Source organism: Podarcis melisellensis (genome assembly GCF_964234715.1).
Source record: "Podarcis melisellensis genome assembly, chromosome: 7".
Lineage (NCBI taxonomy): Eukaryota > Metazoa > Chordata > Lepidosauria > Squamata > Lacertidae > Podarcis > Podarcis melisellensis.
Genome location: NC_138539.1, coordinates 66,267,909 through 66,499,000, shown reverse-complemented (window position 1 = coordinate 66,499,000; position 231,092 = coordinate 66,267,909). Strand labels below are relative to the sequence as shown.

The 231,092-nt window shown below is 42.9% G+C and overlaps 3 protein-coding genes across 7 annotated transcripts; all 3 read right to left on the bottom strand.

Annotated features, from left to right (window-relative positions):
• Window positions 1-27,709: 27,709 nt before the first annotated feature.
• BCL2 (BCL2 apoptosis regulator) lies at window positions 27,710-161,087 on the bottom strand. Of its 5 annotated transcripts, none has more exons than XM_081918340.1 (4): window positions 160,794-161,087; window positions 159,785-160,102; window positions 158,564-159,456; window positions 27,710-35,255 (listed from the first exon to the last, which is right to left on the bottom strand). In XM_081918340.1, exons 3-4 carry the CDS (start codon window positions 159,119-159,121, stop codon window positions 35,121-35,123), a joined length of 693 nt encoding a protein of 230 aa, XP_081774466.1. In that variant the 5' UTR covers window positions 159,122-159,456; window positions 159,785-160,102; window positions 160,794-161,087; the 3' UTR covers window positions 27,710-35,120. The 5 variants fall into 5 exon arrangements, with proteins under 5 accessions (XP_081774466.1, XP_081774467.1, XP_081774465.1 ...); XM_081918341.1 differs by lacking the exon at window positions 160,794-161,087 and adding an exon at window positions 160,467-160,585; XM_081918339.1 differs by lacking the exon at window positions 160,794-161,087 and having other exon boundaries at window positions 159,785-160,439.
• A 12,003-nt stretch (window positions 161,088-173,090) lies between these two features.
• Window positions 173,091-197,174, bottom strand: KDSR (3-ketodihydrosphingosine reductase). The gene is made up of 10 exons (XM_081918316.1): window positions 196,890-197,174; window positions 192,419-192,508; window positions 190,142-190,198; window positions 187,505-187,570; window positions 187,267-187,362; window positions 184,973-185,164; window positions 181,878-181,961; window positions 178,854-178,937; window positions 177,639-177,740; window positions 173,091-175,610 (listed from the first exon to the last, which is right to left on the bottom strand). The coding sequence occupies exons 1-10, from the start codon at window positions 197,016-197,018 to the stop codon at window positions 175,500-175,502; spliced, it is 1,011 nt and encodes a 336-aa protein (XP_081774442.1). The 5' UTR covers window positions 197,019-197,174; the 3' UTR covers window positions 173,091-175,499.
• Window positions 197,175-203,303: 6,129 nt separating this feature from the next.
• On the bottom strand, window positions 203,304-226,841 carry VPS4B (vacuolar protein sorting 4 homolog B). Its single transcript, XM_081918278.1, has 11 exons — window positions 226,590-226,841; window positions 223,436-223,547; window positions 222,830-222,980; window positions 221,322-221,389; window positions 219,665-219,784; window positions 218,928-219,084; window positions 216,941-217,089; window positions 216,635-216,716; window positions 214,250-214,469; window positions 208,736-208,873; window positions 203,304-205,390 (listed from the first exon to the last, which is right to left on the bottom strand). The coding sequence occupies exons 1-11, from the start codon at window positions 226,611-226,613 to the stop codon at window positions 205,289-205,291; spliced, it is 1,323 nt and encodes a 440-aa protein (XP_081774404.1). The 5' UTR covers window positions 226,614-226,841; the 3' UTR covers window positions 203,304-205,288.
• Between the last annotated feature and the right edge of the window lie 4,251 nt (window positions 226,842-231,092).

Here is a 231,092-nt window from a genome sequence, read left to right as displayed (position 1 = left end):
TTGCTCTTTCCCAGCTCCTGCCAACTGAGCAGTTCAAAAGCACACCAGTGCAAGTAGATAAATAGGTATTGCTGCAGCGGGAAGGTAAACGGCATTTCCATGCACTCTGGAACACATATTTCGTTGTGCCAGAAACAGTTTAGTCATACTGGCCAAAGTTCTCTGTGGACAACGGCTGGCTCCCTCGGCCTGAAAGCGAGATGAGCGCATAGTCAAATTCGACTGGACTTAACCGTCCAGGGGTCCTTTACCTTTATATTCTGTATATGTGTGGTTTTGGCTGGGCTAGAAGCTGGAAAGAGAGAGCCCTGACTCCCTCAGCTGAAGCAGAGCAGAGACTGTGGTGTCTTTGTGACATATGGTTTATTTACACATATATTCAGCCCGAGCCTGTGATGGAGGGGTTCAGAGCACCTTCCTTGCTCACCTAATGCCCAGCTTAATCTACTTCCTAACCCACTAGTCTCTAAGCTTAGCTCTCTTTATCTGCAGAGGGAGGGAGGGAGAACCCCCTTCATTTGCATATCAAATGGTTTCTTTGATCCTGTGTTGTGCTAACGGATGATTACTTCAAAGGAAATTAGCCTGACTCAATTAACACTTAACTCACGTTGATTCTCTAGGATTATCGTTGTCTAATACACACCTTAGGAAGCTTGCCTGGCTTAATTACCTTTTAACACATGCTAATTAAAGGATTAGAAGCCTTTAGAACACAGCTCAAATATACACATGGATCTATCTTAAATACACACGAGTCTGGCTATTTTAGATACATGGATCTATCTTATATACACACAAGTCGGGCTATTTTAGTTACATGGGTCTATCTTAAATACACACGAGTCTGGCTATTTCCCAGTTTAAATACTCCAAGGCTTTATTAATTCTAACACTATTGGTTCAGGGACTTTAGGGTGTCTTGCACCCATCGACTTATAACAGTACCATTCCTAATTATCACTAGAGAAAGCGCCACTGAACTCCATACATCCGGTTTCTGAGTAAATACATATAGCAGGTGTGGAGAACTTCAAGCCCAGGGGCCAAACGTCCAGCCCGTTTACACTCCCTGAGCCATGCTTCTCACTGGCCCTGCTCTGCACCCGTCTTGTGTGCTTATGCCTGGCTGGAATGTGCCCTTGAACTGTGCAAATGCCTTTTGCTTGCCTGGGTGGAGGATGGAGAGATGCATGTGCAGAAATTTGTCCCTTTGGCATAGCTGGAATGTACCAAGGTAAGAGTCACATCTATTGCTCTTGGACTGAAAAAGGTCCCTTGCCCTTGATGGTGTAGGATTGAGCTGCTAGTAGACCAGTTTCACTATTTCCAGACCCCTCAGTTCCACTTCTGAAATGCAGTTTACTAGAATATTAGCATTTTAAAACAGTCTTTATATTTTTAAAATTAGACTACTTGTCACACAGGGACACAGGTGGCGCTGTGGGTTAAACCACAGAGCCTAGGACTTGCCAGTCAGAAGGTCAGCGGTTCAAATCCCCGCGACAGGGTGAGCTCCCGTTGCTCGGTCCCTGCTCCTGCCAACCTAGCAGTTTGAAAGCACATCAAAGTGCAAGTAGATAAATAGGTAACTCTCTGGCGGGAAGGTAAATGGTGTTTCCGTGCGCTGCTTTGGTTTGCCAGAAGCGGCTTAGTCATGCTGGCCACATGACCCGGAAGCTGTACGCTGGCTTCCTCGGCCAATAAAGCGAGATGAGCGCCGCAACCCCAGAGTCGGCCACGACTGGACCTAATGGTCAGGGGTCCCTTTACCTTTATCTTTACTGGTCACACACCCTGGCAATGGCTGCTGGATAAACTCCCCCTCTCAAAAAAACCTTGCTGTAATAGGGTATCCGAAAAATAGTGGATAATATGCTCAACTTCTCCATGGTCCCAGTGCAGTAAGTTAAATAGAATATTGTGGTTATCTTTCAGCTAAAACGGTAGAGGATAACTGAAATCGAAGAAGGATAAACACATTTCTCAGGATTCATTTGCTAATGTCAAACAGTTGTCAAATACACGAGCCTGCGGGATAGCTCATTTGAGCATGAGACTTGTAATCTCAGGGCTGTGGGTTCAAGCGCCACGTTGGGCAAAAAAGATTCCTGCATTGCTGGGGGTTGGTCTAGATGACCCTCATGGTCCCTTCCAACTCTACAACTCTTTGATTCTATATCAAGGGACATTTAGCCAGAAAAGACACATCACGTTGACTCTCAGCCTATTTTCTACATACTGGCTATTCACACATTAAGTGGCTCAGCCAGTGTTTCTCAAACTTGGGTCTCCAGCTGTTGTTAGACAACGATTCCCATCATCCCTAGCTAGCAGGACCAGTGGTCAGGAATGATGGAAGTTTTTATTTTATTATTTTATTTATTGAATTTATATATCGCCCTGAGGACGCGGGTGGCACTGTGGGTTAAACCACAGAGCCTAGGGCTTGCTGATCAGAAGGTTGGTGGTTCAAATCCCCCTGACAAGGTGAGCTCCCGTTGCTCGGTCCCTTCTCCTGCCCACCTAGCAGTTCAAAAGCACGTCAAAGTGCAAGTAGATAAATAGGTACCGCTCCAGCGGGAAGGTAAACAATGTTTCCGTGCACTGCTCTGGTTCGCCAGAAGCAGCTTAGTCATGCTGGCCACATGACCTAGAAGCTGTACACCGGCTCCCTCGGCCAATAAAGTGAGATGAGCGCCGCAACCCCAGAGTCGGCCACAACTGGACCTAATGGTCAGGGGTCCCTTTACCTTTACTATATATCACCCTATACCCGCAGGTCTCAGCGCAGTTCACAGGATATAATCAGAATATGAAATCCCAAAATACATAATCAGAATACAAACAACAACCCAATAACCCACCCACCCCAAACAACAGTTGGGGACCCACATTTGAGAAACTGTAGCTGCAAGTGGGCTCAGAAGGGCGAGGGAAAGCTGGTGCTAACTCAGCCACAAATCTAATTTAGGGAGGAGTGCATTACTGTAGACCAGGCATCTCCAAACTCGGCCCTCCAGCTGTTTTGGGACTACAATTCCCATCATCCCTGACCACTGGTCCCGTTAGCTAGGGGTGATAGGAGTTGTAGTCCCATAACAGCTGGAGGGCCGAGTTTGGGGATGCCTGGTGTAGACAGTACAGCACACCCTTCACATGATTTAGTGCAGTGCAGGCATTACAGTGGTACCTCGGGTTACATATGCTTCAGGTTACAGACTCTGCTAACCCAGAAATAGTACCTTGGATTAAGAGCTTTGCTTCAGGATGAGAACAGAAATCGTGCTCTGGCGGTGCGGCAGCAGCAGGAGGCCCCATTAGCTAAAGTGGTGCTTCAGGTTAAGAACAGTTTCAGGTTAAGAACAGACCTCCGGAATGAATTAAGTACTTAACCTGAGGTACCACTGTACAGACTAGTAATAACAAAATGCTACTATTTAACACAGTGATTTAAGGTTAAGAACGATCTTACATGGACCTTAGATTTTTTTGAAACACTGGCTAACTCTGTGCATTTTGAGTTTCTGTGAAAGAGGCTTCAGCTAGAATGAAGTACAGTCAGTACATGGTCCATACGTGATGCAGCTCTGAGCTAAGGTCAGTGCAAGGAATGCAAAATAAATTGGGTGATATTCAACTAAGCCGCATTCAGAGTAGACTCATTGAAGTAATGGGACTTAAGTTACTTTCTCATGCTATTTTATGACTAATATTGGATATCACCCATTTATTCTAGAGCAGTTGTTGTGCCTCATGGATACAAAAAACAAACAAACCCTATGGCATTTAATAAGTTTAATGCAAACATGAACCCATCTTTATAGTTTGTAGAGGAAGCAGGGGTGGGGGGGGGGAGAGAGAGACAGACTCTGTGGCTTCCTAATCCAGTATGCTTTCGTTCTGGCTTGGACTATAGGCAAACGAAATACAATTCTGACATCTAGTGTCTTATGTGGCTCATAGCAATAATGAGATCAGTCCACTTTTCTTTCTATTTGTAAGGCAGTGTTTCCCAAACGTTTTTGGGCAACGGCACACCTGTTTACTGAAAAAAAATCTCGCGGCACACCACCATTAAAGCCCCGCCCCGTGACGTCAGCGCGCAGCGTCACGCCGGGAGGGACGCACAAAAGTGAAAGTTTTTTCCCTCCCCCTTACTGGGGAACCTCCAAGCTTTGGGGGTGGGAGGAGGCAGCAGAGCGAGGGACTGAGGGACGGCGGCAACTGAGGCGGCGGCGGCTGAGGCAGAGCTGGGAAGGGGGTTTCCAGGGGACACGGCAGCTCCTCGAAAGGCTTCTCTCAGCTGCGCTCAATCCGCCTCGGAGAGGATTTCCCCTCCGGTCCCATGCGTTCGTTTGGGGCATCGCTCCGGCTGCTCCCTCTCCCGCCGCGCAGGAGCGATGCCTCTCTCTGGCTCTCCCTCCGCGCAGGCTGAGGGAGGGAGGGAGGGGCGCGTGTGACCCGTCTCTGCTGGGAGACCAAACCCAGCGAGGCAGAGTCGCGCGGAGGCGCCCAGGCAGCGCTGCCGGCTGCGAGGAGGAGCGCCAGGCAGCAGCAGGAGGCGCGGCCTCTCCTCGCCGCCGCCGCCCCGCCTCTCGCCGCCCGACTCGCCCGCCTCCCTCCAGGCATCTCGCGGCACACGAGGCAACGTCTCACGGCACACTCGTGTGCCGCGGAACACCGGTTGGGAAACACTGTTGTAAGGAAGTCTCTAGGTTTGGTTCATACACACATACTCATCTCTTTCAATGTCTTGCATGTGTGTAAAGACTGTCACATATCTAATACATCCACTTCGGTGGAGTAAGTTAACACACTGGGCTGCAAGCCATCAGGTTTAGACAACTCCAGTCATGTCTGCATATGCACAGATCAGCTCTTTAACCCATAATAAAAACTAGCTTATTCAATAGTTTCCTTTTTACAAAGCTCCAGAATTCTTGCACCAATGTACCAATTATTCTAATAGGGCAAGATTTTTATGTTAGGATAAATGTTGCAATAAAGTTTAATCTCCCAGAATGAAGTACTTAACCCCGAAAGGATAATATTCATAACTTGCTATTAGGTTAAGCAGCTTCTGATTTACAGGCAAGAAAATTACACCCCGCTCTAATCTATTGCCCAAAATAACTGCTTTGGATTCTGGCAGGGATGAGATTTGCATCCAGCCCTAGCCTCTCTTTTCATTGCTGTCAGCTCCAAGAATATATGAGAAAGAGATAATGAGAAAAGTGATCATGGACAGATGTGATATGCTTCTTCTAGATGACCTTGCCACTGTGAGCCACACGACGGTCACCTGCAGGCTTGGTTATTGTAACTCACTCTACTTGGGGCTGCCCTTGAGACTGACCCAGAAACTCCAGCGGGTGCAGAATGCAAGACTTCTGAAGGGGTCCTTGCCGTGGGACCATATTCATCCGGTGCTATACCAGCTGCACTGGCTCCCGGTGGAGTACAGGATCCGGTTTAAGGTGCCGGTAAGCCCTATACAGTCTAGGACCCTCGTACCTGCAGGACCGCCTCCCCTGGTATGTCCCACGGAGGACCTTACGGTCTTCAAATAAAAACATCTTGGAGATCCCGGGCCACAGGGAGGTTAGGCTGGCCTTGACCAGAGCCAGGTCTTTTTCGGCCGTGGCCCCGATCTGGTGGAATGCTCTGTCACAAGAGACTAGGGCCCTGCAGGACTTGACATCTTTCCGCAGGGCCTGCAAGATGGAGCTGTTCCACCAGGCCTTTGACCAAGGCACAGTCTGACCCTCTCTCCTTCTGTAATCCTCACAGAACTCTAGCCCAATGGTTGCCATTATTTTTATTCTGAATTGAATTTAATTAATTGACTGTGTGATTTTATGTACACTCTGCTATTTTTACTTGTCATTAGCCGCTCGGAGCTCGGCTTTGGCCAGGGAGGGCGGGATATAAATAAAAAATTATTATAATTATTATTATTCTACCTGTCCACGAGGGCTTAGGTCCAGGAGGGTTTCCAACCTTTGTGTTGGGACCACGAGGATCATTGAGTCAAGCAGGAATCAAGCTCACAACTCTGAGATGTTTGTCTCATGCTGTACCGACTGAGCTATGCATGCTGGAACCCAGACAGTTTGAAGCCCCAGCATCTGTTTTTCTAAGAACTGACCACTGGGTTCTCTTGTTAAATAGACTAAACTTGGTTAGGAAATTGATATGCCATGGGGTTAATGTCAGAAGCAGAGCAGTTTGCCAAATACGAACAGACCCCTCAAGTCCACAGTACCTGTGCTGTCACTAGGTACACAGCTGAAAGTCTGTGGGCTGCATCCAACTAAGTGATGCTGAAGAGAAGACCCATTGGAATGAATGGACCTCAGTTAGTTAGGTGTGTTAATTCCAGTGGGTCTCCTCTGAGCAGGACTACTGTTGTACACAACCCTATGTCTCTTTGAGTTCTTCTCTTAGTCCCCTGGGGGTGCTGTTGCTGCCAAACATGTGTATCCTGAATTGGGGGCATCCCTTCTGACAAGTTGTAGCTGTCTGGGGATACACACATAGAATAATAGAGTTGAAAGGGCCCCTTGGATCATCTAGTCCCAACTCCTTGCAATGCAGCTGTCCCTTATAGGGATTGAACCTGCAGCCTTGGTGCTATTAGCACCACACTCTAACCAACTGAGCTATCCAGCTTGGGTAAACACAGCATGCTCTTTGGCAGGGGTCAGCAACCTTTTTCAGCCGTGGGCCGGTCCACCGTCCCTCAGACCATGTGGTGGGCCAGACTATTTTTTTTTTGGGGGGGGTGAACAAACTCCTATTCCCCACAAATAACCCAGAGATGCATTTTAAATAAAAGCACATATTCTACTCATGTAAAAACACCCAGAGATGTATTTTAAATAAAAGGACACATTCTACTCATGTAAAAACACGCTGATTCCTGGACCATCCACAGGCCAGATTTAGAAGGCAATTGGGCCGCATCCAGCCCACGGGCCTTAGGTTGCTTACCCCTGCTCTTTGGCAATGACTAGATGCTTCAGGGATCAGTCTTTGTCCAAGTAAATTATCGCAGTGAAGCTGTTGGGGAAGGCAGAGGGGCTCATGTCGTTATGGCGATTTCAGCTCTAGAAGCGATACAGCCAGATCACAGGGTAGACACATGCACACCAGTGGAGGAATGTTCAGGAGCAGTTCCACCCCGCTGGAAAGCTTAGCAGAGCATTTCCTCCATATTTGCTGCCATTCATAGTGTCAACACAAGGTGGCAGTGGGCCTGTATCTGGATGGAGGCAGCAGCCTCCTCGCCTTGCAAGAGTAAGATATTTATTGTACACAAGCCTGTTTAATAAATACTATAAGCTGCTTAATTTGTTAAATAAATATTATAAGCTACATAATTGGAAAAAATCTCTTAACCCCTGTACATAAAACAGCAATATAATTATAATTTATATTCAGATGCAATCAGTTTTTAAAAAACTGTATATGAAAAATTGTTTCTGTATATAATAATAATACAGTGGTACCTCTGGTTGCAAACAGGATCTGTTCCAGAGGCCCATTCACAGCATGAAAAGAGTAAAACCCACAGCGGCACGTCTGCGCATGCGCGGGTTACAATTCGCAACTTCTGTGCATGTGCATGATGTCATTTTGCGTGTCTGCGCAAGCGGTGAAACCCAAAAGTAGCCCTTTCCGGTACTTCCGGGTCGCCGTGGAATGTAACATGAAGCGGACATAACATGAGGTATGACTGTATCACCAGACTAGAACAGATCACTAGAACAGTATAATGAAGGTGTCTGCCTAATCTTAACACCACCAGCTACCAGTTGTTTCAAATTGGTTTCATAGGTTGAACACCCTGATCTTACAGCAGAGATGGGGAACCTCTGGCTCTGCAGATGTTGCAGGACTACAACTGGCCATTGGCCATGCTGGCTGGGGCTGCTGGGAGCTGAAGTCCAGCAACATCTGCTCCTCTATCCCTGCCTCAATAGTAAAGGGCCATCTGGTCAATTTGCACCTGGCTATTGGCCACTTGCAACCAAAGGAAGATGCCCGGGCACCAGGATGTCGCCTGACATCTCCACCATCTGGAGTTGTGTGCCTGGGGATCCTTGGATCTTGACTGCTTTCACACATTAGAAACCCATCCTGTAGAATTCTATCCATTATGTTTTATCTGCACAATCACAATATTGGGGGGGAGACTTTTGAGCCATCTGTCCCCAAAATGTCAACCAGGCATTCCATTTTGGCAGCTACAACCCTGGTTTAAGGAGCTATGTGGCACCTAACATATATCTGAGTTTCTAACATTGTTTCAGAGGTAAAGGTCAAGGACCCCTGGACAGTTAAGTCCAGTCAAAGGCGACTATGGGGGTGCGGTGTTCATCTTGCTTTCAGGCTGAGGGAGCCAGTGTTTGTCCACAGACAGCTTTCTGGGCCATGTGGCCAGCATAACCTAATCGCTTCTGGCGCAATGGAACACCGTGACGGAAACCAGAGTGCATGGAAACACCATCTACATTATTGTTTCAGAATAACATACTAACAAACTAAAACGTGTTTCCTTCTCCCGTAAAAAAATCCAAGTGCTGCTGTTTTGGTATACAGTGGTTACCTCTTCTGATAGTTAGGCACAGACACAACTGTTAAAGTCATAATTCTTCTCCTATTATATGATGGCTACTTGGTCTTTTTTAAAAAAAACCCAGCTAAATATACGGATTAGAATCTGAAAGCAGTGTTCATTTTCTTCTACCAGGTGGCTACAATTGTGAATATTACCATTTCATGAGGGTTTACATATATATTTGGCCTGCTTCTACTTTGACTTTCTCTGTATGATCTATTTTCTTAAAATTTGCACATTTGCCAATCAGTGGAGCAGCTTTCACCTTTGGAAACTGGTCATCCACTTCAATGCGCTTATATCTGCGAGGGCAGAATTAATAGTACACTTATCACAGCTTGTTGCTCATCCCCATGTAAAATTCAGTCTGTGATTTGGGACAGGAGAACACTGTTAACTGCTGGAGGAGAAAAATATGAAAGAGATTTGGAATGAAAAGTGCCTCATCCTTTGTCATAGTAGGAGGACTCCTAAATGATAGGAGTTAAGTGTCATGCAGATAGTGCCAATATATGCTTTAGTCACCAGTTGGCACTGAACTTACTTGTATCCGCATGGAGCCTGTCATTTCTGGTTACTTCCTTCTTTCCAAGAGACAATAAAGTTGTTGGCTAGCTTCCTGACCGGTTTAAATGATAATGGCTATTGGCTTCAACATCTCTGAGTGAATTGACTTTAGTGAAGTCAAGGAGCATCATGGTCAGTATTAGTTGACCTGAATGCATCACCCGATTGCTTCTGTACACACACCCAATGCAGCATGGATATGAATCTTCATCCAACCATGGAGTTAAGGCCAGTTCACACACCAGCCTGGTTTGCAGATTTTACATGAAGTAGGGCATGGAAGAATGCCTTGGGCTTCAACATTTCTCCTTGTCATCTAGGAGTCATGTAGTATTCAAGGCTGTGTGTATTCCTGGGGTGTGGGACCCCAGTCCTTTATGCCTTACTGTTTGGTACCAGGAGACATCCCCCTTGAGAGCTTTGGCCTGACTAAAATGTGACCTTGAACTCTAATAATGTCATACATCTGATGGGGAGATGTATTTTGTAGAAATTTCCCACAGGTTTGCATGGCTGGAATGTAACCTAAAGGCAAGAGCCACCTCCATTGCTTTGTCCTCTTTTGCATCTGGCCTCATCAGCTACCGGAAGGTTGTCCACAAGGGAATGTGTCCCTCAGCCTTAAATTTTTTTGACTTTCACATAACCTGTCATTAGCAGGGGCAGATGAGTGAACGATAGATGTGAGTTGCGCACATGCATGGATGGATGACCTTCATGTAACAGGTCTACATAAGCCAAAGGCTTTGCTCCCCTACTACTCTAGAGTAAGACTTTGTTTGCATTCCTGGTGCCTGTATGAATCGACCCTCTTTCTCTCCCTTGCTTAGCTAGCTGATTCTGACTCTTCATGACGGCATGAAGCTGATGAAGAGCTTCTCTGATTTTCCAGGTTGTGTAGTATCAAATCAGATCTACTTCCTTTCTACATCTACTGGTCTTGTTTTTCTTCCATGGTCAACCAGAGCCTCTTGGGAAGCCCACAAGAGCAATAGTCTTCAGGCATGCCTGCTTCTGAAATCATATACAGCTCTCGTGATTAGTAGCTGTTGATAGCATTCAATAATTGGTTGGCTTTGGGTTTTGTTTTGTCCTCTGGAATCTCTTTATAGCAAAGGGAAGAAAACTCATTTCCAACTGGGGCTGGGATGGATGGCTTCCTAGCCAAGTTTTATTCCTTGGCCACCAAGATACAGCCTCTGTGTTTAAAACAGCACCAGCTGAATGGCCGATGTGGCTGTTGAGCCTATTAATCCTACTCTGGAGGCTATAACAGCTGGGGATTATTTAAACAAAACAGTTCACATGCATGAAAGAAAAATTAGGGAAGAGACACTCTAGAGTAAACAAAAACTATATCACCCCCCACCCACCAAGCTCCTCTGTGACACAGAAAAAGTGGGTCACAGACAACCCTCCCCCCACTCCCCCCAGACCCTGTCAGAGTGATTTGAACTTCTATTGAAAACATTACAATAGGAAAGTTGGTTCCCATGTTCACTAAGCAAAACTGGATTGTTTCTCGGACAAAAGCACCAGATGATTTTTGCACGTTAATGCAGCAGCGCTGATCTGACTGCAGTGAGCAGGGGTGATCCAAGATGACGGTTTAATAGTTCACTTTGAATTTAATGGCAAGCTGCAGCTTCTGTTTGCTTTCCCTTTTCAGTTTCACACTAAGGTTAACCTTGCGGGATGACTTAATATCCCAAGCACTTGAGCAGAACAATGGGATTTTGCACAATGGGGAGCAAGGTATTGTCCACTTCTGTTACTTTTGCCAAAACTCCACAAAAAAAATTCTGCTCACAAAATGTTGCCTTGATTTAAGGGCCTTCTTACTCAACTGCTTCGGGGTGCAATAGTCGTGGGAAAATCTTATACATGCAGGTTTATGATATTTATTTAGGCAATTTGTATACTGATCATAGAATCGTAGAACTGGAAGGGACCCCATGGGTCTAGTCCAATTCCCTGTAATGAAGTAATCTCAGCTAAAGCATCCATGACAAATGGCCATCCAACCTCTGCTTAAAAACCTCCAAGGGAGAAAGAAGAAGAGTTTGGATTTGATATCCCGCTTTATCACTACCCAAAGCGCTCTCAAAGCAGCTAACATACTCCTTTCCCTTCCTCCCCCACAACAAACACTCTGTGAGGTGAGTGGGGCTGAGAGACTTCAGAGAAGTGTGACTAGCCCAAGGTCACCCAGCAGCTGCATGTGGAGGAGCAGGGAAGTGAACCCGGTTCACCAGATTACGAGACTACCGCTCTTAACCACTACACCACACTGGCTCTCATAACCTCCCAAGGGAGACCATTTCACGCAGTTACAATAATCTCCAAGAGGTGTGCAAAAAAACTCAATGCAATGGAATTAAAAAATAAATAAAATCAGTTAAAATTATTCCCCCTAGAATAAAAAAAGAAACCTCTTTAGCAGGTGCTAGAAGTTCAACAGAGAAGGACTGTCTGATCTCAATGGGAAGGCAGTTCCAAGAAAATGAGGCCTACAAGGCTGGACACACAAGCTCTGCATCCGATCCATGGAGGACCACTAACAGTGTCTCCCTCTGATTCATCAGTGATCAGCCAGGGATATAAGGAATCAACCCCTTGAGGTACCCTGGACCCAAGTTGTTAAGGGCCTTACAAATAAATACAATAACCTAGAACTTGGCCTGGTAGCATATTGGCAACAAGTGCAAGTTTTTAAGCACTGGAGTTACGTGCTGGTGATAGTCTGTCCCCATCAATAGTCTAGCTGCAGTGTTTTATAACATGGAACCTCTGGGGCAGGCTCAGGGTAGCCTCGCATGGAACACATTGCCATAATCAAGTCTTGAGACAACCAATGCATGATCTCAGTCCATGATCCGCTAGCTGTGTGCATTGACCGCCATGCAAAGGATCCAGCTCTTGATATTCCACTCCAACTGTTGACACTGGTGATGCTATGCAAAGAAATTGGCTTGTGGAAGATTTTCATGGGCTTCCCCCACAGCTCCCAGGCACTGCACCAGTGAGTTTTTTGTTGCTAGGTCTCTGATGTACCTACACACAGTTTTTAACCAAGAAAGCTCAAAAAACCCCAACCCTCTTAGCATCCAAGTATGACACTTCTTCCTGATTGGTTGGTAATATTCAAGGTAGAACACTGAGCTGGGATTTCAGGATTGGATCCAGAGTTAATCATGCTTAGAATCAAGTAGACCCATTGGTTTCAGGTGGTCTACTAGGTGGTCTGGATCCAACTTTCAGTGGGCAACAGCAGCACTGCATGAATTTCTGAAGTGGATCTTGTTTGGTTCAGTTGTGTAGCCCACACTGTGTTCTCCCATATTTCAGATACTGCAAGATCGTATTTGCGTTATGTTCTCTCCTGGCCATTGAATTCTCTAATTGCACATTGTGTCTATCCACAGATGTCCTAAAGTTAGCTTTCAAGGCACGCACAATTTCTTCCCTAAGTCTTGTATGAAGCCTGCCTGATCCATAGGTAGGATGCGGGCTCACATCTCTTTGATGTGTTATCATATGCAGGGCTATTTCAATATAAGATATTCATTTCCATGTGCAGAGCTGAGACTGTACAATCCCAGGCAGGACTTAGCTCCATGGAGCTGGGCACATTGCAATGTCTTGACCATATCTCTCGATTCTTCCAGATGGAGATACAGAGAAATTGAACTGCAGCATATGTTTAGAGCCTTTCTAACAAATCATTTTATGATGCCGAAAAAAAGATAATAGTACAGTTGCTGATTACTTGTTGCATCTTTTGGATGAGAGCTAGCTACATTCTTCCAAGGAAGCATTTCTATTTGATAAACAAGTATATTTATGAAGCACTGAAACTGCAGTATGTTGTCAGACTTGGAAGGCTCCATTCCCCCCCCCACCCAAAAAAAGTGGAGCCACAACTAAACTTTCATCCAAATTGAATGTATATGACTTTCCCATGCCTGAATACTTGTGGGAAGCCCTGTACATCAACAGATAGATAACAACGTGTGAAGGGTTAAGTCGTTTGCTAACTGCTAGGACCTAGGATCTTAACAAGTCGGATTTGTTGAGAGTAACCTTGCTCTCCCATTTTCCAGTAAAACCACATTTAACAAATCCATCTGGGTTCAGAAAGACATCAAAATCCTTGTAAACTGTGCAAGGGGAGGAAATGTGCAGAGATAACCCCTACTGCTTGTTGAAGCTCACCAGCAGAATGACAGCTCCTATCTTGCCGTTAAAGTTTATCGCTAGCAATTTCTGCCCTTGGCAAATGCATTATCTCAAATAATCAAATTAGCGCATGCAGAAAATGGGTTTCTGACAGAATGCTATTTCTTAATAATAATGTGTGGACCCAAACAGGCAGATGTATAGACACAGAAAATATATTTGCAATTAGCTTCTGTCTCGAAAGTTGGACGAGACCTTTTTTGATTCACCAGAGGCTGGCAGCCAACTCGGTTATCTAATTGGATGGAAAACTCCTGCTTTCTTCAATTTGGACGACGTCTGCTTTTGCACAAACTCATTAAATGCAGCTGCGCTTAAATATATAACAGCAGCCGCAGTGAAAAAACCCCAAAACCCAACAGTCTGAAGTTAATAACTGGTCTGTCTTCTTCTCTCTGATCTTTCAGACCTCTTTGATTATGGTTGAAACGTGCCCAACTTTTGTTGAGGTTTTTTTCTCTCCTCTCCTTGGCAATCCACCATGTTTCCCCTCCTTCCTTGCAAGCTGTCCTGTTTACTGTCAAGCTACAGAGCTTTTTATTCCACGCCGCCACCCCTACGCCTAGCTAAAGTGCACAGCACCTTTTTTGGAAAAAGATAAATTCCAATCAGTTAGCTGCATCTCTAATGACCTAAGCAGGCTTGAATGCTTTTTTCCTCATAAACATTTGGGAAGGACTGAGTGCAAAGCGGGTTTGTTTCCTTGTTTTTAAATGATGGGTTTTGCGACTTTTGACCAGGGAGGCAAGTGGGTGGTCATACCCAAATCTGTGCCAGGAGGGTGAGAAGGAACTGGAAGAAGAGGGAGCGGAAATCCAATGACTGGCAGGTACTACTGTGTTGGCCAGGCCTCCATACCCTCCACCACCCCACGGATCAAAATTGGTCATTTTTGGGGTCTCAAGCTCTCATGGGAGCCAGCTGACACATGTAAGAGTATGAGACCAAAGAATAAGGTATTTTGGTCTGGTGCAAGCCAGCTGATTCTCCCGAGAGTGCTGGACCAAAAACCAGGACATTCCAGGATCCAATCAGAAGCCAGGATGGCTTTTGTAATTCTGGGATGTTCCACTCAAACTGGGATGGTTGAGCTGTATGGGCCTGGGCAATGCCAATCACCTAATATTTACACCAAGCCTGGTCAATCCAGAGGTTTTATATTGGCTACCAGCTGCAGGGTCCGATGTTGTGCAGCCCAATTCCTTGACGTAAGCCCTTCAACTTTGCTTGCAACTCATTCCTTTAGCCCCCGCCAGCCATTTTGCAACTCATAAGTCTTGCACTGGAAATACTGGCAAATACAACTACAAATCTATACCTAAGTGTTGTTGTTGTTTACATGTTGTTGTTGTTGTTTCCTGCCTTTTCCCCTAACTGGGACTCATTTTTAAGGATCAGCAAGCTGAGAAGGGGACGTGGGTGGCGCTGTGGGTTAAACCACAGAGCCTAGGACTTGCCGATCAGACGGTCGGCGGTTCGAATCCCCATGACAGGGTGAGCTCCCGTTGCTCAGTCCCTGCTCCTGCCAACCTAGCAGTTCGAAAGCATGTCAAAGTGCAAGTAGATAAATAGGTACCGTTCAGGCGGGAAGGTAAGCGGCATTTCCGTGCACTGCTCTGGTTCACCAGAAGCAGCTTAGTCATGCTGGCCACATGACCCGGAAGCTGTACACTGGCTCCCTCGGCCAGTAAAGCGAGATGAGCGCCGCAACCCTAGAGTCAGTCACGACTGGACCTAATAGTCAGGGGTCCCTTTACCTTTACTTTAAGCTGAGAAGGCTGAGGTCTTGGCCTTGGGTCAGGCAAGCCAGCTTTCAATCTTCTTGTTGATATTGTTAAGCAGTTGTGAGTCTAAGGGCTCGCTGACACTTCCCTCTTCCTGCTGTTTCCCCCAATGGGGAAACCCAGTCTTTGCTGAATTGCAGCAAACATCAATTGGTTTTCTGCAGATTGATTTTTGATTCAGCAGGAAGGACTGGGTTTTCCTAGGGAAAACTGTGGGACAAGCCAAAAACCTTTCAGACCCATGCTTTCTTTTCTAGGAAAAGCGGAAGTGTGAACAAGTCCTAACCCCTTTGCACATTGTGGTGTTAGTTGTATAAACACAAGGGCCAATAGGTGGCACCGTGCAGGGAGCTTAGAGGAAGCAAATAGGAAAATAAAATTAGCTGTGTTTCACTTCTCCCAACATAACGCCTTGTGCACAGTCCCCTTGCTGATCTACCCTAAAACAGTAAAGACGCCTGCTTCTTGGGAGAAAAGCAATGACAAACCTAGACAGCATCTTAAAAAGCAGAGACATCACCTTATCAACAAAGTCCATATAGTTAAAGCTATGGTTTTCCCAGTAGTGATGTATGGAAGTGAGAGCTGGACCGTAAAGAAGGCTGATCGCCAAAGAATCGATGCTTTTGAATTATGGTGCTGGAGGAGACTCTTGAGAGTCTATGGACTGCAAGAAGATCAAACCTATCCATTCTTAAGGAAATCAGCCCTGAGTGCTCACTGGAAGGACAGATCGTGAAGCTGAGGCTCCAATACTTTGGCCACCTCATGAGAAGAGAAGACTCCCTGGAAAAGACCCTGATGTTGGGAAAGATGGAGGGCACAAGGGCAAGGGGATGACAGAGGACAAGATGGTTGGACAGTGTTCTTGAAGCTCCCAACATGAGTTTGACCAAGCTATGGGAGACAGTGGAAGACAGGAATGCCTGGCGTGCTCTGGTCCATGGAATCATGAAGAGTCAGACACGACTAAACGACAACAACAAATCCCAATTTACCTCGTTAGAGGGTTGGACTAGATGATCCTTGGGATCCCTTCCAACTCTATGATTTTCCTCCCTCCAGCCCTGTTTGCCTTAATATTTTTTGTGTAGCTTGAAACAATTCTGGGGTGGTTTTGTTTTTTTTGGAGAGTGGTGGAATCCACCAACAGGTTGGCCCAGTAAAAGGTATCACCTCAACCTGATTTCTGTTGCAGAGTTGTTCTCTTGTTAAAGAAACTGGCCTTTTGACCTAAACACAAAAGTGGCATCTGCAGCTCCAGTATAATTGGCAGTGATGACTCCCAGCTCCAGTTAAATACCAGATTTGGTGCAAGAGACACGAGTCTGAAAAATTGTACTGCATTTGCAATTACATGTGTTTTCTGCATTTCCACCGGGAGGTTCTTCCAATAAAGTAAAATAAAACAAAAACAAGAAAAGCACCGAATCTTGGTCTGATCATACAGGCATGTCAGCACAGAATGCCACTGACTGGGTAGTTTCTCTTATGCTATCCTAGAAAATGGGGTGCTGTGTAGGCCTAACTGCAATGTTTTATTTTTACTTCATTAATAAATTGTATCTCCCCTTTTCATTAAATTCCTCGCTCTGGGTAGCTCACTCTCCTGCCCTCCCTTCACAACTAAACAACTATTTTAAAACTTAAAGGGGGAAAAAAGATTAAGATGAAATTAATCATCTTAATTAATTAATGGATGCGGGTGGGTTAAACCACAGAGCCTAGGACTTGCCGATCAGAAGGTCAGCGGTTCGAATCCCCGCGACGACAGTCTGAGCTCCCGTTGCTCGGTCCCTGCTCCTGCCAACCTAGCAGTTCGAAAGCATGTCAAAGTGCAAGTAGATAAATAGGTACCGCTCCGGCAGGAAGGTAAACGGCGTTTCCGTGCACTGCTCTGGTTCGCCAGAAGCGGCTTAGTCATGCCGGCCACATGACCTGGAAGCTGTACGCCGGCTCCCTCAGCCAATAAAGCGAGATGAGCGCCGCAACCCCAGAATCGGTCACGACTGGACCTAATGGTCAGGGGTCCCTTTTCCTTTACCTAATCATCAGATTAAATAGCAACCAAGTTAGAATCAGCCTCTGCTGGAAAATATAGCTCAGAGAGACTGAAGCATTATCGACTTGCAGAATTATCAAGTACCTCTAACGAAACCGCCGTATTCTAGCCAGACTACAAAACCACAGAGTGCACAAAACCTAGCCTGGCAGGTCATGACCATCAGATGGGAATCATTCCATTTCAGCCCCAAAGTATCAGGTCTGGAGTAAAAGGTTAACAGAAGCAGGCCTCGGGACTGGGACCAAGACCTATGGGAGTTCCCTGTGAAGGCAGAGATCCAGCAATGTCTAGAGCCTAGCCAAACCCTCACATCCCTCAGTAGGGCCTGATGACTTGTCAAAGCTCAGAGACGGCCTGAGACATCTTGGCACATGAGATGAACCACAAAATGCCACCCCACCAGGGAAGAAGGGGTGAGCGAAGATCTACATCATGAACAAGTTGAGGAATAAAGATCTACAGTGGGATCTGCTGCCCCTCTTGATTCTGCCGCCTGAGGCGGTTGCCTCACTTTGCCTCATGAGTGGGCCTTCCCTGCCTGTCCTTCTTGTGAAATTGCAGAGAACTTAAAAGTTCTCTGTCTTTCCCCTTGGATATTTCTTTGGAAGCAAACTGGCAAGAGTGGCATGTGTCCCAATTCAGACTCTGAAAAGTCTGCGTTACCTCTCCTAGTTTTGACCCTGCTAAGTTGTTTTCCTCTTCAGAGACCTCTTTGGGGAGATTGTGTCTCAGATTCCAAGTCCGGTGCATTTGGAGGCCATGATATCTATTGGGCAAATGGCCCCAGCTCAGAAGTAGTCCTATGCTTACTTACCTGGGAGTAAGTCCCATTGAACTCAGTGCGGTTCAGTGTCTGAGTAGGCATGTACATGGTTGCAGAAGCAGCTAGTACTGGAGTCACAATGGTATGCCAATCTTTGTAAAATGACTGTTGCTGATGTATAATCCTCTATACGTCTACTCAGAAATAAAGAAACAGGCATAAGGCTGCTGCCTTATGTTATTTTCGCAGCAGAAAATTATATATATAGGGTTAGTGTAAGAAGAAAAACAGTGTTTGGCCTGGCCAGTATCTTGAAGCCAGCCTATTTGAGAATTCCATGTACAGGCATACCTTGGAGTACAGTGGTACCTCTAGTTATGAACTTAATTTGTTCCGGAGGTCTGTTCTTAACCTGAAACTGTTCTTAACTAGAGGCGTGTTTTCGCTTATGCGGCCTCTTGCTGCCACTGCGCCGCTGGCACACAATTTCCGTTCTCATCCTGGGGCAAAGTTCTCAACTTGAGGTAACTCTTCCAGGTTAGCGGAGTTTGTAACCTGAGGCATTTGTAACTCGAAGTTACCACTGTATTGTGGTTCCGGACCACCACAATAAAATGTCACAATAAAGTGAGTCACACAATATTATTATTATTTTTAAAATTCTGCAGGGAGCTCCTGTGACTCCCATATGGTCATGGTGCATATGCAGAATGCAAACCGCTCACCCTGTGACCCTTTTACCTGCTGAGGGCATCCCCAGAGCCCAAACAAGCACTGGGATGGAAGTCTAAGAAGCTGGCATGTAAGCAGGAGTGGGCACAGAACCTGCATGCATACACAATTTGTTTTGTTTTGGTTCCTAGTGCATATAAAAGTTATGCTTACACTATACTCTAGTGTATTAGGCCAGGCCCCCTGGCTGCAGGGGTGAGAGGGGGGAAAACCCGGATCCATCCCTAGCCAGCTCCACTCCCCAACTGCCTGCAGTTGTACCTGCATCCTCATAAAGAGGCGCAATAAAGTGAGGTATGCCTGTACAGTTGTATCTTGGATCCTGAACGCCTTGGTACTCACACGTTTTGGCTCCCGAATGCTGCAAACCTGGAAGTGATTGTGAACTTTCTTTTGGAACCCGAACGTCCGACGGGGCTTCCATGGCTTCTGATTGGCTGCAGCAGCTTCCTGCAGCCAATCAGAAGCCGCACTTTATTTTCCGAATGTTTTGGAAGTCGAACGGACTTCTGGATCGGGTTCCGTTTGACTTCCAAGGTACGACTGTTTATCACCTTTAGTGCGGAGGGGCATATGTTCCAAATGCAACAAATGAATGGATACACTTGTAATGTAAATGTAATTTGGAATGTGCCAAACAACGAAATTGCTCTGTTTCAAGTAGCAGAGCTGCAGATCCGAAAACAAGGGATCACGTTTGAGCGACTTGGCCTTAAGGCATATTTATAAAACAAGCAAGAGCACAAGACACTGACATTCAAGATGAAACCAGTTCTGCCCAAGGTTTATTTAAAGACAAATAAATATTCAAGAGCAAGGGGAAGGGAAGTCCTGTCAGGGAAAGCCCAGGTGAGAATTTGTATCTGAAGGAGGTGCTTGAACGTAATAACAGAAGAAGGGAATTGGATGCCCAGAGGAAGAAAATTCTGGTGCTAGGCAGCTGCAGCGGAAAAGGAATGTGCAGGAACAGGAAAGGTAATTTTAGATTTGTTTACTTAAAATACATGCCTATCCCCAAATTAGCTGAAAGCAGTGCACAAAAATAAAATAATGCATTTTTAAGATTGCAAAATCCCACAAATAGAACATAAAAAATAGCATCTGCTGCTAAAAGAGGAGGAGGAGGACTTAGGCAACTAAATACTAAGGGAGAAAAGAGGATCTTAGAGCCCTTCATAAATCCTCATAAGAAGGTTAGTTTCTTAACCTCATCAGGTGATTCTGAATCTTTGGGGCCTTGACCAAAAAGGCCCTGCTTCCAATTGTCACCATCTTAACCAGGCTGTAAATTTAGGGCAGTGAAGCCTGCTTGATAGGACTGCCTCAACTGGGATAAGAGTCCTAGGCTATGAAGGTCCCAGACCACAAATGGCTTTCAAGGTTAAAACCACAGAACGAAGGTTTTGAGGAGGAACATCCCTCAAAGGTCAAGTGGCCAAGCAAGCAACATTTGCAGGGGTTTTATTCTGAGTCGTACATTGGGCGCAATCCAAAGTAACTGGAACTACTGCTCCAAAGTATCGTCATATTTGCTGATAATCTGAACCTATGCATTGGAAACTAATGAGTATATCTCTCACCCAATAATCTAGAATAAAGAAGCTTCCATGTACTGAATGCAGCAATGGGCTGTATAGTCTTCCAGGGGACGAGATAGATTAATTTTCTGCGTAGACAACCTAATGCTTCATCCTGCAAAACATCAGCAATTTGCCTTTTGTCCCTTGCCATTAAACTCAGGTAAGGTGACATGTCTTTCTGTAAAAACCATCCCATGCTGCAAAAGTCAGGTAGTTTGGTATTTTTTTAAAAAAGCCAACACTGAAGAAGACTAGCTATCCTATCAACAACCTCTGGTTTTCTCCCTTTTTAATCCACAGGAAATAAAATGCGCAAAATGTCTATTTTTGCCTTGTATAGTTCCTGTTTGATGGAGGGTGGTTGAAAAAAAAGGGAAACATCTTCCCTTTTGTACTTATTTTCTATCCTCCTGTCATGAGCAGGAATCAAAACTGCTTTCAGCCATGACCCTGATGGGACATCCCACATGACACTCGGGGAGAGTTTTGGAAGTTTTTGTAGCTGATCTGTTCCTATGCAGCTCTCACTGCTAAGACTGCACAGAAATCATAAATAAGAGGATTAGAGAGGAGAACGTATCTGTGAGCACTGGGAAGTACAATCTCAGGAATGACCTGAATAGGTGGCAGCATCTAGGTCCAAAGGGTGGCACTGGGGGTTAAACCACAGAGCCTAGGGCTTGCCAGTCTGAAGGTCGGCAGTTCGAATCCCCGCAACGGAGTGAGCTCCCATTGCTCGGTCCCTGCTCCTGCCAACCCAGCAGTTCGAAAGCACATCAAAGTGCAAGTAGATAAATAGGTACCATTCCAGCAGGAAAGAAAATGGCGTTTCCATGCGCTGCTCTGGTTTGCCAGAAGCGGCTTAGTCATGCTGTTCACATGACTTGGAAGCTGTACGCCAGCTCCCTCAGCCAGCAAAGCGAGATGAGCGCCACAACCCCAGAGTTGCCCGCGACTGGACCTAACAGTCAGGGGTCCCTTTACCTTTACCTTTAGCAAGGAAGCTGAATGCTGCAGTAGTCGACTTGAGAAATAATAAAATTGTGTATTGAAAAGTTGGGAGTCTCTGTAAATAGAAAAGAGCAAACTTGCTATATTGACAAGCTGAAAGTGGAAGGACTTTGCAACCAGATGGACATATTGGGGGAAAAGAAGAAGTAAACAGTTTCTCAATATTTTGATCTTGAGAACAACAACACCCCCCCCCCCAAACAAGTTAAAGTGATTCTGTTGAGAGAGGCTGAGGGACATGAAAATCCAGAATATTGGTTTTGGCAGAGTTTTCAAGCGAAATAGGCAGACAATAGAAAGTTGGGCAAGTGAAAAGAGAGAAAGATAAGAAATAGCAGTAATGTAAATCCTTAGCACAGATGCGATATTAGAAGAAAATGAGTGGATAACAAAAACAAAAGGGAGAACATCAATAATATTTCATAGTGAAGGATGAGCCAGTCACCATAAGGTTAATTCTTTTTTTCACACTGAAATTCCACTCTCTTTGGAAATAGCTATGCAACTTACCTGGTGGTGTTCAAGTCCACATCGGAAATCTGCTTAGCTTAAGAGAATCATACATCCTCAAACATTGAACTGACTGCTGCAGCTGGTTTTGTCTACAGTCCTGAAAGAGGTTCGCCCTACCTGTTTGCATTTGGGGTGCTGTTTGATATTTACTTTCAAAGCCCTAATTGGCTTGTGAGCCAGCTTTGTTGGTTAAGGAGTTATCTGTCAGTTTCATCTGGTGCTTTTATTCTGGTTTTGTTTCATTGTACTGTTCATTTCTTCATGCTTGTACAACTGCTTAAGAAATCTAGTACGATGAAGTGTGGTATGTAACTGTTTTAAACAAACGAATGACGCTGTGCCGGAGGCTACATGGGGAAAAAGACAGAGAATTCAGATGATTAAGGTTGCAAAACAAGTTCCATTATGGTGTTGTAACAAAATTATGTCAGATATACACCTTTCTCACGTCAAGCCATGTTTAAATGTTTAAAGTCCAAGAGCTTTTGCTAGGGAAGATGATGGGAGAAGCATTTGTGTTCTGTTAACAACTGAATTATACAATGGAAAGTGCATGGCGAACGGGTGGGGTTTTTTTGGGGGGGAGAATGTTCTTTTGGAGAAATAACAGCTGTTTTTGTGAACACAGAAAACTGACGAGTAAAGAAAACCTGCCTTGTAAAATTCAAGGGCTCGGACAGGAGGAAGTCAGTACTGTAATGAGGAGAGGATGTTAAGAAGGGAGAAAAAGGCATCACCTGCTTTATCCATACACGTTGAGGGAATTCAAAAGTTTGGGCTCCAGATGTTGAGCAAAACCCCAATTTGCAGGAGTTTCCTGTCAGTTTCCACTAGTAACGTTAATTTACAGCCACACGAGAGAGCACTTTGGTCCGTCGCCAGTTCTATCTTTGCATAACTGCAAATGGAAGGGAAGCTCTTGCAGGCAAGCAATCCCTTCCAGAGGAAGATTTGAGATTAGGAGATATCATCTGCCTGGTAGGATTAGTCAGCTCACGCTGGCGGGAGCTGAAATGCAAAATTCTCCCTGCATCCAGTGAGTTTCCCATAAAATGGGGTTGACTTAGGGCTCCATATTAAAGGAGATGGGTGGCAAGGGGGGACCAGTTTGAAGCAAGTGGCTTTCATATTGGGGAGAAATGGTGGCGCAGTGACAAGGACATATAGTTTGCATGCGGGTTCGATCCCTGGGGTCTCCTTAAAAGGCTCAGCAGGCAAGACTAGTAGATAGATGGACATTTTGCCCCAATATTTTAAGAAGAGGACTCTTTATAAGAGGCTCCTGAAGGACCAGGTCAGGAATAGCTGGCAAGGTTTCCTGTAAGACAGATTACACTTCCTTGGCAGTGTGTAGCCACAAGGGAATTTTCAAGGGCATTCTGGGGAGTATTTATGGAGGCACAGTGTTCAATGAGAACTGACCAGGCAGTCTTTTTTTCCAAATTAATCAATTAATTGTTATATTGTTGTGCGATCATTATTACTATTATTTGGATGTCTCATCTACCCTAAGGCCCCATGGCAGATTAAAAAGGTAAAGGGACCCCTGACCATTAGGTCCAGTCGTGGCCGACTCTGGGGTTGCGACGCTCATCTCTCTTTATTGGCCGAGGGAACCGGTGTACAGCTTCTGGGTCATGTGGCCAGCATGACTAAGCCGCTTCCATGAGCAGCTCATGGAAATGCCGTTTACCTTCCCGCTGGAGCGGGACCTATTTATCTACTTGCACTTTGATGTGCTTTCAAACTGCTAGGTTGGCAGGAACAGGGACTGAGCAATGGGAGCTCACCCCATTGCGGGGATTCGAACCGCCGACCTTCTGATCGGCAAGTCCTAGGCTCTGTGGTTAAACCCACACCGCCACCCGTGTCCCTCCAGGGCGGATTACTACCATTTAAAGACACAATGGTAAAATCAGGTAAAACTATAATCAGAAAAAGAGGGTGGGCCATAAATCTCTCTCTCTCCCTCAGGTGTCCATGGCTAGGGAAAAGAGCTGTGTCTTTGGCATATAACGAAAGCTATAGTACAGTGGTACCTCTGGTTATGTACTTAATTCGTTCTGGAGGTCTGTTCTTGACCTGAAACAGTTATTAACCTGAGCTAAAGGGGCCTCCCACTGCCGCCGCGCAATTTCTGTTTTCATCCTGAGGTAAAGTTCTTAACCCAAGGTACTACTTCTGGGTTAGCGGAGTCTGTAACCCAAAGTATTTGTAACCCGTGGTACCACTGTATAGAACAATGAAGGTGGCAGATGGGCCTCTGTGGAGAGAGAATTCCACAGCTTAAGGGCTGCCACAGAGAACGTCCTGTCCTGGGTTGCCAGCCCCCAAACTGTGCCCAAGAACTTTTTACAACATGGCAAGGTTGTCGAGGTGGCCATGCAAGTCTCCCTCCGACAGCCAAGTTGACATGGGAAAGGCTCCCTCAGAGTTTGAAAACCACTTTACTGTGGTATTCAGAGCAGATCCTGATGACCAAAAGTTGAAATAATTCTGGGAATGCTACACACAAAAAATGCTTCCTCATGTAAAAGCTTTTACTGGGGTTAAATTTATTATTTTTATTTTTTTACACTAGCCTGGTATTTTACACCAGCCTGATATTTTGTAAGAGGGCAGGTATATAAATACTTTTATAAATGAACAAATAGTCCCTGACATTGGGCCTTGTGTCAGGGCCCACCTGTGCTGATGCCTTCTCTAGGTCCTTCCTGGAACATATGTCCCAGATGGACACTACGAGTGCTCCAGGATAATGTGGGAACTTAAGATGGTGGTTTGTAGCTACCAGGCAAGCTTATGTGTAGGGGGGTATCCCACTAACATAGGGCAAAGACCCACAAAGGGTGTCCCTCAAAACTGCAGCCAGCCCTCACTGGTGTCTAGCAATATTTATTGTGTGGAACTTTGCCACCACATAGTGAGTCTTCATGTCTTGGCTGTACATTCCTAGTGACCTCTGGGGGTCATGAAAAAAACTCTGTTAATTAGACTTAAAAGGAGATCTTGGATTTACGGTATCCTGGATATTCTAGCAAAGGAGATGGTTATCTGCCATTGTAACTCCCATAGAAAACTCTCCTCCTCCTACGCTTGTAATGTCCTAACATGCTATTTTTTTGCTCAGCCCGATTGTGTTGCATCGGTAGCTGCTGCAGTTATATTTAGGGATGTTGTTGGCCAGCAGGCAGTGGGTGCTTTCACACAGCAGCTTGTTGTGGACTTTGTGATGCTTATGTCCACAACTCTTGCAGTGTGTCCACACAAGATCATCAAAATGCCCACCTGTACTTTGTTTAATCTGGATTTTCTCTTACCATGCAAAATCTGATAAGTAAGCCTAACCAGTTGTACATTTGCAGTCACTCCTGGTATGGAATCTCTTGAGAACTTTTTTGGGTTTTTTTGGAAGGGGGCATTTGTCATCCGTGTGGTGATGTTTCAATGGGTGGCCTGTATGCTTCTCACATGAGATTTGCGCAAGGCCTGTAATCATAAAAAGAAATGTTTTGGGCTGCTTAGTGCTTTGAGTCATATATATGTGAATCATTCTTTCTCAGTCTTCTTTCCCAGCTTTCTCCAACTGATACTCAACTTCAGCTAAGGCACCCAGGGATTGAGGGGAGTGGATCAAATTAGGTTTGTGCCTCTTGCTGTTTTTCCAAGCTTCCACAAGAGTACTGATGGACAAATCTGTCCATTTTGGTTCTCAAAGTTTCCCATTTTTTCCAGGTTTAAATTCAGTTCTCCACATTTTTTTCAGCTACTTGATTTCCTCATTGAAAATTCATCAGCATTTGAAGTGCAAATTTATCCTAATAAACACATTTTTTTCATATGTAGCTTTAACTAATGTACAGTACTTTTGAAAGCAATTTCCCCCAGTACATGTTATTTTCATTTAACATGTGCTCTTTTATGCACACTTACACCTAATATAGGCACTTTTGCACATCATATTTGATTGGAGATGTGCAGATTTCAAATGAAAGCTGTGTTTCGGGTTGCATATTGGTTTGAGAAGTGTGAATAGGTAGTTTCTGATTAAAATGCAAACAAACAAACAAAAATCAAAACTCTCTTCCATCCCTACCCAAGAGCAAAGCCCTGCTGCCCACAATCAAGTGAGCGGTAGCACATCTGGTATGGGGGGAGGGGCATGTCATTCTCCTATTGGGGTAGTTTGTCCACTTTTGGTCCCCATCCTGCACTCAGCTCTCACCTGTGGCTCCTAGTAGTTGTCGGTATATGACAGTGGCCACACCCGAGCTTTGACTGGCCGGCTAAACCAGGTGAGGGTAGCTTATGGATCTCAAACCCTCAGTGAGTTAGGGACTTTCCCTTCATGTGAAGACAGGCTCTGGGGGGCTGAGCAATTGAGACCAGTAGTGGGTCCAATGGTCAAGAAGGCAGTTTCTGCATGTGCTGTAGAGGGAAGCAAGGGGCAGATGGGGCTCCTCAACCTGGGAAGGTAGCCCATCTAGGAGGAGGAGGCCAAGAGGGGGGTCTTTTTGTCTGGCAGCCCAGGACCTCTATACACACTGCCCAGGTTTGCACCCTAGGGAGGTCACTTTGGTGCTGTTATTGAAGTGGTTTGATTTCACCCCGGAGGGGCACTCCATTGTATCTTGAGACAGACAGATGCCAGCAGCTTGCCCCGTACAGCGGTACCTTGGGTTAAGAACTTAATTCATTCTGGAGGTCCGTTCTTAACCTGAAACTGTTCTTAACCTGAGGTACCACTTTAGCTAATGGGGCCTCCCACTGCCGCTGTGCCGCCACCGTGCTATTTCTGTTCTCATCCTGAAGCAAAGTTCTTAACCCGAGGTACTATTTCTGGGTTAGCAGAGTCTGTAACCTGAAGTGTCTGTAACCTGAAGCGTTTGTAACCCGAGGTACCACTGTATAAATAAGGAAGAAAACTGACCAAAGCAGAGTGCAATATTAGTGATGCAATATATTTTCCACAGGTTCAAAAAACATGTCTGATGATATTGCCAAGTGGAAATGGATGTTTTGGCCTCGCTTTAATTATTAGGCCACGGTCTATGGAAACAGCACGTTAATTTTCCAGTACTCGGAATCAAACCAAAAGCCGACATCTCACAGTGTGCTTTATTTTATTTCTCTCTCACACAAAATTAGCTGAAGACATGGAACGTTTAACGGCAGCATGATTTATGTTGACTTTAAAATAAAACAATGTGATTATTTTAATAAATGGTAATATACAGGCAAACAATTTTTTTTTAAAAAAAAAACCAAAAACCCATTACATACAACATCCAAAACACGGAAATAAACTAGATCTGTGTATTACAGCAATGCTGGTGCTAATTAAAATCCAAACAGAAGAAAAATAGGAGCACGGTCCACTTGCATGGCTAATCTGCTCAGCTAGCCTGCTTGCAGTGCACTGGGAAGAAGCAATTGTGTGAGAGGCTCCAATTTCAACATCAAGCCTTCCTCTCTGCTCAGTGCAAGTTACTTGTGCTTGCAAGTAAATGTTTGCAAGGTGCATAGAGGGATGGCTGGGTGGGGAGATGAAACATACATAATGTCCCATGATTGCTGCCTGCATGTGTGTGGATAGATGGGGAGGGAGGGAGGTGGTAGCTGGCCTCTGTTGAGCCCTGCTTGGAAAATCTGTGCATCACTGTTGCGGCAGCCCTTATGCGTGGACCTTCCTTGATGGTTTAACCGAGGGAAAAGTAGACACCTTTGCAGGATTAAGAGAGTGTTCCAGCGTGGCTGGATATTGTGTATGGATGAAGCTGCATTAACTTTAAGCAGATTTTTTTTTTTTAAAAAAAACTGCTAATTAAATTTCTCATAATCCAGTTAGAAAAGAAAATGTTGCCGCTTTCAGAAATGTTTCAGCCTTCCTATTGATGCAAACCCTGGTGGTTCTCTTTGTGGAATGAAGCCCTCCTGCGTCACCCACTGCCTCTGAACATGGAAGGTCTGTCTAACTCTCCCGCTAGAACCCAAGCCATGTACGCCGCTTCCATTTTGCTGTTGTTGTTCAGCACTGGAAAGTAGTTAGTGGCCCGTCATACCACAATGATCTGGGGTCAAATGGAACCGGGTTTGCCCCCATAACTACTATTGAAAAGGGGCTTACATAAACCACAGTTGCATAGCCATTCGAGGTCTGCAGAAATTAATCCCCAGTGCCAAATCAGCAAACACTTCTGATCCACACAGGAGGTCCAGGGTCAAGCTGTTTCTTCTTCTGCATAACAGCCCTGGCCTTGTGATCAGAAGAAGGACAGTGGTGCTCAGGGAAGGGGTGATGGGTAACTCTTCCCACTTGCCGTGTTCCCAATGGAAATCACTCCCCAAAATCTGCTAGCAGACTTGGCGGGGAAGTTTCCATTGGCACTTAATGGAAGCTTTCCTCCTAGGGAAGCAGCTGTAGATAGGGATGGGACAAGGCTGTCAGCTCTGATTTCCGTTTCTCCTTTTTCCAACCTTCAGTTCACTTTGTCACACTGATACATCTGAGATACTTTTAGAAGTCCTCACAAATATTCACCAGCATTTTAGGGCACGCTTCTCCTAATGTACACGTTTGTTTGCTTTGCAAGCCCGTACATTCCCCAAGCATAATACATTTTGGTTGGAGACGTGTGAATTCTGAAGGATAGCTTGCGTTCCAGTTCGCATATTGTTTGGGGAAGTGCAAATTAAAATGGAAAAAGCTTCTCTCTCATCCTTAGCTGTGGGTTAGCTATTTTCATCAGAACCATGGAGGAACAGGGAATGGTTCACTTTCCTCCCCATCCCAGTATCAGTGAAAAATACGTATGTCAAATACATTCAAACAGTTAAGATCATTTATAGTTTGGTCCTTAGTAGCCTATATGGGGTAAAACAAAAACCTCCAGAAACAAAGCTGAAACCCAATGCACTCTGACCCATTTGTCGTTCAGAGCCACTCTGCCATCTTTAGATGCTGGCTTCATTACACCTGAAACTGATGAAGAAGGGAAGAGGGGTGCCTGTGTATTTGCCTGCCGCTCAGTGTTACCACTGGAGCAGCACAGCTCTGGAATATGAGCATGCGAAACCTAACCAAATTGGTTTGTGTGCAGGCACTGAAGATTCCTCTCTCTCTCTCTCTCTCTCTCTCTCTGTGTGTGTGTGTTTGTGTGTTGTGTGTGTGTGTATTTGGGCAGGGTAGTTTGGTCCATCTTCCAGGGCTCTTTCTTTCTTGAGGGAATCTTCAGTGCTTCCTAGGAAGCCTGCACACAATGTATTTGGCCAGGGAGGGCCGTTCTGGAGGCATTTTCTTACTTCTTCTCATTCACAGAGACCACAAAAGCTTCACTGTTAACGATCTCCAGCAGTTTCACATGGTGGGACCTGTGGCACGGTTAGAGCATGGTGCTGATAACGCCAAGGTTGCAGGTTCGATCCCAGTATGGGACAGCTGCATATTCCTGCATTGGACTAGATGATCCTCAGGGTCCCTTCCAGCTCTGCAATTCTATGATTCCTTCTATGTGCAGTTATTTTCTCAGCACTGTCATTTTTTTTTTGAACTGGCCCCTCAGAACTGGGTTATTACGCACAAGGTTAATGGGAGCCAACTTGGTTGAGTGCATAAGTATAAATGAGCACACCAGCAAGAGATTCCTGTGGAAACGTCAGTTCTGCTGTGGAATTATGGCATGGCTTAGGGAGAGTCTCTTGAGTCTTGGTTCCTTGTGCAAGGACAAAGTGCTACTGATTCGATGTTTTGCAGGGCTTACCCACCCCTAAACCAAAACAATGTACCAGGTGAAACCGGGAAAGGCTGCCAGTCACAGTGAAAAAGCTCAGGGAAAGGGCAGTTTCAAGCTTTTATATACATTCAACCTTTCTAAATATGTTTGACATGACTATTAGCAGTATCAACTGTCCTTATAGCTAGTGCAGCCACAACACTGTACAATTCTGCAGCAAAGATGGGAGGAGGGAACACCGAAGATCACCTGCATAAAATATAGACTATCAACAGCACACCTGGCCTTCTCTGGCATACACCTATTACGATACTGTGAAGCCCAGCGGACAGAGACACAATAAAACATCAATTGTCAGCATCTACCTAAATGCCTTGTAACGTGACTACTTCAAATTACACCTAAAGCAGCTTTGAAAAGTCTCGGAACTGGGTGATGCCACAAAATAAAACTTTGTTCAAAGAATCATGGTTGAATAGCAGCACAGACATATCATATAGTTCATTCTCATTACCATTTCATTTTGACAATTGTAAACCTTCAGCTAAAAAAAGACAAGAAGAAAAAGACCCAATTCTTCTTTGATGGTAACGTCTGAAGCCCGGAACCCACTATTTACGATGAGGAGTTTGCAGTTACCATTTGAAGCGTGCTAAATAGAGAGCTTGAACCTAGCTCCATGTTGCGTTGCCTCTGTGCTGGGATGGCACAGAAGAAGTGGCACCAGGGTATTGGCATCACACATAACAGAACAGTGGAAGGCAGAATTATGTTTGCTTTTGTTCCATCTCTGCCACTCCAGATAATGCAGCTACTTAGGCTCAGGCTGCCCAGCCTATTTGCTGGCTCAGAACAACGAAACCTGCGGTCGTCGTGACCCATGCATAATGGTTGCCTTGCACAAGTTGGAAAGTATGGCACCAGATTCTCTGCCCGCCAAGCATGTTGCAACAGTTCAAGGGTAGATCTTGGTACAGGTACAGATACAGATCTTGGGCACAGGATGACTTTTCTTCTCCCATTTCATACTGTAACATGTCTCAGCAGGTTTAGGATATGGTGCAGTACTGGTTGTTCCCATGTTATTACTGGTTGTTCCCATGCTATTGTTCCTCATCATGCCCTTGGGACTCCTGGGCATCGTTCTAGGGCAGTGTCTTCAGTCTTGGGTCCCCAGCTGCTGCTGGTCAAGAATGATGAGAGTTTTGTAATACAACAGTATCTAGGGACCCGAGACTGAAGGATGCTGTCCTAGGGTATATTTGCACATGAGTTGAATTTAGGGGCTACTTCAAACACATATGACCATTACTTATCGGCTGTGATGATATATGTGCATACTCGCCACTGACAGAAATTTCACATAACTTGATGCCAACCCAAACAACAGTACTTTACAACAGAGATAGATTGCATATTGAACGGGACAGCCTCATTTTATGCTGAGTTAGGCATGCTTAAACCACTAAACACACCTATCCTAGCATAGAACCCCCGGGCTGTGAGAGTTGCTAAGTACAAAGCAAACAAATGAGGAAAGATCAAGTGATATGTGAACCGGCCCTTGGTGAAGTTATCGGCATGCAACACTGATGAAAACCAATGAATACTGCAGCTTCACTGGCGCATGGAAACCTATGTGTTATGCAACACATAGGTACCTCCTTCGCAGCACAGTTACTTGGATTCTCAGAAAGATGTGGTTTGTTAGACAATTAATTCCCACCCCCCATATGTTGTTGTGTTGTTGTTTTTTACTCTTCGGACAATGCAGTAAATGATAGAAATGTTTAAAGCCGTTGAGTCCCATAGGATGAAGGTGAGCCTAGCTTCCTCTGAACTGCTCCTTATAAATGCACAGTTTTGACATTTATTCATAAGCATTTCAGCTTTTGCAAAGCTAAGCATTTCAACTTGGTGAAGTTACACCCATGGTATCGAGGGTACATAAGTTTGAACAAATGCCTTTATACATTTATTTCCGCCGTGAAGCGTAAAAGCTTAGTTCACTGTCGCTCCTGAAATGATGGGTACAAGTGCCATAACTGTAGAGTAGCTACGGCGATGCTGAGATGCATTAACACACTGGGCACACTCCCCAAGGAACTTTTCTTGCACATGCTCCATTTTAATGACTGGGAGCTGAACAAGAGTAGCTCCTTGGTGGATTCTGCCCATCTTTTAAAAAGCAGCTTTGAAGACATGATATAAACTACAGCCTTAAGCAATGAAAATATTACATTCCCTAGATTTTATTTTTTTTGTATATAATGCCACAAAATTAAGATATTTCACTTAGATCTGATAAGCCATCTTTCTTTCTTTCTTTCTTTCTTTCTTTCTTTCTTTCTTTCTTTCTTTCTTTCTTTCTTTCTTTCGCTTTATTTATTTATTTATTTATTTATTTATCTATGCCATCTTAAGTGTCAAAGCAACTGTACTTCAGTCCAGATATTTATAACTGGATGCATATTAATGTATAAAATCCATTTCTGTACAGTTTTATAAACAGAAAAAATAAAATAAAACAGGTGAGGGTTTTTTTTTAAAGATGGAAATTTACAGAAGTCAAACATGTCCACCACATCTAATTTAGATTTTGTTCCTTTGGGGCATGTATTGTTTAAATAAAAATAAAAAATAAAAAGCCCTTGCATTAATATGGCCCAAAACTCATTGGCTGGATCCAAAGAACTAATGGAGAGTTGGCTTTTTGTATACGCTGAGACTTTTCTGGCTTCCCACTGCAACATCACAAAACTGCTCATGAGGGCTGGTTGGGCATCGCCCACCCCCCCCGCCCTGTGCAGAATCCCAGGGCAGATCTACACTTGTGGTTTATAATGTTAAAAATGTGTTATTAAAATGTGGCACCAGAGGGTGCTGCAGAGCAGTGAACCACTGGCAATGGAAAACAGCACTGAACATTACATAACATTATATTTAGTAACGTTTAACAGATCAGTGTTGATCCAGCCCTACGCTGTAATAAGGGCTGATGCTAGAGACAAAAACTGTCCTGAGCATGCAGGGAAGCATTTGTTGTATGTATGGGTTTCTTTTGACCCTTTGGCCTTTCCCCCACTTAATGTATTACACTGATATCAACAACTGGCCATTACGGCAAAGCATCCAATCTAGAGTTGCCTTTGTTAAAGTGGTCGATATATTTGAATACATGACCAGAGGTGCTTCTAGGCGGGAGCTTAATTTGCTTAAAGGTTATTGAGATATCACAAACATGTCATTACCAACAAGTTTCTCCCCCTCTTATTGGACTTTCCTCAGAAGGGGTAAATCTCTCTCTCTCTCTCTCTCTCTAGGTGGGGGTGAATACAGACATGTTTGCGTGCATGTTTGAGAAGCACTGAACCCACTGTAAGCACCCTCTTGGAAGCACTGAGGAAGAGACCACCCTGCCAGTTCTTTGACTTTAGAGTCCACCTCAGGCAACCCAACCCCATTCAGCTGTAACTTGCTCTTAAATACCTTCAGCCATGAAGATTCTGCAACACCAGCCTCATAACAGTTCGCCTGGTCAATGTAGGTGACCAGGAATTCCCTACAAGCAAGTGAGTGGCCTGGCAGAACAAGGACAGCTCACTCCATCAATGGTCTGCTTGGGAGAAGGCTATTCATTTTACTAGCTTGCTGATTGGCTAGTAGCATATGACCCTCCCTCTGCAGCCAGCATGGAAGAATGGGCTACTAGGCCCTTAGTAAGCTAATGCTTCTTCTTTTTTGCAGGCTAGTAACTTCTGTTATTTACAAAGCTGCAGTACACCAAGAAGCTCTCAAGGGACCCACATCTTTGGGGAAGCCCACCTCCTTGCTCCTGTCACCACTGGCCATTCAATTGCCCTTTTCCTCTAGATGCAATCCACACACCTGCCCAGAAGGAGAAGGCCAAGGGAAGCAAATGGTGCTTCTTTTTCTGCTGTCTGCATACCTGGGAGGACAGGTGAGCTCGCAGCAATAGCCAGGTATAGGGTCTGGGGGCCCTGGTGGTCAGCAGTGGGTCATGGCAGGCTCTCAGCGATGCTCAACCACGATGACAGCCGTGCTCCTAGTGATCTATCTCATGCTACGTGTTTAGGATTTTTAAAAACAAAATAAGGTACTCTCAGAAAAGTGGTCTTATTAAGTACTCTGCTTTCATCTTACTGAAAAGGATTTTAAACAAGGATTCCCCCCTCCCTCCCCAGGTTTCCATACAAAAGGCAATAGGCACCTTAGGGAACGGGATGATGTCTGTGAGCCTCTGCAGATGGAGGCAATGGATGCATTGTTGATCCTTTTGAAGACCGTCTTAAAAGAAATAACCAGGACGCAATACTATTGAGGGGAATAAAGCTCCACTTAAGAGAAAAATAAAATGCAAAGAACATAATTTGGGGGGTGGGGTGGTCCGTTTTGATAAAGATGGCGGATCCGAGCTAATCTCTTGTCACCTGATTTCAATTCTTGGGCCTTTCTTGGCTTCGAGATGTATTATTCAGCAACCAACATGAATTGCTTTTAAGACCACCACACCCCCCGGCAAAGAAGAAATCAGAGAGTAAAAGCAGGATCAGCTGTGGGTAAACTCTCGCTCCAGTGGGGATGTGAGCCAGAACATCCAGGCTCCAGGTCCTGCAAGGCAGGTGGCAGGCACTTACGGTTTCCTGATGACCGCATGGTAAAGTGAGGATTGAAGAATATACTCTATAAACAGAATATTTGTTCTGCAGTTCTGAAGTTATTTCGTTTCAAATCGTTGCTTTGAGGATGCACAAATGGTATCCTCCCAACGATGACCTATGGTGGTGTTGAGTGGCACAAAACAGTACATATCAGGATGCTTCACAAGTTGGGATGAAATCGTATTCCCAGACGTCAGCTTTGGGCCTGAGCTGATGAGCTACATGGGCTTTATTACTGGCCTGAACCTCGCGTTGTTTCTCGCTCTGGATAGGTACCATGTCGAATTGCTATATCCCAAAGGCGTTACTGGCTTGAAATTGCTCCCATCTCATCCATGCTGCGATTTACTTCCTCCTTCAGTGGGCAGAGCAATAAACTGCAAATTTACACCTCTGCAAGTAGCCCATTTATTGTCTTTCCTGCAGATAAAACACCTTGGTCTCTTGTGCCCTATAGTCCAACGTGATAAAAATAGTCTTGTCGAGCGGCATTTTGCAAGAAAGCTGAAGATCTTTGGAGTGTCCTTAAACTTCTGTTATAAAGATGCACGTGGGTATAACTTGCAGAATTTCAGGAAAATAGCAGGTTAAATGTAAAATATCTTCAATAAATAACTCTTCTCCTGCACTGTAAAAAATAAATGAATATTCCCTTTGGCAGTAATAGCTGATTTAATATTTAGACAGAAAGATACTTGGCTCATAAAATAATAGCATTATGCTACAGGAAAAACAAAACAAAAAAAGCTCTCATGCTTTCTGATCCTCTCTTTTCAATTAAAAAAAGAGAGACTTTTTCATCAGTTCGCCACAAGTTGGTTGAAGTCACTTATGCCCCAGATAAGCTCCAAGGGTGATGCAGGCACCCACAACAGCCAGACTCAGGATTGTCTTCAGAGGCAGCCACGAGAAATCGAACAAAGGCCTCATGTTGTTGCTGTAGAGCTCCACAAAAGCATCCTAAAGTAAAAGAGAGAGGGGGCAGGATTATTTGTTTATTATTAATAGTCATAACATGCCTTTTCACCCTGTAATCCCAGAGTGTGGTACCAGCAGGCACAACAGAGCAAATTAAGTAATGGGCTATGCAGAAATGGCAAACCTGACAACAAAATCAAGCGACCAAAATGATGAACTTTTTAACAGAAGAGTTGGACTATTTGGAAAAGTGAAATTGCGGGCAGGATTGAGGATATCAGCAGCGGAAGTAAGATGACAAAATGGTTGCATTAGAGAGATTTTTAGTAATAAATAAGAGCTTGAGATACAATGCGTAGAAATGGGTTAGAATAAAAATTCTTTGGAGGTTTGGGTGGTTAGTCAATATGTGAAGCAAAGATGTGTGATTATTTGATCTGAAGTTTTTATCTCTCTCTCTCAAATTAAAACAACATACTGCATGAAACTTCAATTAAAGCAATAACTTTAAAAGCAATTGGAAATAAAATCAGCTCTACAGAAGGAGAAGCATTCTCTTGATCCCCACCTGGCCCAAAGTTCAGAAGGCCAGAATTCTAGAACAGAAAATGGTGCAAGCATTCACAACAAACCAAGGGATTCTTCGACTTCAGCTGAACTATAAAACCAAACCTGTCATGAGGTGGACTGTTGTCTTGCCTCAGGGATTGGACTGGATGTGAACCAACAAACTGAAGTTAAATCCAGGTAAGACTGAGGTACTTTTGGTGAGTGGTTCCTTAGACCAGGTGGCTGGGATGTTGCCTGCTCTTGACGGGGTTACACTTCCTCTGAAGGAGTCGGTAGGCAGCTTGTGGCTACTCCTGGATCCATCGCTGTGCCTTGAGGCTCAGGAGGCCTCACTGATACAGGGTGCCTTCAGCCCAGACGTTCCCCTACCTGGACAGGGATAGCCAAACTTCTGTTGTCTATGTTCTGGTAACCCCTAGTTTAAAGGTAAAGGGACCCCTGACCATTAGGTCCAGTCATGACCGACTCTGGGGTGCGGCGATCATCTCGCTTTATTGGCCAAGGGAGCCGGCGTACAGCTTCCGGGTCATGTGTCCAGCATGACTAAGCTGCTTCTGGCGAACCAGAGCAGCCCACGGAAACGCCGTTTACCTTCCTGCCGGAGCGGTACCTATTTATCTACTTGCAATTTGACATGCTTTCGAACTGCTAGGTTGGCAGGAGCTGGGACCGAGCAACGGGAGCTCACCCCGTCATGGGGATTCGAACCACCAACCTTCTGATTGGCAAGCCCTAGGTTCTATGGATTAACCCACAGCGCCACCCGTGTCCCTAACCTCTAGGTTACATCACTGCAAAGTATTACACTGATCCTGGCCTGACTGCACTGGCTGCCGATTAGTTTCTGGGCCCAACGCAAAGTGCTGATAAGGTAAAGGTAAACGGACCCCTGACCATTAGGTCCAGTCGTCGCTGACTCTGGGGTTGCGGTGCTCATCTTGCTTTATTGGCCGAGGGAGCCGGCTTACAGCTTCCGGGTCATGTGGCCAGCATGAGTAAGCCACTTCTGGCAAACCAGAGCAGCACACGTAAACACCATTTACCTTCCCGCCTGAGCGGTACCTATTTATCTACTTGCACTTTGACGTGCTTTCGAACTGCTAGGTTGGCAGGAGCAAGTGCTGGTATTGACCTATAAAGCCTTAGATGGCTCAGGACCACAATACCTCAAGGACATCTTCTCCCCATATGAACTGACCTGGACCCTCCAATCATCCTCTGAAGCCCTTCTTTGTGTGCCTCCTCCACAAGATGTCTGGAGGGCGGAAACACAAAAACGGGCTTTTTCTGCGGCACCTTCATTACTTATCTTTAGGTACCAGGTGAAAATGTTTCTCTAGAACCAGGACTTGGGCTGATTAAACCATCTATGCTCTTTTAAATGTGTTTGTGGGAGGGAGGTTTCGTTTTATACTTTGTGATTTTGTATTTGTTGTTGTGAAATTCAAAAAATAAACAAACAGTATAAGTTGCAAATGAAGCATTTTGGTAGAACCTTTTCCCCTCTTCCCAGTCTAGAACTCTGGGCATGTCGGTCTATCACTACAGTGCCTCCCCAAAATGATGGGTGCTACAAATTCAGCTTACCCTGCCAAGCTACTCCCACCAGCAGAACCCGACAGGTTAAAGATTAGGAGGTGCAGAGCTTGGTGGTGTCACAGGTACAAAGTTATAAACCAGGCACAGGCAAACTCGGCCCTCCAGATGTTTTGGGACTAAAATTCCCATCATCCTTAGCTAACAGGACCAGTGGTCAGGGATGGTGGGAACTGTAGTCTCAAAACATCTGGAGGGCCGAGTTTGCCTGTGCCTGTTATAAACAATGGTTGAAGCTAGACATCCGATTCTGGATACAGCAATTATTGACGCATCTAACATCTGACACAAGATGGCGCATCAGGCTTCTTACAATATGCAACTCAAACCCTGTGCAGCTAGACTTTTAATGAGACAAACAGGGAAATAGTGTTATCTTCCAAAATTTATTTTCTACAAAAAGACAGACAAACAAACAAACAAACAACAGACTGGCTTATATCCTGTTGTTCCTATTATTATCCTTTTAACAGAAGCAAGCACGAACTGCCTTTAATACAAAATATAAAAGTTACAGTGGTACCTCAGGTTAAGAACTTAATTCGTTCTGGAGGTCCGTTCTTAACCTGAAACTGTTCTTAACCTGAGGTACCACTTTAGCTAATGGGGTCTCCCGCTGCTGCCGCGCGATTTCTGTTCTCATCCTGAAGCAAAGTTCTTAACCTGAGGTACTATTTCTGGGTTAGTGGAGTCTGTAACCTGAAGCGTCTGTAACCTGAGGTACCACTGTATTGGCCACAGTCCTACACACACGAGTCTGCAGAAATCAGGGTTAGATATCCTCACTGAAAGAAACAGCTTCAAGGCTGCCTTTTTTTCCCTTTTCTGGATTGCGGCTTCTCTAAGTGCAGTTTCTCAGCTGTGATTCCAACAGATCGAACATCTGCAAACTTAAGCGCAATAATTTAAGGTTTGTTTGTTGTTTTGGATTACAAAGGAAAATGAACTGGCATAAAAGGTTAATCTTTTGTATTTGGAATTAGTTAAGTTACATTATGTTCCAGTGTTCCAGTTAGTTAAGATGTACCATTAATAAAACAATCAGAAGAAGAAAATGTCTAAAATAGAGGAAAGAGCAAACAACACATTTCCAAAATAGCCCTTCATTTTATCTGCTGTCAGGTTGCAACCCAGAGAGTTGCTGAGTTCTCTTTGCCTGCGCATGTACAGACAGTATCAACAAAGCAGTGTACAGGTCATGGTTCTAAAGCCAACAACCAGACTCTTGCCATCTCCTTGGTCTCCTCACCTGATGTCGGGGGGGGGGGGGAATGGTTTAACATGTGCTTCTAGAGTTACAAGGAAATAGCCTTTTAAACGTACAGGGCCTTGTATACTCCACTGGTCCCTAGCTTTCTCCTGAAATGTTGGGCAGGAGGGGAGATGAGGGACAACTGGGCATGGGAGAACCATCTACAGTGTTGATGAGCAATGGCTACAAGATGGCTGAAGTCTGGGCCACAAAGGGACTTGCTTGGTTAGATGTGTGCAGGTGCTTCGCATCTCCTCATAAAGTTGTACAAGGACTTCACCTCACATATTCTAGCTGTTATTGGAAGTAAGGAGCTCATTCACACATGTGTGTTTAGTACTTGACAGCTATGGTGTTGAGGTGACCTGCATATGATCAGGTTTCCACATCACCTCAGACACCGGCTGTCCAATGGAATCTTTCCTCGTATTGATGAGCAAATCATCACTGGTTACCAGGAGGCTTCCTGGTTCAAGCCAAGATGTTGCCTTTGACCCACAAAACCCTAAACTAGTAATTAGTAATTAGTAATATCTTTATTGTCATTGTCCCCTCTCGGGGACAACAAAATTACTTGGCTGCTCAATCCACCCAGGTAGGGCACTCCACACAAAATCAAAACAACTATAAAAACACTAATTAAAACAATACAGTATAATACAGCAAGGGAGATTAGATGACTTTCAAAGTCCAGGCTTCCCATTCAGGGCCGAGATCGCTCTGGAGAAGAAGCTGTTCTTAAGACGGCTCGTTCTTGTCTTCATCGTCCTGTATCTCCGTCCCGACGGCAGGAGCTCGAAGAGACAGTGACCAGGATGCGATGGAAACGCCTTGAGTCCCGGGTTATTTCCAATTCAAAGAGACCTATGGTCCTACTTTTTAGAGGCGAGCCTGGCCTCTACAAGGACCACAGCTTTGGACCATTTATTCCACAGACTTTTATGGACCTTCCTCTCAACAAGCAGGGTGGAGGGCTCCTCGTCCAACATGCCTTTGGTTGCTTGTTCGTTCTTTCAGTTTATTGATTTGCGTTTATGGTGGGGTTTTTTAACGCCAATTAAATTGTTCTATGATTTTTAACGCGTTGGAGCTGTTTTGTGAAAAGCCCTATTCAAGTTGGGGAAATAAATACACAATCAGCAAAGTGTTGAGCAATCTAGTGACAAACAGGGCATGGGTAAAACTGCCCCAAAGAAAGTCCTATTCAGGATTACTCAACTAAAGAAACCACCACAATTTATTTATTTATTTGTAATGATAGACTTAACATTTGACTGCACTAATGCTGGACTGTAAGTCATGTACTTTCCTGCACTATTTAACTAATTGAGTCACACCCCCCCCAAAAAAACCCCCAACACTTCTGAATACTATATACCAGTGCTATAATGTGGACTGCAAGCAAACCTTGCAGAACTCTGATGTCATTGCTGCAGAGTTTTCCTCTTGATCATTCTAGCCAATGCTTTGCTTTGGAAATGGAGTAGACAAATTGGATTAAAAATGACAACTGAGATGCTATTCCAATAAGGTTATTTTTTAAAAAAAATAAAGACAGAGGAAATGCAAGAATTGGTGCTCATCTATGGATTTCTAAAGCTACGGAAGTCAACAAGAAGATGAAGTCATTGCAAAATTAGATTGACTTGTTTTCTGATTTGTCAGCTTCGCCTCGCTCCCCCCGTTAATCTCATAGGTAGTGGGTTGTCTGTGCTAAGCATGAAAGAGGGCAGACCGAACGAGGGTGGGCTGCAGTGACATTGGGACAATGTTAAAGCTCTGAGTTATGGTGACGGGTAAAGAAAAATAAGCAGAAAATGCACAGCGGGAAATCCCTGTTCTTATTGAGACTATGACAACAATAACATCAACGTCTACCTTATGGCGACTGCGCCATATATTCTAAGTAACTGTTTTATGGGTCCTTTCCTTTCCTCTTTGGTGCTTTCTCAAACATCCTGATTAGACTTATTTCCGAAGCTTGTTTGAACAGCCTGTCACTATTTGTTTAAGTCTGAAAACCTGATTTAAACAAACACCCGGACCCATTTTATGCACTAAACCAACAGGGAAGTGGGAGGTGGGCAGCTGAAAAAGACCCACTGATTTGCATAGGTGATGTCTTGCATGCAGAGTCTTTGGGAGGGCAGGGTTAAGGAGGGACATGTTTGGGGGAACAGCTACACACTTGGGAACCAGCTACACACTTGGTGTCTCCTTCTTCTGTCCCATGGAAGGAGAGGAAATGAGCAGACACGAACCATTGCTGACTTCCTAGAGTGATCCCATCAAAACACATGAAGATGCTTTATACCAGGTGAGGTCATTGGTCCATCTAACCTGGTACTGTTCTTCTCTGACTGGCATTGATTCTCCAAGGCCTTAGGCAGAGAGAAGGTTGTTGTTTTTGTACCAGCATTGTAGGAATTGACAAATTTGTCCGTTTCTGTTTCTCATTTTTTTCCATTCTCAGGTTCAGTTCTCCACCTTTCCACATCAGTTTGCAATTAAAAAACCAAACTCAAGAAAATTCATCAGCAGATTTCTCCTAATTTGTGTATGCATTTTTGCCCACTATGCATGCACATTTTTGCAAAGCAATTTCTCCAAACATAATATAAGAATAGGATAGGATAGAATTAATAATAAAAAATAACCCACCCTTCACCCTAAAGTCCTAGGGCAGGCACCCCTAAACCCGGCCCTCCAGCTGTTTTGGGACTACAGCTTCCATCATCCCTAGCTAACAGGGTCAGTGGTCAGGGATGATGGCAACTGTAGTCCCAAAACAGCTGGAGGGCAGAGTTTGGGGAGAGTTACAATAGTTAAAACACAACAATTAAAACCATTCATTTATGGTTTGCAGTAGCAAAAATAAGGCAGGTCCTAAAACGTCATCAACCAGGGCAGTTCCAGTTCCATAGTCAGACCTGAAGCCAGACTGGTATGAATCCAAGTAATAACATACTTTTGTATGTTATTTTCACTAATGTGTACATTTTTATGCACACTTTATCCCTATATAAGCCTTCTGTTTTGCATGCACAATTCTTGGCTGGAGAACTGCATTGCAAGATTTAAAGAAGTGTGAATTTTGAAGGGTGGCTGTGCAACAGTTTGCACACTGTTTTGAAAAGTGTGAGTGGGTAACTCTGCCTTTAAATGCAAACTGAGTCTAATTTCGCCCCCATCCCTTCAGCTGTGGTCCACCACAACTATTTATGCTGCTAGAGCTGAGGAATATCTGGCGCAAATGTTTTGGCTTGAGTGCAAGCACAAAGCCTAAAAGGCCCATGAGAGAGATGTGCAGTGCAGTCCTACGCTGCCTACTCAAAAGTAAGCCCCCACTGAGTTCAAGGGAGCAGCTTCAGATGTAAAAGATTTGTAGCTCTCCAACAGCTAATGGCATATTTGTTTCCTAAGTTTGGCTTGGCAAGCCAGCAGGGGCTTTGCAAGGGAAGGGTTACAGAACAGCTGAACGATGGCTCTGGGAAAGCCAGGAGAAAAGGTTTCGAAACGGCATTGCCTCCGGCCACCTAATTCATATGTTTGACAAATGGAATGTACTAAAAAGGACAAAGTATACAACCAATGCGGAACGTGGGTGGCGCTGTGGTCTAAACCACAGAGCCTAGGGCTTGCCGATCAGAAGGTTGGCAGTTCGAATCCCTGCGATGGGGTGAGCTCCTGTTGCTCGGTCCCTGCTCCTGCCAACCTAGCAGTTCGAAAGCACGTCAAAATGCAAGTGGATAAATAGGTACCGCTCTGGCAGGAAGGTAAATAGCGTTTCCGTGCGCTGCTCTGGTTTCGCCAGAAGCGGCTTAGTCATGCTGGCCACATGACCCAGAAGCTGTATGCCGGCTTCCTTGGCCAAAAAAGCAAGATGAGCGCCGCAACCCCAGAGTCGTCAGCAACTGGACCTAACGATCAAGGGTCCCTGTACCTTTTTTATACAACCAATGCAGACCTGAGTCATGGTTCTGAGAGACCCAGCCCTCTACTCTGTCTCCCAGCAGCCCTCCACGCCACCAGCCTCTAGCTTAGTTTTACACTGGCATTAAGGTCAAGGTCAATTAATGAGGTTCCCTCTTAACTATGGAAGGAGCCTCAAATCCTGGTTTCAGATCTTGGTTAATGGAGCCTTGGTTAAGCCTGACAGGAGAAATCTGAGCCAAATGGAAGGCGTATGCAAACCCACAGCTCCCAAACTTTAATTATTTGAGATGCTGCTTTTTGTAAGCAGCTGTTGGTTTTTGGATGGTAGCTTTTGGGACTGTATTTTACTGATGTACGGATTTGCATCCCTGTTCTTAAATATATTTACTCGGAAGCACAGGCACATTTTTATGTGGTGCCTTCCTCATGCATCACCAGCATAAAAAAACTGTTTTCTGTTGAAGCCCTCTTATGCTAATCATCACATTTAAAGGGTGAAGGGGCTACATCAGTAAAGGTTTGGGGATTTGGGGAAGGGATGTTTTACACGGCAGGTGTCACATCTAAAATGAATCCCTATCCTCAATTATTTCCACGTGATTTAGTTTCACTTTAATGAGGTGTCAAAAAAGGAAGAAGCGCATGTTCTCTGTATGCAGATCAAACCCTGGCATCTCTGTTTGAAAATAGGCAATAAGCTTGGAAGACCTATGCCGACTGGAACAGACAGCAGAGGCATAGCGTGAAGAGAGCTACTGGGGCAATTGCCTTGGGCGCAAAAGAAAATTGGTTAGGGGCACACCTCTGCAGCTCCCACTCCAACTGGAGGCACTCTCCCCAGCCTGCCCACCCGCCTCACTTGAGCAGCACACCAAACAAGAGCTGGGAGAGGACAGCCCCTGGCATCCATTGGCTGCACAGTGCCCCCCACCAGCAGGGGAGGTGGGCAGACAGAGGGACTCATGGTGGTGCCCCAGCCCAAGGAGGAACACATGCATGTCCTGCCGCTGCTACATCTGGCAACAGCAGCAGTGCCGAATGGAGGCACCCTTTAGGGGGCACAATACTTGCCTTAGGGGGTGCAATATCGTATTCACTCGAATGTAATGCGCACCTCTTTTTGGCCAAATTACGTATTGGAAATTAGGGTGCGCATTAGATTTGATGGCACATTTACATTCACCAGCAAATACTCTTTTGGCTTCAAGGTTTTGCAAACTGAGGTGCGCATTAAAGGTAAAGGGACCCCTGATTGTTAGGTCCAGTCTCGGACGACTCTAGGGTCGCGGCGCTTATCTTGCTTTACTGGCCAAGGGAGCAGGCGTACAGCTTCCGGGTCATGTGGCCAGCATGACTAAGCCGCTTCTGGCAAACCAGAGCAGCGCACGGAAATGCCGTTTACCTTCCCGCCAGAGTGGTACCTATTTATCTACTTGCACTTTGATGTGCTTTTGAACTGCTAGGTTGGAAGGAGCTGGGACCGAGCAACGGGAGCTCACCCCTTCGCGGGGATTCGAACCGCCGACCTTCTGATCAGCAAATCCTAGGCTCTGTGGTTTAACCCACAGCGCCACCTGCGTCCCTTGAGGTGTGCATTAGATTCAAGTAAATACGGTATTTTCCTTGCCCTTGTCACTGGCAACCCACACTACGCCACAGACAGGCAGCACTACAATAGATCAGTGTCAGCGCCCTGTTCTGTACCATTGGCTACCGTGGACTAAAATGCAGCTCCTATGCAGCGAAGATCCAGAACTTCCTATTTGCTCTAGTTCAGTGCTCTGTTATTGATCTGTGCTGCATATAAAATAGGGGAGTGAGTGGTTTCTTTGGTGCTGCACTTTGCATTAATGAGTGAGGGGGTGGTGGGCAGAGTGCACACCCAGAGGAAGTCGACTTCCTTTTTTCTCTTTCTCTCTCTACCTGAATCAAACAGCTGGTGAGGAAGTGATTTTATTTCCCTTGTTATCACTGGTCCAACAGGATATCCTCTTCAGCCACACTGCGCTGAATGAAAAGCTGGCAAGTCTTCCCAAGGCTTGGCGGAGAGCAGCTACTCACCTTGCTGCTCTTTTATGCTGCCCTCTGTATGACTCAGTCACACAAGTAAACAATGCTAATGCCAGCTTTTGAGGAAACTTACGTGACGTGGTTCTAGCTCACTTCATAATAAGGCAGAACTAGCTGTGAGTGACAGAATAACAGCTTATGTCTCCTTCCACTTTCCTCCATAATTTCGTATAGCAGCCTAATTATAAAAAATAAGAATCTCTGATTGTGTGTAACTGCACTTCAGATGCTGCATGGTCTTGTTCCTTTTTGATTTGTTTTGTTCTACAGAGCTGTATTTTTCAATTCTTTGAAAGCTACTGTTAGAATGCTCTGGGCCAGGAAGTTTTCAGTGTGTAATGTATTATGTTTTTACAATTTTTTTGTTGGGAGCTGCCCAGAGTGGCTGGGGCAACCCAGCATATTATTATTATTATTATTATTATTATTATTATTATTATTATTATTATTATTATTATTATTATCATTATCATTATTATTACTACCACTACTACTACTACTGCAGTACATCTATCCCACTTCCCCCCACCTATCCTGACTGGCAGCGGCTCTCCACGGCCCTGCAGAAATCTTTGCTACTAGAGATGCTTTAAATTGGAGTCCTAGAAAACTGAGCAGGACACCTTCTGCCAAGTGTGGTCCCTATCACTGAGCTGCAGTTACCCCATTTTAGAAGCAAAAAATAAACAATATGAGCAGTGGGCCCATGTGATCTCCCCCTCAAATAGTAACTGAGTTCAGAAATGCTTTTGTGAGGCGGGAAAGCTAACTTAGTAGGCCGCTGCCTTTATGGGCCAAAACCTTGGTAACATGACACCCTGAAAACGACACACTTGTACTGGGAGCCAAGTGCTGGTTTAAAAATAATTTTTTTAAAAAGCCTACGTGGTGTATGTGTGCATTTTTAAGGCAAATATTTGCCTCAGACTTCGTGTCAATTAGGATCCGACTGCCTGACATTGTGTTGTGCTTGCTCTGGTGTCTCATAAGTGTGATATTCACAGAGAACTGATTTGAGTCACACCTCAGTTTCTCTGGATGCCAACACCTCAATTACTTGCTGGCATGTGTCTGTCTTGGGAGACCATGAAAGGAGTGGGGGCGTTTTGGGCACCGTCCACTTTTAAAGTAAGTGAGGCACACACGCGCACACACACACACACACACGGTATATTTACCAAGTATGTATACACACATGTTCCTTGTCTTTAAAGGATTTTTGAAAGTCCTTTTTTTCAAAATGTTGCGGCTCCATAGAACAGGGTAAGTAGCTCTACTTAATATCAGTGCTTGCTTTATAGCTCAGATTTTGAACTGGCAGTTTTGCACTTCACATACATTGGGGCAATGAAATTCAGCGAACTGGCCTTTGTTGTTGTTGTTGTTGTTGTTGTTGTGTTGGATGCTGCCAAAACATCAAAGCCACGAAGCAGTTTCTGTTTACAACTGCATTTTGATGCAATCCATCTTTTAAATTAAATATCGGTCCAGATATTTAGAATGTCACTGATGTGGCTGATTGATGCATTCGGAAGAAAGAAAAATATGGTTTAGACCTCCTGAGATTATACCCCTCGGCAGAAAACCAGAATATTAATATCAAGAGGAGACAGGCGAAGTTCCTTATGGTTGGGATCTACAATTGGCAATTTTTAACTATCTGGTTGACGCAAAGCAAAACTTCCATAGAATCATGGGATTCTACAATTGGAAGGGATCTCAGAAGTCATCTAACAGTCATCTCAGAAGTCATCTCTGTTCAAATCAGGACATGCAAAGAAATCCAAGTATAGATTCCTTGATAGCATCTATCTTTGGCTTAAATACTTCCGATAAAGGAGGATATACCTCTCCTCCAAAGACAAGCTGTTCCAGTGTTGAGCAAGTGTCTTGTCTCTGTCTCCTCTGGGCTTAATTAAAACCTTACAGGCTTCATATGGTGGCAACCAACAAATGCTTTCACGCTTTGTTATTCCACACTAGGGATAGGGGAGAAATTAGATTCAGTTCAGCTGAATCTATCAGATTTGCACTTTCCAAAACAACAAACTGAAACACACCTGAGGGATAGCTCAGTTGGTAAAGCATAAGACCATTTATCTCAGGGTCGTGGGTTCAGGCCCCACGTTGGGCGAAAGATTGCAGGGGTTTGGACTAGATGAATCTTTGTGGTTCCTTCCAACTCTACAATTCTCTGTTCTGTGACAGAGATGAGAGAGTGAAATCCATTCTTTGAATTTTGAACTCATCCAAATGTTGTGATTGCAGTTCTCCAACCAAACAAGGTTTACAAAAATGCCTATGTTAGGAGGAAATTGTACACATTTGCCAAGCACAGAAAATGCATCTATCAATGAAAATTAGCACACCAAAATGCGTTTGATCAGGAGAAATCACTTGCAGAAAATGTGTACAATAGTCAAAAGTGCATACAAAATGTGTTTATTAGGATAAACTGCCCTGAGATCTACGGATAAAGGGTGACATGCCAATAATAATAATAATAATAATAATAATAATAATAATAATAATAGTAATAGTAATAATAACAATAATGCACTAAAACACTGAATAAATTTCATGGGATTTTTTTTAAAAAAATCAGAGATTACTGCAGAAATGAGCAGGACTGAATTTAAGCTTAGGGAAATGAGAACCTGAGAAGGCTGAAATTGACAGATCCTTCTACCCCTACCCCACACAGTACATTTAAAATAGCTGAAACTTCATTACCACTTGGGGCTTACAGCATCTCGCTGGCAGCAGGTGCTGGTGAACACCCTGCATCCAGGTGGGCTGACACATCTGGAGCACTGCTGCAAGGAGATAGCTTTTTGGCAGGGCACTGCCATAGTCAAGTACCTATTGGCAAATTCTACACTGTTAGAACGAAGGAGCTGAGAACATGTGCATCATTTTATGCATCACACACACACACACACAGCCAACATGCATAGCTGTGTCTTCATGCTTCCTGTCGTTCCTTCTAGCGCAACTGCATTACGAACCAAGAGCCGTGGGTTCAAGCCTTACTCTGGCCTTGTGTGATGCGTGCCAGCTCCAATTGAAATGTGACCTCAGCCACGAGCTTGCACCATCTTTCAGCTTCTACCTCCTTGCCTGCATTCAGAGGTTAACAGGAGGGCCATAGCAGAGCTACACCGATGTTATTTCAGTGTTTTGCCCCACTAACTCCATGTTGCCTAGGGGCTATCAGAAATTACCAGCGTGGTGGAAGCTGAAGTCATAGACTGGGAAACACTTGAAGCCTCTGGTCGCGTGACAAGAGAGAACTCCTGCTGCCCTTGTTCCTTGGGAGCAATGCTGGAAGGCTCTGGGGTTGCGAGACCGGCAGGGAATGTCTGCAGGGACTGAAATACTTTCCCTTGATTAAGAGGCGGGGCTATTTATATGGCAGGCTGGGAACACCCGCTCCATTCTGGGGCTTGCTAAGCTTAGGCCCGCCTGGGAAACGTTATAGCAATTAGTCTTGGCGTCTCCGACTTAATTCACTTACACACTGTTTTGCAATAACCCAAAAGACAGCTCCTGTGGGGGTTGCTTTTTTTTTCTTTTTGTCTCCATTCTTTGACAAGCCAACTCGGGAAATAAGACTATGCATCTGACACCGGCGTAGCAGCTGCCAGTGGTGTTACAAAACTAGCAGTTAATCATGGTCGTCCGAGGATGAAATTTCGCTTTGGTGAAATCAGCATTAACCCTGGGGTAAAGTTTTACCCCAGGCGCACGTTTCGTCGCGGAACTTACACAGGAAAAGACCCACAGCATAGTCCTTCCAGGACATTTTGTCACCAGCGCAGTAGTAACACAAGGCCATCAAATTTCAACCACTTACCATTTTAAGTTTTCTTTCTGGAAGCAAAAAAGAGCCCAGGATGTAAAACATCCTAAGAGATGTATTACCTTTTGCCATTGGGGTAATGTAAAATAAAGGTAAAGGTAAAGGGACCCTTGACCATTAGGTCCAGTCGCGGACAACTCTGGGGTTGCGGTGCTCATCTTGCTTATTGGCCAGCATGACTAACTTCTGGCGAAACCAGAGCAGCACACAGAAACGCCATTTACCTTCCCGCTGGAGCGGTACCTATTTATTTACTTGCACTTTGATGTGCTTTCGAACTACTAGGTTGGCAGCAGCAGAGACCGAGCAACGGGAACTCATTCCGTTGCGGGGATTCGAACCACCGACCTTCTGATTGGCAAACCCTAGGCTCTGTGGTTTAGACTACAGCACCACCCACGTCCCAATGTAAAGTATTGGGGTAAGAAAAAAAGGTGAGGGGGAGGACAAAAGAAAAAAACCAATAACCTAATCCAGGGAAGCAGATTAATGTACCCCACACAGAGTTTTCTTTCAGAAAGCAAAAAAGAGGTCAGGACATATTACATACCCAATAAATCTATTGATGTTTAACATTGGGAGGATTTTGTGCCCCAGCCAACGGAAAGTATTGGAGAAAAAGTAATGTCTCATGGAGTTTTCCAAACACAATTGATTCTGGGAACCCTTTAAATGCTTCTCTTCTGACACCACACAGGAGCAACATTTTGCTACCCTGAGATATCCCAGTGTTGGCTCAAGATAGCATAATGCCCTCAAAACTGTGAAAGTTTATTTGGGTTGTTGCATGAGTCAACTGCAACAACTACCATAACACACACACACACAGAGAGAGAGAGAGAGAGAGAGATTAGGGACTGAAAGCATCTATAACATCACATGCCCCAAAGGCAGATTGGATTCGATGTTGCTACCAGTAGGCTATTTCTACAGAAAAGGGAAAATATTCATTGACTACATCCAGTATTTATATCAAGCCAATGGCTTCAACTGCAGAGAAGAAAATAAAACCTTTTCAAGCCACCTTCATGGGGACTAGTGGCATACCCATGCAAATAATTTTTGGAGTATTCTACTTAAAACAGAAGATGCTTCTATTTATGCATCTTTCCAGCTTTCTATTTATTACATCTCACATCTGCAATATTAAAGCTTTTGGGCTTTTTATTTTGTAAAGCTATTGCAATTAAGGCACAACTGTCCTACAATATATTTTCAAAATATATTCTGCTCCGGATTCTGCTCATTCCAACAACCGGGCACACATAATTAAAATGTAAGTGCCACCCCTGCTCAACTAATGAATGGTTTGTAATCTGCAGGCACAGAATAAGGTTTGATTAAAACAAAAAGAGAAGGAATACAGAATCAATGCAAAAGAAATCAGCGGCTCTTTTTTGGTTCCTCATCTGAAATTGCTGAAATTGGATTCTGAGCCAGCACTAACAATATGGACAGTGTGGAACAGAAACAGCCTGAGCAGGAATGAATTAGTAGCTGAGCAGCATGAAACTCCCGCCTTGCATTCTCTGCCTCTTGATTCCTTGTGCTGCTCCTCTTGTACTCTGATGTGAGTTGCCTTGTGAAAGAGACAACCTGAACCCACCACGCAACAATCTTGAACGGTAGGCCAACCCACAACTAGCTTTGAGACTGTGGTCCAGAATATCCTGCTTCTCCTCTGTTGTTGCCTGCGGAAGTTGAACCATAAAACTTGTATCTCTGCCTTGGAAATATACCACCTGACTCTGCAATGATGACAACCAAGACCATTCCAGAGATCACTTTAGGAGCTCTACAACTACCCACTCTTGAAGGTTTGCCACTGATAAATTCATTTCTTCTATACAGTAGTAGCTCGGGTTAAGTACTTAATTCGTTCCGGAGGTCCATTCTTAACCTGAAACTGTTCTTAACCTGCAGCACCACTTTAGCTAATGGGGCCTCCTGCTGCCGCTGTGCCACCGGAGCACGATTTCTGTTCTCATCCTGAAGCAAAGTTCTTAAGCCGAGGTACTATTTCTGGGTTAGCGGAGTCTGTAACCTGAAGCGTATGTAACCCGAGGTACCACTGTAATAGCCTGTCCTCTGCTAACTTAAACACTAAGATGGTTGGTTGGTTAGTTGTAAATATATATTGTAGGGAAGACATGTATTTTTTCTATTATGTATTTCCAAATTTTCTGAAGCTGTGGTATGTTATATGTTAGGCATGGTGCCTTACGGTTCAGTGCAACCTAGAAAACCCCTGGTTCATAGAATCATAGAATAGTAGAGTTGGAAGAGACCCCAAGCATCATGTAGTCCAACCCCCGGCAATGCAGGAATATAAACGTATCATCTTAGGAGCTATGAAGAATTTGCTAGCCACTATATCTCTTGGCCTCAGCATTCCCCACCTCTCTTCTGTAATATGGGGATAAAAGCACCAACCTAATTCGTAAAGGTAAAGGGACCCCTGACCATTAGGTCTAGTTGTGGCCGACTCTGGGGTTGCGGCGTTCATCTCGCTTCATTGGCTGAAGGAGCCGGCGTATAGCTTCCGGGTCATGTGGCCAGCATGACTAAGCCTCTTCTGGCGAACCAGAGCAGCGCACGGAAACGCTGTTTACCTTCCCGCCGGAGCGGTACCTATTTATCTACTTGCACTTTGATGTGCTTTTGAACTGCTAGGTTGGCAGGAGCTGAGGCCGAGCAATGGGAGCTCAACCCATCGCGGGGATTCGAACCGCCGACCTTGTGATCAACAAGTCCTAGGCTCTGTGGTTTAAACCACAGCGCCACCCGCGTCCCTCATTCTAATTTATAGTGTGGTGTAAAAGTTAAGCTGTTGGACAATGACCTGGGAGACCAGGGTTCAGCCACGAAGCTCACTGGATAACCTTGGGCCAGTCACCATCTCTGAGCCTAACCTACAACAACAACAACATTCTGAGGATTGTGAGAAATGTATGTGAAGTGCTTTGGATGCTCTATAGAACTATATAAATATAAATATCATATGAACTAAATAAGTGCTCATTATTAATATATTCATCCTTCCTACTCTCCCCACCCCTTAAAAACCGGCACAATCTACATCTGAAGCTTTACCATTTAATTATTTAGCTTGTGGCCTGTGCTGCTCCTTTGGCTTCAAGGGGGCAAATGCATTTTTAATCTTTCATCTTTTAACATCAAACCCTGCCAAGTTACTGGTGCAACCTCCGTGGAAAAGCAAAGTTGCTCACTTGGCTCGTGAGCATCCCCCAAATTTGTTCTGACAATTATATAGCCTGGAGTGAAACAGCTGAATAACCAGGCTGTTGCATCTGGCACAGTGATACCTTCACACACCTTGCTTTTTGGATTGGTTGTATGCAGGTTTTAAGCCTACAAATGCCATTTTAGTTTCATTTCAAAGACATTTGTTATCCTTTGCTTCTTAAAACAACAACAAGAAGAAGCACAATCAGCCAACAACAACCCTGTAGGCTTTAGACAGGCTTCATTCTGATTAATTAATGTAGCCGGAAAATAGAATAAATTAACAAGAACAAAAACTAGTAATTACATGCACATGAACACTAGCATTTGACAGTGCTACCCTAAGCAACCAGGAGCTGAATTCAAAGAGGCCTACGCCCTTGTGAGCAAACTTAAGATTGCAGCCAGAATATTTGTTCTGTGGTGCTTCCTTCAGGCTCAGTGGTCATAGAGCATGTGCTTAGCTTGCAAAAGGTCCCAGGTTCAGTGCCTGGCATTTTCCAAAGTAGGGCATGGGAAAGATCCTGTATGAAACTCTGAAAAGCCATTGCTAGTCAATGGAGACAATACTGAGTTAGAAGGATCCACAGATCCAACTAGGAATAATAAGGCGGGCACCCATGTCAGTAGGAGCCTATCACTCATGATCCAGCAAAATTCAATGAGCTGATGCTTCTGTTTAAAGTCCTATATGGCTTAGGACCCAGGTACCTGTAGGATGCCTGCTCCTGTACCAACCTACAGATGCGCCGAGGTCCTCTTCAGAAACTCTCTTCCATGTGACCCTCCCATCTGAGATGAGGTTAGGTGAGGTGATCACAGACAGGGCCTTCTCAGTGGTGGTGCCCCATTTGTGGAATTCCTTCCCCCAAAGAGGCCTACCTGACATTAACACTGTTGTCCTTCTGGCATCAGATGAAGACATTTTTATTCTCCTGATCCTAGGGAAGCACCCCACGGGCTGGAATTCCAGAGGAACCTCCTGTCGCCAAAGAGCCTCCCCCAACAGGTAAGACCTAAATAAGTGCTTATTATTTAGTGCAGCATGTCTGATAGCAATCTGGCTCTCACTCCACCCTCATCTCCAAGTGGTGGCACAAACAAACCCCTGCACGTGGAGGAGTGTGCACCTGATTGCCCAGGATTCCAGACGCTTGCTATGCAAATAGCTGTTGCCTACCCTGAACTTCAAAAGGAAAGTACAGAGGGTGTGGCGCTTGTTGGAGCTAGCACTTAGCCACATAATCTTGCCTGTTCTGTACCTGCTTAACCTTGTAACCTGGGGTTTACCTTATGTGCCAGCCTAATTGGAAAGGGTAATTTGAAACCCTGATTGATCTTTCCCCACCTGCCACTTAGGAACAGAGCAGATTAGAGCTCATCTCTTCGTGGATTCACTTCCAGATGCCTGTACGTTCTAACTCAGGGGTCAGCAACCTTTTTCAGCTGTGTGCCAGTCCACCGTACTTCAGACCTTGTGGGGGGCTGGACTATATTTTTTGGGGGGGGGGGGATGAACGTATTCCTATGCCCCACAAATAACCCAGAGATGCATTTTAAATAAAAGCACACATTCTACTCATGTAAAAATACCAGGCATTCATTCGTTTATTTTTATTTTTATTTTCAAAATATAGTCCAGCCCCCCACAAGGTCTGAGGGACAGTGGACTGGCCCCCTGCTGGAAAAGAGACCCCTGGACTCTTAATGGATGGGCCCTAAGCTAGGCTGTAGAGTGGCCAATTATACTTTATGGAGGATATTCCTCATATTTAAATGTTATGCCAACCTATGCCCTCTTTTTTCGTTGATGAATTTCCTCTTTTCTATCCATGTGTCCCCCTACTAGGCCTTTACAAGGCTGGACAAAAAAGGCTAGCTGTGCTTAATACTGTGAAATGGGGTCCTTGGCGAGACAAATCAGGGGTGGATACATATAATATTATCTAAACCTGCCATTGTGATCTTTCAGTTGACTTTAATTATCCTGTCGAGAGAACACGGCATAATTTATCTCATTTGTCTGGCTTCTACCACCGTGAATAAATGATTAATACTAGATATCGGATCAAAAAGAAGGCGAGACACAAAGAACCAAGAATAGCTCAAAACCCAGCAATTAAAGAAATAGATATATGGCATGTATATCAACATAGTGTCAGATGCGGTTTCTGTACTACATGAACAAACACAACTTTACAATTTCGAGCCATCCATCAAGATGATTTCACGCACTAAGTGCTTCACGTCTGCATAGCTAATTCCTTTATATTTAACCTTAGTACCTTGTTCTCATTCTCTCTCTCTCTCTCTTCTGAATGTGTAATTTATACTGGGCATTAATCCACTGCATTGATTTCTATAGTATACAAGATATATTGTATACTATATATAAAGACAAACACATACCTGAATGTGTATCTCAGAAAAGGCCAGCTGGAGTCTTGTGATCTAAGTCAGGTCCAGGAGAAAAGCAAATTTTGATCAAGTGTGTCTGGGGCTGGGGGGGCTATTTTCAAAAGGGGTTATTTTGTGTGTAAAGGTAAAGGGACCCCTGACCATTAGGTCCAGTCGTGACCGACTCTGGGGTTGCGGCGCTCATCTCGCTTTATTGGCCGCGGGAGCTGGCGTACAGCTTCCGGGTCATGTGGCCAGCATGACTAAGCCGCTTCTGGCAAACCAGAGCAGTACACGGAAATGCCGTTTACCTTCCCGCTAGAGTGGCACCTATTTATCTGCTTGCACTTTGACGTGCTTTTGAACTGCTAGGTGGGCAGGAGCAGGGACTGAGCAATGGGAGTTTACCCTGCTGCGGGGATTCGAACCGCCGATCTTCTGATCGGCAAGTCCTAGGCTCTGTGGTTTAACCCACAGCGCCACCCGCGTCCCTATTTTGTGTGTAGGTTTATATAAAATACAGAAAACAGACAAGATTCAGGAGTTCCATTCTGCAGCTAGATCTCCCACCCACATCACATCTGCTCCAGCCTTCAGAGGTATTCTGCATTTTATTATTACTACTCTCTTTAGTTGGCCACTGTTCGAAACAGAACATTGAACCAAAAACAAACCGCTGTGTTGCAATAAGAACTAGTCACAACTATGCAAACACAACACATAGGCTAATAGTTAGTAGAAAATATATAATAGAATAATGATATCATTCAAATTATAGGAGTAAGCCAATCAAAGTTCATATATACAATATAACAGTGGTAGCGACTGAGGGCACATGGAGAAGGGGACGACAGAGGACGAGATGGTTGGACAATGTTCTCGAAGCTACCAGCATGAGTTTGACCAAACTGTGGGAGGCAGTGGAAGACAGGAGTGCCTGGCGTGCTCTGGTCCATGGGGGTCACGCAGAGTCGGACACGACTAAATGACTAAACAACAACAACAACAACAAAGCGAGGACCGTCAAGCCATGTGTTCAAAACAGATGTCTAAGGACAGTCTCACAATAGTCTTTCAAAAGTATCAACAAAAGATGTCTCAAAAGTTTCAAAAGTAAAGTCTCTCAACAGTTTTTCAAAAGTTTCAATGGAATACGTCTCAAAAGCCTCAAAAGGACAGTGTCTCCGGAATGATACTACTGTTTCGTAATAGTCTTCATCAGCCAATATTTTTCAACCGTAAGTAAGATTCATGCTAAGGATCAGTGCTCACTAGATAAATTTGGATGATATCATTATTCTATTATATATTTTCTGCTAACTATTAGCCCACGTGTTGTGTTTGTATTGTTGTGGAAACAGAACATTGGCATACATCAGGAATGGAAGCCTACGGTCCCTAAATTTCCCATCCTCTCTACTGGCTACGTTGTCTGGGGCTGATGGAATTAAGAGCCCAGCTTTTGGAGAGCCACAGTTTACGCATCCTTGGACTGCAAGGACCTTAGTCTGATTCAACAAGGCGATTCTCAGGTTTCTGATGCTCACTGCGAATTTATTATAATGCCAAGTTTGTTCTTTGCAGTCCGCTATCAAACATTCCATTCAATTAACTAATGTGTTTCGTATTTCACAAGGACAGAAAGCTATTTGTGAACTCAGATGGGCAGCGATATAATGGAAGCACTTCAGAATCTAATTTAGACAAGGAATAACAGCGGATACCTTAAAAGGAGGGGAAAAAATGATCTGCCTGGCAGCATTGTTCTGCACAACTTACAACAAAAGATGTGTTTGTTCTGCCAAGTCTTTCCCCCTCTGTTCGGGCATTAATCATGGAAGCAAAATGCAAAACATTACACTCATTCTTTGCAGCTAATTAACCATTCATAAAGATGATTATATCACTGTCTGCACTGCAAGCACCTGTAGAGACAGAAAACAACATCCATGGACAATAAATTTAGATTCGGTTTGGGAGACTGGATAAAGATTTCTGCCCATTAAAAGCCATGCATGTCTGAAACATTTTCCATAGAGATAGGAAGGCGAGGGAAGCAAAGAATCATTATGGTTTCACAAGACACAACTGGATAACTCTAGGAAAGACTTTTATTTTCTTTTAATCTGGTGCCTACAAAAGCTCAAGCCGCAGTATTAGCTTATAGGTTGCCATAGGATCGTTTGGGATAACTATGCCACGGAAGCTAAACAGGATTTCTGCAGAATCAAACCCACCCCCACTGAAAACAGCAGTATTCACAGGTGGCTAGATCACATGGAGATCAACAGCTCAAGTGTGCAGCAAATTTAACAGCAGTCTGAGAAATTTCAGAAGAAAAAGCGATAACATCACTGCAGGCTGGGGCATGTATCATGTGTATCAAGTGCTTTTGCCAGACAGAAGCAGCAGCACCAGGGGGAAAAGCTACTGCGGACTGGAACTCCGAAAGTTAAATTCATCACTTGCTTTGCATGTTGCAAATGAAAAGCTGAAGGGAAGGAGATACTGTTCTAGAATTTCTAAAATGTGACGCAGTTCCACTGAGGGCATAACTCTTTTCACCTTCCTGGCCAAATGGAAACGTATTTTCATGTAACCACCTGTTGAAAATAGGTACAGTATTTATCAGGATGCACAGATCTTTGTATGTGGTTTGGGGTTAGTCCAAGATGTTTTGCTGCTTGAGGCAAAGGACTAGATGATGCCTCCCCAATTTGTGTTTACAGAACAGGCAAAATGCGTATAGAATGCCAGGCAGATCACCAACTTTGTTAGTCTTGAGAACAGCTAATTAATTTGGTGGTATATATTGAATTAAACCTCCTGCCTCCTTTCCCAAAGATGCAACTGTCAGCAATCATACATGCAAATCTTTTGATCACTGCTGTTCTCTACAGTTCCTTTAATCTGACCACTAAGTTACTTCACAGGCTGCTAAGAATGCTCATTTGTGCTTTATGATTTTATACAGACTAATAAGAACGCACACGGGAGCAGGTGTTGTACAGTTCCTAAGAGCCTCTGGCCAGCGACAGATTTTAAACAGAAGCCATATTTGAAATGAAGTAGGCCAAGAAGCAGCCTCATTGGCTGCTGCCACAGATGAACTCCCAAAATCTGAGACATTAAGAGGGATTGTAGTGTCCATGCTGTAGCCAATGCTTCCTGATATTTTGGACCACAACTGTCATCATCCGCAGCCAGCATGGCCACTGGCAGGGTTTCCTAATCTTGGGTCTCCAGTTGCTGTTGGACTACAGCTTCCATCATCCCTGACCACTGGTGGGAGTTGTAACTCAACAACAGCTGGAGACCCAAGATTGAGAAACAACGGATGGTGGGAATTGTACTCCAGAACATCTGGAGGGTAGCAGGTTGGCTAGCCATGGTGGTATTTACACAGAACAAGGAGTCCATATAGACAACAGTCTCTTATGTTCCAAAGGATACTTTGACCAGCGTGGACACCAGCAGAGACCTGGAAGAGCTCTTCCTTTAGGTACCTCAGCTTCCCACCAATGTTTTGGGTCTTTGCTTGCACAAAGGCAAAGGTGTGTAAAGGAAGGACTCTGATGGAACTACTGGGGAAGGGGATTGAAAAGCCCTTTGCCCATGTCTTTTACTCTAAAATAAATAAATAAATGGCTGAGGTACAGAATGGCATGTGTGGCACTGGATCATGAGCTATGCTAGGGACTTCTGGTTGTTGGGCAGCAGAGGGGTATGACATCAGGTAGGTCTTAGGTCTTTAGTTGCCCATCCCAAGTGAGTCAATAAATGCCTACCTCAATTTTAATTCCAGCCACATGAACTTAACTGGGTGGTCTTGGGCAGGTTTTTAACTCAAACTCAGAACTTGCATCAATGTGGGAAGGATTATATCATCATCAGCATCATCAGCATCCAGCATCATCACTATTATCATCATCTTAACTGAACATAACTGAGATAATGTATCAGCCTTGAATGTTTAAAAAGATGTTGCTTTAATGTTAAGGTTGTTTAGCTAATTTAAAACCAAAGTCTGGTTTGAAGGTATGACACCAAGCTGATTTTTGCACCCACAGGAGAAAGAGCCAGAAGATGTATCTGTTTAACCTGGATTTAGGATTTGGGTCAGGAACTAGGGCGAGTGTTTCTGAGTAAACAGTGGGTGGTAACAGGCAGCAACTGGCTGACAACAGGCACGTCCAGATGGATGTGTTTTTATTCAATAAACACATTTGCCATATGCTAAGATGATGCATTTTAAACCTGCCCCAGTTTCACATTGCACTTTGTACTTTAACACGCGTTCATTATTATAGCATTATTACTGTTGTTGTCGTTTTTAAGGATATGATCTGGTCAAAGTTAAATGCTTTTAAGTTTCATTGACTTCAAAAGGCAAGTGATGCACAGGCTGGCATACTTTCCACTGTAAACAATGGGGCTTAATAGTGCTTAACTTTGCTCACAATGTTTTAAAGAAATGCAATACGATGGAAAGAAACACCAGAAAGAAGCCCATTTATTTTTTTTACCAGAGCAGATCGTGTTAATAAGTGATTTGTTTTTGTAGTGAAACCAGTGCAACAAGTAACCACGGTAAATTAGAATATCTGAAAAAGGGGAATTTCCAGCAGCCACTTATATTAGCAGTCTTTCTAGTTTCAAAATGAGAGTATTTTAAAAGGCTGATTTGTCATTAAAAAAAATGAAACTGCCTGAACTAATTTGCAAATTGCTGCATACCAACCTAGGGGATTCCCATGTCTGCAAACAAGCCTAAAAAAAAAGTCCCCCTCCTCCCCTCTGGCCACAACAAACTATATGAACTGTTGAATTTGATTCCTTGTGTTTGCTTGCTCTCCCTTTCAGTGTATCTGACATGTTTGGGCTGATTTAAGTCGCTTGAACCAGACTGATTTGAAGGTTGCAACTCTTCCAACTGGCATGGGAAGGCACGGATGAGTAAGGGTTCTAAGGATTCATGTGGGATGGTTTGGTGAACGAGGACCTCAAGGAGACCACTGTGGTTTCTTGGGTCAAAGAGGGAAGTGGTATTCTTTTAGAATCCACGGTTGATGGATTCGCACTGAACTGGTAAACTTCCCAGTGTTGGGCGCCACATGCATCTGAATACCAGCTGCTGGGAATCACAACTGGGGAGAGTGCTGCTGTATTCCGGTCTTGCTTTTGGGTTTCCCAAGAGACATCTGGTTGGCGACTGTGAGAACAGGAAGCCAGACTAGATGGGTCTTTGGCCTTTTACGTTCTTACGCACTGATGCAAAATTCAGCTGCTGGTATATTTTGGAACTGCCTTGGCCAATCATCCAGTCCTAATTTACACAGCTATGAGTCTTGCTCTCTTAAAATTCAACTAGTTGCTGTATTTAAAACGGGGTGCTATCAATAAGCAAGCAGAAGTCATTCTTGGAGGCTACTCATGTCAAACATGAGGGGAGATTTTGTTCCTGTTTGGGTCCCTTGCATGAAATCTTTGGCTTGTATTCCACCTGGGATCTGCAGGAGACTAGAAAGACTTATTGAGAAATTAGAATTGTGGGGGCACAGTAATCACATATGCATGGGTGAAATTACATTGTTCTCATGAGCTAAGCTTTTGGCGTTCAATGGACAGCTTTACATCAATCTCAGAGCACTTCCATGCTTTGCGAAACTCTTGTGTTCGCCAGAGGTCCACACTCTTTCCTACAGTGAATACATGAAGTACGAATGAAAGGAACACTACCAGAAATGCATGTACGCAGGAACCCTGACTGGATCATAGTTCCCCTCCACATGTACACAAGGGCTCCAGGGTGTTTTTCTATTGTTCATGCTTTTATGATTCTGCCGTGAAAATTGTAATGCCCATTTCTTTGTGGCAAATGTGACTGCCGTGGTGGAGAAAAAGATGACTAAGCAGAGATAGGATAGAGCTTTATAAAATTGTAGGGATTGGTAGGGAGAAAGGGAGAAAGAATGCATTCTCCCACTCAGCACTAGAGTTCAGGATCACCCATTGAAACTGATTGTTAGTAGATTTGGTGGAGAGCAAAAATGAGACTTTCCCACCACTTAAGGAATTGGTTGCCATAAGATGTGGCGGTGGTCACTGCCTTTGCTGAATGTAAAGGGAGATGACACAGATCCACTGAAGGCTTGGGTTAGATGGCCATTATCCACAAAAGTGAAATATTCAGAGACAGAGTCCTTCTGAACACCAGTCATGCAGTGGAGAAGACACAACAAAGAATGACTGTTGCCCTCATGCCCTAGTTGTGGGGTCTCTAAAGCCTGGTCATTGCTGGAAATGGTGTGTGAAGGCTGCTAGATGTTTCCTTGGTCTGATAAAGGTGTGCTTTTCTCATGCTATGTTTAAGCTGCTTGAGGGTCTTTCTATGCAGTACAATTGCTATGTGGAGACTGGCTTAAGCATCCTCTGTGCATCAAACCCACCATGTGGTTTTGCCAGCTGAATCACCCCAACTGCAGATAGAGGAGGAGGATCACATGATGTGATATTCCCCAGCTGCAAACCAACCCCTGCACATAAATGAGCATGCTAAGCACTTTCTTTCCCCACTCCTAAATCCAGCCTTCCAAGTTTTGTTTCACATATCTGAACATCATCTATTATTTGGCCCCACAATTATTCCTAGCATTCCCTAGAGGAGGTGCCCCCCCCATATTTTGCTGAACTACAACTTCCATAATCCCTGAATCTTGCTGGGGCTGATGGGAGTTGTAGTTTAGGAACATCTGGAGGGCCAAAGGTTCCCCACAGCTGCCCTTACAAAACTCCTTATTTATGAGAAGAAGGTTGCATTTCAGCGGCAGGGTATATGCATTTCCTGCAAAAAGTTTCCCGGCATCTTCAGATAAGACTGGGAGGGAAACCTGCCCAAAGCTCCAAAAGAGCCACTGCCAGAAGTGAGACAGAACAAACAATGACCTGTAAGAAACCTTTCTGTGCTTCTATGAGAGACACCAGTATTGATTCTATGTGAAGGGGAGATTTAGATTGAGGGGAAGAAGAAGGACCAGGTCTGCTGCAGAGAAAGAAGAAGAAGAGTTTGGATTTCATATCCCGCTTTATCACTACCCAAAGGCGTCTCAAAGCGGCTAACATTCTCCTTTCCCTTCCTCCCCCACAACAAACACTCTGTGAGGTGAGTGGGGCTGAGAGACTTCAGAGAAGTGTGACTGGCCCAAGGTCACCCAGCAGCTGCATGTGGAGGAGCGGAGACGCGAACCCGGTTCCCCAGATTACGAATCCACCGCTCTTAACCACTACACCACACTGGCTCTCAAGAAAGGCTGCACACTGCGGCAACACATCTAAGCAAGGCAATGTCCTAGCCCGTCTCTCAGAAGAGCCCCTCAGGAACTTCAGGTGATCATAACAATGTGGTTTTCAAAATGTGTTGCTTTGAAAGGTCAGCTGCATCACCAGCCACCTTCCAGGCCTGAACATTGAAAGCATAGAGGACACACATTGACTCATACGTATTGTGCATTGTCTCATTTGCATTTGGTGAAATCCCTGCGTGGGCCCAATTTAGTAACCAAGTATCGCACCAATTATCTCCCTAGGCAATACGTACTTTCTAAATGCAGCTGCTGTGCTTCTCTAAAACAAACACTCACCCCATTCTGCCTTGCTAAATCATCCATGGTGCGACTTTTGTTGTTATAAACATGTGGGTTAGCAGACACTCAGAAGAAAAAGAAGAAGGGGAGACAAGCAGCAACAGATAACTGCCAGGCGAAAACATCCCTCTTCTCCCAGGCTTTTGGCTAATTAAGCAATCAATGGCCTTTTAAAGTGGGTAATGTTTTGTTTGTCATTATGAATTTTTGTGTTTTTATGCCGTAAACTGCCCTGCGATCCTCCGACGAAGGGAGCTATAAAACATACATATAGACATTAGCCTCTGGTACATTTCTTTTCTTTTCTTTTTTTTTGCATCCTCCCAACAGGAAATATAATCAGATAATCAGTAGTGGAAGGATGTTAATCTAACTGGGGGAAAAATCACAAGGGAACAGCTGTTGCATCATTTTAACAAATCCTTGCAAGCTCTCTATACTGAGCACTGAGCTGATGCCTCTGCTGGCCTTTCATTCATGCTAAACTGATTTACCAAAACTGGGCACAACAGGGCTGGAGACCTATGACCCTTCAAGTGTTGCTCAGCTGCTACAGCTCTGACCATCCACCGTAGGTTCCCTACCAGTTGAACTAAAGGGTCAGTACAAACAACTATTAGCCAGTGTGGTGTAGTGGTTAAGAGCAGTGGACTCGTAATCTGGTGAACTGGTTCGCTTCCCCACTCCTCCACATGCAGCTGCTGGGTGACCTTGGGCTAGTCACACTTCTCTGAAGTCTCTCAGCCTCACACACCTCACAGAGTGTTTGTTGTGGGGGAGGAAAGGAAAGGAGATTGTTAGCCACTTTGAGACTCCTTAAGGGGAGTGAAAGGCAGGATATCAAGTCCAAACTCTTCTTAGCCGGGTAACAGAGGGCATGTAACTGCTTGGTCTGCTGTCTGTCCAAGCACAACCAGGCCACAATTTCACAACACACCTGCACCTCCTGGGAGCAGTGCTGGCCCACCCAATAGCTGAGGTGAATCCCTTGCCTCAGACGGCGGTTCAAGAGGAGCAGCAGATCCGTATCTCCTCGGCCTGTGCACCGCTGCCGTGCCTGCCCACAAAGATGCCCACTGCTGCAGCTGCCACTAAGAGTGAAGCATGGTGGGCAAGGTGGCCCTAGATGTCTCATACATAGTACTGAATCTTTTTATTTTTATTGTTTTACATACTGCGGGTTGTATCTAATGTCATACAACCCACATGCTCATGAATTTCAGTGCATCTGCTTTTTCCCCCTACAAAAAGAGGTGCCAGAACTCACCATTAAGTTGTTACAGTAAGTGCCACACTTTTTAAGAATAACAACAACAAAAAGAGGTGCCAGTACTACCTACCCTTGAGTACCCACTGGTGGAAAAAAACCACTGCGTGTCATAGTCAGAGCAGGATGCACTGAAATTCGTGGACATGTCTAACTTAGGTCCATTAAGTTCAATGGGTCCACTGTCTGTGGAAGTTAGTTGGGTACAGCCATATACTGTCCAGTTTTGTTTCACTTTTCTTCACTTTGGGAGGGAAAGGAAGCCATACAATTGCTTTACTCACTGGTAACAATTTGTTATACGTTTTAACATAGGGTAGGGATGCGGGTGGCGCTGTGGGTTAAACCACAGAACCTAGGACTTGCCAATCAGAAGGTCGGCGGTTCGAATCCCCGCGATGGGGTGAGCTCCCGTTGCTTGGTCCCTGCTCCTGCCAACCTAGCAGTTCGAAAGCACATCAAAGTGCAAGTAGATAAATAGGTACTGCTCCGGCAGGAAGATAGGCGTTTCCGTGCGCTGCTCTGGTTCACCAGAAGTGGCTTAGTCATGCTGGCCACATGACCAATAAAGCGAGATGAGCGCCACAACCCCAGAGTCGGCCATGACTGGACATAATGGTCAGGGGTCCCTTTACCTTTACCTTTAACATAGGGTAACACTAGAAGCAGCCATTCTCTTAGATGTTCTTGTTGTTTCTCTGGGGACAGCACCTAACCGTGGGGAACTTTGTAGTTTTATGAGAGCATATGATTAGCGGGGAAGCAGAAGACACATATCTAGATTTGCAAATGACGTGTCTATGACCAGTACACATTTCCCTCACTTGTTCCAGTAAGTTAGGATTCTTTTTCATTTCAGAAGGAAAGGCATGAGGTTGCTTTGTGGTTCATAAACTCAGAACATAATGAGCATTAGGGGAAAACAAATACCATACTTTTCTGTGTATAACACTAGGGATGTTGTTTTTAATTAAAAAAGGGAGGGTAGTCTTATATACAGGGGCAATCTCCCCCCATTTTCTTAACCCCCCCAAAATAGAGGGCGTCTTATACATGGAAAAATACAGTACATGAAACCCTCGCCCATATGTGCTGGGTGTGTGCGCGTGCATGCATGCAATTCACAATAGAGCCCGAATTAAAATAGGATTTCAGCACAGGAGAAAGTGGTCCAATGTAAACTAAAAAAAACCCTACCGTATCATTGGGGATTGACTTTACCTATTCCACAGAATGTTAAGGATCTCACAATGGGCAAAATCAAAGGAAATGTAAGCCCCTTTTCAACATGGTGCTATCTATGATTGCTCAGACATAACTCCCGCTAAGCCGAGTGAGACTCATGCCCAGGTAAATGTGCATAGGATTGCAGCAGTTGAGTCTCACTGATTTCAATGAAAATTTAAGCATGGGTTTGCACTTCTCTCACTGAAATCAGTGGAGCTTCATCTGAACTACATTGTGCAATGTGTTCAGAACAGGTGTCTTAAGGAACAGATTGGATGGGGGCCAATAATCAGAAGCTGAACAGAGACAAGTTAGAGATTTTGTTGGTGAATTATGCTGCTCTGGTCTTGCAGAGAAACCCCCAAAGGCAAGTCAGCACCAGAGTTAACAACTTGTTCTGACCAAGAATCGAGGTGGAGTGAAGCCTTTTGAGCTTCTGCATCCAGTCCATGTCTTCTGGGCTCCACACCTTTTTGAGAACTGCAGTATTTAAAGGGTCTACAGATGGGTACTTCTTCTGTGCTCCCCGTCTGTATGGTGAACTTCCTGGTACAACTTAGTTGAATACCACCCTCTGAGATTAATTTTAGGTGGTGTACTAAGTGGGAAAAGTCAATAGAACCTGAATTAGGTAGTGGTTGGATAAAATGTACCATCAATGCAGACCTTACTATTTAAATACCACTCTACAACTCTTCTCCTCCCCACTCCCTGCTTTGCTTAACATCTACCCTTGTGAAGAATTCAAAAGAACTTAGAAGATTGCTCATTAGTTAGCCTAATAAAAGGCATTGCCCTACTATGAATTTTGGAATACTATGAATTTTGGAGTACAAATATCCCAATATTCTTGATGTAGGGAATGAGGGTTTGGGTCAGAGATAGCAGCTTGCCTAAGGACATGTTGTGGCTACTACAACATAACATATTTGGTGTAAAAAAAGAAAAGAAAAAAGGTTAAACTAAAACCATGCACAAGCTAAGCTGCAGTAGAATGTGTGGGTTTGTATATACAAAGTGTGTAGGAATGAGGAGCAAAGACAATTGTGAGTGTATATATAGCATATTGTTCTGTAGAAGGGCATACCCATTCCCACAAGAATGGGAATGAGACAACATTTGATTGGATCCACATGTGGTTTAGCTACTTAAAATGCTACATTATGTCGAAGAGAGGAAGTGCCATTGTTAACAATATTCAGTCCAGTCAGCTGGACTCAATAAAATAAATTAAAGCAAAACCCCAACTTAAGCAATGTTTTTTAATTGAATCAAATCCTTAAACATGAAAAGAATTCTTTCCAACTGGTTCATGATGTAGACAAAAGTATTCCAAAGACACTCCGTTAAACCAAAAATGCTATGTGGTACAAATTTAACAACCACGCAGGTCTTTTCTGACCAATGTTTTACTCACAATCATGATTAGATATAAATTTTTACAGTACCAAAGAACGTAAAATCTAGCCAACCGCTCTGATGAGCTGTACTTCCTGCTGTGTTCATGTGGAAGCTACTTACACATATGGGGTGTCCCATTTATGTCAACAAAGGGCAACTGGTTCCATCTTACAAAGGACCGTCCATAGCTGCGCCCCCACTGGAATGAACAGAGCAGCCTTCGCAGATGGGTGGTGCTCTAGACACACACCAGAGTTGCTGCACTGGGATGACTGCCTAACATTTCAATTTCATAAAAGTCCAATTTAGGAGTCATTTCTGTGAAGTCAATGAACTGAGAATCTTTAATGCATACCATGAGCTTCAGGGACAACCCCTGCAATATTCCAAATACCTAAAGTCAGTGGAGTCAAAGATTTATGCTTATTATTATTATTATTATTAATTGAATTTATATCGAGTAAAATGAAATCAAAAGGAGAAGCTGCTCTGAGCACTGCTTTTTCTGGTTCTGTTAGAATCAGCTTGGTGTTAGTGGATTCCTAGCCAATCACATTTTCTTTGCCCAAAGTCTTGATACTGGGGAAGAAGGAAGAAGGAAGAGGAAGAACTGCACGTTAGCAGCTTGCACCCATTTTAGCTTTTACAGTGGTACCTCGGGTTAAGTACTTAATTCGTTCCGGTGGTCTGTTCTTAACCTGAAACATTTCTTAACCTGAAGCACCACTTTAGCTAATGGGGCCTCCTGCTGCTGCCATGCCGCCGGAACACAATTTCTGTTCTCATCCTGAAGCAAAGTTCTTAACCCAAGGTACTATTTCTGGGTTAGCGGAGTCTGTAACCTGCAGCGTATGTAACCCGAGGTACCACTGTATTTTAAACCACACATACAGTTCCCTTGGAGATCCAATGTTTTTCTCACTACAAACAACTGGTAGGAAACGGGGGTTGAATTTAAATTAGAGGGACATAGAAAGTTGCCTTAGCAGGCGAAACTATTTGTCCACATGGCAGAATTGCCTACCCTGATTGATAGCAGCTCATCAAGGTCTCGGGCACTGATTTTTTCTCCATTGTCTACTATTTGGTCCCCTTTTTGTTTCATTTGTTTTAACAAAAATGAGAAATAAAAGAAGTCAGAGGTTGAACCTGCAAGCCTTCTGCGTGCAAGAGAGACCCTGATTCAATCCCTGGAACCATCAGTATTATTATTACTATTTTTATTTTATTTCTATTTCGAAAAGATCAGTTAATGGAGGGGTGGAGAACTGGCAACTACATAAGAGGAAGGACGTATACTCAAAGGTGGGCCATTCTCGAAGGCTTTCCTTAGCAAACTACCAATGTGACACACTGTGTCTGAGACCAGAAGGCCATCAAATTTGGTACAATTCTTTTTCTAGGGCAGCGCCTCTTTGCTTCCTCTTCCCCTATTGTGCTCTGTCCTCACCCCCCATGAAAAGAAATGCATCTACACCTCGTTCACTGTATGACTACGTTTTCCTACAGTTAACATCTTTCATATTGTAACCATCCCACAGACACAATGAGTGGGTGGGAATGGCTTCTGATGTCAAGCAAAGCAGGCATGTCCCCGCTTATGGAAACCAAAGAGGAGTCAAACAAAGTGTCAAAAAAAAAAAAGGTTTTAAATAGCCGACTGATGTTTTTCTGTACTGTAGGATCCATTCAGTTCCTGTGTGTTGCTGGTGTGAATGAAAGAGATTCATTGCTGAGCAAACAGATAAGGCTGAGATTGCAGGAACTGATCAATACCTTGAGATAGGGCATGATGAGAATAACCTAGCAACCTCTGCTTTTCTCAACACCTGGGAGATGAATGAATTAGGAGGGGTGGAGGGATGTGTTTGTGTGTGTGTGTGTGGATATATATATATGTGGCAGGTTAACATCCTGCTTTAATTTAGTACGTACGTAGTACAGCAGAGAGTTAAAGAGAATGAATTGTGAGCCAGGAAGTCTGTGATTTTTTGAATCTCACCTCAGCCATGAATTCACTCAGTGGCCTTGGGGAAGTGGCTTTAGCACGCTTTATACATTTATGGCGCATACGGTGAATGAGTGTGAGGAGGGGAGAGGATCACAGTGCCAAGCCCTGCTCCCAACTCACATGCGCTCTTTTTTATTGGGGGGGGGCATGTTTTGAAAATGCAGATGTCTTTACTGATGCAGTGGTACCTCGGGTTACAGACACTTCAGGTTACAGATGCTTCAGGTTACAGACTCTGCAAGCCCAGAAATAGTACCTCAGGTTAAGAACTTTGCTTCAGGATGAGAACAGAAATTGCATGGCGGCGGCGCAGCAGCAGCAGGAGGCCCCATTAGCTAAAGTGGTGCTTCAGGTTAAGAACAGTTTCAGGTTAAGAACGGACCTCCAGAACGAATTAAGTTCTTAACCTGAGGTAAAAGGTAAAGGTACCCCTGCCCGTACGGGCCAGTCTTGACAGACTCTAGGGTTGCGCGCTCATCTCACTCTAGAGGCCGGGAGCCAAAGCTGTGCTGTCTGCAGACACTTCCGGGTCACGTGGCCAGCGTGACGAAGCTGCTCTGGCGAACCAGCACCAGAGCAGCACACGGAAACGCCGTTTACCTTCCCGCTATAAAGCGGTACCTATTTATCTACTTGCACTTAGGGGTGCTTTCGAACTGCTAGGTGGGCAGGAGCTGGGACCGAATGACGGGAGCTCACTCCGCCGTGGGGATTCAAACCGCCGACCATGCGATCGGCAAGTCCTAGGCGCTGAGGTTTTACCCACAGCGCCACCCGCGTCCAACCCGAGGTACCACTGTAGTATTATGATTCATGTTGAACACCACCTTGTTATATTTATCTGAAAGTGTGATTTCTAAACATTTTAATAAATAAGTAAGCATTCGCTTGTCTGCACGTATAAACCATACAGACGCATTCTGGTGTACTCTTTTTTTTCTTTTGCTTCTCTTTTTAGCAACTCATATAACCTGTTGAATTCAGGGCAAGTGAGGTCATTTCAAAATAACTCGATATAGCAGGGATATAATAGGGATGTCTAAGTCAAGAATGGAGGAACTGTAGCCAGACATTGTTGGGAACTCCTCTCAGGCCTAGCCAGCATAGCCAATGGTCCTGATGGATAGCTCAGTCAGCAGAGCATGAGACTCTTAATCTCAGAGTTGTGGGTTTGAGCCCCACATTGGGCAAAAGATTCCTGCATTGCAGGTGGTTGGACTAGACAGGTGTTGTGGTCCCTTCCAACTCTACCGTTCTATAATTCTATAGTGGAATCTGTAGTACAACAACAAATGGAGGCCTAAAGGTTCCTCCTCCCTGCCCCCAAGTGAATAAAAAAGCAGTCGTTGAAACTAGTACCTCACTCAAAGGCAAGATTAAACCAACCGTTCCCCTATTACCAAGGCTACCAATCATGAATATGGTTCTCTTTTGATCACCCAACCTACTTGTCTCTCATTAAATAGAGATTCACTAACAATGAATGAGATCTTTATACCCACCAGCATAGGGGAAACTAGGACACCAGTTTGGTTATAAAACAGCCTTTGATGAAGGAGCTAGTTTTGTTACCAGGGCTGTGCTGAATTGCCCTCTGTGTCTTATTTCATACAGAGGCTGAAAAGTTTAAAATAATAGAAGAAGAGTGCCTGTTTTTAGTGGAGACTGGAAACTAGACTCTACCTGAACGTTCTGTATCCTGGACTTGGCTTCATTTGTCTGTTTTTCTTAGCAAATCTAAACAAGCTTTTCCTGTTCCTCATGTTTGTGTATATAAAATAGAGGAGGGGGGAATCGTTTTTTTAAAAAGAAAAGAAAAGAAGAAGCTGACGTCACAGAGAAAATACCTAGAATTAAGATTCATTTTTAATCTTGCAAACAGAAATGTATACAGGTCTGCTTTAAGACCCTTCTCTATTCTACATCATGAGTAGCTACCATAGTGCCCTCCAGACAAATTGGACTATAACTCCCATCAGCCCCAGCAAACCTGAGACAGGCAAAGTACCCCTTGTGACTGTCAGTGGCTGAGTGTTCAAATCCCCTCTAAAGGCAACACAAGCAAAATAAGCAAAGGGAAGGAGAGAAAGCCACAGATCTGAGGAGAGGAAGGAAAGGAGAGAAAGGAAGGTTAGATGATGGCCCTAGAGAAGGCGGCTACAGTGGGGGAAATGAATCTGGGAGGGCAAACAGGCAAAGGAGATGAGGTGTGTATGACCTGGAACTGCAGGGGGGAGGAGGACTAAAGTTCATGTATTGATTTGAAACACCTAGTGGAATTTTTGTTTGCAGGCCTCTCTCTTAAATCGTGTGCTCTGGTATAGGACACTCACCTGATGCTATCTGTGACAGGTTACAGCATTTGCTGATATGCTTTGGAGGTGCGGTTTACTTTCACACAGAACTGGGCAGGTGGAAGATAGCCAGAGGTCACCAGGTCCAGGCCCATACAGTGCCTCCTTTATATCTATATCCAAAGGGCACTAACGGAAAAGCCTCCTCCAGCATCGAGCTTGTAGTGCACCAGAATCAGAGAGTAAGAGTGTTGCTAGAGAAACCGGGGCGGGCAAAAGTGTGTTTAAAGAGAAAATACCTGCATGGCTTGTGCAAGAAAGCCAGCAATAGAGGAGGCAGCAAAGAATGTTGAAGGAATGGTGGCAAACTCCCCACAAGACCATGCATGTTGAAACAAAGCGATGGATTCAGGATAATTCAGCGGAAATCTTATCTGTGGAGCAAGTCCCTTCTGTATTCAAAGAGGCTTGTGCTACGTGCTGGTTGCACCGAGGTCCCATTGAAATCAAGGTCAAGAACTAGTCCCAAGGCACATTGATTTCAATGGGAGCTGACTCATTTTGTCTGGATCCAACCTGAAGTATATGCACTCCAGAAGCAACACAATTGCTTACCTTATTCTAGCTGCACCAGTTTGTGCCAATATCATGTCAGAGGCACAGGCCTCCTCCACATGTTTAAAAACCACGAGCCGGCTTCCCTCCTCAAAAATGAGGAAATTAAGAGTGCTTCCAGACATTGACTATTCCAGGCATAGGCAAACTCAGCCCTCCAGATGTTTTACAGTTCCCATAATCCCTGACCACTGGTCTTGTTAGCTAGGGATCATGGGCGGTGTAGTCCCAAAACATCTGGAGGGCCGAGTTTGCCTATGCCTGGACTATTCAGTAGCTCTCAATCACTGCTGTTCTACTTTAAGCTAGAAGTGGAGCATCAACTCTATTTCCAGATTTCTAATGGCCCATAGTAGGCTAGGTTACTTGAAAGTCTTCTTCTATATGTGAACACTTTCGGTGGCCCTGTTCCAAAATCACCAGCCAAATTATGTAAGGTTGCTAACCACCAGGGAAAAGGGCTTTTCAGTAGGGTTATTCTGGTTATTGAAAAGTCTTCACTGAGGTCACCTGGCACCTTCATTTTGGTCTTTATGGCACCAGATGTTCACCCAGGCCTTTTAAATAATTTATTTAGTATTGACCTCTCAGTATTTATGTCAGTGCTTTAACTTTGGGCTTGCAGTGAGTTTTATTTTCTTGCTGTATTTATACTGTTTATGATTTTACGGGTTTAAGCCACCCATCAATCTTTATGGAGGGGCATACAAGTACCTTTGCAAATTAAAAAATGAAATAGTCAGTCCTCCTTTTCCCAGCCACGTAAATGTTGCTTGTGGGGGAAAGGGTTAAATACTGTTGACACTCCCAGCCATATTCCCAAGCATTTTGTTTTTGGTATGGATACATAAGCAATCCTATTTGGTATGGGAAGGGTTAAAGTGATAGAAGTGATAGGTTAAAGCTGATTCCTAGAAAGGAGAGACAGGTCATAGAAAAGGAAATGGGTAGAGAAATCAGAACAGCAGAAATAAAGGCCATCTATACCTGGGGAAATGGGACATGGGTGGTGCTGTGGGTTAAACCACAGAGCCTAGGACTTGCCGATCAGAAGGTCGGCGGTTTGAATCCCTGCGATGGGGTGAGCTCCCGTTGCTCGGTCCCTGTTCCTGCCAACCTAGCAGTTCGAAAGCACATCAAACTGCAAGTAGATAAATAGGTACCACTCTAGCGGGAAGGTAAAAGGCGTTTCCATGCACTGCTCTGGTTCGCCAGAAGTGGCTTAGTCATGCTGGCCACATGATGAGGGATGAGCGCCGCAATCCCAGAGTCGGTCACGACTGGACCTAATGGTCAGGGGTCCCTTTACCTTTATACCTGGGAAAATTCCACAGATATGCCATTGAGCTAAAAACAAACGAACAAAAGTAAGATTTTCTGAGCTCTGAAAAGGAAACAGAAGCTGAACAGGGAAAACATGAGACGGGGAAGTTTTCTTAATGATATCATGCAGATGCCCACAAAAGGTGAGTGAACAAGGAGTAGCTATTCCTCTGTAAATGCTGCGTGTGGAAGCAGCCTAGCATTCACAGAGTTGACTTTATTTGCCTTCTCAATTTAAAATGTTTCGCTTACACTTGAGTCAGGTTTTCCAAATTTTTCTTGGCAACCATGAGGTCAAGGTTCTTAAAAGAAAAAAAGATAACTTATAGTTCCACCCAATTATATAACTCCAGGAATTAAGCCTTAAGGAATAGCATTAAGCATCATGAGACTCAGGTTAAAATATGAACTCTGGAAACACTGCTATTCCTTGGCAAATAACTTCAAAGTGTTTCAGATCTACCTATGGCTACCATGAACTAGCCTTTGGAGAGCTGCACTGCCAAGTGTCACAACAACATCATTCACAGAGGCTCAAGGCAAAACCAAAAAGGGATTATCTTAACAACCTTGCACAGGTTATTAAATGTACTGTCAGCGTGTGTTTGGATCTATGGGTGTGAAATCCCAACCTTATGACTTTTAGTCAACAGAAGTTGAAACAACACAACCAATAAGTCTTCCCCTCACCTCCAGCAATACCAAACCATTAGCTCTGAGATTTTACTATTGTCCCATTCTCATTTAGGGAACAATGACTGCCAGCTTGGTCAATGTTCTGGCAATTGCTTTGTGTCGCCATGTATCCAGGCAACAATGCCATACTGTGCAATGAGCAGTACACCACCAGTGAGGTTTTAATGCTTTTAAGTTGCTACCCAGCATCTTGTATTTTTGCAAAAATGCACTTAGCTGCCTGAGAAACCCCCGAGAACGAACCTAGAAGCCAGATCCCAAAAGCTAGGCATATTTAATCAGAATTAAGTCTCACTACACTGGATGGTGCTTAAGGTAGCTAAGTCCCCTTTCACACATGATTCACACGAAGAGGCAAAGTATGTAGAAAGGGGCTTATGGGGTCATGCCTTGAGCCCTGCCACCAATTACACATGGCTCCATCTCGTCCCACTTGCATGCGCAGGTATGGTCACCTGAGGTGGGAAGCCTTCACTCACAGACCCTGGATCCCGAAACATTAGTCTTAGTTTGACAACAGCAGTCCTGTAGTGAAATAAGCAAAATAACCGAGTGACTTCTTTTCTTTCCTCATGTGAACAATGAAATCTCCTCAGAGTAGGGTGTCCATTGTGTCTCTGTCTGAGTCACTGAACTGATTGTGCCTCCTTTCACCCTGGAGGTGTGCCCAGGATCATGACTTATGCAGAATCACAGGAACTAGAGATAGATAGATGATAGATAGATAGATAGATAGATAGATAGATAGATAGATGATAGATAGATAGGATGGTGTACTGGTTACAGTGTCAGACTAGGACCAGGGAGACCCAGATCTCCATTCAGCCATGAAGCTTGTTGACTGTCCTTGGGTCAGATACCATCTGTCAGCCTATGCTACCTCACAGAATTGTTGTGAGGATTAAATAGGAAGGAAGGTGAACTATGCACACCTCCATATTTTACTTACACACACACACACACACACACACACACACACACACACACACATTTGGGACTTTTTTCAGCTGGAGCTCAGCTTCAGCACCTCTCAGGTAGGCGCCACTGCCATTCTAAGAGAACAATGAAGAAGTTCATGGTGAGCTCCTTCACCTATTTTTCTAGAAAATTAGCACGCTCTATCTATCTATCTATCTATCTATCTATCTATCGTCTTACCACTAAAAGGTTTGTCTTTAGCATAAGAGTGAGCTATGCCTCCAATTTCACTTGAGGGAAAAAAGTGTCCTCCAATTATAAGTTGTTTTGGAAATGCTACCATAAATAATATATAAAAGTGACATGATTTAGGAGCCAGGTTTCCTGCAGTTTATAGACTGGATCTATAAACAAGCCCTTTCTCTCTATATTTACAGTCAGGGGTTGCCTAAAGTCAAGACACGGCAAACTGCAACTTTTACTTGCCATACATAACTTATGTTCCAGGTGCCATTGTTTTGCTGGAAAAAAAACAGGTGGAAGCACATCAAAAACGGATACTTTAATGGCTGCCCCGTGTGCCTGACTTCAAGAGGGAGAGCAACAGGAAGAAGCTTGTCTCAAATGTTGGAGCCTTCTCTACTAGAGAGAGACTCCCTAACCATTTTCTCCACCTATTAAATCATGTCTGGGCAAAGAAACGTCTATGTCCTGCCCCAAAATACATCGCTTGCAGCAGTTTTGTTGAAAGTCCCTTGCTGCTCACACACCCAGTCAGGCCTGCAGCAAAGCCTGAAACTGTGCCTGTTTATAGTGGTTACCTTCCCTTCAAGTTACATTTAAGGTAAAGGTAAAGGTAGGGACATGGGTGGCGCTGTGGGTTAAACCACAGAGCCTAGGACTTGCGGATCAGAAGGTCGGCGGTTCGAATCCCTGTGACGGGGTGAGCTTCTGTTGCTCGGTCCCTGCTCCTGCCAACCTAGCAGTTTGAAAGAACGTCAAAGTGCAAGTAGATAAATAGGTACCGCTCTGGCGGGAAGGTAAACAGCGTTTCCGTGCGCTGCTCTGGTCCGCCAGAAGCGGCTTAGTCATGCTGGCCACATGACCCGGAAGCTGTACTCCGGCTCCCTCGGCCAATAAAGCGAGATGAGCGCCGCAACCCCAGAGTCGGTCATGACTGGACGTAATGGTCAGGGGTCCCTTTACCTTTAAAGGTAAAGGACCCCTGGATGGTTAAGTTCACTCATAGGCGACTATGAGGTTGTGGCGCTCATCTTGCTTTCAGGCCGGGCGGGAGCTGGCATTTGTCCACAGACAGCTTTCCGGGTCATGTGGCCAGCATGACTAAACCGCTTCTGGCGCAACAGAACACCATGACGGAAACCAGAGTGCATGGAAACGCCGTTTACCTTCCCGCCGCAGTGGTACCTATTTATCTACTTGCATTGGCATGCTTTCAAACTGCTAGGTTGGCAGGAGCTGGGACAGAGCAACGGGCGCTCACCCTGTCATGGGGATTCAAACCGCCAACCTTCCGATCGGCAAGCCCAAGAGGCTCAGTGGTTTAGACCTCAGCGCCACACACGCCCCTCAAGTTGCATTTACCATGGCTGAAATGTAGAAATGTGTAATAAAATATAGTGCATTTAGGAAGCATAGTAATTTTGACTCTTAACTTGCATCCATGGTGACGTTATTACTTACTTAGCCAAGAACATCACACTTTAGTGTACTGAAATGCACACTCACTATGTTTATTTCACATGAATGTGTCCAGCGGTTAAGTCAGAAGGCTGGTCTGAGCTGAGTTCTGATGAGATAGGTTCCATACCTCTGCACATTATTTTGCATATATCTAGATACTGAGGTTGTTTATATAGCTTCCGCAGCAAGAGGAACTATATAAAACTTTTTAAAAATCGCTTTAAATAGCCTTTTTACTAAAGTTCCATGTTTACCTCAGAGATGGTTTATGGCAACTGTTTCCCTCCTCACAAGGCTCTGAGAAGAGGATAGCGGAACCAAAAGTGATAGATAAAGCTAAGGCAGAGAACTCTAAACAGCCCAAATGGGAGCCATATAAACTAGCTGTTGAAAGAACAATGGCAACAAACAGAGGAGTTTTAAACAAAGAAACAATAGTCATTTGTTTCAAATATAATTGCCGGGAAAGAACAGTACTGGCAAACTTTGGGCACAATCCAGTCGAAGTTAAACATTCTGATTTTACACATTGCCAAAAATATTCTGCTAAGAATGCAGCCGACTGTCCCCCTGACAAATGATGCTGCGGGTTTTGCTGAATTAGAATTATAGCCTTGACAAAAAAGTTGAGAAATTCTTATTTCAAGATTTTGGTTGTTAAACTCTCTCTGTGTGTGTGTGTGTGTGTGTGTGTGTGTGTGTGTGTTTGTGCGCACGCGCTTTGAGTGTTGCCTTGGGCACTTGATAACAAGGAAAGGGAGTTTATACATATTAAAAATGACTAAAATGTATGACTGAAATGAGAGAATGTGTTAAGCAGGAAAGCCAGTCATCCTGCCCAATCGAATGCCAGCTCAGGGTACAGACAGAAATACAGTGGTACCTCGGGTTAAGTACTTAATTCGTTCCGGAGGTCCGTTCTTAACCTGAAACTGTTCTTAACCTGAAGCACCACTTTAGCTAATGGGGCCTCCTGCTGCAGCCGCGCCGCCGGAGCACGATTTCTGTTCTTATCCTGAAGCAAAGTTCTTAACCCGAGGTACTATTTCTGGGTTAGCGGAGTATGTAACCTGAAGTGTGTGTAACCTGAAGCGTATGTAACCTGAGGTACATCAAGGCATCCTGAAGGCATGTTCTGAATATCACTCTCAGGCCCTAATAAACACCCTGGGAATGATCTTCATGCATACCTGCTGAAACACCCTGAAAAACCAAGACTATCTCATTCCCTGAAATAGGACTGTTTGGGTAATTCTTTTTATATTTTCCTCCTTGTTTTGCTCCATACACCTATAAAAATGCTGTTCTTAGCATGACTTATCGACATTATTTTTATCCAGCTCTCTTATGGCTGCCACAAAATGCAGCCTGTTCTTTTTATTACGATTTATTGATTTTTTTTTTAAAAGAGAACCCATCACCAGATTGATCGAAAGCCTAGCTATGCATTCTCAAAACTTATGGCTAGTTTCACCCCCATAACTTCAATTCAGCACTTGATATCATGCATTATCCCTCCCACCACACAGTTTTAAGTATGTGTTAGAACAGTGCATTAACAGTCTATTTTAGGTTCAAGCACTGCAGTAGCGGCATGTGAAAGTTTCTAAGCCACCTATCTTCAGAACTGATTATCTGGACATCCTGATAGTATCATCAAATGCCGCCCTTCACCCTTTAGTCCAACATTTGTTACGGTATAATTCTTAACAACTTAAGACAAGCCCAAGCACCAAGTTAAAGGCATCTGTTGAGCTTAATGTGCCAACCTATAAATCCAGCTGCTGGACCTCTGGGTAAAAACAACCACCAGTGGGCACCGAAACACCTAAAAAATACATCTCGTTATTTTTATTTATTTATTATTTTATTTCTTCCAACAATTTATATACTGCTTAATTGCAGTTGTCTCTAAGCGGTAGACAAGAAACTCAAAACAATGCAAATAAAAAAACAACACCGTAAGTTATTAAATTATAAAACCAGAAGTCGGTTAAAATGCCTGCTGGAATTTAAAAAAAAGTCTTCAGTAGGTGCCAGAAGTTCAACAGGGAGGGGTCCTTTCTAACTTCAACCGGAAGGGAGTTCCATAAAATTGGGCCCACAATACTAAATGCAAAGTGGAAACAAACCATGTATCAGAGTCATGGGGGACCACTAACAGTAACTCCACATTGATCGGGCAAAGATATAAGGGATCAGGGATTTTTTTTTTTGTGAAAAGCAGGGACTGAAATACAAAGTTCTTGAAAAATCTACTTTCACACATAGGAACACGGCACTTTATAAAATTAAACATATGTCAAGGATGACCTTTGTTCATATGTAGTGTTACAAATGACAAACCGGGTAGAAACAAGAAACACACATGGGGGGAAATGCTAAGGGAGGGGGGAAAAGAAAACAATTGTAAGTGCAATGTGGAAACAATCTTTTATAGACGTTTCTGAGAACTATATTATTTTACTGTTTTCTTTTCCTTGCAATAAAATGCACACATTGAGCTAGTAGATACGCACAGTATAGAATTTCTGCTTGTTCCTTATTGAAATGTTGAGGATCCGTTCACTTTTTTTCCTTCTTCATATGATGTTATTGGCCTCTCTTGGCTTGAGAGGAGTGAAACATATACTTGACTTTGATTAGTTTCCCTAGACCATTGATCTAGACGGACCTAAAACAATGAAACCCAAGTTCTCCAATACATAATTAGATACAGGTGGAACCTCAACAAGCTACAGCAAGAGATAGGAGACCATTCTGGGTGACCTAGAAAGAGGGAAGACAACTTAGAACATACCAAGAACTCAGAAAGCCATGTTGGCAAGATAGAAGAAGAGGAGGAGGAGGAGGAGTTTGGATTTGATATCCTGCCTTTCACTCCCCTTCAGGAGTCTCAAAGCAGCTAACAATCTCCTTTCCCTTCCTCCACCACAACAAACACTCTGTGAGGTGAGTGGGGCTGAGAGACTTCAAAGAAGTGTGATTGGTCACCCAGCAGCTGCATGTGGAGGAGCGGAGACGCAAACCCGGTTCACCAGATTACGTGACTTACTGCTCTTAACCACTACACCACACTGGCTCATAGTTATTATATGTCTGCTCTAAGCAAGTTCATCATTCCAGACGAAGGAATCTTCCTTGTCTCCTGCTCAAAAAACCTTGGCCACTGCTGAACTATTTCTCTGCTCCCCATTCTCTCCTCAAGCATCCTGTGTCTTCCTGGTTCTCTCCACAGCAGAGACCAGTGCAAGATGCTTGCTGCCTGAAGCAAAGGACCAGATGACCCTCTGGAGACCAGCAGCTGAAGCTCACTTCTACAATGGAGACGGATGCCAACGACTGCTACTATGACACTCTGTTTACCTTTCAGAATTTTTACCTTTAGCTAAGAAATTGACTGAGCGCGAACAGGCACATCACAGATACAGATAGGTAGCCGTGTTGGTCTGCCATAGTAAAAAAAAAAAAAAAAATCCTTCCAGTAGCACCTTTAGATATCTGAAGAAGTGTGCATGCACACGAAAGCTCATACCAAGAACTAACTTAGTTGGTCTTTAAGGTGCTACTGGAAGGCACATCACAGAGTGCAAGTTAAAGAACTCATTCACAGAAACTTCGCATCCTGTTATTGTATATGTTGTTAGGCAAAGTGGGTTAATTGCCACTGATCTCTCAGTAGCCCTTTGGGGATGACACAATACCAAAACACTATTGGTCTCTGGTTTAGATGCCCCTTGCTACTCCCCTAAAGGGCATTTCTTAGTGGAATTTTCCTTCCCTGTGTTTTGTTTCTTTGTAAATTCGTAGCATCATGTATGCATCTTGTAATTTGTTCTGAAGTGCAAATAAATTTGTAATTTGTTCTGAAATGCAAATGAAGAAATTTATTTATTTTTAAAAGGCAGCATCCTCCAACCACATCTCAAAGTAGCAGGCTACATGGGTGGGTGTTAAACAGGTATCATGGATAGCTTTGCTGCTGCTGCTGCTACTGGGGCACTGGTTCATAAGGATGGAAGCACCTGAAGTGCCTTAGGAGGATCAGCCAGGGAGCGGGCTGCTGCCACCTTTTATAATCTTCAAAGTGAGGCAGCTGTTTCACTCTGCCTAATGATAGGGTCGGCCCTGAAGATGACACCTGTGCACAATGTGCTCAGGGCTCATCTGTTTCCAATGCCAGGGATCAATCCTTAGAATCTATGAAGTACAGTGGTACCTCGGGTTACAGACACCTCGGGTTACAGACTCCGCTAACCCGGAAGTAGTACCTCGGGTTAAGAACTTTACCTCAGGATGAGTACAGAAATCACGTGGTGGCAGCATAGCGGCAGCGGGAGGCCCCATTAGCTAAAGTGGTACCTCAGGTTAAGAACAGTTTCAGGTTAAGAACAGACCTCCGGAAAGAATTAAGTTCTTAACCAGAGGTACCACTGTAAGCATAAATGAAAGTGCCCCTGAGCAGGTACAGAGTGCATTCCCTCAAGTAACAATGGCTAAATGAATTGCCCGACCATTTGAGATTAAGGGGAAAGGCTTCAAGGTCAAACGTTTGTGGTCACAGCCAGACTTCAGTCCCATCAGTTATTTTTTTTCTAGAAATTAAACACCACTCGGTTCACTTTTGCAATGAGTCTATGGCTTATGAGTACAGAAACAGAGTACAGAAATGTGTTATCAGTTTCTGTCTTAGACATTTTCTTTTTCTGTTTCTCTCCCCCCCTTTTTTCTTTTTAAGAGCAGGAAGCCTCAATAGATGTGGCAGGATGATTTAATTCTTAGAACGTAAATATACACCACTTGATTTAATTCTTAGAATGTAGATATGCACCACTACCGGTGTTCTTGGAGTTCAGAGTATTTCACTGAACAAATATTGTATAATGCAAGACACATTTTCCCTGGAACTGTAGTTTATACTCATAAATGCATTTTCCTTAGAGACAGGGATGAAATGTATCAGAGAGAGATCAACAGACATTCAGCTACACAGGGATTTACTAATTTGGGCTGCATACAACATACAACATTCAATTTACGCTAGGGCACTCTCATTTGTTCTAATGTACTCTGAGATAAACAGGTTTTAAAATATAAAACTGTGAAGAACTGGGGGGGGGTCCTTAACCGCCTCACTAACTCTGATCTGTTTGGGGGCTTTTCTGCAGAGCTCCACGACTTACCCCCCAAAAAACAGAACAGAACAGCCACCAGATCATCTTATAAAAATATCACACACTCCCCCAATATTTATGAGGAGTCCAAATGCAGGTAGCAAATGACCAAAGCAAGCATGGGTAGAACGAGGTATGGAAGGGCCTAGGGAGCCAAGTTAAAAATTTACTTAAAGAGAAATAGGAAAGGGATTTAAAAGTAATAGGGGAGAAAACTTCTAAAAGATAAAACACAATATTTCTTAGGCATTTGCACTGTCTGCATAGCTGTTGGGCTACAGATAGTCTCAGATAGTCTCTTGAATGCGTGTACAGTGTACCTCAGGTTACATACGCTTCAGGTTACAGACTCTGCTAACCCAGAAATAGTGCTTCAGGTTAAGAACTTTGCTTCAGGATGAGAACAGAAATCGTGCTCTGGCGTTGCAGCAGCAGCATGAGGCCCCATTAGCTAAAGTGGTGCTTCAGCTTAAGAACAGTTTCAGGTTAAGAACGGACCTCCGAAACAAATTAAGTACTTAACCCGAGGTACCACTGTATATGCACTATCCATCCCCCTTATGAGCTGAAGCCTGTCACACAGCAAAATCATCCCACCCCTATTAACCTGTTACTTAAATAATACTAACTCATTTAAATGTCCTGCAAATGGAACTTCTTTTTGCCTGGCAGTTATGTCCAGAGAGATGCAAAATGCCTGGCAGCCAGCACCCCTTAGACAGATGAATGGCCAAACACCATGCAGTGCTTACTTCAACTTCCTGCTCAGAATGAAATAACCCTCCTCTCTGATTGGTTGGTATAAATAAGCCTTGCCTACCTCACTTTGGCTGACCCAGATTGGCTTAAATCAAATGTGGGTTTCCCTATCAGATTATTTCTCTCTCTTCAAAGGTTGGCCCGGGAATTTCAAAGAGAGTCTTTGTCTAGAACAACCTGCCTCTTCTTGCTTCTTTGTTCTGAGAGGGCATGTGCTTGACTCATTTATTTATTTACTTACTTACTTATAAGAATGGAGTAAACAAACGAAAAATTTATGCAAACAAGGAAGCAGTGGAATTTATTGGCAAGGTAAGAATTTGAGTCAGGTAATGTGGGAATTTTGCACCTAGATGCTTAAATACATTTTGCCATTTTTAGAAGTGGATCCCCCCCCCACCCCTTACTGCAATGCTACATAGTCTTGATTTCTAGAAATTAGCAAACCAACCAACCAACCACTTTTGAATATTCTTGGGCCCTTTTGCACTTAGCTAAATCTGTGATAGAGGTTTGGGGGAACTCCTTCGACAGATTGCTTTAATTAATGTTGCCAATTTGACACCCCCACTTGCGGATAATATTGATTTTCATTTCTTCTTTTTATGAAACATGTTACTGGGTATGATAAATACCCATAATAGTGGCAGGAAAAAAAAGGTTTATATGTGTTTTGAGCTCTGTGAAAGCCAGGAAAGAACTAGAGGCGGGGTGTCAGGAGGGAAAGTTGTAAGTTTGAACCTCCAGGTTTGTCACAAGAATAGGGGAAAAGAAGGAGAAAATAACTATAGCTGGCCAAAAAAATACAGATGTGGGACAGCGGAAGCAAGATACCTGAAAAATCTAGGTAATGATGGGCAAATGTGTATAAACGATGATATAACTGAGAAGGAGGGAAACAAGTTTCCAATTTATAGCTGGATCTTTAGGTCAGGCAAAGAGCTTACATTAAACCAGTAAAAAAAGAATTCCACCTTCTTTTATTATTATTTATAAAGTGCCTAACACTTTGACTGGTTTAAAAAATCTGGCAAAAAATTGTCAGTAAAATTGACTTATTTCACAAGGAGTTATTTCGGAAATCAAAGTAAGAGGTTTATTGAAATATTGCCCTTATTTATAAAATACTTAAATAACATTGTGTGTATGTGTGTCATTTAATCCTTTAGAGTAGCTGATACTTTTTACTATGTTTTAATTTATGTTTTAGCTGATATATGATTACTGTTTAGTATCTTCATCAGTTTTTTTATGCAGCACATTTATGAATGCAATAAAAAAGTAAAAATTATTAAAAATAAAACTTTTAATATTGAGCTCATTGCGACAGGGTTTTTGTTTATTTAATGTCCCTGCCTGTGGCCTACAATTCTTAAGCAGCAAAATACAGAAGACATGCTAAGGCATAAATAATGTGAATTTTCAGTTTTAATTATTTTATGCTCCATGCTTAAATGCTTCACATTCAAAACACCTCTGAGGCTACAATTTTTTCTTCCCGCTTGCCTGAGAACAAACTGCACTGAACTCCAATGGGTTGTATCCAACGAAGTTGTCCCATTTAGCACAAATTCCACTTCTGCAATGGAACACCCCTCCCGTGCCCTCCCTAAATCTGCTCTGAAAGGTTGGCGCGAAACCCAGAACAGATTTTGCAGGCAGGGGAAGGGGGAACCGGGCAACAAGGGCAGGGGAAGCTCAACTGCACAAATGGAAGTCCCTCCACTAATGAAACGACTTCATTGAATGCAACCCACTGGAACTTACATCTGAGCAGACTTGGATTAGACTTGCACTGTAAGTTTCAGAAACAGCTGTGTTTGTTTATTTATTTGCTGCTTCCCCTAAGGCACCCTGAAGCGATTTGACAAAAAAAAACCCACACATGCAAAACGCGTTCAAGATTACGGACTGGGATAAAAGTCTTATTGGAAAGACTGAGGAAATGGTACTGCATCTGTCTGACAGGTAATGGGAGTCCAAGTGTAGCTGTTGCCAGACTAATGGTCCGATTCCTACATCCTATGGAATGGGATTCCTGATGAGATTGCATTTGCAAGAGAACCCTCTCCTGCGGAGCACAGTGGTCAGCTGGGTACAGAAGGGGTGAGACAATCTCTGAAGTCTCCCAATACCAATCTTTCTGCACCAGAACCTATCCTGGTAACTAATTGGCTTCGAGGGATTTCAGCAGCAATGAAATCCTTCCCCCTGTGAACAGCTGAGCCGCTGGATTTTGCTGCACCAGAAGTCAACCTCAGGGGCAGCTCTACATGAGTGCATTGCAGTAGTTCATTCTTGAAGTTACCACCGCATGGATGGCAGCAATCAGGCTTCGCAGGTCCAGAAAGGGCCATAGTTTTCATCAGCCCAAACTGGTATAAGGCACACCTGCCCACAGAGGCCACCTGGGCCTCTAGGAACAGAGAGGGGTGCAGTATGGCAGCAAGCGTGGCAATTGCTGTGAAAAGAAAAGCAAGCTTGGAGCCCTCTGTGGCTAGCAAGACTAGTTTTATGGCCACTATGCTATTGAAACTTAGACTTATACAATGGTACCTGGGGTTACATACGCTTCAGGTTACAGACTCCGCTAACCCAGAAATAGTACCTCGGGTTAAGAACTTTGCTTCAGGATGAGAACAGAAATCGTGCTCCGGCGGTGCAACAGCAGCGGGAGGCCCCATTAGCTAAAGTGTTCAGCTTAAGAACAGTTTCAGGTTAAGAACGGACCTCTGGAACGAATTAAGTACTTAACCCGAGGTACCACTGTATATGCAGTGGGGGAAAAGTCAAAGCAAGTTTAAATGTTGACCTCTCCTCGCCCCTTTCCCTCCTGGTAAGCGACAGAGATGCTGATCCCAAGAGGCTATTGCTTGTGTCTCCACCCCACCAGGCGAAACGCTTCTGTTGTTACAGATTGTTGACCTATTAAATGTTCTTACAAAAAAAGTTTAGCGAACCCAGATCCAAACTTTGTCCACTTAATATTTAACTTGTTAGATCTGAGTCCTCTTCTAGCAGTTACTATCATGGGACGAATGCACCGCACTGTGGGCAATTCAACCACACACGTACACATCAGAAACTAATTTTCCCTCGTTGGAAACAAACACAAACATTCTGGCAACACCAATTTGTTTCTCTTAAATGGATATGATGTAACAGCATATACACCCTTTTATTTCCCGATTTCTCATCTGGAACTTTACCCTCCAAAAATGCTGTTTAGTATCAATAGCGACTGGTTTTGCAGTTTAGTAAGGGGAGAAAAAAAAAACAGTGTCAGTTTCTCTCTTAGTCAAATGGTGTATATTTTTAAAGATGAGTAAGGGATTTTAAAAACTGTTTCATTCGGTCTGTGGTTTCAAATCAGCCAATTTATTTTCGCATGAAAATATGGTGTGAGTGTGTGAATAAAAAAATACTGTGCGATTTCCCTGCAAAGCAAGCAAAGCTGCACAGCCCATTTCTGCTAAGAACAGAAAACGGAATGACCCACTTACTGGAAATAGGACAAGGGAATAGCAGGTATACAGATTTTTTGCTGACTTAATAAATGAAGGGGATTTATTATATTTTATTTTGTACCATAAACACATGGTGTTCATGCTCCCAAGCGGAAAGCTGTCTGAGGGCCTCATTTACGGACCTAGAAGGACAAGTTAATCCCTTATCCTTGCTGCCAGTTTTAGCCACGCTTGCATTTTTCTTGGCATGCGCTCAAATGTAATGTTGGTGTCATGTGCTTAAATACTGCTTCAGTCAATATAATTTCTGTCCGGGTCACCTGCAGTGTGAATTGAGGGACTGTTTGGCCTTATTACCACCAAACAGTTCTTTTAAACCGTAATTCTCTCACAGCTGACAAACTGACAGAAATAGGCCTTTGGCAGCAGGAAGAGACCATATTCTTAGAAAAGCATCCTCCTCAGAAACTGATAAACCACAACAGCTACTGAGTTTAGATTACTCTGCACATTAAACCACAAGAATGGGATTGGTATACAACAAGGTCTGAAATCCTACTCCCTCCCTTATTGCCCCCAGTTTAAGCCTCCATAAATCAGCTAAGAGCAACTTACATCCATAATTCAACTCTTACCCCATCCGTCTTCTTTTCAAAAGGCTCATCATCAATTACTCCAATAATGTGAGTTTTGTCCTTCCGCTATTTAATGCCGCCATCATTTGTCATCATCATTACCGTTTGCTTAACAACCACACTGAGAAATCCCATTGGGATATGTTCTCAGTCTAAAAGGATCTCAAAGGCCCAATGGAACTCCAATGAGCACACTGAAATCACTGTAAACATGGAATTTATTGCATTTATTGCAATGTTTGCAGCACTTCCATGTGCTCAAAGGGAATAGCAGCACGCAGCTGGCACTGCACTGAAAGGAAAGGCCCAGGATGAGCTCCTGTAAACTCAAGGGTTCTATCAAGTAGGGATAAATATGCAGACCAGATCTAGTATTCAAAGCCAGTGATAACTTGCTCTCGCAATTCTAAGGTATCAGGCAACAACTGCAGCATTCATCTGAATAAGATAAACTGTGCCCGCTCATGAGGACAACTATCAGTGCAGCCAGAGAGATATAAGCTTTTGCTCCCAATTTCATAGAGCCCAGGGAATAGACAAAAGGTACAGGATAAGCCCCATTAGTTGAAGCTAAGTCAATCTAGCCCAAACAGCACCTCGGTAGCAGGCTTCCTGGAGACCACATGTGGTCTGCTCAGTGCTTCTTGGAAGAAGAGTTGTGCATCATAATATAACTTTAACTCACACAAGTCACTCACACTTTGTTAACAGCACTGTCATCAAGATTATTTATAACAATACTTACGCCTGAAAACCAAGAATAAGCAATATAAATGGGAAAGTGTTGTGAAAACAATTTTGAATGACACACTGATTTTTTGCATGATCCTACTGGTCGGACTGTTAATGGAAAAATCAGCACAACCATAACTGCTTGCAGTGTTGTTGTTTGTTGTTTAGTCGTGTCCGACTCTTCGTGACCCCATGGACCAAAGCACGCCAGGCACTTCTGTCTTCCACTGCCTCCACTTCATGGATCACTGCCTTGCCGTGGCGAAGGGGCTTGAATAACTCAGAGAAGCTATGAACTATGCTGAGCAGGGCACCCAAGATGAACAGGTCATAGTGGAGAGTTTTGACCAAACGTGATCCACCTGGAGGAGGAACTGGCAAGCCACTCCAGTATCCCTGCCAAGAAAACTCCATGGACAAAGACAACAGGCTTGCAGTGTTGCTGACAACCAATTCCATAATTTTCTGAATGCACACTGCTGCAGGGTAAAGCAATACATCTCTGTTGCTAATGCGGATTTTCTGTTCAAGAACCACCCCCCAAAAAAGGTCACACACAAATTTATTAATATTGCAGGTGTATACTAGCTGGAGGTTAGAGAACCCTGTCTCCAAGTTGCCTAGATCCACTACATCAGGGACTGACACCCAGTGGTTCTCCAGATGTGACTGGACTCAGTCCCAGCCAGCATGGTCAATGGCCAGACATGAAGGGAACTGTAGTCTAACAATATCTTGAAGGTCACAGAATCCTCAACATTTCACTATGTGGCTTCCGTTTGGCCTTTTAAAATAGTGATCTGGAATATGACTGGCCATCAGCCCAATATCTCTCCTGGGTTAAATGAGTGGAAAGCATTTTTTAAAGACCAAGTTGTTCAACATAAAGAATGAACCTAGCCAAGGAAAAATGGCTTGTGCCTTCCCAAGCAAGTAGGTAGCTAGCTAGGCAGGCATTCTGCACCTGAACTTCCAACAAGCTTTCATCAAATTGAAGTAAACTTATTGCATAACTGTTAAGTTAGGAACAGTCCTCTTGTGGATTTTTAAGTAGTTAAAGAACAGGCAGCAGAAAGTGGAAGAGTAGACAGCTTTCACAGCGGGAGGGAAGGGAGCACAGAGATCTCCCAAGGATCTATACTGGGGCTAGTATTGGGACTGGTATTAAGTTTATCCCTCTTGGGACTGGTATTAAATTAATGCATATATTATCTGGAGGCGGCAGTGAGCAAGCAAAGTCTGCAGATGACGTCCAATTTATTCAGATTGCTGAGAACCTAAGCAGCCTGCACAGTTCTTCCAAAAGCTTATCTTCAAAGTGGATGAGTGAGATCTAAAATTGGTTCAAGTAATTGTAAATTGATGCATACTGTGTATATATGTGTGTCGAGTGGCGAGAGGTGAATCCTAACTTCAGTCTCCCAAATGCCAACTGGCAGCAACTGATCAGGAAAGATTTGGGATTGTGATGGCCAGCTCCATGAGAACACAAACTCCTTGCTAGGAGTTGATAGGGAAAGGACTCGAAAACAAAGCAGCTGGTAACGTAATGTCATTTGTGTATCAGAATCTATGATGCAACCACACACGATATACTGTGTAAATATCTGGTTGTGCCGTTGCAAAGAAGGATGCTGTAGAGTTGGAAAAGGGGCAGCAAGAGGGCAGCCAATGTTCAATTAACTGGAGCACTCTGACCACAAGGGAAAGCTAAATCATTTGCAGCTTTTCTAGTTTAGAAAAAAAGATGACTTGAAGGGGACACAGATGGACATGATAGAGGTTTCTAAAATAAAAGGCTCTTTAAGTTAGAGTGGACACTCTGCAGCCCTAGGATTGTTTCAAAAAGTCCTCCAAAAGCCATCAGTTCAGACCTCTGGCAAGAGCAATTTGTCTACTTCAGATGGCCAGCTGTGGGGTGAGGAAGAGAGAAGGGGGTGTCAGAGAGAGAAGGGGTGGCCCATCCACTTTCCACCCTGGCACTGCCCAAAGAAAGGTTGCCCACTCCTCCTTTAAGTGTTCCATGTATGCCCAATGTCTAGGCCATTTCGGTCAACATCCTACCAGCTGTTGCTCTCAGAGATTAGCCTTTTATTCACCCGTGTATACTACTCATTTACATTTTCCATACTTAATTATATGTTAATCCTTCAAATAACCCTATCATTCTAATGCCTGCCTTTCCTTTTTTTATTATTCTCCCCCTCCCTCTCCTTCACATAATGAATTTTGGAGCTCAAAATATTCCACTGGAAAATAGCTCCAGGCTTCTGCTGTTCATAGAATTAAGCTCTGAGCTTCTTAGCCAGACCTGTGCAACTCGTGACCTACCAAGCCAAGCAAAGCCCACCAGCATGGAAGCTCAGTGGGGGCTCAATAAACCTCATGGTTTTGCCCCCTACTTGGAATTGTAACACACACACACACACACACACACACACACAAAAAGGTGTTGTTGTGAAGCAGCACATTACATGGCTGGTAGGGTGAATTCAACCTGGTGGGTGCAGACAATTCGCCCCATAAACTTTAGTTTTAATCAACGTCTGCACTTCTTACTTCACACTTCTAAGGTGGCTTTGGAGAACTCAGAGGGGCTCTTACAGGAGCTTGATTTAGTCATCCCAGGGGCTCCTGCCAGAATACACGCCTAGGTTTGATTTGAAAATTTCCATTAATTTGCAATGTCTGTCTTTTGAGTCCATCTTAGGACACTGAAGAGGAGCGATTCCACCTCCACCCCAGTAATTTTACTGGCTAGGAATCCTCAGACAGCTATTATTATTGTTATTATTTTAAACAGAGATGTGGCTTGGATCTGTGCTGTTGAACGTTGAAAGAAAAGAAAAGAAACCCAGCTCCTTGCAATGGTTGCAATTCAAAATCCATCACTTGGATTAAAAATTAAAAAACAAACACAAAAGCGAAGTACAACCAACTCTACTTTGTACCAAAAGAACACATGCTTCAAGACTGTTCCCGGTGGCTTCCACCCCCTCCCCGGCTTAAACAGTGAATGGCTGAGCTCCGAGTCTGAATAAACAGTGTGGGAGGTGACTGTTCTGTGAGGCCCATGTAAAGGATGCAATCATTCTTCTTACTTAAGTCTGTTCAGTATTAAATCATGTGAAACGAGCTCAATTACTACGTGTGACATTCACACCACCAGTGCATGGCCAACATAACAGGTATTGTTTCCTTAAGGAGTGGGGGGGTGGAGGGGGGGGTGCGCACAAGGGGAAGGAAAAAGAAATGTTCTGTAGCAAATTCTCCCAGCTTCTGGTATTTAATTGTGTATAAAGTTCATTGACTTGCTGGTTGCTGTCAGATGATCTTGCTTAAAGCCTATGAAAACATCTCAGGAATGCAGTGATGTGGGTAGGAACTGAAGTGAGTTCATGCCACAGGCGGCTTTAAATGAAACAAAAAGTCAACAAGCCAACCCCCCCCCTCCCCAAGGAGGGAATCTCACCAGAGAGAGGGCTGTGGGATAAGCACTGGTTTAACCTCACTTAAATGCTCCAGAAGTTATTATAAACCAAATTATCCCCGCGCGCACACACACACACACACACACACAAAACCCCATGTTTTTTAGCGAACTGGCTAATGAACAGATGAAGTAGTTCTGCTTCCGTGTAACCTGCATTTGTAAGGGTGTGTTTGTGGAAGGAGACCACCAGAAGGAAAATTGTAGAATGCATGGTGTGGAGAAGGTTAGCTTACAGTGAACTCGGAAGTTCCTGCTACAAATCTCAACACAGCTATGTATATACCCTGATGACCTCAGACAAGTCAGCCTCTCTAAACGTCCTACTTCAATCTATAATTTGGGAACATCAATTATTATTAATATAATCATAATCAGTTGAGTTTATATACTGCCCTATACCCGGAGGTCTCAGAGCGGTTCACAGAATGAAATCAAAATATAAAATCACAAAACACATAATCAAAATAAAAACAACAACCCAATAACCCCTCACCCCCCCCCAAAAAAAACACGGCGTAGGATCCTCACAACATTTAAAGTAAGACAATTAACAAACCTGGACCAGAGCCACTCGTTGGAAAGCATGCATCTAATTGCATCCCACACCTCTGCCAAATCTGTCTGCCCACCATTTGCTACCAAATTGCGTTGCCAGCAGGCACAGTGTTATAATAACAAGCCACCCAGAGCCTACTAGGCTGTTTAGATTACTGAAAACTGAAAGAATCTCTTTGAACTTTGTGTCACGGATAACACAAGAGGCAATCCCGCCAAGGCTGTTGCCCGCTTTGCTCCCAGGTACTCTAGGGAGCCGTGGGCAATGAAACAGGAAGCAGAATGACTGAAGCACAGATGGTGCAAGTCTCCGTCTGTAGGAACACCAATTGGAACACATAAACCAAACATAGGTTATGGCACAAAAGTAGGTTCCATTGCATCCTCAGGTAGCTGCCTGGAGCTTTTCCAAGGTGCCCCATGTCTTCCCCATCCCTTGTTGTATGTTTATATCACAAGTCCGATTTCATTATTACTTTGCATTTTTTATGCATGTCAGATATCTTGGCTTGCTTATTTTGCACATCGCTGTTCTACTGGATCAAGGAAAATATGCATCCTGATGAAAGTGGTGTACATAAAACCCCCATGAAATTAAAAGTAGAAACATTTAAAGCAACATTAAACAGGGTCATGTGCCAGCGTCATCCTGTGTAAATGAGTTTTTACTTACATTTATTCTGCCTTGAATACTGTGATCCCAACCCCTTTAAAGTATATATGGGCTGTGGGATCTAGATGTTTTCCCTCATCAAAGCACTACTGTGCTACTCGCAAACTCATCATCATTTTCTACCATGAGGAATATGTCATTCTCCCTCCCAACTTGTGTGCCCTTTACTGTCATGAATGCTGCATTGAATCTGTTTTCAGGAATGCTTGGAATCCCCATACATGCTTTGCATCCAGGAAGTCCCACTGAAAAGGACCAGAAACCAGGCGATGCAAAAGACAATCTGTCTGATCAGACAAGGCAGCTTCCACTGTACTAGGTGGTGCTTCTGAGATCAGTAGTGGAGTGACATAATTCTTCGGGGCTCACAGCACATCAAGGTCGATTTTTGAGAGTCCTCTTTATTTATCTAGCAATGTTAATAATAATAATAATTTATTATTTATACCCCGCCCATCTGGCTGGGTTTCCCCAGCCACTCTAGGCGACTTCCACAGAGACCAAAATACACTAAATTGCCACAAATTAAAAACTTCCCTGAACAGGGCTGCCTTAAGAGGTCTTCTGAATGTCAGGTAGTTGTTTATCACTTTGACATCTGATGGTAGGCCGTTCCACAGGGCGGGCGCCACTACCGAGAACCACTACCGAGAACCTTCCCTGTAACCTCACTTCTCGCAATGAGGGAACCGCCAGAAGGCCCTCTACGCTGGACCCCAGCATCCGGGCAGAACGATGGGGGTGGAGACGCTCCTTCAGGTATACTGGGCTGAGGCCGTTTAGAGCTTTAAAGGTCAACACCAACACTCTGAATTGTGCTCGGAAACGTACTGGGAGCCAATGTAGGTCTTTCAAGACCGGTGTTATGTGGTCTCGGCGGCCGCCCCCAGTCACCAGTCTAGCTGCCGCATTCTGCAATGTTACTGCAGCAGTAACACTCCAGTGGAGAAGCACTTATCCAGCTTGTCAACGGAACAAAGTGGCAAAACAAAAGCAAGAATCCTGTTACAGAAACACTGCAGAATTTCGATACCTCTCATGTCCAGCATCAAACTCACATCAACACTGGTGGTAAAAGGGCAAAACAGCAGTACATGTACCTTCTCCCCACACTCAGGCATGGCTGTTCTTTCTTCCATTATGTTCAGACTAGACACCATGCTATTGCCTTTCAGCCACTCTTTGTAGGAAAGTCCTGGAAGCCTAACACACAAGCTGAGTGATCCTCCTCAAAATCTGAGTTTAGTTCCTTTGCTGCTCATTTATATGGCGCATGTTGGTGGCTACAGTAGGCTTAGATTATAACTTCAACCATCTGGAACATAATCTTCTTCACAGACAGCTAAAACCAGATCACTGCCATATTAAATTCTAAATTGTGGTATATTAAATTATAAAACGTTGCTTCAAAATATGATCAGTTTAAGGAAAAGCTGTAATATTAAAAAGTGTACTGGGGAAAAAATGCATTCTAGTTTCTTTCCCTTTAATCTGATCCACTTAAGGCAGACTACAATCATGTCCTTCATTTTTTATGGGGGGTGGAATAATCTTTACCGTATTACATCGTCCACACATTACTGGAAATTCATTTTGCTTTCCATTTCCACTGCTAACGCTACCTTGGTTCTCATGGGCATATGGAACAAGAACTGAAAATAAAGCTTGTGAACTGCTGCTCCTTCCCCACAATTCAACAGCCTTAAAAAATCAATCCGTTCCAAAACTTTTCTGCAGCTGAATTCACACTGGAAAGCAATGTACTGTACTGAGAACTGAAACGCATGTGATTAAAAGTTGCAAAAGCCTGAAAAGGTTGCAAAACCCAACAAGAACAGAGTATCTTCAAAACAACTCTTGCCAGATAGGAGACTTATTTCCAGTTTACTTTCTGATACACAAAATAAAAAATGGAAATATTTGCACATCATAAACCTCAATCCTAAACAGAGGGAAAAAAGTTACCAGTGTACCAATTACATAGAAGTAAGTACCACTGATGTGAGTGAAACATATTTTCCACATGTATCTGATGAAGAACAATGTTGCCTATGAATGTTTGTTCAGCAATAAACAGCTATGGTACATTTTCAAATGTGCTTAGACATGAGTTCAATTGTCATCAACATGCCCAAGTCAATATGGGATTCTGTCTTTAATCTTGGACAGAAATTTTGCCTTGTTTCCATACAAGTGGTAAAGTTTTATAATTCAAAGCAAGGGCATGATACATATATATTTAACACATCCTAAGACTTCATTCAGCAGTTCGAATCCCTGTGACGGGGTGAGCTCCCGTTGCTCGATCCCTGCTCCTGCCAACCTAGCAGTTTGAAAGCATGTCAAAGTGCAAGTAGATAAATAGGTAAACAGTGGAGGGAAGGTAAACAGTGTTTCCGTGCACTGCTCTGTTTCGCCAGAAGCGGCTTAGTCATGCTGGCCACATGACCTGGAAGCTGTACGCCAGCTCCCTTGGCCAATAAAGCGAGATGAGCACCACAACCCCAGAGTCGGCCACGACTGGACCTAATGGTCAGGGCTCCCTTTACCTTTAAGACTTCATTCACCCATTTTCAGAAATGCATATGATCCCAATCCCCAACCCAACAATAATTTTTAATAGTTTCCAAAGTCTGCCATAAGAATTAACAATTTGGAGAAATTCGTTGGACTGATGTGGTTCAAATCAAATCAAGGTGGTTCAGACTGATGTGGAAAATCTTTTAAAATGGTGTGATGTTCACATGACTTCCTAGCCAATGCCTGCAGTCAGAGAGGGATCACAGGAAATATTAACATGGCTGAATGAGTAAAAATTCACACTTTAGACCAAGAAGTCCCAGGTGCAAATACTTCACCACAGATTTCAGCCAACGTGACAAGTTCAAACTAAAGTAAGGCTTCAGTTCGGCTCAGACATACACTAAGCTAAGCCATAGGATGATAGGAAACAGTTTTCTTTTTCTTTTTAAATCAATGTTGTTAAGGTTTATAGAGAAAAATACAAAACTTAATATCTCCTCCCCCTTTTTTAAACCAAACCAAGATTTTTATCTAGATACAATAAAAACACAAAAAGGGGTGGAGAGAAAAAAAAGAATAGAAGAGAGGTTAAAAGAGAAAGAAAACAAAGAACTTCTAATAAAAAACAATACTCACTTCGTCCAATCCAATATAACACCCAACAAAGCCACTTTCCTCAAATCCAGGTATCATTGTTTCTTTTTCACGCAAAAAGTCTATGAGAGCTCTCCAATCTTTGACAAATGTTGACTTTTCTCTGATTAAACATGTCAGTTTCAAAATTGACACATTTAAGGAAGCAGTTTTTCTACTGTGCCAGACCACTGGTCCACGTAAGCTCAGTATTATGGCTGTGACTCTTGGATTTCATAAAGAAGTCTTTCACTGCCATACCTAGAGATGCCAGGGATGGAACATGTGATCTTCTAAAGCTGAACATGGAAAAATAATGAGCCTGATCTATGTGGAATGCCCTGCCAGAGCTTCCTGATCCACTGCTATGATTGGCATTTGTCCATGTAGCACTGAAGAATCATCTATGCATGTCATTGTACATACGATGTACAATATGATGTACACTGCCTTGTTGTATTTTTATGAAAGTATATAAATAATTGCTATGAAAGTATAGGAATATAAAGAGGACAGTCTACCATGGTGATCATGTCTGGAGCCATGCATGGCTTCCAAGGCCTGCCCACCCTCACTCCACTTCAAGCTGGAGCTAGCAGCCCTTCTGAATGGCATTCTCTGAAGCTCCCTATGCTTGTCAAGAGCTGCTAATCTTATGGCTGCACAAACAGATATTGGAACCACTGAAAGTGCAAAAAGGCTAGCTAACCTTCCATGCGTTGGGCTGCACTTTAGCAATGATGTTTCCTAACCTGAAAACATATTGTCCAGCGTAGATATCTGATAAATAAAAAACAAATATCACTTTTTTTCAAAAACACAGATATGTCTATGTTTCTGCTTTTAGGTTTTTGATCATGTGTAGCGTTACATGTGACATTGCTTCATATGTTGTCGTTTACTTGTGTCTGACTCTTTGTGACCCCATGGACCAGAGCACGCCAGGCACTCCTGTCTTCCACTGCCTCCCACAGTTTGGTCAAACTCATGCTGGTAGCTTCGAGAACACTGTCCAACCATCTCTTCCTCTGTCATCCCCTTCTCCTTGTACCCTCCATCTTTCCCCACATCAGGGTCTTTTCCAGGGAGTCTTCTCTTCTCATGAGGTGGCCACATTACAATGGTTTCCATTACTGTTCAAAGCTATCTTGTGTTTTATGAACCGTGGTAATAACTTCTCGCTTCATGTAAATCACTGTGTAATACCATGAAACATTGGGCAGTATTCAACTAAATAATTGCATGAGTTCCACTACTGCACAGGGACTTTTCCACTTTCTTTTCCTCCCTCATTTCTTATACAGTCCTAAAATCTGTTCTAGAGGTTTGGGGGAACTCCTTCAAGAGATTTAAAGGGTGTGCAGGGGAAGGAGGAGGAGGAACTTTCGCATTAGGCTCTGTTGAATTTCACCCTTTATCATGTGTATACAACTCCACAGGCTCTAATAACTGAAAATTATCAGAATGCATTCCTCAACCAGTTGTGTAAATTTGGTCCTTTTCTGAAAATGTGAGTGACTGAATGGCTATGCCGCCATGCTAACGTGATCCTTAATAGAACCATTCTGAAAATATCAATTTTCTTACTGTGTATATCTATCATGCAATCGGGGAATCTGGCCCATAAAGCAAAACAAACAAACAAACCTGGACTTTCCATGAGCTTTTCTATTTAGCCCGGAATACAAAGCCACAATTAACATGCGGGAAACGTGACAATATTTAAGAGAGTGAGAACATACAGCTCACTAGATACAACTTTTGTCTGGCCCTCTGGTTTTAATCCATTTTCCAGGTCTGTGTAAAACGAATTGTGATGAAAACTTCATAGCGCTTAAGCTTTAAGCAGTCTTTTCCATTTTAAAGCAATACATCTTCTCTGCCTGAAACCTGCACTACACACACACTCAGACGTCAGTATACTCTCACATCTAAAAAGGAAAAAAAGAGCACTTCCAAAGGGAAGAGAAGCGATTAGGTACTGGAGTCAGAGAAAGAGTAAAGATTAATTGAGCAAGAAGAAGGAATGATTAAATTGAAAGCCCTCCTCTGTATGTTTGCACCAAAGATTAAGTGTGTTTAATCTTTCTGAACTGGTGCAGTGGAAAGAGTGATAAGAGAGGCCTAGCCTGGACTGGAAAATCTTACTGATTTTCCCTCCCAAAGAAACTGGTCAGGGGAAAAAGAATACTTTCCATCTAACAACAATACTGGGACTTAGGTCTTATATAGCAACTTCTATCAAGAGAATGCCTCACTCTGTTTCATAGTGAGGCATCTCTAGTCTCTCTGTGTGCTTTTGCTAACCTAAGTGGCAGTTTGGATGCTAGAATAAGCAAGCCCAAAGACTTCCATGTGCCTAGAGAAATATTCTTTTTCCTCTGAAAGCAGATCCACCCCCTCATCTTTTCCTATATTGCATGTTGCTTTTGAAACTCCGGTCACTTTCAGCAACGGTTCCGTTTATCATGCATCATGGGGAACTGTTGTCCAGGATACCAAGAGACAAAAATCCCTCTTGGCGTAATGGAACTAATAGCAAGGAGCCTGCTGCCTGGCCATTATGGCTTCTATAAAGCTTACAAATAGCCTGTGTTGATGGAGGATTCCATGCATGAAAACAAAGCGAGGAATTCAATGTAGCGTTAAGCAGGTTGCGCCATCAGCACACGTGTTTCTGTTTGCCTGATGGAACTATCTGCCCACTCCTCCCCCAGCACGCAGTTCTGGGGTTATCCCGTGCCCCCCCCCAAAAAAAAATTGAAGGGAGTGCTCCGGGGAGGAGAGGGGAGAAAGCCCTGTTACGCCAGCAGAAGTCTTCGTGTTGCCTTCAGCTTGTGGGGCTTGTTGGTTGAATCCTGCCCACAGAGCTTAGTGGTAACACAGAAATGTAGAAATTAACATATTTTTCACTCTATAAGACGCACCAGACCACAAGACGCACCTAGTTTTTGGAGGAGGAAAACAAGAAAAAAAATATTCTGAATCTCAGAAGCCAGAACAGCAAGAGGGATCGCTGCGCAGTGAAAGCAGCAATCCCTCTTGCTGTTCTGGCTTCTGGGATAGCTGCGCAGCCTGCATTCGCTCCATAAGACGCACACACATTTCCCCTTACTTTTTAGGAGGGAAAAAGTGAGTCTTATAGAGCAAAAAATGGTACATGCATTTTCTTTTTTGCTACTGTTGACTTTGAATATGTTTAAATGCAAGTCTTTCAACTGTTTTTAATTGAAAATTTTAATGTTTTAATTTCTTATTTTTGTAAACCACTTTGAGATTTTTGACTAGCAAGCGGTATATAAATTTTGCTAAATAGATATCTATATATTCCACCACCCAATTTTGCTAGCAGAGTTTTCCCTCCATGCACATCTTCCAGAGAGAAGAAGGTCAAGCTGACGAAAGCTTGAACTTGATCTCCTTCCTTCACATGGAATTTCTATCAATGTAGTTTTCTTGGGAGTTCAGCTCTGGGATGTAGTAATTGCAACCTTAGCAGACAACAAAGTCCAAAGATGAAAAAGGAAAAAGTCAAGCATGAGGATGACACTTCCCCACTTTGAATACTATGATCATATCAAGTACTTTTAAGTAGATTCTTTGCATGAACAAAGCTGAAAACTGCATTACAGTTCTGTCATAATTTGTCACAGGGAATGAAAGAACTCTCCCAGGCTACGATACCATTCAATCCTATATGTAGATTACAGGGAGCGTGACATCCTTTTAAAATAAAACAAACAAACAAATCAGATTGTTACAAATTATTCGGATCTTTTAAAAAAACAAAAATAAAATCAAGTATCTTTTTTAAAGAACCTGGTTTAAAAGGAAACTTGACTCCTAATTCCAAAACAAATATGTTAAAGCCAAATTTGGATCATTTGAGATATCTTCACCCTTTCCAGACCCAGGACCCACTTGTAACCCAAACATAAATTGGAGGAGCCGTCTCTTAATCCTTTACTATAGATATTTGCATGGTCGTAGTGTTCCTGCTCCAAGCCACCTTGGATCAGGCTGTGGGATCCCAACTCACCAGTCGAAGACCAGTGATCTATCCAACACTGAGTTGCTTTTCTGTGTAACCCCATGGAATTCTCACTTAACCTTGGAACTAGAAAGCCATCAGATGTCTAGGATGTCCAAGAGAAGCCATGCTGTACCTGGCAAAGATTATCAACTAAGCCCAGATGAATGATAATGTACTCCTGATTCTATGGTCTCCAACTGCCCGACCAGTATTTAGTGCTATGTGTTTAGTTCTCAGATTATGGATATTTATAATTCTACTCACCAAATGCAGTGTGAAAAGTACTGTATGTAGCTGCATGGCTAAAGGTTCAGAATCATGCTCCTATGTTGTATTAAGGCGCTCGTTAGCTGCAAGCCAATATGTTCTAAGTGTTATAGCAGCCTGTATTTATGTGTGCTTGATGTGGAAATATATGACATCCAAAATGGGAAACTTTATTTGAATCAGCTCGAGTTATAGCAATGGACCGTATATCAGGTAGGAAACGAGAGAGGCCTTTAGTGTTTATTTCCATGTGCCCCAAGGAGAGAAAGGTGCTCTAACTGCACCAGCCTCCACAGTAAAAATAATTGCTTGGACCCAGAGTTCATATGTACAGAATTCTGCTAAAAAAACAACAACCCTATTGGCTTGCAACTAAATAGAACCTTAATACAACCTAGGAGCATGATTCTAAACCTTTAGCCATGCAGCCAGAGATTTTTGCACTGCGTATGCTGGAGAGAAAAGGCAATTATCACTTGATTCCTCCTTTTCCAGCGTCCGCTGAAAATCTGCTTTGGAGGGTCCAGAACAGTGTGGGAGGGGGAACTGGATAAAAATCACCTCTCCCCCTTGGGAGCCTCAATAGACTCACAGTCCCATTCTGTGAATGGAAAGAGTTCTTCCATTTGTGGGAGGAAAACTCTGGATCCAAATAATCTACTGGAATGGCTGTCCATTGTTATGGATTTTCAAACGTTTGGAACTGACTCATACATAACACAAATTATCCTTACTATGCAGTGGGTAGGGAGCAAATAGCGCACATTTTTTGTGGTTAACCCCCCAAAATTGGTCTGAGCTTCTGCAATATTGTCTGGACTTTAAAACGGTGCAGCTATTGAAACATTACTTCTTTTGTGTGTTGAAATAGTTTCTGGGACAAGCGCCCTTTATTTCCTTTGCTATACAAAAATATAGCCTTTTGTGTAAACAGTTTGTGCCTCATTAGCCATTCATATAAGCCGCAACAGTGAATAAAATTAATTTAATATGCAACATGTACTTTACAGTTTAGATTTCAACAGTCCAGCCTTCCTTTTCTGCCTCAGAAGAATATTCCTTCCCTTCCTCTGTGACATATATAGAACAAGAAAGTCTAACTTCTGCTTGGATGCAGTTCAGTTTTTCTACAAATGAATTCTGCTAAGTAAAAGACCATTTTCCATTTTATACATTCTGAAAGGAGAAACTAATTCTTTGGAACATAATCGACAGTTATATTTATATTCAAAACCAAGGATGCATATATAGCCATATCACCACAATTTTACCACACAGATGTGGGACAAGAATATCTTCTTTCCATGGTTTTTTTTGGGGGGGGGGCATTGGCGCTGTGAGTTAAACCACAGAGCCTAGGACTTGCTGATCAGGGGGTCAGCGGTTCAAATCCCCACAATGGGGTGAGCTCCCGTTGCTCGGTCCCTGCTCCTGCCAACCTAGCAGTTTGAAAGCACGTCAAAGTGCAAGTAGATAAATAGGTACCACTCCAGCAGGAAGGTAAACGGCATTTCCGTGTGTTGCTCTGGTTCGCCAGAAGTGGCTTAGTCATGCTGGCCACATGACCCAGAAGTGTAGGCTGGCTCCCTCGGCCAATAAAGCGAGATGAGTGCCGCAACCCCAGTCGGCCACGACTGGATCTAATGGTCAGGGGTCCCTTTACCTTTACCTATTTTGTAGCCAAAACATAGGGTTAAAATAGAATTAACTAACAAAATGCATATACAGTAAGCCTGCCAGTTGCACGCATTTAGCTTGTGCACATTCAGCTTTACATGTGTGGCAATTTCCCCCCCCAAAAAAATAGGTGGTGGGATTCCAGGAAAAATGACTTGGGCAATCCCACACGCCATTGAACCCAATGGGTTTTTACTATACGCAAAAGTTGTTGGTGTACTATATTTGCATCCAGTCCTTTCTCCAGGAAACTCAGAGGGCATCCTAGGGACTGACAATAACACAGGAATATAGGAAGCTATATGAGAATATAGGAATATAGGAAGCTAGAGAAGACTCCCTGGAAAAGACCCTGATGTTCGGAAAGATGGAGGGCACAAGGAGAAGGGGACAGCAGAGGACGTGATGGTTGGACAGTGTTCTCGAAGCTACCAACATGAGTTTGACCAAACTGCAGGAGGCAGTGGAAGACAGGAGTGCCTGGCATGCTCTGGTCCATGGGGTCACGAAGAGTTGGACACGACTAAACGACTAAACAACAACAATAGGAAGCTGACTTATGCTGAGTCAGACCAGTGGTCCATCTTGGTTAGCATTGACTGGCAGTGGCTATGCATGATTTCAGACAGTGCTCTCTCCCAGTTCTACCTGGATATGGACTTGATCCTAGGGCCTTCTGCATGCAAAGCAGATGCTCTGTCACTGAGCTATGGCCTTCCTCCAATCTTATGACTCAGGTTCAGGTAAGAGACAGGGACTTTCCAGGACCACCTATTGAACTTAGGCGCTGAGTAAGGATTTAAACCCAAGTTTCTTCCATTCAGACCCCAACCAGTATTCTGCACTGACAACACAAAAGATGGTAGTATTGTCTTTCTGTGATCAGAACAGAGTTCACACTCTCAGTGCAAGGTTTTCCCACCTCTCCTATCCCTCCTCAGTATCACCCTTTGGCATCTAAATGCTTGTTCCTGAGGGATGGGGGAACCTTGGTAATGGCAGAGAAAATGGTTCAGAGAGCAAAAAGGTAAGGGAGAAGTTAATGGAAACTCTCCTTCTTTATTTGAACAGAGGCACAGCTTAGGATCCTAGCCAATGTTTGGTGAACACCCAGAAACGAAAGGTGGAGTTGGCAGGTGTCCAGCAGTGAAAAGGTTTGGAGTTTCTATTGCATTCACTCCCATAAGAGGCAGTGATGGCCACCAACTTGGATGGCTTTAAAAGAAGATTAGACAACGTCATGAAGGATAATGCCATTGATGGCTCCTAAACCTGATGGCTTTGTTGTATTTCCACTATCAGAGACAAAATGCCCCTGAATGCGGGTTGCTGGAAACTGGGGAGAGTGCTGTTGCACACAGCTTGTGTTTGTGGGCTTCCTCCAGACATCTGATTGTCCACTGTGAGAACCAGATGTCGGACTGGATGAGTCATTGGCCTGATCCAGTACTATAGGGTTAGTACTGCATTGTCCTGCCACAACTGCTGCTTCTCTTCCTTTACTGCCATCATCTATTGTTAAAAACCAATCCCTTGAGAATTCTCCTAGAACTATTGACTCAGCTTCCTATCCTTGTGAACGATTATGAGAAAAATAATTAGGAGAAAGTGGTAGCAATTCTCAGTTAATAGCAAATTCCTGTATTTTTCCACTTGCCTGTATTCCACTCACTCCTTTGGAGGGCAGCTCCATTCCCTCCTCTCTCGTCTAATGTGTACTCCTCAAAGCACATCTGTACGGCAGACCTAAACCACTTTTAAACTTGTTTAACAGTCTTAAATTCCCCTAAGGAACTCTAGGAATTACAGTTTTGAGTAGCTGCTGAGAGTTCTCAATACTATCACAGGGTTATAATTCCCAAGGTTCCTGAGGCAGGGGAGGGAGGGAGGGATCAAGACTATTTTAAAGTGATTTAAGCTTGTAGTGTAGAATTTCCTCAGGCTCTGTGCAGCTAAGTGTTTGTGTTAATCAGGAACACGTGGAGGCATTTTACTTAGACTTGACGTGTGTTATATACTTCTTGTACAGGAGGTTGAAGAGGACATACAGCCATTCATTTAGCAATACCTGGTGTTTGGTAAGCTCTACTGATCTTTGCATTTGTGAAATTACTGGTAACTTAGGTGGGGTGGGGGAAGCCACAAGTACAAGACATTCCATTTCCATCCTCTGCTCCAAAAAACATGCTCAATTGGGAAAGAGCACCAACAAATGAGTAATATACATGTTCATAGTTATTTGATGGCATGTGTTCATGATTCCTACATACTGTTCATAATCATCTAAAAGATCCCCATAACCACAACCTCTTCTTTGGCCATATATATATATTGATAGGCTCCCCATTGGTGGCTTACTGCACTGAGTTAATCTGACTCACCCCCCTATTCTCGTACCCTTTGAGAATACAGCATTGAACCAACGAGATCCCCAACGGAACTAATGCTTAAAAATCTGGCTGTGGGGTTGTGATTGCAGTCTTTCCAGTCCTCCCCTTTCGCGCACGAATTTCAACACCCATCCACACTTTCCCCAAATGTTTTCTTTCTTTCTGTGCCTTTGTCATCAGCTGAGGTTAAAATGGAATAAAGTATTACTCCTAAGCTCACAGGTTTAATCAGTGCTTCCAAAGCAAGAAGAACCCCCATACTTGACAAGACAACTGTGTTTGAACTGGGTACACCTCAGATAGTCCACATGAAAAGTGTGAATGATGGGTGTACACATATAAACATATATACATATATACCTACGTATCTCAGAGTTCCAAAAGATACCTAGATGCACTTTAAATCAAGTTGGAAGTAGTTGCATATAACTTCCCATCTGGGCTATGTCTACATAGCAGGAGATGGTTGGAGGAATGCTACAACCAATTCCATGGGCTGATCCTAATCACGAAACCCTGGTTTGAATGTACATCTGCACCAAACCACAGGTATTCAGAAGTCTGCTTACTCGCACTGAATGTAATACTGTATTCATTTCCTTTCCCACTAACATCTTATGCTTGAGGAAGTAATACGGAATAAACTGCTTATAGGGAATGAAAGTCAAGATTCTAGCCCGGCGGGATCAAGGCTTACCTACCAAGCAAAGCTACTAATTCTGTTAAATCATGCAGTTTTAATATGTTGGCTGAGGCAATGCAACCTCATTCTCGCACGGATGTTCTGGTAGTTTGAGGCAACCACTCCCATCCTAGATGTTTCAAACGAAAAATTCCATTAGCACCAGCCAGTACAAACATGTCGGCTGAGGCTTGTTTAGTCGTTTAGTCATGTCCGACTCTTCGTGACCCCATGGACCAGAGCACACCAGGCACTCCTGTCTTCCACTGCCTCCTGCAGTTTGGTCAAACTCATGCTGGTAGCTTCGAGAACACTGTCCAACCATCTCGTCCTCTGTCGTCCCCTTCTCCTTGTGCCTTCCATCTTTCACAACATCAGGGTCTTTTCCAGGGAGTCTTCTCTTCTCATGAGGTGGCCAAAGTACTGGAGCCTCAGCTTCAGGATCTGTCCTTCCAGTGAGCACTCAGGGCTGATTTCCTTAAGAATGGATAGGTTTGATCTTCTTGCAGTCCATGGAACTCTCAAGAGTCTCCTCCAGCACCGGCTGAGGCTAATGCAGTCTAAAATATTTGGAGGACCCAAGGCTTAGGATTTGATATCCCGCTTTATCACTACCCGAAGGAGTCTCAAAGCAGCTAACATTCTCCTTTCCCTTCCTCCCCCACAACAAACACTCTGTGAAGTGAGTGGGGCTAAGAGACTTCAGAGAAGTGTGACTAGCCCAAGGTCACCCAGCAGCTGCATGTGGAGGAGCGGAGACGCAAACCCGGTTCCCCAGATTACGAGTCTACCGCTCTTAACCACTACACCACACTGGTTCAAGGAATGGAAATCTGATAGGATGGTTTCAAAGAGCAAGGCTTGAATTAAGTCTCCCTCCCCCTGGCAAATGAAAAAAAGTGTTTTATACAAGTTCAGCAGAAATCTATGGGTCAGTCTGAAATACCAGGTATAGCATGTCGTATGTAACCGTTAGAAAGTTTAAAATGTTAAGAATTCATTGTGGGTTGTTATTAAGCGTTCAGGAAATGTGATGTTATTAAACGGTTTCATGTCTGATGAGAAAGACTCATAAACAAAAAACATATGGGTACACAGTGTCTCTCTGCATCCCCCACTATGGAAGTGCACAAATTTTTATCTGCGCCAATGTTTCATCTGCTTTCAGGCAGCATGAGGCGATCACTGCAGTTTTGCAAACCCACCTTGGGAATAACAACTGCATTGATCACAAGCAGTCTGCAACGTATTGTGGCAAAACCTCGATGTCCTTGTTGTGTGTTTGTATGGAATGTTAATGGGCTTACTGATGAAGGAGGCAGGATGCAAAGTGAGGGAGCAAACTAGCCCTGCAGATGTCTCACCAGACAATGATACAGGATTTTCCAGAGGTACGCATAATTAATATGCTACTATTAGTACACAAAGGGGACGTAAGCTGCTCACAAAGACCAGATGGGAAGCCCTAGCTGACACTGTTGAAACATGCCTAGGGAGAGAAGAGAATTCAGCTCATACATTTCGCACCAAAGGGATGATGGTTTCGCTTTAAAACTTGTGATTTCTGGGTTTCTATCATTAGCATTTACATTCCTTTTGTATTTTAATTTTACATGGAGTGCCCTAGGAATTTTTATAGAAAGGCAGTATAAAAATATGGTGAATAAATAAATAAATACACCCACACAGGAAATTACTAAGCTCTCTGAAAAATAGTCTTACATAAAATCAAATTCATATCTGACCTAAGTATACTCCTTGAACTGTCAAATGTACACCTGGAAGGCAGAATCTGCTTAAAACAAAACGAAACGAAAACCAACCAACCCCAAAACAACAACAACAACAAAGGAAGCCATCTTGGAATTTATTAACATCAGCCAATGTTTCATTTATGCACAAATGGTGCAATTCTGGAGTTCTTACTCAATCCAAATGACCCAAAAGAGTGAAACTTACTGAAACTGTACAAAGATAGGTCTGCAACATACCTAGACCCCTGATCTTCATCTGAGGCCCTCTTCCAGGTGCCTTTTCTGAGGGAGGTTTGAAGGACTGCAATGGGAGAGAGGGCCTTTCCAGTGGTGGTCCCTGCTTATAGAATGCCCTCCCCAGAGAAGTCCACCTGGCACCATCATTAACACCTTTTGGCACCAGGTAACAACTTACCTTTTCTATTTATGGTGTGTTTCTGCAGTTAAAGTTTCTACAGCTGTTTTATTGGTGTGTTTTCTTATAAGTCACTATACAGCTATTATTGAAATGCATTGTTCTTTTTATGTCAAGCGACTAATAAACTGAATTACTATTATTATTTTGCTAAAGTGTTATCTGTATATGATAGTTCCCATTTGTTAATCACTGGAGAGAAAAGCAAACTACGAAAGCTTTAACAGATACTGACGTTCGCAATTCTGAATTTGCTTGTTATATTGCTCAATAGCAGATTAATTTAAGACCCTCTTTGTTCCACCAATTTCAGTGGAAGAGATTTGAGCATGTGCTCAAAATCAATGGGCTGAGAAAGGTTCTGATTTAGCTAGGTTGTCATCAAGGTTTAAATGTTGTCCTTTTTTGATCCAATTCTTTTTTTCTTCCCTCCTAAAACAATGTATGGATATGACCGGTGTACTCTCCCCAGCGAACTAACCAAAATCTAAGATAGGCAAGCATTTTTCCTCTTTCACACTGGAAGCCATCAAAGAACTTCTGCCTCTTAGTACCCCAAATCTGTTCTTCTTCTTTTTTTAAACTTTCTCCCACACTTTGATTTTGTATGGTGCTAAACTCAAGCCACATAAAAGCCCCAAGAAATCCTACACATGTGAATCCAAGTTTAACCAAAGCTGGGGGAGGGAGAGAGCTCAGATTTTTATGATGTGAACTTTATTGGAACATTCCCTTCATGTCCCTCCATTCAGGAGAGAGTCTGGATTCAGTTACAGCTGTGCTGACTCCCACACATCTGCTTTCTTATTGTTAGAATTACCTTTCTCTTACTAGATACCTTCTTTAAAAATAATAAAGATCACCTTTAGATACATGATGTTGGAGATCAAACACTTGGGCTTCAGATGTTCCAGCAAAGATACATGACGATGTATATCAGCTATGCTTTGAAGCTGCTTCAATGTTTCTCATCTGATTTTGTTTGAAAACTAACAATACCATGTAATTACTTTGTTTTGTCCTATCTGCCACAGAGGGCTGTGTGCAGGAATTCACATTCTCCTACAAAATTCATCCTTTGCATCACCATGGGAAGAGTATGAGGTGTTGCAGAGGATAATATTTGAGGCACTGTGTTCTGTACAAATTATATTCCGATTGCTATGCGCTGGGAGCGTCCATCTACACAAACACATACAAATACGGCTGTTAAGTCTGCAAGTCATTTTCTACAAAAGCCTAGAGGTACCATGCAAGTTCCCTAGCAACATTCTTACAAACATAAAAATAAACCTTGATTTTGCAAAGTTCAAATTTGCAGCCTAGGTTGTTTCGCAGGCTGCACAACAGAAAGCAGCCGATATCCCAAACCTGAAATGCATTGAGAGTTCAGTGCCATAGGCGTCTACTCAGAATTATTCACAGGTAAACAGTTTTATGAAGGGTGTGTTTTTTTTTGGGGGGGGGGGAAGCAACCCTCCCATAACCCCTACATTCAGTGAAGGGTTAGAATTTGAGCAAACTCATAAATTCATGAATTCAACAAGGGCTGGAAATAATATTGGCTAATTTCCTCATGAAGCCAGACTGGCAATGGCTTGCTGGGGGTGGATCTTGAAGAAAGACTGATAATGGCCTATTTTGTTTGAATTGCCAACAGCAAAGAGCTAAGCATATAAAACCCCGTACAACGGTGGGGGGTGCTTCATATATGCAAATGGATAAGCCATTGTGGTACTCTGAGTTGAATGTTGGGTTTAAAAGCAGTAGTATAAAGCATTTGTATTTATGTACAGAGTATGTAAGAATAAGAATTACTTGCCCCCAGAGTAGTCTACCCTTTGCGTACATGATTCTGGCAGAGACTCCACAAGCAATCATCTTGGTATAATCTTTTATCCACCCCACAGGTGGGGAAAACCAACAGCAATGAAATTGTCTAAAGGATGTGGGGTAATTTCAACATAAATGGAACAATCCAGCTGAAGTCAAATACCTTACTTCCCACTGATTTTAGTGGGTGGGTTAAAGTACATGCGTAAAGCTCTCTTACTGAAATCTATGGAGCTTTAAAATATTTAATTCTGACTGAATTGTGTGGTTAGTTTCACATAGAAGTGATCTAACAGAACTATTCTGTGCAAAAAAATACCCCCCCACTAATATCCCACATTTGCTTTTTCTAATATAGAATGCAGATTTTGAGAGCCAATGGGATTTAGCCAAAATGGGGCACAGAGAGAGGCAGAGTTGGAGAAAGGTATCAGTATGCAAAAGAGATGGCGCAGGAGAACTACCTACTGTGATCAGCAGGAGATCTCAAAGATCTCAGGCAGAGGGGCCCGAAACCCTTTTTGTCAGTGCTATTTTTCTAGAAAAAGAACACCATGAACTCATCCCTTGTTCTCTTATAATGGCAGTGGCGCTCACCTGAGAGGTGCCTGAACTCTGTTCCCGGCAAGTTCCGCCTGAAAAAAGCCCTGCTTTTAGTCAAGAAGTCATGATTTACACCTGGGGTCTTCTGCACTCTCAGTGGATATCGTCAAATGTAGGCTGATTTTTTGGCGCAAAATTTGGTTGTTATCTCACACTTTCTAGTGCAATTATCCCATCAGCTTTCTAACCGCAAAAAGTCCAGGAAAAAAAGTGATGGAATGTTGCAATGGAAAGTGTGAGATAACAACCAGTAGCTGGCAGTGTTGTATAACCTGCACAACATACCAAGACGAATGCTCAATAAACAGGTGGCGTCGTATAACTTCTGCACAGATTTTGTGCAAACAGATAGGCATGGTTGCTCAATAAATTGTTGCACTGGAAGCTTCACAGCCTGTAGCCAAACACCAAACTATATCCCTTCTCTCGATGTCACAATTCCGCTAAAGATAAGCACATTTAAGACCCAATGATGTCAATAAAAAAGTGAAGTATGCACTCGAAGATCTGCCATTGAGCTAAAGAGAAACACAGAAGTGCCCAATGGAATGTACTCAAAGTAAAGGGAATCACAACAGTCTTTTCCAAGACACACACAAAAATTATTTTTAAAAGTCTCTCTAACTTGTGATGCACCAGCAAATTTGCTAAAAATAACTGATGGATCACATACAGCATTCGCCTCTCCTTCACTAATAAGAAATGCAGCCAGCTCTGTACCAAATGCAGGCGCTTCTTTCATACCAAGTACATTTTTATGTGTTGCTATAGTGCTTGGATTCGATTCCTTTCTCCCCCTTTGTTTTAAGTCGTCATATTTCCATGGAAAGATACTATGATCCAATGTTATGGAATTCCTCCCACACTTCCTTCCTTTAGCCAGCAGTAGCAAGAGAGGGAACAAACAGTACGCCACTGTAAATCAGTACTTGTTTGGTATGGTTTGTTTCAGCTCTCAAGTTCTGGTCTCCATGCCAGCCCTCTCTGTCCTTTTAGCTATGATGCTGGAACATCCATTTGCCTCATCTCAGCCTGAGAAATCAGGGCTTGGTACGGGAGCAAGTGCTTTGCATGCAGAAGGTCTTAAATGGTGCCAAGACAGGAGAAAATGGCTGGTATTAAAGTGCCCAAAGCTTCGGCACAGCTCTCAGTGCTTATTTTAACATGCTCACCAAGCAGCATTTGGGCCAAACACCAGTTTGCCATCCCTGTGCTATGGCATGAGATTTTTGAAAGGTTAAAAAACCATGATGGGACCTGGATGGGTCCCATCACCCAGATCCCAAATTTCAAATGAAAGTCTCCTCGGATACATCTGGCAGCAACCTGTGCCAGTGCATAAAACTGCTTGTGAGAGGCCTATGTATCCTTTTAAGCAGACTACATCGGTTTACATGTCCTCCTTCTGAGATCATCCCTAAACACTAGTCTGATGGAAGCTGGAAATGATCAAGGGAGATTGGAGAGTTCCATTAGTGCCCTACACAGTTACAGACGTCCTCTGCAGCACCAGACATTGGCCACGGATGAAAACAGATGGCAGGCTAGATAGCCCAGGTTGTTGTTGTTGTTTTTAATCAATTTACAGTCTGGTCTGCAATATCTCAATGTGGAAGTAGGTCTTGCTAAGTTAAATGGAAACTGCTTCCTAGTAGGTATTATTATAGATTGTGGGGGAGACCTCCCTAAACCCTAGAAACTAATAAATGGTAGCATTTTTTCATTATTTGGGATATAAAAGGAGAAATACAAACTGCAGAGGAATTCCTGCACTAGCCTATGCAAAACGACCTGGCCAAGCTAGGGCAGTTGTTGTTGTTGTTTAGTCGTTTAGTCGTGTCTGACTCTTCGTGATCCCATGGACCAGAGCACTCCTGTCTTCCACTGCCTCCCGCAGTTTGGTCAAACTCATGCTGGTAGCTTCGAGAACACTTTCCAACCATCTCTTCCTCTGTCATCCCCTTCTCCTTGTGCCCTCCATCTTTCCCAACATCAGGGTCTTTTCCAGGGAGTCTTTTCTTCTCATGAGGTGGCCAAAGTATTGGAGCCTCAGATTCATGATCTGTCCTTCCAGTGAGCACTCAGGGCTGATTTCCTTAAAGAAATCTTGCAGTCCATGGGACTCTCAAGAGTCTCCTCCAGCACCATAATTCAAAAGCATCAATTCTTCAGCGATCAGCCTTCTTTATGGTCCAGGGCCATTAAGAAACAATAAAGGGCGATTGAGAGCCATTGGCAATGCAATGGAACTGTCCTTCCCCACCCACCCATTTGCCCTGAGATGTGAACATGTGAGATATGGGTTTGGAAGGTTGCCAGGCTAACTGTGTCTGAGGTGAGAGGAAAAGGGAGACTGGTAGCAAGGGGCTCTGGGAAAGAGAAGGAAGAAGGTCTGGGATCCACCTTTGGGCAGGCTGGCTGAAGAGCTGACTGGAACTCCAGGACTGCACTGCTGTGGGGTACAAGTCCCTCTTGAAATGACCGTGCTGTCAGATCTAGGTTTCCTCCATGCAGACTGAAGGTGTAAATAGGTGAATAAACCATATTTCTTAAAGCTACGAGTCTTCTCCATGTCTCAGTTCTCCAAAGGAACACAGACCCTGGGTGAATGCTTGGAACCACATGGGCTCTGCCACTGCTCAGCAGAGAGAGGGGGAGACACCCAACTTTTGTAACCGTATGCTTAGGATTCCAACCAAATGCTTATTGGATAAAGCTCAGGGGATAGCACTGTCGAGCCTCATAGTTCTCAAACCCAAGAGACTGCCCTCCCCAGTGCTTCCCCCCCCCCTAGAAAAATAGGCGTCGGTACTCACCATGAAGTTGTTACAGTAAGTACCACACTTTTAAACAACAAAAATAGGTGCCAGTACTGCATACCTTTTAGTATCACCACCCCTGGAAAAAAGCACCAGTCTTCCCCATAATGCTGTAATGAATTTCAGTATGAAAATAGGATGTTTTGGAGTGTTTGTCTCAAAACTCCCCCAGTCCTAATCTCTAAATGTCAGTTTCCTGGTGTTCACCACCCTAATACAGCTTCTGCTTCAGCTCCAATTGCTTAAAAAATTGGCTTTCTACTTCTCCTACATGATGCCAGTAGCTAACATCGTTGAGGGCAAATGAAGCTATATCAAAGCAAAAAAAAAAAAAAAAAAGGCTTTCTACTTCCTACATGATGCCACTAGCTAACATCGTTGAGGGCAAATGAAGCTATATCAAAGCAAAAAAAATGGCTTTCTACTTGATGCCACTAGCTAACATCCTACCACTTTCCTACATGATGCCACTTTCCTACATGATGCCACTAGCTAACATCGTTGAGGGCAAATGAAGCTATATGCCCATGGCTTCTATTTGCCCTTGATGACAACGTAATGTAGCCAAATCCAACTGGTTAATGAAGTCCCAATTTGTTTTTTAAATGGCATGGAAACAGTAGTTGGGTACAGAAAATGTATTTCAAGAAGGTACCAGAAATGGTAGAAGGGAAAAGCTGTGGGGGACATGAGAATGGGTAACAGGCTGAAGTCATTTTAGCTTCCCATGCTCAAATCGTGCGACAAGGAGAACACCCATTTCAACTTTTCAACTACAATATCCAAGTCCAGGGTTCTGCCACAGAACTGTCTCCCTTCAAGAGGAGTGAAGCGCGCAGCCATACAAACTATAGATAATAGGGAACATGCTTTTCAATTAAAAATACTTGAACATTATTCTTTTTCTGATTTGAGAGCTGGTGTAAGTCTAGATTCTAGAAGCTAAGAGTGTTTACACTGAAGAGAGTGCTCAAATCCCACCTCAGCCATGAACTCACTAAAGGAAAAAGTGTTCCCTCCCCAATGCAAGGATTCTGATTCTGGCCTACTTTGCTGGGCTCTTTGAAGGATTTGTGAGGCAACGTGCTATTTCTTATATAGTGGTACCTTGGTTTTTTAACATAATCCGTTCCAGAAGACCGTTCAAGTTCTCAAACGTTCAAAAACTCAACAGTCAACAGCTAGGCCTCAGGATTTTACACTCAGCTGAAGCCACATGGCATGTTCAACTTACGAGGCGTGTTCGAAAACCGAAGTATTTACTTCCAGGTTTACGGCGTTCGGAAACCAAAATGTTCGAAAGCCAAAATGTTCGTTAACGGAGACATTCGAAAACTGAGGTACCACTGTATTTGCACCCCACCCTTCTTCCAAGGAGATCAGGGCAGCATGATAAAGTCTCCCTTCCTCCACTTTATCCTCACAAGATGCTGGTGAGGTTGTCTGGCACAATGCCATCCTATGAACGTCTGGAGTCTCCTTATAACACACCTTTTAAAAAACAGCATGAATTCCAAGTGGCTTACAAATTAAAACAGGGAAGAGGAACCTGAGAGCCACCAGATGTTGTTGGATTCCAATACCCATTAGCCCCAGTCAACAAAGTTAATGGCCAGGGAAGATGGGAGCTGTAGTTCAATGACTGCATCAGACCCAATGGTCCCCCACCTTTGCATAAAAGCTGGCTTTCCTATATAAACGGTAGGTATTATTAGTGACTGAAGGAAGCTTGCACAATCGCACCCAGTTATTTAGACCAGAATTCGCCGTAGGTTGTTGCAGCTGACAAAGTGGGAAAGGCTAATAGAATCAAATTAAAATGTCATACAGCATTAATTTTACATATTAGAGCAGTAAGTAATTACTTTTTTTTTTACCACTTGATCTTCAGTTCTCACTGCTCTAAGCCAACTTCATTCCACCATGGTTAGTGCCAGAAAAGATAAATTTGGCATCTTTTTCATGTCTACTTACAAAAAAAGCTGCACTATAATCTGTCAGCTAGTCAGGTTATTAGAAGATAAGTGCATTTTTTTCTCTTGTAGTTGAACAATATTCCCACTGAGCTACTGTTCTCCGGCACAAAAATGTTCTCATTTTGTATGAAATAAATCACACGCCTGCTCTATTGGATTAAATTTACACACCCACAGTTAAATGTTCCTCCTGAAAATACAAAGTGAGTTCCATTCTGAATGTGCATAATGCAAAGTAATTCAAACAAAAATCTATAGAATTATTCTTGTATAAAGACGTGCCTGCAATGGTCCCCCCCATGTACGCGGGATATGTGCCAAAACGTATTAGGAACAGCTAATGCAGCCTGGCCTGATTCTGGGTTGTATGCCCGTACAACAGAGTGCCTTGCCAGATGAGATCTACATCCCTCTAGATCCATTTTATCCATTTCTGGTCTTACTGGAGGAAGTCAACATCCCTGCAATGTTCCATACAATGTGTAGATCTGGACATATATCATGCATAACATTGCTCCCTGCAAGTGTACTCTCTAAAACAGCAGGTAGGAATCCTTACCCATAGCTAGGCCTTCTCACAGGTAGGCACTTTTTGTGTGGGTTGATATGTCTACCCACAAGATCTACTTGCAAGTAAACCATTCAGCCTGCTTCATCAAGTGGCAAGACAGTGTACCCACTCACAGGCAGATTGAGATACAAATAAGTGTCGCTGGTTGGGACGCAGGTGGCGCTGTGGGTTAAACCACTGAGCCTGGGCTTGCCGATCAGAAGGTCAGCGGTTCGAATCCCCGCAACGGGGTGAGCTCCCGTTACTTGGTCCCTGCTCCTGCCAACCTAGCAGTTCGAAAGCACGTCAAAGTGCAAAGTAAATAGGTACCGCTCTGGCGGGAAGGTAAACGGCGTTTCCGTGTGCTGCTCTGGTTCGCCAGAAGTGGCTTAGTCATTCAAGCCACATGACCCAGAAGCTGTACGCCAGCTCCCTCGGCCAATAAAGCGAGATGAGTGCCACAACCCCAGAGGTGTCCGCAACTGGACCTAATGGTCAGGAGGCCCTTTACCCTTTAAGTGTCGCTGGCATGCTGCAGGATCAAACAGCAGGATTGTGCGCTGATCCTCAAGCTAAAACTGCAAGCTTTGGTGCTTACTTGCACACATTTTGGTCCTGATCTTCATGCATGTGGACTGCACATGCATAAACAGCAAAGCAGGAAATAGCTTCACTTTCTTTGCTACTTCTTCAAAAAATAACCAACTTATGGCATCAAAGCCACAAGGTGTGCTGGCGTCCAGTATCTCAGGTATTTCCCAACGTAGCGCCCTCTAGATATTTTGGACGACACCTCCGATCAACCCCATCAGGATGGCCAATATCTGGAGGCAACTAAATTGGAGTAGGGTAGACTAGGCAGATTCCGTGTGGACAGGTTTAAAATCAATGATGAAAGCTAAGACGCAACTTAAAAATTTGAGAGCCTGGGTACAAAACAACAGACAACTGCTACCATCATAATTCCCTGACTGAGAGCTTCCAGAGGCTGCAGGCTTTGAAACAAAACTCTAGAGTAGGTGCACCCTAGTCTGGCTTAGCAGGGTATGACTTTAGGCATATCCTGTAAAAGCTAGCTACAAAAGCCCTAAGACTTGCAGGTATGGGGAAGTATAAATAATAATAATAATAATAATAAGAATAATAAGAATAATAATAATATAAAAAGATTACTACATGTTGAATCTTTAAGCCCACTTGCTTCAAAGTTCAGCTCTACTAAAATCAATTGGGCTTACTTCCCAATAAATGCATCCTGCAGTAGTGTAAAAATGGAAGGACTTGGGAGCCCCCAAATTCATACCATCTTGCCCAGCTGAGCACCTTTTACAAATAATTTATCGAAATAGCTCTCTTTTCATTATGACTTGTGGCTTTTTGGCAATGCGTTGTTATTATGACCCTTCCTTTGTGTTTACTGTTTATTTTTAGTAAAATAATGGAGCGTGGAATTGATTCTTAATTTTTTGAATCTCTATAAAACCACTTTTCTTTGTGTAAATTCACTTTGCATCATTCATTTGGTTACCTTGATGTTCTGGTTTGTTTTCTCTTAGCATAAAAGCCCTGTAGGGTCAGACCAAAAGCTCGGAATCCAGTCCAGGAACCTCTGTGGACAGCCAGAAGCTTGTGAGAAGATTACAAGGAGCCTAGGAAGACCAACAGCCCTAATCCAGGATCAGAAACCCACTGCTAACTGATTTCAAATCCTGGCTAAATTAGCTTTGTAGTTAATCATATACCCACAAGAAGCCTTGATGCTGAAGAGCTGTTTGACAACAGCTAAGGGGGAAGGCAGGCTATGGGTAGCAGAAGCATATTCCCAATCCTCTCAACTTGTCAGCCACAGTTAGGAGGGAGCAAGCAACATTATGTCTCAATTCCTAAGTGACAGTACACACTGTACGGTGCTTTCCAAACCTTCATATTGCTTCACATACATCATCTAATTGGAATCATAACAGCAACCTCGTCACGTAAGAGCATCTCTGACGCTGGCTGAGAGTGAGTTGTCTCAGGCCACCTAGAGAGACAATATATGAATAGAGCCGTCTTGATTCACGGCTCAGTCTTACCATGTATTTGTACTGTTTTCTATTATTGTTCTATTATCAAAAACTGTTCGGGAGAAATGGTTTGTTCAGAATACAGGCTGCCAGGCTGCTGAGACCAGGTGATGGAAACGTATATCTCACCAAGGATGAAAGGTTCCTGGTATATTTCTGGGCACAAGTTTGTGTGCTTGTTTCAGTGCTCTACATCAGGCTTCCTCAACCTCGGCCCTCCAGATGTTTTTGGCCTACAACTCCCATGATCCCTAGCTACCAGGACCAGTGGTCAGGGATGATGGCAACTGTAGTCTCAAAACATCTGGAGGGCAGAGGTTGAGGAAGCCTGCTCTACCTGGCCTGGGTTCTTGTTCTAACATGAGCATCTGTGTATACTGCAGTCATCTTAGGAGGACCCCTTGTATGACCTGACGAAGATGGTGATGGGGGAAGAGGAGAGGGCCTTCTTTGTGGTGGTGCCCTGCTGTCAAGGCATTTTGATCTTCAACATTTGCACTGCATTATTTTATTCTTCTTTTATCCACTATTTTTGATGCTACTGTTTGTTGTCTATATTTTAACATTCTAACCTGTAAACTAACCTGAAGATTTGTGTATTAAAGGGTGTAGATATTAAAGGATGTATTTTTAATAAATATTTTTAATCAAGATTATAAGCCACAGCACTTGCGCGAAACCATGGTACAGTGGTACCTCAGGTTACAGACGCTTCAGGTTACAGATGCTTCAGGTTACAGACTCCGCTAACCCAGAAATAGTACCTCGGGTTAAGAACTTTGCTTCAGGATGAGAACAGAAATCGTGCAGTGGCGGCACGGTGGCGGCAGCGGGAGGCCCCATTAGCTAAAGTGGTGCTTCAGGTTAAGAACATTTTCAGGTTAAGGACAGACCTCCAGAATGAATTAAGTTCTTAACTCGAGGTACCAATGTATTCATGTATCAAATATGTATGCATTGATCAAGCCGGCAGTCCAACGGGCTTTTGCAAAATGTTTTGAGCTTTAAAGGTTTAGAAATGAAAGTGCAAACAGAGGTGAAATTTGTTCATTTTGACCCAATTTCATAGGTTTGCAGTTCTACACCTGGTTGGTAAAAGATGGTGAAATAACAAAAAAACTTTCAAACTCATTCTGCATGGTAGCATTTGACCATTAAATAAACCCCTTGACTCTATCAGACAGAGCTTATGTCTGTCAAAGCATATTAAATTTCCAATTACTTTCCTATGCCTAACGTTTAGGTTGGGAAGCTGGTTTTAGAGAAGTTATATTATTTCAAAATGAATTGAGAAAATGCATCCCAAATGGCCAACCTTTCCCAAACTGCTGAATATAGTCCAAACCCCAATGGGCGGAAGAATGAATTTTCTGTGTGAAGCTACCAGCAACCTGGGAGCTCATGTAAAGAGACGTGAATGCAGGGCACAATTCTTGAGTTATGGCAAGGTTGTCAGAAATCCAGAGTGCAATGCCTTATGGATGAACAGAACTAGCAAAAGCGTGCAAGCAATTGCAGATGATGGCTTCCCTAACATTTTCTGGTAGGTTCTGGGATTCAGAACAAAAAACCCTCTTCTCCAGCTCCCACAGAAATGGGCATAGAAATCATTAACATGAGCAATTTAAATGTGATGGTGAGGTTTAAATGGTAAGGTCTCCAAGAGTCAATTTTTTCCAATCTGGCCTGGTGAACCAGTCTTACGAAATCTCCAATGAAGTGTTGCAACTGTATGCCCTGGAAGAACTGCAGAGCTCCCCCCCGTTTCCTCCCTACCACTGATTTTCTCTTTAATTTGCAGGATTGGCCTGACCTGTAAACGTTTTTCAATATAATGCAATTATTTCAGTGCAAACTATAAATATTTTCATGCATGACATCAATGCTGTATGTTTTCCACTCATGTTTAGATCTTCTTAATTAGGATGGGGCCTTTGATACTCAAGACTTGGCAAGCAAATTTATCCTCTTTCAGTGCACTCCTCTTTTTCCTGCAGTACACATTTTCCCTTTTCTTTGGTTATTCACTGTCCTTGAAAATTGGCCCCATCTTCTGTCAGGAGATCTGATTATCATGGGAAAAGGAAATAAAGCATCTAAAAAAACCCCCAACATTATGGAATTTATTTTACATCTCTGAGTCAGAAAGGCAGTGAAAATAACCAGAAGGATGAGATAAGTGGTAATTCTAATCTGAGTGATTTAAAAAACCCGAAAAAACCCACCACTTAAACCTTTAGTGAAGATGATACTACTCTGAACTGGAATTATTTATGACCTCTTATGGTGGAGTCTGTGCTTAAAGCAGATGCTAATTATAAAACGAAAATAAAAACGTTATCTTAAAGCATCTCTGTAACTCTGAAGCTCAGTTCCCAGAGAAGCGAGTGGCAAAGTGCTACTGAAATCCACAAGAATATGGACAGATTACAGTGGTACCTTGGCTCTCGAAGTTAATCCGTTTCGGGAGTCCGTTCAACTCCCGAAACCGTTCAGAAACCAAGGCGCGGCTTCCAATTGGCTGCAGGAGCTTCCTGCACACAGGCAGAAGTGGTGGAAGCGGTGTCGGACATTCAGCTTCCGAAAAACATTCGCAGACCGGAACACTTACTTCCGGGTTTGCAGCGTTCAGGAGCCGATTTATTCAACAACTAAGCCATTAGGGAACCAAAGTACCACTGTACTATGTTACCACAGCAATGTGGGGACCATGTTTCTGCCCATGTAGCTTCTGCCCACATTGCTCTGATAGCATTTGGATATAGCAAACAGAAGAGCATAGCAGGAGATCCAGTTCTTTCCAAAAAGGAGCTGTCACCACGAATGAAGGGTCAATGTGGCCATCAAGAAACTCAACCTGCTCAGCACAGCTACAGCAGTGGGGCTTGCCTGGAAGTCCAGCACAAAGTCCCATTGGAATGAATGGAGGATGTACTCCCAAGCAAGCCGTTCCCCAGACCATCTCTAGAGCAGAGCTTCATGACTCAAGCTTTCAGGAGATTAAGTAGGGAAAACCTTGCTGCAACTCATACGTCAATAAGTGCAATGTCTGGGTACTTTCCATAACCATTAATAAATCTATATTTTACCATTGCAGCTTAGTAAGAAATTATGTACAATTTAGGAAATGGTAGGGAAACAGGGGGGAAAGCCATGGGGGGGGGATGTCCCATGACAAGCACTAGTCTACAGTTCTGATTGCTCGTTTGCGCTCAAAACACACATTATTAATCAAACTAAAGCCTGAAATGAGTCAGCGTCTGAAAACACGGTAAGATGTTAATTGGAGTGAAAATACATCAATGAGAAAAGGAGGTGCAGCGTGCAGATGCAAACCCATTTTATAACACAGTGAGTCAAGGTCAGCTTGTTTCGGAGCAAACTAATTTAAGGCTGTAAATCAAGACTCATCGCCAAGAAATGCTTTGACTAATCTAGGAGGACGTTTTAAGAGAAGTCCTAGAAACAGAAATGTACAGGTCATGAGCAAACGCAGGGAGAATCATATTTCTTTGGGTAGAATCCTGGGAAAGTCTTTAATGATTGGCTGGGACTGAGTCCCAACAAAAGCTGAAAGGCCACAGGGTCAGCATCCCTATTTTAATTTTTCTTGAACTTTAAGGATTCCCACCACCACCTTTAATAAAATGGTGGGTGTTGGTATAAAAGGTAAAGGGACCCCTGACCATTAGGTCCAGTCGTGGCCAACTCTGGGGTTGTGGCGCTCATCTTGCTTTATTGGCCAAGGGAGCCGGCGTACAGCTTCCGGGTCATGTGGCCAGCATGACTAAGCCGCTTCTGGCGAACCAGAGCAGCTCATAGAAACACCGTTTACCTTCCCACTGGAGCAATACCTATTTATCTACTTGCACTTTGACGTGCTTTCGCACTGCTAGGTTGGCAGGAGCAGAGAGCTCACCCCGTCGCAGGGATTCGAAGTGCCGACCTTCTGATCAGCAAGTCCTAGGCTCTGTGGTTTAACCCACAGTGCCACCCACATCCCTGGGTGTTAGTATACTGTTGCACTAATGAGAAAAAGGAGCTCCCACTGTAATCAAGGCATGTATCAAAATGGGCTACCTTTTAGCATCTGGTCCAACCTTTAGCAACTGGACCAACCTTGTAACATCTGAAACTGCTACACCACTGGGTTTAACTCAACAGCCATAGGACTGGAGCCTGAACTAAGGGATTAGTTTACGTAACTGAGGTATTGGAAGCCTTTCCATTGGTTTTGTGTTCAGCAGAAGAGGGGTTTTTTGAAATTACACTCACTTAAATATTATTTGTTATGAATCCATGCTGCCTGGCAACTTTTTGTAGGGTAGTAAAAAAAAGAAAAAGATGATATATTCAATTTTTTGTATGCATCTGCAGCACACACACAAAATGAATGCTGTTCACTGATTCTATTTCATCAAATTCCGCTTGTTTTTAGAGTCTGGGCTGCCTTGGGGTGGATTATCGCCCTCATTACCTTTTTATGATCTTGGATGAAGGCAGGAAATATTTTTTAGGAGACAATGAGAAATTGGATTGGGAAACCCTAATTTGAAAAATGGTGGCCAAATTACATGTAATGCATGAAATACAATCTAAGAGGTTTTAATAGTTTCAGGAAAAAATAAAGATGACAAAAGCAGCTGGAAGGATGGGCAGATGAGCAGCACTGATAAATTGTTTAATCCTTTTATTCTGGAATTTAAAAGGGATTAAATAGTTTAGGCTGTCTGGTGCACTGTCTAAATGTTCTACAAATAAGTCTGGAATAGTATGTTAACTGACATTGATTAATTTGGTTGGAAACAATATGCAATCCAGCCCATTTATTGGTGCTATTGTTACCATAAGACAGGGCATGCAGACCCAAATTCAATTTGTTTATTTTTCAGGAAAATATGAGTTTTCTGAATGAATATAAGATATCTCTCTCTCTCTCTCTCTCTCTCTCTCTCTCTCTCTCTCTCTCTCTCTCTCTGTGTGTGTGTGTGTGTGTGTTACACACAATTACTGTTGGCTATTACAGGTAAATTAGATTTCCTTTTTCTTCTTCCAGTAACAGAGCATAGCGTTAAAGTGTGAAACTGCAAAGAATAGAAATGGGAAGAATTGTAGCTGTGACCCTTCTCCACTCCCAGTGGCCTAAGCAACACATGGAAGCTCATTCATCTGCCTTATTAAAATAAAAACAAAGCATTTAAAGGTGAGGTAAGGTACATCCAGAATTGCGGGGCCGAGGGTGGGTGGAGTGTCACAGCGTGCTAAGTAAAGTCGTCTGGGAAGAGGAAAAGGTACATGCTAAATACTAGATGCAGCAAAGGGAATTCCGCAGTAACCCCAAGTACTGTACTCTAAAAAGTCTACGTCTGTTCAATCATAGCTTTGAAATAACACAATTATCGCAAGCGTAGCCTGTTTCCTATCGCTTTCCCCCACCGAAACCCACCTTGTCCTTTATCATTCCTCAGGTATGGAGGGTTTTATTTACAAGGTTCCTCCATGGATCTATTTCTATATCCTGTTCAGGATAGGCAACCTGTGGCCCTCCGGAGGCTCTTGGGACTGTAACTCCCACTCACCCTTGTTCACTGGGGCTGATGGAAATTGAAGCCCAACACCTGCAGGGCCACAGGTCTCTCACCTCTACTATATGTTCCAGGTCGGAAAGCTCAGTTGGTTAGAGCGTGGTCCTGGTAATGCCAAGGTTGCAGGTTTGATCCCCGTATGGGACAGCTGCATATTCCTGCACTGCAGGGGGCTGGACTAAGATGATCCTCAGAGTCCCTTCCGATCATAGATGATTCTATGATTCTATGTTTGTGTCTTTACTGTGCTGCTAAAACACAGCAAGCTTGTTAAAATTGGGGTGGGGAGGAGGACAGAGGAGAGGGCTACATCAGGGTTTAGTTATTAAATTATTTCATTATTATTATTATTATTTAAAGCAACGAAAGAAAAATACACTTGAGTAGTTTCATATGTAAACAACAAAACACAAGTCCATTTGGGAGACATTTGTGCACGGTGCACAGAACAATATGTAGTTTTCCCTTATTGTTTTGTAGTTCCCAGCTTAGAATTTATCCAATTATATATCTATTGTGTGACGGGCCTGGCAAGAGGGATTCCATTTACAGGAAATATTTCTGAGATCACAAACACTCCAGGCTATATGCAAACACTGGAGCAGATGGTAACTGATTCAGTAGGACTGTGCCTTGGGGTTCTAGAAGGGGGGAAAGTCTTGGAAAGTAAACTCTGCTGACAAAATAACCTTCTTATTATATAACAGGAGAAAATACAGCTTAATCAGGCCAGCCAGTGGTTAGGGACTCAATAACAAAACAACACAGTTTTGCGAACTCCTTTTCCTGAAATATTCAGAAAATACAAGCCAATGCGAAAGGATGGACACTGCAGAAGTTAAGTCCCACTGATCTGAGCAGAACTTACTATAACCATTGGGGAGTTTTTAAAGACTTTGTTACCTGGATGTAGGAAGGAGGAGAGGAAGTGTGAGCGAGTTGCACTTCCGGCATTGCATGGCTCATATAAATGTTCCTAAAGGGAACATGCAGAGGAGAGGTGCGCAAGATCTGGATGTGGAATCAGCTTGCACATCTCTGGCTGAAGTTCCTTTTTTAATGTTACACCAGCTGCATCCAGGAACATGAGAAGTCAACTCAAATGAACAGACTAAGGCTGCTTCAGTCCTATGAACTAGGACTGCGTCTTCCAGATGTTACTGGACTGCAACCTCCATCAGTCTTACTCAACATGGCTAATACAGTGGTACCTTGGGTTAAGTACTTAATTCATTCCGGAGGTCTGTTCTTAACCTGAAACTGTTCTTAACCTGAAGCACCACTTTAGCTAACTGGGCCTCCTGCTGCTGCTGTGCCGCCGGAGCACGATTTCTGTTCTAATTCTGAAGCAAAGTTCTTAACCCAAGGTACTATTTCTGGGTTAGCGGAGTTTGTAACCTGAAGCGTATGTAACCTGAAGCGTATGTAACCCGAGGTACCACTGTAGTTAGGAATGACAAGAGCTGTAGCCCAACAAGATACGGAGGGCCACATGTTTCCCATCACTGCTATACATACTTACCTGAGACTAAGCCCCATTAAACACAGAGCCCCTCCAAACTATAGAGTTTTTGTGTTAATGTGGGTAGGGGTGGGTGTATTCTGTCATGTGTCATTGGAGCAAAAAGCGCATTAGTGGTGGATTTATAGTGGACTGTCCACACATCGTTCTGCTTCCTTAGCTGTTTTGCAATGCTTTCCTAATGTTACCATAGTATCACCATCTGAAGGATGCAACAAAAGAGGAGTAATTGTGGAGAGTAGAACATGCATTGATTGGGGAGGAAGCCAAAACTTTCGCAAATACAAAACAGTATTGGAAAGAGGGTCATGTATAACCACAATAACATCATGGACACAAATTATGATGAATACTCAAGAAAAAGGATGTCAGGAGGAGTCCATAGCAGGACTTTCTGAGTAAACATGCATATGGTTGTGTTGTAATGCACTCCTTTCCACATGGTCTCTTGCTCCTTTTCAGGAAAGCTAGCCAGATGCCTTACGCCACATGGTAAAATAGCTAAAAGATAAAGGACCCCTGGACGGTTACGTCCAGACAGCTTTCCAGGTCATGTGGCCAGCATGACTACACTTCTGGCGCAACGGAACACCGTGACGGAAACCAGAGCGCACAGAAACACTGTTTACCTTCCTGCCGCAGCGGTACCTATTTATCTACTTGCACTGGTGTGCTTTCAAACTGCTAGGTTGGAGGAGCTGGGACAGAGCAACAGGAGCTCATCCTGTCGTGGGGATTCGAACCACCGACCTTCTGATCGGCAACCTCAAGAGGCTCAGTGGTTTAGACCACAGCACCACCCGCCATATGGCAATGGGAAGGCCACAAGTAGGACATAAGCACAAGAGCACTCTCACCATTTCTGCTTGCCAGCAATTGTCATTCAGGGGCATACCTCTTCTGATACTGGAAGGAGTGCACAGCCATAGTATTATCCTCCATGAATTGGTCTAAATCTCTTTTAAAGTTATTCAGGTTGGTTGGCCATCACTACATCCTGCGACAGCGAAGCCCACAATTTAACTATGCACCGTGTGAAGTACTTCCTTTCATCTATCCTAAATCTTCCGATGTTCAGAGTCACTGGGTGACTTCCCTTCCCAGCCTGGCCATCTCTAGTTTTATAAGAGAAGGAAAACTTATTTCTGTCGGCTTTCATCACATGCATTTTACATATCCGTGCAGCGTTTGTGATGGACAAACGCACAACTCCCTTACAAATGCTCCAGCACAATCCACCAGCATTACAATTCAACAGCTGGGCCAGTTTCAACCAGCTGATGCCACGCACAAAAGATAGTAATAGCAACAACAACAACAACAAGAAGAAAATGGGCAGGGATGTCAGGATGTTGCCAGAGAGGCGTGCTGATGTAACCATGCAGTAATTCTGAACCCATCTCCCAAAAACAAATGTTTGTCCGCAGGCACTTTGCCTTGAAACTGAACTATGACTTTGTCCTATGCATAAAAGACTCCGTTCATGTACAATTATGATATCAGATTTAATGTACTCCATAGAACCAGTAGAGTCAAGGGGCGTGATCCAGTTCTGCTAAAATGACCCAACTGTGCACAAACCACCATCTATTTAATAAACTTGGCAAAGTTCCCTTTTTGTTATATTTATCACATTCGCATCCCACCCTTCCTCTAAGGAGCTCAAGGGAGTGTAGTGAGGTTATCTCATTTCATCCACTCACTTTATCCTCGTTGGCTAATATGCGGTGACTTGGCCAAAAAGCACTCAACAAGATTTTTGGCTAAGCGTGGATTTGAACCTTGAGTTGCTTCCACATTCGGTCCTTTTCTGTGGGACTGATATCCTTTGTCCACTCACTTTTTGCGGGGAATTTACAGGGTGTTGCTGTTAAATCACTGTGTTCCAATGTCTTTTGGGTTGTCCTCTCACGTGCTTTCATACGAGATTCCTGGCACTTTCCCACGAATAATGTGCAGCTACAGCAGCAGCCTGTCCACTAATGGTGTTAAGACTTCTGCAGTGAATTGTTCCTTTAATTTGAAGTCCACCTTTCTGCAGGTTAAGCCTGTTGTACACAGCAGCACTAGTGAATCAGATCATTGGTCCATTTTGATTACATTGGCAGGCAGTGGCTCTCTGTGATTTCAGGCAGGGATCTCTCCCAGCCCAACCTAGAAATACTGGGGATGGATCCCAAGACCTTTTTCATGTGAGACCGATAACTACCACTGAATTATAGTCCTTGATCAGCATGGTTGGGAGATCAGTGCTGAACTGTCCCTTAACCAAAATTTTGGTATGGAAACAGAAGAGGATTAAAAAAAAAAGGAAAGACATGAGTCATTTAATAGTTTGCACTTGCACACTCACACACCAGCAATCCATGACTAAATAAATGGAATAAGAGAAGAAGTAAACAGGTTGAACCTGTAACTACAAAGTTTCGAATTACCATTCGAAAGGTTCTTTGATGAACAGGACTTAATTGAAAATAGACCGTGGGATCCGAGTTAATGCGGTGGTTTGTTTAATGTTGTGAAGCGCCCCAGCGAACTGCAGAAAAAGCAGTGCCTCATCAGTACTCCAGGCAACCTTGGTTTCCCATGTGCTCTTCTTCAGACAGGTGCCCGTGATACTAGTTAAAATTGCAAGTATTGCCACAACTTTGGAAACTAAGTAGGAAAACGTGGCTGCAAAGCAAGAATGTCTATGAGATTGTCTATGCTGGAAATGTCTATAAACTGATTTGCGTATTAAAGCATCCAGGGTTCAGAGAGCCAGCGTGGAGCAGTGGCCAGAGCGCTGGGCTTTTAAAGGGAGCAACACTATGCATAAGAAGCTGGTGTTAAGTTAAGCAGGTGTAAAGTTGAACCCAATCCATTCCCTGTTCAGCAGTGGGGCTGCTCAGTGGCGCAGCTACCTTGGGGAGACACGTGGCTTGGGCACACTGCAGGTCCCGCGGTAAATGCCACCCACCATGGTGTGGCACCTAGTGCACCCTGTCCCCCCCCCCCAGCTATGCCTCTGGGGCTGCTGCTGCTCTACCTAAGCTTGGCAGAAGAAAAAGAAGCATTTAATATTGTGATTTGTGCCATGTTTCTGTTGGGAATTCCATTCCACCCTTTGCTGCAGATAAGTGGATTGTTGCACATTGTTCCGACACTTTCCACATCAAGTGACCAAGCTGAATGGGTTTAGATGCTGCTTATACCCACGCCGGCTCTGGTCCCACGACTGCCACATGCCTTTGGAGGGGGGCGGGATTTACACTTGGCTTGGCCAAGATGAGCAGTTACACTGGTGTGTCTTTGAGCTGGGGTTGGGGATTTAACACTGCAGTACCCAGGGGGATCTTGCCATAGGAATGTCCCCTAGGACCTTGAAAACTAAGGATGAAATTCCCACTCTGCCATGATGCTCACTGAGTGAACTTGAGCCAGTCATATCTCCCAGCCTAACCTCAAAGAGTTGTTCCAGGGATAAAATTGGGGCAGGGGGAGAACCGTACACATTGCTTTGGAGGAAAGGTTAAATATAAATGCAAACATAAATAAAAAAAATATTTGCGTCATATTTTAGTGCTTCCTCCTACCAAATCCTTTAAAATAACCTATAAACTACAGAGCAATCCTATGTTCATTTGCTTGGAAGAAAGCCCCATTGTGTTCAATAAGGCTTACACCAGAGGTAGCGTGCTTAGGACTGCAGCTCTAATCTTCTATTTACTTGGATGATAGTTAAAAGCTGTAGAGAATCAACTATATTTTGAAAATTGGCTAGCACTTCTCACATTCTAATCTCCGTAGAGTGCTTTTAGAAGCGGAGAAATCACTCGGTGATTTTGTTGGCAACAGATTCACAGACGTGATAAAGAGCATGATATTCCATATTCTACATCTGATGTTCCATGCACATCTGGCACAAAAAAGCAAACCTTCTACAAACCTTCAGAAACACTAAAGACCCAAGCTGATGATCTAGGAATTACGGGCAAAAAGAACATTATGTGAGCACTTCCGATGTTCTATTAGGGCAGAAGAACTGGGTAGATTCTGGTTTCTCACAAAAGGATGGGCAAGCATCACATGAGTGCAAGATTGTTTGAAACTTCCGTTGCGTCAACTCTTTCCATCGTGAGCATGTAATGCCCATTGATAAGGAGGGAAGCTAGCATGCAAATATCATCACATGAACCACTTGTTCCATCCATCCTCAGCAAGCGTGATCTGGCTATATACAATTAGCAGATCTGTTATTGTCCTTTTTAGGACTTATCAGCAAAACTGTTGCCTTGCTTTAACTGGGCAGCTCAATGAAATACACACATATGCAAACCAGTTTAGCAAACATCACTGTAAGCCATCTGACAAGTTGTTTCATTACAACAATGACTGCAATTAAGTCTGTTGTGTACACATCGTAGCTTTGATACACAGGAATGGGTTTTTCATATTTTCTTTCCTAATTCCTACATATTGTTTACATTATGAGACCAACTTTTTATTATGAGACCAGCTTTTTAAATCAAACTCAGTGGGGGTCTTTCCCACTGAACACATCTCGGAGTTACTCCTGTATAAACTATGTTATGAATTTAGATTGTGGCGGGGGAGAATACTAGGTGTCCAAATAAATCACTATTATGAATGCATTTAAATGACACCTCTGATTTGCCTCCCCATCCTATCAAGCCACTTTTACGATGGTGCATGATTACCTCTAGTAAAAAGGAAGTATGCTTCTAACCATTAGAGTCCGTCTATAGCAGTGCCTGGCGTGCTCTGGTCCATGGGGTCACGAAGAGTCGGACACGACTAAACGACTAAACAACAACAATAGCAGTGATCCTGGGGATTAATGCCTCTCAGCTCTGATATTACACAGGCGAGGGAAACAATAATTATTTCAGCCTGAACTGCTCTGAGTGGCAGGAGATACAAAAAGGCCAGGGGAAGGAAGGGTAGAAGAAAAATGGACCTTTGAGATCAGGAGCCAGGAAGATGGAGTAGCTTCTGTTTAGACTGCCATGGAAAGAGACAAAAATGTATATGTCAGGTTACAATCACAGGCTTCTTCCCAACTGAGAGGAGCTAGGAATCCGCAGGCTGGACCTCACCTCCCCCATATATGCCCTAGCTTGGCACCCCTTCTTTGAAAATTATCTGTCCTCCAAGCACAAAGTCTTCAAAGAATCCAAGTCATTATTATTTAACTGTGGTTAGTGTTAGCTATGGTTTATGAGCCGGGAAGTTGGCTTGTCTGGGCAAATCACTGTAAACACTAACCGGAGATTGTCAGACTTAACAACACACCATGGTCAGTTTACAAACACAAAGTGGGTGCTTCTTATTTCCTCGCAGCTATGCCAGAGAAGGACTGGAGATGGTGTGATAGCCCATAGGTTTCCCAGACTCATCCCTGAAGCTCTAAACTATGGTTTGGGGCTATAGCTATCTGCTCAGTGCCAGCTTCTTCCTGCTTATGATGTCTGTTAAAGAGGACTGAACAAGGGTTCACCAGCACTTAAGCAAATACAGTGGTGCCTCGGTTTAAGAACAGCTTAGTTTATGAAAAACTTAGATTAAGAACGCTGCAAACTCGGAAGTAGGTGTTTGGTTTGTGAACTTTGCCTTGGAATAAGAACACGTTTCACTTCGTGCTGAGTGTGTTCCATTTGTAAATTGAGTTCCCCGCTGCTATGGGAAAGCATGCCTTGGTTTAAGAACGCTTTGGTTTAAGAACAGACTTCCGGAACGGATTAAGTTCATAAACCAAGGTACCACTGTAGAATGCCATTTGCAATGGGCCTGATTGGACAAGGAAGTCTGCTATGTGTTCGTAAGAGAGGAATGGTATTTCCAAAACAAACTCTTCTTATGCATGTGATTTCCTTTAAGCACGTAGGGGGCAAATCACAAGAGCAAAGTACTCCTTTACCCTGTTGTTTCTACATCTATCAAAAAATGTGTGACACAGAAGGTGGAGTGCATCTTGTTGCTTGTGTTGCCCTGGGCTTCCTTTTCCCTCCTTCCCCCTTGGGTAAGGCAAATGTCAAACAGTGTCTCACCTGCAGCCTTCCATGGAATCAAGACAACAGAGGCTTCCTGAATTAAAAGCATGGAATGAGACCTAACAACTGCAAGCTATTTTCGACTCAACAATAGGAGGAAAACAATCAACTTAATTGTTTCTTTGAAGACAGGCCATCCTTTTCCCTGCAGCAAACGAATGAGACACCTTCTCCTGACTCAAATGTCCTCACCAAGAATGCATTTATCATGACTTAAAGCTGCCTTTCAAGCTGAATGTACATTTTCAAGAAATGGCTTACAAATTGGGCAGGGGTGGGATTTGCATGTGTTACATGCATACCTTTCCTCTCTCTGGTGGAAAACACACCAAGCATCTGATTTGAAAGATTTTACAACAAGACTATTGTGAGAGTAACTGGAGGGCGCACATTCTCGTCCAACATGTAATATAAACTCCAAATTTTAACGTAAATATATTCAAGACCACAGGCACTTTTATGGCAGCCATGAAAACTGCCGCAACCCGTTTCTTAATCTGAGTGAGGACTGGTTGACTCCACGAGCAGCTAGGAGGCAAATGTGCCTGCTGGTCCGTTCTCCCTATGACCCTTGCCCACTTGAACCAGTCCCAGAATGGCAGTTTTCATGGTACTGGGCTATGTTTCTCCTGGCTGAGAGGAAAGGGAGACAGGAGGGAGGAAGAGACAGAGGTGATACGAACAGGAGATGGCAACTATTCCCTCGTGATTTATTGCAAAGCTGTTTTAATGTACTCTGGTTCATTACAAGATGCCTGCAAAACAGGAAGCACATCTTCAGAATGCCAAACTATGACTTTAAAAAATGCTAGGCATCCTTCCAGTTCTGATTAAGGCACAGGACGTTCTTGCTTGGTCTATGTTCTAAGCTGGAATCCCCTGATGTCCCTCAATGTGACAGTCTGGAGCTTCTTTTGAAAGAAATTAAGAGAGAAAGAGAGAAAGAGAAAGAGAGAGAGAGAGAGAGAGAGAGAGAGAGAGAGAGAAAGAAAGAAAGAAAGAAAGAAAGAAAGAAAGAAAGAAAGAAAGAAAGAAAGAAAGAAAGAAAGAAAGAAAGAAAGAAAGAAAGAAAGAAAGAAAGAAAGCTAGCTGGTGCTATGGATATAGATTACAGCGAGTCAATGGAAAACAAAGGAGGAGGAATGATGGAGAATGATGTTTTTCAATGCTACTACTACTACAGTGCTACCTCGGGTTAAGTACTTAATTCGTTCCGGAGGTCTGTTCTTAACCTGAAACTGTTCTTAACCTGAAGCACCACTTTAGCTAATGGGGCCTCCTGCTGCTGCTGCGCTGCCACCGTGCAATTTCTGTTCTCATCCTGAAGCAAAGTTCTTAACCTGAAGCAATATTTCTGGGTTAGCGAAGTCTGTAACCTGAAGCGTATGTAACCTGAAGCGAATGTAACCCGAGGTACCACTGTACTTGGGAAAAAAATTAAGTGGGAGAGAAACAGACAAAAATGTGGTGGTAGCTATTTCCACACTGGGGGTGCTGCCATGACAAAACAAAACAAAACAAATATTATTATTTAATAATAAATAATATTTAATAATAATAATAATAATAATAATAATAAATATTTAATAATAATAAATAATATTTAATAATAAATATTATTATTATTAATAATAATAATACCCCGCCCATCTGGCTGTGCTTCCGCAGCCACTCTGGGTGGCTTCCAACAAAATATTAAAATACTGTAATGCATCAAACATTAAAAGCTTCCCTAAACAGGGCTGCCTTCAGATGTCTTCTAAGTCTGGTAGTTGTTCTCTTTGACATCTGGTGGGAGGGCGTTCCACAGGGCGGGTGCCACTACCGAGAAGGCCCTCTGCCTGGTTCCCTGTAACTTGGCTTCTCGCAGTGAGGGAACCACCAGAAGGCCCTCGGCACTGGATCTCAGTGTCCGGGTAGACATGAGTGTTCACTGGACGGTCTTTAGGCTAAGGGGCAGTGTGGTCTTTTGTTTCCCCGTGACTCTACCCCCTGGGATTGTAGAACATTAAAACATATTTACAGGGAGGGAGCTGAAGATGTGGTTATTGCCCACAGTGGTATCATGCTACCTGCAGGAAAAGTGCAAAGACAACAAAGAGCCTTGTGGCAATACACATAGAATCATAGAATCATAGAGTTGGAAGAGACCACAAGGGCCATCGAGTCCAACCCCCTGCCAAGCAAGAAACACCATCAGAGCACTCCTGACATATGGTTGTCAAGCCTCTGCTTAAAGACCTCCAAAGAAGGAGACTCCACCACACTCCTTGGCAGCAAATTCCACTGTCGAACAGCTCTTACTGTCAGGAAGTTCTTCCTAATGTTTAGGTGGAATCTTCTTTCTTGTAGTTTGGATCCATTGCTCCACGTTCCAGTTTGTCAGTGTCCTTCTTGAACTGTGGTGCCCAGAACTGGACACAGTACTCCAGGTGAGGTCTGACCAGAGCAGAATACAGTGGCACTATTACTTCCCTTGATCTAGATGCTATACTCCTATTGATGCAGCCCAGAATTGCATTGGCTTTTTTAGCTGCCGCGTCACACTGTTGGCTCATGTCAAGTTTGAGATCAACCAAGACTCCTAGATCCTTTTCACATGTACTGCTCTCAAGCCAGGTGTCACCCATCTTGTATTTGTGCCTCTCATTTTTTTTGCCCAAGTACAATACTTTACATTTCTCCTTGTTAAAATTCATCTTGTTTGCTTTGGCCCAGTTCTCTAATCTATCAAGGTCGTTTTGAAGTGTGATCCTGTCCTCTGGGGTGTTAGCCACCCCTCCCAGTTTGGTGTCATCTGCAAATTTGATCAGGATGCCCTTGAGTCCATCATCCAAGTCGTTGATACAGATGTTGAATAAGACCGGGCCCAATACAGAACCCTGTGGCACCCCACTAGTCACTCTTCTCCAGGATGAAGAGGAAGCATTGATGAGCACCCTTTGGGTTCGGTCAGTCAGCCAGTTACAAATCCACTGAGTGGTAGCATAGTCAAGACCACATTTTACCAGCTTCTTTACAAGAATATCATGGGGCACCTTGTCAGATGCCTTGCTGAAATCAAGGTAGGCTACATCCACTGTGTTCCCTTCATCTACCAGGGTTGTAATTCTGTCAAAAAACGAGATCAGGTTAGTCTGACATGACTTATTTTTCAGAAATCCATGCTGACTATTGGTGATCACAGCATTCCTTTCTAGGTGCTCACAGACTGTTTGCTTAATGATCTGCTCCAGAATCTTCCCTGGTATTGATGTCAGACTGACTGGGCGGTAATTATTTGGGTCCTCTCTTTTCCCCTTTTTGAAAATAGGGACAACATTTGCCCTCCTCCAGTCTGCCGGGACTTCGCCTGTTCTCCAGGAATTCTCAAAGATGACTGCCAGTGGTTCTGAGATCACATCTGCCAGTTCTTTTAATACTCTTGGATGCAGTTCATCTGGCCCTGGAGACTTGAACAAGTATTTGTCTCGAAGACTCTTTGCTGTTTTTGCTGCAACTGATCATGACACTCACCTCTCTACAGATGGAAGAATCTCCCACATGATTTCAGTGTTTTAGCATTATTCAAGGATGCAATGATCTCCAAACAAATGATAGAGCCCGAGCACAGGCAAGCCCTATTCTAACACTATTCAGGCCTAACTCTATTCAGAGACTTTAAAACGAAAATTCCAAGCTACAGGAACTCTACTCCTGCTTATTATTCAGCCAATTATCAGATTTCTTGTTAACTCCCATCTTGTTAATCTGGTTCATCCTGTAGTGTATATATCTCTGCGTATCTCTGATTCATCCTGTAGTATATCTCTACCTCATCATCTTCTCAGTCTATTTCATGCATCTAATAAGAAATGTTTCCTATGAAAGGTTTTGTCACTCTACATCTAAAATACCACAGAACTTTTAGTCTCTCCACCCATAAAGGTAAAGGTAAAGGTACCCCTGCCCGTACGGGCCAGTCTTGCCAGACTCTGGGGTTGTGCGCCCATCTCACTCAAGAGGCCAGGGGCCAGCGCTGTCCGAAGACACTTCCGTTTACCTTCCCGCTAGAAAGCGGTCCCTATTTATCTACTTGCACCCAAGGGTGCTTTCGAACTGCTAGGTTGGCAGGCGCTAGGACCGAGCAACGGGAGCGCACCCCGCCGCGGGGATTCGAACCGCCGAACTTTCGATCAGCAAGCCCTAGGCGCTGAGGCTTTTACCCACAGCGCCACCCGCGTCCCCTCTCCACCCATAAGGGCTGCTTAATCTGACCAGTGACCCATCTAGTCTAGTATCCTGTTCTCACAGGGGCCAACCAGATGTCCCCACAAACAGGACCCAATTGCACTCTTCCCAATTGAGGTTTCCAGCAGCTGATATTTAAAAGCTTGCAGCTTTTGATAGAAAAGGTAGAACATAAAATAATTAGCTAACGCGAATGGCTAACACCCAAAGAGGCAAAGGCATATTTTTAAGAAAAGTTTATATGTTTGTCTGTTCAGCAATTTCACAGTAAAAATTTATCAAGTTTAAATCAGTGTTCCATCCATCCAGTTTAAAGCACTTTTAAATCCCATTTATTTCTACTGGAATGTTTTAAGCACATACTTAACTCCCCAGCTAAATCAAACGGGAGTTTAAAAGTGCTTGACTTGGTTGGGTTGTGTCCAAATTCATAAACCTTTCTGGTATGAAATGGGGTGCCTATTTTGACTGTCTGGAAATCAATATAGAGCTTCAATTTTAAAATAAAAATAGAGAGAGCAACACTATTTGTCTCAAAATAGGGCATGTCCACTAACACTAATGATTCAACCTTGCGCCACCACTCTAAAATGGGGCTATAACCTCTATCCACCAGAGGGCAACAAGAACACACATGATACCTTACTGTCATTGAAACCGTAGTTTGTGCAGTTATACTGCATCAAGAGATTTGTAATTTTCTCAGGTGTGTTTGCTGCTATTTAGAACAAAAGGCTAAGGAGACTAGGACAGAGAATGGCAGTACAGATTGCCTCTCTATCTTGGGAAAGTGCCCTCCAAGGGGTCATTCCTATGCTCTGGGTTCCCCCAGTTTTAGGGTGGCCAGACAAAAAAAGAGCACAGTGGTCCTTCACCTTTAACTGTTGCTTAGTAGGGAAGGAGCCCTGTCATTTCCCCCCCCCCCCCCCGATTTGACCATTCTACTATCTATACATTTATTAATTTCACAAAAATGTATACACTACTTGATGAAGAAAAACAAACCCGCAAAGTGATTTACGAAAGATAAAACAACAAAATCAAGAAATATGTACAACCCTACTTTTACAACAGTTAGAATACTAAAACAAATTTAATTTATTCTCATGTGGATTACCAAGGAGTGCCATTTTATAGCTGCCACCTGCTATTTCCCACAATGCCCCCCCCCGAATATGGCATCACTCCAGGGCAATGTGGGAAATTGAAAAGGTAATTCTCCAGACCCAGTTGCCCGCGCAAAGGGAGGGTCTAGGGCAGGCCCTATTTATGAACCCTGCTGGCGTCTGGACCCTGGCCAACATGATGAGAGCAGGCCTGTCTAATTGGGTTGCAAACAGTTAAAGTTTGATGGGGCAGGGTTTGGAGGAAGTTGATTTGTTGATGCTACCTATATTCTCCAGAGAATAGATCTGTGGTTTGTCTCTTCTAGACAAGCACAAACCTTGGTTACAGCTTCTGATTTGCGTGGACAAAACCCATTCCCAGGTAAGCACATATAGGAATGCAGCCGTCTTCTCTGATTGAAATTAGTGGAGCCTAAATATGCTTAATTTTTGCTAGATTATATGCCCTATTTTAACACAGCTGGAAATTCATTTTAAATTAAAATATCTGAGTTCAAATATGATGGCATTACTTAGTGGTGTGAACTGTGATGGGACAGAGACTCTGCTTGCCACAAGGGGGTGGTGGGTTTCACTTGTGTTGCCCCACCTCCAGCCAGAGGAACCTTCAGAAGGGAGTTTCTGCCGGAGGAACAGCTGTGAGAGACTCTGTGTTGGCCATTAGGCTGATCTCGGACTTCCTCAAGTTGGAATGGACCTATCAAGGGCAACATGAGTGAGTTCCTCCTCAATGGTGCCTGGGTAAGCTACCCAGCGCCAACATCCACCTTACCATCAGTGGTAGGCCTTGAAAGCCCCACTGTCACCACCACGGACCACTATGTGTGGACCCCAGTATTTTGGCTGAGCTGGTTTAAGAACGGGCATTGTGTGGATGTGTATTTTAATGAAGTGAATAGAGTGCAAGATTATGAATCATTGGGGTGTGTAGAGTTGGTCTACCAACAGGCCTGGTGCCTGAAGCCAGCTGCCTGTAGAACATGTCCTTGGGGATCCTGCCATTTTCTGTTCGGTGGACATGGCCAAGCCAGCATAGATGTCACTGAGAAAGAAGTGTGAACATGATGGGAATGTGGGCTTGGGAGAGCACAACTTTAAGACTCTCGCCCTGCCATGTGGTGCCCAAAATCTTCCTGAAGCGGCACATATGAAAGGCATTGAGCTGTTGCTCCTGGCAGTTGTGTAAATTGCCCACAACACTTCCACAAAGCAGCGTGCTCAATACGCAAGTCTGGAGGACCTCCATCTTGGTATTAGACATTCTGGATTATTGTAATGTGTCAGGCGCATTACAGTAAATAGCCATGTCCTTCGATCCATATTCTCTGATTCCAGCAAAGCAAAATAACAAGATGAAGAAGTTTAGGAAAAAGCAAGTAAGCAAAGAACACGGCATGTTTTCACAAACAGTATTTCATCCCAAGAAGCATCTGAAGATGCTGCCTTTCTGGAATTGTCTGGAATTGCCGCTTCATCTGTTCAGAATAAAAACAATATCCCTTAGTCATTACCAAAATGCCACACCAAAGGATCACTCAGCACCCCTTCATTTTTATTCAGATTAAATTTACAAGGAATCTGACTGCTCCTCAAGGCCTTAGATCAAACATCGTCCTCCACAAGGTGCCGCCTTCTTCAGCTGAGACTATCCCAGCATCCAGTCGCAATACAATGAAGGCCTCTCAGAAAAGCTGCCATGGGCACTAACTGAAACATGGCATGGAAAAAAAGGGCTTCCTGTAAACATTGGCAAGAACACACTGTGTCAAATGTGCTCTTTCGGGTAAGACGTTCCAGAGACACGGTTTGTTTCCCCTTCCTCTATCCCACTTTTGGGACTTGGAACATGCAAAGCTAAGAGGGGAGGGGGGGAGACATATATCCTTGTTTAGCTACAGCTAGTTAATATTTTTCTTAATTCATCCATTAACATTCAAAAGGAAATTAAAAAGTACCAAGAGTGGGAAAGTAATGGCTTTTAGTCAACATCCCAGGCTGGAAAATAGTTGTCTTTATTGGCAAATGTGCAAACTTTAAGGTCCAGGTTAAGGGCTGCATTAGCAGAAGCCGTTCCTATACAGTTCCAAAATGAGGCCTATGTGCATTTTTAAAAACACATTTCAGTCATCCTGCCATGGAGCTTGACATTAACTGCACTCACAGGTTACCCTTAGGAGGCCACCAGTACGGGAATAAGCACAAGGTTTTACTACATAATTATTACAATTTCACTGCCTCAAAATGCACCACTGAGATCTCTTGACTGTTTCTAGTCTGCCTTGTAGTAAGTACCAGTGCCATATACAGCGGTACCTCAGGTTAAATACGCTTCACGTTACATACGCTTCAGGTTACAGACTCCGCTAACCCAGAAATAGTACCTCGGGTTAAGAACTTTGCTTCAGGATGAGAACAGAAATCGTGCTCTGGCGGCACGGCGGCAGCAGGAGGCCCCATTAGCTAAAGTGGAGCTTCAGGTTAAGAACAGTTTCAGGTTAAGAACGGACCTCCAGAACGAATTAAGTACTTAACCCCAGGTACCACTGTATATCTAAATTGCTTCAACACATCTGAGCATTTCAATTTCTCTAGGGACTATGCTAAACATGGCATCACTTCTACACTGGGCCCTACATGGCCAGGACAGAGACTAAACTTGCTGAAATTTTAATGTACACTGGTACCTCGGTTTAAGAACAGCCCTGTTTACGAACTATTTGGTTTATGAACTCCACAAAATTAGAAGCAAGTGTCCCAGTTTGCAACCTTTACCTCGGTTTAAGAACGGAAGCTGAACGGTGGAAGGGCACCAGCAGTGGGAGGCCTCATTAGGGAAAGCGTGCCTCGGTTTAAGAACAGTTTCGGTTTAAGAACGGACTTCCGGAACGGATTAAGTTCGTAAACCGAGGTACCACTGTAGTTTGAGTTCTCTTCTATGTTCCAGAAGGAAACCCCGCTGTGTCCTGTAACCTCATTCAGGAATTCCGAAGTGAGAGGAAATGCCCTTGCTGACAAATCGCCAGGACCCCCTGATCTAGAAGTAGCTGCAGATAAACAGGATCTTAATGGACATGTAAGTTAAGTGTCCTAGGTAAGTGATGGGGATGTGCATTTAAATGCACACTGAACAATGCAGAAACTGCCTTTTCCTTTCTCAGGTGTGCATTTCGAAGCATATCTGAAATGCCCTTCTGATTTCTGCCCATGCTGAAAATTCAATAAACGGTATGTACCAAAACAAACAAAAAAACCCCGCACAAAAATAAACTCATGGAAAAAAATATTAAAACAATAATGGAATACAAGAAAATGCAACACTCAGACTCAATTAAGCAAAGACCAGCAGAATATCCAGTGAAAAATTCAATTGGAATTCCCTTTCCCCTCCCTTTTAAAAAAGCCCTTTGCTATTTAATTGGTGCCTGAAAGCTCATGGGGGTGATATTTTCCTTGGAGCTTTGACACAGTACAGCAAGTGATGTACTTGCATACTGCATTTGTCTGCCTGCATGCATGTATCTCCTTATTTGGGTCAGGAAGCATGATATTACCATGTTCTGAACTGATAGTGGATCCTGATCCTGGACTAATATGTGGTGTGTATCCCAACCAGGTCACACTCAGAGTAGGCCCACTGAAACCAACTGACAAGTTAGTCATGACTAGTTTAAGTCAGCAGCTTTACTCCCTTGGCCACAATCCCATAGCTTCCTAGCCTCCAGCCCTCCCTGTCAACTTCATTCCTGGCCACGGCACTCAGCCAATTGCCTCTAGGCTTTGCATGAGGTTTTTTAAAGCTTTCCCTCTCCTCATGTCCCTGTTCTTGATGTACAGCTCAGTCCATATAAATTCTATTGTGCTTTATTCATTTTGATTCTAATTGGCTGCTTATCTTCCCATCTATGGCAAGACTGGGCGAAATAAAATGGCATGCACAGTTGGCGGTAATTATCATTGCATTTTAACTACAGTACATCCATTAACAGCCCAAGCCATAATATGATCCGCTGTTGCAAATTCAATAAAATAAACAAATTCCTGGAGGACTGGATTCTTATTTGGCCCCTAACGTTAGCACAATAAACATATACATGATTGGGAAAGACAACTCAAATTAATGTTGTAGTCCAAGCTTACTGAACTGAATTTAACCTGAGTTCCACCCCAGCAAAATGCAAAAACGGAACAATAAATTTTGCAGCTTGTTTGTTTTTAAATCCTGTTGAAACTGACTGGAGAGGATATTTCACTTGGCTTCTCATTAAGATCAAATTAATTCACTGTTTGAAAGTCATTCCAGGCCTAATCCAGAATCCCTTGGAGAGTAGAGAAAGGTTCACATTGATTTAGTGGGCTATGAACTAAGCTACCAAGAAACAACTTCTTACAGGAAAAACTAAAATGCATAGCTTATGGCCTGCCATAATCTGTACAACCAGTCCTTCATGTAGTTTGTTTGGCATTCACATTCAAAACTGTTTTAAATGGAAAAGCACCTTGCCCATTTTGCTGGGTCACTGGCTGCAGGGGGGGTGGGGATGACTTCCAGAAGACTTTTATTTGAGCCCATACTTCTCTCTTGGCTATGAACAGTTGCAGCTTTGGTCTTCTGAATCCCTTATCCTCGGACTTTATTATATAGCCGCTTACCTTATGGACCAGGAGATTGCATACATTTCTTCTATATTTGTGACAAACTGACTAAAAGATAAAACAGGGTGCTGGATACAAACCAACCAAACGCATGTGCCTAAGCAAATGGGAGTTTTGTCACAAGCGGAAGCAAAAAGGTGAAGCACTGGAAGACCAACTGAAGATCAGCTACGCATTTTACCTACTCCTGGCTCCATCTCTCTAATCTATTTTTATAGGCAAGTGCAAGAGTACGAGTACCACGTACTTTAAAAACAGTAAGCGATATGGTAAGAATGCCATAGAAAGCATTAAAAGCACAGGAGCAACAGCCAGGAAAATCAGTACAATCCAGCAGAACTATAAAAGCAATATGAAAACAAGTTGTAAAAAATGCTGGGAAGGGCTGGACAACTAAAAACACCAAATAAAGACATCAACACCAAAGAAACCAAAATAGACATCAGAGTTGGTGACAGGTGAGCTTCTCTAGGGAGGACATTTGAGATGTGAAGTGATACAATAACTGGACCTCTCCTCCCAATCATCATCTGCCCCAGTCTAAGTGGTGGAAGGACCCATAGGAGAACCTCCTGTGGGAAAGGACTGGAGCTCAGAGGCAGAGTGACTGCTTCGGATGCAGAATGTCCTGAGTTCAATTCTTGGCATGCTCAGGCATGGCTGGGAGAGACCTGTCTGGTTGGTAGTTCTATGGATGGTCTTTGTTTAAAACCCATGTTAGTATCTAGAAGGTCAATGCTCTGAATATAATCTATTGCCTCTGAAGATAATGGGAGTATTTGACACTTGATGAACCCACAATTTCAGTTAAGTTATCTGATTCACATCCTAGTAGCAGGCTAGTTTAGAACCAGAGTTTCAATTCCCAAACATGTTGTCAGGTGCAACCTGTAGTCAGGTTGGAACAACAATTTGAAATGTGCTGGCCCAAGGCATGAGACCCCAACATTTTAAAAGTTGCATTCACACAATATACTGGTGCCTGTTGGATCAAAAATCACCAAAGACTTGGTTTGGTGGTGCCATTTCGAAATGAGGAATGCAAGATTTAGAACTAGGTCTGTTACTGGCTAGAGCCAACATGAAATTGTTTAAAAAGTAACATAGGTTAATCAGGGCTATGAAACTCAATTCAATAAACAGGTGAATTAACCGATTAAAATACTTTTAAATTAACTACAGCATACCTCTCACAGGCAGCAGATTTAAAAAAGAAATACACAGAACTAATGATGAAACTAATGATAAAAACCTGCAGTGGCAAGCAACATCTTAAAAGCAATCTAAAACCAAGAATCCCCACACATCTTGTTTCAGAAATATTGATTTACACATGCAGCTTTAAAAATAGAAAGATCTATGGACTTAAACTCATATATGGAATGGATTAGAACTTCTTTTGAGTCCCAGTTTTAAGACTATCTGTTGTCTTACTGTTTTATACCTAATAATAATGATTGTAACATGGTCAACACTGGTCAACCAGCCACCTTGCTTTCTTATGCCGAGTGATCTGTGTTTTGGTACTCCCTCTGATAAATATCTCATTGTTGATAACAGAGGGGTCCTCCAGATGTTACTGGATTACACCTCTCATCATTCCTTCTCATTGACCGTTCCAGTGTTAGAAACTCAGGTATATCAGCTAGGCACCAAATGGTTCCTTAAATCAGGGTTACAGTTGCCAAAATGGAATGCTTGGTTGCCATTTTGGAGCCAGATGGCTTGAAAGTTGTATTTTTCAATACAACGTTTTAGTTCCCGAGTTTCATTCTGATTGTACAGACAAAATATAACTACAGGATGTGTTGTGAAAACAGTCAAGATCCAAGGATCTCCCAGGCATGCACCTCCAGATGGTGGAGGCGTCAGGCGCCATCCTGGCAATTAGGCATCTTCACTTGGTCACAAGTGGCCAATAGTTAGGTGCAAAATGGCATATTTTGAACGCTGGGCCATTCTGGCTGGGACATATGGGACATGGAGTCTCCAACATCTGGAGGGCACTGTGTTGGTGACTACAATGGGCACTCTGTGTAGAGCCAGTGAGATGGACAGAAATATAGGTACTCCTGAGAAATAATTAGATGTTGTCCAAAAAGAGTTTTTTAGACTGTGTATGCTATTTTCTCAAGGTATCAAAACTCTCTAAACTAAGACCATGGCATGCATATTGAACAACAGCTGTAGGTGAAACAGAAGTCTTAACATGACTTCTAGGAAATGATCAAATTAATCTCTAAGGGAAAGGAGTTCCACAGCTATGCAACAGAAGCAGCAGGAACAAAAAATAATGTTCTTTCCTGTTCATACTTGGCAGGTTACAGAAGAGGTCATTTTTCCCTGACTCTAAGGATATAATGGGACATAAAGGAAAAAGCAGAAACAACAAGAGGAGGAGGAGAAGCAGAAGTTCGGATCAAAGCATTAAACCCTATGATGAAAACACAGCACAATATAAATACAATCCCATCAGATAAAACTGTGTAATAAAAAATTGAGATGCAGAAAGTGATAATAAGCAAATCACTGAATAAAGTGGAGATAGGTGAGAAAGCCAGGGACGCGGGTGGTGCTGTGGGTTAAACCACAGAGCCTAGGACTTGCCGATCAAAAGGCTGCAACAAGGTGAGCTCCCGTTGTTCGGTCCCAGCTCCTGCTAACCTAGTAGTTCGAAAGCACGTCAAAGTGCAAGTAGATAAATAGGTACCGCTCTGGCGGGAAGGTAAACAGCGTTTCCGTGCGCTGCTCTGGTTCGCCAGAAGTGGCTTAGTCATGCTGGCCACATGACCCGGAAGCTGTATGCCGGCTCCCTTGGCCAATAAAGCGAGATGAGTGCCGCAACCCCAGAGTCGGTCACGACTGGACCTAATGGTCAGGGGTCCCTTTACCTTTACCTTTAGCACAGCCTCTGAGAAAAAAAATATGGAACATGGTTTATCAAATCAGGAGGAAGGTTTCACACAGGCTTTTCCAGGGCTAAACTCAACAGCTGATGCGCCAAGATTCAGGTACAAGCAAAAGTGGCCTGCACCTTTGCTTTCTGCCACCTTGAAGTCTATGACTTGAGAAGATCAGCGCATCCTGCTTTTCTCATCTGAAAGCAGTGGGTGGGGACAGTACTGTTTGCAAAGAGAGAAAAAACACCCAACAATATAATGAAAACCCATGAGGCATGTAACAGCTTACTTGCAGATGTTTCAAACCTTAAGTCTTGATTGTTTAAAATGTGTCTAGGTTTCCCTTCACAATTTAATTTCCTGGCAAATGTTTAAACTCACTTTCGACCTGCATGTCAAACATTGCAGGCATCCTGCTGCAAATGATTTTATGGAAATAGCACACTTTTATATGCCAATTCTGACCAAAATTAAACCAGGCAAAATGGAAATAATTCTGCTGGATAGGTGGGGATTACACGTGGTGCCTTTGTTTACGAACAGAGCTGCAGGATAAAAATAGACATCAGAATATTGTGAACAACATGTCATTGGGCCTCTATGCACAGTGGAAAGAACATGAAGGGTGTGTCTAAAATAAGAAAACAGCCTCTTTTAGAGGTAAAACAAAAAATATCCCCCAACTTTAAACAAATGACAGCCTGCTTGAGCTGGTATTTCCACATACCCCGAAAAACTTCAAGATAGTTCAGCAATTCAATCTATTCATGTTTTCAGTTTATTGCTCTGCTCAGTAGAAGGATAAAACAAATTGTTCTGTTGCTTTTCTATTCCCAGGTCTCACAGTTTGTCCTTCATGAATATTAAAGGATGATTTCTTTGATCCATACTCTAAATCTGAAATGCAAATCACCAAGTGCTTGCTTGTAATTTATCATATGATAAGCTCTGAACTTTGAAATACATTTCTATTATCAATAATCAAGTCAAGAATCAACATAACACAGAACCACCCAAGTTCTATAACCTAAAAGCTAGGAAACCCACAAAAACAGCAGAATAAATATGGTAAATGGTCATGGGTAAAAAGATTCCTGCTTTGCAGAGGGTTGGACTAGATGACCCTTGTGGTCCCTTCCAGCTCTATGATTCTGTGAGTCTGTGAAAAAGCACATCAAAGCATGGGTGCCATCCTTAAGAAGGCCCTTCCTTTCACTCTAGCAGTTGCCTTTATAGCAAGTAGAAACAATGAAGGAATGCATGAAGTCATTCCCAGATTCTAAAACTGTCCAAAGCGTGAGCATTTTATGGGACAAACAGAAATACTGAGACATGTTCATGGAAAAAATATTTCAAGCAGAAAGACAAGAGTTCAAAAAAACAGATTAAGGAAAATTTCTGTAACCACAATTTTTACTTATACTTGCTTTTGGGGCCTTACATGCATTCATTAAACACAGTCTTAAATATTGAACGGGCTTTTGAAAGAACTATTCTTATGAATCTCAAAACCTCTGGAGGAGAATTGAGGCACAGTTATGCAGTATTTAAAATACATACCACCAGCATGAAAATGCAGTTTAACTGTTTATAAGCTTATAAATCCAGGCAATTCTTTCCTCAATTATACTTTTATTCATCCTTTACATAAAAGCACAGTTCTATCTAATGGTCTTATAAAATCCCCCATCACTGTAAAACTGTAGAGACACTGACTGAATAGGAGGAAGAAGGGGTGAGTGGGAATAAGAATTAGCAGGGTCTAGCTAACACGGAATTCACCATAACATGGGATTCCTTTATATATTCAGTCCCTGACATGGTACAGTTTTCCCATGCAATGGTACTACTTTGAATTATCTATACCTGCTTTGGTTTGAAATAAACTCTACATCAAAAACATGAACCCCAGGAGAAGCATTACCATGACAAAAAGGTTTAATGTGGAGGACACTTTTGATTGGGTTACTGCAAGAGAAGACCGTACCACATTCAAACAAATCAATGACCTTTCAGAGTTAAAAAACAACCAAAACCAACAACCAAAGGCAAAGCCATCCATGAAAAGTGAGCAAATAGAATTCAATTCTAGCACCTTAACTATAGACCCAAAGCACCAGCAGCAATACAGTGCAATAGCAGAAAAGGGTAATCAAACCAATGCACCTTTACATTGACCATGGCAACTGGGCTTAAAGTTGAGAGCACCCTAACTACAATGGTACCTTGGGTTACAGACACTTCAGGTTACGCGATTTCGGGTTGCACACCACACAGAACCCAGAACAGATTACTTCTGGGTTTCAGTGCTCGTGCATGCGCAGAAGTGCTAAATCGTGCTTTGCGCATAAGGGCCGAATCGCGAACCACGCGTGCACAGACGCAGCGCTGCGGTTTGCAAATGGTGCGGGTTGCGAACATGCCTCCCGCACAGATCACATTCACAACCCGAGGTTCCACTGCATTAGCATTCACCAACATCTGGCTGATATATCTTTCTGTAGGCTGAACACCAGCCTACAGAAAGTACAGTGGTACCTCGGGTTACAGATGCTTCAGGTTACAGACTCCGCTAACCCAGAAATAGTACCTCAGGTTAAGAACTTTGCTTCAGGATGAGAACAGAAATCGCGCGGCGGCGGCGGGAGGCTCCATTAGCTAAATTGGTGATTCAGGTTAAGGATGGAGGTCCGTTCTTAACCTGAAACTGTTCTTAACCTGAAGCACCACTTTAGCTAATGGGGCCTCCCGCTGCCGCTGCTTCACGATTTCTGTTCTCATCCTGAAGCAAAGTTCTTAACCCGAGGTACTATTTCTGGGTTAGCGGAGTCTGTAACCTGAAGCGTCTGTAACCTGAAGGTTCTGTAACCCGAGGTACCACTGTACTGTTTTTTTAGACAGTACATTTATGTGCTCAGTAACCCTTCATCTGACACCTCATGAGTATGTGGTTGCCCTTGCGCATCATTTGTGGCAGGCTTACAATTTGAGGGCCAGTTTGTTTTTGCTTGCTTGTTTTATCGTTCCTGTCCTTTCTTTTTCTATCAGATCACAAAAACAATTCCTAGAAGAAAATCTCTGCACTTTTCTTCTTGGACACAGAAATGTGCATTTATCACAATTATTATTTTTTTAAAAGAATAATGTTTTTCTGCTGGAAGCGGGAACTGTGACCCAAAAGTATTACTGTGGGTGGGTGGGATGACACTTGGAAAACCCGTAGATACATAAAGATAAATAGCATCTGTTTTGACATGCTCCTGCCTTGTTTGCACCACAGAGCAGTGGAGGAAAGTCATATGGATCTATCTCATGATCATGAAGTATGGGTAAAGGGTCATCAGCTGATTATTAAGGACAAGGGGGAAGACAACAAGCACAGTTAAGTCTGGAACATAAAATGGCTAGGATACAGACTTTGCTTCTGCCAGCAAGAATATCTCCTCTGGGGATGCTTCTGCCAGTGGAAGGGACACTTTTCCCAACCACCCCTGCCCTCCCTGGCTTCACCAGCCACACTGTTCCAGAGGATTAGGAGGCTATCCAGAACTGTATGGGAATGATGCTAGAGGCTGCAAGGGAGAAAGGAATCAGCAAAACTCTGCTGGATTGAAAACCTTCTGTAGATAGTAGGAGTCTTTTCATACGGCGGCAGTGAAGTCTATATCCAGCCCCAAGAAAGCAGCGATCTGAGTTATTCTATTAAAACCCCACAAGCAAATAATTACCAATAATTTTCTGGAGGAGGTATGTGTCTCTTCCCCCCCCCCCCGAGCTTTAGGGGATCCAAGCTATCCATTCAAGAGACAACAAACAATGCAACTTTTGCAATGCAACTACGTACACCACAGGCCAATCCGTCCAAAATACTATTACTTGTATATTCTCTCTTGATTGCTTTTCAGTATCACTAGCCTTAATTCTCATTGGGTGAGGTGCATTATGTAGTCATGTTTTAAAGTCTTCTCTGCAGTGGCACCATGTTTGTGAAATTCCCTCCCCTTGAAAGCCCAGCTGGTGCCAACATTATCATTTGCTTGCCCAGGCAATTCAAATTTTAGTTGGTAAGGAGGCAACCCTATGGCAAGATGGGATGAACATCTAAGGATAAAGGGGATCTCCAGTTCAGCCAGCTGACTCCCAGCTAAGCCAGGATTAAGTCCCTAACCCCAGCTCAGCTGAATATATGCCGGTGCAATTTGCTCAGCTAAGCTCAGCCTTATGCTGGCGGAGTCAAGGCCAGTGTAAGTCCTAAAAGGGGGGCATTCTGGGGGTGCAGTTGGGCAGGACTACAGAGGGAGAACTTGGGCTGCATCCTAAGCTTGTTCAGCTCAGTCACACCACCTGGAAACCTGGTAGGATACTACAGTATTTTTAATGCCAGGCTTAGGTACAACAGCGGCAGCAGCCCCACAGCTGAATGGGGTTTGGACCTGGTACACTTTATGCTGGCTTAATTTATACCGTCTTGTTTTACTCCAGCTTCTTTTGTTCCCTTAGTGTTCTGTGGCAGCTGTTACATTTGTTTGATGAAGGGTTTAGCATTTTTATTACTGTGCATTATACGATTTTTGTTTTATTTTATGCATTATATAGATGAAGGGCAGGCGATAAATTTTTCAAAGAAATGACTAAATATTCTAATATATTGTTATTGATGGCTAAGTAGCTTGAGGTCCTTCTTCCTTTGCATATTATTCCATTTCCAGTGTTAAGGTCAGCGACAGATTTCTATTTAAGCAAAACAACGATCCATTCAAATACCATGAGCAGCTTTCCTCACTTGTAAAAGTGACCAGGCGTCGAAAAGTTGGCAGTACCGGGTTTTGCTTTTCATTCCAGAAGCTCAGAAACGTTGTTGCCTTGGTTTCATTCAGTCTAATTCTCAGGCTGCCTTTTTTTTACCCATCAGACTCTTTAAGCCGCCAGATTGCAAACCGGCAAAACATAAAAAGTAGGAAGTAATCAGAGTCGCTGCTTTCCATTTTGTTTCATTCCATGAGCAGAATTTTTTACCCACTCAAAACACAGCTGCATCTAAAGTTGACAATTAAAAGAAAAAATGCAGAACACAACAGCTGGCGATGTTCCCTTCCACTTTTTCACTGTGTCACTATGGTATGGATTAATTTAAAGAAGTTAAAAGTTTAGTACTGTAGTGGCGTTCACATGCTACATTCTGCGTTTGGTCAGCCCTGTAGCTAAAGGACAGTCCACTCCACCACCACTGTCCCATAGCTCATCCTTGGTCATCCTGATGCCATCCAGTTGCTTTGGTCAAGAACTCCTTTCGGCATGGGCTAGCCGGGATCGATCCGAGTTGTAGCCCAAAACATCTGGACTACTTTAATTATTTAATTTCCATATTTAAAAACATTTCTAAGTGGACGACAAGTGACTGAAGCTACAACAGAGTTAACTTAAAACAAAATATTACAAAAATACACCGTTACATTTACAAATGTTACGCTAATACAAAGTTACTAAAATATAGCCATCAGTATCGATTCATTTCCCTTCCTGACACACCCTGCATCTCAGCCTCTGGGTTCTTAAGTCTCTAACTCTGGACTTGCTTTTTACAGGCAGACCCAAGTTGGATGGCGCCTCCTCGGGCTGCCAACAGGTGTGTCTCATTCAGCTGCTCTCTCCACATCCAGTTTCAGGTACAGCAGGTTTGTGGAGTTTCCCAGGCGGTCCAGAGGATGGGGAAAGGCTCCCTCTCCACACACAGCTCTTTCTTCACCATCTATCTTCCTCCTCTAGCTCCTATACCCAGTAGGTATAGGGTTGCACTTAATGATCCACTGATTTCTTATATTCCCTAAGGCAGAGGTTTTCCATCTGTGTGCCCTGGCATCCTTGGGTGATTGGGTCAGACGTGACTGGTCAGGAGGGCTCTCTTTCTCTCTCTCTCTTCACGTCAACTATCTTACCTGCATATCTGCAAATCTTTCTCTCTTTATCTGTCTGTCTCTTTTCTCTGGCCTGACCTGAGTCCTGCTCTTCCTCCTGCTGCTCGCACTTACACACATGCCAAAAACTGCACCTGAAAAGGGGTGGTTGTGGGCCAGAATGGGGGGCAAAGCAAAGTGGGACCGGTACAGAACAAGGGAATCCCTGCTTAAATGTGTCCTGTAATGGAACCCCAGTGTAAATGGCTCCCACACAGTCAAGAGCACCAGCGTGGACTCAAAAAGGTTGAAAACCACTGCCCTAAGGTAAGAACTGCATGTTAAACTATCAAACACGTTTCCCAAAGGCATGTATTTTGCTTAACAAAAAAGGTTGAAAACCAATGCCCTAAGGTAAGAACTGCATGTTAAACTATCAAAAACGTTTCCCAAAGGCATGTATTTTGCTTAACAAAAAAGGTTGAGAGCCACTGCCCTAAGGTAAGAACTGCATGTTAAACTATCAAACACGTTTCCCAAAGGCATGTATTTTGCTTAACAAAAAAATGAAGGAGAGGAGGGAATCTCAAGGGGGAAATCAGTTAGAAGGATCTGCAGGGGAGATCAGCAAGCTTCCAATTACATTACTGCTGTCATGAGTGCTGGAAGAAAGACCTGTTCCCTGCTGCAAAGCCCATTTCCACGTCTCCTAGGGGCGAGGCTCAGACTCACTTTGAACAGCTAAAAGAGGCTCCTGAGAGGCCACTGGGACATTGCTGGAATAACTCTTAAGGTAAAGGGACCCCTGACCATTAGGTCCAGTCGTGATCGACTCTGGGGTTGCGGTGCTCATCTCACTTTATTGGCCAAGGGAGCCGGCGTACAGCTTCTGGGTCATGTGGCCAGCATGACTAAGCCACTTCAGAGCAGCACACGGAAACGCCGTTTACCTTCCCACCAGAGCGGTACCTATTTATCTACTTGCACTGACATGTTTTCGAACTGCTAGGTTGGCAGGAGAGAATAACTCTTAGGTTGGGGCAATTGGCTAAAATGTTTTAAATGGTTCTAATTTTGGTTCCTCTATTTTGTTTTTGTCCAGTTGGTGTTGGTTAAATGTTTAGTTAGACTGGTTGTTGTTGTTGTTTTCTATTGATCTATTGGTTTGTTGATTGTATAGGCTATTTTGTTTTTTAATGTTTGATGTTTTGTTGTGTTTTTATATAAGCTGTAAGCTGCCCAGAGTGGCTGGGGAAACCCAGTCAGATGGGCGGGATATAAATTAAAACAACAACAATTATTATTATTATTATTATTATTATTATTATTATTATACATTGCCAATTTCCTCACACCAAGCTCTTTCTGGTCTCAAAGCCTGGTTAGGGGGAAACAATTTTTAAAAAACCAGCCCTGTGTGGAAGCCAATTCCTAGGGAGATTTAATATTACAAGGAGTAAGAATGTGTTTGCTTTGTAATACGTAATTCTGCCCTCAGGTGCAACTAGTTTTCCTTGCATCATAGACTATAACTACACACTGCAAACCTTTTTATTTAAAATTTAGTAATTGTCACACTGAGTATCCTGTTAGACTGGTTAACTGTTAGTTACTCTATATAAACTTCTTCTGAGTCATCACCCATCCATAGGGCTCAAAGCAGATAACAAGAACAAAGATTTAAATATTGTACCACACTCGTTGAGATACATTTGATGTAAAATCCAGAGTTCCTGTAGTTTGTAATTTGTTAAAAAATAAAAAGAAAAAATGTTTGAATAATAGCAATTGCGTTTTGAGGGTTGGGGTAAACTCAGAAAGTGCTTCTCTTTCCTGACTTTGACGTAAAGGTTTTCAACATATTAAAGGCACCACACACAAACTGACTACTTGGCTATGTCACGCTCAGTAAAACCCCCAAAATTTTGGTTTCCAATTGCAATGTTTCTGCCATCAACATAAAGACAATTATGAGAAAGACTGTCAACAGAAAGTCATTTGGTACATATTACTGCATAAGAAAAGCAGCTGAAAAACTTAAAAACTGTTCCCCATGTCAGCTATGTGTTAGTCAAATGCGTTATTTCTCTATGACCATTTATCTATGACTTACACTGTATGTTATTGCCCTGTAATGCGACTAGCCTTAGAAGATGTTCTGAATCAGGGTTGAAAAACTCTCCCCACCCCTTAAGATCTAATGGCAGTACGATTGTTTTCAAGGGAGCAACTACTTTAGGAAGGGTCTTTATGGCATGTGCATCTCCCCTGAGAGTAATTTCACCTCCCAAATTACACCCACAAAGGGGAATGTAGCAGGGAGGGAGTAAGCTTTGATCAGAAACTGACAGTAAATAAATTTCTCATGTGAATAGCTTGGCTGAAATTGTTTCGGCCTTCACTGTTTGATTATTAACAATTCTGAGCAGGCAGATTTCTAAACATTTGTTTTTTAGAGTTGTCAGAGCGTCAGCCTGAAAACTCTTTTCCCCTTCAAAGCTGCCGACATGGCCACTGAGGCGTTGGGTGGGAGGCAGGACTCGGCTGCCGCTGTTAAGCCAGAAGCTATGGAAGAGGAAGGCCCCAAGTCCTCACTGGACAGCACTGAGAGGCAGATAGGGATGGAGGAGAAATCTGTCTCAAATGGATTCATATATAAAGGTCGGCACGTCCAACATGATCAGGCTTTGACTACATCAGACTGCCTCTTTCGCTGAGCACCTTGCTTATGTCTGAGGTGGGGTGTGGGGTGTGAAAATCTATGCAAAATTGTATGCAAAAAATACAAACTCTATACATACCTAAGAGCCAAGTCCCATACTTTCTTGCAGCATAATTTTATTAGTATACATGTGTGTTAGTATTTTTATACAGGTTTTATACACTGTTGTATGCACCTGTTTATATGCTAGTTATTTTAGGAAACCCTAAAGGGAATGCATGTATAATATGAAACATGCATGATGTTGGCATTCATCTGTCTTGAGAGACAATGGAGTGTGCCTCTGGGGGTGAAAATTACGGTAGTATAATTCTCCTCATCCTGAGCCACTCATCCCTCATCCCAGAGGATCTCACCATAGGATTGTCCCCTTAGTGGAGAGTAGGAAAAATTATATCATTGCTCTAGTCTAAAGCTCTAGTCTATCTATTGCTCCATTCGTGGACATCAGTTAAATATTATTTGTCTCACAGGTACACCTACATTACAAATGTAAACTATTGTCCATATGGGATTCCTAAGAGTTTCTGGAGACTGCTGAAAATGTTTTTTATCCTTAGCCCGTTGGGGGAGTTATAATAGTTAAAACAGATCTGAAACGGTTTTAAAATATATATTGTATACACAGCCAGTCTTTTACAGCTAGATTAATGTATACAACTGCAGAAACCTGAATCAATCTTAAGAGTCACGACTTTGGTAGTCTATTCAGCTAGTACTGCATGCTTAAATGTTTTTAACTAATACTGAAGCATTTGCCAATGGACTAGAGTAGATATGAGCTGAAACAAGTATTTCAAATAATTCAAATCACCTAGCCTTGATCCAAGAGATATGTGTACTGTCTGCACACTACTTTCTGCATGCTGCCTTATAGATCTAGTCTCTGAAACTTTTGGCATTTAAAAAACAATCCCTGAACTCTTCAGATTCAGTGAAAATGAAGTTGTCTTGAACCATAGGTTGGATTCTGACTAACAGTGAAATCCTATACATGTCCATTCAGAAGTAAGTCTAGTTGGATGGCAATGACTCCCAAGCGAGGTCAGGATCACAGTCAAATAATTAATTCAACTTGCAAAAGTTGTCAAACCGTGTACACTCTCAGGAACAGAGTTCTAAAAATCAAATTGTTAATGAAATCAAAGGACAAATCCCTAATCCATCAACAACTGCATTTGCCAAGTGTTCTTATATGCTATTCCTGTTGTGAAGATTTACAACATCGCGCACCTCCATCTGTCATATTGTTATACACGGAATGAAAAACACTGTCCCCAAACTGCCCTCAGAAATATGTGTGCTGTGTTGCCAGTAAGCTCAACTCCCTTCTAATGGATACGGTATTTATTACTGTTTGGCCACAGACCTCCAGAACCAGCATTTGCTGCATGGAGATATGAAGTGAAGCATAAACTTTCTTTCCCCATTTGTCTGAGAAAAGGAGGATATGTAGAACAGTTCAGGTCCCAGCTTGCAGAAAACAAAAGGAGGAATTTGTCGTTAAGGTTCAGTTTTTGTTCGGTAAATGCCTACAAATAATTAGCAGACACTTCATGCCCGGGTGGCTAGATGCTCTTTAACCAAGCTCCTCTGTCCACTTTTCCTCTTCTTAAATAATCTACCTGAAAACAAGTATTTGCTTTCAAGAGTCACTTGCATTAAGCTGGAATCAGTTGTTTTGAAACAGCATGCATACCCTTGTTCCCATTGCAAACAAAACACTTTCTTCTTCAGTAAGAAAGGTTCATTGTCTGGTCAAATACACCAGAATGAACCCACTATAAGCAATGTGTTTTCCAACCACTGAGATGAATTCAAGAAAAACAACAACAACATTCATGCCTTTTGAAACAAGACCTCAGGCCTAAGTCTCCTCTGCTGTATGCCAGTGTTAGGCCTATTACAGTCTTAATCATACCTGACAGTTATCTTTAGAACCTTATACAATTCACCTCTGAAAGAAAACCTGATAATAATATACAATAATAATATCATTCTGCTATTTTTGTACTGCTTTCGTTGTTCCTATTACATTTAGTAGCTCACCTTGAGATACGCAGAAGGTGATTAATAAATAATGATAAGAGGAAGATAATGCTGCAAAAGGCACCTGTATTTTCTTGAATTGTTAAAACACTTTCAAAGGCATTGCAGGACTGCCCAACTTCAGATACAGGGTTCAAATGAAGAGTGTATTAAAATATATATTCAAGTCTTTAAACTCAGCAGTCCCACACACAATTGTGTGCAATTATCTAGCTACAATCTAAGATGGGGAAAAAGAAGAGGGGGAAACTGATGTTACGGCTGCCGTTTCTGAAGGGTTTCTGGTACTCTGTGACCACTGACATTTAGGAGACTGGAACTGCGTGCGTCAGTGACTAGAAAGCACAACAGAAAGTTGGAGAGCACATTAGGCAGTCTGTCAACTGGAACAAAAAGAGAACTACAGTTTAGTAACAGCGGAATAAAAGCATGTAAAAACAGGCCAAACATAAAAGTCAGCAGGATCAGCGTATGACTCTAAAAGGCACTTTTCCATCAGAGAGATTCTCTCCCCCCCCCCGCCCCACACACACCCATGAGCACATCCTAGCACGGCCGTTGCTTATAAAAATGCATGTCTTTGTTAAAAGCCTGGTTCCCTTTGATCAGAATGAGCCGGCTTTCCCCAACACGGTGCCCTCCAGATGTTTTTTGGACCACAAAATGTGGCAGCCAGAATAGACAGTTTACTTGCTGGAGATGAAAAGATGGGATTGACTGCCACCAGCCTTTAAAGCTCCACACTGGTAGAGAGTTTGCTACTGCACCCAGTTCTATATAAAGCCCTACACAGCCAGGGAAGGGGAGCAAATGTTTGAATGGAGTACCTCTCCATTACCTGCTGACCCGTGCTGATCTGTGGGAGAGGATCTGCTTGTAGTTCCATTGACAGCTGCAGTTTACTGTCTGGCAGAGCAGGTCCCTTTTCTACTATGGCTGGACCTCCCCACCAGATGTGGAATTCCTTCCCAGTGGAAAGGTACCTGTCCCCGACATTATCTAAGTTAAAACACATTACTGTGTTTTTTTTTCAAGGCTTTGGAGATGGCCAGTTTAAGAACTGGGCTTCCCCACCCCGCTCCCAGTCTGTAGCTTATGGTATCTATTGGTTCTATGCCTTTTGCGTGATATTGCTGTGGGGTCAATAAATTGTTAATATCAATAAACTGTTTGCATGCTGCTGCCCTGGGAACCTTTGGACTGAACTGCAAAGGTTATGAATAATATATAAATACAGTGGTACCTCAGGTTACAGAAACTTCAGGTTACAGACTCCACTGACCCAGAAATAATACCTCGGGTTAAGAACTTTGCTTCAGGATGAGAACAGAAATCGTGCTCCGGCGGCGTGGCGGCAGAGGGAGGCCCCATTAGCTAAAGTGGTACCTCAGGTTAAGAACGGTTTCAGGTTAAGAACGTACCTCCAGAACTAATTAAGTTCTTAACCCGAGGTACCACTGTAATACAACTCGCATCAGCTGCAGCCACCATGGCAAATGATCAGGGATCATGGGAGTTGTTGTCCAAGACATGTGAAACAGACTGGGGAGAAAGCCAAACCATGCAGAATGACCCACCTAGAGAGGTTACAAAGATAGGTGTACAGTATTCTACTCTATTCTTTTATTCATTTAATTTCTAGATTTCCCTTCATCCAAGGATCACAGGGCGGTTTACAATATAAAAACACCAAAAAATGCACAACATAGTAACATAAACAATTACAATAATTTCTATATAGAGTTGCAGCACTGTCTGCAGAAGGAAGCATTTCAATAGCTTTCCAATGAGTTTTGGAGGTGCTGAAAGGTCACACCTCGAAAGAAATGGCACAATCATCAGGAAACAAAAGATGCAGGGCCAGTTGTGGATCCAGGCTGCAGGTGTCCAAAACTTCTAGCTGCTGTGGATCTACACTATAGTGGTACCTTCGTTGTCAAACTTAATCAATTCTGGGAGTCCGTTCGACTCCCAGAACCATTTGAAAAACCAAGGTGCGGCTTCTGATGGGCTGCAAGAGCTTCCTTGCACTCAATCAGAAGCCGCAGATGTTGCATCGGACATTCGGCTTCCAAAAAACCTTCGCAAACCGGAATACTCATTTCCAGGTTTGCGGCATTTGGGAGCTGATTTGTTCAGGAGCCAAGCTGTTCGAGAACCAAGGTTCCAGTGTACTATCTTCAAGTAGTTTACTACTGTAGTCACACTTTCTTCCCCGGAAACCTTGGAAGCAGTGATGTGTGATTTCTGGAAAACTTTTGAATAGGATTTTTTTTACCCACCGTACATAAATGTATAGGAAATCTTCTGGTGTTCTGGAGAATAATCTAATTTAGCAAGTGGAAGCTGCCAGACTTTTCTTAAATCATACATTGTTTCTAACAAAACATTAAAACCTGAAAATTTTCTATGGAAAAGCCCCACATCACTGTTAGGAAACTGCAGTTCGAATGGATCTTTAACATTCTTCACCAACCTACAATTCCCAGAACTATTTTTTTTTTTGGGGGGGGGAACCTTACCTAAATTCCTGTAGATATATCTCCTCAACATGCCAAAATTCTGTTCCAAAGACAGAATAGATGGTGGCTCTGGACACAGTATAAATGTTGGCTTTGTTGCCTAACTTATTCCACCAAGTTGTTCCTTGGTAATAGAACTTTGCATTCACCAAAGTGCTACAGAAAGCAAACAAGTGGTGACTCCACCAAAATCTGTAGAGGGCTTCTATTCAGACTTCCAGCCAATCCATTCCATCCCCTGTTCCAGGTTTTACACACAGACACCCCAACAGTTGGCCAACAGTTGTCTTTGGGCTTCTTCCCACCTGAGTTGTTTTAAGTTTGCAAGCCTTAGGGGTCCCTGCAAACCAGCTGGCATTGTCCTCTTGTGCATGGATGATGCTATTTAAGGAGAAGTTAAAGAACTGAGATGACTATCAGTAGATAAAAAAGATACCCCAATGAGATCTGAAACCAATACAAATAACCAACACTGTCTTGTGGGTTTCCCATAGGAATCTGGCTTGTTGCTGTGTGAAAAGTGATGGACTCGACATGCCTTTTGTTTGATTTGGCAGGGCTGTTTGCTCACTAAAAGGTAAAGGGACCCCTGACCATTAGGTCCAGTAGTGGCCGATTCTGGGGTTGCGGCGCTCATCTTGCTTTACTGGCCGAGGGAGCCGGCGTACAGCTTCCGGGTCATGTGGCCAGCATGATGAAGCCGCTTCTGGCGAACCAGAGCAGTGCACGGAAACGCCGTTTACCTTCCCACCAGAGCGGTACCTATTTATCTACTTGCACTTTGATGTGCTTTCGAACTGCTAGGTTGGCAGGAGCTGGGACCGAACAACGGGAGCTCACCCCGCTGTGGGGATTCGAACCGCCGACCTTCTGATCGGCAAGTCCTAGGTTCTGTGGTTTAACCCACACTGAAACCTAAGTAAAGTATTAGGTACTGAGCATGCAGGTATCTTCTAGCTAATATCTTCCAGCTAAGAAATGTTCCGAAGACTATGCCGTGCATGCAGGCAAAAACAAGGGAGTCCCCCGCCCCCATGTAACAGGCTACCAATACAAATGTAGACTTGTCACTTAACTGCATAAATAGGCTTAAATGTATTTCTATGTTGGTTTTAAGGTTACTTTCCCACCCCCACCCCTTTGGAACACCTCAAACCCTTAAGAAGAGCCACATGCTGGGCTCTGAAGAGCAGCACTCTGAGAGTTGCCCACATGCCGTATACTCAAGCATCTCCACACTTCAGTTGCAGAGGAAAGTGCATTCCAAGAAAAATACAAGTTTGCCCAAAGGTAATCACCTTTCAGATCAAGTCTGATTCCTAATTCATGAACAGCTTGTCTGCTTTCATCACTTCAAACGAAAGTCATTCTTTATTATAAGCATATTTGGGGGTAGGGGGAGGTGGTAGACACTGGAAATTAAAACGAAACTGTCCGGTTGGGAAACGTACGTTTACTGAATACAGGGAAAGCTACATATTAGTGCCTTGCAGTCCATATTAAGTTTCTACTGTGATTTATGTCTTGTTTGCAAGAGCAATACTGTGGTATTATAACTGGCATGCAAATCATTTGTGTTCTCGTGTGCCACCCAGAAAGTGAGTCACATGTTTCTCTTTCCTCTGGTGAATAATAACCAGTTTGGGGTGGAAGGAAGAATAAAAAGAAGAACTGCTCTCTAGGAGAAAAACACTTCCAAAATATAGAGTTGAGGCATACTAAGTATAGCAGTTCTGGATACGTTTAATTTAAAGGATGTTCTTTGTTCCAGAATACATCGAGCTTCCTTGAATAAAGGGAGTTTATTTTGAAAAAAGGCATTTATTTCAAAACTAGGGCACAGCCCAACATGCATATATGTGTATCACTTGATTACTGTGCATCTGACGGCTGGCAGCTTAATGTGCGAACCAGAGAGAATTGTGTTTGAGGTGATGTGAGGAGACAGGGAAGTTTCCTCTGTGGTGGCCTCTTCACACATAAGAGTCACCACTTGATGTGGCAGAGCACATACATGCATCCTGATCCTAAATATGTGCACCGGCTTGTCTTCCTGCAAATACATGGAACATCTCTAAAGAATGTGCATCCCATTAAGAGCTGTGAAGTTGCACTGAAGGCAATGCCATCTGTTTGCCCTAAGTTCTGCTAAGAGGTACAAAATATGGTATTAGGTTGCTGGCACTGAAACAATCTATTGAGGTAAAAACTAAGGTGGCGCATCCATTAGCAACAAGAGGTGGAGAGAAGATGTTGTGCAGGTCCACAAGAAAAAACAGAAGATTAAAAAAAGGATTTTCCTTCCTTTCCAAATACTTTGGTGTGAAGGCAGCCTTGTGAGTAAAATGGAAGCTTACTACTCTCTACACAGTTGGATGAATAAAATAGGTCAATGTTAGGTTCTACTCTGTTTTAAAATGATTTATATTTCTTTTTTTATAATAATAGGAGACATTTGCAGAGCATATATCTTTGTCTCTCTCAACAACAGAAAATGGGGGTATATACTATTAACATGGCTTGACTTTTTATGAAGCGCAAGTTCATAAACAAAGTAAGCCAATCCTTTGGTCTCAGTCTCATACACAAACGTTACCCTTCCTTTACCTCTGTGCTTCTAGTTTTACTTTGTCTACAACTCCATTGTTTCTACCTTGAGGACACCTCACTAGTGTCTGCAGCCCAACCCACCAATTGAGAATCACTGGTTTAATCTAATGATGCAAAAAGATGAGACATACTGGTTAACTGATTCATAAAAAAGTATGTGCAAAGAGATGCTTATTCAGGACGGAAAAGGATTAGGGTACATTGTTAAAGACAGGTGAAAAGACAGCATATGATCTTCATATGGCAGAGTTCACCGTTCCAGAACACTTCCACTTTCTCTGCCATCACTAATTTCTATACGCAGATTTCAATTTCTTTAAGAACCACACTCAATCACAACAAAAGTCCTACACTTTCCAAGAACTGGTCGCGAAAGAAAACCTATTTGCAGATTTCCTAAAAGGTATTCATTTCTTCTTTCCCCTTCAAAGAACTCTAGAGAAGTTTTTTAGAAGAAAATAAACAAAAAACTTATTTTGTTATATCAGATGCTATAAATATATATGTAAATATATCTGCTTTCCTTCTTGTAAAAACTTTACCCATCAATACAAGTGTCACCTGATTAACCTGATTGTGCACCATATGCAAAGACATCCATGTAGAATTTCATTTTTCTCCCAAATAGAAAGATAAACAGAAACAAAAACAATGGAAGTGTTGTGAGGGGTTCCTGCAAGGGTTGTGGTGCACATGCAAACACACACACACACTTGTGCAAGCCATGGTCTAAAATAAACAAGGTGCAGATAATGAGAGTTCCACTGTGCTATGTAGTCATAATACAGTTTCAGTAGCATTTTTCCTCTTCAAGCACAACCAAGAAATAGGCCACACATGACGTGAATTAGCTTCCCCCTCATCATTAGTTTTCCTCTCTCATGCTTAAACTGTGACCTCATTTTACCAGCAAATTTCACACAACCTATGAATGACATCAGTCATTAAACCTTGATTGAAACAAGATGGGGAGTTCTCACTGTAACCTGAGAGAGAAAAGTGCAACACGGTCACTGACAGGCTAGAGAGATTTATGGGAACTTTATCACTGCTGAAACACCTCAGTTTTTAAACATCTACTTTCAAGACGGCAACTGACTTTTAAAGTCTGGCGCACTGGAGATAGGAATGATACAGTGTAGGTCCTCTTCTATCGAACACCTGGCAGGTCTATGTTAAGCGGTTATCGCATTTTGGACCAGGACAAGCAAATTGCCAGAAACAATTACCGTATTTTTCGCTCTATAACACGCACCAGACCATAACACGCACATAGTTTTTAGAGGAGGAAAACAAGAAAAAAAATATTCTAAACGAAATAGTGGATATATGATTTTTGTGGTTCATGCTGTGGCCACAGACATGTGATCTGACATTGAGTTTGGAGTAGCCCAATGCAAAAATCCTGAGGCTCCATGTGGCTCCATGCTTTGTAACCACGGAGGAGGGAAGGAAGGGGAACCATGGATCCTCTGCTCACGACTGCAGCAGATCCCCCCCGCCACCCACAGGCATTCGCTCCGTAACACGCATAGACATTTCCCCTTACTTTCTAGGAGGAAAAAAGTGAGTGTTCTGGTGCAAAAAATACGGTAAGTACTGGAGTCTGTGAATTCTACTGGCGCTTGGAAAACAGCTAGCCAGGCAAGCTAGCTTTGACCCCCATTGCAAGCGCATAGGTAAGGTGTAATATTGAAATAGTGGAAACGAACGCATTTGATAATGGAAACACAGGGAAAAACATACCCAGCCTCCATTGTCTTGGATCCAGTTGTCCAGGTGCCTGTTCAGGTAGTCAGTCATCCACACTGTGATATTGTCCACAAGGGGCGACATCTCCCGGCTGACGCTCTCCACGCACATCATGCCACCAAACTCAAAGAACGCCACAATCCTCCCCCAGTTCACCCCGTCTCGGAAGAGCTCTTCGACAACTGCCGCAAAGCGAGCTCTGGCAGTGACCGGGGTCAAGTGCAGCTGTCCAGACATCTGAGCAAAGTCCCTCCTGTAACGCCGCGAAAACTCATCCCCGGCTTGACGTAAAGTCGCGTGGACAACCTGTGGCACAGGATGCGGTCCGCCAGCCGGGGCGACGTTACTTACAGGCAGCTCGGAAGGACGAGATGCCAGCCTAGCAAGGTTAGGGAAGGTCTCTGCAGTAGCAGGATCTGGAGGAGGAGAAGGAAGGTCCTCTCTGTCTTCACTGGCAACCCAGTCATATCCTTTCTGCGACAGCTTGTAATGGATGTACGTCTGCACTATCTCTCTTGTGTCGTAACCTCTTATCCCAGTCTGAGCCATCATTTATAGCAAGGAGTAGGGGAAAGGAGGGGAAAAATATATGCAGAAGCGGATGGAGTGTCCCCCCTCCCGCCCCCCCCAAAATAAAGCAGCCAGTAATAGTAAGTGCCAGTGTTTATATATAATCCAGTTGTTCTATTCTATGCAGTTCCATTGGTTGAGGTATGGGGGAGTCCTCAGGGTCTCAAAGGTATTTCCGCCTTCCCAGTGTTTCCCTCCTCAGTTTGCGATGCACGGTGGAAACCGGATTTAAAATGCAGCCAGTACTGTATTCCACATGTAATATTTATCATGAAGCGTATTTGCAGAGACGTTCCGTCCTCGGTGTTGAAATGCATCTGAAATAAGAAAATCAGATGCTTATTCAAAGTCAGGTGCATTTCCACACACACACACACCCCTCCTACATGCTGCTATAGACTAGGACATGAATGAAGGAGACTGCTGGGCACACATTCCAAACAAAAAAAAAACCCTCCTGACATCCAATATGTGATTTACTAAAGCAGAGCAACCTCTAATGCAAATTCATGCAAAGCACATTCAACTAAAGACCCTCAACCAGTGCTTAAAGGGAACCAACCACCACCATGAAATGAAATAAAGTTACCCAAAGCAAATTGCCTGTGGGAAACAAACAAACAAACAAACAAAAACCCCACTTACTTGAAATAAATCTACTTTTCTGTCAAGTTTCCTTGCAGGGGAAATAAATAAATAAATCCAAACAGTCGCAGGTCCTCTACAAAAATGAAATGCAGTAGTTTCTTTGATGATTCCTCGCCAAAAGTGGGGTGGGGTGGGGGGAAGAAAAAGAATAAGGGAAGAGTGTGGAATATCTTCAGATACCGTTGAGTTGCTATGATTTCCAGAAAGACTCACAAGGCTCCCGTTTGAATGACATTTCCAAAGCTATGCCCCAAGTCTCAGCAATCCCTGCCGCTGAACTTCAGGAAAAGCCCCAGGACGAAAACGAGGAAATTTCTGAAAAGCATCATAAAAAAAAAACCTCATGTTTAAATCCCTGCTGTTTAGATTTCTTTAAAAAATAATTTTAAAAAATGTTTCATTCAGACGCGGATCTCCCTCCACTTAGATGCCACACACACGCGCGCGCGCAAATCTGGAATGAACCACCTTTTCTACTGCTAAACTCCGGATGGGGAGAGGAAAATACAGTACCCCCCACCATTAGAAAAACAGCACAGGTTTTTTTTTGTGTTGCGCGCGTGTGTGTAATATATAGGGAGAGGAGGAAGAGATCCCAGGAGGCAAAGGGGCGTGTCTCAGAGGAATTAATTGGTCCTGGCCGCCACCCCCCCACCCCACCCCCCACTGCCCTTGCTACCCCAGGCAGCCGCGCAATGCTTCCCAGTCGCGAGGCGCCTCCTCCTTCTCCAGCCCGGGCTGCAGATTGGATGCGCTGGCTGAGCTGCGTTCGGCTCGGCGCTCCGGCGGCTGTTGGGGAGGTCCCGGGGGCAGGGGAAGCGCACTCGATGCAGAAGCCCAAGGGGGCGGAGAGTCGAGGCGAGCCGCTCTCACGCTCCGGGGCTCAGCAAATGGGGCGGCTTCCCTCTGGCCCCACCTCGCCGTTCATTCAAGAAAAGGGGGGGAAGAGAGAGAGAGAGAGAGAGAGAGAGAGAGAGAGAGAGAGAGAGAGAAGAAACAAACAAACCCATTTTTCCTCCTTGTGTTTGCACTCGCTCGCCTCCTCCGACTTGCGTCTTGCTTTTGCACCCGCAATTTCGGGGGGGTCTGAGGGTGGGTGGTCCACGGTGAGGGGAAAGGCGGCAAACCTGCTTTTTTCCCCGCGCGCACTCTCTGGGGGTTTTCCTTTCTTTCCTCCTTCCCCGCCATTCATTTTTCTTCTTTTGTTTTCATGGGCTTCTTTTTAAATTTTAGGTTATTCAGCGGCTCGTCCCGTGCTCTTAAGGCGCCGTTAAGAGCCATTTTGTGAGAGAAAAGGGGCTTCTAAGCACTTTTTCCCCCTACTGAAGGGGGGGGGGAGAACGCCTTGCAATAAAACTCGTTTACAGATGGGGAAACTGAGGCTACACAGAGTGCCCATGCATGAGGTGGAACTGAACAAAAATAATAATATAAAATTTAGTGTTGTGAAAACCGCTGACCCGCGGGCAGAAGGAAAACAGGATGGCGTACCCTTTTCTTCCCCTTATTCTTTTTTTGGGGGGGGGAGGAGAGGACGCGAAACTAGTTTTCTCCCTTCTGCCTCGGTTGAGGGAAATTTGTGCATAAAAAAAGAGGGACGGTTTTTTCAGTCCACCCACGGCCCGGGAAAATGCTTCGAGGCAGAAGCGGCCGATTTGAAAAGCAACCGCGTCACCTACAGTTTCATCCTGCAAGGTCTCATGCCACGGGGGGCGAGCAGGCAACTTGCCCGGGGGTTTTAGCCTGTTTCCCGCCAAGAGCCTTCGGGCACCCCCCCCCCTGGCTCCCCATGTAGAATTGAGAACTGGGGTTTTTTAAAAAAATAAAAATTTCCCTCTTGGGAGGTCAAATGCGTGTGATGCCCGGGTGATGCGTGTCTGAGAGAGCGTGTCTGAGGGAGGCTTAGAAGTCGTGGCGTGTGTGGGTATTTAAAATGAAAAATAAAAGGGGGGGCTTACACTTCTGGCGGCAAACTCCCATCGATATCCCCCCCACCCCCGACTTGCAACTTGGGTGGCTCCACGCGAGCTTGTGGAGCAATTTCCGCGCTCTGCATCCTGACGATGATTTATTCCCGCCTTCTCTCGAAGGCGCCACTCGAGGGCTCTTGGCGCGCTGGGGAAGGGAAGGGGCTCCAAAGTCCCGTCCCCTTCCTCATCCGGCGTCAGGGGCAGGTTGAGAGTCGGCTGTGTGGCCTCCTTTACCCGCTTTCTGCCTTTTAAGAGTTTATTTTGGCTTCTTTTTTGCCTGGTCTGTTCGCATCATGCCTTCATTTTTTTTACAACATGCAAAACGTCCGTTTTCAAAACACCTCAGTTCTCAGGACTTAACACCCTCCAACATTTCTCCAATGAAAATAGGGACACCGTATTCTTCTTCTTCTATTATTATTATTATTATTATTATTATTATTATTAGTTTTGAGTAGGAAGGTTAAAACTAAATAATAATTATTATTTTCTGGTGGGTCTGGAACAAATTTCTGAGCCAGAAACCCACCTACATCTTTAATTAATGAGTTTCTAATCCAGATCATTGTCTGCTTGAGTTTATTAATCACATTTTACATTTAGCCACTGCTTGGGGGTGGAGGTTATGTGCAGCTGGGCTCACAAGAAATAAAACAAACTTCATGGTGAGTTCCCCTATTCCCCCCCCCCCCCCAGAAAAAGCACCAACTACTACTACAACTATTATTATTATCATTATTATTATTTTTCATCTGACTGGGTTGCCAGTCACTCTGGGCAGCTTCCAACATATATAAAAACATAATTAAACATTTAAAAACTTCCCTATACAGGGCTGCCTTCAGACTGGTCTGGGGTCACATAACTCCATACCCGGCCTAAAACATCTCTGGATACCATATTGTCTTACATTGAACGTAACCAAAAGGCTTTATAATCTGAACCAAAAAAAAGAGATATATTGCACGTTCTTTTGTAATTTGTGAAAATCTTTAATCAAAATTATTTAATTTAAAATAGGGACAACCTACCATAACCTCCAACAAACCTTTGATGAAAAGAGGGACACCTTAAGGAAAAGCGAGACATTCCAGGATCAAATCAGAAACTGGGACAAGCTTCTGTAAATCCAGGACTGTCCCTGGAAAATAGGGACACTTGGAGGGTCTGAGGACTTCACCACCACTACATATTGCTGACTCCCCAATTCCTCGGGTCTATTCTGCTGCAGGATGCCTCATTTGTCTTGCTCTATTTTTGATAGAAGCATCATTTATATTCTATGGAAGTTGCCTTTTTGAGGGCTTTTGACCTAGAAGGCAAGCTGAAAGACCTTACAAAAAGTAACTCATGGGCTCAGCTGCATTGCTAAGCCCCAAGCTAAGCAATAAGGCAGTTCTCTCCAACCTGGTGCTCTCCAGATATTGCTGGACTCCCAATTCCCATCAGCCCAAGTCAGCACACAGCTGTAGTCCAGCTATATCCAGTGGGCACCAGGGTGAAATAAGGATGCTAGGGGCATAGGGCTGTTCCTATGTGAACTGTGGAGCTCTCGCCTACCTGGCATGTAACTTCACCCTAGATGAACCGTAATCCTGATTCCAAACTTCCATTTTGAAAAAAAATAAAATAAAATTCTTAACGTTTGTAGAACTTGACAAGCAAGCTGTATATCTATCTGTACAGGGTCAACAGATTTTGACCTTTGTTTTCCTGCACTTCCAATGTTTATTTTTCAAAGGTAATATTGTTGTGATTGCATTTTTTTTTATATTGTAAGCTTTTAAATAGCTGTAACCTGCCTTGTGACCTTAGGCTGAGGGACAGGTAATAAATTAAATTAAAATAATGCTGCTGGTAACCGAACAAATAGAATGCCTTATCTTGAAACAGCATATGGTAAATTCTAGTTTCTCTATTACACAAAACTCAAAAATATTTTTATTTTTTGCCTATTATGAGGTTTCGTGTAATTCAAAAGTTTGCTTTTACTGGTAGGTATGAGTCTAATAAAAATAAGATATGAGCGAAATAAAATATGCAGCTTTGATAAGGATGCTGGGAATCATAACTCTGCGGGGGGGGGAGCTGCAGTTCTCATGACTCTTTAAGGGAAGTCATATGTTTTAAATGTGTGTGCTTTAAATGTATGTTGTGAATCTGTAATATCAAAAGCTTGCTGCATTAAGCAAACTTTTGTGCCATTTGTAATCAAATGTTGGAGTTTTGTTCCAGTAATAGGCTTAGAAGCATTGGGAAAGTAACTAACCCTGTCTGACAGAATTGTTAAAATCAATTCATTCAAGAACTGCCAGAAAGAGGGCATACCAAAATCCCTGTCATTAATACAGTTATCCTAGAGAGATGACAATGAAAGATTTTGTAAAAGATTAGATTGGATTCCAAAGCACTGATGGAACACGAGATAGCTTGTACCCATGAATATCAGTGCATTATCTCTACCTACTCTAAAACAAAAGTTCCCAAGGTAGCTTACAAAGATCAGAAGTTTTACCCCTCAGGCCTACATGTTAAAAGATACATGATAACAAATAAATGGGCAGGGATACGGCTGATAATATAAAAATATGTTGATCAAGGCAAAAACTAGGATGGAGAAGGGAGCAACAGGAATAATACTTGCATCCAGAAAGAAAATGTAGATACTTTATTCAGAAACTTGTCTTCAAATCAGTTTTTCCAGTAGTGCAAATATTAAAGGAGCAATATCAAGCACAAGAATAAGCAGACATAAAGCAAGCCTGTGTAAACTAAGCTGTTGTAAAGTTACTCCAGATCTGAAGGGGCTACTGCTACTCTTCCAAAGCCTGGATCGCAGAAAACAAGGCTTTAAAATGCTGTTTGGACATATAACAGAGCTGAATGGGTTTAGGATTCAGCCTAAGGCTCCGTCTGGTCACACCATACCCAGAATGCCCCTTTTGGGGGCTAAAACCATCCTTAGGTCAACCAGATTCAGCCCAGCCAGCTGCACTAGGCTGAGCAAGTTGTAATGGTGTATTGGGACTGTATCAGAGTTGGGAACTTAGAATCATAGAATTGTAGAATTGGAAGGGGCCACGATAATCATCTAGTCCAACTCCCTGCAAGGGAAGAATCTTTCACCCAATGAACTGGGTAGCAACAGACACACACTTATAAAACTACAATTGGTAGAACCTTCTTAATGTATTTCCCCTCTTTTTTCTCACAGAGAATAAAAAATATAGATTTCTAAGAGGTTGCCTACTATGACACGTTTGCATCTGAATTTATGCATCTTGGCTGATTTAAACTAAGATTTCTTGATGATTCTAGACAAGGTTCATTTCAGTGTTGGTCAGGAAGCTGAAATAAATTAAACTGAGTGGCCATTCTCACAGTTTTAACTTGCTGGTGACCAATGAGCATACTGATCACTATGCCGGAAAAAGTAATATGAAACCCCTACAAAACCGAGGGAGGAAATCTGCCAGTCATGCCATTTCTGCACTTATCTGTTTATGGTGCTCTCATCAATGAGGTTAATGCAATGGGGCAGGGAATGCTAAACGTTCAAAGTTGTGGGGGCCAAATAAGTATGGGCAAATCTGTCAATTTCAGTTTCTCTTTTTTCTCCGATATTCAGTTCACTTCTCCATTTGCCTATCAGTTGCAATTCTGTTCAAGTCCTAATGAAAATTCACCAGCAAATTTATCCAAATGTACATGTGTTTGCATGCACATTTGCCTAATATCCACATATTTACAAAGCAATTATCTCTTCATATAATACGTTTTCACCTATGTGCATTCTTATGCACATGTTACCTTTCTATACACATTTTTTTTGTACACATTACTTGACTGGTGAAGTGCACTGCAAAATTTGAAAAAGTGCAAATTCCAAAGGCTGGTTGCATTTTGATTCATTTACCATTTTGAAAAGTATGAATTAGGTTGGAGGAACTGTAAATGCAAACTGCGTCAAATTTCTAACCCATCCTACAGCCAAGCCATGTACCTGACCTCCACACCCTTAAATTAGCCAGCTTGCCTCCAGCCTTAGTCGAGGAAGCTGCCATATCACTAGTGCTGAAGAAAGATTCAACTGCCAGACCAATTACACCAAACAAATTATTAAAGCAGAAATTGTCCCTCATTTTCCTGAGCCCTGACCAGACACTGAAATTAGAATCAGGACGAAGATTAATTACCAAACTGTTTTTAAGATTTGGGGAATTCATTGATAATCTATGCAATCTCCAGACCATTTTTAGAAGTGTGTTCCAAGAAGTTAAAAATATGCTTAATAAAGTTGGGTGTGGGCAATGTGACATGTTTCAATTCTACAGGGTGTGTGTGTAAGTAGTAAGTAGGCAATTAACAATACAATCCTATGCATTCCCATTCAGCAGTATGTCCCACTGAGTTCAGTGCAGTTTAGGTAAAGGTAAAGGTCCCCCGGACCATTAGGTCCAGTCATGACTGACTCTGGGGTTGCGGCGCTCATCTCGCTTTATTGGCCGAGGGAGCCGGCATACAGCTTCTGGGTCGTGTGGCCAGCATGACTAAGCCACTTCTGGCGAACCAGAGCAGCACACGGAAACGCCGTTTACCTTCCCGCCAGAGCGGTACCTATTTACAGTATCTACTTGCACTGTGACGTGCTTTCGAACTGCTAGGTTGGCAGGAGCTGGGACCGAGCAACGGGAGCTCACCCAGTCGCGAGGATTTCAACCGCTGACCTTCTGATTGGCAAGTCCTAGGCTCTGTGGTTTAACCCACAATGCCACCTGCATCCCAGTGCAGCTTAATTGCAAGCAATTGGGTACAGGATAGTCCTCTAAAAACAGTATTAAAATTAAGTGTGTGTGGGGGGGGGTGAGACTTAAAAGAAAGTGCGATCATCTTGCCTCCTCCCCTCCTCAGAAATATTTGAATGAAGCAGATATTGTGTCATTGAATTAGGCTAATTGAGCCACTTTTAGTGCTTCACTGTAGAAATTTACTAAGCAGAAAGGGATGGTGGCAATTTTCTTGATAAATCTGAAGCTGTGCATCCCCCCCCCCATCTATTTAGATTGCTACAAAACCCTTCTCTTGCTACATGTTACCACCTAGTGGTACTTCCTAATTTTGCAGTTTGCAAGGATTTTGGATTTTCTACTCATAAGCAGGGACTCACCCCTCAAAGTGCACCCTTAGCCCCCAAGTGGAAGGGGCAGAGCCCAGAAGGGCTGGTCATGGCCCCCACGGGTGGGTGTCTGGGGAAGGAATGAAGAAGCCACTCTCCTCCAGTCTTTTCACTGCTATATATAGGACATCATCTTAAGTCTTTTTTGGGGCGGGGGATATAGCTTACTTTTTTAAAAACCCTATCCTTTAAATATTTTCCCCCTACTAATCATCAGTTAAGTGCCAATGAAACACATTGTCTGAGTAATCACCCTTTATTAAAAAGTACTACTTCAGCTCAGCTGCAAATTCATTTTTTTCAAATAATTATTAGTTTTCATAATATGACAAACAAACATAAATCATAGCCTTATTGAAAATTACACTTTGTTAAGTGACTTCCTCACTTCCCCTTGAATTTCATTGCATGTCCTTTTAACGGTTTTCCAAATCCCAATTCTTATGAAATTTAACTTAAACATTAACATCCTTAAATCCTCACCTTAGGAAATTAAACATATTAATTCATCACTTAACATAAATAAAATCCTAAGCCAATTAAGTATCTGCAAGCTATTTTCCGTTAATTTAACTTAACAAATTTAACTAGATAATTTATTCCACTCTTCCTGATACTCCTCCTCCTTCTGGTCGCGGACTCTTCCGGTTAGGTCGGCTAGCAAATTCAAGCCCTTACATGGGACAAGCAAGAAATGGTAAAGGTTTTCCCAACCCTCCGGAGTGAATTTTAAAGGGGTGCCAGGGGAGAAGGTGGGGAGATTCCATTGCACAGATCAAAGTCCTTGCACGAGCACAGAGGTCAGCAAACTTTTTCAGCAGGGGGCCAGTCCAATGTCCCTCAGACCTTGTGGGGGGGCCGGACTATATTGTGGGGAAAAATATGAACACATTTCTATGCCCCACAAATAACCCAGAGATGCATTTTGAATAAACACACACATTCTACTCATGTAAAAACATGCTGATTCCCAGACCATCCGCAGGCTGGATTTAGAAGGTGATTGGGCTGGATCCGGCCCCCAGGCCTTAGTTTGCCTACCAATGCACTAGCATAACGCTTTTGCTAGATCCTGTCCCATGTATTTTATTAAAGATTAGCCTCTTGCTGACCTGAGATGTAGTGCTTTCCCAGGCAAGTAAAGGGACCCATGGATGGTTATGTCCAGTCAAAGGTGACTATGGGGTGCAGCACTCATCTTGCTTTTCAGGCCAAGGGAGTCGGTGTTTGTCTGCAGTTTTCCAGGTCATGTAGTCAACATGACTAAACCGCTACTGGCTCATGGAGGACTGTGACGAGTGCCAGAGTGCATGGAAACGCTGTTTACCTTCCCCACCACAGCGGTAACCTATTTCAGTGTTTTTCAACCACTGTTGCCACTAGTGTGCCGCCAGATGTTGCCTGGTGTGCCGTGGGAAAAATTGAAAAATTTGAAATATTTTTTTTAAAAAAAATGTCAATTTTTCGCCCACTAGGTGGGCGCCGGACTGTGTCCACACTATTTTCCATCCGTCCTGGGTGGGGATCAGATCGGATGGGATCGGAAGAGAGCGGACAGGCGGTCCGCTCTCATCCAATTCCCCATAGAGAGCAGCGGGGCTCTGACATCTCCCTCTACGGAGATGGAGCTGTCATCCGCTGGCTCAGCGGGGATCAGCGGATCGATCCCCGCTGAGCAGAGAACGGTCCGCAACGTTTTTGTTTGCCATTAAAGAAAAAATATTAAACATTTTCTAATGGTGGTGTGCCTCATGATTTTTTTTCATGAAACAAGTGTGCCTTTGCCCAAAAAAGGTTGAAAAACACTAACCTATTTATCTACTTGCGCTGGCATGCTTTCGAAATGCTAGGTTGGCAGGAGCTGGGACAGAGCAACAGGAGCTCACCCTGCCATGCGGATTTGGACTGCCAACCTTCCAATTGGCAAGCCCTTTCCCAGCGAAGAGAGGAGGAAAGATCCATTAGCCAGGTGCTTTAAATTTATAATTTCCCATTATTTTTGGTGTATGAACTAATTTGTAAATGCTTTTGCTCAAACCAAAGATAGCTTAAGCCTAGAATTTATTATCAATTAAATGAGTGGCAGAGTCTGAAATTGGTTTCTGTACATCTAACACTTCAAACAGCTTCTAGAAGGCAGGTGGTAATTTATTAAGTGCTGTGCACTTCTCCCTTCCTGCCCAACCCGGTCCCCGATTTTGGGAGCATGCAAGGTAAAGGAACTGCTGTTGCGCGAGCACTTTCTCTGGATGCCCTGAAGGAGATTTGGAGTACAAAGGAAAGCATATTTTGGGTTGCATCTCCCCACCTGTGGAATGTTCTCACCTCTCACCTCATCATTAACATTGTTTCAGTGCTAAGTTAAAACCTTTCTTCCAGGCACTTCCTCCCAACTTATAAATTGGCTTATGGCGTACTTATTGGAAATGCTCTTGCTGCTAAAGTTCGTGTTCCTTTTTACAGCATTCTTTATGAGTTATTGAAATGGTTTGAGTGTAACATATTGTTTTGATTACATGCTGTGCTTTTTTGGGCTCTTAATCAGTTGCAAGTCACTTAAAGACTTTGTTGTGCTAAGTGACAAATAGTCAGCACCCCTGGACATCACCCAGACATTCCATGTGCTGACTGAAACAGTGTATTCTTGTATTATTTCAGGGATTTGTCCTCCTACTCGTGTTAAGTGGAAATCTGTTTTTATGTCAACAAACGAGGCAGTTGCATTACCTGATTTGCACATGCTTCCAGTTTCCTTCCAGCTCTTCTCCCACGTAATGTTCTGCTTCAGGTATGACACTGCTATTTATGAACTCAAGCAGTTGCCTTACAAATTAATAATAATAATAATAATTTATTATTTGTACCCCGCCCATCTGGCTTGGTTTCCCCAGCCACTCTGGGCGGCTTCCACAGAGATCAAAAATACACTAAAATGTCACACATTAAAAACTTCCCTTAAGATGTCTTCTGAATGTCGGGTAGTTGTTTATCACTTTGACATCTGATGGGAGGGTGTTCCACAGTGCGGGCGCCACTACAGAGAAGGCCCTCTGCCTGGTTCCTTGTAGCTTTGCTTCTCGCAATGAGGGAACCGCCAGAAGGCCCTCGGCGCTGGACCTCAGCGTCCGGGCAGAATGATGGGGGTGGAGACGCTCCTTCAGGTATGCTGGGCTGAAGCCATTTCAGATCACCATTCTGTTTAGATGAGTATTGTTTATACTGCCTAACAGTGACTCTGCAATTTAGGAGAGTGTAGATGTTCTGCGCTTGTTGCAGCTTCTGAACTATCTCCAAGAGCAGTTGCACGTAGAACACATTGTCCAATCTGGAAGTTACCAAACTGTGGAACATTGTAGCCAAGATATCCCCGTCCAGGAACAGTAGCAGCTGGTGAACCAGCCAAAGTTAGAAACAGACACACAGGGACTCAAGAGACATAGATGGACTAAGGAATAACATGCAACTAGGTAAACCTTGCCTTACAGGGCAGTGCAATCTTATCCAGCACAAGCTGCCTTTACTTCCCAGGCACAAGGACCTCTAACACAGTGTCTACATCTTGTCTCAATTCAGTTTCAGTTGCTTCGCATCCAGCTCATTACCACTTCCAGGCAACAGTGAAGCACCTGAACTACCTCACCTGGTTAAGATGGAGGGAGAGCTTGACACCTCACTCCAAATCCCCTGATATTTGCCAAAAGCTTCACATATATTTTAAAGAGCATAGCAAACAAGAGCAACACGTGAGGGACCCCACAGGTTAACTCTCAAGGTACCATGCGATATTGCAACTTTTCAAAAGTGGCCTTAACAGCACAGTTCCCTCAATTCCCAACCTCTGAACCCATTCAATTGTATCAAAAGCCACTGAGAGGTCAGGGAGAACCAACAAGGCTACACTCCTGCAATAAAGATCATCAGCCAGGGTGATCACAGCAGTTTTAGTGCTGTGTTCAGACCTTAAGCAAGACCAAAACTGATCTAGCACAGTGAGACATCAATGTGCTGCCTTTCAGGTGTTGTGACTTCCATCATCCCTGGCCGAGTTGACTGGAGCTCATGAGTGAAGTTCAAAACACCTGGAGGGCACCATGTTGGCCACCCCTAGTCTAGATATCCACTCCCTCCATGCACTCCTGTAGCTGGACCACCAGCACTCTCCAGCATCTTGTCCAAAGAGGAACATTTTATTTTATTTTTTTGTAAACAGTGGAGGTTGCCTGGAGTGTAGAAACAGACACATACCAACAGGCGATACTTAAGAAAAAAGAAGAGGAAGTAAAACAATGTATCACAATAGGATTGTACATACTCGGAATACAATTGGGTTCTCTGTGCTAGAATGGCAAGTCTTCTTTACAGAAAACTATGGGTACTGCACAACTGGAATAATTTTACTACTGTAATAAAAGGGAGTGGCATTGTGATTAATCGCCTGGGCAGTTCCTGTGAAACAAGAAGGTGGTTTGCAAACTGCGTGCATTGCTTGCAATTTCTGAGAAGGATTAACAAATCCGGCCCCATGAATTGAAAGCTCTGGGTGCCTGGAATGGATCTTAAATTCTTCTTAATTCTCTGTGGAATGTGCATATACTTTAACATTTAGAATCATCTATCTTTCTCTTCTGCTACAGAATTTGTGGAAGCAGATATAGATAATCCATTCATTATTTTTTGTTTGCCATGTGAATTCTGATTCAGATATAGCATTACAGCCAAATACTTACTTAAAATACATCTGCCCTCATCGGGGGGGGGGGGGAATCTCCACAAAAATACTTAGGCTAGAATAAATCACAGACACTTAACTTTACAAATAGGTGAATATTTTACTCTGTTTCCAGAAGTTACAGCAAACAGCTCTCTATCCGTTGGCAGTAAAATAAAGATGAAAAAGGTTCCAAACTACTTAAAAAGCAAAGTACTTGGTTTCCTTATAAAAAGGATCATGCAATTTTTGGATTAGGAAAGATGCAGCCTTGAAAATCTTCTGTTAGAGATTCAGTTCATGTGTAAACAACCATGGACACATGGCTTCTTGAAGCACAAAAAAGACTTAAGAGGGGAGCAGAGGCTACTGAGAGCCTCCTAAGCCACACCTATTTGCAACCTGAGCTCAGGCGAACCCTTTCATGAACACAAGTGTAAGTCAATAACCGTGCATTACAAATTATTGCATAAAATGTAACACACAACTCTAAGGGACAGGAAGCCCCCAATCATTTCTACTCAGTGTGAGGGGGGGTTATTTCCTATAGCTTAGTTTCATATTAACAGGTCTTTCTCCCTGCTCTATCTAAAGAAATACGGTTGTTTTAATTTGGGCGTTATTATTTAAAATGTTTAGGCTTTCTATACACTGCGCCTTCAGTATATTATTGAATTTTTGTTATTGTTTACTTGCTTCTGTGGTTCCATAAGTTGAAAATAAATTTATAACAAGTATCTTCATTGATTTACCCCTTCCTACCTTCTTCTTCCTTGCCCTCTTCACTCACCAACTACAATCTTAGGCCAAGATTTTAACCATACATTTTCCTTGAATGCCCTTCTCTTTGTTACCATCAAGAAGCAACTGAAAACTACTCCATTTACTCACATCTTTCCCAATATGATTTTGCTTTGTCTACCTCTTATGTTTTGTTCTCACTTATTAAATTGCCTTTTTAAAATTGACGCCTATTACAAAGATAGGGATTGCTTATCTTTGTTAAGCTATGTTGTCTTTTCCCCCGAATGCTTAAAAAGTACCTACAAACAGTGGCTATATTCGGTCTTAGTGGCCATGAAGTTTAACGTGGCTTTATTTGAAAGGTTCAGATTAATCCCTTAATGGAGGTATGGACTTGGGGGGCCCAAGAAGGGTGCCCTCAATGGGGTCCCCTGGTATTCTGTGGGCCTCTCTGATAACTTGCAGGTAACTTCAGGTCAGGCAGTTTTCAGCGGGAAAATGATCAAAGAGTTAACATCATTTCTTGGAAGTCAGGAACCCTCTATCCTCCACCCTCACACCTTGAAGCTTCACAGGCTTCTAATTTGTACAAGCTATTTTACAAATATTTTATAAATGCTTAGTACTGTGACAAAAATTAGCAGAAATAAATTTACTCAGCAAGACCAGGAACACAGTCATTCTGAAGAGATATACAGACAAAAGTTAAATGCAATTTTCATTTATTTGGTGAATACAAAATATTAAAATTTAGTATTCTGGCACAACACTTCATGAAACAGCAAGCATAAATGAGCTATGAGTTTTAGCTTCATTCAATATTAACATTTAAAAGTGCCTAAAGTTTTTCACAGTATACATTTGTAAGCTAGTTACCCACTTCCATTTGTTCTTTAGCATACTATTATATGTATTTGAGTCAAATGAGCGATAATGCTCCATAACATTAGAATTTCTTGTTTTAGTTCAAGACACTGAAGAAACCAAGGGCATAATCCATCCACAGATAAGCACAGTAAAGGCGCAGAATGAACAGGAAAGTTAACATGTCATTAAGCACATGTAGAAGAGATTCGTTCTTCTTTAAACTGTTGATTATTTGGCATGTCCAAATTGCTTTAAAGGATCTAGAATTTATTATTTGAACTAAGTGTGCTGGCCAGCTTGAAGGGCTATCCTAGCAGGTCTAGAAAACCAAAGCATTATGGCAAACAGGGAGAGCAAATTCTCCTTGCAACAGTTCCCATTAAAACAGTAGCAAGACATACATGCAAAGATGCTTTTTGTGACTCAGTTACTAACCGGAATGATACGAAGCAAGTTTTTATGCTTTTGCGACAACACCAAGCCCAGTTTATCTGTTATTATTTCTACATTATTTCCTTCCTTCCCTTCTAACTGGCAATCCTCTCAGCCCCTCAAAAAGCCCAATTGCTCCAAGTGCCTTTGTTTGAATTGGCACTTTCCAGGTTTACTTACAAAACAGCTGGGTAACTGTACCAAAAACAACTAAACATAACTACTATAGTATTAATCTCAAGCAGTTGGTATTGTGATTTCTTCTATTTTGAGAATCTAAAAATCTATTAAAATTGGAAGACTATAATTGAACCAGAAGCTGCTGGACTTGATTTGAATAATCTTCTCCAAAGGGCAGTTTAAAAAGTGTTTCCCTTTTTATTTTATTTTATTTTTAAAAGAAAATCTTGGCTAACCAACAAACTGGCAAGTAGAGTCTCTTAACAGTCTTTTAGGCACTTGGAAAATGACAAAGGGTAGCAGGAATTTTTATGAACCAGTTCAACACTGGGGTTCAGCGTATCTGCAACCAATGGGAACCAGTCAATTTATACACAGCAAATATGGTTCCCAAAATCCACTCAGGGACTTTGTGTAAGTCCAGATTCCATGTAGGTAATGAGATTGGCATGCTGTGAATGAAACCTTAGAGACAATATAGTTTTGCAAGTTCCACTGCACCATCAGAGTAAGGACCTAGGCACTTCCTTGTGCTACATTAAGTTCTCTCTAGCACCCTATTCTCTCCTTCAATTTCTACAGTGTTAAAGCCCACCTGTCTTTTACAGAGCTGGCAAAAATAAACATGAACGTGTTACAGATAACAAAAAATGGACAACTTCTGTTTTGCTTATAGTCCTCCCCTAGTATCTCAGTAAGGATTGGGGGGTCCTTGATCTCTGCTGAAGATCTACAACTATTTAAAGCATACGTCATTTCTCCTGCAGACTCTGCCATCAAGAAATTCCTTAATATAGCATTTAACACAATATTAACACAACTCACCATATGTGTCAAGAGTGGAATGTCAAAATCCAACAATCTGGTGGGAGAAAACTCAATCTCAAATGAGGTTTCCCAAGAGCCAATTCAAATATTGAATCTCCAGCTTGGTAATATCCACATGCAAATATCGCCTCCTATCTCAAGGAGGGGGCAGCTCATTTAAAGAGAACTCTCCCCTCAACAAATTAATATGCTATATTTAAAAACTGCCTCTTCACAAAAGACTTTGGCCCAATTCATGTATTGTCCCAGAGCTGAAATATTTCATCTTTGGATAGTTTTTGCTGCTTTGACTAGACTTTGCACAGCTATTTGAACCAACTCATGCAGAACAGGGCCTACAAGGTCCAGCTCTCGGGCAGAAATCATGTAATCAAGATAATACACAAGCTGGGCCTTCTGTAGGAGAGTTGAGGTGTTACTGTTGTGTGGGAGGAATTTACCAAATCAGTTCCTCAGATTAAGAAGTGGATAACAGAATTAACTCTTTCATCACTGCTGACAATTAGTATTGGTCCAGAAATACCATCAAAATAGGTCACTCTTAAGTTCTACTCTTCTCAAAAAGCTTACTTCTAAGGCAACAATCTGGTTATTCCTTCAAATCACAGAAAAGCAACAACAACCCAAAAAACCCAGTTTTCTTCATTAGCACCTTTGCATAGTCTCTTTTTCTAGAGTAGTTCAGTTTCCTTCTTTCACCACCGAAAATATCATCTCTTCCACATTTCTGTGAGACATACTCAGGCCACAGATACAGTCCCGTTTAGCAGCAAACTGTCCAACTTTTTAAATAGCACCCATTCTGTTTCAGTCCGTCTTTTCAGATTTCTCTTTTTTGGCCATGCAACGACGAACTATGCTGTCAAAACCTGCTATATAATACAGGGCAAGCAAGCGGAAAAAGCCCAGGAAAATAAGCTGTAAAGGGAGAGAAGGAGAGATCTTATTCAACATACTTCTGCTTAGTGGTCATTTAATATTTTCTCTCATCAGATTTGATGATCAGAAGTGTGGTTCACCAAGCACTCAATTATTATGTGAAAAAAAACTGTTCTATTAAAGATTAGTCTTATTTAAACAAAGCTTGAGGTGTATATTTTGTTCTCTAATTAAAATAAATTAATAAGTTATTTGAAAGTACTATGAAATATAGTCACATGGTTGGAAGGGAACTTATTTTAATATTTTCCCCCCTTTGGAAGCTAGTGAATGAATCACCTGCCCCATGTATCTGCACAACAATCTACCTGAAGCAGAAACAATGCAAAAGACTACAGAATGACTAGTGTTGTTTTAAATTTGTAGAAGAGAACATGATTTAGGGTTGCATTGCTCCCTGGAGAATAATAATGGGTAACCAGTAGAAAAGTCACAGGCAAACAATGTGAAACAACCTTATGATGAACAGATTCAATGAATGTTTAGCAGGCCCAGCAAGGCTGAGGAGACATTTGCCAGATGGGTAGCAGCAGTCCAATTTAACATAGGCATATATTTGCAAGCTGCTTGATCTCATGATCAAGTCGAAATTGTATGATTTCCAGCTTTACTTGCATGAGTTCAGTAGTTTAGCTATGCATTTGGTTATCCTTTCTGAAATGCATGGCAATTTCTGCAGGTAAACATTAAGGAGATGCAAGACATTCATATATGCCAAACTATGGCTTGGTGATATAAGAGCAAGCTCTGCGCTCACATGCTCTCCCTTTCACATCTGACTTTCGGTTTAGATGGTTCCTTGTTTGCTGCAACAGGCACACTCCAGTTTGCACATGACCTCCATTCTAGGATACAAGCCTATCACAAACTAGTTTTTCAGTTTGGACACAACAGCACATTCTTTGGCACAAACCAGGAACTAATAAACAAAGCATTGGAGGGGAAGAAGTAGAACCATTGTTTGGCACTTCATGTGAACCAATTCACAAGACGTTAAGAGATTTGTTCTTCTTAACAAAACAGATGTTGCTATGAACAAAAGGCAGCCGAATACTGAAGCTTAAAACAGGTATTGCTGGTCAGAGATTCTGATGATCTGACAAAGGATTATTATTCTGGATGGAACTATAATCCTGAAGCAGAAGGCGTGCATTTTGCGTGTGTTTGTGGTACATATTGACCTGGATTTATGGCTGGGAAGTTATTTCACACCAGCTTGAGCCTGCTTGGAGGTTGCAATGCTTCCTGGATAAGATGGACCTAACCCCAGTTATCCATCTCCCAGACAGTAGGGATGTGCACTGGCTCTGGTCTAACTGAACAACAAGGTGATTAGGGGTGGTCTCTTATTACTGATTTGGACTGCACCAATAACAAGGTGCCAAGGCATATCAGGGTGTACCTAACTTTCTGAATAGCTCTGCTCCCTGTTTTTCCATAAAGCTAAATGCACAGCTGTTCTTCCCCCTTCCCAGTTATCTTTTCTGGGAAAAGAACCCAAGATGACTGGGGAAACACCCAGAGAATGAGCAGAAGAAGGTGGTGAGGTCAGAGAACCTTCTGTTTTGACAGACAGGTCTAGCTTTTAATCATAGTAAATAAGCTTTACTTATTTTAATAGATAAATGTGACACAATTAAAAAACAACAACTATAGGGCAAGAATCATTGACATTGCTCAATGAAACATTTTGGGTATGATCAAGTTATAGGTTATTAATTGAAACAAAAAGAAAAGATGGCCCGCCTTTCAACTCTACCAAAATAAATACATGTAGACCTCAGTGGGTTTATCTCACAATTCATTGGATAGAGCAGCTTTTGCTGCCAAGAAGTAGAATACTTCCTGATCACTCTTTATTTTAGTAAGCTTACTGCACTGAAGAGATCTGCTGCACAAAGACTAGATTTTGAATTACATTGAACCAATAAATGTGAGTGTACCACAGCACTAAAAGAACCCAACAGATTTTGAAACTTCATCATTTGATATTACTTTGTTACATACCGCCTGTAGGGCTTCAGCCAGAGAAGAGATAGGCGACATTCCACCAGTCAATATTGTTAACATGTGACCATCTGTGCCAACAGAACTGGCAAATTTTCCTTGCTGGATTGGGCGGGGGGGAATGGAGAAAGAAGTCAGGTGGTTTCCAAACAATTTTATAAAAATAGGAATGTGTTTCTTACCAAGGGGCAAGAGGAGTTTAATACTTTATATTTAAAAAAATCTGATAGGATTTTTAAAAAAATTCTGATCTTAAAGGTACGTGTTTCTGTTTAAGCATGGACAAGACTGTACCTATAGTCTGAATATATATATATATTGCATCATCTAATATCCCAAAGTGGTATACATGTGGTTCAGGCAGACACATGCTTTTTAAAAAAATATTGTGAAATAAAATGCCTGTGGTACAGAAACAGCTATTTTTATATTCCACCCTTTCGAAACCTAGGAATCACCACTATTATTTATACTGTGCTTATTGGCCAAGATTGGCTCCCAAAGCAGTTTATTTTTAAAAGGAACCATGCGCCAGACTTGAATCAGGCCATTTCTGTCAACCTGTGTTGAAATAGGGCACCTTGAGTTTTTGAATATCAAGTCTACTAATTTAAAATTTGAAATGCATTTTTAACCTGCGCCCATGTAATAATATTTCAGCATTTGCAAAGGGAGGGTATATATTAAGGGGGGGGGGGAGTGAAGTGACCTTTAATTAAGAAACACAAAAGAACAAAAAGAGTAAATGACAACATAGTTGAAAATCCATTTTAAAAAGTCAGAACAAAACAAAATCCATTAACACAAAGCAAGCACGCAGTTCAGGCAGAGGGACAATTTGTAACTGGAACCAATTACATGTAAGGGCAACTGCCACATTTATCCCATCCCCAGTTTTATTTGGTGTCTACTTTAAATTTCTAACCTTGGGAGAAGGGCCCTTTCTAATTTTGCCTATGCAAAATGATGGCACTGTTTAAAACGGTGCAATCCTAGACATATCTACTCAGAAATAAGTCCTACTGAATTGAATGGGACTTATTCCCAGGTAAGAGGGTTAGGATTGTATCTAAAGGCTCTCTTTATATAAAGATTCTAGTATTCAGAAAAGGTAGTAGACAAACACAGACAACTTTTCCCCTTATAATAAACTAGCAAGTTACCCATGTTTTCCACCCACAAAAGCATTTTATACAAATACAGCATTTTACTTACAACGGCATCTTTAACAATTATTCTGGCCACATGATCAGGTTTGCAGACCGATGATGTTTCTGAAATAAGCTTAGTCTCTAAAATCTTGAGCAAAAGTAAATAAAGAGATTACATACATATAACAGCAGATGAAATGTTACCAAGTACAACCACAGTTCACCCCACATCTGATAAGAAACATAAGACCATCTGGACATTTTTTTTTACAAAAAATATTCAGGTCAAGAGGTGTGTTTATAGTTGCATTTGTTGATATTATATTTATCATTAGATTACAAGTGAATGCAAATTCTAAGTGAACATGCAGTTTTCTTTAATAATAGGAAGAGTGAAACTAGAATTAGTGCAACATTTTAGATGCAACATTCTGGTAGTCGCTATCATAAACACACATCTTTATGTGGAGACAGTTTTCTCATATTCAGCAGGTATCTCTGACACAAATATTACAGAAAAATAAATTGATATTATGCTCCCAGGAGAATTGACTCTAACTCTTTTAAACCTGACTTCCATTAGCTTAGATCAACTTTGTAAATTCTTGCTACCTAAAGAGCCTGCTTATAAATCTTCGCTTCAAGGAATGCATTGTTGCCTATATGATCTTGCAGAAATGTTGAGAAAAGATAAAAATGTGATCTTATATTCATTCTTGCATTAAGCCTGATACCACAGAGTTCTAGTGTTTGTCTTTTTCATCCTTTTTCATCTTGTCAAACTGTTTCCTCTTAGAAAACACTGAGCTAATTAGTATCTGTCAATGTGATTAAGGTATTTGTTCATTTGCAGTTCACCTGATTCAGTCCTCTCTGGAAGAGTAAAGAAAGGCCTTAAAGGGGCTTATGAGGCAGGAATTTGGTTAAGTTAGTATTGTTAAATATCACTTGCTAACACAGGATTAAATGGAAATATTTTGGAGTTTGAGGTTCACAAGTAGGGCTCTCATACGTGCCCGAAAGTCAAGTGGAAACTCATTGTTTGACTAAATCCTGAGATGTAGTTGACAGAAACTGGCCTCTGGACAATTCATTACTCAAGAGTAATAAAAGCAAAGATGTTTTGCCACCCTAAACTGCTTCATATTCAATTGTTAATACTTTCACTCTGAAACATTTAACAGATTTTAAAAAATGATTCGGGGCGGGGACAACATTCTTTAGGGTCACAGACCATTAAAGTTTTTTTTGTTTTTTTTTATAAAAGGATAGTCTTCTTTCATGTTTTCAAACCAGCTTTCTATAACTATTAGGAACTGAAACAAGGAATGTGAAAGAATGTGGAGCTCAGTAGCATATGGCTATCCTGCCACCAATTCAAAAGCAAGATTAAAGGCAAACTCAAAAACTTTCATTACATTGGCCAACTAAGAACAATCCGAAGATCTCCTGTAGGAGGGTTTTGTTTGGTAACTTTTATTGCTGTATGATTGTTAAATGTGCAACAAGAATGCTCGGGGCAATACAGTAAAAGATTGATGCAACACTGATTATTAACGCAAAAGCAGTTGACTCTTAACACAATTTTCTTCCTGTTTCATCCACCCACATCAACCTACATTAAGTTTTAATTTAAATATATAACATCAAAATAAATGAAGGTGGTGCAATAGAAACAACATTTTATAAAAAGGCAAGAGATCCAGGTTTAGATTATTAATCAGCCCTGAATTTTAGGACAAACAAGTAAGCCTCATCTGAAATTACTTGTCAAGATTTCTATGGTGATCTTATGCCCTAACTTGCTATAGCCCAGGGATGTCCAACAGGTCGATTGCGATCTACTAGTAGATCCGCAGGAGGATTTGGTAGATCGTGGTTGATCGCTGGGTCCCATTCTGGCCCCAGCCCCTCGCCCTGCCCTCCATTGTTGCATGATCTGCAGAACGGAAGACGGAGTTTCCTCAGTGAGGTTGTTTGTTTCCCCAGCGATCTATTGGTGAGTGGCTGTTTCTCTTTCTCACCAACCTGCCCCCCCAAAAAACTGGGCTTTTCTCCCCCCCAAAAAACAGGGCCTTCCTTTCCCCAAAAAGGTCAACAACTTTGACCTGAACCCCCCAAAAATGGGGGTAGATCACTGCCAGTTTATAATTCTGTGAGTAGATCGCAGTCTCTTGGGAGTTGGCCACCCCTGATAGCCCATCAGAAAAGATGGGGGGGACAGCTTTTGAGGAGACACCGCCTGCACAGAATATTTGACTAAAAAGAAACAGAGAACCTGCTGGAGGTTTTCCTTGAGGTTCTACCTAATGCTACCCTGTGGATGGATAAGACAAGAAATTAGGCAAAGAAATTAGTAATGTTAGTCCTGTATCATGGAAAGTGTGAGTTGAGTTTAAATATTTGTCTCCTACACGTTCACTGTTGGTTTCTATCTTGCTTGTGCAGCATTTTAGTAAGAATGGAATATTAAACCAATTCAATGTGGCATTATGCAGAAGTGGATAATAACTGCACTTAATTGCTTTTTTAAAAACCCGAAAAGTAACTCAAAGCAACTTACAGAATAATTAATTAATTAATTAATTAATTATTAATAATTTATACCCCGCCCATCTGGCTGAGTTTCCCCAGCCACTCTGGGGAGAGATGAAAACCAGCAGACAGTATAGAATCAGTTAAGGAAAAAAAAAGTTATATCAAAATTGTGTTATGTGAATATTTTCAAAAAAGGTTTTGTTTTTTAAAACATAAAAAGCCATATGGGATAAACTCAATATGGACATGCCCAGAAACAAGCAAGTATTGTCTTAATGTTGTATAAAATATTAATAAGTTAACTTTTTGGAATATTCCATCTCTTAAGATTTAAAGGTTTTTCTGCTAATTTGAAACACTGTATATACCAAGGAGTGACATAATATAACTCCTTTCCTGTGACTAAAAGTTGAGTACACACTTATACTCTAGGTTTAGATTTAGCATTAAGCACATCATGGGATCATTCTTTTTTGTTTTGTACCTATTGATCCTTTTACTTTATGTAAGTACGTATTTTGCATGACAATAAAGAGGAACATAAAATTACCTTTGTCTGACTTTCCTCTGCAAAGCCAGGTGTGTCTGTATCTGGAGGATAGGCAACTGTTACGTAGATATTATAGGGCTTTACCTGTTACGTTGAGAAAAATATTTAGTTCACGCTCTAATATATTGAGCTTTCCCATGCTTACTTCTTTTCACAAAGATATACAACGTAATATGAACAAAGAGGCATATAGTGGGATTGTATCTTACGGACATTTTACTTGCGCACAGGGGCGTAGGAAGGGGGGTGCTCGGCCCCAGGTGTCATCCCTGGGAAGGTGACAAAAAGGCACACCATGGGGGCTTGCCCCGCCACCCCCATACACAGTAGATTGCCCCCCCCAAGTGCACAACATGGGCTCTGGGCACCCATGCAGCTAACTCCGCCACTGTCCCTGCCTTAGCTGGAGATGAACAAGAGGGGAGAGAACAGGACCCTTTGATCAGGCAAGGCTATTCTTATGTAGCAGGGATATTTACAATAAAGCTACCAAGATGTTCCCCCCTGCTTTTCTATGTCCATATGATTATTGTGGCCCGTGTGTGCCAGATATTCAGGAACTAATAATAATAATAAAACAAACAAACATGTCTTTCAAACATAGAAGCTGGATGATGCCAAGAGATACATCAGTGCCTCCTAACACCCCAAAAAAACACAAGTTAAGATGTATACATCCAACATTTCAGGAGAGAATTAATATAAGAATGTATTCACGTTAGCATGAAAATTGTTTCTCATTGTTCAGTGAGCTGCTGAGATGGTGCTTAAACAACTGTTCCCTCCTTTGCATGTCTACTTAGAAGCTGCACCGAGTTCCATGGGAATTCATCCCAGGAAAGTAGGTGTAGAACTGCAGCCTACGAACATCAGTTTCTTTTTGAAATGGTCCATTTAATTAAAACAACAGCAGCCCTATAGCTGAAGTTGAACAATACTTTATTAGGACTAACTCAAATGTATCAAAAGAATGAGCAAGTGTTTGAGTTGCAGAGTTGTTCAGGGCAGATACTTTGAAAAAACACAAGGGGGAGGGGAGGGAAATGGCCCCTTGAAAGGGATTTGTGCTTCTGATATGGTGCATTACACTGTCAGCTTTAAAACGGGGGGCTGAGGGGTTAGCCTGTGTCCCTCCAGATGTTGCTGGACTACGTCCCCCACTGGTCCCAGCTAGTATGGCCAATAGGAATGATGGGAGTTGTAGTCCAGCAACACCTGGAGGGACACAGATTAGCCACCTGTTTTAAGCGGCATTGTAAAAGTAAAGGGAGCTGCACCAAACCATAAGGAAAACACACATCCTTATTAGGGCACTTCCATTATTAGGCCTATCTACTGCAAAATAGGGACGCGGGTGGCGCTGTGGGTTGAACCACAGAGCCTAGGACTTGCCGATCAGAAGGTCGGCGGTTCAAATCCCCGCAACGGGGTGAGCTCCCGTTGCTCAGTCCCTGCTTCTGCCAACCTAGCAGTTCGAAATCACCTCAAAGTGCAAGTAGATAAATAGGTACCGCTCTGGCGGGAAGGTAAATGGCGTTTCCGTGCGCTGCTCTGGTTTGCCAGAAGCAGCTTCGTCATGCTGGCCACATGACCCAGAAGCTGTACGCCAGCTCCCTCGGCCAATAAAGCGAGATGAGCGCCACAACCCCAGAATCGTCCACAACTGGACCTAATGGTCAGGGGTCCCTTTACCTTTACCGCAAAATAGTGTGCAAAGTTCAAGTTATACCATCAGGCTAGATAGTGAACAGAGCAATGGGGTGGTGGGTGAGAAGAAATTTGTTTCTGGCTGATATTGAAGCCATGGTGTGTGCAGGGGTTTTAAGTGCTTATGCTTACAATGTTAAGTATATAAACCAGAAAATAACACTTGCAACTGCAAGTATCTTATTTTCCCTTCTTTTAATAATTTAAATGGGGGGAGGTGACAAAAAAGAAATCTGTACCACCTGAACTTGCTACACCTCTGCTTCTGCAACTCAACTTTATATTATTGGCTTCAGCCTCTATTTTTATCTCGAGCAGAAAGCCAAGGAGAAATCTTGCCCTTTTAAAATAGCATTCCTGCCACTTCTCTGCAAGAAACACCCTGGTGAAGAAGGCCTTCCTGCAAAGCTACATGTTGTTTGGAAGCAAGGAGAGCAGTGACCCTCTGCCTCTGCCACCTCACCAGCTGCTACAGGGAGGGAGCTTCTCATTGGGATCTCAGGAGATATGCGGCGGGAAGAGGGTTGAATGAAGTATAGCAGGGGGAGGAACAAGCAACCTGGGTAACACATGCCTTGCTTGCATTGCTGCCATCTCGGGCTCTTGCCTCCTCCTCCTATTAGGTGTGCATGGTGGTTCTGCAGCTGCATAAGGTGCCAGTCCCTCAGCTTGGCTGGCTTGCTGCACACTGTCAGCAAGCAAGGGCTGCAGCAAATCCAAACCACTGTGAGGGTGCCTCTCTAGCAAGGGCAGGCCCAGCCACTCCTGGTAGGACATGGGAGCAGTGGCAGCGGTGGCGGCACTGCAGTTGCTCTCCAGGCTGTACTTCTGGCCCGCCCATAGGGAGGACAAAGAGCTACCAGAGGGGGAAAGAGGGAGCTGCCTTTCTAGAGCTCCAGCTGAGCAGGAAGGTGGCGATCCTGGGGATTCTTGGCTCTATGCGATTTTGCATTTGCACGCTCTGCCCGAAACCAGATCTACAATATCTGAGAATACAGCAGCTCAATACACTCAATACACAATATTACTTCTCATTTTGAGCCAGTGGACAACTAGCCCTACTAAATGAACAGTTTTGCAAATCGTATACAATACAGGCCATCTGAGCCGAATGGTGTCATGCGCTCTGGAATATTGTACCACTTATTGCAACAGAATAGCTAAGTCTATGCCTTGTAAACAGCGTTGAATGTTGCTGAGCCTGCTTGTGTAATTTTGGGGCAACACTATATTGTACAATATTCTTATATAATACTATTAATGTTTACTTGATTCTTTAATTATTTCCCCCTATGGTTTTAGCTCTTTTTGTTTATATGTTGCTGTTGTTGTTAATGTTATACAGAGAAACTATAAGATACATGCAGGTAAGGAACAGAGAATCATACCTCCATTTGCAAAGCTTCAGCTAGTCCTCGAAGAGCAAACTTTGTTGAAGAATAAGCCGTATAACCAAACAGTCCAACTTGTCCAGCCTGGGATGACACAAACACAATCCTTCCCCTCCTCCTTTCCTTCATGGTGGTAACTACTGCCCGAGTTGGGTAGACACTACCCAGATAGTTGATAGCCATCAATTGCTGTAGACAAACATACAAGTCGGAGGCCTAGTTAACATATTTCATATTAACGAAGTATGATATTAATGTAAATGAAATGAAATAATGAAGTGTGATTGCTGCTCTGCAGCTTTAAACTCAAGGCATCGGCAATATTAATACTCATCGCCAACAAGTGCAAAATTCCTACTATGGGCGATGTTGCTTCATGTTACAAATGGAGTTTCCAAGCTGTAAAATGCTGTGTTATAGTCCATTAACATGCTGGAAGGCAACCACTTGGGGATTCCTTTGATGATGAGCAGTAACCTTTGTGATGTGGTTGCTGTTTTGATTGCCTGTGTAACTCCTGCCGAGAGGACAAGGGTGGCCAAACTTTTAAACTGGGAAACATTGTAGCTAAGTGGTAAAATACATGTTTTACCTGCAGAATATCCCAGATTTGCTCCCCAGCATCTCCAGGATTGAACACAACTAAAAAGGGATGGCTAACCTGTGGCCCTCCATATGCTGCTGGACTCTACTTCCACTGGCCCAGCTAGCGTGCATGGCATGTAAGGAATGATGGTAATTGGAGGTCAACAACCTACAGCAGGCCAAAAGTTAGCCTTCTCTGGTACAGAGAACACTGAGCAAGCAGGGGAGCAAACGGTTGATATATATAAAGCAATGGAATTATATCCAGTAAATAAAAATTTAAGACACAACAGTTTACTAATTACATAATCTGCACCGAGTAGAGAACTAGTAGAAAATGACATTTGCAACTGCTCTACTTTTATAAAATCACTTCTCAATTTCCTCTGAAACTAATTAACGGCTTGGTTCACATGTTACATTAAACCATGTATTGTTTTTAATATTCAGTTGGAAGCCGCCCAGAGTGGCTGGGGAAACCCAGCCAGATGGGCGGGGTATAAATAATAAATTATTATTATATTATTATTATTATGGTTTATAATGAAAACTGCCCTGTGATCTTTGGATGAAGGGCAGTATAGAAACTATTATTATTATTATTGAACAAATAATGATTTAATAATGTGAATAAGCAGTGTGCTGGCGTATGCTGCTGAAATTATGAGCACTTTGCATCTCCTCTGTCCATGATATGCCAAGGAGAAAATGAGTCATAGCCTAGTTAATCTTTATGTGAACTGTTTACAAGTCAGCCACTGAAGAGACTCTATGGACCAACGTCAACATGAAGCAAACATTTCATTTGAGACGGGCTGAATTAGGGAGCCCCACTTTTGCTGTTATTACAGTGGTGCCTCGCAAGACGAAATTAATCCATTCCGTGAGGCTCTTCGTATAGCGGTTTTTTCGTCTTGCGAAGCAAGCCCATTGACAGCTTAGCGCATTAGCGCTATTAGCGGTTTAGCGGCTTTTAGCAGCTTATCAGCTTAGCGGATCAGCTGATAAGCGGCTTAGCTGCTTAGAAAAAGGGGGGCGGGGAAAAAACCCGCAGGAACTCGCAAGACATTTTCGTCTTGCGAAGCAAGCCCATAGGGAAATTCGTTTTGCGAAGCGCCTCCAAAACGGAAAACCCTTTCGTCTAGCAGGTTTTGCGTCTTGCGAGGCGTTCGTCTTGCGGGGCACCACTGTATTATTATCTATTAAATTTATATACACTTTTGCAGTTATATAAGTATTCAAGAAAAAGTATTATTCCCACATACTTGTCTACTCTGCATGCTGTGAAATACTCTCCTTTCATGTTAATGTGGTGGTTCATGCAAGTATTAACCAAGGAATTAAAGTTATGTAACAATAGCGTATGGCAAACTTCTCTTTCACAACATACATTAAAGGCCTTTCATAATAGATGTTTAAAGGCAGCAAACATATTTAGACACAATAAATATCTAATAAGAATTATTGGGTCTATGACACAGATAGAAAACATTCAACCCAGTGGAAAACTATGGGGGGATTAGAAAAAAAAATAGAATGTTAGGTCATTTATTTGAAATGGACAATAAAATGTGCTGCTACAAGTTAGGTAAATTTTATATATAATTTTATCATTCAAAAACATTTCTCAATCTGTGTGATTTTCTAGGTGACATTGAATTAGTATACCAGTACATACTCAAACAGGAGAAGTCAGGCTCACTTACTTCAAACATACTGATGTCAGTATCTTCAAACTTTCCATTAACTGATGTTCCAGCACAATTTACAAGCATGTCAACTGGACCCAACTTCTCTTGAGCCTGGAAAGAAAAAAATAGCAGGTGAGATAACAAATTTGTGTCCATAAATATCACTACTGTCAGCAGAACATTTCTGCAATAAACACTTGCAACTGAAAAATGGGGGGAGGGAGCCAGCCAGGTAAAACCAGTATTTCCTTACCTGTTTAAGGGCCCTTTCCACATTTGCAGCATCTTTGGAAACATCAAGAGAGATACAATGCACAACCTATGTGAATGGAAAAGAAGGACCATATCATTTGATATGTACAGTGTAAAATGGACAAATTTTTAATTCAACAAGTAAACTATTTTGGCAACACAGGTAGGAGACATATTTCAACATGTGCATTGTATGTTTCTCTGCCTTTCACTTTTAGTTGAGAGGAGTGCAGAGTTCCTGTTTTCTACATAAAGTACTGGGATATTATATTGGTTTGGCGTTTGAGAAGAACCAATTAATATTCCAAAGCAATAATATTTAGCTCAGACTTTACAGATGAGCTTTGAATTATCAAATTTAATCCTAATAAGTCAGGATGTGCATTACTTTTTCATACACTCAGTGAAGAGCCCCTTTGCTCCCTCACTTCATGTAAACAGGGAAGCAAACCTAGCAGCTGCAGTTAAACATAAATTCCCATTAATGTGCAAATAGAGAATTATGGTTAATGGCTTTTAAACAAGTCAGGATTCAAAAGCCAGGATTCAAAAGATTCAAAACTGGTTTCACCCCTGGACTATAGCAATGACACTTTGCTATAATTTGTCTAAGGCAGGCTTCCTCAACCTCAGCCCTCCAGATGTTTTTGGCCTACAACTCCCATTATCCCTAGCTAGCAGGACCAGTGGTCAGGGATGATAGGAATTCTAGTCCCAAAACATCTGGAGGCCCGAGGTTGAGGAAGCCTGGTCTAAAGTCTGCAGACATCTGTAGCCTGAACAACCTGTCTAGTCCTTAATAATTCAGCTTCCAATGAATGCTGAAGACACACCTCTTTACCCTGCCTTTGACATTTGAGGTGTATGTTTTTAGGACCCACCTTATTTTTGTATGTTTAATATTATGCTTAATGTTGTAACCTGTCGTTGGAGCTTAGGGTGAAGGGCAGGTAATAACAACAATAATTCCATGTGGATGCCTATTCAATTGAGCTCAATGGGTGGAACTCGTCTAACAAGTCCCATCAGATACAAGTTCTGTGCAAGAACATTCACTTGTGCAATGGGGTTTTCCTCCCACTCCTGCCCCGCTATGCACCCCCTAAAATTGGCTTGTGTATGGAAGTAGAACCCTCAGAAAAGTGCACAGGAGAGGAGGTGGGGATTGCTCCAACTGGCAAGCTGGAAAGCTAGTGCTTATGGAATATTCAACAAAACCGAATTCTTTCCAAAAGAGTGTTGTTCTTCCTCTTCTTCCTTTTGAAGTGAAGTGGTGCAATCATTAATGGACACTGTAGTGTTCTAAAAACAACAACTGTACCACACAGTGAAAAATACTTTCCCAATGATAAGTTGCTTAGAAGCGCATTAGGAAACCACACTGCGCTGTTCATCCTTGTTGATGGCTGCTATAGAACAGATTGTAGTCTCATATGAAATTCTTTTTCTTTTCTCTACCGCCACTTAAGTCTTCGTTTTCCATAAAGCATGCACAACATGCCAGGGAAAGAAGCAGTATAGAATCTGCTTTGCATGTAGAACATGAGTCCCTCACATTTCCGGCAGGGCAGAGATAAATCCTATATGAGATTTTGGAACAGATCCCTATTAGTTAGCATATGCAATACTGAGATAGATGGACCAATGGTATGGTTTCATATATGGCATCTTCCTATGCTTCTATTAAACAGAACCTAAGACAAAATGAAAGACTGATGTAGTGAAATGTTTAACAACCCCAAGACATTACAAAAGCAAGAGAGAGAGGCACAGGAGAAGACAACGCCTGGGGCTTGCTCTTGTGAGGCTAATTTTGTTTTGTTTTAAGTGTTATGTTTTTGACACATTCATTACATTTTATTAAGTACCAGGAATGGCTCTGAAGACTTCAGCTGAAAAGCAGAATATAAATTCATAAAATAAATTGCCAAAGACCCATTCACATATTGATCTTTAGGGCTTACATGAAATCATCCCTGTGCAAAAATGTTTTTAGCAAAGTCACCAAGAAAAAGATACTGATATCTCAAGAATAAATTAAGATTGAGCCAAATTCATAAAACTGGCATGGTATTTTAGTCATATTTAACTGTAGCTAACAAAGAACTTTAAAATACACTCTTACACCTACTTAGGTAATATGAAATGATTTTACGTTGTTGCCAATGACTACTGATAATACCCTAGAGGCAAGACAAACTTCTTCAGAAGCAGGAATTATTCTTTTAGGAAAAAAGAGACACCATTAAATATTGCACATCAAGCACATTTTCAGCCTTCTATATTGCAAGTCATGTCACTTTCATGCTTTGTATAAGCTTTTCTATAAAAGAACTGACCCCACCTGTTTCTTAAATTGCAATCAAAGTATTAGCATTATAGCTCACAACACAATAGTACCCAAAGGAGGCCTTTGACTGCAGGATGTGTCTAGGATTACTTAGAATTCTTTAAAACAGAATTTTCAGTTTACCTATGACATGACTATACAGGGCACAATATGCTACTCAATTTTCTCTTATCTACACATTTACTCCATAACTTGTAATTCAAGTACTGCTGCTCTATATTAAGTCAGAGAAAGAACATGCATTTTCTGAACACATTTGAGAGACCTGGTAGAATATAGTCATCTTACCTGCTTATCATTAACTGAGAACTTCTCAATTTCTTTCTTTGCTTCCAATAGCCGGCACTGGAATTAAACAAGCACATTTGGAACATTCTGCTAAAACAATTAAGATAGACAGAACGAAAGCCTTCAAAAAAAAATTGCAGTATAGCAGCAAACATTTAGGTGCTTTATGCATTTAGGAATTGCCATCTTACTTGGTCAATTTACTGCCAATTCTATAAATATTTACAACATTCTGCTTCGGCCAACATAAATTAAATCCACTGTTATACTTTATTTTCAGAAGTTTGCTTTGGCTTTGCCTATATGACATATGCAGTGCCATCCTGTGTATATCTAATTAAGGGGTAAAGCCTTACTATATTCAGTGAGTCTCCCTCCTACAGAAGTGTGTATATGACTGTAGCCAACAGGCTATATACCATACAGTTATCCTGCACAAAGACTTCTGCCTGAACAATGCGACTTCTGCTCCCCCTCCCTGTACCCTGCAAGGGGGGTGGCCCCAACCCTCCAGAGAACATCTGGGAGGCAGAAGAGATACAGTGGTACCTCGGGTTACAGACGCTTCAGGTTACAGACACTTCAGGTTACAGACTCTGCTAACCCAGAAATAGTACCTCGGGTTAAGAACTTTGCTTCAGGATGAGAACAGAAATAGCACGGTGGCGGCACAGCAGCAGCGGGAGGCCCCATTAGCTAAAGTGGTACCTCAGGTTAAGAACAGTTTCAGGTTAAGAACGGACCTCCAGAACAAATTAAGTTCTTAACCTGAGGTACCACTGTATGCAGAAGTCCTGTTGCAGAGGTGGGAATCCTTGCATTAATAGGATGACTTCACTGGATACAACATTTAGTTCTTAGTCTAGCACACCCCAAGATACTAAGTGTATTGCATTACAAGATAGGTAAAGATTAGTAAAACTTCCCAGTGCACACATGTACTAGTTACAAGAATTCAGGCAAGTAACTGAATTCTTTTAACAAAAAACATTTGTCAGCCTACTGCTGACACCACGCCCTCATGGGACTCTATGCAAACTCCTGTTAAGAAATGGAAGAACTGCAATTCTGGCTATCACTGCTCAAGATAATTTCCCCACATACCATTTTAACTTCACACACACAGCCTTGAAGACCAAACTCCAGTTAAGTGTTCTACTTTGGTGGAATTTTTTAGTTGAGCCTCTTGATAGGCTCTTAGCTTATCTGCTGGTTTCTATTATTTTTTTCTTTTACTGCTGCTTGAAAACTAACCAGACAATAAAATAATTTAAATTTTAATGACTTCTATTTTATTTGTAAACTGCTTTGCATTTGATTTTATCATAGAAAGGTGGGCTATAGATGCTTAGAAGAATAAAATAAATGGCAGCTTACAAGCAGCACACCCTCAATCAAAACAATACAGAGAAAAAAAAGCTATTTCAGCTTACTTACCAACAAATATTTTATGTATCAGCTAACTGCAAGACTTAAATATTAATCTTGCTTTAAAGCTTGTTGCTTCTCCCAATTCCAAAGATTGGAATTCTATATTTTGTACTCTGTTATACTAGAAAACTTTAGAAACAAACCGAGGATGGCTTTGAGTGTATTAAGCAGAAGGGAGGGGATATGCAAGTAAATTCCCCTTCCAGATGTTCACAGTAGAAAAGAGTGCAAAAAGTGGGAGTATTACTCTCTGCTTTGGTGCAATATCCAAGATACTAGCAAAGCAGAAAACAATTTTTAAAACATGAATGCTGCTCATATCCCACTTTCCTGAAGAAATGGTTAGAGTGCCTCTGAATCTACAGGCCAGGTGTGAGGAAACTTTGGTGCTCCAGATGTTGCTTGACGACACCTCCCTTTATCCCTGGGCCACTGGCCATGCTTGCTGGAATAGGAGTTGTCATTCAACTACATCTGGAGGAGAAAAGGTTCCCCACACCCCACAACCATAGGTAAATGGTTATAAATGGAATAGCCAATAGAATAAGCAGTTTGGCTTTGGCTTAATACTCTCGCTAACTCAAACACTGTATTCAAACTCTAACAGTCATTTATTTATTTATTCTGGAGAAACAAATAGGCCCCAATACAGATAAAATTAGTACAGTAATCACTAATTTAAGCCCTGTTGCTTTCAAATTTGGTGAACTTTAGTAGGATTGGACCCAATGATTTTAACTATTTAATTAAATACTAGGGCTTTAGTTATAATTACTGTTGCTTCAAACCCTTTCATTAACAGCTTCAGGGCATCATAACTGTTAAATAAGCATGCTAGAAATTTACCTCATTTCTTGCAATAAGTGTTATAAAAGCCCCTTGCTTAAAGCATTCGATGGCAACGCATTTCCCAATGCCACTGGAACCTCCGGTTACCTTTTAAGAGAAGGGGGGGGAAGCATAGAGATTAAATTGATAAACTTGACAGCATAGACATTAGAATTATAAGCCTTTTAGAGAAGAGAGTGGTCAAACTCTGGGCCTGTTCACATGTGTGCAATAGTGTTTCCCCTCCGTAAGTAATGAGATGCCTCTTGGTGTCATGTGGACAGCTTCTAATGTTATGACTGTCCACAACTATTGCTTTGAAATTGCCACCACAATCACAAAGCTGCAAGCTGTCTATGGACATCCCAGCTCACTTTCAGCATGGTAACACAGTAAGGATTACTTTTTTGGGGGGTAGAGGAAGGCAAATAGGGGGTAGATGCATCTATGAACAAACTCATACCCCTTCAGCTCCGGTATATTACTATACAAAGATCATAATTTAGGTAAATTGGCAATTTAATGAACTCGCCTAAGTTAAAGCACAGGCAGCATAACTTCTACTACTTCTGGATACTTGTTTGCTATGCATCTGGACAGCTCCTAAAATATCATAATCAATTTTTGCATGATGGTTCGTGAGATAAATGTACAGATTCTCATCTCTGTTTGCATACAATTGGACACAATTTAAAATAAGATGGCAGAATGAACCTTTCAAAACTGTGCTGATTTTGTTGTTGTTGTCGTTTCTTAGAATGCCCAAGCAGTGCCAGATTTGAGGCTCCTAGTTCAGTGTGTACTTCTTGATCCAGTTTTGCATATGCTAGATTATCACTTCCTGTACAATGTCCAAAACATGATAGAACATGGTACAGGCAACTTCTAGGATAAAAAAAGGTTCTTCACTCAATGGAAAATCCAATCAAAAACGCACAAGTAGCAAAATCTTTCATTCCTGTAAACAAGCAGCCTTTCAGTATCATCTCTCAAGAAGACCTCTTCTCCCTCACTATTCAAGTCTAAAAAATATTATTTTCCTCATTTCAAAGGCAGCACATCCATTATTTTAAATTTTATTTTAAAAGTATATACCGCTTAAACTTTCAAGGAAATTCACCAGTGGTTTCACAGGCTAAAGCCATAAGAACAAATGACATCCTTTGCTGGAGTCCTCCTTATGGGAAGAATTGTGTGACTAAAAATATCTCACTCGTACAACTGCTTTAGAAGAGCTAGTATGTTGATACCAGGTGAATTAGTCAGAATTAGGAATGCCTGGCTAGAAGAACAAACAAAAATGGTTTCTTCTGCTGCAACAGCAATGAAGAGAACGAGGTTTTGCATTTCCATACTTTGGTATAGAATGTCCATTTAGAAACCCTGGAAGATAAGTTCAAAGGAGGGTTTGTGAGTGTGATTTGGTGCAAGGATACAGAAGGATGTAAAAAATGTCCCATTAAAATGCAAATATGAGGTTTGTTACAGAGCAATTCTTTCCTACGCAGACAAGAAGTTCCAGTTTGTTTCCACCACACTTCCTAGTGGCAATAGCAGTGTTGATTTTGCTGGTAAGAAAGGAGTGCAGTTTTATGCCCACAAAAGAAGATAAGTGCTTGCAGGGCCAGTTTCAGCCCTTACAAAAGGCAGGGGAAGAATTACAGGATATAGCATGAAGGAATGAGAGACGGTGCATGAGAAGGTGCATGAGAAACTGACCTGCATTGTGAATCCTTTGGATAGAAGGATTATGGATAAATGATTTAAACATGATTGCTATATCCCTCCAAGTTCTGATAGATGTAAGGCTTATTTGCTATTAGGCAACTTTATCACAAATGATTCTTCTTCTTTGGCAATCACTCGTAGCCGAGTAGGATTGTCTTCCAAGAACACGGTCTTAACAGTGAGTCCGTAAGTGACTGTGGAGGCCAATTCTGGATCTACGTGTCCTTCCACAGTGGGGACATATGTTTCCGGGCGGGAGTTGATCACAGTGAGGGTTTCCCAAGAGTGCCTTCCTTTTAGCATGTTTTGTCTTGAGTACCATATGTCTAATCATAATATCATATGATTAGATATATGCTATTAGTACGTAAGCTGCTCCACATGCTAAATAATTCTTCAAATCAACTAAAAATCTTGCATATTCTTTTATCAGCTTAAAGTAAAGGTAAAGGGACCCCTGACCATTAGATCCAGTCATGACCGACTCTGGGGTTGTGGCGCTCATCTTGTTTTATTGGCCGATGAAGCCAGCGTACAGCTTCCGGGTCATGTGGCCAGCATGACTAAGCCGGTTCTGGCGAATCAGAGCAGCGCACAGAAATGCCGTTTACCTTCCCGCTGGAGCGGTACCTATTTATCTACTTGCATTTCAATGTGCTTTCAAACTGCTAGGTTGGCAGGAGCAGGGACCGAGCAACGGGAGCTCACCCCATCGCGGGGATTCGAACTGCCAACCTTCTGATCGGCAATTCTAGGCTCTGTGGTTTAACCCACAGGGCCACCCACTTCCCTCTTTATCAGCTTACTTATGCAATAACTCCATGTCAAGACTTTATATGCATACCAGTAAGTAGCAAAGGTCAACTCAGAATCCCTATTCTTCAATTTAGCAAAGACAACATTCTCCTGACACCAGATTCTTCCATTGCACACATGGAACAAAATTCCTCAGAAAAAGAGAAAATAAAAAGATAGGCACAAGAAAGGAGAAATTCAGTTAAGCGTCCAGACACAGCCAAACCTAAAATGGCGAAGACCTGCTATAAAATGTTTTAATTGCTTGGCTGTAAGTCCACTATTTATGTCATTTACGTAAGTTTCATGAACAACATGCTTCACACCATTTGTGCAGATTATAAACAAAGAACCAATAATGAATTTGACTCAGATTAAGCAATTGCTCCAACATCAAGAATCTCTGCACATGTCTCCATCTTCATAACATGATGTCATTTGTCTACTCATGGAATTGTTCCTCTTAAAATAAATAGTACAAATCATGCTTCACATATAGAGCTTCATTTTAGGTATGTGATTGCTGTGAAGTGACATGTATCCACTTCTCTACTGTCCAGAGAAGGTACCAGCTTACGTATCTATACGGGGTATGAATTATGGTGGCAAGCTCCCCTTGGATCCTCTCCACTTTAAAGGAGGAGAATATAAAAATATAATTTAGGTAAATTCTGTAATCTAGTTTAAATTTTGCTATCTTGCTTTGCAGTGCTATGGTCTAATGTAATAAAATGTACCGTATTCTATGGTGGCCAAAGGGGCACAGGGCACAACTAAGAGCAACTGCTGGGGGGATGAACTGGCTTGAACCCAGACTTTCAACTACATTAGGGTGGACATCTGTATCTGTGGCCCTCCAAATGCTGCTGGACTTTAGCTTTCATCAGCCTCTTCCAGCATGGCCAACGGAAACCGTAACCCAGGAGCTACAGGTTCTTAATCCTCTATTCTCTCAACAGAGATAATATCTATATTGTAAACTCCCAAATTCCACCTCCTTTTGTTAGTAGGCAGTACTGAGAATAACACATTAAGACAATCAGCACAATTTTGTATGTGATTGTGTCCCTTTAAGACAGGAAAGAGGAACCAGCGCTCCTCCACATGATGCTGGAGTGTGGGCCACAGGTTCCCCACCCCCTACCTTAAGACCAACTAGTATAGCTCAGACCAAGGTCATGGGTTCAACCCCTGTATGGGTGCATATTTCTGCAATGCAGGGGGTTGAACTAGATGATCCTCAGAGGTCCCTTCCAACTCGATGAGTCTATGAAATGTATACGGTACTGATTCCAAGCAGTAGCATTCTTTCTTTTCTTTTTTAAAATGCCATTCAGTTTGCAGCACACACTACTAAACCCATAAATTGAGATTACGCCTTGTTTAATTCAAGATTTCCAGCCCACATTTCTTTTCCCAGGAGATAAAACAGATATATGAAAGAGAGGAAGATCTTATTTAACGATTTCTTTTTTTTTTTTTTTTTTTTTTGGGTGCCAGTATTCTGCTTCTAAACAGGAGCATCTATAGACAGGAAGGGGAAATCTAAAAGATAACCCAGCTCGTTCCCAATATTCCCTAATTGTAAACAATGGCACCCCCCTCAAAAAAACAAAAAGCACGTCTTTTGCTTCAGGCTAAACATAACCCAGACCTTCCACACCCTTTCCTAATTACTAGTCAAGCGCTACATCCCTGAATCCCCCTTTTCCCCCTTTTTGGCGGGGGGGGGGGGAGAGAGGAGACAACATCTCTCCTCAGCAACGGTGTTAATTTTGCTTGCGCAGTTTGAAAGGGGAAGAGGGGTTTTTTTTGGGGGGGGGGAGCTGCTATTTCCCTCTACACTGAGATACACAGATCAACGTATGGAAATAAAGGTTTCGAAGGGCAGGAGGATGTCGCGTTTCTATACCCGCTGCCCTCCTCCCCGCAAACCGCCCCAGGAAACCTCGGCTGGGGCTCTCACCACGACATGGGCGCCAGACAGCGGCATGGTCTTCGGGCTGTTTACGGGCAGCACTATGTAGAGCAGCAGCAGGAAGGCCAGGACGACGACGACCCCGACGGCCGCCGCCAGTAGAACCGCCCCGGACATCTCTGCGACAGAGTGAGAGAGAGGAGCACAGCGGGAAAGAAACGATGGGCGGAGGAGAGAAAGGACCACGGCAACCTACTCCGCCGACAGCCTGCAGCCGACTGACTCGCTAACCCTGTCAGAGCTTTAGAGAAGGCATTCAGAGGAGGGGAGGCGGGCTCCGCTCCGCGATTGGAGAGCGGGAGCAAAGGCTCGACGACGATTGGCTGCCTGGCGCCCGGAGGGCGGGAGAGAGCGCGCGGGTGACGTCTTCGGTCGGGGATTGGCCTTCGCGACCTTGGTTGAAGGATGGGCCGGCGAACCGTTGAGGGGCGGGGGGGGGGCGCGCGCGCGCGAGGGAGGGAGCGGTCGTGAGGGAAAGAAACGGCCGCTGGTCGTACGGTCTTTTTCTTCTCCACGCTCGCTGTTGGCTCGGTTTCCCGCCGGCGCAGCTGCGTGGAGATGGCAGAGATGTACAAAGCGACCGCGGCCCGCCCTGCTAAATTATTATCATCATTATTATTAATAGTGGTATTTATATAATAGGGCCCTCCACCCGAAGATTACAGGGCGTAAAAAAAAAAAGAAGGCAAAAAGGGAACGCAGATTTCCTCACAAAAGCAAGAAAAAGCCAATAACACGCACAAACACGTTTAAAAGGGCATAGAAGCCCTGTTACTCAGGTGCAGAACTGGGCCCTGGTAATCACTTCAGCCTGAAACTGATTCTTTTGTTTACTCATGTAGTAAAAACAACAACGTCATAGGTTGCCACCTATGTCAGAGGTGCATGAGGTGGCAGCATGCCTTTGAAAAAGCTGCTTTGCCTCGTGAGTCAGCACCCAAGGTATCCAGGTCTCCATGTGCCTCCTTGGAAGGCCATGCCACCAGTAATAATGGGTTGTTAACAGCCAGCCCATAAATGAAGCCAGATGAGGCATCTGCCTCGGGCAGCAGGATCCGCTGGGCCAGCAGACCCTGATGTAGGTCTTTGCCACCGCATGAATTCTTTTTCCCACACCGCCCCCCGCCATTCCCCTGCGAAGCGGTTCTGGTTAAACAAATAGCAAATAGCAGGCAGAACTTCCTCTAACTAGGGCTTGACTTCGTATCCGAAATAAACAGGGGGAAGGATGCGTGTAAACAACGATGAGCGGGTGACAACCTCGGCACACCCACGACTAAACCTGTGCAGAAAACTTCCTATCTCCGTCACTCCTCCCTGGCAATAAGTTTATTAAATTTGTATGCTGCCCTTTGTCCAAAGATCACAGGGCGCTTCGGATCAGATCTGGTAAAGAGTTAGAAACTGTGCCACCAAGGAAAAAACCCTATGCCAACGCTAAGGCTGAGGTTCAAAGAAGCAGAGAACTAAAAAACACATGGTGGATAAAAAAAGCTCAAGAGATCCAGCACTTAGCCGACACTCATGATGCACAGAGTTTCTTTAAAGCCACAAAGACCATCTACAATAAATCATGGCATATGCCTCCTACACTCAGCAGACGGTAAAGGTAAAGGTACCCCTGCCCGTACGGGCCAGTCTTGCCAGACTCTGGGGTTGTGCGCCCATCTCACTCAAGAGGCCAGGGGCCAGCGCTGTCCGAAGACACTTCCGGGTCACGTGGCCAGCGTGACATCGCTGCTCTGGCGAGCCAGAGCTGCACACGGAAACGCCGTTTACCTTCCCGCTAGAAAGCGGTCCCTATTTATCTACTTGCACCCAAGGGTGCTTTCGAACTGCTAGGTTGGCAGGCGCTGAGACCGAGCGACGGGAGCGCACCCCGCCGCGGGGATTCGAACCGCCGACCTTTCGATCGGCAAGTCCTAGGCGCTGAGGCTTTAACCCACAACGCCACCCGCGTCCCCAGCAGACGGTACTACACTTCTAAAAGATAAAGAAGCTATTGCACTGCACTGGAAAGAACATTACTAACATCTGCATGAATGAATTTATTAATACGGTCACAGACCAGCGTCAACACACACAATATCACAGATCATAAAAAATATCAGAAATACAAGGGACAATATGAATATAGCAAGGATTTAAATATAAAAATTAAAATTAATTGTTAGCATGCCCCCTGTAATTAGCAATTAGGGGTTTATGCATTATGGGATACCACTTGCTTCCTGCAATTGATTGCAGACGCACAGAATTTAGCTACATTTAGTGTAGTCTTGGGATTCTTGTCCTCTAGCAGTAGTTTTAAACTATGGTATTCCGATTCTTTCCTGGACTTTTGCAAAACAGGTGTAATAAAAGTCAAACGTATATCCTCATAACATCTCCTTAAGCCCAACTCCCCCGTAGCTGCTGAGGTCCTCTCACAAATTCTGCAAAACCAAGATAGAGATGAGCTTGCAGTATCTCCAAATCTGGGAGAGTTGTGTACAGCTGTTAACCAAATGAAAAACAACAAAGCCAGTGGACCTGATAGAATACCTGCCGAAATCTTCTAAGTGGGCGGAATTGAACTTACACAACAACTTCACAAGCTCATTAAAAAAATCTGGGAGAGAGAAGAGATCCCAGCAGACTTTAGGGATGCCAAAATTATCTATCTCTTTAAAAATAAATAAGATAAATGCAGAGAGCAAAACCAACCCCTGTATATGGCGTTTATTGATCTGACTAAGGCTTTCAGCACTGAAAATCATAATGTCCTGTGGACTGTCTTTCTAAAAATTGGCTGCCCAGATAAATTTGTGAACATCAATCGGCTTCTCCATGATAATATGACAGCAACAATCGCAGATAACAATGGCTCTCAAAGTGAACCATTCACAGTGGGATCAGGTGTTACAGGTGTTACTGGTGTTATTGCCCCAACTCTATTCATTATTTTCATTGCCATTATCCTATACTTTGTCGAAGGGAAACTCCCCACCGGAGTAGAAATCATATATCGAACACATGGAAAGCTCTTTGATCTGAGCAGGCTGAAAGCAAATAATAAGGTTACCATAATTTCCGTCATAGAGATTCAGTATGCTGATGACAATGTAGTGTGTGCACACTCAGAGGATGACCTCCAAACCATCCTAAATATCTTTGCAGAAGCTTACAAAGCTTACGAAGCTCAACATCCAAAAAACTAAAGTGCTGCACCAACAAATACAAAATAACCCCTCTGCAGCACCACAAATCCAACGCAATGGTGTAACGTTGGAAAATGTCAATCACTTCTCCTACCTGGACAGTTATCTTTCCACAAGGGCCAAAATTTGTGCCGAAATCCAGCATCGCCTGAGCTCTGCAAGTGCGGCTTTCTCCCGACTGAAGTGCAGTGTTTGAGGACCGGGACATTCACAGGGAAACCAAAATGCTTGTTTATAAAGCTATTGTAATACCAATCTTACCATATGCTTGTGAAACATGGACCACTTATAAACACCATCTCCAACTCCTCGAAAGATTCCATCAACGGTGTCTCTGAAAAACTTTACACATCACTTGCGAAGACAGGTGAATTAATATCAGTATACTGGAAGAAGCAAAGATCACCAGTGTTGAAGCAATGATTCTTCAACATCCTCTTCGTTGGACTGGTCATGTTGTGCGGATGCCTGATTATCATCTTCCAAAGCAACTACTTTATTCTGAACTTAAAAATGGAGAGCGTAATGCTGGTGATCAACAAAATAGGTTTAAAGACTGTCTCAAGGCAAATTTTTAAAAATGTAGTATAAACAATTGGGAAACACTTGTCTGTGAGCGCTCCAATTGGAGAACAACCTTTACCAAAGGTGTCATGGGTTTTGAAGACACTCGAACTCAGGATGAAAGGGAGAAACGTGCTAAGAGGAAGGCACGCTTGGCAAATCCACACCGTGATCAACTCCTGTCCAGAAACCAATGTCCCCACTGTGGAAAGATGTGTGGATCCAGAATTTGCCTCCACAGTCACTTACGGACTCATTGTTAAAACCGTGTTTATGGAAGACAATCTTACTCGGCTACGAGTGATCACCAAAGAAGATCAGATCTCTCCCCACCTGAAATCTTCATTTCCAGCAATGGACAGCTCCATCTTTTCAGTATGCTACCTAACAAACATTGGAATATTTGGTGAAACTTCATAGAATCAGAGTTGGAAGGGAGCCCCAAGGGGTCATCTGGTTCAGCCCCCTGCAAAACAGGAATCTCAACTAGATCATGCTTCTTTTGTTATGCAAGAAAAACTATCCTTATATCTGTTGTAGTCATCAGGAAAGAGGGCAAATGTGTTTGGAAGATTCTGCAATTAGCTTTAATTAAACATGAATATGATAACCACAAGAGGCACTTGCAAGATAGTAAAACATGGGGGGGAAAAAACCATAAAAATAGGGCAGAGAGCTGCAACACCCACTTCCCGTACACAAACACACCCACACTCCCATATGCTTATATCATTATATTTTGAAGGGTTTTAATTGTAAACTGCTGTAGGATCCAACATCGCCTGATAAATGAAAAATGAAAAAAGATGCAGGTTCCACCTGTCAAACAAAATTTGACATACCCACTCCTTCAAGCCGCTGAGTGGGGGTGTTTTTCTTTCAGCAACTGGACCTGAACCTGACCTTTAAAAATCACCTGGCCATTTTGAACCACAATTAGTATTTATTTGTTTAAATATTTATAGTGTGGCCTATAAATATTTAAATATTTATAGGCCACACTAATAAGAATATTGCCAGCAAGGCAGTAGTAGCCACCTGTGCCACTCTGGCTTTGATTAGCACTTGGTGCAAAGTTTGGTTAAACTAGGCCTAGGAGAATGTGACTTGTGTAAAGTAGTAGAAGGGAGGAATTTTAATTGGAGCAGAGGTGGTGGGGTGTGTGGCTTTATAAAACCTTTTCCATCTCCTCTGAGCTCCAAAAGTGAAGTTGAGGCAAGATGGGGATATGCTGAGCATTCACATCTACTCTACCATTGCTTGGCATGGACCATATTCCAAGATTCAGGTCATTGCTAGTCATGTCTAATACAACCCTGATTCCAAATAGCCCGAGCAAGCAAATCCTACCCATTGTTCTGGCAAGCCAGTCGGGCAAGCCAAACAAAAAATGGGTTGTCTCTCCTTCCTGTAAAGCTAAGGATGCAATTACTATGCTCACTTTCCAGGGAAAAGGGCCCAGTTAGATATCACCTGGCACAAAGGAAGCTGCAAGTTTGAGTAAATGAAGAGTAAGAGGGTGTTGCTGCTTAACCCTTTCCCCTGTAGACAATTTGCTGCTGCGAAACCTCTCCCAGCTGTTTTTCTAACCCAGTTAAATCATATTATAGGGTAATTTTTTTTTAAAAAAAGGAAATAGGAAACTCCCATATGTGGTAATACCAAATTAATGAAAATACATTGGTACCTTGGGTTACAAATGCTTCGGGTTACAAACTCCGCTAACCCGGAAGTAGTACCTCGGGTTGAGAACTTTTCCCCAGGATGAGAATGGAAATCATGTGGTGGTGGCAGCGGGAGGCCCCATTAGTAAAAGTGCGCCTCAGGTTAAAAACGGTTTCGGGTTAAGAACGGACCTCTGGAATGATGGACCTCTGGAATGAAAGCTCCCCTCCAATATAAAGGTAAAGGTACCCCTGACCATTAGGTCCAGTTGTGGACGACTCTGGGGTTGCAGCAGGGGCGCTCACCCCGTCACGGGGATTCGAACCACCGACCTTCTGATTGGCAAGCCCTAGGCTCTGTGGTTTAGACCACAGCTCCACCCATGTCCCTCCCCTCCAATATACTTTTCAGGCAATACTTTATCTGGAACTGTGATTTTCCTCCTTGAAAGAAGGAATAGTCAAATTACTTTTAAAACATGGTGATAATGGCAGCAAATCAGTTCACCACCTTAAATTGAAGGAATTAATACTATTCTAATACTGCAGGAATCCCCGTGACAGGGTGAGCTCCCGTTGTTCGGTCTCAGCTCCTGCCCACATAGCAGTTCGAAAGCACGTCAAGTGCAAGTAGATAAATAGGTATTGCTCCGGCGGGAAGGTAAACAGCGTTTCCGTGCGCTGCTCTGGTTAGCCAGAAGCGGCTTAGTCATGCTGGCCACATGACCCAGAAGCTGTCTGCGGACAAACGTCGGTTCCTCGGCCTATAGAGTGAGATGAGTGCCACAACCCCAGAGTCGTCCGTGACTGGACCTAAGGGTCAGGGGTACCTTTACCTTTAATACTGCAGGTGTAAGAAGATTTTGGATTTCATTCTCCGTAAACCATCTTTTGGGAATTACCTAACTAAAATGTTGCAGAAATTGGTAATTGCTGCAAAACCCCTAACAAATAGTTATTCAAGCAAATGGAACCAGAACATGAACATTATTTTATTTTGGATTTTAAACCGTTACAGAAGAGCTTTGACTGATGACCTACGGTCTCCATGATATAAGTGCCAAATGTTCTAAGAGTGCAAACATCATAACATGAACACAAAGTGAAGCTCAACATGTCAAAACCAAGTCTCAAATCCACTTGATTTTGAAAGCAGATATAATGCAGCAGGCAGTAGAAGCAAGCAGTAAGAAAGTAGGTATGGAAGATGCTGGGTCTACACAATGCATAGGACAGTAAAGAGTTCAGTGCTCTGAAAAATGTTTGTCAATAAATGAAAAATGAGCACTGCAATATAGAACTATAAAAAGTAAAGTGCAGTTTCAAAGATGTGTTCTCAAAAATGTCTTTGAGTAGATTTCAGAATATCATTTGAATTGTATTTCTGAGCATATTCAAAAATTAATGTAACAAATATTTTAACATATAAAGCTGCCCAAAAGGGAAAAAAAACTAAAGAAACATAAGCTAGTGTTGTATTGCAACTTTTTACTTCACTCATAAGCAAATTTCCACCAGTCCTATGATTTCAGAAAGTACACAGAATATGTACAGAAAAACAAAACCAAATCTCATGAGAGTAACCATACAGTACTTAATAAACTCAGAAATCTTGTAAAGCACAAAGCATCTACAAGGTACAATTCTATTAACAATAATGCAATGTGTTACATTATTGATTATCACTTGTCTACAACAGGGGCAAACTTACAAGGCACAACTCAGTGCTGTGACCGCAGTGTTGTAAGTTACATTCAGGCACTTCTCTAAGATGAATAATTCTTAGCAAAGGCCTTGGGAGGCGGGGAACCCATATGCACTACCCCTATACTGTGTTTAAAGAAATGTCAACCCATTCCCAATATAGTTATTGAACTAATAAGCTAGACATTTGTAGGTAGACTCTGAACAAGACCAACTTCCCTTGGCACCTCAGAGAGGTTTGCAACGCCGTTCCCTACTTGGCCCCAAAGTTTCTTTGCAAATGAGTCCAGAATTATCCTTCCCTCAATGAATGGCTTGCTAAAATTTGGTCTGCAGGGTTGTCCATGGATTCTTACCCAACAGAAACGTTCCATGAAAACGGGAGGGGGGAGGAAATGTTCCTCCAATATATTTATTTATTTATTAAGCTATTTTCTGGTAGGTTGCACAGTGACAGGTGTCTATTGGTGTTAAAAACAATGCTTGCTGCTTTTAAGGCAATGTCTGAATACCACACAGCAGAAAACAAAAGACAAAGTACCAGTTCAACATTACGCTCAGTTAAGTACTGGCCTTTTTAAAAATGCAAGTTCTTCTTTCTCACTTCCCAACCCCAATTTCTTTCGCTATTCTTTATAATCAACTCCCATGTAACTACATATATTACCAAATGCTGCATAATTTCAAATGGACAATTTATTTGAAGACAAAATTGACTGACGCTGAAAACACCAGGCCATCAATGTGTCTTCTGCCCAACTTGTGTTTTTTTTTTTTTAGGCTGGGGTGGGGAACCTGTAACCCTCAGATATAGTTGAACCACAACTTCAATCATTCCTGACCACTGCCAATATTGGCCAGATCTGAGGAAAGCTGAGAGTTCTATGACATTTGGAATATCACAAATACCCCATCCCTGTTTTTGGTCTATAGGAGTTTTATAATATTGATAAACTAGGACTAGTATAAATTACCTGAAATCCAAACTTAAAAAACTGCAATAGCTAAAGGGGCTGTTACATGTTAAAGTGTTTTCACCACGTTTTCCTTCTTCTTCGCCACAAGATCCCAGTATCATGCTCTCAGAAGAAGACATTTAATAGATATTTCTGGAAAGTGATAATATAAAAGCTCAAGGGTCCTTGCAAATGGCTCATCAGTTCGTATGGAAAGGAAGGAAGGCGCAATTCATTTATTGGCAATAAAGAGGCAAGAATTCCAAATAAAGAAATTTAGGGTCTCAATGGTCTTTGGATTAGCCTTCCTGTCCAAAATCTTCTGTGAACTTCTTTAGTTTTTCCAGGTCATGTTCATTCACAGTGGGCTTTGTGCTGGCTAATGACCTCAGCATATCCGCCTGCCACATAGAGAAAAGCAAACAGTCAAGAGCCAAATATTTCTCCATGTAAACAAACTACGTGCAATTAAAAAGAAAAGTCACCAACATACATTTGCCAACTTCACAGCTCAATTACACAATAGAGGGGGGAAATATAAGAAGCAGCCATGAAGATACAGAAGCAGCCATGAAGATACAGAAGACCCAACACATTTCTACATATATTTTACCAATCATTCATGTGACAAAGATGGAAGCTAACCAATATTATTAAGCAACCATGATACTTGAGACCAGGAAATCTATGTCACCACACCTACTTTAAATTACAGGTAGACCCATGCATGTCAATTACTGATTGACAACACGATCCTACGCATGTTTACTCAGAAGCATGTTTAATGTAAATCACCCTGTGATCCTTGGATGAAGGAAGGTAAATAAATTGATAATCAATCAAATCTAATCTAATCCTGAATAAGCGTTTATGAAAAGTGTTCGCAGAATGACTTCTGGGCTTTGCGAAATGACAACATAATGGTAAGAAAGTGAATGAACACTTCCTCGCACACTCCAAGGCTTGGGAACAGATATGAGAACAGATTGTTCATATCCATTCAGTATTTAACAACTTCATTATTCAAAGAATTTAATGTATATAACAAACATTAGAGCAATCATGTAAAGCAGATCAGTATTGTCCTCATATTGCCAAAGGGCTAAGGGTATGTGCTGACCTAACAAATTCATGGCTGCGGCAACCCAGGTACCAGCTCTGTCCCATAGCTACTAGGCCACACCAATTCTTGACATGACAGAATCACGACAATTCCACCATCACTCACCTGCAGAATCAGCATGCATTTGCCTTTTGAAGCCTGTAATTGTTAGGAACCCACATTAAAGTACAGGGCAAGTTATTAAGTTTTGATCCTCCAGGTGATATAACTATTTATACCCAATGAATATTGAAGCCTCATGGGTAGGCAACAATGTAGGTTAAGGTGTTCACCCTGACCCCCATTCACCGTATTTTTATATTTATCTCCTAAGGATGTTCTTTGTTATTTTTTAAACGGACATAACAAACCCTTTCGTAAACACAACATACACAGATTTGTTAGAGAATTCATTACTATTTGGATGGCTAAAGTACCAGGTGGAACCATGAGATTTTTCCAAAAAAAGGGACCACCAGCAAGTTTAGACTTGTTAAAGGGTATAATCCCGGAAACAATATCCACCATATGCCTGCCCGCTGAGCAAAGGTTTAGGAAGGAAAATGAGAGCAAATTATGTGTTATGGGCATAAACAAGCTTTCATTTCCCTTGACCACTGGATAGGTTGTGGGAAGCAGACTTTGATGTAATGAAGTCATTATTCAAAAATACTTGCAAGCCTTCCTCTTTTGAGAACGAAAGACTCAAGAGAAATTACAAAGCTTGTTGGGCACATGGATTTTTGTCAGTGAGCCCCATACGGGATGTAACTTTTATGCTAGAGTTGAAAGAAAATGCAAAAACTTCACAGATACTTAGAAGCAGCAAGCAACTTTTAGAGCCTTTACTTTTTTAACTCATTTGCAGTTCATCAGATTTCCATTTATTCCCTACATTCCCTGACAAAAATGGCAGTAAAAGATTGGTAACAATAAAATTCACAATACAAAATAATTCGCAGCAAAGAAAGCAATGATAACAATAAAACCAGCATGCTTGCTTGTTTGCAGTAAGCCATTGTCTGGCTTACCATTAATGGAAAACCAGGTCAATAAGGTGGCTGTCCTAATATTAAATGTTTGATTGTTATTATGATGTTGCTACTCCATATCACTTAAGAATAACTTGACAACAAAATATTGCAGTCAAGAGCCACAACTAATGACTAATTGTTTTTCATCCTGTATTTTCATAGGGTAAAGTTTGTTAATTATATCTCATGGCAAACTGTTTTTGAAACTGGAGGAGGATACTTTCAACGTCAGTTTTATGATACAGAAAGAAGGCACAAATCCACAGGGCACACCCAAATTAGATATTTCCTTTCAGCCTTAGACAATATTATTTGTGTACAAGCGGTTTTAATTTTGTACTACCACAAATGAATAATACCCTTAATAATGTGGTGGAAGGGGTATTGGGGCTTAAACTAAACTTCAAATTTATTTATAGAAATGTCTCCTGTTATTGTGTGGGAACTGATATTTATTTCAACGGTGAAAAAAGCTCCAGAGTGGGGAGCTGTAGGTTTTCGGTTTTGTTGATTCTAATTATGTAAAATAAAGCACTTGAACTGATTTTGGGATGTACTTCTTCACGGTCTTACACTGGCAAGGGGGAGGAGGCAGCAGGGTTGATCAAATATAAAATTATATGCAGTTGTTTTGTATACTGAATGCAATAATTTTATAAAATATCTAATAAATAGTTCACATCTCCCATTCTAGCGCACTCACCACCTTCTTCAATCAATATACTCAACTTTGTCACTCTGCATAAACCACATCCAGTCTGGAACTTTCACGACAATAGTAGGTATGTTTTTGTAATAGTGGTGCTTTCAGAGGAAAGCAGCAAACCATTTACAGTGGTGCCCCGCAAGACGAATGCCTCGCAAAACAAAAAACGCGCAAGACGAAAGGGTTTTTCGGTTTTTGCGTCGCTTCGCAAGACGATTTTCCCTATGGGCTTGCTTCACAAGACGTAACGTCTTGCGAGTTCTTGCGAGTTTGTTTCCTTTTTCTTAAAGCTGCTAAGCCGTTAATAGCCGCTAAGCCGTTAATAGCTGCTACGCCGTTAATAGCCGCTAAGCCGTTAATAGCCGCTAAGCCGCTAATAGCCGTGCTTCGCAAGACGAAAAAACCGCAAGACGAAGAGACTCGTGGAACAGATTAATTTTGTCTTGCGAGGCACCACTGTATATATAATTCTACACAACTTATATTGAGTGTCATTTTCCAAGTATTTACTGCAAGGCAGTGAGGAGATACTGAAACCCTTCACCTTTATCATCTTTATGAGGAACAACCACATCCTAAGCATTTGATGCACAAAGCAAGAAGGGTCCACATAAAGAATATCAGCTAGTGCAGGAAGGTTTAGGACAGGAATGCATGCAAGGGCACACTCTCAGAATTCTTTCACGATACCTTCCAGGATGGCAAAGCACAATAGGGAGGAGCTTTTTTGATTGGAGAGAAGTTGCAGGAAGAAGGGACATCTCTCTCTTGTGAGCAATTGAGTAAGCCATTGGAATTATATCAGGTATTCAGTAAGCCCAGGAAATAGGACACTGGTTTAATTATAAGGCTGTGACCTCTGGCAGAGCTAGGCAAAAACATCCAGAGCAAAACAAAGACTAACCATTGCAACAACAGGCTCCAGTAGTTTATCCCCTGGCACATCCATCCACGTCATTTCAATGGCACTTGGTTCTCCCGGAGAACATGGAGTGAACAGATCTACTTGAACGTTTGGATCAGACAGTGATGGTCCTTTCACCTTTGGAAGAAGCAAAATTTCTCAGTTGCAGGAGTAAATGCATTTGGAGGTTCTGTCAAACAAGGTCAATGGTAAAAGGCATACCTGTTTATCTTTAACAGGAAACAAATGGACAAGGATGTTTTGTTTTGTGAATCTAGGACATAAGTGGCATCCCGTGCCAAAGGCAATGTGACTTTATAACAAGCTTGAAAGAACAAGAGTACCCACAGATGTAATTATGTGGCATAATTAAGCTTATTTTCCCTGTTTACTTCGCCAAGTTTTAGACCCACATCTATGGAAAGGCAGGGTTGCACCTGTACTTATAGTGTGCCTTAAGAATAGCACTATGTACTTCTTTAGACTTGGCTATTGACATACAGTGGTACCTCGGGTTAAGAACTTAATTCGTTCTGGAGGTCTGTTCTTAACCTGAAACTGTTCTTAACCTGAAGCACCACTTTAGCTAATGGGGCCTCGTGCTGTCACTGCACCGCCAGAGCACGATTTCTGTTCTCATCCTGATTACGATATCTTTATTGTCATTGTCCCTTGCGGAACAATGAAATTGAAAAACTACATAAAACTACCGCAAAACTACATAAAACATTCAAAAACCCCTAAAAACTCTAAAACCCCATTTTAAAATACACTTTACTACAGAGACTCCTTATGCTGCGTTTAGAACCAGAATTGCATTAGCGTAGAAACTGTTTCTCAGGTGGCTAGTCCTGGCCTTTATAACCCTATACCTTCTTCCAGAAGGCAGAAGCTGAAGGAGATAATTTCCGGGGTGCGTACTATCATGTGCTATCTCTGCCGCTTTCTTATGGCACCTGGCAGCATATATTTGATCTAAGGTGGAAAGAGTGCACCCAATAATTTTCTCTGCAGTCTTTACAACCCTGGATAGCATTGTTCTTTCCCTGGCCGTGCAGTTCCCAAACCACACACACAGACCATAAGTTAGTACGCTCTCCACAGTGCAATGGTAAAATGCCATCAACAGGTCCTTTGAGAGATTGTTTTTCTGGAAGATTCTCAGAAAATATAACCTCTGCTGTGCTCTCTTCACCAGGTCTTTGCTGTTCTCTCCCCAGGTTTTCGTCTCTCAACTCCATTCCCAGAAATTGAAACATCGAGACCTGTTCCACGCACTTCCCCTCAATAATAAGTGGCTGAATATTCAATTTACATTTCCTAAAGCCCACAATGATCTCTTTTGTTTTCTTTAAGTTAAGGAGTAACTTGTTTTTCCTGCACCACTCCCCCAACTGCACAACTTCCTTCCTATAGGCCGCCTCCCCCTCTCCAGCAGTAATTAAACCAACCACCGTTGTATCATTTGCGAACTTAATGATCTTATTACTGGGGTATTTGGGGGCACAGTCAGCTGTATAGAGCGTATATAAAAGCGGGCTCAACACGCACCCCTGCGGCGTCCCCGTATTCGTGATGAGATCCGCAGAGACGTGGGAACCCAACCTGACCCTTTGGGAACGGTTTGATAGAAAGTATCTAATATCCATCTGCACAAACATGGTGGAAGTCCCAGGTCTAATAATTTGGGCACCAATCTATGCGGAAGAATAGTATTAAATGCAGAACTAAAGTCTACAAATAACAGTCTCGCGTAGTTCCCTTGCTTCTCCAAATGAGTCAGGACAGCATGTAAAGCCATTGCCACAGCATCCTCTGTGGATCTCTTTGCCTTGTACGCAAACTGGTAAGGGTCAAGTCGCCCTGGCAGACAAGATAAAATGCGCTTCCTCACCAGTTTTTCAAAACATTTCATTATAATGGGTGTCAACGCCACAGGGTGAAAATCATTCAGACTGTCTATCTTTGATGTTTTTGGCAGGGGTATAATTTCAGACAGGGTGGAACAGTGGCTTGGGCCAGAGACTGGTTAAAAATCTTTGTAAATATTCCTGCCAGTTGGTCCAAACAATCTCTTAGCACCCTGCCAGCCACCCCACCTGGGCCCATAGCCTTCCTCGTGTTTACCTCCTTTAATATTCGCCTCACTTCTCCCTCTTCCACCCTGGCAGCATTTCCTGTAGGTAGTGATGCCAATAGCTCTGGCATCCCTGTTGGAGTCACTGTTGGTGTCACCTCAAATCGGGCAAAGAAGGTATTCAACTCTCCCACACAAGGAAGCAGTACTCTCTACCACTGATGAATTCCTTGATTTATAACCAGTCAGATGTTGGAGTCCCTGCCACATTTGTCTCGTATTATGATTTCTGAGATGGTCCTCAATTTTTCCTCTGTACTATAAGTTTCTAGATCTTGATGGTCGAAGATATTCCAGTCGGTCTCCTGGAAACAGTCCTGCAGTTGCTGAGAGGCTCCCTCAGGCCACACTGTAACTATCCGTGTTTGTATCTGGCCTTGTTTCCTGAGGGGTGTGTATACTGGTGTCAGAAGCAGGGACACATGATCTGAACTACCGAGGTGTGCCAAGGTATTGACCTCATATGCCCGTCTAATGTTTGTATACACCTTGTCAAGAGTATTTTCTCCCTTGTTTCACACTCAATGTGCTGATGGAATTTTGGGAGTACTACCCTCACATCTGTGTGATTGAAGTCCCCCGCAATAATGTGCACCGCCTCCGGGTATCTACTCAATTTAGCATTGATGTTTTCATGCATACTACTCATGGCCCTGCATGCATTTGCAGTTGGTGCTATGTACACCACTGTTAACACCGCTGTTGTAAATTCCCGGGGAAGATAGAAAGGTCTGCATTTAATTGTCAGAAATTCCACATCCGGAGAACAGTAGGTATCCAACTTGACAGAGTCCGTACACCAGTTTTGATTTACACCCCCCCCCACTTGTTTCTTGCCAGAATCCTGTGTCCTGTCCCACCGGTACATTGTAAAACCTTGTAATTCAACAGCTGTGTCTGGAATAGCTGAATTTAACCATGTCTCTGTGAGTATCAGCACACAACAATCCGGATGTCTTCCTCCACTCCTACACGAAGCCTCCATTCATCAAGTTTATTTGCCAATAATCTCACATTAGCGTAAAAGATACTTGGAAGATGTAGTTTACATCGTTGTTTCCTTATCTTCCTTCTCTCTTTCATTTGACCTTGTCCTCTACAGCAGTGTTTCCCAACCTTGGGTCTCCAGCTGTTTTTGGACTACAACTCCCATCATCCCTTGCTAGCAAGACCAATGGTCAGGGATGATGGGAATTGTAGTCCAACAGCAGCTGGAGACCCAAGGTTGGGAAACACTGCTCTACAGCCTCTCTTCTGCTTCCGCTCTCTTCTTCTTCTCCTCCTCCTCCTCCAACCCCGATGATTTATGATTTCTGGAATCTCGCACGCCCGTAGCTGCTCCCACACAGCACAGTTTCTACATCTGTATCTGCTGCTACTTCTGTCCCTGTACAACAGCATTTCGTATCGACTATAAATCATTCGTCCTAACAAACCCTGACTCCCCTCCAGGGAGCTCTCAGCCGCAGCGTCTGCACGCGCCGCCATCTTGAGGAAGCAAAGTTCTTAACCCAAGGTAATATTTCTGGGTTAGCGGAGTCTGTAACCTGAAGCGTATCTAACCTGAGGTACCACTGTACTTCCCCAAAAGCTTGGCTAGCAACGTTCTGTGGATTTTCTGGCAGACCAAGTCATACCAGGCAGGAAGAAAAGCATTAATGCTATGCAGCACATGAGAGAAATAAACTTGGTTTAGTATCATAACCAGCACATCCTGTCCTGCTTGTTACGTTCTTGTGATGGGGCATTCTCAGGATATATTTGAACAACTACCAAATCGATTCTGCGGAGAGCTATAAGGTAAAGGTAAAAAGACCCCTGACCATTAGGTCCAGTCGTGACTGACTCTGGGGTTGCGGTGCTCATCTCGCTTTCTTGGCCGAGGGAGCTGGCGTACAGCTTCCGGGTCATGTGGCCAGCATGACTAAGCCACTTCTGGCGAACCAGAGCAGCACACGGAAATGCCGTTTACCTTCAGGCTGGAGCGGTACCTATTTATCTACTTGTACTTTGACGTGCTTTCGAACTGCTAGGTTGGCAGGAGCTGGGACCGAGTAACGGGAGCTCACCCCATCGCGGGGATTCGAACCACCGACCTTCTGATCGGCAAGTCCTAGGCTCTGTGGTTTAACCCACAGCGCCACTAGAAAACAGTAAATTTACTTGGCAATCAGAACTCAACTGTATATAAGCTTCTGATGCTTTGCCAAGAAGACCTGCTAGTAAAGTTCTTTTTCTGCTGCCCACCTTTATAACTTTCAGAATTTTTTGATGTATATAATCCAAATACGGAAAACATGTTTATATATTTTTAAACAAACAAGCCAGATTTTAGAAAGCATTTGCCCAAGATAACATCACTTTAAAAAAAAAAAGGAGCCCCTTTCTCTGCACAGTGCTTAGTACCAATATTCATGATTCTCCTTTCTGGGACAGACAGCTGGTTGTCTACATTCTCAAGTATGTAGAATTTCAGGCAGAATCTGGTATCATGTTATGACTTGCAGCCCTTTTAAACCAAATGTGATGAACTATAATAGGAAAGGACATTTGTGTGTAAGCACTGTTGTTGTTTTAAAAGGTATCCTAGGACTTCTGGAAAATTTGGGATAGATGTTTTATGCAAAACAAGGATCACTTTTAAAATATATATACAGCTTATGAAATAGGAGAAGATACAGACAAATAGACAGGGATGACACTTTCCTCATATACAGTACCTGCACTGCAACCATCAAGTAAAATTTTAAACCATAGTATTTAAAGATGACTGTAAAGACACTGGTAGGGAATAGCAAGAACCAAGATATGGTGTTGGCTCTCTCCTCAACAGCTTTCCTGCAGGTGTGGGCATTTTCCTGTTGGATCAATGAGGCACAAGAGTTCTGCTGAAGCCTGGGATTTGTTTTGGCTCTGCCCTTGCCAACTGTGTGTACAAAGACAGAGCAGTACCATGCTTATACCTCCTGTTTTCAGCTCACCACTGGAGAAGGCACAGGTATATGGGCTTCCCTCTACACAATGGGGGCTCAGAGAATCTGAGTGAAAAGGCCGAGCAAGCTGATATACCTGTGCCGTACTTTCTCCTTGTTGGCTTGTAACTGGAACGGAGAGATGCGTTGGTTTGCCAGAGCACCTGCAGGCACCAAAGTCGGCACCTTGTTATGAACAGTTTGGAGTTGTGTTTTGTTTTCCGCCCTTTCTTCCCCAGCTGCAAGTCGAGAGGTGCAGGAGGCTTCCCCCTTAAACTTTGTGCTGCATTACAGAGACACCACACGTGACCTGGGACAAAACCCTGCAGTTGAGTCCTGAAAACAACCTCCTGTTGACCTCTGATGAGCATGCAGAAGAAGAATTTAGAAGTTCCAGTTACTCACTTTTTTAAAGTGTGTGGCCGACTGAACTTTCCTAACCGGCTGCATTAGGGCGTCTCGTACTATTATGCTTATGTCGGCGCCTGAGTAGCCATCGGTTCGCTTCCCCAGCTCTCGATAATCTGATTCAGTCAAGGTGTTCTGAGTGGTCCCAAGGTGAAGCTTGAACATTGCAGCTCTTGCATGATCCTCAGGTAAGGGAATGTAAATGCGCTTCTCAAACCTTATTAGAAAAATCACAAACAGTGATGGTCATCCATACCCATAACCAGGGTTTTTTTCCCAGACAGGACTTACCGAAACACAGTTATGGCACCTCTCAGGTGCCACAGCCATTATAAAAGAACAAGGGAGGCATTTATGGTAAGTTCCGGCATTTCTTTTCCTAGAAAAATACCACTGCCCATAACAGATTTCATGCAAATTCAAGTTTGTTTTTCTAGCACAACTAGGGAGGAAACAATGGGTTTCCTGGAGAAAGGAAATTATTAATTTAAATGGGTCTACTCTGTAAAACACAGTTGACTATAACCCTATCTTTATACTACAGTTTTTGAAAAATCCAGCCATGAAACGTAAGCTGTGAAACATTAACAGCACCCAGACTGAGAGTTTTAAAAGCAAGTATTAGAATCCAGGTCCTTTTGAGCTGTCCATTTCTTTTCACGCTCGTGACCAAATTATTTTCTACGGTCTAGAGAAATAATAAAATAACTAAAAGTTACTGGTTGTTTGAATAAAATTCAGGAACTTGTGTTTTAAAATTCCATAAAAGTGCACTGTACGTCATATTTATAGAACTGCTTATGCACTAAATCATAGCCAACATATTTCATGTTCTTAAAGCAAAAAAATTGCATGGATGATTAAAGAAGTATTGCAGATGTTTCACAATACAATATTAGTTTGTTCCATTAAGGGACACACTAAGGCATGTATTGGATGCAGTAGTTCTGACTTCATAAAGCATGATCTGGCCACAAGGGTTGAGACAGCATGCATACCCTTGCGCTCTGCTTTGATGTTTCACTCCTGGTCTCTTTTAACAATCTGTGCATTATATCAGAAACAGGAATCTGCTTAGAGACTGACAGCGGAGGATGCATGGGTATAGTGCTTGCTCCCAGTTTTAGTAAACAAAGCCAAACTAATAGGTTCACCGTACAAAGTAATCCTTGTGGCTTGTTTATTCTTCTGACAAGATTACTCAAAGATCTTATAATTAATTATAATCTTATAATGAGGAAACATTTTGTTTACAGCAGCCTGGTTTCCACATCACACTAAGCCGAACCATGGCTTAGTATCAATGTGCAAGCTTCCAGGAAAGAGATTGTGGCCATTTTGCATCTCTCTGTTTGTACCGCTTTGGCATGAAGCCATGGCTTGATTTAGCGAGTCGTCTGAATTCAGGTTCGTGCTATAGCACTCCTGGATGAACCATAAGGTAGGGCAATCCTTAATTACAGTTCACAGTTAGCCTGGAGAGAACTAAACCATGAGCCTGGGTTCAGATAGCGCAGTAGGCAAAGCCATGGCTAAGCTCAGCACAGCAGTAGAATGACCAGGGGAGAGGGGGAGCAAAAGGCTGCAATTCCATCACCTGGAGCCCACACACTTGGGCCAAGTCACACATTGGCTTAACATGGTGTGTGAACCACGCCAATGCATTTAAATAATATGTGGCCACACAATTATGTTGTTTATGCAACAACATAAACAACTAGTGCCATCGTAGGTTAACTGAAGTACCGCATTTTTGCTCCATAAGGCGCACCTAGTTTTGGGAGGAGGAAAACAAGAAAAAAAAATTCTGAATCCCGGAAGCCAGAACAGCAAGAGGGATCTGGCTTCTGGGATACCGTGTGGCTGTTCTGGCTTCTGGGTTAACCGCGCTAAGCCTCTTCAGGGCAGCGGGATGAAGGCTCCCCCTGCCCGAAGAGGCTGCGCACGGCTAAGGCAGAAGCCAGGAGAGGCACTGTGCAGAGAGGGAGAACTGCGCAGCGCCCCTTCAGCAAAGTGGGAGGAGGAACAGAAGGGGCTCCCTCTCTGGGCAGACCAGTCGCTCCATAAGACGCACTCACATTTCCCCTTACTTTTTAGGAGGAAAAAAGTGTGTCTTATGGAGTGAAAAATACGGTATTTTACGCCTTCAAAGTGGAGCAAAACTGTCCAGTGCTTTCTGTCACCCACTATATTCTGATACTGATGCAAGTGGTGTTCATTACTGCTACTGCTACATGCATGGGCTACAGTGCATTGTCAGCACCAGGAGAGAGGTGTTACTATACCAGAGGTGGACAAGTAATCCTGCAACCCTGACTAAGCTGCAAGCAGTGTCACTTTGACCAGGACAATAATGAATTTATTTATGTTATTATACCTTACCTTCTTCTGATGGCAGAATCTAGAACCCAAGGTATGTTAGTAGCTCCCAGAACCAAAATTCCTTCATTGTCTGTTCCAACTCCTAATCAGAACAGGTGAATTTAATCAGTGACTATAATAATAACAACCTCTAAGCAATGTATAGCACAGAGAATGAGAAACACTGAACTTGGCATATTTTAAACACCATAAACTTTTATCTCCACAGATCTTCCTAGGTCAGCTAATGAATGCTTGGCCACAGACAATCATGTTATATAAGTCATCATATTACTTTAAGTAGCCATGCTAAGAAAATGATCTTACCTTGCATCTGAACTAAGAACTCTGTTTTAATTCGTCTGGCAGCTTCACTCTCATTTTCACTTCTGGAGCCACAGAGAGAATCTATTTCATCAATGAAGATAATTGAAGGTTTGTTTTCTCTTGCAAGCTGGAACAGATTCTTCACTAGCCTGTGGAACAATTTAAGTTACATTACAGGACAGCAACACGGCAGTATTTCACCTGTTTTCCGAAATTCAGTAAAGTTCTTAGCTGTTAATCTTCCATAGATGATGAGATACTAGAATCCTGTATAACTAAGTGTATATACTTCATATACGAATTGCCTTTTATCCAGTTGCTTCATACAGTTTGAGAAATTAAACAGCAAAGTTATTAGTTCTTGGTCATCTCTCCATTGATTAGAACCATTATCCAACTGCTCAGTAACTATAATTTCAGGACTCTTTGCAATATAGCTGAAGAACAACATTTCTAGATGTCATAGTATAGAGAAACATGAAACACAGGGTAGTACATTGCAGAGCAGATTATTACACTTTCGAGATGATGTAGCTGAGAGTTAGTCTGAAGGCCTACATGCCTGAATGCTATTGCAGTCCCTCACTGTCACTATGCATCTACTTTGTACAAAGATCAAATCTAGAACCAAACTAGGCTGCCGCATAGCTATTCAGGCTTTGTCCAAGGTGAAGATCTTCCTCAAAAGCAAACTCAGATCTAACTCATAGATTTGGTGCATGCAATCCCAGACTGTCTGTTAAAAATGGCTGTGTTTCCTCCTCCCAAGCTCTCCATAAAAAGAAAATGCCAGGCAGGGGGAGGGAGCTTAGTTTTCTGACTGACATTGCTAGCTTCCAACAAGCAAATGACCAGATCCCACCTTTATTTCCAACAACGGTGCTTTGGGAATGATCTTAGCAGGAAAAAGCAAACAAACCCTCAACTGATTTTTCTAACAGTTCCCTAACTCCTGCACTTATCCTGAAATTTTGTAGGTTATTTAGCATACAGGTGCTTCTGCAATGCATTCCATTTTCATACAAATTGCACCACCAAGTTGGGGTGCAGAAGCAAACTCCTTCACCCTCAAATATTAAAGGCTCCTTTTGAATAAAACTTCTGAACTTTTCTATCTGAAATGTGATGTGCTTCCTTCATTCAGAAGAGGCAATGCCCTGCAAATGTAACACTAAGAAGTTAAAATGTTATAGTTATCCCCTTTAAAAAACCTAAAACCACTGCACCTGTCTGTCTGAAATTTAACTGGCTTCATTCACTTAGAATGGGCAACTATGCAGGAAGCAATTTTGTCTTGGTACATACCTCAATCCCCAATTCTTCCTCTTTTCTTTCTTATTCTCCTAACCCCACAAAACAGGACCCCCCCCTCTTTATTTCATAAAGGTACTTTTTAATATCCAAGTCTCATACATGAACTACGTATGAATAGCCCAGGAACGATATTACATTTTCTAAACCAGTCAGACATACTGGGTCCAGACACCCCACAGAGAAGTGTATCAAGGAGTGCCAGTGAGCAATTTAAAAACTAGGAAGCAGAGGGTGGTACTTCCTATAGAACCACACAGCTCTCATTCAAAGGACCAGTCAATCAGTTCCTTCCATTCTTATGCATTTCCCTTCAGTCTGTTTCTCCAAGCAGAGCAGAAACACACTTTTTCCAAGTTGCATAATTTTTCGTTTCATGGGGGGATTAAACACAGAATTTGAAACCTGTGAGATTGTTGATAGGTAGCCACATTCATCTATTGCAGCATCCTAGAAAAATGTTAAAGGCTTTTCTTTTACAGGAGGTAAAAGTAGACAATATATTTTATATAACACAGGAAAAGCACCTATTAGAATACTCAAATTACAGTTACCTTATCCCTTGGTTCTCATACAAGAGCAAAGGGGTCACTTGAACAGAAATCAAGGCTTGGCATGTGGGTTCACGATCCCTGAAGAACTGGAAGCTTCCACCCTTTATAGCTTTAATACTTACTTTTCACTCTCTCCCAACCATTTTGAGACAAGGTCAGAAGAAGATACGGAGAAGAATGTAGAATTGTTAGCTTCTGTCGCAACAGCTTTTGCCAAGTAGGATTTTCCTGTTCCTGGGGGTCCAAACAGAAGGATGCCCCTCCAGGGGGTTCTCTTCCCTAAGAAATATAAAGTGTACATATAACATGGGGGGGGGGGAGTAATTAGAAAAAGCATCAATTTGGAATTGATTATGGTACAAAATAACACCCAACCCCTGCAAATAATCACTTGTGACATAATTAAGAGAGGTACTTCTTGCTTTTATTATCATTTATAAATTACTTCCATATGTATGTTTTTGGAATTATCAGAATAAAATATGATATTGTCAGCAGGAAATTAGATTCCTGCCAACAGCTACACACAGGATTGTACCAGAAAAAAATAAATACAAGATACTAATTCTGGTGCACCCTTTTTACATGTTGAAAATGTTACATTCTGCTTCAGTCTAGGGCTCCCATCTATCAACTCAGCACCAGATTCCCTGTCTAGGGAAATACAAACAGACTAGGAATGCCCAAATGTGGCATAAAGTGCACCCTAGCAGCTCAGACTGGTATGACAGCAGCAACTATTCCTGATCAGCTGAAAGATTAGGACACCCATGTACACAGATGTTCAAGCAGGGTACTTTGCCCTACAGCCTAAACATTTTAGGGTTTTGTAACTGAAAGACAATATATAAAGAAATACCTGTGAAAAGATGAGGAAATTTAATAGGCAATATTACTGCTTCTTTGAGAGCTTCTTTCGCTCCTTCTAGCCCAGCAACGTCATTCCATTTGACATTTGGTCGCTCCATGACAATAGCACCTATGAAATTGATTTATTAAGACTGAAATCCTCACAAGGCAGCTTACAATATATGGACAATTAATAAAAATAAACAGAATAAAATCTCAAAGTAGCTGTTCTACTACAAAGGAATTTCAGAAATAGACTGGAAAGAGAAGCTGCTGAATTGCAACTTATTACCAAACTTAAAACCATGGAGAGACCTGGTCTGAACAAAGACATTGGATTCTTATCTCATTATACATGACAAAGCCATTTTTCACCTTCTCACCCCTTGCTTTTTCCTGTAAGACCTATTGCAGTCGTTAAGAGTCGTCAACAGGCTCATCACAGCTATCTGCCAATCACCCATTCCCACCACCCTTCTGAGTAATACCCCTCCCCACCTTCTCACTATATAGAAGGGTCTGGTGACTTCTGTTTCAGTGTATCTGAAGAAGTGTGCATGCACACGAAAGCTCATACCAAGAACTAACTTAGTTGGTCTTTACTGGAAGGAATTTTTTTTGTTTTGACTATGGCAGACCAACATGGCTACCTATCTGTAACTAGAATAAAATCGAACAACGATTTAACGTGAGACATTGGCAGCAGCTAGAAGCATCATAGTTCAACTAAAATATTTTAAAATTATTTCCACTGCGAGATCCTCAAATTATCAAATCATTTTAAACGGCTCATTCTTTTCCAGTTTCAAAAAAGAACAGTATCACCACTGAAGTAGAGCACTGATAATTTCTAGTCTAACGTTTACAGAAGAGCTTCTTCAAAGGCTCCAGTACTTGGAAAACTGAAGTTTACATCCTGGCACTGACAAAACTATCCTATTCTCAACCTAGGACAAAACAGCACTATAGTATTTCACTTAACAGACTACAATTGAAGGTATCTGAATTTTTACATTTTCTTTGATCTGTAGAATGATTTTGATTGGGGTGGCCGGGTCATAAAGTCTCTCTCTCATGACCTTCAGGTGATCTTTTGGGAAGAGGGAGGAATGAACAGAGAAGAAAGTATCTGCACATTGTGCAGTGCAAGGGAACGTAACCATACAGAGCTGAGCTCCGTATCTTCACCAAACTGTACTGCATGGGTAGCACTATCCTCCCTTACAGGCGAAAGACTGGTACTGACACTGTCCTTGCAGCATAACAGAAGGAAGGGAATGTGAACGGATTGCCTCTGCAAAGCAGGGATACCTCCCTCGGCCCTGGAGCCTCATGCCTGTATCATTTACCATCAGTGGCAATGCTAAGTAGTCAATCTGATTAGCTATGTAGTTATGTATCTTCTGCAAGAGAATCCTGAATGTCTGGGATCAAGCAGGGAGAGAGAAAAGACAATTGCACCAGAGAAGCAGAGGGAAAGAGAACAAAGTGGCTGCAATCAGCTAGGAGGGAAAAAGGGGGTACATTTGCACTCCCCCTTTTAACGTTTGTCCAGTTATTAGGCTGATATTAATTAGATGCTTCAAGTTATCTATCTTGCAACTTCTGCCCTGTTCATTTGATAAAAAGACTTTATTCAAGATATTAAGCGCTTGATGTAAAGCTACCTTGGAGTTGATTCTGCAACTTCTTTTTCTCAGGATCATCCGATTCTCCTTCCCCATCACTATCATTCCTAATTTGGGTATAAGGAAAAAAATAATGCACAGCTAAAAGACAGGCTCTTCCAGCCAAGTTGTTGTTGCTTTAAGTGACATTATTTGTAAACCCATCCTCATAACATGCAAACTCGGACTTCAAAAAACTTGGAAGCATATAATTGTCAAAAGATTAAGGGAATAGTTGTGTTTTTGTAGGTGGATGTTACAAAAAAAGATTTTTCTTATGCAGCTTATTAGTCCGACCCTGGCTCATGGTAATTTCCCATTACTCAAAAGTAATACAATTACAGTGGTACCTCTGGTTACGAACTTAATTCGTTTCGGAGGTCCGTTCTGAACCTGAAACCGTTCTTAACCTGAGGTACCACTTTAGCTAATGGGGCCTTCCGCTGCCAGCACATGATTTCTGTTCTCATCCTGGGGCAAAGTTCTTAACCCAAGCTACTACTTCTGAGATAGCAGTGTCTGTAACCTGAAGTGTTTGTAACCTGAGATGTTTGTAACCCGAGGTACCACTGTATAACTTATCCACATTTAACACCTGCGGTTTCAACTTTATGTGGCTGAAGGTCAGCTGGCTGAATTTCACACAAGTTAAATGCATGGAAGGCAGACAGCTTAAAAAGCTTGTTTTGCAGAAAGAGCTTTCAAGCTCTAAGACTTGCTTACTGGGCTCCAGGAGGGTCTCAAGAGACCTCATGGGAACTTGGATGGCCCCACAAGATCTCATGACAGCATCCCAAAGTCTGGTAAGGCCCACTCAGCACATGGCTCTGGATAGGGTAAGGATGTTCACAAAGGGACAGTTCCAAGATGATGGCTTGAGTATACACATTTTTCCATATAATTGCCATCCCACGAACATAACCCCCGCACAAGATAGAATCTTGCTGTAAAACAGTTTTATGAAAGAGAACTTAGAGCAAAAGAAATATAGGACGTGTCAGCACACAATAGTCCTTGGAACCCCTGATCGCCAACATGCTGTGGAAGGCAAGTCCTTTAATTTTTCCATGCACTTCCTTTTCAGTAAGGAGGTCTGTGGTTACAGCACAGAAACTGCTGCTGCAGGAAAGGACCACACAGTCATTGAAAGTTATGTCCCTGAGGGAGCTCCCTACCCAGTATGAGCCTTGAGCTTCACCGCCCTCAAAATGGGGAAGTAGTGAGTGAAGTGGGCTGAATGATACCTATTTGAATATAATTTTCTTCCTGACATTCCTGTTTCATCCCAAGAAAGAATGGATGCTTAAAATAGATACCATGTCGTATCATTTAACTCTACTGCTTTTAGGATCTAATATAGAATGTGCGATAACCAAGTCATAAAATCACCAGTAGGGCCACAGGTCTTGAAATATGGTATTTTCCACGCACTGTTCCACCACCACTGAAAGCATTAAATACTAAACAAGCAAACTTGGAGAATGTTGTAGTACATGAAACTAACATACCCTTTTTCATCAGTTGGACCAGATTCTTTGACTGGTTTGAGGGGAGCTTTTTCTTTCTTTTTCAAATACTCTTTCAGCTTTTCCGCTCTGTCTAGATACTCCGTACACTTTGCTCTGATGCTTTGTTTTGCTTTGTCACCCTGTGCTTCATCTGAGAATGAAAAGTATTTTGTTTTGCGTCTTGAAGCAAAACAACAAACCATAATTAGACATCCCCTCCCTCCCTATAAATAACAAAAAATGTTATAGTCACAATTACCCTCTCCAGGGGCTCCTTTTTATTTTAGTGCACAGAATGCATTCTCTTCTGAGGCAATTAGTATGACTAGTTTTGTACTCAGTTTTCTCAGTGCAAAGGTTCAGTTTCCAAATACATCATCACCAGTCATTAGCCTTCCATTTATATAAAACTGATGGGTCAGTCTTCCAGAAGATCTCTATTTCCCTTTCTGAGTCCCAATTAACTGATTTAATTTATGATCAAAATGTCATTAGCAAGACCATGGCATGTAATTTGGAACCTACTGGCATAATTTCCAAGAATGTGAAGGAATGTTTAAAAACATAAAAATCTCAGCTACTTATACTTAGCGCAGTAATTCTTACATTTGACAACGTGAAGAAAATACTGTACAGCATGTTGATACAAGCGGAGGGCTTCCTCAAAGTTTCCTGCTTTATCTTCTTGCGCTGCCTTGCTAGCAAGGTCTATTGCTTTCTGTTTAAAAGGAAAGGAAAGAAACACGATTAAGGTGAAAACAATTAAATAAGTTAACCCTAAGTGTTTGTAACATGGGAATGCAAGAAAACAATAGGACTGCATTATATGCTGAAATGACACCTTCATTTTCAAATAGTCAAGAAGCTTTATACTGGCTGGATTAGAATCCTACAGTAAGCCATGGTTAATGCTGTATTGTGAACCTCACTTCCGTTTCACTTCTCCCTGCTAGGTAGGCCAAAAATAAGTCTTCAGATTATGGTTTGTTTCGAGAAAAACAATGAGTCCAACTTTATATCAACTCTAAGCCAAGGACTGTGTTTTATTATAATTGTTCCCAATTAAAACAATAGATGAAAATAGAAACTTTGTTACCCATTTATTTATTTCTCTGCCAACTATTAATATTGCATTCATCCATTATGGGGATTGTAAGAAACCTTGAATAAGGCTCCCCCCCCCCCCCAAGTGCTTAAGCATTTAACCATTTACTTACATCCAAGGACATTTATCTTATTTCTAGTGCTATGCCTAACTGTCACACAAGTAGTACTTATTTCAAATATTGAAGAACATCCCCACAGTCGGCTAATGTAAGCAAACCCAAGGATCTGTGTGCTCACAGTGGGACGCCCTCCCCTATACAGTATACAGTTGATCCTCACCCTACAATATTACACACTGCTTTTGAAACTCTCCACGGTAAAACTAATTTTTTTTGCCACATTGGACAGGAGAAATAAAGCCCCCTTAGATGCTCCAAACCAGTTTTGCAGTTCTGTGGATAATTACCTGTATTCAGTACAATTTAAGCAGTTATCACATTACAATTAAAAGCCACAGATTCACTCTTGGGAGTCATTCCTGTGTCCAAAAGCATCTCACGGAGATGATTTGCTCAATACTAATAGAAACAAATATGAGACCAGTGAAACTTTACATATAGCATGATACTGCATGAAACTTTTGTTGGGGAGTGTATTTTTATTAGTTTGTATACATTACTGTTGTTAATTGTTTTAATTTTGTATTATGTATTTTGTGCTTTTATATTTTAACTTGTGTTGTGAACCACCCTAAGACCTACAGGTATAAGGGCGGTATACAAATTTAATAAATAAAGAGAATAAAATAATAATCCAACTAGCAGAGCCGACCCATTGAACTTAATAAGACAAAATGGCATTTTATTTACTCTCTAGTTCCTGCAGTATATGAGATATTGCACAATAGAAGTGAAACCTACAAATTATGTGCAAATTATGCAAGGGGGCAGGTAGCAGAGGTTACATCAGGGGGTTAGGAACCTTTTTAGCAAAGTGGTCCAGATATTTATCTGCAGTATCTGTAGATATTTATCTGCAGAGATTTATCTGTAGTGCATGGCACCAACCATCTGTCAAGCATCTGGCATCTGGTGATTGGCACTTACCACAGTTGACCCACTGAGGTGGAGGACATAGTTCAAAAAGCTTCCTAAGCTCTGTGCACAGTATTTCTCAAATGCCAACCATTCAACTAGTTGTCAGGGGCTTGAGAAGTGTTGCTCAAAGCTCTTCACCGACATGACTTCTACCCACACGGTCAGTAAGTAGCAGGGGGAGCTCTGTGCCAGGGGAGTCACACCAACACCATTTCATAGCAAGGTAGTCATGTCTGTTCAATGCAACACACATGGAGATGGACGCAAATAGGATTGCATTGCTCTGCCTGTCAGATAAAAATTATTTGTCCAGCTAGCTTTGATTGTATAACCAAGGCCTTAAAACCATGGTTAAGCAGTGATTCTCCTAACCTACCTCACAGGGTTCTTGTGAGTATAAAAGAGAGAGGGAGAAGATCACATGCCACCTTGAGCTCAGTAGAGCATGAGATCTCAGGGTTGTGGGTTTGAGCCCCACATTGGGTGACAAATTCCTGCACTGCAAGGAGCTGGGCAAGATGACCCTTGCGGCCCCTTCCAACACTACAATTCCAGTAAAGAAACTAACAAAATAGCCTCTGCAGCAACAGAAATGCATTCTGCACATGTCCAGAGGCACCCCAGTGCTTCTCCCAAGGTGGTGTCTGGATAGCTCAGCTGAGTTACAGTGTGGTGCTGATAACGCCAATACTGCTGGTTCGATCCTTGTATGGGGACAGCTGTGCATTCTTGCACCGCAGGGGGTTGGACTAGATCAGAGCTTTCCAAACTGTGTGTTGCGATATGTTAAGTGTGCTGGCTGCAGCATGCAGGCACGTCGCACGAGCGCTTCCTGGAAAGGGGGTTAGTTTCAACTTGGGTTTGCTAGCCAAATTGAACTGCTTCGTCGCGAAATGATGAAGGTATTTTAAAAAAGCAATACAGTGGTACCTCGGGTTAAGTATTTAATTCGTTCCAGAGGTCCGTACTTAACCTGAAACCGTTCTTAACCTGAAGCACCACTTTCGCTAATGGGGCATCCTGCTGCTGCTGCGCCGCCGGAGCACAATTTCTGTTCTCATCCTGAAGCAAAGTTCTTAACCGGAGGTACTATTTCTGGGTTAGCCGAGTCTGTAACCTGAAGCATATGTAACCCGAGGTACCACTGTAATAATAATCACGATTAGTTTTGGAAAGCTCTGGCCTAGATGATCCTCAGGGTCCCTTTCAATTCCACGACTCGCTGTGTGAAGCCGAAGCCGAAGCAGCTCAGCAGCCAGCCACCATCCTGACAGCTCCGAGAGAGAGAGAGAGAGATGGACGCTTCCGGGGCGCTGGCAGGTCAGGTCAGGTGAGGCGAGGCGGGGCGCCTCCCCCTGCTGCTAGTTCCCACAAGAGGGAGGGAAATACGGAGTCTCTCTTTCTCGTAGGAACCTCGACATTACGAGAACCTTTCGAGCGGCAGGGACTCCTGTCAGTTAAGAGGCAGCCGTCCATGTAGCCCGAGTCAAGGTGAGCCGCCTCACGAAAGGACTCCTTCCCTCGCCCTCCCTCCCTGCCTCGCCTTCCCTACACACTTCGGAATTCTGGCGCGGCTCCCCGTCACGCGCCCAACAACCCCCGCGCCAGGTGCTCACCTGCAGGTTGGATGTGGCCGCCATGATGGGCGGGGGCTGACGGGGACGGTTTTTTCCCGGGGAGACGGAGAGAGAGAGAGGACAAAGTTAGGTTGACAAGTCGCGCTTTTCTCCCCCCTCTCGCCTGTATACCGGCTACGCAAGGAAGCCGCCCCCAAACGACGATTAAAAAAAAACCCCTCACGCTACTTCCGCAAGCGAATCCCACAGCCGGCTGGAGAAAGGAAGCGAAGGGTTCTTCCGCTTCCGTGACGCCCTGTCGACGTCATGGCTGTGCGCCCGCGACGGCCAATAGGACGAGGAACGGCGCCAAGCCGGAAGGAGGAAGTTGAGGCGAGGCGAGGCGGGTGGAGTCGTTGCTACGCATGCGCGGCGCGGTGTCGTAGTGCTGGCAAGCGTCACCGCGCCTGTTACACTTTGACTTCAGCGGGCCTTCCCTGCTTCGAGTGGGCGTGGTTAGGCTTGTGTTGCCGATAGTTTTAACTGTTGCTCGTCCACAACAGAGGAGAGTTTTTTTTCGTCTCCCCACCCTGGTTATGACAAGGCAGATGCTGTTTGGGATCCAACCCAATGAGCACGTTAATTTTAATTTTAACACGCATCTAGATCTCAAGATGCTAAGCCAGTGGTTCTCAATTTTTTTTTTCTAGGCCACGCTTTCAGAATTAAAATTTGGATTTTTTTTTAATTGATAAAGAAATACATTGGAAAACAAAAAGAAACATCAACTAGCAGTGCTTGGTTTATGACGTAGAACACAGCCACTTTATAATATGATCACAGGGCATCCAGGAAGCCTTAAGCAATGTAGCTTAATAAGAACGAGCCTCTTAATATGTGTACATTAAGTATGTATACAAACTCAATGAGAGGTGTGAGTTTTTGCTGGGTAATCTCATATATACATTAGGTCTAATTTAAGACAAACTCATCAACACAAAGAAACATTTCCAGTCTTTAATATTTGTTGGTTGAAAATCTCAGTTCACAAAGAGATATTGAGAACTGTAGAAGAATAGCTGGCATTCTTGAAGAGGCATAGATACTGCTTCTGGATATATATAGATACAGATATATATAACACTACAATCAGAAATATTCGCACAGATAGTGGCAGAGGATAGATGGGAAAACAAATGCCAAAGAATCACAAATAAATGGGCAACCTTCTGATTGGCAAGTCCAAGAGGCTCAGTAGTTTAGACCACAGCTCCCCAAAAAGTAGAATTTCACAACAAAGTACAGAATGTAAAGTACATGCATTTTGGATAACATCTTGTGAACACAGATAAAAAACCCCAACACTGGAAGTGCCTAAGCCCACAATAAAGTAAAGTGGGATTGCAGTCACTGTTTGTTTTGGGTTACACCCACAGACCTATCAGGAAGTGCTACGGTTGCTCCTAGCCCTACTAAACACCAATAAACTCTGCCCACAGACCCAGTCAAAAATGCTGCACCTTGTCTCTTCCCCTGCCAAAATGGTTAGGTTCCAGCCTTGAGGGTGCTCTAGGCTTCTTCGTCCAAAATAGTGGGGCTGTGTCTCCAAGCTCCTCCCAAGTAACAATTGAGTTCAAAGGTTAGCAGCTGTGCTCAAGGCCAAATATTGACAATATATTTAAAAAGGAGTAAGATGGCAGTGAACAGAGACAGGAGTCAGTTGCGTTAGAAACAGTGAGGCCAAGTGACACACTGTCTCTGCAGAATATGCTAGAGCCCCCTCCCTCCCCCCGCACCGGACGTGCCCTTTGTGTCTCAGAGCAGAAAGCCAAACAGAGACAGAGATATTCCCTTAATAGCCACCACTGGCAACTGGAGAAGTCTGAGCACCACAAAGTAAGTGCCAGGACTGGCACTCTGAGCAACGATGGCTCAAACATGAGGTTGTACATTCCAAGTTTTGCTGTGTTTCTGTGTGGATTAAAATAAAAGGACTGAAAAAAGCTCTCTATGTGTCTCTCATTTCACTAGGCATATAACCTGTGAGCTGTTGATGGCTTCTCCTGACAGTGTCTGTCTTTCTGTCTGTCTCTGTCTGTGTGTCTGTCTCTCATGTCTGTCTCTTTCTCTCTCATGTTTGTGTGTGTGTTGTGGGGTGAGAATAGAATGGGTTCACCACCATCCTGAGGAGGGAGCCCTCCACGCTGTAACATTATGTTACGAGTTCCACATATATTTCTGAAGTAAAGGTAAAGGTAAAGGGACCCCTGACCATTAGGTCCAGTCGTGGCTGACTCTGGGGTTGCAGCGCTCATCTCGCTTTATTGGCCGAGGGAGCCGGCGTACAGCTTCCAGGTCATGTGGCCAGCATGACTAAGCCGCTTCTGGCGAACCAGAGCAGTGCACGGAAATGCCGTTTACCTTCCCGCTGGATTGGTACCTATTTATCTACTTGCACTTTGATGTGCTTTGGAACTGCTAGGTTGGCAGGAGCAGGGATCGAGCAATGGGAGCTCACCCTGTCATGAGGATTCCAACCGCCAACCTTCTGATCGGCAAGTCCTAGGCTCTGTGGTTTAACCCACAGCGCCACCCGCATCCCATTTCTGAAGTAGCCTCCTATTTAATGCCCAGCGATTTAATATTTATCATGCTCAAAATGTTGCAGTGACCTCAGAAGTCAATTAACGTCTGCTGTTTTGTGGGCCGCCGGGGATGCTGCTGCCAATGATGACGAATATAATTTACAGGTATTCTAAAAGCTCATTAAATGACAAAGTCCCTTATCCAGAGGCATTATTCGTTCATAGTATATTTGCTGCTTGGAGTGGCAAATACAGGAACTTGAATTCAATCAGCTCTGTTTCAGGGGGAAAACAATAACAGAATTTTACATTGCTAGGGCTGGGTCCCATGAAATGCAATAGAATTGGTTGCTGCCTTTCCGTATGTAGAGGAAATGACTCAGGCCAGGCAGCCCAATTATAGACTTGTAAAAAAAAACCCAGTAAGTATATGTCAGATGTGGTAAACAGTTCAACTGTTTTTTATTGCAGTACTGTATAATTGCTTTCCTTAATCATCCTAAGGAATGTCTCATGGTCACCTCATTTGCTTCCCTTCTTACTCAGGCTTATAAAATCTGTATAATCCTTGGCAAGCTGTTCTTACCAGCAGCTGCAGGATCACACACATTATTTCCACAAGTCATACCTGATAAGGGCAGCATGCCGGATTGGAACTCTCACCCAGGATTAAATCATGTATCCTCATCACCTCATCGCATATTGGTCTGGCCTTTAGCAACAGCACCGCCATGTAACTGGGCACAGTGGAAGAGCACCTAACGGTGGTTTTTTTTTTTGGTTAGGCTACAGGTTTAGGGTGCTGGAGGAGACTCTTAAAAGTCCCATGGACTGCAAGAAGTACAAACCTCTCCATTCTGAAGGAAATCAGTCCTGAGTGCTCACTGGAAGGACAGATCCTGAAGCTGAGGCTCCAATACTTTGGCCACCTCATGAGAAGAGAAGACTCCCTGGAAAAGACCCTGATGTTGGGAAAGATGGAGGGCACAAGGAGAAGGGGACAACAGAGGACGAGATGGCTGGACAGTGTTCTCGAAGCTGTAGTGGAAGACAGGAGTGCCTGGCGTGCTCTGGTCCATGGGGTCACGAAGAGTCAGAAATGACTAAACGACTAAACAACAACAACAACAACACAGGTTTAGGATGGTTCCAAAAATGCTCTGCAGTGGGGCTGAAGGGAATCGTACCAATATATGCCTATGCTCCATACACTAATTCCATATCCATGGCAGAAGGAAGGCAATGGCTGATGCTGTGGTGCTGATGTAAAAGCCCCATAGCACATGTGTTGCAGTATTGGTGTATTGCTCATTTGGTGCTTAATGAAATATGTACAGAGGCGTTTTTTAAAAAATGTACACACAACCCTCAATTTGCGCGGGGGTTGAATTCTGGGTCATTGCACACTTGCGTGAAATAGTGTGCAATTAAAACACCTCTTTCTGCCCCCCGCCCCCCCGCTCTGCCCCACCTCCATTCTGCCCTTTTAGCGACATCTTTTATGATGTTTCCAGGTCACTTCCAGGTTCGGCCTGAGCACATGTGCAAGATTGTGTGCATATCAGTTGCGCCTAAAACAGGGTTTACCTGTAGACATACTGTACTTCTTCCTTTGTTAACATCACCTGTGATTCTTATCTGTGACGAGCAACGTGAGTTACATAATTATTTCCTCAAGACACTTCATTTCGTATGAATGCTGCCTCATTTCGGATGTAAACAACATCAACCTGTTGCACCGTCTTGTCTTCCATTCCGAGCGCTTGACAACAACAGTGTTTATCTGAGTTGGTCAACGCTGCCTTCTGCAGAACGTGCCTGTCACTAAATTCCTAAATATTTCTCCACTCCAGTGCTTTGAAGTCAGTTGTAAAATGCACGAGTGGCAGTCTCATGCCCTGTGATTAAAAGACTCAAGGAAGTTTTTCACAGGTGTGTTATGTAAGGTACTATAATGATTCAACAAATGTTAGTTTTG

Bases quoted from the DNA above. Each gene is read 5' to 3' on its own strand.
- BCL2 (XM_081918340.1), bottom strand. From the start codon at position 159,121: ATGATGGCTCAGACTGGGATAAGAGGTTACGACACAAGAGAGATAGTG. The intron at 35,256-158,563 runs GTATGTTTTTCC...CTTTTACTTTAG, and splicing joins TCCAAGACAATGGAGGCTGG to GATGCTTTTGTGGAGCTCTA.
- KDSR (XM_081918316.1), bottom strand. From the start codon at position 197,018: ATGTCCGGGGCGGTTCTACTGGCGGCGGCCGTCGGGGTCGTCGTCGTC. The intron at 187,363-187,504 runs GTAAGGAAATAC...TTTTCTTTCCAG, and splicing joins TGGAAAGGGCCCTTAAACAG to GCTCAAGAGAAGTTGGGTCC. The intron at 177,741-178,853 runs GTAAGTAAAATG...CGCCCAATCCAG, and splicing joins TAATTGTTAAAGATGCCGTT to CAAGGAAAATTTGCCAGTTC.
- VPS4B (XM_081918278.1), bottom strand. From the start codon at position 226,613: ATGGCGGCCACATCCAACCTGCAG. The intron at 219,785-221,321 runs GTAGCTTTACAT...TCAATTTCATAG, and splicing joins GTTGCAGAATCAACTCCAAG to GTGCTATTGTCATGGAGCGA. The intron at 208,874-214,249 runs GTGAGTAACTGG...CTTCTTCCAAAG, and splicing joins CGGCCACACACTTTAAAAAA to GTGAAAGGACCATCACTGTC.